Below are 288,358 nucleotides of genomic sequence, written 5' to 3' on the forward strand. Positions count from 1 at the left end.
TTTTACATAGTTACATAGTACATAGTTACATAGTAGGTGAGGTTGAAAAAAGACACAAGTCCATCAAGTCCAACCTATGTGTGTGATTATGTGTCAGTATTACATTATATATCCCTGTATGTTGCGGTCATTCAGGTGCTTATCTAATAGTTTCTTGAAGCTATCGATGCTCCCCGCTGAGACCACCGCCCATGGAATGGAATTCCACATCCTTGCCGCACTTATAGTAAAGAACCCTCTACGTAGTTTAAGGTTAAACCTCTTTTCTTCTAATTTTAATGAGTGGCCGTGAGTCTTGTTAAACTCTCTTCTGCGAAAAAGTTTTATTTCTATTGTAGGGTCACCAGTACGGTATTTGTATATCGAATATCCCCTTTCAAGCGTCTCTTCCCCAGAGAGAATAAGCTCAGTGCTCGCAACCTTTCTTCATAACTAAGATCCTCCAGACCCTTTATTAGCTTTGTTGCCCTTCTTTGTACTCACTCCATTTCCAGTACATCCTTCCTGAGGACTGGTGCCCAGAACTGGACAGCATACTCTAGGCGTGGCCGGACCAGAGTCTTGTAGAGCGGGAGAATTATCGTTTTATCTCTGGAGTTGATCCCCTTTTTATTGCATGCCAATATTCTGTTTGCTTTGTTAGCAGCAGCTTGGCATTGCATGCCATTGCTGAGCCTATCATCTACTAGGACCCCCAGGTCCTTTTCCATCCTAGATTCCCCCAGAGGTTCTCCCCCCAGTGTATAGATTGCATTCATATTTTTGCCACCCAAATGCATTATTTTACATTTTTCTACATTGAACCTCATTTGCCATGTAGTTGCCCACCCCATTAATTTGTTCAGATCTTTTTGCAAAACTTTTTTAAACAAAATCATAAAACAAATGGAGATTACTGTCCTCTTTGGCTGATCTATGTACATTGCAGCATTTTATCAAAGTCTGGTGCAGATTCCTACTTTTTACTTTTCCTTTTCTGAACAGATAACTTTGTTTCGACCTGTCCTCCTTTCTGTACAGCAGGCTCTGGTTAGCCATCTGGTCTATAAACGCAGGCAGTGCAGCTTGGAATCAAGCCTGCAGGTGTGCCATCATAGTGGTTTCCTATGTTGGCACACCAAGAAGAAGATGAGCAAGGAGCCAGGGCTGTGTTTTGGCCTAGGCCAACAAGGCCTAGGGCGGCACTTTGCGGGGGGCGGCAAAGAAAGCCGCCCCCCGCATGAGAGAAAGTCCCCCCACCCGATTCCCAGCTCCCGCGGCCGCCCCCCGCACACATGCAGCCCACAGCGGCTGCCTTGCTGTAGCGGCGCCGCTGTGTATGGGCGTGCTTGGCAGAGGGTGGAGGGAGTGTCATGTCCCTCCACCCTCTGCCAATCACGCCCATACATGGCGGCGCCGCTACAGCAAGGCGGCTGCCGTGGGCTGCATGTGTGCGGGGGGCGGCCGCGGGAGCCGGGAATCGGATACATGGGTGGGGACTTTTTCTCATGCGGGGGGGGGCGGCGTGTGACTCACGTCCCCATAAGCGGCCAGTGACTGACGGAGGTGGAGCCTTATGCTCCGCCTACCCTCCTCCGCACTGCTTTCCGTGAATCTTCTTCTCGGCACTGGGGCGGGGTCTGGAGGAGAAAGAGAGAGAGAGGGGAGCACGAGGGAAACCACCAGGACAGCAGGTAAAATTATTTAATAAATTATATTGCAGTTATGGGCACAGTGTTGGCGTTTGATGGCACAGTGGCTACAATTGATGGGCACAGTGGGTTTGTTTGAGGGCACAGTGGCTACAATTGATGGGCACAGTGGCAGCATTTGATGGGCACAGTGGCTGCAATTGAGGGCACAGTGGCTGCGTTTGAGGGCACAGTGGCTGCAATTGATGGGCACAGTGGCAGCAATTGATTGGTACAGTGGCTGCATTTGAGGGCACAGTGGCAGGATTTGATGGGCACAGTGACTGCGTTTGAGGGCACAGTGGCTACAATTGATGGGCACAGTGGTAGCATTTGATGGGCACAGTGGCTGCGTTTGAGGGCACAGTGGCTGCGTTTGATGGCACAGTGGCTGCGTTTGATGGCACAGTTACTGCGTTTGATGGGGCACAGTGGCTGCGTTTGATAGGGCACAGTGGCTGCGTTTGATGGGGCACAGTGGCTGCGTTTGATAGGGCACAGCGGCTGTGTTTGATAGGGCACAGTGACTGCAATTGATAGGACACAGTGGCTACAAATGATGGGCACAGTGGCTACAATTGATTGCTACAGTGGCTGCGTTTGAGGGCACAGTGGCTACAATTGATGGGCACAGTGGCAGCATTTGATGGGCACAGTGGCTGCGTTTGAGGGCACAGTGGCTGCATTTGAGGGCACAGTGGCTACAATTGACGGGCACAGTGGCAGCATTGGATGGGCACAGTGGCTGCATTTGAGGGCACAGTGACTACAATTGATGGGCGCAGTGGGTGCGTTTGAGGGCACAGTGGCTACAATTGATGGGCACAGTGTCTGCGTTTGAGGGCACAGTGGCTGCATTTCAGGGCAGTGGCTGCGTTTGATGGGGCACAGTGGCTGCAATTGATGGGCACAGTAGCTGCGTTTGAGGGCAGAGTGGCTACAATTGATGGGCACAGTGGCAGCATTTGATGGGCACAGTGGCAGCATTTGATGGGCATAGTGGCTGCGTTTGAGGGCACAGTGGCTGCGTTTGATGGGGCACAGTGGCTGCGTTTGATAGAGCACAGTTGCTGCGTTTGATGGCACAGTGGTTGCAATTGATGGGCACAGTGGCTGTGTTTGAGGGCACAGTGGCTGCAGTTGATGGGCACAGTGGCTGCGTTTGATGGCACAGTGGCTACAATTGATGGGCACAATGGCTACAATTGATGGGCACAGTGGCCGCATTTGATGGGCAAAGTGGCTGCGTTTGGTGGGCACAGTGGCTGTGTTTAATGGCACAGTCGCTACAATTGATGGGCACAGTGGCTGCATTTGATGAAACAGTGGCTGTGTTTGATGGGGCACAGTGAGGCTGCAATTGATGTCTTTTTTTCTGAATTTTTTAGTTTGTCTGCGCCCCCCCCAAAAAAAAAAATTTTGAGCACCAGCTGCCACTGGCATGTGCAAAGTGCTCCATGCATGCTAAAATCAATGCAAACCCATTAAACAGTCCACATTTAGTGACTGTGACTAAAGTGCATTAATATGCAGATCATGATATTGCAATAAAGTGCTCCATCAATGCTGAAATCAATGCAAACTCATTAAAGAGGGGTCCCGCCCCCACCCTGTGAAAACATTAAAACTCAGCAGCTACAAATACTATAGCTGCTGACTTTTAATATTAGGACCGCGATGTCGACACCTCAGCCGATTTTCGGATTGGCTCTCGGGTTTTGCCACCATCATTCATGTTAAGGGAAACCGGACGGTTCACTACTGCACGTGTGAGAAGCGCGTTGCACTTTCTGAATGGCCCAGTGGAGGAAGGAGGAGGGGGGGCGAACTTCAGAGGGGGCAGCGCAGTCTCCCGAGAGTGGGGAAGGGTACCTGTCAAAAACAGGTACCCGTTCCCCCCTCCCCCCTGAAAGGTGCCAAATGAGCCTAAAGAGGAAGGGTGTGGTTTACAGATGATAGGGTGGGTCTTAAACAGGAAAGGGTGTGACCTCCGCAGGAAAGGGTGGGTCGTATTTAAATTAGGGGGGTGCATGAGTTTAGTCAGGCCTAGGGCAGCACAAAACCTAAATACACCACTGCAAGGAGCGCTAGTGGAGGACCCGAGAATAGGAGGATTGGGGCTGCTCTGTACAATACTTTAACCCCTTAGAGTTTTTCTCTTGACACAAAACTCCTATTGCATTGGATTTTTGTGACAGCTAAGGAAACTTTAGTTTAAAATGGAAAGGAAATTTTTATTATCAACAAACTACTGAATGGCTTGTGAATATGGCAGTCTAATCAATGCTCAATGCTATGTCTGCTCTATACAAATTAGTAACAAGGGGGGCAGTGCCTTCTTCACTGTAAAACCTTGTAAAGCTGTACACACCAGGGCTGGACTGGGACAAAAATGTGGCCCTGGACTTCATCCAGACCGGCCCAGGGCACAACACATCAGGGCACGGTACATCAGGCCACATCAGGGTACAGAGCCCAGCACATCAGGGCACAAGGCACATCAGGGCACAACACATCAGGGCACAAGGCACATCAGGGCACAAGGCACATCAGGGCACAGCACATCAGGGTACAGCACATCAGGGTACAGCACATCGGGGTACAGGGCACAGCACATCAGGGTACAGAGCCCAGTACATCAGCGTACAGTGCACAACATATCAGGGTACAGTGCCCAGTACATCAGCGTACAGGGCACAACATATCAGGGTACAGTGCCCAGCACATCAGCGTACAGGGCACAACATATCAGGGTACAGTGCCCAGCACATCAGCGTACAGGGCACAACATATCAGGGTATAGTGCCCAGCACATCAGCGTATAGGGCACAACATATCAGGGTACAGTGCCCAGTACATCAGCGTACAGGGCACAACATATCAGGGTACAGTGCACAGCACATCAGGGTACAGAGCCCAGCACATCAGCTAATAGGGCACAACACATCAGGGCACAGTACATCAGGGTATAGCACATCAGGACACAGCACATCAGGGCACAGAATATCAGAGCACACGACATTGAGGCACAGCACACCGGGGCACAGGACATCAGGGCACAGGACATCAGGGCAAAGCACATCGGGGCACAAGGCACATCAGGGCATAGGACATCGGGACACAGCACATCAGGGCACATAGCACATCAGGGCGCATCAGGGCACATAGCACATCAGGGCACGTGGCACATCAGGGCACGGGGCACATAGCACATCAGGGCACATGGCACATCAGGGCACGGGGCACATCAGGGCACGGGGCACATCAGGGCACATGGCACATCATGGCACATCAGGGCACGGGGCACATCAGGCCACATGGCACATCAGGGCACATTATGGCACATCAGGGCACGGGGGAAATCAGGGCACATTATGGCACATCAGGGCACATGATGGGGCACATGGCACATTATGGTGCACATCGCACATCAGGGCATGGGGCACATCAGGCCACATGGTACATCAGGGCACATAGCACATCAGGGCACGGGGCACATGGCACATCAGGGCACATGATGGGGCACATTATGGGGCACATGGCACATCAGGCCACATGGCACATTAGGGCACGGGGCACATGGCACATCAGGGCACATTATGGCACATCAGGGCACATGATGGGGCACATCAGGGCACATTATGGGGCACATCAGGCTACATGGCACATTAGGGCACGTGGCACATCGGGGCACATCAGGGCATGGGGCACATCAGGGCTCGGGGCACATGATGGGGCACATAGCACATCAGGGCACATGATGGGGCACATAGCACATCAGGGCACATAGCACATCGGGGCACATGATGGGGCACATAGCACATCGGGGCACATGATGGGGAACATAGCACATCGGGGCACATGATGGGGAACATAGCACATCGGGGCACATGATGGGGCACATGATGGGGCACATAGCACATCGGGGCACATGATGGGGCACATGATGGGGCACATAGCACATCAGGGCACATGATGGGGAACATAGCACAATGGGGCACATGATGGGGAACATAGCACATCGGGGCACATGATGGGGAACAGCACATCGGGGCACATGATGAGGAACATAGCACATCGGGGCACATGATGGGGCACATGATGGGGCACATAGCACATCAGGGCACATGATGGGGAACATAGCACATCGGGACACATGATGGGGCACATGATGGGGCACATAGCACATCAGGGCACATGATGGGGAACATAGCACATTGGGGCACATGATGGGGCACATGATGGGGTGATGGGGCACATAGCACATCGGGGCACATGATGGGGCACATAGCGGGGCACATGATGGGGCACATAGCGGGGCACATAGCACATCATCAGGGCACATTGTGGGGTCTTACTAGCCAGCATGCAGAGTAGCGCAGGGTGCTTCTGTAGTAATAAGTTCTCTCTCGTGTCATCACGCTGTTCTCCGGCCGCCCCGCCCCCTCCTCTCTTCTTGTCTATACCAGATGATCCTACAAGCCAATTGGTATAGACGAGAAGAGAGGAGGGGGCGGGGCCGCCGGAGAACAGCGTGATGACACGAGAGAGAACTTATTACTACAGAAGCTCCCTGCGCTACTCTGCATGCTGGCTAATCTCGATCTACCCATCAGGCGCCAGCTGTTGGCGGTTGACGGGTAGATCGCCGCGCACCGCAGATGCACCTGAAAGTGAAAGTGGCCCAGACTGAGCCATCGGCCCACCGGGAATCTCCCGGTAGTCCCGATGGCCAGTTCATCCCTGGTACACACCTTACCTTCTTGTATTTTTTACTGTCAGTTTTCTGCAGAAATATGTGTTTATTGTCTTGAACGGTGAAATATCACTTCATCCTTGTAGTGAGGTTTCACCAAGAAGGAAAGAAACATCTTTCAGGTAAGTCTTTTTCTTTAAGATATATGGAAAGCTTGTGGGCAGGTAAAGGTTAATGCTGCTCCAGTTGGGAAGGGTATGGTTAATTGTGTTCCAGGGTTTTTCTTTTGGCAGGCTTTGCTGGGTCTGACCCACTGGTTCTGTGTGATAATAAAGGAACAGGGGTCCGCATCCAAAATCCCCGGAGGCCTGGAATTCGGAGCTGGAAGGATGTGCCACTTGTCATCGTTGCCAGAATTCCCAGATGTCAGAGCCCTTGCACACTGGGGCGGTTTGCAGGCGCTATTGCGCTAATAATAGCGCCTGCAAACCGAAAGTGCCGCTGCTGTGTATCCAGTGTGAAAGCCCCGAGGGCTTTCACACTGGAGCGGTGCGCTGGCAGGAAGGTAAAAAAAGTCCTGCCAGCAGCATCTTCGGAGCGGAGTGTTTACCGCTCCTTTACCGCTCCTGCCCATTGAAATCAATGGGACGGCGCGGCTATACCGCCGGCAAAGCACCTCTGCAGAGGCGCTTTGCGGTGGTATTTAACCCTTTCTCGGCCGCTAGCGGGGGGTAAAACCGCCCCGCTAGCGGCTGCATACCGACGGTAAAACGCCGCTAATAATAGCGGCGTTTTACCGCCGACGCCGCCCCCGCCCCAGTGTGCAAGGGCTCTTAGTGTAGACTGCTGGGATTTGCAATTCCCCTTGAAGAAACTGCCTATGGACTCTACCAAGTGTGGACTTTCCTCCCATGCAGATATGCTGGGGTAGCCTCAAGCCTGAAGTTAGGGACTAGAAAGTTAGGGAAAAGACTGCACTTTATGTTGAACTGCTATCTGTGAATGTCATCATGCTAAATTATTTCCGTAAAACTTTTGAAACGTTGCCTTTGCCTGGTCTGATGTTACTAAAGGGGTGTAATACAAGTAACCACCACGCATAGTTACAGCTCTGGTCACAAAACACATTGGGGTATGAAGATATCAGTACAAGAATGAATACAGTGTGAAGTACAAGCAAATGGTTACCAAGGGTAACAAAGGTTTCTCTAACAGCCTGTTGTAAGTGTGTACATGTGACACGTGAGCTAGTCTCTTGCATCAAGGGTGATATTGTTGCCACTCTTTCTGCAATGGGAGCAGATCTGCACTGCCGGGGCCCTTAATCTGCACACAGAATTAAGTGAAGTGCAACACAGAGTCAGCGCTGGGTGCAAGGAGGGACCTCATAACATTACTGGGAGCGAGGTAGCAGTGATACGCTGGAGAGGTGGAGATGGCAAGGGCTCTGTGTGTCCCTCCTAAATGCACAAGTAACCGTGGTGGTGTTTAGTACATCGAGAGAGTTTGTTCAAGTCAGTCATATGTTCCATGTGTAATGCAGTGACCCTAACCAAAGTGCCTAGCGTTGCCCAGAAGAACCCACCACAGGGTAGGCCTCTCAGGGTAGGCCTCTCAGGGAAACATGTTGGACGTGACAACTCTCATGAGATTAGCCAGACACTGGCCAACCTTCAGCCTTTAAAACCCACTTTAAAGTTTCTGTTGAGTAGAGCTATGATTGAAACTTACTTTTTTCTGCATCCCACCCTTGTTTTTGACTAGTTATTTCCCAAATATTTACTGCCATGGAGTCAGTCAGGAAATCAAATACTTAACCACTTGACCACTGGGCACTTAAACCCCCTTAATAACCAGACCAATTTTCAGCTTTCGGTGCTCTCAAATTTTGAATGACAATTACTCAGTCATGCAACACTGTACCTATATGAAATTTTTGTCCTTTTTTTCACACAAACAGAGCTTTCTTTTGATATTTAATTACCGCTGGGTTCTTTATTTTTTGCGCTATAAAAGAAAAAAGACCGAAAATTCTGTAAAAAATGCATTTTTACTTTGTTTCTGTTATAAAATTTTGCAAATTAGTAATTTTTCTTCATATATTTTGGCCAAAATTTATACCGCTACATATCTTTGATAAAAAATAACCCAAATCGGTGTATATTATTTGGTCTTTGCGAAAGTTATAGAGTCCAAAAGCTATGGTGCCAATATCTGAAAATTGATCACACCTGAAGTACTGACGGCCTATCTAATTTCTTGAGACCCTAACATACCAGAAAAGTACAAATACCCCCCAAATGACCCCTTTTTGGAAAGAAGACATTCCAAGGTATTTAGAAAGATGCATGATGAGTTTTTTGATGTTGTCATTTTTTCCCACAATTCTTTGCAATATCAAGATTTTTTTTTTTTTTTCACAATAATATCATATTAGCAGGTTATTTCTCACACACAGCATATGCAAATTACACCCCAAAACACATTCTGCTATTACTCCTGAGTAGGGATGAGCTTCGAGTTCGAGTCGAACTCATGTTCGACTCGAACATTGGCTGTTCGCAAGTTCGCCGAACAGCGAACGATTTGGGGTGTTCGCGGCAAATTCGAATGCCGCGGAACACCCTTTAAAAGTCTATGGGAGAAATCAAAAGTGCTAATCTTAAAGGCTAATATGCAAGTTATTGTCATAAAAAGTGTTTGGGGACCCAGGTCCTGCCCCAGGGGACATGGATCAATGCAAAAAAAAGTTTTAAAGACGGCCGTTTTTTCAGGAGCAGCGATTTTAATAATGCTTAAAGTCAAACAATAAAAGTGTAATATCCCTTTAAATTTCGTACCTGGGGGGTGTCTATAGTATGCCTGTAAAGGGGCGCATGTTTCCTGTGTTTAGAACAGTCTGACAGCAAAATGACATTTTGAAGGAAAAAACTCATTTAAAACTACCCGCGGCTATTGCATTGCCGACAATACACATAGAAGTTCATTGATAAAAACGGCATGGGAATTCCCCAAAGGGGAACCCCGAACCAAAATTTAAAAAAAAAAATGACGTGGGAGTCCCTCTAAATTCCATACCAGGCCCTTCAGGTCTGATATGGATATTAAGGGGAACCCCGGCCAAAATTTAAAAAAAAAAATGATGTGGGGTTCCCCCGTAAATTCCATACCAGACCCTTCAGGTCTGGTATGGATTTTAAGGGGAACCCCGTGCCAAAAAAAAAAAAAAAACGGCGTGGGGTCCCCCCAAAAATCCATACCAGACCCTTATCCGAGCACGCAACCTGGCAGGCCGCAGGAAAAGAGGGGGGGACGAGAGTGCGGCCCCCCCTCCTGAACCGTACCAGGCCACATGCCCTCAACATTGGGAGGGTGCTTTGGGGTAGCCCCCCAAAACACCTTGTCCCCATGTTGATGAGGACAAGGGCCTCATCCCCACAACCCTGGCCGGTGGTTGTGGGGGTCTGCGGGCGGGGGGGTTATCGGAATCTGGAAGCCCCCTTTAACAAGGGGACCCCCAGATCCCGGCCCCCCCCCTGTGTGAAATGGTAAGGCTACCATTTCACTAAAAAACTGTCAAAAATTTTAAAAATGACAAGAGACAGTTTTTGACAATTCCTTTATTTAAATACTTCTTCTTTCTTCTATCTTCCTTCATCTTCTGGTTCTTCTGGTTCTTCTGGCTCTTCTGGTTCTTCCTCCGGCGTTCTCGTCCAGCATCTCCTCCGCGGCGTCTTCTATCTTCTTCTCCTCGGGCCGCTCCGCACCCATGGCATGGGGGGAGGCTCCCGCTCTTCTCTTCTTCTTCATCTTCTTCTCTTCTTCTTTTCTTCTCTTCTTCATTTTCTTCTCCGGGCAGCTCCGCACCCATGCTGGCATGGAGGGAGGCTCCCGCTGTGTGACGGCGCTCCTCATCTGACAGTTCTTAAATAACGGGGGGTGGGGCCACCCGGTGACCCCGCCCCCCTCTGACGCACGGTGACTTGACGGGACTTCCCTGTGACGTCATGGGGAATGTCACAGGTAAGTCCCGTCATGTCCCGTGCATCAGAGACCCCGCCCCCCCGTTATTTAAAAACTGTCAGACGAGGAGCGCCGTCACACAGCGGGAGACTCCCTCCATGCCAGCATGGTGCGGAGCGGCCCGGAGAAGAAAATGAAGAAGAGAAGAAAAGAAGAAGAGAAGAAGAGAAGAAGATGAAGAAGAAGAGAAGAGCGGGAGCCTCCCCCCATGCCATGGGTGCGGAGCGGCCCGAGGAGAAGAAGATAGAAGACGCCGCGGAGGAGATGCTGGACGAGAACGCCAGAGGAAGAACCAGAAGAGCCAGAAGAACCAGAAGAACCAGAAGATGAAGGAAGATAGAAGAAAGAAGAAGTATTTAAATAAAGGAATTGTCAAAACTGTCTCTTGTCATTTTTAACATTTTTGACAGTTTTTTAGTGAAATGGTAGGGGTACTTTTGTACCCCCTTACCATTTCACACGGGGGGGGGCGGGATCTGGGGGTCCCCTTGTTAAAGGGGGCTTCCAGATTCCGATAAGCCCCCCGCCCGCAGACCCCCACAACCACCGGCCAGGGTTGTGGGGATGAGGCCCTTGTCCTCATCAACATGGGGACAAGGTGTTTTGGGGGGCTACCCCAAAGCACCCTCCCAATGTTGAGGCCATGTGGCCTGGTACGGTTCAGGAGGGGGGGGCGCACTCTCGTCCCCCCCTCTTTTCCTGCGGCCTGCCAGGTTGCGTGCTCGGATAAGGGTCTGGTATGGATTTTTGGGGGGACCCCACGCCGTTTTTTTTTTTTTTTGGCACGGGGTTCCCCTTAAAATCCATACCAGACCTGAAGGGTCTGGTATGGAATTTAGGGGGAACCCCACGTCATTTTTTTTTTTAAATTTTGGCCGGGGTTCCCCTTAATATCCATACCAGACCTGAAGGGCCTGGTATGGAATTTAAGGGGACTCCCACGTCATTTTTTTTTTTTAATTTTGGTTCGGCGTTCCCCTTTGGGGAATTCCCATGCCGTTTTTATCAATGAACTTCTATGTGTATTGTCGGCAATGCAATAGCCGCGGGTAGTTTTAAATGAGTTTTTTCCTTCAAAATGTCATTTTGCTGTCAGACTGTTCTAAACACAGGAAACATGCGCCCCTTTACAGGCATACTATAGACACCCCCCAGGTACGAAATTTAAAGGGATATTACACTTTTATTGTTTAACTTTAAGCATTATTAAAATCACTGCTCCTGAAAAAACGGCCGTTTTTAAAACTTTTTTTTGCATTGATCCATGTCCCCTGGGGCAGGACCCAGGTCCCCAAACACTTTTTATGACAATAACTTGCATATTAGCCTTTAAAATTAGCACTTTTGATTATTCATGTTCGTGTCCCATAGACTTTAACGGTGTTCGCGTGTTCGAACGAACTTTTTTCCTGTTCGCATGTTCTGGTGCGAACCGAACAGGGGGGTGTTCGGCTCATCCCTACTCCTGAGTATGGCGATACCACATGTGTGAGACTCTTACACAGCGTGGCCACATACAGAGGCCCAACATGCACGGAGCACCTTCAGGCGTTCTGGAGTGCCCAGGTCAATTCTGACATTTCTCTCCTACATGTAAATATCATCATTTATTTGCTAGAAAATTACATAGAACCCCAAAACATTATATATGTTTTTTTAGCAAAGACCCTATAGAATACAATGGTGGTCGTTGCAACTTTTTATCTCGCACGGTATTTGCGCAGCAATTTTTCGAACACTTTTTTTTGGAAAAAAAACAGTTTTGTGCTTTAAAAAAAAAAAAAAAAACAGTAAATTTAGCCCAATGTTTTTGCATAATGTAAAAGATGAAGTTATGCCGAGTAAATAGATACCTAACATGTCACCCTTCAAAATTGCACATGCTCGTGGAATGGCGCCAAACTTCGCTACTTAAAAATCCCCATAGGCGACGCTTTAAAATTTTTTACTGGTTACATGTTTTGAGTTACAGAGGAGGTCTAGGGCCAAAATTATTGCTCTCGCTCTACCGATTGCAGCGATTCCTCACATGTGTGGTTTGAACACCATTTTCATATGTGGGCGGGACTTACGTATGCGTTCTCTTCTGCGTGCGAGCACACGGGGACACGGGGGAAAAAAAATGTTTTTTGTTCATTTTACTTTATTTATTTTAGTTTGACGCTTTTGTCCAAAAAATACATTTTTTGATCACTTTTATTCCTATTACAAGGAATGTAAACATCCTTGTAATAGGAAAATGGCATGACAGGTCCTCTTTACAGTGAGATATGGGGTCAATAAGACCCCACATCTCACCTTTAGGCTGGGAAACCTGAAATTAAAAAAAAAAAACGATCCTGGCTTCGATCGTAGCGGTGAGTCGGTAGAAGCACCTGAGGGCGGCGGGAGGGGGGAACGTCCCCTCTCGCCTCCCGTAAGAATGATCAAGCAGTGGAACAGCCTTTATGATCATTCTTATGGTATAGGAAATCGCTGGTTGAAAAAGCTGATATCTGAATGATGCCTGTAGCTGCAGTTATCATCCAGATATCCCCGCACAAAGTCAAGGACGTCGTATGACAGCCAGCGGGTGGGAAGTGGTTAAAACGCATTTTTTTTTTTAACACAAAGTTGTCCATTTATACAATATTTCTAACACATAGCATGTACCAAAAATGACACCCCAAAATAGATTCTCCTACTCCTTCTGAGTACGGCGATACCACATGTGTGAGACTGCCACAGCCTGGCCACATACAGAGGCCGAGTACAGCCGAGTATGGCTGAGTATGGCAGAGTATGGCTGAGCATGGCTGGGTATGGCTGGGTATGGCAAAGTATGGCTGGGTATCACCGAGTATTGCAGAGTATGGCTGGGTATTGCAGAGTATGGCTGGGTTTTGCAGAGTATGGCTGGGAATGGCAGAGTATTGCTGGGTTTTGCAGAGTATGGCTGGGTTTTGCAGAGTATGGCTGGGTATGGCAGAGTATTGCAGGGCATTGTAGAGTATTGCAGGGCAATGCGGGGTATTGCAGGGCATTGCAGAGTATTGCGGGGTATTGCAGAGTATTGCAGGGTATTGCAGAGTACTGCAGAGTATTGCAGGGTATTGCAGAGTATTGCAGGGTATTGCAGGGTATTGCAGAGTATTGCGGAGTATTGCGGGGTATTGCAGAGTATTGTGGGGTATTGCAGAGTATTGTGAGGTATTGCAGAGTATTGCAGAGTATTGCGGGGTATTGCAGAGTATTGCAGGGTATTGCAGAGTATTGCAGAGTATTGCGGGGTATTGCAGGGTATTGCGGGGTATTGCAGAGTATTGCAGGGTATTGCAGAGTATTGCGGGGTATTGCAGAGTATTGCAGAGTATTGCGGGGTATTGCAGAGTATTGCGGTGTATTGCAGAGTATTGCAGGGTATTACAGAGTAGTGCAGAGCATTGTAGAGTATGGAGGGATGGCTTAGCATGGATGGATGGATTGTCACTGAGCAGCGCTGTGGGCACTACACATACAGCCCACAGCGCTGCTGCCATCCGATCTCTCCGATCGGTACAGAGGGGGGAGAGAGGAACCGGCATCATGACATGACGTCGGTTTGTTTACATGTGATCGCTCCGTCATTTGACGGAGCGATCACATGGTAAACGGCCACGATCAGCTCAGGTCACGGACGTTCCCGTGTGCGCTCCCCAGGGGGCGTGCGAGAGCGGGATTCTGGGATCATGTCATAGTACGTGCTCCCAGAGTTATCCAACCGCCCTGCAGCCCTCATTTGGCTATGGGCCAGTTGGCAACTGGTTAATGTAATTTTCCTTTCCTTTCCTTTCCTGATGGACTCCATGGCAGCATGAGTACTTTTTCAGTGCTATGAGTAGGCTAATTACAGGACATGTGGTCTGGATCAGCCTCAAACTTTATGGGAATGGGGTCCTATGAAGTATAAGCAAGGGTCGCGTCTACCAAAACATATGCTGACATGTAATCTATAAGGTAAGGAAAATTGCAGTAAGTATTTGAGAGGAGATTTTCCATTTTTGCCCTATAACATCTGGATCTGTGTACACTTAGAGAGTTATTCAGGTCAAAAAAAGGTTAAAGTGGAACTTTACCTAAAAAGGAAAGTTCTGCTTTATTTCTTCCCCCACTTTTGGAACATTTATGCTTTTTTTGGGGGGGGGAGCACGTACCTAGTTTTGATAGGTTCCACTTCCGCTAGAATCAACTGAACGATTCTGCCAGAAGTTCTATCTGTTACCTCCTGGTGAAGTGTCCCAAGAGGCTGGGAGTCCATTCACAGTGTAGCGCATGCAGAGTGGGGAGCTGGCTGTGAAGGACAGTCTTTAAAGAGGTTCTTCACTCTTCACAAAAATTAAAAGTCAACAGCTACAAATTCTATAGCTGCTGACTTTTAATAACAGGACACTTACCTGTCCAGGGATCCAACCCTTTCCTTACCCAGGCCCGATCTTCACTAGCCTTTGGGTTCCTGTCGCCAGCATCTTAACTGTGGGTAGCTAGCTGTGCTGCTTGTGGCTTCACAGCTGGCTGACCTGTGATGTGTCGCAGAAGACTGCAGGGAGGGAGGAGGATAGGAGAACTTCTGTCAAAACTAGGTACCCACTCCCCACCCCCCAAAAAAAATAAATAAATGCCAAATGTGGCAGAGGAGGTGGGGAGGAGGCCTTAAAGTGGAACTTCCTCTTTTGGGTGAAGTTCCATTTTAAGTAGTGTGGAAAGTTGAAGAGAAATACATCATTAAACTGCGGGGGACACTTGCCACAAAAAAGACTGTAAGAGCTAAACAAATGAATTATGTTGTAAATTTTAAAGGAGGATTTCACTTTCGTAAAAAAAAAAAAAAAAAAAAAAAAAAAGAACAAATGCAAATTTTTATTGCAGCTAAAAAAAATGTGCATTTGCTTTTTTTTTCTTTTTTTTTTTAGGAGCCTGTAAGGCATTGCACCAGTGATCAGCAGATTGCTGATGCCATGCAGGTCTCCTGCAGACTGTCAGTGTAAGATATCTGCCTGTACATCGTACAGACAGGCAGTTTCACATTGACAGGAACACTCAATGAATTACCAAAGAGCCCAACAGTGCTGTGGTAGTTCATTAAGAACTACAAGCTGACAGCCGCAAAGGATGTTGGCAGTTGTAGATCGTTCATTCACAGAACTCTGTGAATGAATGACGCGGCCATGTGGGTGGAGCCCTGCATGGCCGCTCTGTTTTCAAAAAGTGACAGCTAGTCAATCCTTATTGAAAAGTGTAATTTTGCTTTGGAATATAAAGTGACTTCTTTAAGAGAAACACATTATTTCCTCATTGCCACATATGCATAGGATCATGGAAAATAATTAACATTTTTCAAAATATATCGATTTGTGATCCAAAAGACTAAACATTTTTTATATAAAACACTAATAAATAACAGGCACTAGCAGTTTGGTGTTTTGTTTTTCGTGGTTGCTATGGCAATAATATAATATGCCATGGCAATAATTCTATCAGACTTTGTATTTGCAAGTCTCCAGGACAATCTGGATTTGAAAAGTGGCTTTTTGCCTGATTTCAAATGTTCCAAGAGACTATTCATATTTAGAATAGCAGCTTTAGTCTAAAGACAGATGCAATCAAAATATTTTACCATCACTCACATACTGGGAAAATCTGTTGTTTTCTCATTATAAAAATTTAATTATTTTACAGGTCTTGGAGAGGCAACTACAGAATGTTCTGTGGCTTTGGTTCAAATGATTTATTACTAAACAAGGCACTTGCTTGTTAGTTTGTTCCTATATAGGGCAAAACAAGCTTACAAGCATTCAGATTTGCCAGCTAAAAAGAGAGCTAATGTGAATGGCTGTAGTAAGTGTAGCCTTTGCAGACAAACAAATATACTATTACTGCACTTAAAGTACTGTATATGAAAACCCAATCACTGAAATCTCATATAAGCTTTAATATGGTATTATAATTTTAAAAAGAATTTTCATTTGTTTTAAATCTGCAACTTTCATTAAAATAAAACCTGGTGATCCTGTCATGAAGCTCTTTGTTAATGTGCTTGCTGTATAACACTCCACCCCTGTCTCCCAATTGTGCAAATGTGTTGTCGCCCTATCCCACAGCCTTCTGATGGAGACTATAAAGGGATAATTCAGCACACATTATGCAGGCATGGTTCACTGTGTTGGCTGCAAAGAGGCTAAACGAGATCAGAGGGAATGAGATGTAACATAGAATAAGAAAAGGTGAAAATAGTGATTTCTAAATGAAAAAAAACATGACATCCATTACAGTAATTCATAAACAGATTTTTAGAATTGTAACATAGCAGGACAACGTAGGGATCAACACAGGTCTCTGCACCAGCATATAGTCTATGTATGTTTCCTGTCACTTTGTGACACAAGTTAAAAAAAAAAAAAAAAAAAAAGATAAACAGTGCCATGGATTATAAAAAACCTAGATACACAATGTATTGCACTAATTTGAACAAAAATAATCAAATAATAAAAGCATAAATAAAAAAATGTCCTAAGGTCTCATTAAATAATGAAGAAAATCCGCACTGTGACCAATTCAAACAGAAATGTGTATCAGAAAAGTCCAAATGTGTGTTCCCGCTCCAAAAAGGGATCTCCACCACCAAAGTAGCCACACCTTAAGGCTTATGCCCCGTACATACGATCGGACTTCCCGACAACAAAACCGTGGATTTTTGTTCGAAGGGTGTTGGCTGCAACTTGTCTTGCATTCATACGGTCACACAAATATTGGCCAATAATTACGAACGTAGTGATGTACAACACTTACGCTGATAAAAAGGAAGTTCAATAGCCAGTGCGCCACCCTTTGGACTGCTTCTGCTAAACTCTTGTTTATCGCGTGTTAGTAGAAGTTTGGTCAGAGACGATTTGTGCTTTTCAGCCTCATGCTTTTCAGTTTGTTTCTGCTTTTCAGTTTGTGCTTGTCAGTTTGTATCTGTTCTTCAGTGCGTGCTTGTCAATTCTATTCTGCCTTTCAGTGCATTCTATTTATAGTTCACTTCTGATTTTCATTGCGTTCTTGTCCGGTCGTTTCTGATTTTCAGCTCGTTCTTCTCAGGTCCTTTCTGATTTTCAGTGCGTTCTGTCAGTTAGTTCTGAGCAGCCGTTTGTTTATTAGCCATGTTGCAGTTACGTACTCATCGTAGAGTTCATGCTGTTGTTGGGCTTGGTGTTGGAGTTATTGCTTTGACCCAAGTCCAGTCCATGAACAGGGGGAGGAGGAGTTCTTGGACCAAGAATTAGTTGCCTAACCGTGACCAAATCTGTCTTATGCCTTTGTTGCGGGAGCTCCAGAAGAATAATCCTGATGATTTCAGGAATTATCTCCAGATGACGGACCCCGCCTTTCACCGTCTCTTGGCTTTGCTGACCCCTTATATTACGAAGCAGGACACCTAGATGTGGCAAGCCATCACTCCCGAGCAAAGGCATCGTGCCATCTTGCGGTACTTGGCGATGGGGAGAAGTCTCCAGGACCTGAAGTTCACGACTGGGATCTCCCCCCAGGCTCTGGGAATCATTATTCCAGAGACCTGTTCTGCCATCATTCAGGTCTTGCAGAAGGACTATATTAAGGTGATTTTTAACCTTTAACATCACATTCTATGTATTTAATGTTTGCAAATGTATTGTATTTCTTCCATAATTCCATAATTACCATGATTTTAATATACTGTGAATGTCCTATTTGTCTTCATGCATTCTGTAAGCTTTTAATGCTCCTTTTTTGTCCTTCATACATATTTGCCTTCACTAACCTCCCCAGAATGCTATTCTGGGCCCATACACACCTAGCCTAGTCACTTAACAATGTGTTTTTTATCAGCTCCATTGTAGTGCTTACCCTAAACACCCCCTAAAATGTGTCCAAATGTTATTGTTGTCCTTAAAATCAGGCAGAATTTAAACAAAAGAAAATTCCCCTAGTGGACTTTAGAGGCACATATGAAAAAACGTAAAAAAAGTATGATATGTAGACAATAATTTATTCATTTCGAAAACATCATAAAAACATCAATAATATTATACCAAATAATAAAGGAATGCGATTCATGCGTTTGTACATGTATGGAATATTGATACCAATGTACTTGCACCCGACGCGTTTAGGAGTTGTTTTGCCTCCTTCTTCAGTGGTGGATGTAAGTTTTATCAAAGATTTCTAAATTGAAAATAGTGTATTCAACAGAGAAATAATGAATATATATACATATCAAACCATTAGAACATCAGTACAGGTTATATATTTTTGTTTCATTTACACTTACATTGGTATTATGTAGGCTAGCTTCGCATTCCAAAACAGTTTAAAAACAAAGGCGCTGACACTGTCTGCCCATCCAACGTGTTTTCCAATTGTGATATATAGGGGTTGATTCACATACCCAGAAGATACTTCATGCGTAGCAGATAAACATGGCTAAGTATAGCTATATATAGATAATTTGATTCCTCACAGTTGGAGGAAGGGCCCATATATGTGGGGCGTAAGGAGATTTTGGATCTGGAGTTCCGCTGAGGCCAAATGCGGATCCTGTAAAATGTGAAAGTATAGAGGTATGTGGTAACCAGTCATTGGTTAAAAATTCAAATAAGTCTACTTGGTTGTGAAAACAAGTCTTTTAGTGGTGAAGGTATAACATACCTGATAAGACTGCAGAAGATTCAAAAAGGAAATGAGAAGAGTGGCTGATGTAGACTGAATATATCTCAGATGGCTACAAGAGGGAAGGGAAATATGGGAGTATCATTAAATAAATGTGTGATTTATCCAATTAAGATTCTTAACAGTTTGGAGTGTGAATATATACATATATTTTAAGATTTTATATAATCCAAATGCAACCAGATTATCCTTAGTTACATATTGGTAATAAAGTTGATTAAGTATTATTTGAATGAAGGAGATTTTGGATCTGGAGTTCCGCTGAGGCCAAATGCGGATCCTGTAAAATGTGAAAGTATAGAGGTATGTGGTAACCAGTCATTGGTTAAAAATTCAAATAAGTCTACTTGGTTGTGAAAACAAGTCTTTTAGTGGTGAAGGTATAACATACCTGATAATACCTGATACTCAACTACAGTTGCGTTTCACTCTAAGGTACTGGCTATATGGAATTGAATCGAGGAGGGGTTTAGGGTGGAAGCTAGTGGCATGTAAAATTGCGTTGCTCGCAGTGGGTTTCCTATATAATTTGCTCGTAATAGTCCCTCCCTCACCTCTGCAGACCTCCACGTCCAAAAATGTGACACAATGCTTGTCAAAAGACATAGTAAAGTTAAGGTTGAATTCATTCCGATTCATCCTCAGCAGACACTGTTGAAGGAGATCGATCGATCCATCCCATATGATAAAGAGGTCATCGATGTATACGGACCACATACTCGGATGGTACGAGTGGTGAAATGTATTCACTTTGGTTAATATTTACAATTTGTTTGTTCACTGCATGTATAATCCCAACCTGTAAATTACTGCCAGTCAGCGATGTTTTCCGTAAATTGTGTTAGATTCATAACATCTTTATTTATGCACGGCCATTTATGCTTGTGTTTACTAAATTCATTCTGTGTTCTGGAGTTTGCCCGGCACACAAAGCCGCCTGAGCGATCCTGGCTCACGGCGGCGTTGTGTGAGGATACAGTGTTGTTTACACTGCCCTCCATCTTGAGATTGCGCATGCCCGCCGGGGAAGCCAGACGTGCCGGCGGGTGTAGTGGGCGCGGCTACATCTCACCGCGGATGCTTGCGCATGCACGGTGGGAACTTGGCGGCGCTCGCTCCACCCAGGGGGCCATTCCAAGTGCATCCGTCCCTCCTCCACCACCCTTAATCAGCTGTTGGTTATCATACCAACTGCTGATTGGTGGGGAGGGCCTTATATACTCGAACACTGCTCACAACGAGCGTCTGTTGCTGTGTGCAGGACGCTGTCTGTGTGAGCTGTTGTCTAGTAATATAAAGTAAGTAAGACTAATTTTAAATCTATGCCTCTATTTAAACCTCTATATTTATCACTTACAAACGTACTGCTGTAGCTAGAAGACATCATCCTTCAACTACAATTGGGAATTTTCTTTTTTTTTTTTTTTCCCCCTCCCTCCCCCTCTCCCCCCCCCCTCTCTCCCCCACCCCTTCCCCTCCCCTCTTTCCCCCCTCCCCCCTCTTTCCCCCCTCCCCCCTCTTTCCCCCCCTCTTTCCCCCCCTCCCTCTCCCCTCCTCCCCCCCTTCCCCCCTCCCCCCCCCCCTTCTTTCACTGATTCAAATAATACTTAATCAACTTTATTACCAATATGTAACTAAGGATAATCTGGTTGCATTTGGATTATATAAAATCTTAAAGTATATGTATATATTCACCCTCCAAACTGTTAAGAATCTTAATTGGATAAATCACACATTTATTTAATGATACTCCCATATTTCCCTTCCCTCTTGTAGCCATCTGAGATATATTCAGTCTACATCAGCCACTCTTCTCATTTCCTTTTTGAATCTTCTGCAGTCTTATCAGGTATGTTATACCTTCACCACTAAAAGACTTGTTTTCACAACCAAGTAGACTTATTTGAATTTTTAACCAATGACTGGTTACCACATACCTCTATACTTTCACATTTTACAGGATCCGCATTTGGCCTCAGCGGAACTCCAGATCCAAAATCTCCTTACGCCCCACATATATGGGCCCTTCCTCCAACTGTGAGGAATCAAATTATCTATATATATCTATACTTAGCCATGTTTATCTGCTACGCATGAAGTATCTTCTGGGTATGTGAATCAACCCCTATATATCACAATTGGAAAACACGTTGGATGGGCAGACAGTGTCAGCGCCTTTGTTTTTAAACTGTTTTGGAATGCGAAGCTAGCCTACATAATGCCAATGTAAGTGTAAATGAAACAAAAATATATAACCTGTACTGATGTTCTCATGGTTTGATATGTATATATATTCATTATTTCTCTGTTGAATACACTATTTTCAATTTAAAAATCTTTGATAAAACTTACATCCACCCCTGAAGAAGGAGGCAAAACAACTCCTAAACGCGTCGGGTACAAGTACATTGGTATCAATATTCCATACATGTATAAACGCATGAATCGCATTCCTTTATTATTTGGTATAATATTATTGATGTTTTTATGATGTTTTCGAAATGAATAAATTAATGTCTACATATCATACTTTTTTTATGTTTTTTCATATGTACCTCTAAAGTCCACTAGGGGAATTTTCTTTTGTTTTAATTCTTAATCATAGGATGTGGCACAATTTGCAGTTAATAAGTCGGTCAATAACCCTCATTTAAAATCAGGCAGAGTGCAAGAGGTTTTTTGGGGGGGCCAAAACTCATTTGGAACCCTCCCCCCCCAACCACTAAGTCAACCGATACCAATACGCTATCTGCTGACTTTGCCAAACCCATGCACACTATACCTACCTCTTTTGTGATCATATTTATAGATGAATTCACCAAAGCATGTAGTGCAAGTGCCTGCCTGAATACTTTCAAATAGTACTGTTTAAAGTTTTGTTCTCCTATTATCTTGATAGGTAATTGCAGAATGTAAAAATGTGCTTCAGTTTGTACAGTGTGTATTCATATTTTTGGATTATGACACTTCTTACCTGTCCAGTGGGCTGGCAATAGTGTAAATAAGGAGGGGCTGGCAAAAGTAACACACATTATTTATGCATTCAGCTCTAAATGAAGTGGAGAGGGTTACCTGTCCAAAACATCTCCCCCCACCCTCAATTTTTTACAATGGGCCATCTAATAAGTGGACCTTATACCTTTGTCTTTAAATACTCATTTCAATAAATGTTATACTTATGTTGACCAAGAATGTTTGTGTCTAATCTGCTTGCAATGTTATGTGCAAAAGTACAATTTTTTTTTCTTGTTTGACTCCACAGTTTCCTTCCAACCCACAGGAATGGCAGACTGTGGTCTCCCAATTCCACCAGCAGTGGGACTTTCCCAATTACTACTTCAATTATAAGGGGTTCAGTAGTATTGTGATGTTGGCGGTGGTGATGGCGAATTATGAGTTCTTATATCTGGACGTAGGGAAGAATGGCTGTATGTCTGATGGAGGAGTGATCGCCCAGACGGAATTTTACCTGCGTCTCCAAAATGGCACCTTGGGGTTGCCCCCTCCAGAGGATAACGTTGCAGGCCTCAAGTTCATTTTTGTGGTGGATGAGGCCTTCGCTGGGGGAGCATCTGATGAGGCCGTTCCCCATGAGGACCTTGACCCCAGAGCAGAGGGTTTTTAATTACCGGCTGGCCCGTGCCAGAAGAGTGGTCGAGAATGCCTTTGGCATAATGGCCAGCTGGTCCAGCTTTTCCTGGTAATGTATGTAATGCATTAATGTTAAAAATAATCATCCTTTTCAACTTCATGAATTCATTGCTTGGAGTCCCTAAAATGGCCTGATTTGAGCACATTTTACAGCACAGTGGGGGTTATTTACTAAAGGCAAACTTTACGTTAGTAAATAACCCCCACTGTGCTGTAAAATTTGCCCAAATCAGGCCATTTTAGGGACTCCGGGCAATTAATTAACCCCCATTGTCACTGTAACTACACCAACTTAAAAAATAAACTGGTATTGAGCATTGAAAGAAGAAGCCACACATTGTTGAGTATAAAACATTTTACTCCAAGCACATTCACATATGCGTTATAAGCGGTTTTGGAACAAACCAACATCTTGGTGTATAACATGTATGTTTGACATAAATGTGCCCTTTTTGGGGCTAAACAAGCATTTTTAAAAACATAACATACACATCCCCAACTCAGGAACTTACAAAGTTCAACTTTGCTAAAGTGAAGGCCATGAGAGACGTTAGTATGTCAGAAATATGTTAATTTTGCCTTCATCAGATGGGGTGATCTCACCCCTGTAAAATCCAAATTTTGAAGATGCACACAAATTGGGTCTCAAAATTTGGATTTCCCTCATGATCCCATGCCTAAAATGTGTGTATTTTCCCTACATTTTTCCCTATTTTGCTAAAGCCACAAAACACACAGTGGGGTTTTTTACGAAAGGCAAATCCACTTTGCACTGCAAGTGCACTTGAAATTGCACTGAAAGTGCACTTGGATGTGCAGTCGCTCTAAATCTAAGGGGTAGATCTGAAATGAGTGGAAGTTCTGCTGATTTTATCATCCAATCATGTGCAAGCTAAAATGGTGTTTTTTATTTTCCTTGCATGTCCCCCTCGGATCTACAGCGACTTTACTTCCAAGTGCACTTTCAGTGCACTTTCAAGTGCACTTGCAGTGCAAAGTGGATTTTTCTTTAGTAAATAACCCCCAGTGTGTCAACATGTGCTATCTGCCATCATGGGATATCAAAGTACTCGTTTTGTGGGTGCAACCCCTTCCTCCAAATTAAAGTAGGTAAGAGGAAGGAATTGCACCCCCGAAACACGTCCATTGATCCCCCATGATGGGAGCTAGCACATGTTGACACACTGAGCCTTATTTCAGAAAGGACAATCTACTTTGCCCTACAAGTGCACCTTCAAGTGCACTTGCATTGCACTTGTAGTACAAAGTGGTTTTGCTTTTTTAAACAAGCCACAGTGTGTCAACATGTGCTAGATCCCATCATGGGAGATCAATGAACGTGTTTCTGGGGTGCAACCCCTTCTTCTCACCTACTTTAGTTTGGAGGAAGGGGTTGCACCCACAAAACGTGTACATTGATATCCCATGATGGCAGATAGCACATGCTGACACACTGTATGCATCTTTAAAATTTGGTTTTGCAATTCATTTAAAACTTTTAAAACACGTACAACAATAACGACTAAATTACATTTTTTTTTTGGTTTAGATTTTGCCTAAAACATCAGTGATGTTGCTCAGTCTTTTTTGAACATCATGGATATTTTGCTTCATCTTTTCTAAATCACGATTGCACACCATGATCTCACTGATGAGTACTTGTGCACTTGCACTGCTGAAGTGAGTTTCTTCTTCCACAACATCCACAACACCTAAAAATAAAAAAACACACCATGTATTATAAATATGCAGGAATTCATCTATTACCTGAAGCTGTGGTCTCAGACACTGACCTGTTGTCGACACCATTTCGACCACTTCACCCACCATTTCCTGAACCTCTGCATCCACATCTTCAGGTTGTGTGCTGAGTTCCCTTTCTTCAGTAGGTGTGAGGTTACTGATGTCCTCAGATGTCCTGATTCTTTTCTCCCCTATGCGAATACAAAAAAGTTATACTTAGCAGACAGATATTTTAGGCTAGAAATAGTAATATGAAACATTGCTTGGAAGTGTCGTCCAATTGTCTGTTTTGGCAGAGTTCCAAGCTGAAGACATGATTTATTCCCTTTCAAAAGCTGGAATACTTACCTGTTTTGTGCAAGTTTCACACATGGAGAGACCCCTAGTATCCACTGGAGCAGCTGTGTGGGACACCATAAAAAGGTTGTTATGGTGTCCCACACTAGTGCTCTTGCGTCCAGATGTGTAAACAGCTGCTGGGTGTCCTCTCCTTACACTGAATCAAGTTGTCATTTCATTATAGTTTCAAACACATCTAGACAAGAATGTAATAAACTTCTTTTAGGCAAAATAGGCATGAACATATGTAGTTAACCTGCATCTGCCAAAAATGTTGTATTAGTGGTCGAACGAACGATGTTTAATACGAACGATTCCTGTGCCCACGAACCTCAAACTTGGCATTTTAAACTGTATAACAGTAAGAAAAACACATGGACCAGCACGAATAATAATAATAGGAACACACGACAAATACTTACTTTTTTGCAGCACTTTCCTGATCTTTCCATACTGATCTTGCTCCCTCAATTTCAGGTCTAACCAGCGTTTCCTCAATTGCTCCTTGGATCGTCGTACCCCAAAAGTCCTATGCAGACTTCTCACAACTTTAGTCATGATCTTGGCCTTTCTCATATTAGGGTTTCTGTACGGTCCATGCTTCCCTTCATAGTCTGTCCTCTTCAAGATGTCCATCATCTCCACCATCTCTTCAAAGGACATATTTGAGGCCTTATATCTCCTCCTGGATGTGGAACTGCCTTGCTCCAGGCTTTCCTCAGTCTCATGTGCTAGTGCTCCCGATCTCTCGGAGTCCTGGACCGTATTGTGCTCCCTATTAAACGGACTCCTCAGGTTAACAATTTTGACAGGCAAATAATTGATGTCTGCCCTGGGGTACAAAGGCTTCACCAATTCCAACTGTTTCTCCAGCATTGCCTTCCTCTTTATTTTGTTATGACCTTGTGCTTCCTATTAAATTTAAAATTTTTGTTTTGACAAATACTTGGTTATGTGTTTTACTTCAAAAAGGACAGTTTGTTTGTGAGTAAGCAGGCACATTTCAAAAATACAATGTCAAATTAAAGTGGATGTAAACCCAATGTCATCCTTTCTAAACTATTGCCATAGGGGTTATCTATAAGGATATACATGCCTCCTGCATGTATCTTTACCTGTAAATGTCTCCCCTCTGTCTGTTATGATAGCCGAAAAACTGCATATTCTGTGGGTGGGTCTGTTGTCTGGAGCTCAGTGGGGGGAGTCGTGATGTCAGTAGACTCCCCGCCCACCTCTACACTCCCCTTGTCAACATGCATTTTTCTCCTGTGTATTTCTTACACTGAACTTCTGCTATGATCTCTAACATCCAGTGAAAAGACAGGAAAGTAACAACATGACTTCAGCATGCCCAATTATGCTGAGGTGTGGAACATCCAATCCTGGCAGAGCAGCAGAAGAAAGGAGTGGGAGGGAATTAAAAAATAATGCATGTGTCTTAGGCTAGTGCACGAGATATGTAAATCAGCTGTCACTCACAGCAAGGGCGAGTATTTGACAAAGTTTTTCTCTGTTTGTCAAGATTTATCTCACTGAACAATAAAAGAGGATTGCTCAAAGATGGATTAACTCTTTGTGGCAAGACTGGGCTCAAATGATAGGAAATCTTATACTCTATATTATGACATAAAAAAAAACATTTTCGGGTTTACATCCACTTTAACACGGGACACCAACATAGTTGTATCTTTGAGGTTAAAAAATACAAGATAATAATGATGTTGTGGTAACTTGACACACAAAACGAAAAAACAAATTATTATGGAGATCACTAGAAAAAAAATTGATTATTCTGGAGATCATGAGAAAAAAAAATAATATGGAGATCACTAGAAAAAAATAAATGAAAAAAAATTGATTATTCTGAAGATCACGAGAAAAAAAAAAATCATATGGAGATCACTAGAAAAAAAAAAACAAAAAAAAAAAAGATTATTCTGGAGATCACGAGAAAAAAAAATAATAATATGGAGATCACTAGAAAAAAAAAGAAAAAAAGAAGATTATTCTGGAGATCACGAGGAAAAAAAAACAAAAAACAAAAATATTATTCTGGAGATCACTAGAAATAAAAAAAAAATACCTTTGTCAGAACTCTGTGAATATCAGCATTAAAGCGGGGTTCCACTCAAATTTTTAACTTAATCTTACCCCCTTCAGTTAATTGCATAGATGTTCAAATGCCGCACGAAAAAATTTTTTATCGCTGTAATTACCTTTATATTGTACTTTATTGTGGCACTTCTTGTCTCTCCTCCCATGGGAGTAGGCGTGTTTATTGCCTTTCCCCGGCGCCGCACTGTCGCCTGGGAGCTTAGTGTCAGGCTTCCCAAGATTCAGTGCGGAAACAATGATCATGCATGTGAACAAGCTGTGAATGAACAGCATTCACCGCATCCAGGAAATCAATGCTTGTGGGCTTCACATGCCCACAAACAAGATGGAAACAGCCTGCCACTAGTAGTACTCACCGAGGCCGAGATGCCAAGAGCGGTTCACCCTTGCGACTAAGCGCAGTCCGCCCCCTGGAGGTGATACAGGGAGGGAACGGCACGGAGAGGCACAGGCTACCCCAATGGTCTGTGGGCGACTTGCTTGAGGGGTCTTGGTAGAGAAGAGCCGCTGTGCAGGTACTGGCAGGTAGAGGTGCAAACTGGAGACAACAGGTAGAAAGTCCAGAACCAGGCTGAGGGTCAAACACAGTAACAGTGATATTGAGCTGCAGAGTTTGCAGAGTAGTTCTTTCAAGATAGGGTAGTCCAGGTGCAGGTAGGAAGTTAGGCTAGGAGACAGGAGACAGTCCAGGTAACAGGCCGAGGGTCAAACACAGGAGACTGGTGGGAATCCGATAAACAAGCCGAGGTCAGGTCCAGGAGAGAAGCAGAGGAATCCAATGGCAGATCCGGGTCACAACAGGTAATCAGGCAAAGGTACAGGAGACAGGTTCAGGTAACACAGGGAGCTGAGACAAACCAGCAACTTGTTGGATTCTCTGAGCGCCTTTTATAGGCTGCTCAGGGAATCATGTTGGGTGTGCGCTAGTGCGCATGTGCAAGCGCCGTAGCGCCGGACCGCGAATGCGCATGCGCCGGAAGGCCTTTCCGCCGCGCATGCATGAAAATACACGGCCGGAAGGAAACGAAGGCTTCTTCTGATACAGCCAGCATCACATTTTTTAAGTTATTCTTCAGTATGAAAACAGACAGAGGCGGAAATATAACACCCAAACTGTGAGTATTATTTTGGGGTTAGCAATGACCTAAAAAAAAAAAAGACCAAATCTTGTATGCACATTGGGGGTTATTGGGGGTAGATCTGAAATGAGGTAAAGCTCTGCTGATTCTATCATCCAATCATGTGCAAGCTAAAATGCTGTTTTTTATTTTCCTTGCATGTCCCCCTCGGATCTACAGCGACTTTACTTCCAAGTGCACTTTCAGTGCACTTAAATGTGCACTTGTAGGGCAAAGTGGATTTGCCTTTAGTAAATAACCCCCATAGTTTCATATACCTTTTTAGCCACAAGATGGTACTGTTTTGAGATTCAAAGAATAATACTTAACCTTGTTGATTTTTGTATTAACACTCTGTTTTACTCAGAACAAGGCTTGGTTTCTTCTTGCAGAACAGAGTATATAAGCCATGATGACCCAGCATGGTGCCCATACCCAAGAAGTCGTCATCTATGATGAAATGAATAGGCCAGAGCTATGTGCTAACACCTTTGCGCAGCCTGAAGTTAGTGTTTTACAGCTGCAACTGGATTTTTACTGTGCAATTAGCAGGTTTTTATCTCATACTTGAGGTTGGTAAGTGGATCGAAGACAAATTGGGGGCTTCTTCACTTGCAGCCAACTGGCGGTTCCATTGGAAGAATTCTGGAAGTTTTACCTATTGTTGACTATTTTCACTACACGTTATCCATGACTTCTCTATAATATTAGAGTCATGTTTTTCTGGCAAGCCTGTGGTTACTTTGGTGGCGGAGATCCCTCTTTGGAACACACATTTTGGTCTGAATTGGTCACAGTGTGGATTTTGTTCATTATTTGATGGGACCTTAGCTTATTTTTTTGATTTATATGGTTTTGATGATTTGATTATTTTTGTTGAAATTAGCACAACACAATGGGGGTTATTTACTAAAATCCACTTTGCACTGCAAGTGCACTTGAAAGTGCACTTGGAAGTAAAGTCACTGTCGATCCGAGGGGGACATGCAAGGAAAATAAAAAACAGCATTTTAGCTTGCACATGATTGGATGATAAAATCAGCAGAGCTTCCACTCATTTCAGATCTACCCCCAATAACCCCCAATGTGCATACAAGATTTGGTTACTATGGTAAGTGTCTTATAGTGTGTTTGTAGCTCATTCACATTTGTTTCACGTTTCTGACACCAGTGCAGTTTTTTCTTTCCTTGTTTATATTTATAGTATCTCACAAAAGTGAGTACACCCCTCACATTTTTGTAAATATTTTATTATATCTTTTCATGTGATAACACTGAAGAAATAACATTTTGCCTTCGGAGACTCGGCCACAGGGCAGTATTCCAACATAATAATGACCCCAAAAACACCTCCAAGACGACCACTGCCTTGCTAAAGAAGCTGAGGGTAAAGGTGATGGACTGGCCAAGCATGTCTCCAGACCTAAACCCTATTTAGTATCTGTGGAGCATCCTCAAACGGAAGGTGGAGGAGCGCAAGGTCTCTAACATCCACCAGCTCCGTGATGTCATCATGGAGGAGAAGAAGAGGACTCCAGTAGCAACCTGTGAACCTCTGGTGAACTCCATGCTCAAGAGTGTTAAAGAAGTGCAAGAAGTGGAATAATGGTGTCCACATAAAATATTGACACTTTGGGCCAAATTTGGACATTTTCACTTAGGAGTGTACTCTCTTTTATTGCCAGCGGTTTAGACATTAATGGCTGTGTGTTGAGTTATTTTGAGGGGACAGCAAATTTACACTGTTTTACAAGCTGTACACTCACTACTTTACATTGTAGCAAAGTGTAATTTATTCAGTGTTGTCACATGAAAAGATATAATAAAATATTTACAAAAATGTGAGGGGTTTACTCATTTTTGTGAGATACTGTAGCATTGGGTTATAAAAATGCAAGACGCCACCCATTCAGAACACACACCAGCCCACTCTCTAAAATGGATAATTTTAGTGCACAAGCCCTAAAAAAGCCAACATGTAAGACTTTGTTTTAATGCACCTGGAACGTATTTAGCTAATTTAAACTGTTCAATTGGGCATCATTTGATCTAATACTTAATGTTGGAAAACTGGGTGTAATTAGTAGACTGTACATTTAAATAAGGATGAGCCGAGCATCCCCCCCAGTTCGGTTTGCACCAGAACTTGCGAACAGGCAAAAAATTTGGACGAATATGTGAAAGTCTAGGGGACACAAACATGAAAAATCAAAAGTGCTCATTTTAAAGGCTTATATGCAAGTTATTGTCATAAAAAGTGTTTGGGGACCTGGGTCCTGCCCCAGGGGACATGTATCAATGCGAAAAAAAGTTTAAAAACTGCAGTTTTTTTGGGAGCAGTGATTTTAGTAATGCTTAAAGTGAAACAATAAAATTAAATATTCTTTTAAATATCGTGCCTGGGGGATGTCCATAGTATGCCTGTAAAGTGGCGCAGTTTTCCCATGTTTAGAACAGTACCACAGCAAAGTTACATTTCTAAAAGAAAAAAGTAATTTAAAACTGCTGTTGCTGCTTTTTTTTCTTTTTCGGCTTATCGGGCGGTGTGAGATGGATCTACATCGCGGGACATTTTTATTTTTTTATCTTTTAATAAAGTACTTGTCCCAAAGTGTCTCCTGTCTACTATTTTTGACACTTTTTTTATGAAATGGTAGGGGTACAATGTACCCATTACCAATTCACATAGGGGGGAGGCTGGGATCTGGGGGTCCCCTTGTTAAAGGGGGCTTCCAGATTCCAATACGCCCCCCGCCCGCAGACCCCCACAACCACTGGGCAAGGGTTGTGGGGATGAGGCCCTTGTCCCCATTAACACGGGGACAAAGTGCTTTGAAGGTGACTCCAAAGCATCCCCCCCATTTTGAGGGCACATGGCCTGGTACGGTTCAGGAGAGGGGGTGTTTTCTCGTCCCCACTCTTTTCCTTTGGCCTTCCAGGTTGCATGCTCGGATAAAGGTCTGGTATGGATTTTGGGGAGGACCCCTATGCCATTTTTTTAAAAAAAATTGGTGCAGGGTTCCCCTTAAAATCCATACCAGACCTGAAGGGTCTGGTATAGATTTTGGGGGGAACCCCTATGCCATTTGTTTTAAAATTTGGCACAGGGTTCCCCTTAATATACATACCAGAATGAAGGGTATGGATTTTGGGGGAACCCCCACACATTTTTTTTTTAATTTTTGGTTCAGGGTTCCCCTTAATATTCATACCAGACCCAAAGGGCCTGGTAATGGATGGGGGGGCCATGCCATTTTTTTCAATAAGTTCTATCTATATTGCCGAGACCTGACAATTCATTACAGCCGCGATCAATTTTAAATGACTTTTTTCTTTTAGAAATGTACTGTTTTATACACAGGAAAACTGTGCCACTTTACAGGCATACTATAGACACCCCCCCAGGCATGATATTTAAAGGAATTTTCATTTTTATTGTTTCACTTTAATGCCCCGTCCACACGGTCGGACTTTGTTTGGACATTCCGACAACAAAATCCTAGGATTTTTTCCAACGGATGTTGGGTCAAACTTGTCTTGCATACATACGGTCACACAAAGTTGTCAGAAAATCCAATCGTTCTAAACGCGGTGACGTAAAACACGTACGTCGGGACTATAAACGGGGCAGCGGCCAATAGCTTTCATCTCTTTATTTATTCTGAGCATGCGTGGCACTTTATCCGTCGGATTTGTGTACACACGATCGGAATTTCCGACAACGGATTTTGTTGTCGGAAAATGTTATATCCTGCTCTCAAACTTTGTGTGTCAGAAAATCCAATGGAAAATGTGTGATGGAGCCTACACACGGTCGGAATTTCCGACAAGGTCCTATCACACATTTTCCATCGGAAAATCCGACCGTGTGTACGGGGCATAAGAATTATTAAAATTACTGCTCCCAAAAAAATGGCAGTTTTTAAAACTTTTTTTGCATACATATCCCCTGGGGTAGGACCCGGGTCCCCAAACACTTTTTATGGCAATAAATTGCATATAAGCCGTTAGAATGAGCACTTTTGGTTTTTCATGTTAATGTCCCATAGACTCTAACAGTGTTCCGTGGCTTTCAAATTTGCCGCGAACACTGCATAATGTTCGCTATTCGGCGAACAGGCGAACACCCGTTGTTCGAGTCGAACTTACGTTCGACTCAAACATCGGGCTCATCCCTACATTTAAAGTAAAGTTGAACAGATTGGCAGCACATCTTTGAGGCCTTTGTTGGATAGATCACAATATCTGAGAGAGAGAGCAAGCAGATAGCTTGTGAAAATGAGTGTCTTCTTTCAGAGACTAAAGATGGAAAAGGGCTACAGTTTTGCACCACAGATATTAGGCCTGTATGGATAAAATGCAATTTCTGAGCAAGTGAGTGGGCATATTTCATCTGCAAATAAAACGTTGATGTCTTTTTTCAGAGACTGAAGATGGAAAAAGTTACAAATTTGCTTCACAGATGTTAGAACTTTATGCACAGGCTGTAATTTCCGAGCAGGCATACAGTATTGCATCTAGAAAAAAAAATTGTGTCTTGATTCAGGAACTGTAGAGGAAAAATGATGTACAGCCTTGTACAACCTTGCATCACAGCCTTTTTGGACAAGCCACAATTTTGCAGGGATTTTGCATCTGGACACATAAGTGTATATTTGTTTAACATGAAACATAAATATAATGATTTGCAGCACATCTTAGAAACATTTATTGGATTGGTCAAAATTTCTGAGGGAGAGAGCAAGCTCACTGCATGTAGAAAGAAAAAAAATGAATGTCTTGTTTTAGAGACAAAAGTTGAAAAACGGTTACAATTTTGCACCATTAAAGGTTATGGACAAACTGCAATTTCTGAAATACAGAGAGGGTATATGATAAAACATAGGTTATTTGTGTTTGAATTTGAAAATATAAGCATTGTACAGCATTGCAGCACACCTTTTAAGCCTTGTTGGAGAGGCTGCAATTTATAAGGGTGAAAGTAAGCAAATTGCATCTACAACTAAAAAGCTGGTTCCCTTGTTTTTGCAGACTAAATAGGGAAACATGTAACCGATTTACTACAATACTTGTCATCCTTTTTGGCCATGCTGCTCCAAAGGCCTACCCACTTCCCTCAGGTATAGGCCACATTGACAAGAAAGAAGAATCCAATGCAAAAGTTCTTTCAACTTTTCTTTAATAAAATGCCAACAAGAGTTGAGCATCCTCAACATATTTAGATGAAAGTAAGTGTCTTCAGCAGATTCATCTGGTGATGTTCCCTCTTTCTGCCTATTTGGGGTGTCCTACAAGTCCTGTCTTCCCTTAGCATAGCCCACTAGGGAATAGAGGTTCATAGCCTGGAAAAGCTGGAGGTCTCTGAGGATGACATTATCCCTGTCTATCTCCTTCTAGCCATGTACAATTCCCGGGGTTTGTTAGGATAAAAGCCTGCCCCATGTCTTCCTTCTTCTAAATGCTGCCTGGGAAAGCCAAACCCACCCCTTAAAAGCCTGCCCATGTCTTCCTTCTCCTAAATGCTGCCTGGGAAAGCCAAATCCAGAAGGCCTTTTTCCTCTGAAACCCAATCTCCGACTGTTTATTTCCACAGCTCTCTTTCTATCCTATCTGCAGGGAAATTGAGAACTTTAGTGGCCAAAACTTGAACTACACCAAGGGCTACTTAACACCTTCCTATGTAATCTCCTTCCATATAATTCAGCCACTGCCAATAGCTGCTGGCAGCAAACATCAAAAATGTTTTGAATGCCTCGCTTTGGCAGCCACCCCCTACCATGCTCCTTCTTCTTTCACTGACAGAAGGCTCCAAGCCATTATGTCCATGACAGCCATTGAAAAACAGATTAACGGGTCCCTCCTTCCTTCAGGTGTTTCATTTTTCATTTTCTTTGTGGGGGCAGGATTAACTCTGCAACGATACCCTTGTAACGTGGATTAAGGAGGGTTACCAACCAGTAATGGTCCCTCTCCTTAATGCCGCAAATCCTAGGGTCCTTTGCCAGGCTTTGGAGTATGAAGGAACCCATGTGCCAAAAGTTACTAGAGGCGGAGTACTGGGGGTCTCTGAGGATGACATTGTCCCTGTCTATCTCCTTCTAGCGTACAATTCCCAGGGTTTGTTAGGGATGAAACCCACCCCTTAAGAGCCTGCCCCATGTCTTCCCTCTCCTAAATGCTGCCACTGCAACCATATTGCTCCTCCTTGTGCTTCTCCTGTGCCTGATTAAGCCTTACAGGGACAGTGTCTGGATTTAGTAGGCCGGGAGATACCTGCAAGTCCTCTTCTTCCACAGCTATTCTACACCATTCTTGCTGTCAATTTAAATGGTGACAATACAATGTATGCATCCTTTATGCATAGTCACTTATGTGGGGAAAAGAACCCCAGTGCCTACAAGCCTGTCCTTGTGCCATAGTGGTACAGGCACTTATTTATGGCCCACTGATGCATGTGCAACTGCTGCATTATGGTCAATGTAGAGGTAAACAGTGTAGGCATATCATACTGTATATCAGGTGGGTAGTTGGCAGATGTAGCTGCTGCAGAATTTTATCCCATTCAGCCAAACACTGCGTAAAACTGCCTGAATTGGCTACAAACTTTTCTGACCCACATCAGAAGATCCTGCAAGCCAGGGTACCTATCCAGTAACCGCTACACCACTAAGCTGAGGACATGTGCTAGGAAAGGCACGTAAATTAACTTACTCTTAGGGGCAGAAAGCAGATTGGTGCAATTGTCACACATAACAAAATGACATAGAGTTGATCACATCTGGGCCTGGCCCTGCAGAACTGACAGAATTTCTGCCTCTCTGTGGTTCCTGTACCCTAGGCATACCAACTGCAACACTGTGTGGAACTGTTTTGCCGGAGCTTTGCATAGTCTTTTGAAGGCATGCAGGAAAATTGGTGGTTCAGAATATGACTTAACTGAAAAAGGCATTGAGGAGGAGGTGGAGGTGACTGCTCTGTCATTGTCATCAGCTGCGAAGAGGTGGGATTGGCACAAGCAGTTCTAACAGTGTTCCCCATCCTGCATCCATCTCAGGTGCCAGAAGAGTTACTCAGTGTGCTGTGAATCATCTTGCCCATACTTTCTGGATCATGTGTCTGTAGTCAGGTGGACCAAAGATATGGAAGCACATGATGGTGGAGGGTAGAGATGGCATGGGTGAATAAATGGGGACCATGAACCTACCACTGCAGTAAAGCACAGGGTGCAAAAGAGGCTGAATCTGCCAGTTAGCATGGCAGGAGCTGTAAAGCAATTTTGCCAGATGGTATAGAGTCGCTAGACATTGTGGTGGCTAGGGGTGTACTTCTTATAACAATCCAGCAGCTGAGGCAGAGAAACTTGCTCAGTGCTACAGCTGGAGAGGGCATGGTGCTATTGGCAGAGTAGGAGATGACGATACACCACTGGAAACAGAGGCAGAGAGGGCGCTGATCATAGATTGCTTGAAAAACAGGCTTAGAGGGAGCTGGTCAACAAGCTATATCAATGATTAATCCTTTATCTTGTGATCATTCTGTTTTTTCACAGCCACTATATTCATAGGGTTGGTTTACCGTATGCAGGCTCAGGCTGATTGACCAATGGTCAGTTGTATTTTTCTGATAAGGACTCATTAACGCTTGTGCTTTAGCTCTGTGATGCACATTTTCCATTTTACACCATATTTTGTACACTGTGCTGTATGTTACGCTATGCTATAACGTAGGTTACAGATGGGTGAGGGTGGTGAAAAGAGTGGAGACATAATGAGAGCTGATCTTAGGGATCAGAGCAGAAGCTGAATATGGTTAAAAAGAGATGAGTGTGTGCTATTTGGATACTAGCCATAGTTGGGTCTGATCAAGTCTCAGGAAGTCAAGAAAGTGATCTGGAGCTTTAACAGAAAAAGTAATCACCCAAATGATCTGACAAATCTGATCTGAGTAGTTGTAACTTGCAGTTTACCTAAAAGGTTCAAACTTACAAACAGTAATGCAAAATAAGTTCAGGATTGCAAAGCGCATGCACACACTGCAGAATAATACAATTTAGATTGCGAAAGCTGCACAAATACGAACTCTTCACATTACTAACTCTGTCATTAAGTTAGGGTAATATATAACTGCATCGTCTATAACAACAGAGAGTCAACTTAGAATCGCTACTTCAGTAAAACAGTTCAGAATGCAAACAGCTACTTGCAATTATCCTCATAGACAGCATCCCTCACAATGTAGTCCAGGGTAGGTTAGGTAACACAATGGTTAGGTAACTGCAGAGTCACTCACCTGGCTGCAGATCTTTTGTACAGCTACCTCTAATGCCCCGTACACACGGTCGGACTTTGTTCGGACATTCCGACAACAAAATCCTAGGATGTTGGCTCAAACTTGTCTTGCATACACACGGTCACACAAAGTTGTCGGAAAATGCGATCGTTCTAAACGCGGTGACGTAAAACACGTACGTCGGGACTATAAACGGGGCAGTGGCCAATAGCTTTCATCTCTTTATTTATTCTGAGCATGCATGCCACTTTGTCCGTCGGATTTGTGTACACACGATCGGAATTTCCAACAACGGATTTTGTTGTCGGAAAATTTTATATCCTGCTCTCAAACTTTGTGTGTCGGAAAATCCGATGGAAAATGTGTGATGGAGCCTACACACGGTCGGAATTTCCGACAACAAGGTCCTATCACACATTTTCTTTCGGAAAATCCGACCGTGTGTACGGGGCATAACTCTTCAGGTGTGGTGACTCTGAGCTGCTGAAAAGAAAAGGAGAGAGTAGAGAGAGGAGCAAAAATGCTTTGGGTGTCCATACTCAGCTGTACTAAAGATGATCAGATGGTGACATGGCCACTCTTTCCTCCTCCTCCATTGAGAAACGTTCTTTCACAGATTACACTGCCTGTAAACAGGATCTGTAAATAGGGGAGAGTCTGATCAGTCACATGATTCTCTCCTCCATTTAAAGAATTTATTGCAGTGTAATCAGTGAAAAACCATTTCTCAGTAAGTCCCCTTTTATGCAAGCGATCCGATCAGGTCTGCCTGTCAGTTTTTCAGGTGGACATGATTGGACCCTCCAGTCTCTTCTATGAAGCAGCGGATGTCAGCGGACACATGTTCGCTGACACTCGCCACCATCCGATCCAATCTTGCCCGGCAAAAACAGACGGATGGTGGTCCTATTCCCCATCCGTCTGGCAGATTGGAACGGATGGAAATTGACAGGCGGTCCATTTCCATTTGATTTCCCCATAGAGGACATGGACCTCTCATCCGCCATCTGTGCGGGGATCAGCGGAGCAATTGGATTCCACTTCACGAAGGCGCCCTGTAACAGGGGCCTAAAATTAGAAGGCAGCAGGGGCATTTCCTGTTTGATCATCAGCTGGATAATGCTGAGACCTGAAGCCGTTAACCCCCACAGTGCCAGAAGCATGTCAGCATAAAGAGGACAGGGAAGCCATACATTGAAGATTTTTACAGAATCCAGCAGCCTGCACATCATGGGACATGAGGATGTTAAAAAAAAATGTTTGCTTTATATCTAAACTTCACATTTAATCTCCAAACTGCATGGTTTTAATACAGCTTTACCCCTTTATCCAAATCTATCAACAACAAAAAAAGTTTTGGCTTTAGTTATTCTTTAAGCACAGTGTAATACCATCTCAGTCCAAATAATTATTCAAAAGGCTTGCATAAAAACAGCCTAAGTGCCAATACTCTAGGTTCCATGTCTCCAACAGCATATTGTTTGGCTTCATAAAACTAAAAATAACTCACTTTGTCATACAGGCACAAGATGGCAGCACTGAGTTGAAACTTGCTCAACATATTCCATTTCATTGCAGTGATTATTATTCAGAAAATTTTCTGGCTAAGCTGTGCCTTATTTAAAATAGCTCATAATGTTGAAACATTTTGCTCTGCAGATGTATTCTGTACCATTAAACATCCATCTGGGTATAGTGTGAACTGCCAAAACGGTACAGCTTCAAATAGAGACACATAAAAAAATAATAGAAATCGACTACATAGTAAGTACACCGAGACTGAATAAGTCAATCAATACTGATAGGTCACAGGCATATTATTATTATTATTTAAGGTACTTATATAGCGCTGTCAATTTATGCAGCACTTTACATATACATTGTACATTCACATTGGTCCTTACCCTCAAGGAGCTTACAATCGAAGGTCCCTAACTCACTCTAATAAACTAGGGCCAATTTAGACAGAAGACAATTAACCTACCATATGGATGATGATGATTATAGTCGAATGGACACACCTTCTTGCCAGCCCTATTTTTGTTTTATAGTGAGATTGAATAAAGGGTTAATTTCACTCCACAAGCTTCAAAACCAGGCGAATAAAGCACTATCACATGTACACTTCAAACACTTATGTACTGTGCCTGGATAAGTAAAGTAGTTATGTTGCACCTGTATGCTACTGAATAAACTGAATCCAAATGATAAGTAAAAATGTTTCATCATTTTGAAAGAAATTACTTATTGATTTGTTCTAAAAAGTAAAATGGTAGAATAAAAATGGATATAGTAAACCATAAAATCAACTCAAAGCATACGACAATCTAGCAAATCCAGTCTAATGCCGCGTACACACGACCGGACTTTCCGGCAGAAAAGGTCAGACGGAAACATTCCATCGGACATTCCGATCGTGTGTGGGCTTCATCATACTTTTTCTTTCTAAAATTCTGACGGACCTAGAAATAGAACATGTTTCAAATCTTTGTGACGGAATTAGTTCCTATTGGGAAAACCACTCATCTGTATGCTATTCTGACGGACCAAAAACGACGCAAGGGCAGCTATTGGCTACTGGCTATTGAACTTCTTTTTTCTAGTCCCGTCGTACGTCATCGCGTTCTAAACGATCAGACTTTGGTGTAATCATGTGTAGGCAACTCCGTTTCAGCGGAACTCTGTCGGAACTCTGTCGGAAAGACCGTTGGAGTCTATTCTGACGGAAAGTCTGGTCGTGTGTACGCGGCATAAGATAAATCACTCATGCAATGCCATATTATAATGATGAAATAGGAAGAAGTTCTGAACAGCCGCATTCCAAAAATTGCCTTTTATTCAAAAACAGGATCAAAAAATACATGCCAAAGCAGAACGGACAGAAGGACTGAGGCGTTTCACACTATCAAACAGTGCTTAACTTGTTGCCAACTGCCCACTGTCAAATGATGGCGGGGCGGTGCGGCTGTTGTTCTGAGACACCATCATATGACCGCGTCCCAGAACAGGTGCTCTTGCGTGCCCACTGGGGCGCGCAGCGAGGCGGCAGCGCCGTGTTACTAGGACACGGCGCGACCTTGATCTGTGTAAAGAGCCGCGTCCGCGGTTCTTTAATCATGTGATCGGCTGTGTCTAATCACAGCTGATCACATGTAAACACGGAGATGCTGGTAATCGGCTCTCCTCGCCTCACACTGACAGAGTGTGAGGCAAGGAGAGCCGATCAGCGGCATCTCCTCACAGGGGGACATCTAGGGATGTAATCAGGGCACTGATCATCAGTGCCCTGATTACAATAAAGAAATATAGTGTAACAATACAGTGCCCACCAATGCCAGCATACAGTGCCCACCAGTGGCAGCAATCAGTGCCCACCAATTCCCACAATTGCCACAAATCAGTGCCCATTAGCCATGCCAGTCAGTGCTGGCAATCAGTGCCGCCTATCAGTGCTGCCCATCAATGCCCATCACTGCTGTCCATCAATGCCCATCAGTGTCACCCATCAGGGCCACCCATTAATGCCCATCAGTGCCCATCTGTACCGCCTATCCATGCCGCCTATCCGTGCTGCCTATCTGTGCCCACCAGTGCCACCTATCAGTGCCCACCAGTGCCGCCTATTAGTGCCCATCAATGCCAACTAACAGTGCCCATCAGTGTCGCCTATCAGTGCTCATCAGTGCCACATATCAGTGACACCTATCAGTGCCCATAAGTGCGGCATATTAGTGCCTCCTCATCAGTGCGACCTCATCAATGCCCATAAGTGCCACCTCATCAGTGCTCATAAGTGCCACCTCATCAATGCCTACCAGTTCAGCCTATCAGTGCCCATCGGTGCCGCCTCATCAGCGCACATCAGCGAAGGCAAAAAATTACTTAATTGCAAAATTTACTGACAGAAAAAAGTTTAAAAAAACGTTTTTTTTCCAAAGTTTTGGGTCTTTTTTTTGTAAAAAATAAAAAACCCAGCAGTGATTAAATACCACCAAAAGAAAGCTCTATTTGTGTGAAGGAAATGATTAAAAAATTTGTTTGGGTACAGTGTAGCACGACCGCGCAATTGTCATTCAAAGTGCGACATCGCTGAAAGCTGAAAAATGGCTTGGGCAGGAAGGGGACAATTATCTAGTTACATGATCAACAACAAAAAGTATTTATTTGAATCCATTTTTTTATTATTAGCTATGACTGTTTGATAGTGTGAAACGCGTCAACTCTTCTGTCCGTTCTGCTGTGGCATGTATTTTTGATCCTGTTTTTTTAATAAAAGTACATTTTTGGAGTGTCCAGAACTTCTTCCTATTTCATTGCTATATGCATTGCCAGCACCTGTGGCTTCTAAACTGGAGGAGAGGTTTTACTTTTTGGCTGACCTACCTGGAGCGGTGATATTCCCTTCCCTAAAGCCATATTATAGCAATTACATTTTAGAAGATGCTACCCATTCCTGTACAGCAGTCCTGTACAATCCAGCACAACCTGACCACTGGGTATATCAACCAGAATCAGACTATGCCACCCAACTTTTCTGTCACGTTTGGTTTCGTAATCATTGTTGGTTCCTCCTTCCCTGTTCACAATTTTCCCCTGCTTCAGCCTAGTGATATGTGAGCATCAGCTGCAAATGAGATTATACCTACCTTTCCCAAGTGTTCACTTCATCTGTGAAACCACAGGCACTGTCAATGAAATAATAATTGTAAAGAGCATAGAAGCATTGCACTGTGACCATTTAGTAGGAATATAGATGGTCAAAAAGTCTAAAATATATATTTAAAGTAGGGTTGGCATCTGTCCAGGATTCACCCAGACAGTTCGGGTTTTGAATCACGTGTCTGGGTTTCAGTCTGCCTGAAACCTAGGCACATTATTCAGGAGGACTGGACTGTGGCTCCCCAAGTAACCAAGATATTCACACACAATCTGTTGCTGTCCAGGAGCTGGTTCGGCATCACTGGGGGGGCAGGGCGATGATGTCAGCAAGAGCAAGTTGGCCACACCCACTGTTCACTGGGGCATGCTATGCGTACCGCATTACAGTTCTCCTTGGGGCATCCAAAGGTGTCCCAGGCCGCTAAACTGTTCGGGTTTGGCTTGAAGAAAAGGTGGCAACCCTAATTTAAAGTAGATCCAAACGCCAAACACTAAAATCTTATATCTCATAAGCTTTAACATGGTAACTTGATTTCAAAATGTTTCAATCTTCTTTAAATCAGCAGATTTTATAAAAAATTATATCTGGTGATCCTGCCATGAAAATCCTTTTTTTAGTTATTTCCTGTTATGGGGTGATAACTCTCTTCCAATTATGCTCCTGCATTGTCACCTTGTCATGTGCATTTCTAGTGACCCTGCTGATACACAGTATGCAAGTTTGGCACACTATGTCACTATAATGACATTTTTATACATTCTTTATTTGTAAGATCAATTTTAACAAAAAATGCCACAGGGGAAAAAAGTATATTGAAAAACAAAGAGTACATCATGGTCAGACAAATACAAAATGCAATATGTATAACCATGACATTTTAAAGAACTTATATAAAAGGAGCGGTATAAAATTATTACCATACTTTTGTGAAATTCACTATGGAAAAGATCCAATTGGAAATGTCGTTCTATATGCCACATCAAATTGTAGTGTGTAAAAAAAAAAAATAAAAGACATAAAGTAGGTATGTCTTGATCAGAAAAACAAAAGCGGACCATATTTGGACCAACATCAAGATCAAGTAAGTGTGCAAGTGTCTGACAAAAATGTAAAAAGTAGAGGTCAGGTAAAAGTAGTAAAAATATAAAAAAAAATAAAAAAACTGCATGGAAGTAAAAAGGAGGGGAGAGAGGAAGGGAGTGGAAGGGGGGAAAGGGAATTGTGTCAGACAGGAGGGATTTCCTGAAGTGGTTCTAAAGGGCCGTACACACGATCTGACTTTTTGACAACAAACATGCAAATTAGCTGTTTTGGAGCAACATCCGACCATGTGTACGCTCCATCGGACCAACTTTTTCTGTTTTCATCAGACTTTTGTTGGCTGTGCGAATGGACAAACCTTCCGGCAACAAAAGTCCGATGGAGCAAAGTCCGATCGTCTGTACACAATAACCATCAGACTTTAGTCCAAAGTACAAACACGCATGCTCGGAAGCAAAGACCAGCACGAAGCGGTGGGTCTTGTAAAACTAGCGTTCGTAATGGAGATAGCACATTCTTGACGTGTCAAATTATGAAATTTCTAAATGCAGTGCACCATTCTCTTCTTCTTTTTAATGGCTTAATAATAAATCTGCTTTGCTGGTGATACTGACAGAGTACAGACAAACATATTTTACTTTGGATTTGTGTTCTAGTGATATAAATAAAAAAAGTTGTCTTTTTTTTTGGCCATTTTGTTTATTGTGCATTCACAACATAAATAAAATTACTAAATTATTAGACATATTCTCTGTCATCACAATAAAAAATTATAAATTAGAAACAAAAAGAGCAAATGATACACAGAAAATAAAAAATATAGCCTATTAAATCATACTCAAATCAAAAAATACAACATGCTAAATTAGTAGCCCCTAAACTCCCCAGACCACTGGCCTTGTTGTGGATCCTGGGACTGATTTTGCCACTGACCACCATGCTGCTGAGGTGGGTGGGCTTGCTGGGGGTGGGCTTGCTGGGGTGGGTAGGTTTGCTGAGGTGGGTAGGTTTGCTGGGGTGGGTAGGCTTGTTGTGGAGGTGTGTGGTCCAAATCACACACATGAGATTTACTGGTTAGCTCTTGTTTCCTGGCCTTGCTGAAGAACTGGATGATTAGACCCTCACATAGCTCCCTTTGATCTGCGTCAAGCTCACGGAGCTTATTAGCAGTAAAACAGCCAAACCCTTCAGCACTATCAGGTGCAGTGGTGATCACAGAAGTAGCCCTAGTTAAGAACTCTCCCAATGTTGAGGGCATCATGTCTTCAACTTGGTTCTCTTCCTAAACAGACAATTGTACACCACTTGAAAGCAATGTTTCATATTCCTATTTGTGGCCATAAATATCTGTGTGCTAAGTATACCTTTTGTTTCTTTCTCATAGAGGTTTAAAGACGCAGACAACAGGGTCGCCAGGACCCCCAACTTCACCGGGACCACCAAACTCACCGGGACACCCAAACTCGCCGGGAACCCCAACCTCGCCGGGGACCCCAACCTCACCGGGACACCCAACCTCGCCGGGAACCCCAACCTCACCGGGACACCCAACCTCGCCGGGACCCCCAACCTCACCGGGACCCCCAACCTCGCCGGGACACCCAACCCTGCCAGGACCCGCTACTTCAATTTGAAACAAGCCCAAGCATCACTGAGGATGTTGAGGAAAGAGAGGTGGAGGAAGTGGGAGAGTGTACCTCACCAGGTGAGTGTCTGACACCCCAGCTTCAGGTAATCTATGTATGCCTGCATATTTCTAAATACATGTTTTTTAACACATTTTTAGGTGATGTTCTGGTTGTGGAAGAAGAAGCAGACCGTTTCACGACGGACAGCGCCCAAAGGTTCATTGGGGAGGTCATGGGCTGGAATGCTGAAATAGATGCCATGAGGAATCGCCTGGACAGAATGCAGCAGCAAATGAAGAACATGATAGATGTTTTGGGTAGAATATAAACCCTTTTTACGTCACAAAACATTTATCATGTTCTTCATTTGCTGCTGCATGATGATGTCCACATGCAAATTTTTCTAAGTTGAACTTTGTAAGTTCCCTAGTTGTGTGGTATTTTTGTAAATATAGTTATTTAAAAAAAAAAAAAAAATTATACAATTTCTTTAAAAAAAACAAATAATAAAAAAAAAAAAATATATATATATATATATATATATATATATATATATATATATATATATATATATTTGGTTTAAAAAAAATAATAATAATTTTATATATATATATATATATATATATATATATATATATATTTGATTTAAAAAAATAAAAAATATATATATATATTTGCTTTTAAAAAATAAATAAATAAATAAAACGTGTGATATTGAACTTTGTGAAAAAAAAATTATAAAAAAAACGCACATGAATATGCACAGATAAAAAAAAATTTAAACAAAACAATGTGTGGTTTCTTATTTCAATGCTCAATACCAGTATATTTGTTGGTGTAGTTACATTGACAGTGTACTCTAAAATGTGTGTAGCCGAGACACAGCACAATATAATAGTTAGCTCAAAGCGAGATTGTCACCTCATGTTGCACATCAGGTTGGTTTGCACTAGTGGCAAAAATGACAAAGATCAAGGTTATTTGCAAAGCTAGTAAACACAGACAACAGTAGTTCAAAGGAAATATTATTTTATTACTAAGTCAAATAATTAATCAGCAAGTAAATTTTGCTGCCAAGGCACTGCCCCTCTACCGACAAAGTAGTCCATATATTGTTCACAGACAAGACGGGCATTCTGGGAGCTCAAACCAGCACGTGCACTTTCCAGAGCTGGCATCACAGCCTCTTCAGCTGGTCGGGAAAAAGGCTCATCACTTTGCCCTGAGGCAATGTAGCTGGAAGCAGTCCTCCTTAAAAAATTATGGAGGATGCAGCAGCATAAAACGACATGATTAATTTTATATTCTGCCAAGTTAATGGCAGTTAAAAAGAGCCTAAACCTACTGGAAAGAATGCCAAATGCATTTTCCACCACCTTCGGGCACGGGAGAGGCGATAATTGAATATTCTTTGTTCGGGGGTGAGGTTCCTCATTGGAAATGGTTTTAGAATATGTTCCCCCAAAGAAAAGGCCTCATCTGCCGCAAAGACAAAATTTAGTCCTGAGCATTTGGCAAATGTAAGGTCCCTTTTTGTAGACGATCATAAAATTCTGTGCGCATCATCATACCTCCATCAGAGAGGCGTCCATTCATCCCAATATCAACATAAAGAAACTCATAGTTGGCTGACACCACAGCAAGTAGAACTATGCTGCAAAACCCTTTATAATTAAAATAATATGAGCCCGAGTTTGGTGGTGGGACTATCCTCACATGTTTGCCACCAGTGGCACCTCCACAGTTGGGGAAATTCCATAAATTGTCAAATTGGGCCGCCACATCCTTCTATTGCTGGGTGTTTGAAGGAAACTGTGCAGTCAAACAAATAAAAAAAATTAAGACTTGAGCACATAAAATTGCAACCATATTTGACACAAACATTGTGGGGCAACATAATATTATAACATTTAAATGTGTGTTTACAAAAAAGGATAAGTTATAATTATATGCTCCCTCACCCCCTCTGGTGGCACATTCTAAAAATGTTAGGGGGGGGAGTTGAATGGGTAGCTGTTTTTGACAAGCAAACCTCTACACTTCCATGAGAGCTAAATGCATTAAAAATTAAGTTTAATTTTGCCTGACCATCCATCTTCTTTAGAAGATTGGCAGGCCAGTGGACAGGTAAGAAGTGGCATAATCCACAAATAAGAATGCACATTGTCAAAATCTATACACATTTTGAGATACATCGGACAAAATAATAACAATGTTCATTAATTATGATTATTCGTTATGATAAAGTTAAAAACCCAGGAAGTCAGCACAGCACAGGGATGGTGGGAGCCCCTCATAATGAAAACAGCACAGGGATGGTGGGACCCCCTCATAATGAAAACAGCACAGGGATGGTGGGAGCCCCTCATAATGAAAACTGCAGAGGGATGGTGGGAGCCCCTCATAATGAAAACAGCACAGGGATGGTGGGAGCCCCTCATAATGCTAAATACATCATAACGAATGTATAATTTGGACCTTTTGAAGGTAATCAGGCAGGCCCTTGCACTACATGCTTTCGAGAATTTAGACAGCAATCTTAACTCAAAACTAAGGTATACTGTGTATGCGTTTATCAAAATCAGCAGATATAGTAGTTCTATCGGTTGACTTTGGGGGGGGGATAAGTGTTTGCACCACCAAAAAGGGACTCTTAATTTAAAGGACAGGAATAAGATTGGGACACATTTTAGGGGGTGTTTGGGGTAAACATAAAAATGAAGCATAAAAAATACAGTGTTAAGTTACTAGGCTAGGTGTGTATGGGCCCAGGGTAGCATGCTGGAGAGGTTAGTGAAGGAAAATATGCATGTAGGCCACCAAAAAGGTTACAGCATGCATGAGGACAAAGAGGACATTCATTCACAGCATATTACAAAAATGGGAAGGATGGAATACAAAATTTAGAAAATACATTAGAAAACATGAAGGTGATATTAAAGCAAAACACTTCTGCAGGACTTGGATAATAGCACTACATGTCTCAAGAATAATCACTCCCAGAACCTGGGGAGAGATACCAGTGGTAAACTTGATATCCTGGAGACTCCTCCCTGTCTCCAAATAGCGTAAGGTGGCTATGAGCCTTTGCTCTGCTGGAATAGCAGCCCTCATGCAAGTGTCCTGCTTCATGATATAGGGGGACAGCAAGGACAATAGTTGCTGAAAGCAGGAGTCCGTCATCCGGAGATAATTCCGATAATCATTAGGATTATTCTCCGGCAGCTCACGCAGCAAGGGCATATGGCTAAATTGGTCACGATTAAGTAGCCAAGTTTTTGCCCAAATACTCCTCATCCTACTACTCCAATTATTCCTGGACCGGGCTGCAGTCACAGCAAGAACTCCAAGCCCATAAACAGCACGCTCTCTCCTAGGATTGCGCAACATGGCTGGTTGCCCTACAAACGGTCGGAAATGCAAAGTAACGCACGGAACTGGAAACCGCAAATCTGCACTGACCAAACGTCTACTAATTACAAATTAGCAGAAGGAGCCCGAAGGGTGACGGCGGAGAATTGAACGTCTTCTTTTGAAGTGTCGTCAGTACATTGTAACGTCACTACATTCGTGTTTGTTGCCTAAAGTCCGACCGTCTGTATGCAATACAAGTTCAGGGACAACGCCCTTTGTACAAAAATCCATGGGAAAGTTTGTACAAGGTCCGATCGTGTGTATGGGGCTTAAGACCAATAATTTTTACAAAGTCAAGATGATCTGACAAGATAATAATACAGACAATAGCTATCTATCTATGGGTTCCCAGAGATCAGTGAAGGTGTATCAACCATCGTTTGTTTGTTTTCAGTTAAGCAGGAGAAGTCCAACCAAGAAGACCAGGTTTTTGTGAATTAATTGTAAGTTCCATTATATTATTACTCACTTTAATTAAATAAATTCAGAATAAGGATGAGGCTGAGCTAAGGGAAACAGTTGTGGAAAACTGTCACATGGCAGCAGGCTGCTGTCCCAATCATCTGTGACCATGGCATTCCCCATCCCACCGCCACATGTAACAAAGGGACAGGGATGCTGGTAACATCATTGACCTAATATGGCCATATTTGGCCAATTACATTGCTGTTATGTTACAGTTTTCTGTGGGTTTGGGCTGAGCTGATTTCTGCCCAAACCTTAGTTCTTCCCCAGTCCAGAAAAATGATGTTCAGCTGATGCTGGAAGAAATGCATGTAGACAGGATGTGGCTGAAACAGGCTGGAGGAAGCTCCAGGTGAGTGGACTTGCCTAGGATAAGTTGATGTCATTAGTCCTCTGAAGACAGTTGGAAACATTTCCTTAGCCTCTTCTCCCCCGTTGATCATTTAGCATGCAATGTTGTAATTTCATAGCAGGCCAAAAGCTGGCTCTTTAACAATTCAGAATGCTGGAGGCATTACATGGGCTTTTTAGTCATGTGATCACTGTGATTGGCTCTCACAGTGATCACATAAGTGGAGCCCACTCCATGGACTCCCAATTGTAAACAGTGACTGGGAGCTGTCAGTGACAGCTCAGGCATTGTTCTGGGGGTGCCAAACGAGTGAGATCCAAGCACAAAAAAGCTATGTCTGCTCTACGCCTATATGCAACAGCTCATTATTAAAGCTCACCACCTTGCTGCCACATATTTGCGTACAGCTGGTCTTAAAGTGATTGTAAAGGCAGAAGGTTTTTTATCTTAATGCATTCTATGCATTAAGATAAAAAGTCTTCTGTGTGCAGCAGCCCCCCTCAGCTCCCCTAAAACTTACCTGAGGTCCATCTAGATCCAGCGATGTTGCAGGAGTGTATCAGCTACCCTCCTCATTGGCTGAGACAGCAGCACGGTGCCATTGGCTCCCGCTGCTGTCAATCAAAGTCAGTCAGCCAATGAGGAGAAAAAGGGGGTGGATCCGTGTCTGAATAGACACACAGAGCTGTGGCTCAATTCGGGTGCCCCCATAGCAAGCTGCTTGTTGTGGAGGCACTCAACAGGAGGGAGGGGCCAGGAGCAAGGAAGAGGGACCCAAGAAGAGGAGGATCTGGGCTGCTCTGTGCAAAACCAACTGCACAGAGCAGGTAAGTATAGCATGTTTATTATTTTTACCTAAAGAAAAATTAGACTTTACAATTACTTTAAGGGGTTAAATCATACTTAAAGTATAACTAAAGGCAAAAGTTTTTTCTAAGTTTTGGATAGAGCGAAGAGGGATTAGAACATCTGTCAGATTTTTATTGCTGTCTGTGCCCCTGTTAGGGAGATTCACCCTCTATATTTGTCCTGTTTACCATTATCATTGAAAGTGAAAGTAAAAGAAAATCACACATTTTGGAATGTCCCCAGAAAAGTAATAGAGGGAAAATCTTCCAGTAGGGACACTATTTCTGGTTACCTGGGGATCCCCAAGGAATTTACTTAATTTGCAGGGATTTCCTCTCACTTCCTGTTTGGCTATATGACAGGAAGTGAGGTGAAATCCTTGCAATGAAACACTGATGGCGAAAAAAAATCTCACAGGGGTTATAACCCTCACTTGTTTTATCCAAAATTAAGGAAAAAATGTTGCCCATAGTTCTACTTTAAAGCTGAACTCCAGGAGCTCAGCCACATTCTAACATCTGTTGGCTTACTATGAATTAAGTCCATCTGACAGTTCTACTGAGTACCGGGACTACAGATATCACTATACTCCCGGGCATTCTGCCAGGACGGATTAAGTAATCTCTTACAGAAGTAACTCTGCCCACCCCACCACACTGCTGCCAATTCACAGAAGGCATTGTATTTTGTGAATGATTTCACACAATACAAAGCCCTCTGTGATTCGGAAGAGGGATGGGAGGGGCTGGCACAGCAGCTGCATACCATTCTGCAGCTGCAAGAGCTGAGACCAGAAGGTCCAGCATTGGTGCGCTGTATAGTATAGTATTCTGTAAAAATAAAAATTTGAAATCAAAGAGATAAGTCCATGAGGTGGCATGCACCTGGTTGGACTGAACCCCTAGTAATCCAAAACCGAATTCCTGGAATTCTGCTTTAAATTTAAATAAATATATAATGGGGGTTATTTACGAAAGGCAAATCCACTTTGCACTACAAGTGAAAACTACAAGTGCAAAGTGCACTTGAAATTGCACTGAAAGTGCACTTGGAAGTGCAGTCGCTGTAGATCCGAGGGGGACATGCAAGGAAAATAAAAAAACAGCATTTTACCTTGCACATGATTGAATGATAAAATCAGCAGAGCTTCCCCTGATTTCAGATCTACCCCTCAGATTTACAGCGACTGCACTTCCAAGTGCACTTTCAGTGCAATTTCAAGTGCACTTTGCACTTGTAGTTTGCACTTGTAGTGCAAAGTGGATTTGCCTTTTGTAAATAACCCACAGAGTGTTGCTTATTTGAAATGATGTTTTGTGAACAAAAATTACAAGAAGAAAGTCTTTTTATAATCCCAATATCCTGATATTTCAATCATAATACATATTCATCGCCACATTGCGCTTTGTTTAAAAAAAAAAAAGCGCTGCAAAAGTTTAAATTTAGCATTATTATATACTGTATACTTCATATATTTTGTAGCACTAAAATGTTCAGTTATCTTTACTGCAGTTTGAGAACTGTTGGTGTTATGCCATGAGAACCAACTGCTTTTTCTTGTAGTCGAAATGTTTTATGTTGATGCAGATTAAGCCTCATAAGGAGGAAAATATTAACTTTCCCATTTTCAAAACATCAAATCTGCACAGAGCCAACGGCTCCCACAAGAACTACAAGTCTGGAGGAAAATACCTTGCATTCCTTGGACCAAGATGTTCTCTAATTATAGTTAGAATGGCTTCAAGCAGAGGCCATGTTTATGCTAATTAAGGTTGGTCATTTCAGTATGATTTGCACAGCTGCTTCCTCGATCAGCAAGATGTCTTAATTCATTGATATTTCATGATTGGTCTGTTTCTAATGTGATACCCTAGGGAGAGGAGCCACTAACAAGCAGCTATGAATGAACAGACGTGCACTTTGCAGTATAATATGACTATGCTTTACAGTGTTACTCATAAAAGACTCATAAAAGACGAAGACGAATACCACAGATTTAAATTAGACAAAGCTGTGTGAATGTGTGAAAGCTATTACATGACAGGTACCAAAATTATTTTGTTTGGAGATTTTACTTTTGCCAGCTCATGCCCGCATTATATTTATTAATGAATGTTAAATCTGTGTTATAAAGTAATCCTAATTAGACTAAATTATCGCACTAGACAGCGCTAATGTTGAGCAATTGAAACATGTGGCCAACAATACATAAAAAGGAAAATCCTATAACAGAAAAGTCCCTTAGAAGAAAGTCCCTTATATAGGGTAGTGATGTAAAATTCAGGGTGTAGTTCAGATAATTATCAGGTGATCATGAAAACAGTCCTCCACATGCACCTTCCACCGATCACTACGAAATCCACCCGGTGACAAACACTCTCCCCCTAGGGGGTTAAACTCACCAGAAATGGGGAGCAATAAAGCATTCAGAGTCAACACTCTTTAGCAGCAGTTTGTTGGCAACATCACTATATGTAGGGTCACAGATTTTCAGGGCTCATATTGAATCAAAGAAAACGAACATCAGAGCATTAATAATGCTAAATAAAGTCCTCTTACAGTCATCATCAAGCTATAAGGCTATTGCTAGTTTTAATGGTTAAACTAAAACAGAAAATGACCAAAGAAAAAACAAAAAAGGAGGCTTAGAAATCGCATAATAAAGGAGGATAAAAAATCGCAAAATAATGAAAAGGCAACATTAATTGATATCTTTTTTTTAAAAGTCAGTAGTCATATAGGAGGCACTACTGTAAGGAGAACACGAATGTACCGTAGTAAAGGAGGCTAAAAAATCGCATAATAATGTAAAAACAAAATTGATCCAAATCTTTTTGTAAAAATAAGGTAGTCATACAAGATGCACTACTGTAAGCAGAACGAGCATATAACAGAGCATATGCCAAAGGTATAAGACACTTAAACAACATCACAGGAGCAACATCAGACTGCCTGCAGAACCGCTGATAATAGATGGATAAGGTCAACCGTTAATCGCAGATATTAATAATCACTTATAAAGCAATTAATATCTAAGTCAACGTTTAGTCCCCTTGGCGATAAAGTATCAGCCAAGAAGATCCACTGGGTCTCTCTTCTTGACAGATCCCGAATTAAGTTGGAACCCCTCCATTTTGGCTTCAAATGATCTATACCCCAAAATTTGAGGCCCGAAGGATCTTGGTTATGTTTTAACTTGAAATGAAGCGATACATTGTGGTCTTTGAAACCAATTTTTATGTTTGCTATGTGTTCTGCGATTCTGACCCTCAACAGCCTTTTGGTGCTTCCTATATAAATAAGGCCACAAGGACATTGCATAGCGTACACAACATAAGCCGTATTGCACGTAATGAATTCATTTATAGTGAATTCTCTACCATTAGAAGTAGATGTGAAGCTTTCCAGAGCCCTCATTGGTCTGCCAACTTCCCTACATGCACGGCATCTCCTACAGCTATAGAACCCTTTTTTGTCCCAGAAGGTTAGAGGTCTGGAAGGGGGATCAAGTACTTTCCGCACTATCCTATCCGCAAAGCTGTGAGATCTTCTATAAATAAATTTGGGCCTACATGGTAGGGATGGGCACAATGTTTTATCCATGCGTAGCACATGCCAATGGGCATTGAAAATGTCTTCCACCTCCCTATATTGGGAGTGAAAACCTGAGATAAAGCTCCACTCATAGTTGTCACTATTCTGGACCCTTGGTCGATCAACTAAAAAGGAATCTCTGGGTCGCACAGCCAACTCCAGAATAGTGGAGTCCAAAGTCCCCTCCACATATCCCTTTTCCACAAACTTTTTTTTGACAACCTGGGCCTGCCTTAGGAAGTCAGCATCCTCTGAACAATTCCTTTTTACCCTAGTGAACTGACCCTTAGGTATGTTTTTCAACCACTTAGGGTGATGCCCGCTACTGATAGGCAAGTAGCTGTTAGAGTCTGTGGGTTTAAAATAAACTTTAGTACCCAGTCCGTCACCTTGTCTAAAGATGTTTACATCCAAAAAATGAATGTCATTTTGACTAAAATCGCTGGTCAGCCTGATGTTGTTATTATTGGAATTAAGTTCATTCAGGAATTCCTGCAAGCTATCACTGGACCCTTCCCAGATAAAAAACAGGTCGTCTATGTACCTCTTATATAACAAAAGCTGAGTGCGGGCAGTGGAGAATATCGTTTTATCTTCCCATTCCCCCATAAACAAATTTGCTATGCTTGGGGCAAATTTTGCCCCCATAGCAACACCTCTACGCTGGGAGAAAAAATGCCCATCAAACCAGAAAAAGTTATGGCTTAGACAGAAGTCTAATGCGTTTCTAATAAAAACTTTCTGATTATGTGGCAAGTCATCCCGCTGGCAAAGAGCCCAATTAAGGGCTAAGAGGGCATCATCGTGTTGTATGATTGAGTAGAGAGATGCTACGTCAGCTGTTACTAAGTATAGTTCTTGTTTCCCTGTTAAATTCACCTGTTGCAGGATCTGCAGGAGATTCTTAGTGTCTCTCAAATACGCCTTAGTGCGTATAACACTTTCCTGAAGGAAGCGGTCAAGGTACTGGCCCATCCGAGATGTGATGGAGCCAATACCATTGACTATTGGTCTCCCTGGAGGCTTATTCAGATCCTTGTGGATCTTAGGCAAGGTGTAAATCGTGGGGATTCTGCTATCACTTGGTACAAGATACCTTCTTTCTTTGTTAGACAGAACCCCCATTGAGAAGCCCATTTCAACTAGGTTCCTAAGATCCTTTTCATACTGTACAGTAGGGTCTTTAGATAATCTCACATATGTTTCATCATCATTTAACATCTCAGTGAGCTGATTCACATAAAAATCCTTATTCAAAATAACTACCCCCCCCCCTTATCGGCTGGCCTGATGACTATCTCCTTCCTTTTCTCAAGCAAGGAGATCCCATCTATAATATGCTGGGGATTTACTTTCTTTTTTGGTACAAGCTGCTCTAAATCGCGCAACACCAACCCCTTAAAGACCTCAATGTGTTGGTTAGCGCTATTGAGGGGGTTGAACAAGGACCTGTTCTTAAGCCCACTGTCCACAGGTCCTGACTCATTCACAGCAGACGGTCGGGGCGCTTTGTTTAGAAAATACTTTTTAATGTTAACTTTCCTCATGTACTTATGCACATCAATAAAAACATTGAACTTGTTAACGGGTCTTTTCAGGCCACATTTTAAACCTAAATGTAAGATGTTCATTTCTTTGTGGGATAAAATGGCATTACTTAGATTAAAAATGCATCCTATTCCTGCTCTCTCCTTCTTTTTTTGGGCCCTTCTCCCTGCCCTGCAGCCCCTTGTTCTTCTCTCCACTGATTGGGGTAATAGGGATACTCGTCTTCCCGCCGCGACGTAGGAAGTGACGTGTGCGCTCCACCTGAGTCATCTGCTTAACCAGGAAGTATCCATCTTCTCCTGTGTAGCGGCGCTGACATCTCTTGGTGAAGTTGAAACACTTACACTACCTGCCTGTTTGATTGATTGCTCACTTTCAATTTTATTTGATGTACGTATTTTATTGAAGGGGGGTTTTCTGTCTGTCTTTGTGGAAGGGATTCTGAGTCAATAAACAGGATTACGCTATGTGCACTTTTTTCTCCGTTTTCTTTGATTCAATATGAGCCCTGAAAATCTGTGACCCTACATATAGTGATGTTGCCAACAAACTGCTGCTAAAGAGTGTTGACTCTGAATGCTTTATTGCTCCCCATTTCTGGTGAGTTTAACCCCCTAGGGGCAGAGTGTTTGTCACCGGGTGGATTTCGTAGTGATCGGTGGAAGGTGCATGTGGAGGACTGTTTTCATGATCACCTGATAATTATCTGAACTACACCCTGAATTTTACATCACTACCCTATATAAGGGACTTTCTTCTAAGGGACTTTTCTGTTATAGGATTTTCCTTTTTATGTGTTGTTGGCCACATGTTTCAATTGCTCAACATTAGCGCTGTCTAGTGCGATAATTTAGTCTAATTAGGATTACTTTATAACACAGATTTAACATTGTTTTATTTGGTTTGAGACAGCTGCTTTTACTAGATTTTCTCTCTGCTTAAACAGACAAAGTGGAGTGTAATCTCATTTATTTGTTTGTGAATAATATATAGTCGCATATTGCTGTTTATTTACATTTATGCACTTTTGAATGTTCGTTAGTATTTTAAACATTTTTACATATCTACACTTTGGATCTGTTGAGTGACCTGGCGCTGAGCAGTGTTTCTGCAGGTCTGGTGAAACACTTATACATTTAAATTTCTTTGCGTTCTTTTTCTCTTAGCAGCCATGGACGCTCTGCAGTTCCTGAGTAGTAGAACGATTGATATTAACACCATTTTTGCAATCAATGAGCAGGCTACTGCACAATCCAATATTAATGGGGTACTTACTGCTTTGGGGAATGTGCTAGAAAAACAAGTCCGCACTTGGTGGGACATTTGCACATTTGAGCAGTACATTAAGGAAAAAATTATAGTCAGAAGCTTGAGATGGGAGGTAGCCCCCCAAGATGGACTAGATGACCCGGAGTCTATGCAGGAATGGTATGAGTTTTTTACCGGTATGGGTTTTAAATTACAGGACTTGGTTCTGGCTCGGAAACGTAAAAAAATGTCCATCTTAGAGGGTAAAATTAATGATTTTCGCTTGCAGCTTGATCCTGTAAAAGATACCCAACAAGTAATAGAGTTTAATACTCGTATTAAAAAGAAGCTTGAAAAGATTGACAGAGAGAAGAACAAGGGGCTGCAGGGCAGGGAGAAGGGCCCAAAAAAAGAAGGAGAGAGCAGGAATAGGAGGCATTTTTAATCTAAGTAATGCGATTTTTAAATGAACATCTTACATTTAGGTTTAAAATGTGGCCTGAAAAGACCCGTTAACAAGTTCGATGTTTTTATTGATGTGCATAAGTACATGAGGAAAGTTAAGATTAAAAAGTATTTTCTAAACAAAGCGCCCCGACCGTCTGCTGTGAATGAGTCAGGACCTGTGGACAGTGGGCTTAAGAACAGGTCCTTGTTCAACCCCCTCAATAGCACTAACCAACACATTGAGGTCTTTAAGGGGTTGGTGTTGCGCGATTTAGAGCAGCTTGTACCAAAAAAGACAGTAAATCCCCAGCATATTATAGATGGGATCTCCTTGCTTGAGAAAAGGAAGGAGATAGTCATCAGGCCAGCCGATAAGGGGGGGGGGGGGTAGTTATTTTGAATAAGGATTTTTATGTGAATCAGCTCACTGAGATGTTAAATGATGATGAAACATATGTGAGATTATCTAAAGACCCTACTGTACAGTATGAAAAGGATCTTAGGAACCTAGTTGAAATGGGCTTCTCAATGGGGGTTCTGTCTAACAAAGAAAGAAGGTATCTTGTACCAAGTGATAGCAGAATCCCCACGATTTACACCTTGCCTAAGATCCACAAGGATCTGAATAAGCCTCCAGGGAGACCAATAGTCAATGGTATTGGCTCCATCACATCTCGGATGGGCCAGTACCTTGACCGCTTCCTTCAGGAAAGTGTTATATGCACTAAGGCGTATTTGAGAGACACTAAGAGTCTCCTGCAGATCCTGCAACAGGTGAATTTAACAGGGAAACAAGAACTATACTTAGTAGCAGCTGACGTAGCATCTCTCTACTCAATCATACAACACGATGATGCCCTCTTAGCCCTTAATTGGGCTCTTTGCCAGCGGGATGACTTGCCACATAATCAGAAAGTTTTTATTAGAAACGCATTAGACTTCTATCTAAGCCATAACTTTTTCTGGTTTGATGGGCATTTTTTCTCCCAGCGTAGAGGTGTTGCTATGGGGGCAAAATTTGCCCCAAGCATAGCAAATTTGTTTATGGGGGAATGGGAAGATAAAACGATATTCTCCACTGCCCGCACTCAGCTTTTGTTATATAAGAGGTACATAGACGACCTGTTTTTTATCTGGGAAGGGTCCAGTGATAGCTTGCAGGAATTCCTGAATGAACTTAATTCCAATAATAACAACATCAGGCTGACCAGCGATTTTAGTCAAAATGACATTCATTTTTTGGATGTAAACATCTTTAGACAAGGTGACGGACTGGGTACTAAAGTTTATTTTAAACCCACAGACTCTAACAGCTACTTGCCTATCAGTAGCGGGCATCACCCTAAGTGGTTGAAAAACATACCTAAGGGTCAGTTCACTAGGGTAAAAAGGAATTGTTCCGAGGATGCTGACTTCCTAAGGCAGGCCCAGGTTGTCAAAAAAAAGTTTGTGGAAAAGGGATATGTGGAGGGGACTTTGGACTCCACTATTCAGGAGTTGGCTGTGCGACCCAGAGATTCCTTTTTAGTTGATCGACCAAGGGTCCAGAATAGTGACAACTATGAGTGGAGCTTTATCTCAGGTTTTCACTCCCAATATAGGGAGGTGGAAGACATTTTCAATGCCCATTGGCATGTGCTACGCATGGATAAAACATTGTGCCCATCCCTACCATGTAGGCCCAAATTTATTTATAGAAGATCTCACAGCTTTGCGGATAGGATAGTGCGGAAAGTACTTGATCCCCCTTCCAGACCTCTAACCTTCTGGGACAAAAAAGGGTTCTATAGCTGTAGGAGATGCCGTGCATGTAGGGAAGTTGGCAGACCAATGAGGGCTCTGGAAAGCTTCACATCTACTTCTAATGGTAGAGAATTCACTATAAATGAATTCATTACGTGCAATACGGCTTATGTTGTGTACGCTATGCAATGTCCTTGTGGCCTTATTTATATAGGACGCACCAAAAGGCTGTTGAGGGTCAGAATCGCAGAACACATAGCAAACATAAAAATTGGTTTCAAAGACCACAATGTATCGCTTCATTTCAAGTTAAAACATAACCAAGATCCTTCGGGCCTCAAATTTTGGGGTATAGATCATTTGAAGCCAAAATGGAGGGGTTCCAACTTAATTCGGGATCTGTCAAGAAGAGAGACCCAGTGGATCTTCTTGGCTGATACTTTATCGCCAAGGGGACTAAACGTTGACTTAGATATTAATTGCTTTAAAAGTGATTATTAATATCTGCGATTAACGGTTGACCTTAACCATCTATTATCAGCGGTTCTGCAGGCAGTCTGATGTTGCTCCTGTGATGTTGTTTAAGTGTCTTATACCTTTGGCATATGCTCTGTTATATGCTCGTTCTGCTTACAGTAGTGCATTTTGTATGACTACCTTATTTTTACAAAAAGATTTGGATCAATTTTGTTTTTACATTATTATGCGATTTTTTTAGCCTCCTTTACTACGGTACATTCGTGTTCTCCTTACAGTAGTGCCTCCTATATGACTACTGACTTTTAAAAAAAATATATTGATTAATGTTGCCTTTTCATTATTTTGCGATTTTTTATCCTCCTTTATTATGCGATTTCTAAGCCTCCTTTTTTGTTTTTTCTTTGGTCATTTTCTGTTTTAGTTTAACCATTAAAACTAGCAATAGCCTTATAGCTTGATGATGACTGTGAGAGGACTTTATTTAGCATTATTAATGCTCTGATGTTCTCTCTTTTTTCTATATATATAATAAGACATTCTTTTTATTGTGTACATGTGCGTAAAAGTGCAGTAACATCTTTAGAATACAACCCCTTCAGGGTTTTTATTTACACTTATATTGTGCACATTTATTTTTAACCATTATGTTCATTTTTAGATTTACCAAAGGTGACTGTAAAATGCATCACTGGTATTTTATTTATGGTGCGTTTTTGGAATAGCACTTGTTGCTGGTGAATGTCAACTCATAATGCTAGGATGCATATGCTGATGTTATTGACAAATGTATTTATTACAAGTCTTCTTATGCTCACTTTGTGATCAGCTTTATTGTATGTGCTTGTTCAATATGTTGGATATGTGCAGTGCCCATATGTCCCTCTACATTGTCTAGGATAAGCCGTCAGTGAGGCTGGGGCCGGCGACGTGCACCCGCCGGCACCTGAGTCTTGCTGTTATTGGCTGGGCGGGCTGTAGAGGGATATTTAAGCTGGCCATCTCGTCGTGTAGCCATGCCCTCTGTTGAAGTCAAGGATATGACGAAACGCGTCAGGGCGTGGCTAACGCGACGTAGGAAGTGACGTGTGCGCTCCACCTGAGTCATCTGCTTAACCAGGAAGTATCCATCTTCTCCTGTGTAGCGGCGCTGACATCTCTTGGTGAAGTTGACACACTTACACTACCTGCCTGTTTGATTGATTGCTCACTTTCAATTTTATTTGATGTACGTATTTTATTGAAGGGGGGTTTTCTGTCTGTCTTTGTGGAAGGGATTCTGAGTCAATAAACAGGATTACGCTATGTGCACTTTTTTCTCCGTTTTCTTTGATTCAATATGAGCCCTGAAAATCTGTGACCCTACATATAGTGATGTTGCCAACAAACTGCTGCTAAAGAGTGTTGACTCTGAATGCTTTATTGCTCCCCATTTCTGGTGAGTTTAACCCCCTAGGGGGAGAGTGTTTGTCACCGGGTGGATTTCGTAGTGATCGGTGGAAGGTGCATGTGGAGGACTGTTTTCATGATCACCTGATAATTATCTGAACTACACCCTGAATTTTACATCACTACCCTATATAAGGGACTTTCTTCTAAGGGACTTTTCTGTTATAGGATTTTCCTTTTTATGTGTTGTTGGCCACATGTTTCAATTGCCCAACATTAGCGCTGTCTAGTGCGATAATTTAGTCTAATTAGGATTACTTTATAACACAGATTTAACATTGTTTTATTTGGTTTGAGACAGCTGCTTTTACTAGATTTTCTCTCTGCTTAAACAGACAAAGTGGAGTGTAATCTCATTTATTTGTTTGTGAATAATATATAGTCGCATATTGCTGTTTATTTACATTTATGCACTTTTGAATGTTCGTTAGTATTTTAAACATTTTTACATATCTACACTTTGGATCTGTTGAGTGACCTGGCGCTGAGCAGTGTTTCTGCAGGTCTGGTGAAACACTTATACATTTATATTTATTAATGACCATTAATTTTAGTTGCAAAATGTACCAATCCAAACATATGCTCTTTTTATTTAAAGAAAACCCATTATGCTCTCAGAAACCTTTGTCATGTACATAATGTTATATACAGTATATATACACATAAACACATAAACCTAAACAGTTTGAAAATGTTAATTATAACTGAAAACCCTTATATTTTTGTTTTAACCACTTGAGCTCCGGAACGTTTTATCCCCTTCATGACCAGAGCACTTTTGCTATTAAACACTACGTTATTTTAACTGGCAATTGCGCATTCATACAACACTGTACCCAAATTAAATTTATATAGATTTTTTTTCACACAAATAGAGTTTTCTTTTGGTGGTATTTGATCACCACTGAGATTTTTATTTTTATGATATAAATTAAGAAAGACCGAAAATATTGAAACAAAACAGATATTTTCTACTTTTTCAAATAAAACATATTAAGATGAAATCACATTTCTTCCACATGTCTTTGGTAAAAAAAAAAAAAAGAAAAAAAAAAGAAGTGTGTATTAATTAGTTTGTGTGAAAGTTAGTGTCTACAAACTATGGTATATATTTGAAAATTGATCATTCCTGTACTGACGGCCTATCTCATTTTTGAGGCCCCAAAATTTCAGGACAGTACAAATACCCCTCTTTTTGTAAAGTAGACAGTTCATGGTATATAGTAAGAGGCATGGCAAGTTTTTTGAAGTTGTAATTTTTTGTCACATTTTTTTACCTAATAACGATTGTAAGGTTCGCAGCTGTACTTTGCGAAGTCCCAAGATCCCCCGAATCTCTGCCTTCAAAGCCTCCAACTTGTCCTCCGGCAGCCTGCATTCCATGGCATCTGAGTCTAAAACTATGCCTAGAAAACTCAACATTGTCCTAGGACCTTCCGTCTTATCCGGTGCCAAAGGAATGCCAAATTTGTCAGCAATATGCTCCAGCGTGGCCAACAAGACCGCACAAACTTCGGATGCAGGTGGGCCCATGCAGAGAAAATCATCCAGATAATCGATGATGGAATTCACTCCCGCGACGTCTCGTACCACCCACTCAATAAAAGAACTGAACTTTTCAAACAGTGCACAGGATATGGAACACCCCATGGGCAGGCAGCGATCCACATAAAATTCCTCCTGCCAAAAGCAACCCAACAAACGAAAACTGTCCGGGTGAACCGGGAGCAAACGAAAAGCCGACTCAATGCCAGCTTTCGCCATCAGCGCCCCCTGCCCATACTTCCTAACCCAAAATACCGCGGCGTCAAAAGACGTATATGAAACTGCGCATACTTCCGGGTCAATAGCATCATTCACCGAACCCCTTTTGGGAATGACAAATGGTGAATGAGCCTGAACTTATTGGGCTATTTTTTCGGCACCACCCCCAACGGCGACACCACCAGATCCTGTATTGGCACAAAAGGAAAAGGACCGCCCATGCGGCCCAACACAACCTCCTTCCGTAGTTTCTCCGAAACCACGTCCGCATGTTGTAAGGCTGACCGCAAATTGCATGACAAGGGGGGAGTATTGACCAGACGTGACGGAATTATAAACCCTTCAAAAAAACCTAGGCCCAACAACCGCGCTGCCTCCCTATCAGGGTACCTATCGAGGAAAGGTTGCATCTTTCCCACTATCACCGGCGTTGTCCCCCTTACTAACAGACTCCCCGGTACGGCTTTTACCCTGTTTAAAACAACGGGACCCAGGGTGTCCTTCCCCACAACCTGAACATTCGTGCTTGTATTTGCACGACCCCCCAAATCTGCAGACACCCTCGTTGAATTGCCAACACACCCCTTTTTTTCTTGCGGTCGATTGTCCGGGGTTGGAAGAGCCACCGCCCCCCCCCCCCCCCGAAAAAACTGACTCGCGGGCCTCACCGACGTCATAAGGCGCATCCACAAACTTATGTCCTTATGATCCCACCTCAAGGACGGGCGGATAGCCCTCCGCTGCCTAAACTGCTCATCGTACCGGAGCCACGCTGTTCCCCCGTAGACTCTGTATGCCTCTCCCACAGCGTCCAAATAACAGGACAGTGCCAAGCAGTGTTCTTTTCCCCCATCACGCTTGCCATAATCGCAAAGGCCTGCAGCCAATTCGCGAAAGTCCTAGGGATGAGACTATATCTCCTCTTTTCTTCATGCTCTTTTTTATTGTCCGCCGGCTTCACCCTATCCAGATTGAACTTTTCCAGCGGTAGGAGCGCAAAAATCTCTACATAATCTCCCTTCCAAATCTTTTCACTTACTTCAGGTTTAAGATGTGCTCCGAGGGGCCCCTCGAAACACACATAAACTTCGCATTTTGCAGCATCCGCCAACCTTACTAAGTCCTGTTTTTTAGTCCCCTCCCCCGAAGATCCCTCCGGCGTGGTAGATGTTAATTCCTTATCAGCCGCCACAGCGACCTCCGTCGCGGGTGCCGCCGCCTCCGTAGCAGGCCCTTGTGAAGTCCCCATGACCTTTGCCACCCCTTTTGTCACCCCCTCCCCGACCCCAGGAGCCACCCATGCTGCCGCCGGTGACTGTGTACCACCCGACCCCGGTTCAAACCTATGCACTAACTCTTTCAAACCCACTAAAAATGCCTGCAACCCAGCATCCGCCGTAGCGCGGTCTGCGACCAATGCGGCCGGAGCTAGAGGCACGGTCGCAGCCGACAGCCCCACTGAAACATGTCCCCCACCATTGCTCACCCAACTCCCCCCCACATTAACATCCCCTACACATGCATTGTTACATCTGGACTCACCGGGATGCCTGGAAGGGGTCCCTCCAGCCGCTCGTCCCGTCTCCACCACCGTCGGACCTCCGCGCTGCCCATCGCCGTCCGACTGTGACAGCTCTCCTTCAGACCGCTCCACGGCCATCTCTTCGTCACTTGCCGACAGCCCTCCAGCGGAAGCGTCACTGGATGCTGGAGATCCGCGATTTTCCAAGCTCCTCCTCCCAGCTCTCGATCCGCCCACTGACTTGTGCGTTGCTGTGCCCACTGTCTTTTGTTTCGCAGTGCCGCACAAGGCCACTGCCAGCAACTGTCTTCCTCACCTCTGACAAAGGGGGCCCACCTGCCACTGATCTGGGGTGCCTGGCTGCCGTCTCTGATCCTGTCCCCCGCCGAAGCCCTGCCCCCGCCGCAGCCAAGCCAGTGGCTGAGCACACTGTCTTCACACTTGTAGGCCCAGCATCCGCCCTGGAGCTGCTGGCGCTGTCTCCTCACACCCCTGGGTCTGTCTGCGACTGCCGCCCCTTCCCCCGCACTACATGCGCTGCCGAGCGCCCTGTTAACGGCCGACCCGCTCGGACATGCTGACTACTTGCTCTGGGAGGGAGGGGAAGAGGGGGGTCTGGGGAGAAGCGAGCCGGCGGCCGAGACCGCCGGCCTCACACCGCATCATGTCCCACTGAAGTGGCTGCAGGGGAAGCCTCACCCAGCGCTGCTGACAGTCTCTCCTCAAGCCATCCCTGTCCCTTGGATGCCGCCTCAGCCTTCAGCCTAGCAAATAACTGCTCCACTGCTGCCATGCTTCCAGCTAAGCTCGTTCCTCCTCGCAAACTGAGCTGGGGAGTTCCCCCTGCAAACTAACTCTGCTCCACCTCTTCCTTCCATCCAACCAATCCCAGCCTCTTTTACAACAACTCTCCTTATTATGCTATCCCTGTTAACACTGTCATGCCCGCCCTGCGCCCATTGCATTTTATTACTTTTGCTCCGGGCTTTCTGTATCCTTGTAAAAAAAAGTGCTGTACGTTCCAGAACTAGAAGGCAGCCTTTTATCAGTGAAAAGTCTTGCAAACAACGGTCTCAAGGTTAAGTTCCAAGGTGATGAATGCACAATTCACAATGATAAGCAATTCCTCGCAAAAGGAAAACTGGATTGCCAACCTACCTCACAAATACTAGGGAGAAGCAGTCATGACTGTAACCTACCTACAGAACAGACTACCCTCAAGAGCCATTAAAAGTACTCCATTCGAAATGTGGCATGGATCAAAGCCTAGCATAGGGCACCTCAGACTGTTTGGATGTAAAGCATATGCCTATATTCCAAGTGAGAAGCAATCCAAGCTGGAGAACAGAGCCATAGAGGGCATTTAATAGGCTACACTGAGCAAACTAAGGGTTACAGAATCCTACACCCAAAGACTGACAAAGTGACAATAAGCCACAGTGTTTGTTTTGATGAGAGCTCATCACCAAAAACACTGATCCCTGAAAGCTGTGAAGTGAATATACCCAGCAAACCAGAAGAAAAGGTCAACCAAAGCGAACCTGTGCAGGAGTCAGAACACAAGGCGGAACTCATAATGCCTAAATCAAGTTCCCCACCAGATCCTGCTGAACTGCCTGAAATCAGAAGATCCATTCGGACTAAAAAGGGGATTCCACCCCACAAGCTGTCATACACTGTCAAAACACACAGCATACTTGAACCAACATCCTGGTAAGACATAGAAAAACTGTCAAAATGTGAGGCCAATAAATGGAGAAAAGCAGTAGAAGAATTTAGATCACTTCAAGAAAATAAAACCTGGACACTCACAGAGCTCCCTCCTAACAGCAAAACCATAGGAAGTAAGGGGACTTTCAAAGTAAAGTCTGACACAGAAGAGAATATATTCTCAGAAATTTGGTGAAGATTACGATGAAACATTCGCTCCTGACGTACACACCCACCATCAGAGCGCTTCTGAGTGTTGCAGCCGGGAGGGGCATGCAAGTCAAACAACTAGATGTTAAAACTGCTTTCCTATATGGGGACATTAAAGAAGATCTCTACATGGAGCAACCACCAGGGTTTGAGCAAGGAGACAACCTTGTGTGTAAACTTAAGTAGAGCATCTATGGTCTTAAGCAATCTGCAAGGATGTGGAATGAGAAAGTGAATGAAGTACTTGAATGAAGTACTTACTAAAGAGGGATTCTCGAGAAATAAAGCAGACCCCTGCCTCTACTCCAAGAATCAAGAAGACAGATGGATATAAATCCTTATCTACTGTATGTCGATGACATTGTAGCCTGTTTTGAACAAGAAGGGGATTACAATCAGATAGTTCACAAGCTGAAAGAAAATTTTGAAATTAAAGAACTTGGGAACATTACTATCAGGGAATCCAAATAGAGAGAGAAGATGGAATTTATCTTCTCAAACCAATCTTAGACAATCTCGGAAATCTTGGAACAATTTCTATATGCAAGATGCAAAGGAAGTGAAAACTCCTATGGAACTGGGCTATCAAAAGAGCAATGAAGCAAAAAACTTGCTACCCAACAATGACATGTATCGCAAAGCAATTGGTAAGCTGCTATATGTTGCCACTGTCCGGATTAAGAGCATTATGGGCCTGGTGCTGAGGATTTTGGTGGGCCTTAAGAGCTGTGCGTTGACATGCGCCCTGAGGTGAAAGTGAAAGAGTGCAGCAGTGCAGGCCCAATGCCATGGAAGTCTCAGGCTTCCATAAGAGCCCTGCATTGGCGTGCGTGGCTTGCTCTGAGGGGAGGTTGAAGGGCACAACTGTGCAGACTTAACACAACACTACAGAAGCTGAAGACATGGCTCCCATTAGGACTGTCCGCAGTGCCCGTTATTAATTCCACCCAGCCCAGGTGGCACATGTGGATGCAGGACCGGTTAAGGCCAGGGGGATCTCTCCCTGTCGGCCCATTGCTTACCGTGTGCAGCCTGTTCTTTTTGGGCGGCTGGGCCCAGGGCTTTTCTTTTCAGGGAATAGGTGCAGGAACCCCCCCTTCCTGCGGAGGAGAACACCACATCATAGGGTGGGTGTGGCCAAATTGTACAGTGGGAGGGTCCGAAGGGGACATTGTTCAATAAAACCGGGAATGCATAACACAGGGTTCAGGAGAGCGTAATACACAGAGCGCTGGGTTCAGGAGAGCGTAATGCATAGTTACATAGTTACATAGTTATATAGTTACATAGTAGGTGAGGTTGAAAAAAGACACAAGTCCATCAAGTCCAACCTATGTGTGTGATTATGTGTCAGTATTTCATTACATATCCCTGTATGTTGCGGTCATTCAGGTGATTATCTAATAGTTTCTTGAAGCTATCAATGCTCCCCGCTGAGACCACCACCTGTGGAAGGGAATTCCACATCCTTGCTGCTCTTAAAGTAAAGAACCCTCTACGTAGTTTAAGGTTAAACCTCTTTTCCTCTAATTGTAATGAGTGGCCACGAGTCTTATTAAACTCTCTTCTGCGAAAAAGTTTTATCCCTATTGTGGGGTCACCAGAATAGTATTTGTAAATTGAAATCATATCCCCTCTCAAGCGTCTCTTCTCCAGAGAGAATAAGTTCAGAGCTCGCAACCTTTCCTAATAACTAAGATCCTCCAGACCCTTTATTAGCTTTGTTGCCCTTCTTTGTACTCGCTCCATTTCCAGTACATCCCTCCTGAGGACTGGTGCCCAGAACTGGACAGCATACTCCAGTTGCGGCCGGACCAGAGTCTTGTAGAGCGGGAGAATTATCATTTTATCTCTGGAGTTGATCCCCCTTTTAATGCATGCAATATTCTGTTTGCTTTATTAGCAGCAGCTTGGCATTGCATGCCATTGCTGAGCCTATCATCTACTAGGACCCCCAGGTCCTTTTCCATCCTAGATTCCCCCAGAGGTTCTCCCCCCAGTGTATAAATTGCATTCATATTTTTGCCACCCAAATGCATTATTTTACATTTTTCTACATTGAACCTCATTTGCCATGTAGTTGCCCACCCCATTAATTTGTTCAGGTCTTTGCGCAAGATTTCCACATCCTGCGGAGAAGTTATTGCCCTGCTTAGCTTAGTATCGTCTGCAAATACAGAGATTGAACTGTTTATCCCATCCTCCAGATCGTTTATGAACAAATTAAATAGGATTGGTCCCAGCACAGAACCCTGGGGAACCCCACTACCCACCCCTGACCATTCTGAGTACTCCCCATTTATCACCACCCTCTGAACACGCCCTTGTAGCCAGTTTTCAATCCATGTACTCACCCTATGGTCCATGCCAACGCACCTTATTTTGTACAGTAAACGTTTATGGGGAACTGTGTCAAATGCTTTTGCAAAATCCAGATACACCACGTCTACGGGCCTTCCTTTATCTAGATGGCAACTCACCTCCTCATAGAAGGTTAATAGATTGGTTTGGCAAGAATGATTCTTCATGAATCCATGCTGATTACTGCTAATGATATCATTCTTATTACTAAAATCTTGTATATAGTCCCTTATCATCCCCTCCAAGAGTTTACATACTATTGATGTTAGGCTAACTGGTCTGTAATTCCCAGGGATGTTTTTTGGGCCCTTTTTGCTACATTGGCTTTTCTCCAATCAGCTGGTACCATTCCAGTCAATAGACTGTCTGTAAAAATTAGGAACAACGGTCTTAAAGAGACTATGCCATAAAAAACACATAACAAAAATGCAGAGTGCTGAGTTCAGGAGAGCGCAATACACAGAGCTCTGGGTTCAGGAGAGCATAATATAATGAGCGCTGGGTTCAGGAGAGCGACATACACAGATCGCTGGGTTCAGGAGAGTGTAATACACAGAGCGCTGGGTTCAGGAGAGTAGGGCTGCAACTAATGATTATTGTCATAATCAATTAGTTGGCCGATTATTGTTTTGATTAATCGATTAATCGGTTAAAAATCTTTAAAAAAAGGTGTGGTGTATAATTTAGTTAATATGTAAAGTTTTTAAAAAAGGCAATTTATTCTTAAATATCTCTATGCAGTGGTAAATATAAATAACCAACTATATGGTTAGGGAGCAAAATATCTAATCCACTCTGAGAATAACAGACAGAAGAGATATTCTGTACATACTATTAGAGGAGAGATATACTGTATATACTATTAGAGGGGATATACTGTATATACTATTAGAGGAGAGATATACTGTATATACTATTAGAGGAGATATACTGTATATACTATTGGAGGAGATATACTGTATATACTATTAGAGGAGAGATATACTGTATATACTATTAGAGAAGATATACTGTATATACTATTAGAGGAGATATACTGTATATACTATTAAAGGGCGAATCTGGTAAATATCATCAGACTCAGAGATCTATTTTTTATTTAAAAAAACAAACAATGTCTTCCCCGACAAATGACAAAAAATGTCATTTTAAGAACGTTCGTTCGATTTTCTAATCATTAGTGGGGTCAAATCGAATTGTCAAAGGATCTGCGGGAAAAGGTAGTTGAACTGTATAAAACAGGAAAGGGATATAAAAAGATATCCAAGGAATTGAGAATGCCAATCAGCGTGTTTAGATTAGAGTGTTCAAACTCTAATCAATAAGTGGAAAATGAGGGGTTCTGTTGAAACCACAGGCAGGTAGACCAACTAAATGTATTTATTTATTTAATTTATTTATAGTAGAGATTATTTGCTCTTTTTGTACAATAAAGGGCTCATTTTAGTTTTTTTAACCCCATTATGTTACTGGCCGATTAATTGATTATGAAAATAGTAATCGATTAATTTCATAATCGATTAGTTGTCGATTAATCGATTAGTTGTTTCAGCCCTACAGGAGAGCGTAAAACACAGAGCGTTGGGTTCAGGAGAGCATAATACACAGAGCGATGAGTTCAGGAGAGCGTAATAGAGAACACTGGGTTCAGGACAGCGTAATACACAGATCATCAGTGCCCAGCCATCAGTGCAGCCTTACCTGTGCTCATTAATCCAGCCTGATCAGTTCCCATCAGCTCAGCCTCACCAGTGCCCATCAATGCAGCCTCGAGCCACCATTGCCCATCAAGGCAGCCTCAAGTCACCAATGCCCATCAATGCAGCCTCATCATTAGTGCCCATCAATGTAGCCTCACCAGTGCCCATCAATGCAGCCTCCCCAGTGCCCAGCCATCAGTGCCCATTAATGCAGCCTCATCAGTGCCCAGCCATCAGTACCCATCAATACAGCCTCACCAGTGCTCAGCCACCAGTGTCCATCAATGCAGCCTCATCAGTGCCCAGCCATCAATACAGCTGCATTAGTGCCCATCATTACAGCCTCATCAGTGCCCAGCCATCAGTGCCCATTAATACAGCCTCATCAGTGCCCAGCCATCAGTGCCTATTAATACAGCCTCATCAGTGCCCAGCCATCAGTGCCCATTAATACAGCCTCATCATCAATGCAGCCTCATCATCAGTGCCTGGCCCCATCACATCAGCCTTACCTGGCTCAGCTGCCTGTAGCGAGCCCAGACATCTGAAGAGGAGTGCCGCCGCAGCTGGTATACACAGAGCGTGGCCGAGTGACACATGAGGTCCCGCTTCCTGGACCAGGTAGGCTCCTATGATGGATGGCTCAGCCGGTGACAGCGCGCTGTCACTTGTAGCTCAGAAGCCAGGCTTCTGTGTTTACAAGTGACAGAAAATAACAGTGACAGTGAGTCTGGCCAGCCAGGGCCTATTTTAAGGAAGGGGCCTGGTGCTGCAGCTCCAATAGCCCCTATGTTAATCCAGCCCTAGCCACTGTGACAAGACCAGACATACAGGGCCTTGCAAAAGAATTCACCCCCCTTGACATTTTCAGTGTTTTTTTGCCTCACAACCTGGAAATCATTTTATTTACAGAACATGCCCACAACTTTGAAAATGTTTTATTTTTTTTATTATTATGAAGCAAACAACAAATAGGACAAAATAACAGAAAAAGTCAATGTGCATAACTATTCACCCCCTAAAGTCAATACTTTGTAGAGCCACCTTTTGCGGCTATCACAGCTCCAAGTGGCTTTGGATAAGTCTCTATGAGCTTGCCACATCTTACCACTGGGATTTTTGCCCATTCCTCCTTGCAAAACTGCTCCAGCTCTTTCAAGTTGGATGGTTTGCACTTGTGAACAGCAATCTTTAAGTCTGACCACAGATCTTCTATTGGATTAAGGTCTGGGCTTTGACTAGGCCATTCCAACATATTTACATGTGTAGCAGGTACCTCTTCAGACTGATGCAATCCATGAGGGGAGAGCTGCCTGCTAGCAGCTGCGTAGGCTTTTTCACCCCCCTTCCTCTTTTCTTACACACACAGAACTGCTTGCTCTTTAGCTTCCCTATTGGAGGAGACTGACAACCAATCACCAGGAAGCAGCAGCAGAGAAGTGTGGGATATGAAGTCATAACACAAGGCAAGCTGATTGACTGTTTAAGACACCAGACCACAAATCCCAGGATGCATCGTTTAGAGACAGGAGGATTGTGGGAGAGACTACAAAAGACAGGGAGGGACTAGGCCAAGGTCTCTTGTTTCCTGGATCCCATGAGAGGAGGAACCGCTCAGTTGATGTGTGTGAGAGGGGGATTGCAGCTTACCCAGTGACACACAGTCTGCAGCCCAGCCCAGAGGAACAGTACCTGCATGCTCCAGCAAGACGCTCTGCAGCCGCGGAGAACGTTCACAAGGGGGCTGTTTCAACAGCTAAAAGACAGGACGCCATTGTGACACACCTGCAGCCAGGAGAGTCGACCGATCGCTCTGTGGAGGACCGCAGACTGTGTAAAGTATTGGTGAGAGGGCTTTGCCCAGGAACTTATTGCATTTCATAAGATACCACACTTGAATGCTATGTACTGGCCCTGTTATCTGGAACACATAAAGGAACGCTATATCACAGAACCAGCTACTTACATTCCTTCTCATCACTCTGCTATGTTGAGAGACCTTTATCCAAAGAGCTCCTACATGCCGGTGAAGAGACTAAATGCAAAGCTTTGCTCAGGGTACATTACTGAGCTAACTCTTAAAGGGAACACGTCGTGGTTATTTAGAATCCCTTCCTTGTGTGTATTGGAAGTGTTATAGGCCGGCCTGGGGTTCCTCTTTAGCCATAGCATTTGTCAAGCATCAATAGTGTGTTTAGGGGAACCTACTTAACCTGTGTATATTGTTATTTACCCTTTTATTTGTTGCAAAGTGTTACTGACAGTTTTTTTTTTCTTACTGTTTCAACCAAGTCCTGGCTAGTTACACAGGCCTTGGCTGACTAATATTAATCTACTCCAAGTAAACTTGAAGTACAGTACTGTGCTGTGTATTATTATCAGGTTATTCTATTTACCACCTCGCTAGGTGTGCCAGAAGGGCCAGAGGGGCTGGGACAGTTCTTTGGGGTTCTTTGGGGTTGAGAGGCAGAGAACCGGATTGAACCAATAATCAAAAGCAGCTCCTGCGGGGGTTTGCTTTCCCCTTAAACCACTCAAGTGTTGCTTTAGCAGTGTGTTTGGAGTCATTGTCCTGCTGGAAGGTGAACCTCCGTCCTACCCTCAAATCACACACAGAGTGGTACAGGTTTTGCTCAAGAATATCCCTGTATTTAGCACCATCCATCTTTCCCTCAACACTGACCAGTTTCCTGCTTAAAAACATCCACACTGCATGATGCTGCCACCACCATGTTTCACTGTGGGGATGGTGTTCTTTGGGTGATGTAATATGTTGGGTTTGCGCCAGACATAGCATTTTCTTTGATGGCCAAAAAGTTAAATTTTAGTCTCATCAGACCAGAGCACCTTCCTCCATACATTTTGGGAGTCTCCCACATGACTTTTTGCAAACTAAAAACGTGCCATTTTGTTTTTTGCTGAAAGTAATGGCTTTCTTCTGGCCACTCTGCCATAAAGCCCAACTTTGTGGAGCGTACGGCTTATTGTCATCCTATGTACAGATACTCCGGTCTCTGGAGTACCTTAGGTCTCTGAGCTGGCTCTCTGATTATTGCCCTCCTTGCCCGGTCCGTGAGTTTTGGTGTGCGGCCATCTCTTAGCAGGTTTGCTGTTGTGCCATGTTCTTTCCATTTGGTTATGATAGATTTGATGGTGCTGCTAGGGATCATCAAAGGTTTGGATATTTTTTTATAACCTAACCCTGACTTGTACCTCTCAACAACATTGTCCCTTACTTGTTTGGAGAGTTCCTTGGTCTTCATGGCAGTGTTTGGTTAGTGGTGCCTCTTGCTTAGGTGTGGGGCCTTTCAAAAAGGTGTGTATATGTAATGACAGATCATGTGACACTTAGATTGCACACAGGTGGACATCATTTCACTAATTATGTGACTTCTGAAGGTAATTGGTTGCACCAGAGCTTTTTATGGGCTTCATAACAAAGCAGGTGAATACATGAGCACATGCCAATTATCAGTTTTTTATTTCTGAAAAATAGTTTTAGGTATATATTTTTCTAATTTGACTTTACCAACTTAGACTATTGTGCTCTGATCCATCACATATAATTCAGATTAAAAAAACATTGAACCAAAGGCTGTGATGTAACAAAATAGGTAAAAAGCCAAGGGAGGTGAATACTTTTGCAAGGCACTGTAGCAGCAGCGGTGGGCATACTATGCAGGAAAGTTTCAGCTCCCTGTCAGCGTGATTGGAACGCAGTAAAAAGAGTGATACAGTATCTCAAAGGAACAATTCAGATGAAGTTACGGTTACCAGCAACATCACATCCAAAACTGGTCGCATATGTGGATGCTGATTGGGCCGGGGACTGCGCAGACCGCAAATCCACAAGTGGATTCATCTTCCAGTATGGGGAAGGAACCATAAGTTGGTCCAGTCGAACGCAAGCAACTGTCGCAGAGTACATTGCAGCAGCACACACGTGTCAAGAGGCGATATGGATTCATCAATTTTTTGTGGACATTGGGATAGACATGTCAAAACCAATTCCCATTTTTGAAGACAACCAGGGTGGTATAAAGCTTACATAATCAGAAAGGGTCAATCCTAGGACCAAGCACATCTATGTCAAGTATCACCTACTGAGGGACAATCAAGAGCAAGGTGCAAGGTGTTATTGACATTCAATACTGCCGTCAGAAGAGATGACTGCTGACGCACTCACCAAGCCTTTATTGAAGGAACGTCATAGTTATTTCCAGAAGAAGCTGAATATAATTTGATAAAGCTCATGCTGTTGGGAAGGGGTGTTGGAAAAGAACAATGGCATGTAATGTAAAGTTGTATATACACTGACAATGCTGTATGCATTATACCTATCTATGCAGCAGGTGGCGATGTAGTATTATATTGTGTAGTTCATGTTTTCTATAATATAACAGGATGTATCATCTATCTCAGTGCATGTACTTATATATTCCTGCTTCCTGTTCATGTTTCTCCATGCTGTAAGACATGTAAAATATTTTTCCATGAAAGTAAAGCTGTATTACTGCATCCAAGAACCTTCCAGCACTTATTACAATACTCTGCACAATAAAACCATATAAAATGCTATGTGTAGACTAGCATCAGAATAATATATGCATTTGTGAATGAATAAATTAAATTAAGTTAAAAACATAGGAAAGTTAATTTATGTGCTTTGATTTCCCCTGGGGGATGCTATTGGGCGAAACTCATCAGGGCGGAGCTGAGGCAGTGACATCATCACGCACGGTCATGGTCCGGAGCGGCATGCAACATGTGTCCTGAATGATTATATTCTTATCAATGGATGGAATCCGTAAGTGTGCAATCTGGTTATTAATAAAACTTTGTAAGGTTCATACACTATGATAGCTTTTATTTTGCATGTACTATGTGCGGTTGCAATCACTATGTTAAAATATCAGGTGACAAGTGATTTTAAAGAGGAGTTCCACCCAGGGGCTCCATTAAAAAAAAAAAAAATTAAAAGTCAGCAGCTACAAATACTGCAGCTGCTGACTTTTAATTGGACACTTACCTGTCCCTGGGTCCAGCGATGCGGGGGATCGAAGCCCCGCTCGTCCCCCCCCTCCGCTCGTCGGCGCCGGCATTTCAACTGTGGGCGACGGGCTGTGGCTTCACAGCCTGGCACCCACTGCGCATGCGTGAGTGGCGGCGCGCGCCGTGATTGGCCGCTCAATCACCTGGGATCTGTAATGGGTCCCAGATGATTGACAGGAGGGAGGGAGCAGAGCCGAGCCCTTCCTGTGCCTGGGGGGAAGTGATGTCACCAGCCCAGGCAAAGGAAGAGGTAGACTACGAGGGACCACCTAGCAACAGGCATTTAGAGGTAAGTAAAAAAAAATAAAATATTCAAATGTGTTTCTGTTTTTTTGTTTTTACAATTTATCAGGTATTTTTGTTTTTTTGGGTGGAACCCCACTTTAACTTCAAAAATCTGCTCAAGATTTTCATAATTATGGAGCCAGTTAGAGCCGCATGGTGGTGTCAGAGGCTTATTACTAAATGTGTTTGGGCTTATAATGTGTGGCCACAACCTCTGGTAAGCAACCTGTGTTGCTCACGGGTTGGGTGGAGGTTCACCGAAGTGGCTAGAATTAGGCAGTGGGAGATCTGCACTGATCCTGAATATCCAGATAAACTTTTGTGAACATTCACTTTATTAAATTATTGCACAAGTCACTTTTTTTTGGGCGGTGGAACACTGAAGTGGTGGTCAAGAGGCAGCAGGAAATCTACTTATGTATTTGACACATAAATTTACTTTCAAGTGTTTTTAATTTAATTTATTCAATCACAAATGCATGTACAGTACAGTATTTTGCATTCACGTTCTCGATTTATTTATTCCATTATTGATGACCATCCTGAGAAATGCAGTGCTGCCATCACTGAATCTAAAGCCGTGTACATACAAGCGTAATGTCTGACAGAAAAAGTCAGACGGAAGCTTTTCATCGTCTATTCCGATCATGTGTGTGCCTCATCTGACTTTTTTTTTTTTCGAAAATTCTGACAGACCTAGAAATAGAACATGTTCCAAATATTTCCGACGGAACCAATTCCTGTCGGGAAAATCGCTCCTCTGTATGCTGTTCCGACGGACCAAAAACGACGCATGCTCTGAAGCAAGTACGAGACGGAAGCTATTGGCTACTAGCTATTGAATTTCCTTTTTCTAGTCCCGTCGTACGTGCTGTACGTCACCACATTCTGGATGGTCAGACTTTGGTCGGACTTTGGGTTGGCCGTGTGTAGGCAAGACCGCTTGAATGGAATTCCGTCGGAGTTCCGTCAGAGAAATCTTCGGAGTTTATTCCGATGGCAAAACCGGTCATGTGTACGTGGCATAAGAGGCTGCAGTGGTTTAGCAAAACTGAGATTTAACAAAGGGTGAAAAAATAAGGTAAAAACATTTATTATTAAAAAAAAAAAAAAGGATTATTTTGCTATGATGCATAGTGCCTTAGCAAAGCAAACTAAAATTGTATTTATCTAGTGGTTACATGTTACAGTATTTGTATGATTTCACCACAGAATCTGTGATAGTTCTGAAACTAGCAGTATCACCAAAGATATACAAGACCTGATGCAATTTGGTTCATATCTACTTCTGATTTGCATTGACTGTTTAGCTTTTCACTTCTGTCAGTTAATGTGTGCATAAACAAATTAGTAACAGTGTTGTCAGCCTGCCATGCACATTGCCTCAGTTGGCTGTGGGGTTGCTTATCAGGTCTGCAGGACGCAACCCAACTGCCAACTGAAGGAGCACACGAGGGCTGGAATGTTTCTTCTGTGAGGCAGTGGCTTAGATTGTCAGCCTGTTGTTACTTAAAATATTTTAGGAAAAAAACTTTTAATAGTTTCACATATAATGGTTTACAGGGAATAGTGAAGCATAATGCCAAACATAATGAAAAACAGGTTTTAGGTGTACATACATGTCATAGCCTAAATCCAGCTAAATCTTGGGAAAAAGTTCAACTTTTTGTCAGGTTTTTATTTTGTTAGCAACCCCATTGGGGTAATTTTCCCTCATTTATGACACCCAGACAACTTATAGGGGTTACAGAGACAGGAAGATACACATAGCAATCAAAAACGTTGTTAGACATCCTAGCTCTTCATCACTTTACTCTATTATTGTTGGGACTCTTCCAGATCCTGGGGTGGCTCTGTGATGTCAGCCAACAGCAGTCTTTAGCCCACTTTTAGCTGATTCTGGGTCACAGGAGAGCACAGTTAACTGCGCTCCTGTAAACCACAAGAGAAGTAAGGCCAAAAGAGCTTTGGCCATACTTATTTTGTAAGAAACATTACTGGAAGTGATGGGAAATCTCTTCAATAGGTAGAGGCTTTAACCCTTCCCTTTGCTATCCAAAATGCAGGTAAAAGCTTTGGATGGATACATTTTTATACTTAAGGGTATAGTTTACCTTTACAAAAAACTCTATCCCCGATTCAAACTCTCTCACATGTGGTTGTGAGCAGGTGCTTCTAAAGTGTTCTAAAGTGTTAGGTATTTTCTCTTTTGCTGTATATACTGTATGCTCTGAGGTTCTTCAGGTCAACTAGGTTTATGTGTATTGCTAAACGGTACAATGTAGCTTGTTGCAACTGTCCTTAGGTTAACCAGCTGAGTTAGTGGATCTGAGAGGGAAGGACTAACTGCTGGTCAGGTTTTCCCACTCTTTTTCAGAAGGTTACTGCTCCCTTCAGGTCATACCATATAAATATGGGTTCAAAAATGTCATGAAAAGAGAGGGGAGAGTTCCTGACCTACTGTCAAGATGTAGCTGTTATGCTGCCAGTTTGCCCCCTTGTGGGAACCTAATCAGGGTTTCAAGAGGTCTGGATCTACATGGACATATGTTGCACTACATACTTATTGCCTTTGTGGATTTACTACCTATTGGGACTTTAATACCTGCTTAACTCAGGAATGACTACCCCATGAGGCACTTAGAGAGCTTTGTACAGGAATGTATGCTGAAGATGTCTTGAAGAAATGTTTTTGTGCTACCTTAAACTATTTTAGTAAAGAACTTTGCTGTTCAGTTCAACTGCCGGGTCTCAAGTCCTTAAAATTGTGCATGCATGACATATCAAAATGACAGAGCTTACAATTAGGGAACTGAAAAGGTTAGAGAAGCTATAGCACAGACACCTAACAAGCAAAATGCTGTTTAGAGGAAACTAGATTGCCGTTGCGAATGACTACCATATTTGTGTCACTTGCTTAAAGTGTAACTCCACCTTTGTTAAGAAAAAAACATTCCCCTCTGGGTGATCTATGTACATTGCAAGGATTTTAACAAACCTTGTTGCAGATTCCTATCTTTTGTTATTGGGAGTGGTTTCATAATTATCAACCAGCTGCTGCACCTGCAAAGCTCTACTGAACAAAATTGAGGGGTCTGCATCACTTTAGACGTGATTTCCTAATGGGAGTATTTCACCAAAAATGACATTTTGGGTTGCAGGGGATTTGTGTCTTAGTGCAGACTTCTGGGAAAATCACTGAGACAATCACACAAGCAGGAAATTATGTTTCTGGGGGGCATTCTGTACACATTCTGTGTACAGAACACCTCCAGGTAGCCATATTGCATTGCATTTTACAGAAAATTACAGCACTGCAGATGGAAAAGGAAAGGTATTTTTTTTTAAACATTCAATTATAATATGACTTGTTTCTCAATTGTATATGCTATATATATTTTTTTTTCTTTGCAATTTTTTTTTCTCCATGAAAGTGGACTTACCTTTTAAGCAACCAACCAGGAAACAGGTCATATGGTGGGGGTCACAGCAGGGGCGGACTGATAACTCATGGGGCCCCCGGGCAATAGGAGATTATGGGGCCCCAGGCAATCAGAGATTATGGGGCCACACAGTATACACACACACAGTATACAATCACACAGTATACACATACATATACACACAGTATACACAGACAGATGTAAAAAAAAACACAGATTTATACATACTGTCCCTGGTTTTACTGAGGCTGGCAACCCTGATGGGGCCCCCTAGTGGCCCAGGGCCCTCGGGCAGTGCCCGAGTGTCTCAATGGTCAGTCTGCCCCTGGGTCACAGATATTCTGTTAGTGAAGGGGTGGTATGCTTGACCTCTTTGCTAGAGACCAGATGCCCGCATATTGGGACCAGTCTCACTGCACAGAGTACCTAGGGACCTAACCTGGAATCATGGAAAGATAGAAAGAGTACCCGGGAAGGAGGACAAGCATGAAATTATGGAGAAAGTGTGTCCTGTATCCAATAGTAACATATTGAATGTTGTCACTGGGAGTGAGGTGACGAGACTGCTGAGTTGGTGGAGACCAGTCCACCATGGAATCCTGCCTTAATGTCGATTTCACATGATCACAGCTCCTGCCTAAAGTTTGGGCATTAGCGAGTACAGTTCCACAGTATCCCCACTAGGACGCCTTGCCCACATGCTTTCCCTCCTCTGATGCAGTAGCTCTGAGCTCCTCAGTAGCTCATCAATTCTGTGATGGTGAAGGTGAAAAGTAACAGCTGGGTCTCTCTTAGCAACATCCTTAACATTATCCTGGGAGATTTCTACTCAGGCTTCATGAGGTACATAACCTACACCTATTGCAAGGACATTATTCAACTTAAAGCCTGGTACATACTATTCGCTTTTTTATTTTTAGTCGCTTTTTTTCTGTTCAACCCAGCGAGTAGACCGAAAAAAACTGTCAGCTCGGGTCGGAGTCACTGTAATAACGATCCCACATTAGTACAACATTCTCCCCCGCTTAGCTGTTGTGTTCTGACAGGGGGATAGCCAGTGACTGAGAGCGCTGATTGGAAGCTGGTCAGCTGCTGGTTTTCCAGCAATCTCATTTGAAAGAAGCCGCCCAAACGTCCGGCTTCTGTCGGCTGACAGGCTGAATGTTGGCTGGTTGTTATTGAACCGGCCAATGTCGGCCAGCATTCGGCCCATGTGTACGGGGCTTTAAAGGATTGTAAAGTCTCATGATTTTTCACCTTAATGCATTCTATGCATTAAGGTGAAAAACCTTTTTTGCTGCAGCTGCCCCCCTTTTTCTTACATGAGCCCATCCATTCCAGCAATGTGCATGAGCCCAGCGGCTCCAGCCGCTGTCTCTCTCGCCGCTGGCTCCCGCTACTGTCATTCAAATCCAGTGACACGGGAGCGTGGGGCTGTAGTGGCCAAGTCTGTGTCAATAGGCACAGCAGCGGGATTCAAGAGCGAGCCTGCATGGGTGCCCCCATGGAAAGCGTCTCTCCGCAGGGGCACTCGATGAAGGGGAAGAGCCAGGAGCGCCACAGGGGGACCCCGGATAAGAAGGATCGGGGTTGCTCTGTGCAAAACCCATGCATAGAGCAAATAAGTATAACATGTTTGTTTTTTCATTTTAAAAAATGTGAACCTTTACAACCCCTTTTAGTCTAAGCTATACAGCTTGTTTTTATCTACAGACACCCTTTACCTGCATAGGCAGTTTTTTGGTAAAGGTGAACTAACCCTTTAAGACCCATTACTATCTTCTTAGCCTAGTTCTGCAGGGCAAAAGCAGAAAAAAAACTTTGTTTCCAAAGAAAAATACAATTATCAAACAAAATATAAATAAATATTATAAATATAAATTATAAATAAATGTATATTATAAACAAATAATATAAATATATTGTTTATATTGATCTCATACCTATGTATGGATTCTTTTTTCTCCTAGGGGTTGCAGATATGACTTTGCACTCATTAGTGTATTTGTTACATTCACAGATAAATAACCCAGAGGAGAATGTCTGTCGATACAGAATGTTCAGTAAAAGTCACCATTCACCAGTAAGCTCACTGTTGAGTGCAGAGGGCTAATTGACATGACCCTTCTTCAGAATCTCATAGATGAATAATGAAAGAGTCAATCAATACATCAAATTACATAGATTTCATTAGAGTCTCTCAACTCCTACTTCTCCGATCATATGCAAGCACACATACCCAGTTAATTACCGGTAAGTAGATACTTAACATTCTCTCTGCAATTCACCATATTGTCAAGTATGAAAAGTTGGCAAATGTGTTGACAAAAAAATAGAAACATTTCAGAGCAAAGTATTTTATGTAACTCAAATTCATCTCAAAGGTTGCCCTGATATTTCAGATCAACAATGAATTCCATGCACCATGGTGTTTTCAATGTTTTCAAACAATAGTGATTCTATTACAAGATACAGTATATAGTGAATGAAATAACGGGAACACATTATCATTGTCATCTACATCCTAAAAACTAGCCTTGGTAAAATCTGCTCCATATAATGTTCCCCGCCCACCACATATTCATGTTCTAAGCTATAAGTAATTTCAGGCTAGTATATTGCTTTATCACTCCTGTGTGAGCAATCTCCTAACAGCCACAGTAAAAACAATGTCTGTACAGCTCTTAGAAGCTAAAAAGTTGTGACATGCAGATCTTTAAAGCGGTAGTAAAGTAAAGCTTTGTGAGTTTTACCTACAGGTAAAACTATAATATAGCTTACCTGTAAATGTATATCTCCTAAACCTGCACCGTTTAGGAGATATTCACCCTGTATGCAGCCAGGGACGTCATCAGCACATGAGCTCTACCTTGGCGGATCTTCAAACCTTTGCGCCGGAGCCTCGTGCGCAGGAATGACATCTTTGCGGCTCTGGCCACTCATACAGCCGGAGCCCAGGAACCTGGAAGAGAGATCGGGGCAAGATGGAAGCCCTGTCAGCGAGGACAGAGTGCTGCTGGAGGGCTTCATTCTAGGGTCAGTATTTCATACTAGCAATGCATACTAGCACATTATGCAATTGTTTTACAGGTGGTTTTTTTTTTGTTTTTTTTTTAAACTGTAGCAGTTTACTACCGCTTTAAATGGCCAACATCTATAATGTTATTCATTTGAAGAGACCCTGTTGTCAAACTAATTTCAACAAAATAAAATCTCATAAGATTACATGTGCATTTAACCTCTTCCCATTGGCTGTGCGCTAATATACGGCCTCTGGGTGGGCCTTAACAAGCAAGAGGTTGCATATATGTGGCGCTATGTACTATGCACTCCCTGCGCACACCCGGAACAGTAACTGGCGGGTACCGGAAAGCTCCCGATGCATACTTGCAATCAGGAGCTTGTCAATCATGTGAGCGCTGTGACTGCCAATCACAGCAGTCACATGATCAGAATTCCCGCCTCCGCCTCCCAGAATTTAGTACCTTTTGAAAGACTAGGAGGCAGAGGCAGGAAGGGGTTAACATATGTTATGCATGTTACTCATTTGCAAAAGCCTCCCTTGTGTAGACATGACTATTTCTGTGGCCGGCCAGCCGGCCATGCTGCAGTAATCTGGCCAAGGCTGGCTCCATATACTCGTGGCTCTGATCATCCTACACTAATCCTTTGCCATCCTTGCTGCTGAACAGCCTGGTGAGCCTGTACATCTGTCCTACCTAATCCCTGGCATCCCCTGCTTCAGATCCAGTGACTATTTCTGTGCCCGGCCAGCCGACCATGCTGCAGTAATCCGGCCAAGGCTGGCTCCATATACTCATGGCTCAGATCATTCTACTCTAATCCTTCACCATCCTTGTTGCTGACCAGCCTGGTGAGCCTGTACATCTGCCTCACCTAATCCCTGGCATCCCCTGCTTCAGATCTAGTCATTATATCTGTGCCTGGCTGGCCGGCTCTGCAGCAGTAATCCGGCTGAGGCTGGCTCCATATACTTGAGGCCCACCGCCATCTTGAGGCCTACAGTAGTTCTCACATCCTAGAGGCCTGAGCTTGTGCTGAGCTGCTTGCCCTGGATGAGTACCTCAGTGGTGTACACTAACACCCTGAGACTGCCTGAGTGCTGTGTGGCCCCTCTGCCAGATCATCATCACAAGCTGCTGGCTATCCATCCACCTGCTGCACGGCAGTGATCCTGGCCGCCATTGAACAGAGCAAAACCTCCATGCTGGTGAGAATCACCAGAAGAATGTAATCATTAGAAACGACCTATATATCATCAGAGGTAGACTGACTGAATCGGAATCCAGACTTTCTGCCACTGAAGACCTTATGGCTACTCACACTAACACAATAGCGGACTTGCAACGCACGGTACAACTGCTTGTCACCAAATCCGATGACGCAGAAAACAGGGTAAGACGGAACAATGTCCGAGTCTTGAGTCTCCCGGAGGGAGAGGAGGGCGATCACCCAGCCGAGTTCGCGGAAGAGTTCTACAGGAAAATGCTAGGTCTCACGGATGTCTTCCCGAACTATGTCGTTGAGAACGCCCACCGCGTACCCACAAGACGCATTATCCCTGGTGCAAATCCCCGACCCTTCTTGGTCCACTTCCTTAACTTCAGGGACCGCGACAGGATGCTTTCCGAAGCCTGCAAACACCCCTCACTTCCATACAGCAACTCCTCGGTCCAACTGTTCCTGGATTTCTCGGCTGAGCTGCAGCGTATGAGGAAGTCCTTTAATGAGATCCGTAGGTGCCTACGTGAAAAGGACATTAAATACAGCATGTTGTACCCCAGCCGTCTCCGGGTCCCACACAATGGCTCGGTCAGGTTCTTCGACTCCCTGGCCAATGCGCATAACTGGCTGGACACCCTGTGGTAGGCGCGGTAAGCTATTCCTCACTACAAGCTGCTTTAAGAAAGCTGCCTTAAAGATGCTATTTTCCTTCCGGATACACGCATTAAGAGGTTGTTTATTCAGTTCTACTTCCTGAGGCTGAGGTGCATGACTTACCCCTGATTATGGTCCCTCTCTCACTAGAGCCAAAAGCCTTGAGATAGCAGCAGGGCACCAGTATCTTGGAAGTAAGAGTTTATACAAATCCCATTTGCTCCTCCCCAGGCTGCTTTATAAAAAGCTATATAGGGAGGTGAGGGGAGGGGTGAAGGAGCTTGGACAGCACAGACAGTAATTAAGCTCTTCCAGAACTGAAGAAGGCTTTGATGTGCAATGAGGGAGGGGGCTGTGATAGGGATATGGCTCTGCTTGAGTAGTAAAATTTTCTATCAAGTTCAGAAGCATATTAAAAGTGAATAACAATATTTAATGGAAAGGAAGACACCAACCATAAGCATTTGAAGTGTGTGCATTATTTATTATTTAATGTATTTTATTATATATTTTTCGGTGCTTTTACCTGCAATTTTTAAGTTGGTGACAGTCTCTTTATGCCACCTGCCCTGCCCCCAGCATGTACGACAGTCCTGCAGAATTTTTGCATCTTTATATGTTAACTATTAACAGGTTTGGATAATGCGATAGGCTAAATGGAAAAGTTAATACTCTTCTTATAAAAGAAAAACAGGGGCTGCCATTGCTGGCCTCCTTCTGAAAATGCTAGCTGCCTGACTGTGTTTGTTTTCAGCACTTCAGAGTCACATACTGTACCTAGACATGTGCTAGCGTGTAGTAAATGGAAGTCAAAGAAAAGTTGAAAGTCAAAAAAAAACTTGTTCAAGTTCAGTTGTTCAGAAATGACTGAAACAAAATGTACGGATCACAGCCAGGCATTAAAGTGTTTCTAAAGGCTGAAGGTCTTTTACCTTCATGCATTCTATGCATGAAGGTAAAAAAATCTGTGTGCAGCAGTTCCCCTCAATACTTACCTGAGCTCCCCCTTGATCCAGTGATGTGCACAAGATCATAGGCTCTCAGGGGACTCTCCCTCCTTATTGGCTGGGACAGCAGTGGGAGCCGCTGCTGTCAATCACAGCCAGTGAGCCAATGAGGAGAGTGAGGGGACAGGGTCAAGCCGCAGCCCTGTTTCTGAATAGACACTCAGAGCAGTGGCTCAGGAGTCTGCCTGCTTGGGCACCCCCATTGCAAGCTGGGGGCACTCAAACGGAGGGAGGGAGGGAGGGAGCGCAGGAAGGACACCGAAGAAGAGGAGGACTGGTTCAACTTTGTGCAAAATCACTGCACAGAGCAGGTAAGTATGACATGTTTGTTATTTAAAAGAAAAAATCTTCCCTTTAATGTCACTTTAAGCATATTCTCCAGGAGAGATCAGAAGTGACAGCCTGCATTCCTTATAGCAGCTTCTTTTGAAGAGTCTGAATTTTCATACAACATTTGGGAATACTGTTTTCAGTTCTGACATTTTCTATAAGATTCAATGGTGAGGGTGAAAATTAGCTTGTTAATCAAAATAAATTGGTCTCCCTAAATGATAAAAATATGCCAGGTCATTTTTTATGTGTAATATTATGAATTTTTCTAAATGGGGAATTTGCACACTTGAAGAATCATTAAACGATGACTAACCCTACTCTGCAGTGATTACAGAAGAACAGAATTCTGTTCAGGAAAATGACATTTCCGTTCTAAAAGCTTTACTTCGACATTTTCACTTAGTCATCAAGAACAAATCAAAACACTTTTCAAATATATGTCATATCTGTTTTACATAAGAATATTTTAGAACCACTATAACTGCCTGCCATTTATAAAATCATTTAGACATCAAAGAAATTTTGGACAGCCGCACTCCAAAGATATTTGCCTTTATTCAATAAGGTGTTATCCAAAATATAGGTCACAGCAAAGTGGAACAAAGCTTACGAGTTTTGCACTACAAGGAGTGCTAAGTCATAGCTAAGCTATCGCCGCCATTACTAGTAAGGTAGGTATAGTAAAATTTAAAAAGTATAAGGGTACGGAAGAATTGAAAATTAATTATGAGAATAAAAAATGAATGTCAATTAAATAATGGAATACACACGCATACTAAATAAATTAATATTAAATCAGCCATGACACTACTCCGGGAGCTACCATCCCATTCAACCAGTGCTGGGCTAGACAAGGAGGGGAACTCTAATCCTCTGGAAGGGACGCTAATATATATGGGGAAGGGCTAGGCTATACTATCACGAATACTTACAATGGCCTGCCACCCTCAAGGAACAAGACCTAAAGAAAAATTAAAAATATTAATGTTAAAAGGAGGTGTGAACTGCATAAATATAGTATATCCACTATAAAAAGACAGGCTAGAGAATAGTGGCAATTTCAATTCCTTCATTAATACCTGATTTTTCAAGATTGTTTGTAGTACTGCAAAAAATGTTTAAAGATGTTTGTATTATGGGATATAAAGTAATTGTGGCTAAGACTTGAAGACTAAGACCATTAGGTCCGAAATGCTAAAAAATAATGGTGAGCTTCTATTGACAGAATAGTTAGCTGGAAAATTACTGGTACATAAATTCTATTTACTGTTGCCTCTCTTTTCCTTGACAATTTCTATCCACAGTATTGCTCCATAATAGTATACTAACATGTTGGCATATTTTCACAGTGGGCACTGACAGGTGCCACAGAAAGAGGTCACTGTAGAGCACCCTGATCTGTAGTTACACCCATGACCTGGCTCCATTGGTTGTAATGGAAGATTGTGGTTCCCCTGGTGTTCAGGGATGGCAGAGGTTCTAGGACACACTCTCTCCACTAAAGAAGACTTGCCATCCAGTGCTAGACTAGCTTCCTGGAGTAGAGAAGTCGAAATTTGAGGACAGATTGGGTTGCAGCTGTTTAGGTTAGGGAAAGGCAGGTGCTGGAAGAAACCCCTAAAATAACATTATTGTAAGATTTTAGAGTCAGGGGCCATACTAGTTGCTGAAGACACTGCTAACATTTATAACATTTAAAGGGGCTGCACACCTGAGTTCTTTGGGTCTAAATCAAGAGCCTATCTAGTGTGTCTGAGTTTAAAGCTGCAAGTAATATTTAGCTGCAAGTACCTTGTAAGGTATCTTCCTGGCTGCTACTGTTTCAGAAGTGCAATTAAATACATACTGTATATTTCAATAAACTGACATACTGGAAGTGTATAGTAATTTTACAAGCCTGCCGTATCCTGATTAATGTTTTTCTGTAAATTAAGCTGAATTTTGACTCTTTGTACATTGCAATAAAAAAGAAAAAATGATTAGAATCGGATTGCAGTTTGTTCTCTACACAAATTTTACAGGCCAATAGCTGTCTGGGTGGACGTGTGTTGTGCTGCCCTGGGCTGCTAGGCCAGAGCCTGAGGCCTATCCTGGGGACATCTGGCTGCTAGGCTGCCTGAGGGCCTATCCAGAAGCAAGAGAGCAACGTAGGGTTGGGACTGGGGCTTGCACCAGAAGTGACAGTTCTTCCGGCCGGTGGTCGTGGTCGGAGGTAGAGGGGAAGCTGTCGCCACTAAGGGACCATGCACCTTATTACCAGGCAGTGCTGGGACAAGGTCATCCAGCACCCAGGGCAAAGATGGCAAAGTGCGCCCCCCCCCCCCCCCCGGGTTCAGACTTGGCCCCTTTCACACAGGCAGTGAGACATTTCCCGATCTCTGCAGCTGCACATCAGGACAATGTCTCATTGCCTGTGATTAGGGCAGTGCTGGCTTCCTGGCGGGCTCTACACGTGGGCTGTGGGAACGCACCACAGCTCATTCTTAATCCTGACATGCAAGCGTGTTAACCTAGCCTTATAGCGGGTTCACACTAGTGCGCTGTGGTTTGACCACAATGCAATTGTATGTGTGAATCACCTGCAGTTTTAGGTGTGCTCCTGATGAATTCTATTGGACGGTGTGTTTTCTGATTGCTCATCAAAGATGCAGCATGCAAGACTGTGATTTGCTTTCATGAAAACAGTCTAATAGGATTTAATGGGAGCGCACCTAAAACTGCGGGTAAAATGCACATACAATCGCGCTGTGGCCAAACCACAGCACACCAGTGTGAACCCGCTATTAGCCCCCTTCACATTGACGGTGGCTTTAAAATTGTGCGACTTCACCTGAAATCGCACAATTTCAAAGCTGCATCTGAGTGCGACTTTGGGTTGTGAATTTGAAGACATGTGTGGCTTCATGCACAGATGTCTATTGAAGTCGCACTGCACTGCAGTCGAAGTGCATGTACTACTTTTTCAAATTGATGCGGCACCGCAAAGTCGGCGTGGAACTGATTTGAACACGGCTATTGCAGGCAATAGTATGTGACTTGTCAAATCGCATGACAAATTGCTCCAATTTGAAGGCGGGGCTAAGAGATAAGAAAAGAGAGAATGGGTGAGGAGGATGGGGTGGTAAAAGTATGTGATAATGAAGAGCAAAGTGAGTGCAGAGACTGTGCTAGGCTGCATGGTGGGGGCAGGACAATTATGAGAGCTAAAAGTAAACTGGGATGTAAAGGGTGTAAGATCTGTGTGTGGAATGCTGAGCTGAGACAGGAGACTGCATGATCTGTGTACTGAAGATTTATGGAGAGGACAGCAGATAAGAGAAGGAGAAAGGAAAATGAACAAGGCAGAGGAGGGAGGAGGATCATTGCTGACTTAGGTGTCCGTTTATGAAGCAGTGAAATCTATTCACTGCTTCATTCTCCGGTGTTCTGCCGAGAAAGTTCCGCTCGGCGTATAAGTTCCCCCCTCTACTGCGCCTGCGCAGTAGGTATCGGCGGAAATAGCCGAAGCACAACAGCTGAAAATCAGCTGTACACGGCGCCTGGAAGAGGGCCCCTCGCGGGCTCGCTTCGCTCGCCACGCTTCGGGCACGGCCTTGCTGCGCTCGGCACTTTTAGATTCCCCCTCTAGGTCCACTTGGATGGTGGGGAAGGAACCTGAACCCAGAGCGCAGGCGCCGTGTACAGCTGATTGAAGCATTTGAGCTTCGGCTATCTCCGGCGGCTGAGAGTAGTATGTACTGCGCAGACGCTGCGCCTACGCAGTACAGGGGGGGAACTTATCCGCCGAGGGAACATTCTCGGCAAGACACCGGCATTCACAGTGAAGATCTTTCTCCTCTGTGTGCCAGTTTATGAAGCTTTGTAGATCGCTTCACCTTCTGAGGAGTGAAGCGATCTACAAACGCTTCCAACAGTGGAGAACAGCCCCTGATATTGGAATCTCGTGATACTTTACAAGATTACAGCACCAGAAATTCACAGAAATACAGAGATGTCAGTTTATTAAGCAGTGATAAATTATCACCGCTCAATACACGGACAGACGGCATGGATTAATGTTAATAAAATATTAACATTATATACATATGTATACACACACACACACATTATATATACATGTATATACACACACATTATATATATATATATATATATATATATATACACATTATATATATATATATATATATATATATATATATATATATATATATATATGTATACACATAAATATGACAGGGGGACATGCTTACAGTGTTGGGGGGTCTGAACGAGGCATAAGGAAGTTAAAAATCTTCCTCCTTCTCCCTCAGATCCCCCCAGATTTCCTCTTCACTCCCTGATTCACCACCTCTGAGCTGGTGAACCTGGGAGTGTGAATTCTGACACAGATCGCCAGTGAAGCGGTGATATCACTGCTTCATAAACTGGCCGTTACTGTGTCATTCAATGAGGATTCTCCATGTGTAGAGATAATCAGCGGGAGAACAAGTTCAAACATGTTCTCCCCCGATTATCACTGTTTCATAAACTGTTTATGGACTGTGATCAGCGGCGATCCTTGGGATCACCGCTGATCACTGCTTCATAAACGGACACCTTACTGTGTGATCACAAGGAAATGTAGAGAGAGGTGTAGACTTGCTGGAGGAGAGAGTGATTATTAGCAGCAGTAATTAGCAGAGATAAGGCAGAGTTGGGTGAGCAGAGTCTGGTAATCAGTAGATATGCGGTGAATACACAGTCACTCCTCTCAGTGAGGCAGGTGCAGCTAGGAAGCTCCCAGTGCGCCCCTCTCCCCTCAGATTAAGACACCGTCCAAGGCAGTCGCCCCTCCCGCCCATCCCTTGTACCGGCCCTGTTACCAGGGACCACTGTGAGTAGCTGAAGCAAGTACCAGAGCAGTATTCTTACCAACTGGGGATGGTGAAGAATTGGGAAACCTCAGCAGATGTCAAGCCAAGGACCCAGCCAGCGGAAGTGACGCTTGCAGAGCAGCCTTGTGTGCCAAGCCAGGGACCGAGCAGGCCAGTGGGGTGACGCTTGAGGAGTATCTTGGATGCCAAGCTAGGGACCCAGCAGGGAAGTGGGGGTGACGAGAGAGAAGGTTGGAAGAGCTCAGGAGATCCAGTGGCAATGGATCAGCAAGTCTAGTAAGAGAGACTGGGAGCTCAGTTGAGTGAAGATCTAGAATAAGAGATTGTAGAGGAAGTAAAAGAGTTCATTATAAACTTTGTTAGGAACTGTTCAAGATTGTTGCCATAGGAGACAGCATGTCTACACATGCAGATTTGGTGTCCGGATGGGTGCCTTTCCCTGCATGGCTGTCTACCTACAGAAGTCTCAGAGTCTGCCAATTAACATTGCAACTTCTAAAGGGTGCCCTGGCCCTAAACCCTCTCTCCCACAGTTCTGTCAAGAGAAAATAAATCTCATTGCATTCAAGAAGTGTCTGGCGCCCATGAATCTACCTTGCATTACACCCACTATGCGTCGTAATCCACACTACATAGAAGGATGTGAGCTATCCCTAACTCTGGAGGTTCTCATTAGACCAAAGGGACCCGGGACTTGGCTACAATAGTAAACATGCACCAACAACCAGCATTTCACTATCATGCAGTTACTCAATTTAAAACTTGAGAAAAGAAAGCCTGCACTTCAAAGGAACATCTGTAGTGGGATCCCCAAATGGATTGTATTGGGTCCCCTGCTTTGCATCAGATACGACCCACCCTTACCTAGACCTCTGAACACAGATACATGTGTAGCAGCCTCTAATTTGTGCTACTAGAAGTGAGAGTAGGTAAAAGTATTTTTCTGGCCAGAGATAAACCTGAGACTGGGGCAGGGTTACTAGAGGCCAGGGCTGGATGACTCATCCTGTCAGCCCTTTGGTGCCTCCCCTTGGTACCTGAAATGTTGGAGAATGTTCTAGAACTAGTGGGTAAAGGTAAGGAGGAGCAGTGCTGAGCAAAGGCTGTCAGTGGCCCTTGAGGGACCCCTGCCGGGGATGGGTTTTACCTCGGGCTGGGAGCTCAGGAAAGCTGGCCTGGAAGGATCCTAACACAGGAGGCAGTGGAGGGATTCATCCCGGAGAGGCAGCAGGAAGGAGCAAACAGAGACAGTGAGTAGATCAGCACAGTGCAGGGACAAGACAAGGGGAAAAACTTCAGCTGTTATGCCCCGTACACACGGTCGGACTTTGTTCGGACATTCCGACAACAAAATCCTAGGATTTTTTCCGACGGATGTTGGCTCAAACTTGTCTTGCATACACACGGTCACACAAAGTTGTCAGAAAATCCGATCGTTCTAAACGCAGTGACGTAAAACACGTACGTCGGGACTATAAACGGGGCAGTGGCCAATAGCTTTCATCTCTTTATTTATTCTGAGCATGCGTGGCACTTTGTCCATCAGATTTGTGTACACACGATAGGAATTTCTGACAATGGATTTTGTTGTCGGAAAATTTTATATCCTGCTCTCAAACTTTGTGTGTCGGAAAATCCGATGGAAAATGTGTGATGGAGCCTGCACACAGTCGGAATTTCCGACAACAAGGTCCTATCACACATTTTCTGTCAGAAAATCCAACCGTGTGTACAAGGCATAACAGTGCTTTCTTGAAGACCGGGGTGTGCCAAGTCTTCATCTAACCTTGCCCTGGGAGATCTCTATGTGTGTGTGTGCCAGTCGGGCAGGACTGGGGCAGAGAGTCAGTCAGGAGGACTGGGAGGAAAAGCAGCCAGGCGTGGCTGATAGCAGCCAGGTGGGCTGATAAAATAAAATTATACCAGCGCAAAAAAAAAAATTAAAATCTAACAGCTGCTGAACACTCCAGGCAAATTTACAAACAAATCCCAGGCAATTAAAATACAAAGAATAGTGCAGCACTAATTATCACAACTGATTCATCTCATCATTCATTAGGAGAAAACATTTTTTTTTTTAAAGTTCATAAAAAGTTCAGGAAAAGATAAAATCAGGATTTCGAAAAAAGTTACAATGTGCATCAATAAAGACTGAAATTCCGTGCCAAAAGTGTATCCTCCACCATAAGACATTCTATGCCGCTCACCTCAACAGTAGGACCCCTGAGTCAACAAAGGGTCAAAAAGGCTTTCCTATAAGGGTAAAATCCTGGAGAGTAGCGATAAACCTCTTCAAAGTGCAAAGCACATGGATCACCAGATCAGTTTGTATGCAGGGGATCCTGTTTTATGCAAGTAAAACAGGAAATATCTAGTGCTCTCTGCTAGGATATATTCAATAAATAAAAAGAATCACACTTACATAAACGGCACTTCTATTAAGTGCCAGCCAACACGCGTTCTATCACATAAAACCACATGGAATCATGTGGTTTGACCAGAACACACAAAGGTGATATAAAAAATGAGGCTGGTTTAACAGTAACAGAAATAGTGACAGTATCCACAGCAGTGTATTCTACCTACTAAATCACAGATCCTGTCTACCACTGGCCAGTGGGATACTAAATACAGTCCTGCCAACGTTGGAGCTCTTACTCCCGAGTGAGAGTGTCTGTATCCTAGGGTAGATAAGAGCTCCAGTCCCCTCTGGCAGCAGCTTTCAACAACAGCTGTATTAAAAACAAGTCTAACGATATTAAGGGTTTGAAGGTTGGAAACACTGAGCACAAGCTGTCAGCTCATGCTGACGATGTACTATTCCATCTTATGGACCCCCTGATGCGAGAACTTCAGCATTTTTGTACGCTTTCCAATTTTAAGATCAACTTAGCAAAATCTGAAATTCTACCCATTCAGGTGCCCCCCCCCCCCCCCTTAGCGAGTAATCACTCCGCATTCCCCTTTACTTGGGTCAAGTCCTCTTTGCGATATTTGGGTATTCAACTAACAGATAGCTTTGACATTCTGTACGCTGCCAATTATCCCCCGTTCTTGGCCACGGTACGGCAAGACTTATCATGGTGGACTAAGACAGCCTTTACTTGGTTGGGGCTGGTAAACATTATAAAAATGAATATCCTCCCAAGGGTACTTTTCTACATGCAGATGATCCCTGTGACTCTGCTCAGAAGCTTCTTTGCCCAATTAACTAGCTTGCTATCCGAGTTTATCTGGATATCTTACATGAAGAAACAAAGCACTAGCATTAACTGCAATTATGCAATCTAGGGATTTCTGTTAGTAAGATAGAATGCAAAGCAACACAGTGTGATCAAATACAATCAAACACTATTTCAGTCACTGAATCCTATGTGAACAGGCAGCAGAAAGGTAGGGGACTGGCACTTTGTGGACTATGTCAGACCACTCCTTTCTGTCTCTTCAGCCCACAGGCGCTTAACATCAAAACAGCTGACAAAACATTCAACAAAACTGTTGCGCTTAAAATTGCTGGCTCCTTTAAGCAGAGTTCCAGATAAATGAGAGCAGACCCATTATGTTAAACAACATTAATTACTTGTGGAGATTGGGAAGGAATAAAAGGGGTTAATAGTAACTCCGTGAAATACGGCAGATCTTCAGCTAGCACTTAGGAATGGCGAGTGAAATAATTCTGGATGGTAGAGCAGAGTAAATTTAGCTGGTACGTGGTTAACCAATAAAGGATGCAGACTTTTCCTGTATAGCCTAAGCACATGCGGTCACAATATATGTTGGTTCAATGGTATTGTATCCAATAGGACTACAGTTGCCCTGGATGTAAGCAGAAGCACAGGTGTCTGTATACAGTGTCTATGGGATTAAATTAATTTGCATCCAATGGCACTACAAGTATCAGAAATGTGGGCAAAGTCAATGGTGTCTGTATACAGTCAAAGAAAAAAGGATAAAAACTGCGCTAAGGTGAATCGAAATAATGTGTCAAAACACAAATAAAACTAATGGTGAATATTCTAAATAATATAAGCACTGATTCTTCTGCACAACAAAACTGTGTAAATATATAAAAAATAATAATAGAATCGCGCTAAAGCATTAACTTAATAATGTATGGTCAATCGATATTACTGCCCATGACACATAAACATATGTATCAAGAGCAGATTAACACAAACTGATATAATACCAAAATTGGAAGCCAAAAGTGAAGACAAAGGATGTTAGTGAAATCAAAATATATATGGCATATAGTGTAATGTCCAAACACTAAAATGACCAAACACCCGTGAACAGATGAATAAAATACAAAAATATTGGAAAAAGTCCATCAAATTGTAAATTGTACGGAGTCTTTCGTGACGTGAGAAATCTTGTGTTCAATCCACCACCAATGATAAAGATTTGCCGCTTACCAGAACCTCATGATCCCCCACTACAGAGGATCAGGGGAAGCCTGTACAGAGATAGCCCTCTGGAGCTTAACAACTGGACCCAGATTCAAGATTCATGGGTGGTGATTAAACATCCAAAGATACCAAATGGAGCTACTGGAACTCAGATTCCATCGTATCTCCCCAGCTCATAGATGATGACTTCCCCTGTGGCATGGCGGGCTGAGCAGACTCCAGTCGCTGTGAACAGGGAACATCTGCCGGACAGAGCTGCTCACCTTCCGCACTCCCTGATCACCCTGAGAGCACTGTATACAGTGTCTATAGGACTAAATGGGCTGGTGCCTGCTGACCGACACTGTATCTGAAGTTGCTGGCAGCGATGCAGATGATGATGGTCTTTATCAGGATCTCACTCTGGGTCCTGGCTCAGGGAATGGCATCTGACCTCCATCACACCGTGACTCGGCCTACCCGGATCTGAAGTGCTGGCAGCATGGAAAAGCAGGAACAGCCTCCAGACCGCTGCAGATAGGGAAGCAATGCTGTCCGCAGATGTCCCTCTGGATGCCGCTTGATAACTCTCTCTTATGCAGGCCATGACTTGACCCCAAGTCCCACAAGCACATAGTTCCTACTGGCAGATCCAGATCCAGGTCCTCTCCCAGTAGTCTGTTCTTCTCTCACTGCAATCTGGTGGTTGTAGTTCATGCCAGTCAGTCCTGCTAGAATTGAAACCCCAGCAATCTGAATTACACATCCCACGATGCTTTTCTTTGCTCTAGGCTCTATCATCAGGAAAAGAAAACATGGAGTCCAAGCCAACAAGAGGGAGACAGCTCCACATCAACAGCACTGCACACTATCCCTGAATTGCAGGCAACAATAGCCGGCTCCTGGCTACTTGAATGCTTGAGTGTCAAATGCCTAAAATATAAGTGTTGCAGCCCTATCAGTTGCCTAATTTCACACAGTGGTGGAGATTTACTAAAACTGGTGCACTCAGAGTCTGGTGCAGTCATGCATGATAGCCAATCAGCTTCTAACTTCAGTTTGTTCAAGTAAGCTAATAAAACCCGTAAGCTGATTTTCTATTCTGAGTTGCACCAGATTTTGCACTCTGCAGTTTTAGGTAAATCAACCCCACTGTCTTCCAGGTATTAAATGTGTATAACTTTTAAAAGGAAAATAAGAAGATCTTAACAGTGGATGTTACACTGGTCGCATTTGTAGTTAAACCAAGCTAAACATTGTAGTTCTAGGAATTGGAAATGTTGATGTGTGTGTTTGAGGATCAGATGACAAGGTCAAGTGGTAATTGCAAAGCCAGAATGACTGTATTCAGTAATAATAAACACTGCTTATACTGGGAAAAAGAAAAACAATGGTGATGCTGGAAACAGATCAATATGATCATAATTATGCTGGAGATTGAATGACAAAATATGATGCCAGAAAGTAGATGAACAGCTGTGATGCTGCAGATTTGCCTAAGCAGAAGTGATTTGGGTCTGCCTGCTGTCCATAAAAAGTCCCTTGCGTGCCCCTTTATACTTTGATCATATATGGTTTGTAATGTGTGGATTTGCGCAAAAAATTATTTTTATTATAGCTTGTCCTCCAAATTTCTGTGCACACAAAGTAAACTTGGCTGACAACTGCTGGTCATTTGGTAAGCCTTCTACTGCCTGCTTAAAGCTGAACTCCAAGTAAACAGCCAAATACCCAATTGATCTACATATGCATGAACTGTTATATTTCCCACAGAATTTTACTTATGATCAGCTAATCCAGGGGTCTCCGAATTTCCTAAACAATGGGCCAGTTTACTGTCCTTCAGGCTTTAGGGGTTAGACTGTCAGCCCCTGGCATCAATGGGAGTAAACAATGCCTCTGGCTCGGTGGTCAGAAAGAGTGAAAAGATTATATAATCCCTGTGGTCAGTAAGAGGAGGAATGGTGCCCCATAATTGGTATGAGTGGGGGGAATAGTGCCCCACAGTTGTTGTCAATGGGAGAGATAGTGCCCTATCATTGGTGTTATTGGGAGAAATAGTGCCAAATCATTAGTGTCTGTGAGAGGAACGGTGTCCTATTGTTGGTGTCCATGGAAGAAATAGTGGGGTTAATTTACTAAGACTGGAGAGTACAAAATCTGGTGCAGCTCTGCATGGTAGCCAATCAGCTTCTAACTTTAACTTGTTCGAAAAGCTTTGACAATAAAACCTGGGAGCTGGTTTCTTTGTAGAGCTGCACCAGATTTTGCACTCAGTTTTAGTAAATCAACCCCAGTGTCTCATCTTTGAAGTCAGTGGGAGGAATTATGCCTCACTGTTGCTGTCAGTGGAAGGAATAGTGCCTCATCGCTGGTGTCAATATGAGGAATAATGTCCCAAGGCCCAGACAAAGGCAAAAAAAGGGATGCATCTAGCCCATGGGCAGCAGTTTGGAGACAATGGAGCTAATCTCAAAATCCAGACAACCCTGTCCAGTTGGTGACTTCACTTTTATCTACTTCAGTTAAGCAAAATAGTTTGGTCATCAACTCACCTGTAGACTGTTAATCTAGCAGCAAAAAAAGCATTACCACACTGATGAACTCAACAATCTGAGTCTACTCCCTCATACTTGCAGCAGGTTTCCTATTTTAAGTAGACAGCACTGTGCAATCCAAAATAGCCTGTGGGGCTCAGAGTGCTCTCCTTCTCTCTACCATTCTATCAGAATCCTGCTGTGCAGGCTATTCATGAAAGCATATATAAAGGCTGATTTATACTAAAAAAGCAGTATACATTTTCTTGGCCTTGCTGTAAATATGTGCAAAGTATTGTAGCACTCACCCCCGTAGGAGCTGCTGATGAAGGTTTAATCCTGTACTCTGCCTATCAACCCCAAGAACAGACTCAACCCTTCTGGCACACCTGTGTGATCATTTTAGTGTGAGACCCAGCGGTAAAGAGGAACACAGCAATGGTACACTATATAGTATATTTACAGTAGCCTTGGAACTCGTCACTTCGCCAGCTGTAGTAAGAGATGGAGTCTCACACAAGTTGTCAATTAACCACTTAAGAAGTTTACTGAGAAAGTACAATAAACACTGTGGTAACTTAGGAATAAAGAATGACAATAGATAACAGTCAATGTGTACATGAAACTTCAAAATTCAATGACCACCATAAGGATGTACATGTAGACAGGCGCACAGTAAGACAGGCGCTCAATATCCTCAAATAATTATACTGAACGCCCTCCCACTAAACTTCAAGCATGCACACCAAATCTGCAATAATTGTTATGAACACACAGTAGTACAACACAATAAATATATCCTATGCTCAAGGGCTCCCCTAGGTTGTGATGCAATGTCCCAATATGCAGAGTGAACTATAGTACTTTGTATAAGATGATAGAAGTCCAATGTCTTCTTGATCTTCAGCTAGGTCAGGTATTAGACTGCAGTATTTGTAAATCCAAACAGGGGAAACAAGTAGACAGCAGACTGTGGAATAAGTACTGTGCTGATGATTGTGTATTGGCAAGCAGAAGGACACTTATAATACTTTCTCCTTATCAGTGGATGTGATGCAGCATCAACTTATAGCACAGAGAAGGCTACCCTGAAGTTCCACTGTATGCAGCCTATGGATAAGTGAGATTCTTCTGTGGAACTACAAGTCTCACACCTGCAATCTATAGCTGATACACTTAGTCAATAATACATTATATTAATCTGGGCAAGTGTCCGCTCACCACAACAGGCCCAGATGTTTGCAAGGCTTCTTTCTTGGTATCTCAGTCCCTATCCAAGCTAGCGCCGTCACACTGCACCGCTCCTTCTGATGGCTGATGTAACTGTAATGCAGGAAACCTTTAGAAATCTTGGATCCTCTGGTCCATCCGCATGCTGGACCAGCTGACTGTGCTCTGGAACTCCTCAGAGGCCAAACGATCCCACTCAGTGCCTTCCAGGCCGCAGTCTGTCAATCACACACATGGACCTCCCTGCAGGCAGGCTTTGAATGGCGTCCCAAGAGGCCGGAAAATGGCCGCGCTGTCCCTTTTATTTGACTACCCAGCAGGCTATTCTGTGACCTGGAATTGTGGGTAGGTGAATTGAGCATTGTGGGTCAGTATTTCCAGGCTGAGTTTAAGCACCTGAGTCACTTCCTCATTGAACTACATCCGCCACAGTGCTTTGAAGGGTGGCTTTACAGAAGCCAAACAAAAGTTCTAACAGCATTAAAAGAAAAGGACACTAGAGGGAGATAAACTCTTATTTAAAGAATACCACATATCTAGCATGATAACTTGGGTGTGAAACCCCTGCGCTACAGTATTGTAGACATTTTTTTTATTGTCATTAATTAAATCCACCCTTATTATGGAAATGAGCTTCCCTAGCAAATCTGACAATCATGATCATTCTTAGATTGTAAGCTCTAATGAGCAGGACCTCCAATTCCTACTGTATAAAAGTATATTGTATTGGTACTGTCTACCCTCAAGTTGTAAAGTGCTGCATAAACTATTTGCGCTATATAAATCCTGTATAATAATAATAATAAGTACAACCCCTGGCAAAAATTATGGAATCACCAGTGAGTGATTCCATAATTTATTCCCTGTGCTTGTTCTATAAATCTAACTGTTACTGGCCACCACAATTATTTTTCTTGATTTCTTTTAGTGTTTCTTAAAGCCAGAAAGTTGCCATTTGAAATGCCTTTAGTTTTTGGCCATGTCTGTGATCTGCTTTTTTTCTACAACAATAAACAACTGAAGGAACATCCACAGGTACTGGTGATTCCATAATTTTTGCCAGGGGTTGTAGTTGTCAGCAAATTGGTCATGTCCTCTCTGCAGATATGAATTAAGAGAGTTGTGCAAATTCCAGCATCCCTGCATCCTAAGGATGTGTTTTAGGCCCCTTTCACACGGGCGGATAGAATTCAGCTTTTAGCTGCAGATAGATCAAGTTATCTAACACAGCTAAACTCACACAATGCTTTTCTATGGCCCCATTCACACACTGCATTTAGCAACAGTTTCGTTACATGGGGTTTTGTGCGGTTAGTTATTTCCTGACTACTGAGAATGAGCACTAGTAAGCTTGTCATACACTAGTAGAAAATTCTCATAATAAGAACGTTTGTTAAATTTCTAATCTAAAGTGGAGTCAAATCAATGCTCTTTTTTAATTGCAGTGATAAGAAATTTCAAAGAAGCAGGATGAAAAATTCTTCTGAAAAGAATGAGTGTATGTGGTTTTCGTTAGGGAAAGTCCATTCATTCCAAAATTGAATGATAAAAGCAAATGACATTTTGAAGAACTTTCAAGCAACATTTGTCAAATCATTGAATGTACTAAACATTTTGCTGCAACTATTCATACTTGCAAACGTTGTTAGAAAATATACTAGTGTATGGTCAGCTTTAGATCCCAATGAATGTATGCAATAGACATATTTTTAAGTGGCCTCGTATGAGGTGATATGTAAGCGCTATAGTACAAGGATATAGACACTTTTTATTGCAACAGCATATTTTGTCACACATTGGAGCCTCAGAGATCCAAAGGTCCAAAGGGGAAGAGATGAGCACAAACCCAGGCTATGATCAGCAGAAAATCTGGAGCTGATTTTAAAATATTTTATCTGCTTTTGAAATTACTTTTGCAGCGCTCTGCTCTAGTTAGTTTTTGGCTCTGCTATACTCAGTGGAGTAGTGATCATTTTTTTGGGTTTTTTTGTCTGCTCAGGTTTATTACTGTGTGGTTCATTACTCCTGCCTGTCTCTGGAAGAAAGAAGAGTAGGAGGGTCAGCTACTGGAGGTTTGAATATTTGTCTGTTCTTAGCCTTGGAGGAGCACCCAGAAGGTGGCTGAGGAAGAAGATAAATGTTTAGGAAGCTTGCTCAGGCTCAGAGTGTTATTCTAATAGGGCTGCTGTCCCTGGGAGGCAGCCAGTGTGTACTACTGTTAGGACTCAGCATGTGCTGGGCTGAGGGCCTGAAAGAAATTTGCCTGGAGGATATTACTGGAGGGTATCCCCTGGGGAGGCTGGTCTAGAGAAGGATCGCTTTTCTTCCTCACTGGAGCGGGTCATAAGGAGGTTGGGTGGCAGAGAGCTGTCCTTGGACATTGTGAGTAGGTCCTAATCAGGGATTCCAGGTGTGCTGGTACTTTAAGGAAGTGAATGCCAAAGGTTGTTATATGGACTGGGACTGCTCATATAGAGTCTCAGATTAACTGCCCTTTCCCCCCTACCCTCCAACAAAGGCCGCTGTTAGAGGATTTTACTTGAGATTCTGTCCTCCTGTCCTTGTTGCATGTTTTGTAGTTTTTAGGTATCAAGCACCCTCACCCCTCTCTCCTGTTTAAAGTGGTTGTACACCCTGTACAACCACTTTTACCTACAGGTAAGCCTATATTAAGGCTTACCTGTAGGTGCCTCCACGGTTTAGGAGACATTTACAAAAAAGATGAGCGCTGATGACTACGGCGCATGCGCCGATGTCTATGGTGCATGCGCACTTTAGAAAGGGCACATGGTGCCGTTCCTAATAGGGGTCATGCCAGGACAGGAGTGACGTCACGCGACTCCGGCCAGTCACCGAGTTCGCAGCCCCGGAAAGAAGAGGGGTGAAGATGGATGCTCGTTGCTAGTGGGGACAGCAGTGACATCGCAGGCTTCGATTTCAGGTAAGTGACACATAATGGGCTAATATGCGATGCTTAGTAGCTTAGTAGCCCATTATGCTTTACCTTTGCAGGGAAATAAAGAGGAAGTAAAACCCACCAGGGTTTACTTCCTCTTTAAAGCACTGCAATAAATTTACAAAAGAAAAATCCCATGAACTAAGCCTATGTTTGTCAGTGTGCTTGAAACTAGTGTCTGGGCCTGGCAGCCTCTGCACTGACAAGGGATACCTGGGTCAATGCACAGTAGCCCCTCCAGGAGAGAATGCTACATTTGTTTCTAGTCTGAACATTATGATTCTCAGTATTCAATCTATTATATTAAAGTAGATACAGAGAAAAATTTTAAGGTTTGCCACACATTGGAAAGTATAAATAAGATAAATCCGTGCTATGGATTAAAGTGGATGTAAACCCAATGTCATCCTTTCTAAACTACTGCCATAGGGGTTATCTATAAGGATATACATGCCTCCTGCATGTATCTTTACCTGTCAAATGTCTCCCCTCTGTCTGTTATGAAAGCTGAAAAACTGCAGATTCTGTGGGTGGGTCTGTTGTCTGGAGCTCGGTGGGTGGAGTCGTGATGTCAGTAGACTCCCCGCCCACCTCTATACTCCCCTTGTCAATATGTGTAGTTCTAACACTGAACTTCTGCTATGATCTCTAACATCCAGTGAAAAGACAGGAAAGTAACCACATGATTTCAGCATGCCAAATCATGGTCAGGTGTGGAACAGCCAATCCTTGCAGAGCTGCTGAAGAAAGGAGTGGGGGAGGGAATTTAAAAATACTGCATGTCTCTTAGGCTGAAGCACGAGATGCAAATCACCTGTCACTCACAGCAAGGGGGAGGATTTGACAAAGTTTTTCTCATTTTGTCAAGAATTGTCTCACTGAACAATAAAAGAGGATTGGTCAGAGATGGATTAACTCTGTGTGGCAAGACTGGGCTCAAATGATAGGAAATCTTATACTCTACAGTAGGGATGAGCTTCGTGTTCGAGTCGAACCCATGTTCGACTCGAACATCGGCTGTTCGTTCGTCGAATTGCGAACGATATGGGCCGTTGATTTGAGTTAGATAGATTAGGCAGAACAGTCAGTCAGTTAGCTGCACTTACAGTGTATTGTGTATATATATGCATCCCAGGTGTTGCATATATATATATATATATACACTGTATTCAGTTTAGCTAGATCCGTTCCTGTTATCTTCTATCTAGACTATTTACATTTAATGCAGTGCGTCCTGCTCACAGTGTTCAGCTAGATCCGTTCCTGCTATTTACATTTAGTGCAGTGCGTCCTGCTCACAGTGTTCAGCTAGATCCGTTCCTGTTATCTTCTAGACTATTTACATTTAGTGCAGTGCGTCCTGCTCACAGTGTTCAGCTAGATCCGTTCCTGCAATTTACATTTAGTGCAGTGCGTCCTGCTCACAGTGTTCAGCTAGATCCGTTCCTGCTATTTACATTTAGTGCAGTGCGTCCTGCTCACAGTGTTCAGCTAGATCCGTTCCTGCTATTTACATTTAGTGCAGTGCGTCCTGCTCACAGTGTTCAGCTAGATCCGTTCCTGTTATTTACATTTAGTGCAGTGCGTCCTGCTCACAGTGTTCAGCTAGATCCGTTCCTGCTATTTACATTTAGTGCAGTGCGTCCTGCTCACAGTGTTCAGCTAGATCCGTTCCTGTTATCTTCTAGACTATTTACATTTAGTGCAGTGCGTCCTGCTCACAGTGTTCAGCTAGATCCGTTCCTGTTATTTACATTTAGTGCAGTGCGTCCTGCTCACAGTGTTCAGCTAGATCCGTTCCTGCTATTTACATTTAGTGCAGTGCGTCCTGCTCACAGTGTTCAGCTAGATCCGTTCCTGCTATTTACATTTAGTGCAGTGCGTCCTGCTCACAGTGTTCAGCTAGATCCGTTCCTGTTATCTTCTAGACTATTTACATTTAGTGCAGTGCGTCCTGCTCACAGTGTTCAGCTAGATCCGTTCCTGTTATTTACATTTAGTGCAGTGCGTCCTGCTCACAGTGTTCAGCTAGATCCGTTCCTGCTATTTACATTTAGTGCAGTGCGTCCTGCTCACAGTGTTCAGCTAGATCCGTTCCTGCTATTTACATTTAGTGCAGTGCGTCCTGCTCACAGTGTTCAGCTAGATCCGTTCCTGTTATCTTCTAGACTATTTACATTTAGTGCAGTGCGTCCTGCTCACAGTGTTCAGCTAGATCCGTTCCTGTTATTTACATTTAGTGCAGTGCGTCCTGCTCACAGTGTTCAGCTAGATCCGTTCCTGCTATTTACATTTAGTGCAGTGCGTCCTGCTCACAGTGTTCAGCTAGATCCGTTCCTGCTATTTACATTTAGTGCAGTGCGTCCTGCTCACAGTGTTCAGCTAGATCCGTTCCTGCTATTTACATTTAGTGCAGTGCGTCCTGCTCACAGTGTTCAGCTAGATCCGTTCCTGCTATTTACATTTAGTGCAGTGCGTCCTGCTCACAGTGTTCAGCTAGATCCGTTCCTGTTATCTTCTAGACTATTTACATTTAGTGCAGTGCGTCCTGCTCACAGTGTTCAGCTAGATCCGTTCCTGTTATTTACATTTAGTGCAGTGCGTCCTGCTCACAGTGTTCAGCTAGAGCCGTTCCTGCTATTTACATTTAGTGCAGTGCGTCCTGCTCACAGTGTTCAGCTAGATCCGTTCCTGTTATCTTCTAGACTATTTACATTTAGTGCAGTGCGTCCTGCTCACAGTGTTCAGCTAGATCCGTTCCTGTTATCTTCCTACTGACAGGCAGGCTTGTCTGGTTACAGTATATAAAGCTACCTGAAGAAAATTACAGGTGTTCTATTTAATCCTATTAGTACCACGGTCAGGCAGTTAGACTATTTACATTTAGTACAGTGCGTCCTGCTCACAGTGTACAGCTAGATCAGTTTCTGTTATCTTCCTACTGACAGGCAGGCTTGTCTGGTTACAGTATATAAAGCTACCTGAAGAAAATTACAGGTGTTCTATTTGATCCTATTAGTACCACGGTCAGGCAGCTAGACTATTTACATTTAGTACAGTGCGTCCTGCTCACAGTGTACAGCTAGATCCGTTCCTGTTATCTTCCTACTGACAGGCAGGCTTGTCTGGTTACAGTATATAAAGCTACCTGAAGAAAATTACAGGTGTTCTATTTGATCCTATTAGTACCACGGTCAGGCAGCTAGACTATTTACATTTAGTACAGTGCGTCCTGCTCACAGTGTACAGCTAGATCCGTTCCTGTTATCTTCCTACTGACATGCAGGCTTGTCTGGTTACAGTATATAAAGCTACCTGAAGAAAATTACAGGTGTTCTATTTGATCCTATTAGTACCACGGTCAGGCAGCTAGACTATTTACATTTAGTACAGTGCGTCCTGCTCACAGTGTTCAGCTAGATCCGTTCCTGTTATCTTCCTACTGACAGGCAGGCTTGTCTGGTTACAGTATATAAAGCTACCTGAAGAAGATTACAGGTGTTCTATCCCAGCTTAGTGCAGCTACAGGCCATTAGTATGTCTGGAAGGCCAAGAAGGAGAGGCAGACAGTCACAAGCCAATAAGAGAGGGCAAGTAGGCTCTGTGTCTAGTGCTGGTCGTGGAGACGGTGCATCCTCATCAGCACGTGGCCATGGGACACGCTTGGCCTTTTTTTCGGCAGCTGGCTGTGTTGAGCCGCAACATGCGGAAGACTTGGTCGAGTGGATGACCAAGCCATCCTCATCCTCCTCATCCTCTCTCACCCATGCCCAGGGTGCTTTGTCTGGCAAAGCAGCGGCCTCTTCCCTCAGCTCAATGTCATCAGTGACTCCTTCCCTAGCTCCACCATGTCCTCATGAGGATTCCCTCGAACTGTTTGACCACAGTGTTGGGTACATGCTCCAGGAGGATGCCCAGCGTTTGGAAGGCTCTGATGACGATACTGAGCTCGATGAAGGCAGTAACATGAGCACGGACAGAGGGGGTGCCCAAGAAGGACAGCAATCTGGCAGTCATGCTCCCCCTGCTGCAGCATACTGCCAGGTTTGCTCCAGTGATGAGGAGGGAGGGGATGATGAGGTCACTGACTCAACGTGGGTGCCTGATAGGAGAGAGGAGGAGGAGGAGGAGGAGGAGGCGGCGGCACATCACGAACGAGGCAGGATGCCCTCCAGGGGCCAGCCTAAGGGCAGCACATTGACTGCATCACACCCCAAAGCTCCACATGTGCAGGGCGCTGCAGTCTCTGCGCGTTATTCAAAAAGTTCTTTGGTGTGGGCCTTTTTTGAGACGAGTGCATCAGATCGCACCGCTGCTATTTGCAACATATGTCTCAAGCGTATCTTGCGTGGCCAAAACATCTCCCGCTTGGGTACCACATGCTTGACCAGACATATGTTGACCTGCCATGCAGTTTGTTGGCAAGCGTATCCAAAAGACCCACACCAAAGAACAAAGAGGATCTCTCCTTGCTCCTCATCAGCTGAGATTTCCAACCCCACTAGACCTTCAGTCCTCTCTGAGACCTGCAGTGAGAGGAATGAAGGTGTAGAATTAGGTGTGTCACAGCCAAGTACTTGTGGGCAATCTGCTTTTGGTACACCGACGTCAGATTGTACCAGGCAAATTTCCCTGCCCCAGCTGCTGCACCGCCGAAAGAAGTTTGCTCCCAGCCATCCACATGCCCAGCGGTTGAATGCTAGCTTGGCAAAATTGCTAGCACTTCAACTGCTGCCTTTTCAGTTTGTAGACTCTGCCCCCTTCCGTGAGTTTGTGGAATGTGCGGTTCCTCAGTGGCAGGTACCCAAACGCCACTTTTTCTCACGGAAGGCGATTCCGGCTCTCTACCGGCATGTGGAAGGCAATGTCCATGCCTCGCTGGACAGGGCGGTCAGCGGTAAGGTGCATATTACCGCTGACTCATGGTCCAGCAGGCATGGACAGGGACGTTACCTAAGTTTCACGGCGCATTGGGTGACTCTGCTGGCAGCTGGGAAGGATGCAGGACAAGGTGCAGTAGTGTTGGAGGTTGTTCCGCCACCACGCCTCCAAAATGCTGATTGTGACACACCTCTCTCCTCCACCCCCTCCTCTTCTTCTTCCTCCATGGCCTCTTCCTCGGAACCAGCGGTGCTCCGTAGGCGTTCAAGGGGCTACGCAAGTACGCAGGCCAAAAGATGCCATGCGGTGCTTGAGCTGGTGTGCTTGGGGGACAGGAGCCACACTGGGGCAGAGGTTCTGTCAGCTCTGCAGGGGCAGGTTCAGAGGTGGTTGACGCCACGCCAACTTAAGGCAGGAATGGTGGTTTGCGACAATGGCACCAACCTCCTCTCTGCCCTCCGACAGGGACAAATGACCCATGTGCCCTGTTTGGCTCACGTCCTTAACTTGGTGGTGCAGCGGTTCTTGGGCAGGTACCCGGGCTTACAGGATGTCCTGAGGCAGGCCAGGAAAGTCTGTGTGCATTTCCGCCGGTCATATAATGCCAGTGCTCGGCTGACGGACCTCCAAAAGGAGTTTAACCTGCCCAAGAACCGCCTAATCTGTGACATGCCCACCAGGTGGAACTCAACGTTGGCCATGCTGCAGCGGCTGCACACGCAGCAGAGGGCCATCAATGAGTACCTGTGCGACTATGGCACCAGGACAGGGTCAGGGGAGCTTGTTTTTTTTTCCCCACGCCAGTGGGCCATGATCAGGGATGCATGCACTGTCCTGTCACCATTCGAGGAGGCCACGAGGATGGTGAGCAGTGACAGTGCATGCATCAGTGACACTGTCCCCCTTGTCCACCTGTTGGAGCACACGCTGCGTGGAATAATGGACAGGGCACTTGAGGCAGAACAGAGGCAGGAAGAGGAGGACTTCCTTAGCTCTCAAGGCCCCCTTTATCCAGACAGTGTTCCTGCGTGCCCGCCGATCACACAGGAAGAGGAGGAGGAGGAAGAGGAGGAGGAGGAAGATTGTGTCAGTATGGAGGTGGAGCCTGGCACTCAGCATCAGCAGCAGTCTTTAAGGGATCAGTCCCAAGAAACCCATGGACTTGTACGTGGCTGGGAGGAGGTGGCTGCGGACCATGTCGTTCTTAGTGACCCAGAGGACTCCGGACCGAATGCCTCAGCAAACCTACGCTGCATGGCCTCCCTGATCCTGCAAAGCCTGCGTAAGGATCCTCGTATTCGTGGTATCAAGGAGAAGGACCAATACTGGCTGGCAACCCTCCTTGATCCACGTTACAAGGGTAAGGTTGCGGACCTTATCTTGCCATCGCAGAGGGAGCAGAGGATGAAACATCTTCGGGAGGCCTTGCAGAAAGGTCTGTGCAACACGTTCCCAGAGACTGGGAGGTTACAAACTCCTGTTTCTGGACAACGTGTTGCTGAGGCTTCGGTCAGTCAAAGAAGGAGCGGTGGAGAAGGTGGCCGTCTGACCGATGCGTTCAGACAATTTTTTGGTCCGCAGCCCCAAGGTATGATCGGTTCCAGCAACCATCGCCAGCGTCTGTTTTACATGGTGCAGGAATACCTAGGGGCAAGATCAGACTTGGACACCTTTCCCACCGAAAATCCTCTGGGTTACTGGGTCTTGAGGATGGATCACTGGCCAGAGCTTGCACAGTATGCAATTGAGCTACTGGCCTGTCCTGCATCCAGCGTTCTTTCGGAACGCACATTCAGTGCTGCTGGAGGCGTGGTAACCGATCACAGGGTGCGTCTGTCCACCGACTCGGTCGATCGGCTGACCTTCATAAAAATGAATGAGTCTTGGATCACCACCAGCTACCAAGCACCTGATGCTGATGTAACCGAATAATTTTTTTTGAAATCTCAGATCCCTTCAAAGACTGCCTATGCTGATGCTGAGTGACTATCCCTGAGTAATTATCCTCTTCCTCCTCAATCATCACGCTGATAGCTTGTAAGAACATTTTTGGTTCTGGGCGCCACCACCAGTGCCTAAGGCACAATTTTTCAGCCCCTGTTTAACAGGGGCGTGTAATTACAATTTTTGATGTAATACTTTGCAGCAGGGCTCGTTCCTGCATTCCAACTAGAGTGTCTGTGAGGGGTTGCAGTGTTGTGGCACCAGCACCAGTGCCTAAGGCCCAATTTTTCTGCCCCTGTCTAACAGGGGCGTGTAATTACAATTTTTAATGCAATACTTTGCAGCAGGGCTCGTTCCTGCGTTCCAACTAGAGTGTCTGTGAGGGGTTGCAGTGTTGTGGCACCAGAACCAGTGCCTAAGGCCCAATTTTTCTGCCCCTGTCTAACAGGGGCGTGTAATTACAATTTTTGAAGCAATACTTTGCAGTAGGGCTCGTTCCTGCGTTCCAACTAGAGTGTCTGTGAGGGGTTGCAGTGTTGTGGCACCAGCACCAGTGCCTAAGGCCTAATTTTTCAGCTCCTGTTCAACAGGGGCATGTAATTACAATTCTTGATCTAATATTTCACAGCAGGGCCCTGTGAGGGCTTACAGTGTTGTGGCCACAGCAACACCTAAGGCCCAAATTTCTGCTGAGTATATAGGGCAGGACCCTACTTTCAAACATCTAACTTACAAACGACTCCTACTTGCAAACGGAAGGAGACAACAGGAAGTGAGATGAAATCTACCCCTAGGAAGGGAAATTCTCTCCTGTAAGAGTTAATATGGGAAAACAATTTCTCCTTTCCACTGATGCTTTCCAATTCTTGTTCCACAAAAAAACCCAAATTTTCAAAAAACATTTTTCATTGGGACAAAAAAGTGAGGTGAAATCTTCTGAAGAGGAGGAAAGACAGCAAAACAAATGTCACAGGGGTGATAACCCTTCCCTATGTTTTCCAAAAAGCTTAGAAAAGATTTTTTGGCTGGAGCTAAACACGTTAAAAATGTTCAAAATTACAAACAGATTCTACTTAACAACAAACCTACAGTCCCTGTCTTGTTTGCACCGCCTGTATACTGCTGTTCAGAGTATATAGGGCCTGGTGGCCCCACACCTTTCCTTATTTTAATTTGGGTGCGGGGTTCCCCTTAATATCCATACAAGACCCAAAGGGCCTGGTAATGGACTGGGGGGTACCCATGCCGTTTGTCTCACTGATTTTCATCCATATTGCCATGACCCGACATGACATTAAACCCGCAAGCAGTTTTAAATGAGATTTTTTCCTTTAAAAATGACATTTGGTGCAGGGACTGTTCTAAACATGGGAAACACGCGTCACTTTACAGGCATACTATAGACACCCCCCAGGTACGATATTTAAAGGAATATTTCACTTTTTTTTTTTTTTACTTTAAGCATCATTAAAATCACTGCTCCCGAAAAAACGGCCGTTTTTAAAAGTTTTTTTTGCATTGATACATGTCCCCTGGGGTAGGACCCGGGTCCCCAAACCCTTTTTAGGACAATACCATGCAAATTAGCCTTTAAAATGAGCACTTTTGATTTCAAACGTTCGAGTCCCATAGACGTCAATGGGGTTCTAACGTTCGTGCGAACTTTCGGTCCGTTCGCGGGTTCTGGTGCGAACCGAACCGGGGGGTGTTCGGCTCATCCCTACTCTACAGTATGATATAAAAAAAATATTTTTTTCGGGTTTACATCCACTTTAAGGTATATTCTAAGTGGGGAGCTGCTGCCCCTACAGGTATAAATCCACCTAGGTGGAAAAATACTATAGTATGGAAAATAGGGGTGTAGGTGTGGCGCTGCTCTGCTATTTATGCGATTTATTGTGGTTATCAGAATTCCTGGTTATATGAATGAAAATTACATAAAAGGCATGACTTGTTTACAGGAAGTATAACTTAAACCCAATTCCACTATTGGGACACAAAAGAGATCTTTTGGGTGGGGTGGCCAGAGGCCAGTGAATTCTTGATTTTTACTTTTGCTTATTATTCAATTTGTTTACATCTACTGGTGTAAATATTATGATACTTAAAAAATTTAAATTATACCTTTAAGAGCCCATTCACACAAGGACGACTTGTCAGGCGACCTAGTCGCCTGACAAGTCGCCTCCCGTTCTGTGCTATGGAACCGTTCTAAGGGGAGCGACGCAAGTCGCTCCCACTTAGAAAAAGGTTCCTGTACGACTTCGGGGGCGACTTGGGGCGACTTGCATAGACTTCTATACAGAAGTCGTTTTGCAAGTCGCCCGGGCAGTCGTTTGCAGGTCGCCTCGCTGAGGCGACCTGCAAGTCGTGTTGCCCCTGTGTGAATGGGGTCTAAATCTTATTGTGGGTAGAATTAATAGGATGTGTAAAAATATATTTCTGTATATTTTTTTACACATCCTATTAATTTTACCCACAATAAGATTTAAATGTATAATTTAAATTTTTTTTAGTATCATAATATTTACACCAGTAGATGTAAACAAATTGAATAATAAGCACAAAGTAAAAATCAAGAATTCACTGGCCTCTGGCCACCCCACCCAAAAGATCTCTTTTGTGTCCCAATAGTGGAATTGGGTTTAAGTTATACTTCCTGTAAACAAGTCATGCCTTTTATGTAATTTTCATTTATATAACCAGGAATTCTGATAACCACAATAAGTTGCATAAATAGCAGAGCAGCGCCAAATCTACACCCCTATTTTCCATACATTGGAAAGTATCAGGGTTTTACGGGTCTGCGAGTACAAGACTGTCTAGTAAAAAGAAGTACGCATTCATATGTATTTACTATCTTCTGAGTAAAATGGACACCAATTTGTGTCTTTTAAACAAAGTTCAAATACAGAACTGTGGACATGTTTCTCAGATATTATTCTTGTGCATAGACAAGTATTGATTCTTAGTTTTCAGCAAAAGCTTTTAAATGGACTCTAAAACCAGGCTTATTAGAGAGACTGTTCTGTTAATAAAAAACAAATATATAAAATTCATGGTCATTTTTAACCTCTTGGCGCACACGCCTCCCGCCCCTTTAAGAAGTTTATGGTGCCAGGAGGCGGGGCACGGCTTAAGATCACATGACCACCATGATTGGCTGTCATAGCGGTCATGTGGTCCGAAAAACTTTACGTTAGGTGACCGTAACTATGCAGGGAGCGTGCAGCGCAAATATTCGGCCCCTCTGCGCTAAGGGCCAGGCACCGAGTGGCCGAATATTTGCGTACTGCCTGTGCCAAGGGGATAAATTTTAGTTTCAAATGAATTACATTGTAGAGGGGTGTTTGTTATAGAGATAGCCAGCTTATTTAAAGCTCAACTGCAGGAAATTTGATATCTTTCCCTTGCAGTAAGGCTGCACCCATGCTACAAATGTTATTTGTTTGTTTAGGTCTAGGGACCATAGAAAAGAATATTTACTTGCCTAATTCTCTGCTCCTCTGCACTGCTAGACTGGTCCCTGCAGCATCTTCTCTCTCATGTTACAGCGGTCTAAGGTACTGTCATCATCAAGACCAATAATTGCATTAGATGTGACGATGCTGAGGGATATGGTCCACCAACTGCCAAAAAGTGGAGGACCAGGTAAGTAAAATGCTTTTACTTTCCTCCCAACTCACCTCTGCGGTGAGTTGGGAGGAAGTAGAGAGGAAACATTGCTGGAAGTGGCAGCAGAGGAGGATTCCTCTGCCGATTCCCCTTCTTGGACGTAGAGTAAGGTGATAAGGTGATATGGAGGAGTGACCTGGAAATCCTGGGAGAGAGGATACCATATCTCAGCAACCACGGGATACCTACCAAGAGGACGGCATTGGGATCTTAAAGTGTCTGTCACCCCTGCAGGGGTATTGGGAGCCGGTGAGTGGGGAGCCAAAAGGGGGAGCACAGAAGTCACGGATATTCTCCTCTGTGGGCACTATAGTCACTAAAGCTCTTGGAACTTTGTCATGATATTTACATTTTGGGAATATATCACTTTTGAATAGACTTTTTGCATTTTGTATTTTCACTTCATTTGGATTTTTATTTACTATTTTTTATTATTTTTTCTTTTATTTTTCCGATTGGATTGCATTTGTCATTTACTTCTGGAACACGTTGGACTCATCACAAGAGTTGTACAGTTTATATATAGTAGTAGCACCTAGTGGTCATCACTTGCAACTGACCAATATCTCACACTTGTTATTATATGTGAATGAATTATATGTGTATGGGGTGTTTTCATCACATTTTTTTGGACTCACAATTTTTTATGGTATTAATCCATTTATGAGTTATTGCACTTTTTCACCCTTTGCGTATGGTATATACTTATGGTATTAATCCATTTATGAGTTATTGCACTTTTTCACCCTTTGCGTATGGTATATACTAATCAATATACTATTCATTATAATATCCTTATCAGTATTTACTGTAACCACTTATATACCCCCCACAAGGTAGCGCCATACCCCCATTTACATTCTGTTATATAATGAAAATAGTAAATAATAATCGTGAAAGTTCGTATAGTCCACTCTAGGTGAGTCACTATTTGATTTGTGAAACCTTAACTTCAGTACTCCACAGAAAACAAACGTGTGCTTCATCACTGTGCAAATTATGCTCTCACCTTAAAACTTGGATCCATATAATGATACAGTTCAAAAGCACCATGCGCCCTCCCTGGGGAAATCAGATGGATGTGCAATCACATTCATAGTTGATGTAAACAACCACTAACTCCAATGAAATGTGTGTTGCCTTTAACCTCCCTGGCGGTATGATTATTTCAGATTTTAGGTGCTGAAAGCGGTACCATTATTTTTGCATGGAAATGTGGTGTTTTATATTGTAGGCCTGTAATTCTTAGGAATAACTCACTGAAATCTGTCCAAACAAGAGTCTAGTAGACATCCTGGGTATGATAAAGTTTGAAACACAAAATCATAAATTATAATATAATAAATAACTATAAATAATAACAAATAATAATATAATAGTAATAATACTTTTTATTCAATAAATTTTAGTAAATAATATAAATCAAAAACACTGACATTTTTTTTGTCCAAACAAGAGTGCAATATTAGTAGTCATATTGCTTTTAGTAAACGTCTCGGGTATGGTAAATTTTAAAACAGGGTACAGCGCAAAGTCCGACGTCACAGTCAGGACAGTAGAACCGGGTTTCTTTTCTGGCTTTCCTTCCTGTGTCGTCACGTTTAGAGCAGCAAACCACACACATCCTTGTGGGTGCTGCCTTCTTTTCTGTTGGTGGAATGTGGTCCACAAAGTGTCGACCTGTCAGACGTTCCGGGTTCACAACGCCAGCAGCACGACGTCCAGATCGATTTACAGTGGTCGGTGTTTGGTGCTTCAGAAATATGAGTTCTGCAACTTTCCAAACGAAGTCTGCATGAATCACAGGCCTGTCACTCTTTTTTTTTAGAAGAATGAAAGCGTTCCACAGGCACTGTTCAAGAAGATGCCTGAAGATTTTTTTATAATATTTTTTTTGTTGCTTTCTCATAGCAGGGTAAAAAGTCATGGCCTGGTCAGCTCTGTCAACACCTCCCATTGTGTTGTTGTAGTCCATTACGACTTGAGGTTTCATAACATCTTTTCCAACTTTTGTACGTACCATGACAGTAGAGGTGTTGTGAATGGTACTCATTAGGCACACATCTTTTTTATCTCGCCATCTTAGTGCCATCATTTTGCCTTTTTGCCAGGCAACTATTTCTCCTGCAGTGAGCTTTTTTTTGGCAAAGGTTGGCGGCATGTCACGCCGGTTAGCTCTAACAGTCCCGTAAGCATCTGTCTTGTGTTGTATAAGGAACTCATAGAGTTCTGGAGAAGTATAAAAATTATCTGTGGTTACACAGTACCCCTGATTCAACAATGGCTCAATCAAAGTGAGAACAGAAGCGGTTGCCATTCCATATTGACTGAATCTGTCGTTGAATTTCGTCCCTTTCCCGGTGTAAAGGACCGAATTCCATATATAACCAGTGCTGGCTTCACAGAGCATAAATGATTTTATGCCGAATCGCGCTCTCTTAGACGCGATGTACTGTATCCAGCTAAGTCTTCCTTTGTAGGCCATAAGACTTTCGTCGATACTGACGTCTCTGTCTGGTATATAGGTCTGCTGGAAATTTTTCTGAATAATTTGATATAAGTCCCAAATTTTTTTCAGTTTTGGAGCTGGATGAGAAGTCTCATCAAATTCGTCATTGTTTTGAAAATGCAGATATTTCATTATGAGTGAAAATTTGTATTCCGACATTATGGTGCCAAAAAAAGGAGTGGCTAATATTTTGTTGGTTGTCCAGTACCACTTTTGCAGGGGTTTGCCCACCACTCCCTGGAGAATAATTAGGCCCAGAAACTTCCAGATGTCCTCCTTGGTCACTGGTTCCCATTTTCTGCTCCTTGAAAACCTCTGCGGTATAGCAGCTTGTTGTTCCTGGTACCGATTGGTCTCTGTAACAATTATTTCTATGACCTCATCAGTCAAAAAGAGTTGGAGGTATCCCAAGGGGCTGTCATCTTCAACCTCCACTTTTATACCAGGCGCTCCGGTAAACGGGAATCTTGGGGGCGCTGCGTGCTCTGTACCGCAATCAATCGAGCACCAAGTCCGCACATCGCTGGGCAAAGTCGCAGGATCATCGCTGAAATCGCTTTCCGTGCCTGATGACGAACTTCCCCATGATTCGCTATCACTCACATCTGCAAGCGATTCTGTCTCGCTGTCGCTGTTTTCCAGCAGGTCATATGTCGCTTTTGATGTTGAAGCGCGCTTTTTGGATGCCATGGTCGCTTTGCAGTTTCCAGACACAAAGTACAGTAAAACTGCAGGCAGGGGCACTGGACAAAGCACTGGGGGGCAATCTGAGGTTAATTTTTTAATATTTATTATATTTTGTAATGTAATCCAATAGGATTACAATGTGTCAGTGTGTTTGTGCTTTATACATTTTGAATTTGCCGCCGGTTCCACCCCCTGCGTCGCTACGCTCGCAGGGAACGGAAGCCAGGGCACACAGTGGATCGGGCGGAAGATCCGGCCGCCGAACACAGCGGGAGAACATCGCGGGATCCCGGAGACAAGGTGAGTCGCGTCTTCCAGGATCCAGCGATGCGATCCCGAGTCTGGCTCGGGGTTACCGCTTTTGGTACTAAAATCTCACCCCGAGCCAGACTCGGGAATACCGCCAGGGGGGTTAAGAGGCTGATTCCCACACTCAGCAACATGAGTATACTCAGAACAAAGAAGGTGCCACCATGGTGTAGCATTTACAAATTGTAAAGCCAATTTTTTTTAAAAACCATATGCACTCGCCTAAACATAATCAGGAAAATGCAGTGTTAAGCAGTAAGAATCTTGGAATCTCAAATCTCGCTGTCGGAGCTATACTTCCGGTTTCCCTGCAGATGTCACCTGGTTCCACCCAATGTGTTGTGTCATCGGTCACATGACTTCATCAGGGTACAGAGGATTGTAAATATATATACTGAAGCAGCATTGCACAATATTTTTTAGCTGTTGTGGGAACAGGTCCAATGATGAGGGAACACTGTTCAAGGTGTGAGTGCTGCGTCTAGTGTTACTTCCAAAGCAGAGGTGCCCACCCAGCTCTCCTCCAAGATCAACACGGAAAAATTGATGAATAGCTGCACATCCCGGAACAATGCCAAAATCTTTATTGTAGTAATAAACAAATAAATGCATATACAGCACAGGGAGCACCAGGTGATAAAAATGTTGATGCGTTTCACGCAGATAACAGCGCTTAACCAGTTGCCGCCCGCCATTAAATGACAGCAGGGCGGCGCGGCTCTTGTTCTGCGGCTTTTGTTTGGCTCTTGCAGCCGCACCGTGTTGCAAGGACATGGAGTGACCCCAATCTCTGTAGAGAGCCACGTCCGCCGCTCTTTAACCATGTGATCAGCTGTGTCCAAACACAGCCGGTCACATGTAAACACGGAGATGCCGGTAATCGGCTCTCCTCGCTTCACACTGACAGAGTATGTGGCGAGGAGAGCCGACCAGCGGCATCTCCACGCAGGGGGACGACCAGCGGCATCTCCACGCAGGGGGACATCTAGGCATGTAATCAGGGCACCAGTGCCAGCAGTCAGTGCCCACCAATGCCAGCAATAAGTGCCCACCACTGCTCACAAGTGCCACCAATCAGTACCCATTAGCGATGCCAGTCAGTGCTGGCTATCAGTGCCACCTATGGGTGCTATCCATCAATGCCCATCACTGCTGTCCATCAATGCCCATCAGTGTCGCCCATCAGTGCCACCCATCAATGCCCATCAGTGATCAGTGCCCATCAGTACCACCTATTTGCGCCGCCTATCAGTGCCCACCAGTGCCACCTATCAGTGCCACCTATCAGAGCCCATAAGTGCAGCATATTAGTGCCTCTTCATCAGTGCCACCTAATCAGTGCCCATAAGTGCCGCCTCATCAGTGCCCATAAGTGCCGCCTCATCAGTGCCCACCAGTTCAGCCTATCAGTGCCCATCAGTGCCGCTCCATCAGCGCACATCAGTGAAGGAGAAAAATTACTTAGTTACAAAATGTACTGACAGAAACTAAGTAAAAAAAAATGTTTTATTAAAATTTTGTCTTTTTTTTTTACTAAAAAATAAAAAAACCCAGCAGTGATTAAATACCACCAAAAGAAAGCTCTATTTGTGTGAATAAAATGATTAAAATGTCATCTGGCTACAGTGTAGCATGACCGCGCAATTGTCATTCAAAGTGCGACAGCGCTAAAAGCTGAAAAATGGCCTGGGCAGGAAGGGGGTGTAAGTGTCCTGTAGGCAAGCGGTTAAAGGGGTTGTAAAGGTAAACATTTTTTCACCTTAATGCATTCTATGCATTAAGGTGAAAAAACTTTTGACAGTACCGCCGCCCCCAGGCCCCCCGTTTTACTTACCTGACGCCTCGAATCTTCGCTGCTCGTCCTCGTCATCTTCATTGCAGCTCAGCCTGGTCGCTGATTGGCTGCAGTGGATGGATTGAAAGCAGCGCAGCCATTGGCTCGCGCTGCTGTCAATCACATCCGATGACGCGGCGCGCCGGGGGGCGGGGCCGAGTGATACAGCGAGCGGCTATAGCCGCCGGCTGTATCACGGGAGCGCGCCCGCAAGCACTAACCACCATGCGAGGGAGCTCGCATTAAGGTGGTAAATGCTTGCGGGGAGGAGCTGAAACAGCCGCCGAGGGACCCCAGAAGGCCAGGTTCGGGGCCACTCTGTGCAGAACGAGCTGCACAGTGAAGGTAAGTATAACATGTTTGTTATTTAAAAAAAAAAAAAAAAAAATTACCTTTACAACCCCTTTAAAGGGGTTGTAAAGACAGAAGGTTGTTTATCTTAATGCATTCTATGCATTAGGTTAACAAGCCTTCTGTGTACAGCAGCCCCTCTAGCATTACCTGATGTCCTTCTCTGTCCAGCGATGTCCATGAGTGTCTCAACTGATTGGCTGAGACACAGAGCGTTGCCTTTGGCTGTCGTCATCTAGCCAATCAGGGGAGAGAGGGGCGGGGCTCTGTGTCGGGGCTCTGTGTCTCAATGGACACAGGGAGCTGTGACTGAGCTTGGGTGCCCCCATACCAAGCTGCTTGCTGTGGGTGCACTAAACAGGAGGGAGGGGCCAGGATCACAGAAGTGGGACCCAAGAAGAGGAAGATCCAGGCTGCTCTGTGCAAATTCACTGCAACAGAGCAGTGTCAGAAGAATGTTTCTTCCTGCCATTCTGGCCATATTCTTGCGCGCATGCGCGGCGGAACGGCGTTCCGGCGCATTCGCGTTATCGCTACGGTGCTCGCACATGCGCATTAGCGCACACCCAACGTGATCCTTTGGGCGGCCTATAAAAGGTGCTCAGAGGATCGAACAAATTGCTGGTTTGTCTCAGCTTCCTGTGTGATCTGATCCTGTTACCTGTACCCATGCCTGACTACCAGGATTGTTATTGGATTCTTCTGCTCTTCTCCTAACCTTGACCTCGGCTTGTTTAAACGGATTTCCACCAGTCTCCTGTGTTTGACCCTCGGCCTGTTACTTGGACTGTCTCCCCTCTCCTTGTCTGACCCCCTGCCTGTACCTGGACTATCCGTGTCTCCTAGACACTCTTTTTCAAAGCCTGCAGTTTAAAGTTGTTGTTCCTGTGATTGACCCCCAGCCCGGTTCTGGACTATCTTCCTTTTGTGTTCCAGCCTGTACTCCTGCCTACCAGCATCTGCACAGCGGCCCTTGTCTGCAAGGACCTTCACGCAAGATACCTACGGTCCATCGGGGTAGCCTGTGCCTCTTTGTACCATTCACTCCCTGTATCACCTCCAGGGGGAGGACTGCGCTTAGTCGCAAGGGCGAACCGCTCTCGGCATCGGTGAGTACTATAACTGACAGTACAAACCAGCCATGTCAGAGGCCGACAGAGCGCGTTCCCCATTGGAAATCCTGTGTCAGCAAGTCTCGGTACTCACCGAAGCAGTCCAAAAGTTGCAGGATGGCTATGCACAAATTGACGGTCGCCTTCAGCAACTCTCCGGACCACCTCCTTCTGCGGCTGCTGTCTCTGCACCTCCCAGTGGGGTCACCTCTCCTCAGATATCAGCCAACCCTACAGTGATTATGGCCTCCCCGGAGCCTAGGGTTCCCATACCAGAGCGATTTTCTGGCAACCGTAAAAAGTTCAGAGCTTTTAAAAATGCTTGTTCCTTGTATTTAGCTCTGCAACCCAGGACTTTTTCTACCGAAGTGGTAAAGGTCGGCTTCATCATCTCTCTCCTGGCCGATGAACCCCAAGCTTGGGCTCATAGTTTAATGGAACAGAGGAACCCCATGCTGAACGCAGTAGATAACTTTTTCGAGGGTATGGCACAGTTATATGATGACCCTCAGCACACAGCCACAGCCGAGGCTACATTGCATAACTTGTGCTAAGGGCGGAGGCCGGTAGAGGACTACATTGTGGAGTTTCGGAAGAGCTCGGCTGATACCGGCTGGAATGAACCTGCCCTCAAATACCAGTTCCGTCAGGGACTGTCTGAAACTCTAAAGGACGAGCTGGCCAGGATTGAGACCCTGACTCTCTGGAAGACCTAATCCAAGTAACAATCAAACTGGATCGTCGCATGCGTGAGCGGCGTTCAGAACGCTTCCAGGCCCCTCGTCCTAGTTGGATGCTTCCAAAACCATCTCCCATCCATCCATCCTACTCAGCTCCTCCAGTCTCTACCACTCCTGAGGCTGAACCAATGCAACTAGGGCTGGTCCGTGCTCCTCTCACCCCGGAAGAAAGACTACGTAGGCGTCAGGCCAATCTGTGCCTCTACTGTGGGGGTTCAGGGCATTTCCTCCGTTCCTGCCCCATGAGACCTAGTAAGTCCTACCCTCAACCTGCCATTAACTACCAAGTCTCCGTTTTTTCATGTTACTCTCTTTGTCTCCTTACAGCTACCGGGAAAGGAAGCTCGCCTACCCGCTATAGTTGATTCCGGAGCATGTAGCTGCTTCATGGATGCATCACTAGTTGCCAGTTTACACGTTCCTCTAACAACTAAAAGCCAAAGCCTTCAGGTACACCTAGCTGATGGGTCTCTTCCCCGTTCTGGACTGATTACTCAGGAAACCAGACCCATCCTTACCACCACGGACTACGGCCATCAGGAGTACCTACGCTTCGACATAATCTCTTCTCCTATGTTCCCCATCATCCTGGGGCTCCCTTGGCTGCAGGCTCATGAACCTCAAATTGATTGGAACAAAAAAAGAAGTCCTTTTTTCATCCCAATACTGCTCCCAACACTGCCTCCTCCCAGCTCCAGCCTCCTGTTCAACCATTACATCAATACCTGATAATCTTCAACATGTGCCCTCAGTGTACCTGGAGTTTAAAGATGTTTTTGACAAACAACAGGCCCACCGTCTACCAGCTCATTGGCCTTATGACTGCCCCATAGACCTTTTGCCTGGCTCTGAAATCCCCTTTGGCCGTATTTTTTCCTTGCCTGAAACAGAACTGAAGACCCTCAAGTCATATATTGATGAAAATCTTGAGAAAGGGTTTATCCATTCCTCCTCATCACCGGCTGGAGCCGGTATTTTCTTTGTAGAGAAAAAGGATGGATCCCTCAGACCCTGTATTGATTACAGGGAATTAAACAAAATCACCATTAAAAACCGGTACCCACTTCCTCTCATTCCGGAACTATTCCAACGTTTCCGATCCGCCCGAATCTTTTCCAAGATAGACCTTCGCGGGGCTTACAATCTTATCCGGATTCGAGCAGGCGATGAATGGAAAACCGCTTTCAGATCCAGGTTTGGGCATTACGAGTACCTGGTAATGCCGTTCGGGCTCTGTAATGCCCCGGCCACTTTCCAGCACCTAGTGAACGACATTTTTCGTGAATACCTCGACAACTTCCTAGTTGTTTACCTAGATGACATTCTCATTTTTTCAGCCACCATGGAACTTCACCGGGTACACGTCAAACTGGTCCTGTCAATTCTCAGGAAACACAAATTATACCTTAAAGCCGAAAAATGCGAGTTCGAAAAAACAACTGTACAATTCTTGGGGTTCATTATTTCCACTGACGGTGTTGCAATGGATCCACAGAAGGTCAAGGCAATTCAGGAGTGGCCGGCTCCTGTTGATAGAAAAGGGGTACAACGATTCTTAGAATTTTCAAATTTCTACCGAAGGTTCATCGTCGGTTTTTCAGCTATCGTGACTCCCATTACCCAACTTACACGCCAGCATAATCGTTTTCAATGGTCCTCAGAAGCCCAGGAAGCTTTCTTAAAATTAAAGGCACTATTTTCATCTGCACCAGTCTTACGACATCCGGACCCAGCTCTACCTTTCATACTAGAGGTTGATGCGTCAGAAACTGCTACTGGGGCCATCCTTTCTCAAAGACAGGGCCCCAAAGCACTCCTGCACCCTGTAGCTTTCGCATCCCGGAAATTAAGTTTACCTGAAAAGAATTACGACGTGGGCGATAGTTACTGGCCATCAAGTTTGCCTTGGAGTAGTGGAGATATTTATTCGAAGGGGCATCTCGTCCTATCATGATATTCACTGACCACAAAAATCTGGAATATCTCAGAACAGCAAAACGCCTAAAACCCAGACAAGCTCGATGGGCCCTCTTCTTTTCTAGATTTAATTTTCATATTTCTTATAGACCTGATTCTAAAAATGGAAAAGCGGACGCACTCTCCCGGATGTTCCATGAAACCTCTCACGTAACTGAACCCAGTACTATCGTGTCCCCGCAAAACTTCCTTCTGGTCACCCAAGTGGACCTGATATCCGCAATTAAATCAGCATCCAGTCAATGCTCCGAACCTGACATATCTTCTTTGGAGAAACACCATGACCTATTCTGGTCCCACGGAAAAATCTTTGTCCCGCTAGAATCAAGGCTTCTAACATTACAGACTTTCCATATTCACAAACTGGCAGGTCATTTTGGGTCACAAAAGACCATGGAACTTATCTCACGTTCTTTTTGGTGGCCAGGCTGGAGACAAGACTGCAAGAACTACGTTTCTTCCTGCATCCCATGCCAGCGCAGTAAGGGTCCAAATACAAAGTCTTGGGGCCTACTTAAGCCTTTGTCTATTCCTGAACGACCAAGGGCAGAAATCTCCATGGATTTTATTGTGGACTTGCCTCCCTCAGGGGGATTCACTACTATCCTTGTCATCATTGACCGCCTTTCAAAGATGGCGCATTTCCTGCCCATGGTGGGTACCCCCTCTGCCTCTGCTACAGCTAGTGTATTTTTCAAGGAAATCATCAGGCTTCATGGTACCCCTGTGAGCATCACCTCAGATAGAGGTGTCCAATTCACTTCCAAGTTTTGGAGAGAATTATGTAAATCCTTAGAAATAAAGATCTGTCTTTCTTCCACTTATCACCCTGAAAGCAACGGCCAGACGGAGAGAACGAATCAGACCCTGGAACAATACCTCCAATGTTTCTGTTCTGACTCTCAAGACGAGTGGTCCACTCTTCTGCCGTATGCTGAATTCGCATATAATAACTCCATCCACTCCGCCACCAATTAAACACCTTTTTGGTCGAATTTCGGATTTCACCCTTCTTTCCTCCCAGTTTCCATTTCGGAGTTATCTGTCCCTGCTGTACAGGATAGGGTAGCTGCCATCCAGATGAATTTTCAAAAAATCCAAGAGACTATGCAAAAAGCCCAGGAGGATTATAAGAAACACTATAATAAAGGAAGGAAGGAGAATCCAGCCTTTAAAATAGGCGAAGAAGTGTGGCTATCAGCCATCAACCTCAGACTGCCAATCCCCACACGGAAGTTAGGGCCAAAATTTATAGGTCGCTTCAAAATTAAGAGGGTAATCAACCCTGTGGCCTTTGAACTAGCTCTACCTGACTCTTACAAAGTGCATCCAGTCCTCCATGCCTCTCTCTTAAAACCTGTTGTTCCCAGCTCTTTTTCTGACCAAGAGGAACCACCACCTCCACCAGTCATGATTGACGGAGAAAATTAATTTGAGGTGGAAAAAATTCTAAGTTGCAGGAAGAAAGGTAGGCAGCTTCAATACCTAATCAAATGGAAGGGGTACCCCCTGAAGATAATTCCGGAAATCTACATGCCCCACGTTTGATTCAGGCATTTCATCAAGAACACCCGGAGTTGATGTCTACCTTGGGTGTCCAGAGGCCACCCCTCAGGGGGGGCACTGTCAGAAGAATGTTTCTTCCTGCCATTCTGGCCGTACCTGGACTATCCGTGTCTCCTAGACACTCTTCTTCAAAACCTGCAGTTTAAAGTTGTTGTTCCTGTGATTGACCCCCAGCCTGGATCTGGACTATCTTCCTTTTGTGTTCCAGCCTGTACTCCTGCCTACCAGCATCTGCACAGCGGCCCCTGTTTGCAAGGACCTTCACGCAAGATACCTACGGTCCATCGGGGTAGTCTGTGCCTCTTTGTGCCATTCACTCCCTGTATCACCTCCAGGGGGCGGACTGCGCTTAGTCGCAAGGGCGAACCGCTCTCGGCATCTCGGCCTCGGTAAGTACTATAACTGACAAGCAGGTAAGTATAACATGTTTGTTATTTTTCTGGGAAAAAAAAAACAAGTCTTTACAATCACTTTAATCATAACATAAAGAAAGCTAAGAGAAATTGCCCTCTAAATAGTGGTAAGGAATCACAGGTGTTAATCATAATTAGAAGATTAACACTCGCACCATCATGACAAAATAAGGTAAAGTTAAACTCCAGGCTGAACGGAGTGGATAGAGTCAGCCTATGATAACTGTCAAGTGTCCTCCGGCGTTTGCTGTTGATCTGATCAGCTCTGTTCTTACTTTTAGCAATAAAGCTAACAGCTTGGTGTTTTGATTGATTTATAGGTTTTTGGAAGTACAGGAGTGATTATTTATAGAGCTAACACAGTGATCAGATAATCAGGAACCACGCTGATTTTTTATATTGTCAGTGGGGACTTGAGCTGTCAGTGATGGCTGGGTTTCAGAGCAACCCGCTGTACTGTTGCAGGCAGATGACTTCTTGTTGGATCACATTTGTCTGGTAGTTCATCAAAGAAATTAAAGCTCAAGTCCAGCTTGGACAAAAAGATAATAAAATAAGTCTTAGGCATTTGTTAAAAACTAAGAAGCATCTCCAGCTGCAATGTTCACCTCCTCTCAAGTGCTGTCTGACACAAACACACCCATTTAGTTAATACAATTCAGGAAAAAATCTGAATCCTTTAGCTCTGTACTTGTTATCAGTAAAATGAATCAGGAAGCTTTGAAAACACAGCACTAACTTGAAAAACTAGCATTTACAGATAGAGAGGTCAGCAATAGTAGTCATTGACATCTGGCTCAAGAGAGGTGTACTTCAGAATTTACTAGCAACATAAAACAAAACTAAAATTCAGCTAAAGTAAAATGTATTATTTATTATAAGGGCAATAAATGCAGCCAGTAAATTATCTTTGGATAAACATAGCAATGTATAAAAGTGAATCTAAGCCCTTACAAGATTACTAACACAACACAAACAAAGGACATAAATGAGTCTGAACTATGGATGTATTTAAAAGGCTTGCATTTCTGCTATCTGAGCATCTGATTTTCTGAGACAAAATATTGGGTCTCATCCATCTTTCCAACTGAATTCTATCTTCATAAATCACAAAAAACTGCTACAGCAGCTCTTTTAATAATTTACTTTTACAAGGCTCTTGCTCCATTTGCTTTAAATCTTTTTAATGGCATTACCATTTTGGCAACACTGAGATAGCAGAAAAAGCTCAGCCATTGTATAGATGTACAGAAAATAATGAGCTTTGAGCTACAGAAATGGCAGCACTACAAATGACACCACGATACTACATTGATAATGCATTGAGCCAGGTCTTCTGATCATATTTGAAAGTTATTAGTGAATGAATATAATATATGTGTATAGCAGACGTTTCATGGTGATGTTATTCAATCAACACATTTCAAGCTATTTCTAAACATACATTTTGCTGGGTAATCATCACTCTTTTGACATATCCAAGCCTGTTTGGTCTGATCTTGATTCAAAGCAGGATGTCTAAAACATGCTTATTGTGCAACAAAATAACACAAAATATTTCACTGCAACAATGGTTTGCAAGATAATATACTGAAGATGCATTGGGCTACATCATCATAAACTCTAATGTTAATTATTCTAAAGGGCAATAGAATAAGGCGACTGGAGGACCTCAGTTATGAGGAACGACTACAAACATTAACTGCTTCAGATCCGGGCCGTTGTAAAATGACGTCAACAGCGCGGATCTAAATTGCCGGGACGACGTCTATTGACGTCGTCCCGTGCATGAGCGGCCTGCGCGCCCCCTGCAGGGCGCGCGCGGCGCGCTCGGTGATCAGCGAGTCTATGAGACTCGCCTGATCACAGATCAGAGTAAGGGGTTGGTCCCGACCCCTTACCACATGATCAGCTGTCAGCCAATGACAGCTGATCATGTGATGTAAACAGAGCCGGTAATCGGCTATTTTTCCTCCTCGCGCTGACAGCGCGAGGAGGAAAAAAAAACCCGATCACCGGCGGCCGTGATCGGGACATCAGTCCCGATCACGGCGATCTTCTGACACAAGGCAATAGGCAGCAGTGCTGCCTACCAGTGCCCACCAGCGTCACCCATCAGTGCCCACAGTGCCAACAATCAGCGCCACCCATCAGTGCCCACAGTGCTACCCATCAGTGCCCACAGTGCTACCCATCAGTGCCCACAGTGCCACCCATCAGTGCCCACAGTGCCACCCATCAGTGCCCACAGTGCCACCCATCAGTACCACCCATCAGCACCCACATCAGTGCCACCCATCAACACCCACATCAGTGCAACCTATCAGTGCCCATCAGTGTCACCTACCAGTGCCCATAAGTGCCCATCAGTGCCACCCATCAGTGCCCCCCCATCAGTGGTACCTATCCGTGCCACCCATCCGTGCCACCCATTCGTGCCACCCATCCGTGCCACCCATCCGTGCCACCCATCTGTGCCACCCATCTGTGCCACCCATCCGTGCCACCCATCCGTGGCCATCAGTGCCGCCTTATCTGTCCCCATCAGTGCCGCCTTATCTGTCCCCATCAGTGCCGCCTTAACTGTGCTTATCAGTGCCGCCTTAACTGTGCCCATCAGTGCCGCCTTATCTGTGCCTATCCGTGCCCATCAGTGCAGCCTATCAGTGCCCACCAGTGCCACCTCATCAGCGCATATCAATGAAGGAGAAAAATTACCTGTTTGCAAAATTTTATAACAAACTATTAAACATGATTTTTTTTTTTTTTCAAAAATTTCCATCTTTTTTTGTTTGTTTCGCAAAAAATAAAAATCCCAGATGTGATCAAATACCACCAAAAGAAAGCTCTATTTGTGGGAAAAAAATGATAAAAATTTCATTTGGGTACAGTGTTGTATGACCGCGCAATTGTCATTCAAAGTGTGACAGCGCTGAAAGCTCAAAATTGGTCTGGGCAGGAGGGGGGTTGAAGTGCCCAGTAAGCAAGTTGTTAAGCGTACTCTCCTTGGAGAAAATACACTTGAGTGGAGATATGATAGCAATATACAAATACTTCAATGGTAATTCTAGCATAGGGAATAAATGATTCAGTCTCAGTGTGAGAAGACATGGGGCCACTCAATGAAATTGAAGGAGAAGCAGTTTAACCTTTAAGCTGAGTAGGGTTTTTTTCACTGTCAAGGCGGTAAGGATGTAGAACTCACTTCCACAATTGGTGGTGTCAGCTGGAAGTATTGATCATTTAAAAAACCTCTTGGATGAGTATCCTAGCAAACACAGTATACAGGGATACAGGAAATTATTTTTGACATGAACACACAGATACCCAAACAGGTTGAACTGGATGGCCTGGTGTCTTTATTCAACCTTACCAACTATGTAACTATGTAACTAAGTAAATGAAAATTAGACTCTTTAGGAATATTAATCACTCCGGAAGATTTACTCCCCTTCATGACCAGGCCATTTTTTGCAATACTGCACTGCGTTACTTTAACTGACAATTGCACGGTCATGCAATGCTGTACCAAAATAAAATTTATTTCCCACAAATAGAGCTTTCTTTTGGTGGCATTTGAAAAAGACCAATGATTTTGGAAAAAAAAAATGTTACTTTCTGCTATAAAACATATCCAATAAAATTTTTTTAAAAAAATCGAATTTCTTCATAAATTTAGGGCAATATGTGTTCCCCTACATATTTTTGAAAAAAAAAATCCCAGTAAGCCTATATTTGAGTCTATAAGTGATAGACTATATACTGGAATTTTTATACTAGTAATGGTGGCGATCAGCAACTTATAGTAGGACTGCGATATTGCGCTGGACATTCTGACACTGCACTGTCACTGTACTAACGACACTGGCTGGGAAGGGGTTAAACAGGTTGATCAGAAGGTTAAATGTGTGCCTAGCCAGTGTCTGTGTATATGTATGCTGCTTTTACTAAGGGAAGTGATAGATTTTATTTCCTACTTTGCAGGGAATCAAAATCCATCACTTCCCCACTGACAGGACAGAACTCTACCTTATTTACATAGGCAGAGCTTTGTTCTGTCTCTCTCCTCATCGATCAATGGGTGCCGGTACTAGGTACGTGATCTGACACAGAAGACCTGCTCTGATGCCATACATTTAAGTGATGCAGTCAGCAAGCGGTTAAAGTAGAGCTATGTAGTGCAGCAATTTTAGAAGTAAAATTACATTACAGCATATCCAGTGTTTACTGATATAAATATCCTATATAGAGATATATATGGAAGTATTATAATGGACATCACAAATCGGTGGGTTGACAATCACACCTGACCCTAGAAAAGACTATGATGAAGTCGGTTATGCAGGTTTTCTTTATAGAGCCTGTAGGTTGGAAGACCCTTCATATGTTTGTTCAGTTGTATCCACTATATCGTTGAATTGTAAAGAACTATAAGTGCCCAACTTTGATCATTTAATCTTTTCATTAAATGAAACTTTGAGTGGTAGAGGCATGGTTTGCTTCAATAAACCATATTAACATGGATTTCATTCTTTTTGAACTGCTCCTTTGATCTCAAATATGTTTAATATGGTCAATATCTGGGCTTCTACGTGGATTTGCTTTTTTTGCAACTATTTCAGCACACATGTACAAATGTGGATATATTTTAAAGACAATTGCATACATTCAGTAAATACACGCCTACACAGATTCTCCTTCTGGTGGCTGTAAATCCTAAACTGTTATAGAGAGATTTTACTTAAAGCTGAACTACAGTTTTTTTTTTAGTTTTTTTTTTAATATGCTGCATTGAAAAAAAAAACAGCTTTCACTATACTCAAATAATCCTGGTGCTGTCCCCTGGAGACTTACTGCTCCAAGGTCTAGCACTGCCCATCTTCTGGGCTGAATTATGGCCAGCGTCATCCAACTCATTCCCTGTTGACCCAATGGGGCTGATTTACTAAAACTGGAGAGTGCAATATCTGGTGCAGCTCTGCACAGAAACCAATCAGCTTCCAGGTTTTTTTCTGTCAAAGCTTAATTGAACAAGCTGACGTTAGAAGCTGATTGGCTACCATGCACAGCTGCACCAGATTTTGCACTCTCCAGTTTTAGTAAATCAACCCCAATCTGTCACTGTAGATGTGTTGATATGAAGCGTGAGCTAACAGCACCTATGGAATGAAAAGTGGGAAGTGGGGCAAAACTGTCCCCCACAACCACCTATGGGACCGAGTCAGGCATAAAAGAAAGTATTTTATAGGTTAAAATTTAAAGATGTTTGATTGGTCATAATTCAAGTATTGATTTAAATAAAAACAGTACTCAGCTCGTGCTGGAGGGTATATAAACAAGTGAATTGCATCAAGATTTTGACAGACGACGCTGAAAGACAGAAGAAGATCATTTGTTTCTGGATGAGATGAAATCCATGCTGCGTCAACTGATGGAGCGAGCCGGTTCCGAGGGCAGCAAAGAATGGATGCGACAATGCTTATTATTGCCTACTGGACCACAAACTTCTGTCCCTTCCATGGAATCTGTGTCAGTGGACGATCAGACTGTGAGTTTGTTCTGCCCCCCGGGGCTTCTTCCTCCTCCGGTTCTAGCTTCCGTGCCTCATCGAGTTTCGCACCCGCCTCCTTTATCTGTCAGTCAAGAGGCTTCAGGTAGGAGTCGGAGATTATCGCCGAGGATAGATTCGGGCGCATGCGCAGTAGTAAAATCTGATCTCAGGCGTTCTACAAAGAGACCTCGCAGGTAGGGATGAGCCGAACACCCCCCTGTTCGGTTCGCACCAGAACATGCGAACAGGAAAAAAGTTTGTTCGAACATGCGAACACCGTTAAAGTCTATGGGACACGAACATGAATAATCAAAAGTGCTAATTTTAAAGGCTTATATGAAAGTTATTGTCATAAAAAGTGTTTGGGGACCTGGGTCCTGCCCCAGGGGACATGGATCAATGCAAAAAAAAGTTTTAAAAACGGCCGTTTTTTCAGGAGCAGTGATTTTAATTATGCTTAAAGTCAAACAATAAAAGTGTAATATCCCTTTAAATTTCGTACCTGGGGGGTGTCTATAGTATGCCTGTAAAGGGGCGCATGTTTCCTGTGTTTAGAACAGTCTGACAGCAAAATGACATTTTGAAGGAAAAAACTCATTTAAAACTACTCGCGGCTATTGCATTGCCGACAATACACATAGAAGTTCATTGATAAAAACGGCATGGGAATTCCCCAAAGGGGAACCCCGAACCAAAATTAAAAAAAAAAAAAAATGACGTGGGGTTCCCCCTAAATTCCATACCAGACCCTTCAGGTCTGGTATGGATTTTAAGGGGAACCCCGCGCCAAAAAAAAAAAAAAAAAACGGCGTGGGGTCCCCCCAAAAATCCATACCAGACCCTTATCCGAGCACGCAACCTGGCAGGCCGCAGGAAAAGAGGGGGGGACGAGAGTGCGGCCCCTCCTCCCTCCTGAACTGTACCAGGCCACATGCCCTCAACATTGGGAGGGTGCTTTGGGGTAGCCCCCCAAAACACCTTGTCCCCATGTTGATGAGGACAAGGGCCTCATCCCCACAACCCTGGCCGGTGGTTGTGGGGGTCTGCGGGCGGGGGGCTTATCGGAATCTGGAAGCCCCCTTTAACAAGGTGACCCCCAGATCCCGGCCCCCCCTGTGTGAAATGGTAAGGGGGTACATAAGTACCCCTACCATTTCACGAAGAAAGTGTCAAAAATGTTACAAATGACAAGAGACAGTTTTTGACAATTCCTTTATTTAAATGCTTCTTCTTTCTTCTATCTTCCTTCATCTTCTGGTTCTTCTGGTTCTTCTGGCTCTTCTGGTTCTTCCTCCGGCGTTCTCGTCCAGCATCTCCTCCGCGGCGTCTTCTGTCTTCTTCTCCTCGGGCCGCTCCGCACCCATGGCATGGGGGGGAGGCCCCCGCTCTTCTCTTCTTCTTTTCTTCTCTTCTTCTCTTCTTCATTTTCTTCTCCGGGCCGCTCCGCAATCCATGCTGGCATGGAGGGAGGCTCCCGCTGTGTGACGGCGCTCCTCGTCTGACAGTTCTTAAATAACGGGGGGGGCGGGGCCACCCGGTGACCCCGCCCCCCTCTGACGCACGGTGACTTGACGGGACTTCCCTGTGGCATTCCCCGTGACGTCACAGGGAAGTCCCGTCAAGTCACCGTGCGTCAGAGGGGGGCGGGGTCACCGGGTGGCCCCGCCCCCCCGTTATTTAAGAACTGTCAGACGAGGAGCGCCGTCACACAGCGGGAGCCTCCCTCCATGCCAGCATGGATTGCGGAGCGGCCCGGAGAAGAAAATGAAGAAGAGAAGAAGAGAAGAAAAGAAGAAGAGAAGAGCGGGGGCCTCCCCCCCATGCCATGGGTGCGGAGCGGCCCGAGAAGAAGACGCCGCGGAGGAGATGCTGGACGAGAACGCCGGAGGAAGAACCAGAAGAGCCAGAAGAACCAGAAGAACCAGAAGATGAAGGAAGATAGAAGAAAGAAGAAGCATTTAAATAAAGAAATTGTCAAAAACTGTATCTTGTCATTTTTAACATTTTTGACACTTTCTTCGTGAAATGGTAGGGGTACTTATGTACCCCCCTTACCATTTCACACAGGGGGGGGCCGGGATCTGGGGGTCACCTTGTTAAAGGGGGCTTCCAGATTCCGATAAGCCCCCCGCCCGCAGACCCCCACAACCACCGGCCAGGGTTGTGGGGATGAGGCCCTTGTCCTCATCAACATGGGGACAAGGTGTTTTGGGGGGCTACCCCAAAGCACCCTCCCAATGTTGAGGGCATGTGGCCTGGTACGGTTCAGGAGGGAGGGGGGGCCGCACTCTCGTCCCCCCCTCTTTTCCTGCGGCCTGCCAGGTTGCGTGCTCGGATAAGGGTCTGGTATGGATTTTTGGGGGGACCCCACGCCGTTTTTTTTTTTTTTTTTTTTGGCGCGGGGTTCCCCTTAAAATCCATACCAGACCTGAAGGGTCTGGTATGGAATTTAGGGGGAACCCCACGTCATTTTTTTTTTTTAATTTTGGCCGGGGTTCCCCTTAATATCCATACCAGACCTGAAGGGCCTGGTATGGAATTTAGGGGGACTCCCACGTCATTTTTTTTTTTTAATTTTGGTTCGGGGTTCCCCTTTGGGGAATTCCCATGCCGTTTTTATCAATGAACTTCTATGTGTATTGTCGGCAATGCAATAGCCGCGAGTAGTTTTAAATGAGTTTTTTCCTTCAAAATGTCATTTTGCTGTCAGACTGTTCTAAACACAGGAAACATGCGCCCCTTTACAGGCACACTATAGACACCCCCCAGGTACGAAATTTAAAGGGATATTACACTTTTATTGATTGACTTTAAGCATTATTAAAATCACTGCTCCTGAAAAAACGGCCGTTTTTAAAACTTTTTTTTGCATTGATCCATGTCCCCTGGGGCAGGACCCAGGTCCCCAAACACTTTTTATGACAATAACTTACATATTAGCCTTTAAAATTAGCACTTTTGATTTCTCCCATAGACTTTTAAAGGGTGTTCCGCGGCATTCGAATTTGCCGCGAACACCCCAAATTGTTCGCTGTTCGGTGAACTTGCGAACAGCCAATGTTCGAGTCGAACATGAGTTCGACTCGAACTCGAAGCTCATCCCTACTCGCAGGTTCGAATCCCGGTCTCCGCCTAGAGAATTGAAGAAACAAAATGACAAGGTGACACTTCCTAGGAGTTCTGCTCCTGTGAGACGAATTTTAACAAATAAAAAGCCTAATATACAGTGAGTGTTGCTCCAAGGGGGATGTTGATATTACACCTGTGGAGCCTCCTGTATTGTCCAAACATTTAATTGACAAAACTGTAAATATGGCTGATGTTGTTCCTGCTGTTGCCATGGATACTCAAGCTCTGCAGTGGCGTTAACTGACGATGCGATGCAGGCGGTCCCTTCTACCAGTGCTGGTGCATCAGGTGAGTCTGATGACATTGCTATGTTATGTAATTTAGCAAAAAAGTTTTCTGCTATTGTTGATAAATTAAAATCTCCTGTTATTGATGTTAATAATGTTGCGTCAGCGTGGAGAGTTGATTCTACCGAATCTACGCTGACTCAATCTATTGAATCTAGTACTTTGAGTAATGATTGTATACGTCCTGCTATGTCATCTGTACATGTTCCTTCCACGCAAATTCCAGAAGGTTGTTTGAAAGAAGCGTTGTCATGCAAGCTTTCACCTTTGGGTTTTCATCTTAGTATCGCTTGTAAATAAAAAATCTGGAGTAGCGAATTTATCGACATTTTTTCTTTGTTACCTTTGTCTCCTTAACATCGTTTTAATAAAAGGGATGAAAAATTTGATGTTGGGAGGAATGCCTCAGTTCATAGATCGTTTAACAATTGGTTTGCTAGTGTTTTAGGTGAAAAATATCCTGAACGTTGTAGTGGGCTTTTCCAACATGTTGAGATTATTTTGGAGGCCTATAAAAATTTTAATGGACAAGCTTGGTATTACTATGATGAATCCTTTCGTCAGAAGTTGGCTGTGTATCGTTCTCTTAAATGGGGGATGAAAGATGTTGGTCTCTGGTTAAACCTGCTGTTACCGCAAAAACATCCGTTTTCTAAACCAATTGTTACGAACACTGTTGGAATTCGTAAATGCTTATGCTTTAATTTTAATGATGGTCAATGTAAGTGGCCAGCCACTTGTAAATACAAACACGAATGTGCGTATTGTTCAGGTGCACATCCAGCTGCTAGAGGTTTTAAAAAAGTGGTTATTAGTGATAGTCCTCCTTCGAAAGAGTCCTTTCTCAAAAGCAGTGACTCCCGTGATATTAGAAAACATGCTGCCGTAGCTTATTCGTTACCCAAACTGAATGTCAGCGGAGTTTCTACTTGAAGGTTTTTCGGAAGGTTTTCTGTTGCCTACATTTTCGGGTTCTGGTTGCTCAGTTTATGATAATTTATCTTCTGTTGCTGTTTACGAAGAGGTGGTTTCCGATAAACTTTCTAAAGAAATTTCTGCGGGACGTATGGAGGGCCCCTTTTCTGAGCCTTGGGTATTATTCCAAAAAAGGAGGTGAATTCTTTTCATCACGTATCATGCCCTGTTGGTTTTTCATTAAATTATGAGATTGATCCTGATTTCTGTTCGGTATCCTATTCTTCATTTGATGATGCCTTGGACATTATTAGGAGAGTGGGCGGTTCGCCTCTTTTGGTTAAAGCTGATGTGAAATCCGCCTTTAGGTTATTGCCGATTCATCCATCGGCCTTTAACTCCTTGGGTATTTATTTTAAAGGGGAGTACTATTTTGACAAGTGCCTGCCCATGGGCTGTTCCCTGTCCTGCAGATATTTTGAATTGTTCTCTACCTTTTTAGAATGGGTTGTCAGTTCGCAATCTGGTTCAGTTCACTTATTACATTATTTAGATGATTTTTTGTTTGTTGGTAAAGATGATACGGATGACTGTTTATATTTATTTACTGAGTTTAAGATTATTTGCAAAAAGTTTGGTGTTCCATTGGCACCGGAAAAATTGGTGCCTCCTACTCATTGTTTAGAATTTTTGGGTGTTACGATAGACACTGTAAAAATGGAATTTCGTCTCCCTATGGCTAAGGTGAGGAAGCTTTGTTTTTTGTTGGATTTTGTTCTTTCCAAAAAGAAAATTCATTTGAAAACGATTCAATCTTTATTGGCCTTTTGGCATTTACGTCTAGAATTATACCGATGGGTAGGGTTTTTTCTAAAAGATTGTTTTGGGTTATTGCTGGAGTTACTTCTCGGTGGCATTTTATCCAATTAACTGTCTCTATTAAGGAGGATTTATTTATTTGGAAACGTTTTTTGGATTTATTTAATGGTCGTTCTCTATGTCAGGACCCCTTTTGTTTAGCAGAAGCTTTAAAGTTGTTTACCGATGCTTTAGGGGCAATTGGTTATGGCGCTTATTGGCAAGGTCACTGGTCGGCGGATACTTGGCCTGAAGCTTGGCATGTTAAAGGTTTTATGAAGAGCATAGTTTTATTAGAGTTGTTCCCTGTTGTGGTGGCTTTGGAATTGTGGGGTGAGGCTTTTCAGAATAGTCGCATTTTGCTTCATTCAGACAACAAAGGCGCTGTCTACGCCATTAATTGTTTGTCTTCAAAGTCTTTACCTGTGATCGCTTTGTTACATCAATTAGTTTTTCAATGTTTAAAGCTGAATATATGGTTAAAAGTTAAGTATGTTCCTGGTAATTTCAATACTGTGGCTGATGCTTTATCACGTTTGCAGTTGGATCAGTTTCGTGCCTTGGTGCAGGAAGCAGACAAGGTTGGTGCCCTATGCCCGGATTTCTTATGGAACTTGATCTGAGGTTCATAAGTTTGGCTATTTGTAATTCTATAGCTAAAAGCACGTGGGCGAGTTATGAAGCCGCATGGTCTCTTTGGTATTATTTTTTAGAACATTCTGATGTGCAGGATTTTCGGAAAGTTTGGTTTTGGCCTTTTTGAATTTTTTATTGTCTTGCAATTATTCTCATTCCCATGTTCAAAAAACATTATGTGGCGTTTCTTTTTTTTTTAAATTAAGGGGTTTTCCTTCTTGTCAGAGTTTTTTTTCGGTTCAACAGGCGTTGAAAGGCTATCGCAAGGGTAAATTCGTATCTGATCATAGACTGCCTATTTCCTCTGTTCTTTTAGGCCGTCTGTATTTGGCTACTGAATCCATTTGTTATTCTCCTTACGAATCGCTGTTATTCAAAGCGGCGTTTAGCCTTTGCTTTTTCGGGGCTTTCAGAGTGTCGGAATTAGTGCCTCGTTCCAAAGAGGACACGGCAGGGCTGTTATTTGAGGATTTATTGATGGGTACTGATTATTTACGTATTTTACTTAGACGTAGCAAAACGGATCAATTGGGTTTAGGTGGTTGGATTACGGTGAATAAAATTTCTAATTCACGTATATGTGCTGTTTCACTGCTTCGGCAATTTTTGGCGGTTCGCAATTGTTCTGCTGGGCATTTATTTGTACACCAATCCTCTTTTCCTTTAACTACTTTTCAGTTTAACTCTGTTCTGAAGAAGTGTTTACAATTTCTTCAGCTCGGACATCTCAGTATTTCATCGCATTCGTTTAGAATCGGTACTACTACGGAGGTGGCCGAGTTGGGTTTATCTAGTGCTGAAATTAAGAATCTGGGTGGGTGGAAGTCTGATTGTTATTTGTGTTATGTACGCCCTAATGTTTAATTTTAAATTTTGCAGGTGTCAAATTCAATGTTTGGGTTATTGGACATTTGTATATCTTTTGGTCTCACCATCATGCATTCCAGAGAATTTACGGCTCTAATTTGGGTCTTCCTTTATCGGACTTTCAAATTTGGTGGTATGGTAAAAAGGGGATGAGATGGTCTAATTTGAGGGAAACTTTGTCATTCTTATATTTTTCTTGGCCTTCTCCTGACATCATTGTTTAGCATTTGGCTGGCAATGATGTCGGGTGTTTCAAAACATTCGACCTTATTTCTCAGATTAAGGTTGATTTTTTGTGTGTTCATTCTGTTTTTCCGAAAGCAATCTTAGTTTTTTCAGAGATTGTTCCACGATTAACTTGGCTGAGTTCACAAGAGATCAAATTTTTCGAAAAAATGAGGAAAAGGATTAATAGGACAATAGCTAAATTTATGATTTCCTTGAATGGCATGTCTTTTAGACATGTTGATCTGGAAGGTGGCCTTTCGGGATTTTATCGGTCAGATGGTACTCATTTGTCCGATATTGCTTTGGATATTTTAATTTGGACTTACAGACTTGTATCGGATTAGCCGCGCTGAAGGTGGGGAGGTGCCAGGCTCCCGTGTGATCCTGGCATATGGATGATATTATATGTTGTTTTTTAACCTGAGCTTGGATAGCTAGGTTATTGTTATATCATTATTATTATTACTTTTATTGCTATGAATAGTAAAGTTGAATAAAATTGAGTCTATTATATATGACATATATTCAAAGATATATATGTTGTTATTTAAGCCTATAATAAAACTGCGGACTTATTTGATCCAAGTCTGGTGTTATAGTGATTTATTTTAATAAATTCAATCTTACAAAGTCCTGACTTCGGTACCATAAGTTGTGATCACAAATCATTACATGCTCAGTCAGGGATGAGGGGTTGCATGCTGCTACCAAGGAGGAAAAGGAGGCCCATGATATCACTGAACCGATATGAAGAGGGGGCGAGGCATTTTTTTATGTGCCCTGCCTGTGTGCAAATATCTGTACACTCCAAAAAACCTTTTTACCAATTTAAATCAATTTCTGTCCACAACAACTGATTACCAATCAATTACCAACACTTAAACTACTTTTTTTCTATTAAGGGGTTTTTTCCCTTTATGAGATGAAAACTTTTAGCTTTGTGTGATTAGAGTGTATCAATCAGTTGTTGTTGACAGTTCGAGAGCTACCTTGTTTTCCTCATGTCCTCATTCATTCTTTAAAAAAAATGCTGTATCCCCATATACCCAATTTTCCAAAAAACAAAAAACATCAGAACTACAGTCCTCAGGCATGGTTTGGTCAAAATTAGCCAACCGCAAGAATTTGACCAGGTAGTATAGGCTAAAATGTGGAAACATAAACAAGGCATGTGTGTGGCTGCACTGCATTATCTCAGACGGAGACTGACGGACCACATTTTTTACTGACAACCTGAAAAATGACAGAACTCCTATTAAAAAACGAAGCTAATGGATATTTAAATAGTATAAACACAATACAAAAACACTGACAATACACATAACAAGTAATTTGCCTGGTTTACACTTACAAAAGTCAACACAGCATGACAAATTATCAGCGCCTGATATTTGCGGACAGTTGTAAAAGTCACAGATTTTTACAAACTGTTAATAAATTTACTGACAGTTGGCAACCCTGGTTAGGGGATTGAGGAGAGAAAAGGCATAGACACAAGGCAGGTGTTTTGTTCCACTAAATATAAAAGTGTAATGTCCGAAAGACACTTTAGAAAAAAATTACCAACAGCAAGGTGGTATTTTAAAGTAATCCAAACTGTGCAGACATAAAAAATGCAAGTGTGTTTTCCACAATAAAAATTACAGTGCAGTTTGCTTGGACGATAGTACATTTTTATCCCTCATGTGTCGGAGTTGTGATGAGGAGCCTTATGGGACGGTATTTTGAACCTTGATGGATCCCTTCGTATTGCCATCTCATCTTTTCTTCCTCTACCCTTTCCTCCATATCATTATCCCGTCTCCCTTTTTTTTTTTCCCCCCTCTCCCTTGACGACCTGAGCCCCCGGGTGGTGTACCGGGACCGCAAGACTGTTTTATTCTTCCTCTTCTAGTATCTATTCTTCCTGCTATACTGGGGTATCTTCCCAGCTCTGGAGATTTCTTGTTTCTCAAATAAAGACCAGGTGACAACTGCACACTGGAAATGTATCTTTGTTTCACTATTTGTACTTTATAATGTATGTGGAAGCTCAGATTGCATTAAGTTATGTAGACCAACAGATGCCTTCTAACCTGCACAATTATCATGCTTCTTGCTCTGTTTTTCCGGAATAATTTGATTTGTACACTGTTTTTCTGTAAAGTGTATGAGGTGATTAGTAAATAAAAAGCTGTAAAAAAAAACTCATACTCACTGATCACCAGCCGGCTGCATCGATACGCTCTCCTCTCCTCACTGACAACTTCTGTGTGAGGAGAGGAGAGACAATTGCCTAGCAACCGGCTCTGTATTTACATCACATGACGGCTGTGATTGGACACGGCCGTCATGTGATCAGGAGGGCCAATCAAAGAGCCCTCCTGCCGATCGGAGATGCGCCATGTCTGGGTGACACGAGCGCATCGGGATCGCGCCGCTGTGCGGGCACACGCACACGCGTTCCTGCTTCTTCTAAAGGGATGTTCCTGAACGTCCACTCAGAAGGAGAGAGCGCCCACCCAGGTTTTTATGTACAGTGGCCGGGTGGGAAGTAGATAAACAAAAAACAGAGTGTTCTCTTTCAAAAAAATTTTGAGCTTCAGCTCTTTTTAAACTTAATAAAGGTCAACTGATTTTTTGACATAAGGAAGCAGGGGAACAAGAAGAAGGAAGAGTAAATGTTAACAACAGCAACAGTGAGAATAACAGGGAAATGTGTATTTTCTTAGTTAAACGTATATAAAATAGATGTATTGATTTTATCAGTAACATCTGCAGCGGGTATTGAGTAGTCCTCTGTGATCCATGTGTGATCCAGCTATTCAATTACTCATCCCCCTGCTGCGCTGAAGGCCCTCTCTGAAATGAAGCCAGAGCAGGCCTGTACTTCGAGTGAATATTGAGTTCTCTCCAGCCAGTGGTACATCCTTGACACCCAGTAGTCCATTGTATGAACGCTTGTAAGAATTTTAGTTACATCCTTGCTGTCTCTGCTTTGCTTGATCAGGGCAAGGATGGCCTTATCAGGAAAAAAGATAATAATGAAAGACGAAAAAATGAAGAGTATAAAATAAATTAAAAAGTAAAAAAGTAAATCTTTAAATAACATTTCAAGGGGTTAGTTCACCTTTACAAAAAAAATGACTATGCACATGAGGGGTGTCTGTAGATAAAACAATAAAACTAATTGTGCAGCTATGACCAAAGTTTATCAATGCCCTTGTTATAGACGTAGGTCATTTATGTACTTCATGAAGCCTGACCAGAAAACTCCTAGGATGTTGTTAAGGATGTTGCTAAGAGCTCTCAAACACTGAACTCAGAGCTATGGCATCAGGGGGGAGAAAGCATATGGGAGAAGGTTTGAATCAGAGAAAGAGCTTGCTCCTGTAATGGTGAAGGTGAACAGTAATAGCTAGGCATCTCTTAACAATGTCCTTAGTAAAGTGCTAGCAGTTTTTCAGTCAGGCTTCATGAGGTACGCAAATGACCTACACCTATAGCAAGAGAATTATACAACTGTGGTCAAAGCTGCATTGTTTGGTTTTTTTTCTACAGATGTTTCTTATCTGCACAGGCAGTTTTTGGTTAAAGGTTAACTATACCCTTAAAAAGAAAATAATGCATGGAAAAATAGTGATGCTCGGTGGAAAAATATAAGGAATGAATGCCATTAACTAGATAGCAAACAGTCTTGCGCATTATGCCCCGTACACACGGTCGGACTTTGTTCGGACATTCCGACAACAAAATCCTAGGATTTTTTCCGACGGATGTTGGCTCAAACTTGTCTTGCATACACACGGTCACACAAAGTTGTCGGAAAATCCGATCGTTCTGAACGTGGTGACGTAAAACACGTATGTCGGGACTATAAACGGGGAAGTGGTCAATAGCTTTCATCTCTTTATTTATTCTGAGCATGCGTGGCACTTTGTCCGTCGGATTTGTGTACACATGATCGGAATTTCCGACAATGGATTTTGTTGTCGGAAAATTTTATCTCCTGCTCTCCAACTTTGTGTGTCGGAAAATCCGATGGAAAATATCCGATGGAGCCCACACACGGTCGGAATTTCCGACAACACGCTCCGATCGGACATTTTCCATTGGAAAATCCGACCGTGTGTACGGGGCAATAGTGTGATGACCGGGTGATCTATGACTCAAGGGATAGTGTCTCTGGCCTTGCTGCCCTCCAAGATAGGGGATATCTTAGTAGTCACAAAAAAAGATAAAAAGAAGAGGGCGCACCAGCCTTGTGCATTATACCAAGATAATTTATTGATAAAAACAATATAAAAAACTACTCACAAACATGTGGAAAATGATTGCTTGTAAAAGCCACCTGTTTGTGGCAATCAGTCCTAGAACAGACAGTCTCTAGTCTCTAGCAAGGGGGAAAACACCTGGCTGACATGTTTCAAAGGAGTACCTTCTTCCTCAGAGCCTAGAGGCAGGGGGGTGTTTTTACTATCTAAAATGGTAACATTTGAAGTGCCAAGCTGGCATACAGGTGTTGGGCATATGGGGGGGACAGGGTACATTTTTTTCTGCTCTAACAAAAACCTCAGAAGGGAAGATTGTTACTGGAGATGGTGCAGTGTGTGTTGGCAAGTGTTACTTTGAGTATCAAGCCTTCACTTTGGGAAAGAGGGGGCAGGCTATAGCCCATTTTCTCCTCCTGTTCACTCCAACCCTTCTCCTTTTATTCTCCCTCTGGCTCCTGTTGCATAATTGCATTCCACATGCTGGTGGAATGAAGGGATGGTCTTCTGGGCATAATAATGGCAGCTCAGGGAATGGTCTTCTGGGCAAAATAATTGCAACCGTGGCTTAGCACAATCCATAAACATAGAGAAAGGGGTCATTACACAAGCTGTAATAAGGATGCTGGGCATGGGGTTGATTTAAGATCAACATTTCTTCTGTTCCAGCAGCAGATATGTTGAAAAAGGCTAACCTTTCATTATGGACCCCCTTAGGGATAGCAGTGGTCTGTAATTCTGCTGGCTCCGCAAAGCAAGCCTGCAAGGCCTGGTGGGACTAGCAGAAGAGGAGGAGAAAGGCCACATTAGTGGTATGTGCAAACAACTTTTCTGTGCCTGGGAGGAGTATGAAATGAAATGCTTTGCCAGTGACTTCACTATCATCTACGCAATGAACCATTGGTGGGGTGAAAATCAAGCCAGCTCCCCAGAGCTTCTCTTTGTGCCATAAATATACCGGAGGAGGAAGTGGGCAAAGATGAAGGGAAGGAAAAGTAAAGGGAGGAGGAAAGGGGGATGTTTGAAAAAAGTCCTTCAGCATGTAAGATGATGCTGAAATTCTCTCCATATAACCCCAGATCACCAGAGTCTCTCACTTTCTGCAGTGCCGTAGTCACATAGGACAAGGAGATGAAGTGCTTGAAAGCTGAAGGGAAGGAAGAGGTGGGGGAGGATAAGTAGGGAAGGACTTATCTCTGCTTTTAGGCTTTTTTTTTGTTTTGTTTCGAAGGCCCCTATTTGGAGACTTCAATTGCTGTTGCTTCCGGTTCCCTTTGCATTGTGGAAGGGCAGGCAGCCTAAGGACATAGAATTTTCCTCCTGCAACTATGCCTCAAGTGCTCTGACTATATAGAAATAAAATATATTTTTTTTAAAATGCAGCTATCTGTTAACTGCCCTGGAGAAGAAAGATTATGTTGACAATGATATTGGCAGAGGAATTGCAGACATGGGTGTGCAGCCCAATTACACACACACACACAATACATTAATGCCAAAAATATTAATAATACAAAAAAAATACATATATATTAATGTATATGTATTAATCTATATGACAAAATGAAAAAAAAAAAAACATAAGTAAGAACAAACAAACAAAAAACAAGAAATTGTGATTGGGAATCTTTCACTCTGCTGGGAATTTTCCACTGGATTATAAAGGGGGGGGGGGAGGGGTGCAGTACAAAGATTAGAGAAAGTGGAGTTCAGACCAATGGACTTGGAGGAGGTTACCTTGCAGCCCTTTTTTTGCGGTCTTTGGTTGCCATCTGGAGTTGCACTGTTCAAATACTGTACAGTATGTGTGGATATTATCTCTCAAATGGTACATTCTCATTTCTATTTTAAAATAAAGCTGGTCCCGTATCTATATTGCCAACGAATCAAACTGCTTTTTATACTATCCAGCCACTGAAAAATGTTGGTGGTTATTGGCTCTCAGATAATACACTCTAATGCCCCGTACACACGATCGGACATTCCGACAAAAAAATCCATGGATTTTTTCAGATGGATGTTAGCTCAAACTTGTCTTGCATACACACAGTCACACAAATCTTGTCGGAAATTTTGAACGTCAAGAACGCGGTGACGTACAACACATACAACGAGCCAAGAAAAATGAAGTTCAATAGCCAGTGCGGCTCTTCTGCTTGATTCCGAGCATGCGTGGAACTTTGTACGTCGGAATTGTGTACACACAATTGAAATTTACGACAACGGATTTTGTTGTCAGAAAATTTGAGATCCAGATCTCAAATTTTGTGTGATGGAAATTCTGATGGAAAATGTCCAATGGAGTCTACACATGGTTGGAATTTCCGACAACAAGCTCCCATCGAATATTTTCGGTCAGAAAATCCGACCGTGTGTACGGGGCATGGTACCCCCCATGAGGGCTGCGAATAAACTCTGTACCCCACTGATTACCTCGACTCTGCAAATCCTCCATTACCTCTGATACCCTGGGTTCAGTCATATTACCAACTGTATTAATAAATAGAGACTCACACAGTATTAAAGAAACAGTTCAAGTATGTTTACTGTATTAGTGAGAACACAAATAATAAGTGTATCTCAACACTGTCAGATAATGAGAAAACACCGTTACAAACAAGTATGTTGTCTCTACTTATAAAAAAGGCAATATAATGATACGAAGTTCCTTTAACTGTAAATGAACACAGATATTAACCCAATCACAGAAACCTATGGGAACAGGTGAACAGGAGGGTAGAGAGCTGGCACTATATCTTCTGTGTCAGGCTTCTCTCTTCTGCCTCCTCAACCCACAGGCCATTAAATCTTGTACAATATAAAGAAAACAAATATGCAATATGCAGACTATTATATTCAAATTGGCTGGCTCCCTTTAGATGAAGTCCAATGTAATTAAAGTGGATGAGGGAAAAGGATAGCAAAAGGTTAAAAGGGTATTCCTTGAAATCCAGATATCTTCAGCTAGCCTCATTGTGTTGTAACTAAAGTAATCCTTGATAATAGGGTATAGCAAATCTGGAAGAACTTTAAGTTATCCTTGTTGTTTTGTAACTTCCTCTGATATGATCCTAATGGTGTTATTCAGTATAGCTACAAGAATCAATGATGTGAACTAGGCATAGATGATGTCTGCTTTCAGTGTTCGTTATAAAATAAGAACTGACTTCTGGTGGAACCACCAGCTGAACTGTGTAAATGATGTCTGAAAGCAGTGTCTTTCACATCAAGATGGGCTATGCCTGCTCACCACTCTGGAACTCAGATATAGTTGGCAAATATGTAGTTGATGAGAAGACTTTATCAGGAACTCTCTCTGTATCCTGGCTCAGGGAAATGGCACCCACGGCGCCACACTGCAGCCCACTGGAATCTGAAGTGCAGGCGTCTCTGGATGACCTGAAACACCCTCCGGTCCGCTGCAGGGAAAAATCGATGCTGTCTGCAGAGGTCCCTCTGGGTATAACTGACCGGCTCCCCGCTCACTGTCACATAGACTTCCTAATGGCAGAGTCAAACAGCGTCCCAAGAGACTGATCTAGGCCCCGCCAGCCCTTTTTATATCCTTTCCCAGCAGTCTGTTAACTCCACTCAGCATTCTGTTAACTGTAGTTCAGATCAGTCCTGCTGGCATTGAAACTTCAGCATTCTGAACTACACATCCCATGATGCTTCTGGATAATAGCCAGTTCCTGGCTACACCTATAAGCTTTCAAAATCAGAGAATAGTATCAAATACTCCCCGCCATAGACTTCAGTGGAGTTCGAGGAAACCTTTGAGTCACTAATCCCCATTTATTTAAAGCTAGGTTTTCACACCTCTTTAATGCAAAATAAACATATATTGGTAATATAGTGAGAAAAAAATAATAACAATAGTATATTACCAAATTATACAGTACTATAGAAATATTGGCTGCATATAGGACTACATTATTTTACACTGGAAGTCTTTATATGTACCACTCATCCAGTTTGCTTTGGATAATGGTATATTGCATATTTGTGGGTGTTCTGGAAAAGTTTTGTAATGTACATACATACCTGCCATCTTTTCTGAAATGATAAAAATTTACACCTATACGCATACGTTTGCAAATGCGTGCAGACTAAACTCCTGTTTTTAACGCATACTGTTAGACAGGTTAATTGGTTGTCTGCGAGCTAGTGGTAAGTAGACTGGGATTTTTTCCTGGGCATTCCCCAGGCTTTTTTGGTATCTGTTTGTAGCCTTTCAATGCCGCTTACTGCGCTAGCCAGCTATAAATGAGGGTGGTGGCAAGTTTTTTGTGATCACGTTGGTGTGTGTATTGGTCCAGCAACGCACCAGCACATTTGGAGCCATTGTGATACTTGCTGGGTGTTTGGTGTGCTCCTGTACCTTTAAGAAGGGGTGGGCTCCCCTTCAGTCCACCTGCCCTCATTTATCCATCAGAATGTATGTGCCTCCACTGTGGGGACACTCATATTTTAGTGTTAGGACCACAGATATCAGGGTGCCGTGACGAGGCTCTGTGGCTTACGCACACGTTTGCAAATGCGTGCGGACTAAACCCCTGTTTTTAATGCATACTGTTAGACAGGTTAATTGGTTGTCTGCGAGCTGGTGGTAAGTAGGCTTGGATTTTTTCCTGGGCATTCCCCAGGCTTTTTTGGTACCTACATAAATATAGGTAAATGTTACACAAACCACAAAGATCTAATATGCAGAACAAATTTGGCTATGCTACGCAAGTGATTTTTCTACCTCTATGTTTCCTTTATATATGGCTTTTCAAAAAAACAAATGCAGTAATATAGGAGCTAGATAAAAAGTTTATTGCTGCATAGCACTTTTGGTAGTAATATAGAATATGGGATCATCAGATCAAAAAGAGGAACAGCTGAGCCTGCATGAGGGACAGACGTATTTGGCCTAAAAAAAAAAAAAAGACAGATCCTCCAAATGAGAGACAGTTGGGAGCTATCTATGTACATATTGTATGTAATGTACATATGTGATTTTGTGACTATACTTATTGAACAATACACACTATAAGACTGAAGTGATGTTTGTTTAATGTGCTAACTTGTTCAAGTACAACATACTGTATAACATGAATAATAATGATTTTACATTGAGCTTTAATGATTCTAGCAATAGGCTAATTCACATGATCAGCTTTTTTATAAAGAGCGAGAGTCAGGGTATTTGTGAGATATGACTACTATTCTGCTTATTAAAATTCAATGATTGTTTATTTAGTGATTTTAATAAAATCTGGACAGGTCAACTTTCATTTACATATAGCAGCTCCCAGAAAAGTGCAGGCAGGAGCAATAACATTAAGTAGCATGAAATGTCTTAGCTATGTTATGTACACTGCAAGACAGAATGAGAAGTATGATCTGATTGCATTTAAAGACAAATTCCAGACAACAACTGAAATCATGTGGTGAACTATTAATGCATGTCAGCACACTAATACAGTACATGTCATCTCTGTGTTACCTGAGGTTAGGTGAATACCTGGATCACATCAATCGCTGGCTGAAAAAAATCAACACCAAACAAAAATTCAATACCAAGCAAAAAAAGAAAAATCAATAGCATCTGAGGGCTTGCTTTTAATCCCTTTAAATATCAAGACATTTATAAGCAATTTTATATGTAAAAAATATAAAGATTTTATATATCTATACAGTGCCTTGCAAAAGTATTCACCCCTTTGGCTTTTTACATATTTTGTTACATTACAGCCTTTAGTTCAATGTTTTTTTTAATCTGAATTATATGTGATGGATCAGAACACAATAGTCTAAGTTGCTGAAGTAAAATTAGAAAAATATATACATAAAACAATTTTTCAGAAATACAAAACTGATCATTGGCATGTGTGTATGTATTCACCCCCTTTGTTATGAAGCTCATAAAAAGCTCCGGTGCAAACAATTACCTTCAGAAATCACATAATTAGCGACATGATGTCCACATGTGTGCAATCTAAGTGTCACATGATCTGTCATTACATATACACATCTTTTTGAAAGGCCCCAGAGGCTGCAACACCTAAGCAAGAGGCACCACTAACCAAACACTGCCATGAAGACCAAGGAACTCTCCAAACAAGTAAAGGACAACGTAGTTGAGAAGTACAAGTCAGGGTTAGGTTATAAAAAAAAATATACAAATCTTTGATGATCCCTAGGAGCACCATCAAATCTATCATAACCAAATGGAAAGAACATGGCACAACAGCAAACCTGCCAAGAGGCGGCCGCACACCAAAACTCACGGAACGGGCAAGGGGGGCATTAATCAGAGAGGCAGCACAGAAACCTAAGGTACCATATATACTCGAGTATAAGTCGAGATTTTCAGCCCTTTTTTTGGGGCTGAAAGTGCCCCCCTCGACTTATACTCGAGTCACCGCCATCTGCCTACATGATCAGCGTGTCATGCAGGCAGACGGCGGCCAGCGTGTGCTATTACTATTCGGCGGCCATTCACTGTTCAAAAGCCGTGCCTCCTCCTCGTCTGTGATAGGCAGAAAACTCCATCTCCCAGCAGTCAGTGTACAGCCTATCACGGACATTCTCTCATCCTCGTCCGTGGTATGAGGATGAGAGAATGTCCGTGATAGGCTGACCGCTGACTGCTGGGAAATGGAGTTTTCTGCCTATCACGGCAAGGGGAGGAGGTGCGGCTTCTGAACAGTGAATGGCCGCTGAATAGTAATAGCACACACTGATCGGTGCAGAGCGGCACACGGAGGCATACACAGGACACAGGTAGGATGCACACATACACAGGACACAGACACATGCACACATACACAGGACACATGTACAGGACACATGCACATATACCCATGACACATGCACATATACACAGGACACATGACAAATGCACATATGCACAGGACACATGCACAGGACAGAGGGAGGTTTACAGCTGCAGATGGGCATTGCTCACCCTCTTTTTCCACTTACAGTAGCTGCTGAATTTCTCACCCTCATCTTATACTCGGGTCAATAAGTTTTTCCCATTTTTTTGTGGTAAATTAGGGCCTCGACTTATACTCGGATCGACCTATACTCGAGTATATACGGTAACCCTGGAGGACATGCAGAGTTCCACAGCAGAGACTGGAGTATCTGTACATAGGATGACAATAAGCCGTACGCTCCACAGAGTTGGGCTGTATGGCAGAGTGGCCAGAAGAAAGCCATTACTTTCAGCAAAAAATAAAATGGCACCTTTTGAGTTTGCGAAAAGGCATGTGGGAGACTCCCAAAATGTATGGAGGAAGGTGCTCTGTTCTGATGAGACTTATATTGAACTTTTTGGTCACCAATGAAAACGCTATGTCTGGCGCAAACCCAACACATCACATCACCCAAAGAACACATGGTGGTGGCAGCATCATTCTGTGGGGATGTTTTTCAGCAGTCGGGACTGGGAAACTGGTCAGAGTTGAGGTAAAGATAGATGGTGCTAAATACAGGGATTACCTGTATTGGCAAAACCTGTACCACACTGTGTGTGATTTGAGGCTAGGACGGAGGTTCACCTTCCAGCAGGACAATGACCCCAAACACACTGCTAAAGCAACACTTGAGTGGTTTAAGGGGAAACATGTAAATGTGTTGGAATGGCCTAGTCAAAGCCCAGACCTCAATCCAATAGAAAATCTGTGGGCAGACTTAAAGATTGCTGTTCACAAGTGCAAACCATCCAACTTAAATGAGCTGGAGCAGTTTTGCAAGGAGGAATGGGCAAAAAAATCCCAGGAGTAAGATGTGGCGAGCTTATAGAGACTTATCCAAAGCAACTTGGAGCTGTGATAGCCGCAAAAGGTGGCTCTACAAAGTATTGAGTTTAGGGGGGTGAATAGTTATGCACATTGACTTTTTCTGTTATTTTGTCCTATTTGTTCAATAGCCAGTAGCCAAAAGCTTCCGTCTTGTACTTGCTTCAGAGCATGCGTCGTTTTTGGTGCGTCGGAACAGCATACAGACGAGCGTTTTTTCTGATTAGTAATTTGTTCCATCGGAAAAAATATAGAACATGTTCTCTATCTAAGCCCGCGTGTGAACACAGCATTATACTGGTCAAGGCACGGAAAAAGCATTTTTTTTTTTCATTTTGATACATCTTTTAGCCTGCATAAAAAATGAAATACCTTGCAAGATAATAATAGTGACACTAAACGATATATCCCTAAAAATAATCCATACATATCCATTCCTAATGATTTTGTTATCTAGTTTTCATTCATTTGTTTCTTACTGCACTTATCAGCCTCCTTTAATATCTGCTGTGAGCTCCCAAACTTAAATTTTCCCCCTCAATTCCTTTTGTTTTGGAATGAGCAGTCATGGGAACTGCTCCATGTACGCTACAAATCCTATAGTTCATATTCCCTGGTTCTGAGTCCATTTCAGGAGTTACCAAAAGAGGGTGGATACATTCCTGCATACAGTGGGACCATGAAGAATGAGCAAAGTCACATCACAGCAGCAAAAAAAATAATAATTTGCTGGAGACTGAGAGAAATAGAAGACAAGAAAATATACTTGACTAGATTTTTTTTGAAAAAAGTAAAAATAGACTCGTTATAAGATCTAAACGTAGGCTGCCATTAATGAGCTCTCCTTTTGAAAATGCTAATGGAAATGATTGTCATACCGATATTCTTGCCATAATACTTTCAGTCACTGAGCGGGAGTTAACATGCAGATAAGCGCTTCTGTCTTTGCCCTTTCTTGTATCTGTTCTAGGCCAATGGCTCTGAAAGAACTGAAGCCAAAGGATCAGCATGACAGCCAGGCAACTAGCACCTTCAGAAGGAAGTCGGCAGAAGCAGCCTTTAGATTTTTCTTTAAGGAAAACGGAAAGCTTTTACAAAACAAAAGATGAAACAAAGATTTTGATTTTGAGGGTTTGCATGTATATATTATTGTACTGGTTGAAATAGAAAGTAAAGTGCTGGGCTGGTTGGAATGAAAGATAGTGGTGTGACCTGTCCACTTTTGGATCCTTTGAGTATAACATCATAAAGATACAACTATCTCAGAGCTATGAAATGTAGATGGGGTCTGTACTGGGTCCCGGAACAACTGAGCAGTACACAAATTCCTTTCCAAAGCAGTAAGGTATTTTGCTCACTACGCCTTCCAAACTCCCTCATCTCCTTTGTTTTTTGTTTTTCTTCCTCTCTTATTCCACCCAAGCGGAAGTAAACTCTGGAGGCATTGCTCTACAAGTGTGAATATCTTCTAAACGCTACACGCTTAGGAGATATTCTTTGTACCTACAAGTAAGCTTTATTATAAGCTTATCTGTAGGTAAAAGTGATCAAGCAGTGTTCACTACCACTTTAAATAATATCTTTTGGGTATTAAGTTTTTCTCTCCTGTTTTTCTGTACTTTTTGTACTAACAAAACATGAAATGAACAGGATGCTAATTAAATTCCTAAACATAGTGTACTTTATGCTACATCCAGTAGTGTATTTAGGTTTTGTGCTGCCCTAGGCTAAACTCGTGCACCCCCGAATTTAAATATGACCCACCTTTTCCTATCAAGGCTACACCCTTTGCTGTTTAAGACCCGCCCTGAAATTTTTGAGTGGGGACACTAGTTCTGAGGGCTGGGGGGGGGGGGGGGGGGGGGGGGGCAATGGATTCCCTTAATTTGCATAGATTTCATCTCACTTCCTGTTTGGCTATGGGGCAGGAAGTGAAGGGAAATCTCTGCAATGGGACAGGGATGGTAAAAAATAAATTGACAGGGGCTATAACCCTCCCTTATTCTATCTAAATTTTTTTGTAAAAAGTGTTGCCTATAGTTCTACTTTAAGCACAAATTTCTGATAATTTTATGGAGAGGACTAAGAAGATATAACCATGCCAATGGTGCAGCAGAAAACATATAGCACAGTGAGGAAGGTTTGTGGTCCAAGATGATAGGACAGTCAAAATTAGAAGCAGCGCCCCCCCCCCCCCCCCACACACACACACACACACAGTTGCGGAATGTCGGCCACCTGCATACCTGAACCAGTGCAGCCGCAAAGTGCACTTGAAAGTGCACTGAAATTGCACTCGGAAGTGCAGTCGCTGTAAATCTGAGGGGTAGATCTAAAATGAGGGGAAGCTCTGCTGATTTTATTATCCAATCATGTGCAAGCTAAAATGCTGTTTTTTGTTTTCCTTGCATGTCCCCCTTGGATCTACAGCAACTGCACTTCCAAGTGCACTTTTAGTGCAATTTCAAGTGCACTTTGCACTTGTAGTTTGCACTTGTAGTGCAAAGTGGATTTACCGTTAGTAAATAACCCCATTATCTTTTACTTTTTGCTATAATAAATATCCCACATTTTTTATTAAAAAAAAACCATTTTTTTCCCTCAGTTTAGGCCGATATGTATTCGACATATTTTTGGTAAAAAAAAAAAAAATCGCAATAAGCGTATATTGATTGGTTTGCGCAAAAGATATAGCGTCTACAAAATAGGGGATAGATTTATGGCCTTTTTATTATATATTTTTTTATTTTACTAGTAATGGCAGCTATCTGCGATTTTCATTGGGACTGCGATATTGCGACACATCAGACACTTTTGACACATTTTTGCGACCATTGACAATTATACAGCGATCAGTGCTATAAAAATGCACTGATTACTGTATAAATGTCATTGGCAGGGAAGGGGTTAACACTAGGGGTGATCAAGGGGTTAACTGTGTTCCCTAGGTGTGTTCTAACTGTAGGGGGGATGGGACTGTCTAGGAGGAGAGAGATCAGTGTTCATACATAGTATGAACACACGATCTGTCTCTACTCCCCTTAGAGAACCGGGATCTGTGTGCTTACACACACAGATCCCGATTCTCACGCTGTCACGAGTGATCGCGGGAGCCCGGCGGTCATCGCGCCCGCCGGCACTCACATCAGGTCTGTGCACACGCTACCCCTAGTGGCCAAAAGGTGACGCGACGTAAGGTAACGTTGTTTCGCCTAGCCGTGCCATTCTGCCGCAGTAAAACTGCGGCGGCTGGTCGGCAAGCGGTTAATAAAACAATGTAAAGCCATAAAATTCAGGTGTTATTACTAAACATTACATTGTAAGGCACTTTTCCATGTTTATGTACAACCATTTCTTCATAATTTGTTTTATGTACCTTCTTTTCAAATTGAATAATAAAAAAATTAACTAAATTTCTAAATGTGCTTCTGAATTTTGTGCCTATGTGTATGTAGCACCCTTTAGTGTGCTAGTGTTTATAGTAGTTAGTGTAGGAAAGTTTGGCCTGGCTGAGAGCCAGGCCTGGGTTGAATCTGGGTCAGGGTTGAGTGACTTAGGGAGGCTGGATGACTCAGCAAGCAGCATCTCTCCTGCTTTCTGGAGCCTTGTAAAAGCTTCCATAAGTAGAGGGTGGAGTCTAGGAAGAGCTGCTTGGAGTTTTGATGAAGGCCCCAGCCAATCCCCAACGAAATGGGCTGGCAGGGAGCAGGCACCTCAAATACTCATGGGTCATGCCAGCAGAGGCAGTTGGGTGGAAGATGGAGAAGGAGTCCTGAGGAGGCTGTCGGTGGCCCTTGAGGGCGCCCCCTAGTCAAGTGGTTGAGAGATCCTCTACAACACATGGAGGAATTCTTCCTGGAAGCACGGAGCTAGGAGAGGACAGCTGGAACAGGTCAGTAAGTTCAGGAGGTCTCCTGAGAAGTCAGCCGGGTGGGCAGGTGAGTGATCATTCTGGAAGGACTGTGGAGGGAGAGAATGTCAGTCTAGGAGGACTGTGGAGAAGTAGCAAGGAGGGCTAGTGAAAGGGGCAGCTGCAGCCAGGTGGGCTGACAGTGCCTGAAGAGGTGGTGCTGGGATCAGAAGCCACAGAAGTGACCAAGCTGGACACTGCATTTTTGCTACACACTTAAAGAGGCCTCAGGTTCCTGCCTATAATAGGCTTTTGCTCCAAATTTAACTGAGTGCTTTGTCAGATTCACAAGCAGTGGGCCAGCTGGAGATTCTGCAAGCAATTATGCTGAAGGAAGTAAGCAGTGTATATAGACTGTATTTAAGAGTAAGTAAGAATAAGTTGTCCCTGAAGTTGTTTAAAGTCAAGTGGGCATCCCATAATACCCTAACTCCCCATCCAAGTTCTAATTCCTCAAAAAAATAACAAAAAAGATCTGGACTTTCTGACTCTGGGAGACTGTGAAAATTCAGTGTGCCTGGCTGTGCATGGTGGGGGTTCCCATTTCACCTTTCACATTTCCTTAGGGGGTGTGCTACATGTCTTGTGGAGGGAAAAGCTGAAAATATATTTATTCTTTATTTAACTGTCAAAAAAACTGAGCAAAGTATAGTACAGTAGTCCTAACAGTAGTAATCATATCTAAATATTTTTTTTGGCAGCTTTGTTGTGTAGACTTTTGTAGAGATTTGCACAATTCACTAAATTCAAATAGTACAGTACATAGACAGTACATTGCAGTTCCAATAGACAGTACATTGCATGTCATCTATCGGTGGTACAATGATGGAGTCAGTTGTCATAACATAGCTTGTGATGACAACTGCATTCAATATGAGAAGACTAGGAAGTGCCTTTAAAGTTATATACCGTAATTGTTTGGTAGTTAATTTCTCACGTGAAATATCATTATAAGACATCATTTCTCAAACATATTCAGCCAAGTCTCTCCATCACAAATGTTGTCATCTGAAACCATGCTGTTCACATTTGGATGTGGCAACCTAAATTCATTAAGGAATTTATGTTTCTGCTAATGCAGTTAATTGAATCTCTGAACAGTCTTTCCCCTGTGTGTCCAAGGGTCTTTCACCAAATCCTATTGTAGCATACACACAACTGCAACAGTTGAAATCACTATGTACATTCTAGTGTCCAGTGGAATTCATTATATTGAGTATATTCATACACAGACAATATTCTCACTTGGCTGCCAGACAGTGGTGGCAGACCAAGTATTTAAACTTTAAACCAGAAGTGCCCTCCTATATGGGATCCATACAACTAGTCTTTCATGGAGCAGAGACTACTGTGCACCATGCAGAGTTTGTACATGTATCACTTGTGAAATATAGCTTACACATTGGGAAAGAATGTTCTCAAATAATATGTGAACGTAAAATAAGGAAATAAGGAAAAAAAAAACACCTCAACTTTTGGGAAATGCATTAATAGAATCTCAGCCAAAAATCTATAAAAATAATTCGATATACTTGTTTAGCTGTGCTGGGCAGTTTCTGTGTTCTTCATTTCAGTCAATATTTCTGCTGCCTGAATAGCAACCTAAAAGTTCCATATTTCTTTTTTTGGACACTGTCTTTACATCTAATTACCTGGAGAAATCAGGAGGTGTTTTTCACCTATGTATGTTGGAAAAAGAGACCTTAGTTAAAGAAATAGACAGGTGGACAGGTGGGTGTTTATACACTGATTTCACTAGCGACAAGCAAACCCTTATGCCTGGTACACACAATGAGATTATCGGACTAATGACCTTCCGTTTTTTTTTTGCATGCTAATATCAGATCGAAACTGATGAGTTTACTAAAGTCACGAAAATTCCCATACGACAGAAAAAAAATTCTGAAGTGATGTCATGTGTCGTAATGCCTTTGTATTGCATATATTGTATTTTCGAACGATAGCGTAAATGATTAAACGAAAATCGTACGATCTGGCATCGTACGAAAAAAATTTCATGCATGTCCCATAGAATAATATCGGATGAACTGTCATGATCGGCTCTCGAAAGCTCTGTACTAACGATCCGATTATCGTCCAATCTATCCAAAAGCGGTATTTTCCGTATGATTCTCTGATCGTGTGTACGGGGCTTAAAGGCTGGGTTTACACCTATGCGAATTGGATGCGGCTTACACTGCGGCATCCAATTCGCATGACATTTTAAAATACGTTCATTTGAATGAGGCTGGTTCACGTATGTGCGTTGCATTCGCACTCCGCATTGCCCAATAAACGTGTGCATTTTCTGGGCATTGGGGTGCGAATTGCAAGCACATTATCTTCTATGGGAACGCATCTGTTTCACAGATGCATTCCGTTGTGAACAGGATAAACTCCTGATGTAAACCTGACCTGATACTGATGCAATCCTGACCTGATCCTGATCAAAAACTGACATGAAACGCTGAACAACTACTTTGTCAATTAGCTGTGAAAACGTAGCTTCAATTCGCACCGCACATGTGTGAACCCAGCCTAATACTTTGAGAGCACTGAGGCACAACAGAATATGTAGATGCATTTTCTAATTTAAAACTGGTTGCTCAATGATCCAGGCTTCCGTGCAGAACATCTTAATTAGTCTAACCTATAATAAATAAATGCCATTCTAAGAAAATGCTGTTTGTGCTATTTCCAGGGCAAATGTAAAAATCAATGGTCAATTTATTTTGTTAAAATATTTGCTTTTTTCTAGAGGATGCTAGAGTTTCACTTTATATTTAATCTATGTGAATCTATTTAAAATAAATGCATGGTATTTGTTGAGGGTGCTTATTATGCAGGAAATCATGCTGAGCCCTCTGTCCAATATATATTATAATGTAATTGCACACTTCATTTCCTGCTCTCTGTCTTACCAGAACGCAGGTCCCTGTGGGATTTAAAATCACTCTGATGAACAACTAGCATGCAGTGTTTGACAGCTTCTTGTCACTCTAGCCCTTGATATATTGGAGGTCTTATCGTTGACAACAATATTACAATAATGGTTCTTATATTTGACAGTTACATCACCTTACCACACATTAGAGACTTTCTGAAGCCCTAATGATCTGCAAAGAAATATTGTTCTGACACTTTTGTTTCTTTTACATACTTTGCCAACACAACAGAAAAAAACTATGGAAAAAAGGAAACATCTAGGGTTTGCAGAACAATTAATAAGCCTAAAGCATATTGTAAATACCTAGGTGCCGTGGAATGTGGTGCATTGCAATTTCTAATTTGGAATGACTACAGACAGGGTTGGAAAAAGAGCTTTGTTAGTTTCATACCTATTGGGTAATTTACTATAGGCAAGAGAGGTGAATCTGTTTTTACTTCAAAAATGAAATCATCTGCAGATGAATCAGGGGAGGATCCAGGGGGGGGGGCAACGGGGCAATTGACCCCCCTGAAAATAGTGATTGGCCGGCGGGTGAGAGGGCCGGGGAGCAGGCCGGTGAGCGGCCGGGCGGGTGATCGGGTAGGCTGGTGAGCTGGCAGGCGAGCCAGCAGAGAGATGACATCATCTCTCACCGCCCACCCTGCATCACCGCAGTTCAGCTTCTGACAAAACACCGTCCTCACTGTGCAGCAGAGAGATTACATCATCTCTCACTGCCTGTCCTCACTCTGGGACACAGCCACTGGCAGGTGACAATCTGCATCTTGTGGCAAGTGACAATCCGCATCTTGTGGCAGGTGACGTGGCAAGTGACAATCTGCATCTGGTGGCAGGTGACGTGGTAAGTGACAATCCGCATCTGGTGGCAGGTGACGTGGCAAGTGACAATCTGCATCTGAAGGCAGGTGATGTTGCAAGTGACAAGCTGCATCTGAAGGCAGGTGATGTGGCAAGTGACAAGCTGCATCCGAAGGCAGGTGATGTTGCAAGTGACAAGCTGCATCTGGTGGCAGGTGACGGTGGCAAGTGATAAGCTGCATCTGATGGCAGGCGATGGTGGCAAGTGACAAGCTGCATCTAGTGGCAGGTGATGTGGCAAGTGACAAGCTGCATCTGGTGGCAGGTGATGTGGAAAGTGACAAGCTGCATCTGGTGGTAGGCAACGGTGGCAAGTGACAAGCTGCATCTGATGGCAGGCGACGCTGGCAAGTGACAAGCTGCATCTGGTGACAGGTGATGTGGCAAGTGACAAGCTGCATCTGGTGGCAGGGGACATGGCAAGTGACAAGCTGCATCTGGTGGCAGGTGATGGTGATAAGCTGCATCCGGTGGCAGGTAAAGGTGGCAAGTGACCAGCTGCATCTGGTGGCAGGTGATGGTGACAAGCTGCATCCGGTGGCAGGTAAAGGTGGCAAGTGACAAGCTGCATCTGGTGGCACACTGCATCTGGTAGCACGCAAAGGTGGCAAGTGACAAGCTGCAGCTACTCCCTGGAAAAAGTCCTATTGCGATGAAACCCGGGTTGGGTAAAGACATAGTTACCTGTTTTAATGTTTTGATTGAGCCCGTTGTTTTGCCTGATGAAGTTTTTTCTTTCAGTGTAATGGCATGTCAGTGCATTAATTGAAAAAAAACAAATTTTAATGATTTACACTATGTGGCGTTTATCTCTTTTCTGATACATTCCACTGGATACTACGATCTGAGACCAGAGGAGTATTATTTTCCATGTGACAGTTGGATGATCCCTCCTGCTCTTTGTATGCTAAGGAACAACCGTGGATGGAACATATGAGATTTATGAGCCCCTTTTGGCCACTCGTAATAGGTGGTCAACACTCTCTGGTAAAAGCACATCCTAACTTACGGTGGTGTTCTATTCACGTGGTGGAGGAGCTGAGTGAATTAGAACTTCTGCACATATTCACACTGTGAAGGCATTTCATTGGTGCCGTTTTGAAGAAACATGGACTGATTTGCATTTTTTATTTTCAAGCGCAACACAAATGGTTTTTTATTGTTTTTTTACTATTTTATTAAGTGACAAGTTGCCCCGACAAATTGTCCATGAAAAAGCGCATCCCCCTCAGGCCTTGGCATAATTTTCTTCCACGCAGCCGTTTCCTGGTGCAAAAAAGGTTGGGGACCGCTGCTGTAGTGCATCAGGAGACCCGCTGAGAGATCACAAAGATCTCCCGTGAAGTTGATAAAAGTGTTAAGACCACCGCCACTGTCGCGGCTGGCCTTAACACTTTTATCACTGTGGATGGCAGGTCTCACTATTCTTCTCTACCTCCTCCTCGCTGAGAGGAAGTGGCATCATTTGAATAGGTCACTTCCTTCCAGCCGCATAGGAGGGAAGAATAGTGACACTGTCTGACAGGATTCCATTTCCAGGGATTTCTTCTGTAAGCAACACCTCATTTTCTGGCAGTGTCCCATCCGAGACTAGACTCTGGATCCGTCCTTGCTTCCACTGGGCATGACACAAACTTCTCACAGATGGTAAGATGATGATGAGTTAATACTTTTTAACTGACAGAGAACAGCAAAGCTCCTCGTGTGCAGTTAAAGTGTACGTAAACCCAAATTTAAAAAAAGAAAGTTGTTTGCTAGCTTACCTTACATTAGCCCGTGTGAGGGTATTCTTATTTAATTGCAGCTTTTTCTGTTTGAACCTAGTAAGCTTTCCATTATTGGCCCACCAGGGCGCTTCCTGTCCTTAGGGTGAAAATTCTGCTGTTAATGTGAGTCTTTGCAGCATTGTAGTCATCCTAGGACACAAAGGGGTTGATTTACAAAAGGCCGTGCACTCTGTAAGTGCAGTTGCTCCAGAGCTTAGTAAATGAGCAAAAGCTCTGGTGACTTCCATCATCCAATCACTTGCAAGCAAAAATGCTGTTTTCCTGACAGACTCCATGGCAGCATACGTGTGGGTTAACCCCATCTCCACTCCTCCCCTATAGGACCCCTCTCCCATAAATCTTTGCTCCAAGCCAGTGGCCGTGTTCCTTTTTTGTCCTCCTCCTGAGGACAAGTTTGGTTATATCTCTGCCTGAAGTTTTTTCTCTCTGCGATCAAGATAGGCCAGCGGCGAGCACTGGGAAGACAGGTCGCGATACTCTGATAAGCCCTGGCTATTAGCAGGGTATGGAGCGAGCTAAACGGAAGATACTCCGATAAGCCTTGGCTGTCAGCAGGGTATGAAGTGGGCAAATAAAGGAGGCGCTGGAAGAGTTAAAGCCTGGCCATTGGCAGGCAAGCTTCGCAATGGCCAGATAGCCCAGCTATTAGCGGGTGGCGTTATCTACCCTAAACCCAGTGTGATCAACCTACCTGGCCCGGTCTGATTGTGGAAGCAGGATTGAAGTTGCCATGTGCGGTGATGTATACTTTTATATTACATATTCCATGACAGCAGTTTGTGTGTTTCTGTTTGTCTGTTTCTTCTCTGGCTCTAGTGTCTTCCAGTCTATGGCAGTTGGAGCGCATTCGCGTTCCAAGCCTCTGCTTTCTCTTCCGGCGGGCATTCCTGGGTTGCTCCTGCCCATGGGCCCAGTGCATAGGCACTGCGGGCGGTGGTGGCATCATTTCAGTGGAGAAATTCAATCGGCGGTCAGTACTGTTGATGTAGGGGTTTTTCTGTAGGCAGCTTGCAGCAGTTTCCCAAAGTGCTGTGTGCAATCATCACCGGCTCTGCATTAACACCTTGGTATGCTGCCTGTGTGTTTCTGCTATGATTTGATCACCTGTGCAGGTTTTTCTGTCTTTGCAGTTCACACTGTGGAAGTATCACTGTCCCCGTGTGGCCAGCCCTGATGTAGCATGTATGAGAGGGTGGGTTTAACCCTTTCCTTTCCTTGCTGACCTGGGTACTCTTTTTGAGTTCTTTTATCATTTCCTTTCTATCCTATTTTGCTTTTTTGAGTCTTTCTAGGTCAGGTTGACAATACTTGGCACAAAATAATAAAGACATCATTAGGTCACAACATTTTTCTTCAGATGTATTTGTCATAGGTCACCGTCAAGGTCCAGCCTTCATAGCAGAAGCTCTGAATCCTCCTCTACGCACCCACCACTATATTAGCTGCTCCAAGGAGGGAGCCTGCTGGGGATGCGGGACTCTGATCCCAATGGGCAGGTATCTGTGTGAGCCATGCTAAGCCCAGGCGGTGGTGTTTTCCAGCAAATGGAATCCCTAGTGAGGTACATGGTCAAGTATCCCTTAAAGAGTGGGATACAAGCCACACACAAAGCCCAACAGCCATTGTGGTGTGTTCTCCCACTAGCATGACCAGAAAGAACTGGAACTGTCCCAACCAAGGTAGAGTCTCCTGCAAAACAAGAGGTAGTTCTGTAAACAGCTTTGGGCTCCGTTTCCACTAGTGTGACTTGTCATGTGACTTTGGACACATAGGGTCGCATGGCGGGGCACATCCCATTATGTTCAATGGCACCCGTTCCAATCTATGCAACTTAGAGTTTCAGAGGCTTTGAGGGGTTCCTGCGCTACTTTGATGCGACTTTTTATGCAACTTTGATCCAGAGACTGTAAAGTTTGATCGGGGTTGCACTCCGAATCGTACAACTTGGACAAAAAGCCATGGAGAGAGTGTTCTAAATTCTCATTCTTAACAGAACTAGGGGACATCATTTTGGATAAGTGGAGCAAGGTCGCGAGATATCCTTCCCTTCTGAGCAAGATGGCCAAGCTCTATCCATTCAAAGATAAGGATGTGAGGCATCTAAAGGCTGCCTCTCTAAATAGCTGAGGCCTTGATGAGGCAAACAAGCATGTTGCTCTTCTTTGGAAGATGCAGTGAATAGCCCGAAAGTCAGCCTGGGCTCTTGTGGCCATATCAAAAAGGATGGAAATGTGGATAGAGAATGTGGATACAGTATTCAGGAGTGTTTTCAGAATGATGCTGTAGTTCAGTTTCGGAGCTGGTGTTTTATTCCATGATAAGGTTCCAAATGACATCAGCCACATAGTGACATGGGTTATGCTCTCGTCAGTTACGGCAAAGTGAGTGCTATAGCTGGGGCCTGGACTTGCTGTTCCCACTCTTAATAGGCGTAGTGTCGCATTCCCTTTTAGGGAGCTTAATCTTTTGGCAAGCTGGATAGCACATTAACCCAGGCAACAGTTGGCAAGTTGAGGTCCTACCTCAGGACCAACACTGGCTAGGCCAGAAGAGGACGGTCTAGAGAACAAAGGTAAGAGAGGGCGAAGGTTGCACATTTTTACTGACCAGGTCGGGATTATAGGAAGAGCTGGTGAGGGGAGCTAATATTCCCTCAGAATTATGCTAAAGCTTGAACTCAGAATCCAAGAAGCAACTGAGTTGGGCTTCAGACTATTGGGACGTCAAAGTGATCCTTTCGGGACATGCATGGTCCATCAGAAGTCCTTCATCTTCTCTGATTCATTCCCATGGATTTTGCCTCATGCTGAGGTAAAGAAAGCATATACTCATGCTTTACGTAAGTCGCTGGTTTCACAAAGTGCTGCTGTGCCAGTCTCTGCATGCAAGAGATTTCAGGGCAGGTGCTCGCCCCTGTTATGGTCATGAAGAGGAACAGCTTGCAGAGGCCAGTTTTGGACCTTGCACACCTAAGACAATTTTCAGCAAAGAAGAAGTTCAAGGTGGAAATATTGTCCTTGATTCATAGGGGGTCCAGCCAGGTGACTGGCTTGTTTCCAATAGACTTAAGATACTTACCTTCATGTTCCCATTGTAGAAGACTTCCGCAAGTTTTGGGGTTCACTGTAGGTCAAGACCATCTCCAGCTCCAGCCATTCGGGCTTTCAACATCAACCTGTGTGTTTTCAGGGTCTTATTGGTTGTGATAGTCTTTATCAAAACAAGGAGCATACGCCTGCCTAGTTACATGTATGTACTTGTCTTACTGTCCCAAGACAGAGGGTTGCTGCTGGAGCCCAGAGCTCAGGTCTTTTCTATGCCCCTCAAATTCGGCTGGCTGCTGAATCTGGCAAGGAGACACCTGGAGCCCACTCAGTCTCTTGTGGGCCTCAGGGCTCAGTTCAATATAATCTTGGATCATTGCCTTGGCTCTGGATCCTGATATTTTGGATCTGAATACTTCTTGCCCGGTCTTCTTCCCACCTGCGCACCTTTTAGTGTCTAAAATGATTGGCACTATGGTGTCTACAGATCCGAGGTTGAAGTTGAAGCTGGAGAAGGCGCCCTTTCTGGAAGGGGTTTCTCCAGCAGTGTGAGCCGGGAAGCAGATTTCAGGCCTTTCACCATATAACAAAGGGAGCGTCAGCGCTCTTAGGTTAGTCAACGCTACAGCAGTCTCTTACATTAAAAGACAGCTGTTATCTATTACAGGAAGCTGAGCCAATTATGACTTGGGCTCAGAAGAATCGAGCCTACACCTCAGTGGCGTATGTTTCCAGAGTCCAAAATGTTCTAACGGATTTTCTTTCCAGAGTGCACAATGAATAGTCCCTACATGTGTAGGTTTTCAGGTGTAGATGCCTTAATGGATCATTGGAAATGCGGTAGGTACTATGCATTTCTTCCAGTCCTGATTAACCTTGGGTTTTCTATGAACACTCCGCACAGAGGTTGTGGTGTTAGTAGCAGTGATGCCTTTTCGGCCAATTGGGTCATGGTTCCCCTTGCTAGCACAGTTCAGCTTCTGGCATCACCTGACACTTTAACAGGGGCTGGTGTGGCTGCGCACCCCGAAATGAATTTTACCAAAAAAGTTGTAGGAGGTCCCCATGGGGTTTTTAAGCAGCAATCATCAAAAAAAGGATTTTTGTAAAAAAGATATGTTTTTATTAGCAAAATACTCCGAACATGATTTAAAGAATACAGGAATTTTAAAAATATGAGCTACGGTTTCACATATAACGAGACATAATGGGTACATATGCAAATCAAGCAAATATATTATCACATGATTAGTCACAGGGAGTGTATGTATAATACTACTCCAAACAGTATCACTTGTGGTTATAATAGTGCTTGCCAATCATAGAGAAGACCCCAATGCATTTCGACGTTTACAAGGTCATAGTCTTCCTCGGGGGGTCCTTAAAACTCTGTAAGGGCATCAAAGAAAAAATGATCATATATTCTTTAAATGTCGTTTGGTATATATACTCAATAGTGATCACTAGATATTTACCCTTGGTACCATATGGACTCGTTTTAAACGGAGATATCTTAAAAGCATTGAAAAAAACCAGAAGAGTCCCCCACTTGTGATGCTGGACTCCATTACATCGTCATCCCTGCCTGCATCTCAAAGGAAAACAAGACCGACCCGTGGGGCTTACAAATGGTCACAGAGGGGTGGCTCTCCTTCACAGATGGAGGAGGAAGCAGGAAAGAACAGGATACCTATAAATTTATCATAGTAAAAAAGTTTCTTAGTGTCTTATACTGCAATCAAAAGAATATGTCAAATATGTAAATTAATTTAGGTATAAAAGAAATAGATTTAGCAATAAATGAAAGAAATGTCTGAGAGTCTATATTGATATGGCGCATATGACTGAGAATTTAGATATAAATATACCTAGTGTGTGTGACCAAAAATGGAATAAATATTAAATGAATATTAAATAAATATTCAATAAATTGATATTAAACCATGCTGTGATTATATTATACCTAGAATACACCATAGTACTAGTGTATTAAGAATTGGTGATAAAGAAGTGCAATATGACAAAAGGAAAAGGAGGGGGATATGAGACATAAGATATGTGATTTTATTACACAAAGGGAAAAAGCGAAAACAAAAACGCAAAAAGATAAATCCTCTTCTCAAAGGGGATTACTCGTGCTAGGTGCAAACAACTCAACATGTTAGTGGGTGAAAATATATGAAGTTAACACCATTAAATAAGGAGGAAGAGAAAAGTGGTAAGGTTATGTGACATGGCTATGTGCAAAATCAAAAATAAGTGAATGATGGTGGCCAGTATATAAATGGTCACCCGTATAAGTGCAGGGAATAAAATAAGGGAATAGAGGTGAAGACCTACTGTGAGTCAAAAAAATAGGCTGAATGAAAAAAAAAAAAAACCCTTAGCTATTACCAAATAGGTGTGGGAAATGATTTTTGCATTACACTAAAAAAACTGAAGAAAAAAGGCTCACCTAGTGATTGTTAGTGGAAGATAAAAGGTATCTGTAGCATACCACGAATGTGTGCACAATATCTGATGGCCAGGTTTGGCAGACATGCGCATGACAAACCTTTGGTGGACAAAAAACAATATCAGATGCATAAAAGGATTTCAAAAGCAAACTAACAGTGGTGCAGCGTGGCCCTCTGTTTGCATGTGTTCTTACCTCATGGATTTGTTGCTATCATGCTCTGTCAGGGATCAACTGAACTATCTAAGCCTGGGATATCTCTAGATATACTACCTAAACTGGTGTGTGATTGCTGTCAGCTGTTTAAAATGAACCCACAATCCATCCTTCCAAGGGGAGGGGCCATGGGGAAGCAAACATGCGTCCCCTCTGTGATCATCCCGGCGTTCCAGCGAACTGATTGCTCCAGAAGCCTCCGACACCTCCGCCGTAAGAGACAAGACTGGGGCGCATGCACGCGCGGTGATCATGTCACGGAGAATCACCCCGCGCATGCGCTCTGCCCAGACCCCAGTCCGGTGGTGTGCACAGAACGCCGCCGGCAGGGAAAAGAAGCTCCACCTAGTGGTAGAAGAACAAAACCACTGGTGTTGCTTAAGAAGGGAGATGTAAATAAACCATCTCCCTACCCTGCCAGGAAGCAGCCGAGTTGGTGGTTGCAAAACCCAGAGACAAAGAGGGAGGACGGAGCGGTGATCCAGCATCTGGGGGGAAAAAAGAAGAGAGAGAAAGAAGTCAAAAACATGTACATAGTCTTCCAACAGATTATACTTCAATGTTCTGAAGTTATACCAATTTACAATGTATTTTTTAAGATTTGTATATACAATGAGCAAGGAGGAGAAAAGGGTATAAATTGCAGAAACTGTAACAGAGAAAATGACTCCAAAGCACATTTTCTTATAGAAACCGTTCCCAAGAGCTTCACCTCTAAAGGGGAGGACCACCAGAGGGAATAAGTGGGTGAATACTTATGAGGGTCCAGGGACATGTTACAATAGTGTAATGCCATATTTTATACATTTATTTATTTTATTATATTTTTTATTTTTTTATTATTATGTATCCTATCTATTTCACACCAAATTCTTTTTCTTTTTCAGGTAAGACGGCCGATTTTGTGTGATGAAGAGTCTAAGTATCCCTAACTGTTAGTAATAACAGCAAGGGGATGATATTTAAAAGGCATGACTAATATTTACAAAAAAGAAGGGGTGTGTTTATATGACCTCTTAATCATTTCACTGACTCCCTCAGCTGTATCCCTCTAGTTCGTCTCCCCTGAACTGAAGCCCTTGAGAAAGAGGGTGTATGAGATAGACTCATTTAGGCCAGGATATGAGGTTGCCCCCAGTCTATATATCCACTTTTGCTCAATTTAAAGAAGCCGTTTATTCCAATCACCGCCTCTTCCCGGGATATGGATCCGGTCTAGGGCAGTGAATGTAACTTTGGGCATTCTATAATTATGTTTGGTGATGACATGCCTTCCCAGGGGGAGGTAGATGTTACCTATTTCCATACTGTAAATGTGTTTCGATGCTCGGCACCAGAATTTCTGCCTGGTCTTTCCCACATAAAATGCTCCACATTCACAGGACATTAAATATACCACTGCAGGGGTCTGGCAATTTACAAAATGTTTTAGTTTGAAGACCTGCCCATTGGAGAGTGTAAAAACTTTTTCTTTCCTTATCCATGGGCAGTGGGCACAGTGTCCACAGGGAAAGGTACCATATGTCGAGCAATGTTTCTTAATCGATTTTCGATATTCGCTTTTTACCAGCTTGTCTTTTAGGGACATAGCGCGTTTGAAGGTAATAGAGGGAACGGGGGACACAAAGTGCCTCACCTTATCGTCATTGGTAAGGATAGACCAATGTTTGGTAATAATATTGCGAATATGCTGATGTTGTCGTGAATATCGTATGATTATACGTGAGGGGTTTGCTTCTTATCTCCTCCTTGTTTGTGGTCTGAATAGCAGTGTTTCTTGAGCTTGAGACAGGGTTCGGTTGTATGCTTTTTTTTTCAGCTTCTGGAACCCAGTTCACCTTCTCCTCAGGCCAGGCCTTCTGTCACTGAGTACAATTCTACATCCATGTCTAGCACAGTTGCGTTGGATGGTCTGGTTCTTGAGATTGGAGGTCCTCGGCTGCTCTTCCAGAGTCATCTCCGCTCTCTTGAATACTAGAAGAATGAACGCAGACAAAGTTCATGGGAGTATCTGGTCAAAGTTGTTCAATACATGTCTGCTGCTGACAGATCATGTGGTGATCTAGAAATTTTAGATATTCTAGGGTTCCTTCAGTTGGATTTAGTTTTGGCTCTATCGGTCCTCAGAGTTCAAGTGTCAGCTTTATCAGTCTTCACACGTGTTTTCGGGTCTAGGCATCTTTCCTGTCCAACAATTCTTCAAGGAAGCAGCTAGGCTCAGAACTCAGGGTAAGCAGAGGTTTTCCAATGAAGTCTCCCTCTCTCCCTCTCCCCCTTGGGAATTGGAGTGGAGTGTTCTAGGGCTGTCTCCGTTAGAGGCTTCTCTGTCAAGTTTGCCTTTTCCCGATTATCACATTGGCATAAAAAAGCCTTAGAGATTGGTTCACTGGTCATGGAGAACTTTTTTATGTTCTTTCCAGTTGAGCGGTGCGGTTACCTATGCTTGACTCAATTCCCAAGGGTGCATCAGTCTTCATGGGAGCCAAGAAATTGTTCTTCAACCTTAGAGTTCTAACTTGCGTGGGAGAAAGGGTGCTGTGGCTTAGTTGGTTAAAGCTCATTTCTAGTAAACAGAAAATACTGATTTGACTTCCAGCAGTGCCTTCTTTCAATTTTAGGAATCCCTCAGATATTGTAAATTCATATCTACAAGCTACAGCTTCCTTCAGGCTTCAGAATGCCTGTTCATTCTTTTGCCAGAAAGGGCAGAGAAACATACCTCATCTAGGGCGATTGTGGCACAGATTGTCATGGATATTGTGTTTCTTTAAATGCAACTCTATGGTGCATCTCTGTTGTACTCACTTCCTGTGTGGTGTTTCCTGTTCCTGCTGGTTATTATTCAATGAACATGGCCTCTGTACAGTAATGGCTTGTGCTAAACATGGCCTCTGTACAGTAATGGCTTGTGCTGTCTTTACTTACATCACATCAAACACAGATTGCCTAGGTCATCCAACAGGCTCACAGAGCCAAGGGCTTGGCTCCTTTGGAGGTAGTGTCTGCTCACTCGACCAGGAGTGGGTCTACACCTTGGGCAGCTTTAGGTCATGTAGCTCCCGAAGTACTTTGCAGGGCAGCTTCCTGGTCATCTATGAACACGTTTGTGTCCCATTACTGTGTTGAACCAGCTGTCCTATCTTAGTTGATTTTGGCTTACAAGTACTCTCGGTTTACGGTGTTAAACTTTCTTTGCTTAACATTTTTCCCACCCGGGTGTGTACGGTGAGTTATTTCCCACACGTATGCTGCCATGGAGTCTGTCAGGAAAACGGAAAATTACCTATCAAATACTTTGATAGGTAATTTTCCTTTCCTGATAGACTCCATGGCAGCAAGAGTTCTCTCCCAAATGTTTGGAATAGGCTAGTTACGGAACATGGCCACTGGCTTGGAGCAAAGATTTATGGGAGAGGGGTCCTATAGGGGAGGAGTGGAGGCAGGGTTAACCCACATGTATGCTGCTATGGAGTCAGGAAAGGAAAATTACGGTAAGTATTCATTAGGAAATTTTCAGTTTTTTTTTTTTTTTTCCTTGCATGTGTTTGGGTATCCTTTGCAAAGTGAAGCTTTACCTCATTTACTAAGCTCTGGAGCAACTGCACTTGCAAAGTGCACAGTCTATTTGCCTTTAGTAAATCAACCCCAAACTCTCACTGCTGTTGACAAGCTTTCATGCAAATGCACTACACTTCACCTACAGAAATAGAATTGTGTGGTGATTTTACAAGCACCAACATTTTTTAAACTTGGCAATGATTTATGATTACTTTTATCCCACAAGTTCACTTTTGCTCTACTGGCATTTGTATTGCACAATAATTTAGGTCTGTGCAGGGCTGGATTTACCATTGGGATTTTTAGGTCTATGTTTATAGTCAGCAGAGGCAGAGGTGGCCTTTGTCAAATTGTTTTGACCCCTAAGAGAAGGTATACAAACTTTTGATTCCTCACAGTGTACAGAATGGACTCTGATTGTAAGGAAACACAATCAGGATGTAGGTAGGAAGGACAATATGCTACTTACATACGGTAGACAGCTTTGAGACTCCTTTACTGAAAACAACAGTGTAATAGCACACCACCTCATGTTTGGATGGACACTCTACAAAACTAAATAACACATTTATTTGTGGATATAATTAGGTCCTGAGAGGCAGCACTTCTGGAGCAGCCAAAACAAACTGAGTAGCTAGAAAGTCATTAAATGTCATGTGAACACGCACATGACTTTATTTTAGGAATGCACCACATGAGCCTACAAGGATGTCTACATAGAATGAGACAAGCTTTCCTTATACATGTCAACACTGTGCTTCTCTGCCCATTGTACTTCCATGTTCTGCATCCCAACCCTTAACTCTACATCAGGAGCCTCTCGCCACAAACCTCTGAACAGAAAAGGTAATCATCTGAATGATTAGACAGAGAGTAACTGTAACCTGCAGTTTACTAATGTGCAAAATTATAGGAATGATGCAAAACAGGTTCAGAATCACAAAAAACATCATACAAAATAATGAAAACTGTAAAATATTTGAAAGTTGCACAAACATGGACCCTTTGCACAAATGTCTCTCTAAAATGAGGGTAATGAGTACTGCTGACAGACTCATCCACCTCACAAGCAGTTCAGTGCTAACTGTTGGCGCTTCCAACTCGCTGGGTTGATAATGACCCAGCCCTCAGCTCACTGGATTAAAAAAGAATGCAAGTTCAGAGTTTTAGCTAGAATTGAGTTTGGAGGATGCCCTAGCTCATCTCTATCTCTTAGTCGCTAACCCAGAACAAGTAAAACAGATCAAGAGTTCTAACATTACTCTGACTTAAGCGGCTGTAAGCTAATTTTGGGCCAATGAACAAATTATTACTGTCAGAAGCACCCAGGCAACGTGGACTTTTAGAAGAAGGTCATCAAAATAAGTTCCCACATTTTTGTGATGACATGTTCTCTATAAAGGATCTTCAATATTTGGCAAGAAAGTGGTGGAACACTTCCCATGCCCTCTTGTGCAAACTAGGGAATGTGAGGTGTCTATGCTTGGCATTCCTTCCAATAAGCTGTTCTTGAACCTTAAAGAGATACTGGGGTTGATCTACTAAGGTTGAGTAGGCTATTCACTTTGCAAGAGATTTTGCCCCAGAGCTTAGGGACTAAGGCAAAGCGCTGCTGTCTTCTGTCATCCAATAATGCGCAAGTAAAAATGCTGTCTTTTTTTTTTTTTTCCATTCACGTGATACTTCTATGCATTTCCAAGACAGAACTCCAATTTTCTTCTTGAAAATTGCTTAAAGTCTGCATGAAATTCTGTCCTTATAATTTGTAAGTAATTCAGATATATTTACCAAAATTTTATATTTTATTCCAAATCTTCTTTGAACAGAGTTGCAGCAAGCTTTAATAGCTGATGATTTAAAATTACAATCTCTCTCTCTAGAAGCTTCAAGTTAGGCCACTGCAGATAGAAAATTCTCCCAGATCTATATTGTGTTACAGCTGTATAGCAATGCCTGCGGTGAATCAACATAATAAATATATTCCATTTTGTTCTAAATATTTTCTAGATGTCAAACAAAGTCCATTCAAGACATGTGTTTTGCATATGGAAATGAGAGCGCAATATTGTAAAGCTGTGACAGCCTGCAGAAGACAGGGAAGTTAAGAAGGAACTTGTCTCTGCGCTTATTGCACACAGATGATTTCTGGGCATTCATCAGCATACACACAAAATACCGGGGAAGAGATCAAACAATTGGAGCTCAATTTACTGCCCCATCTGTTAAAGGGATTTGGGATTTGCATCTTACTGTAATTTACGCATTTCCATGCCTTTTTTAAAGACCCTGTGTATGTTCATTGGAATATAATTTGTAAGCGTGTGAAGTGCTACACTAGAGCTAACAAAAGAGGAAAAAAACCTAGCTTTTTCAGAGGCATATCTAACAAAATCTTATTTTTATCAGAAAGGCACACCACATGCACTGACTCGTGTTGGCCAACATGGTCCCAACGCAAAGAAACCTTGTGCTCTATTGTGTGCTGTGTTGGAGTGCACAGAAAAAAAATTAGACAGGCAGAGTATTTTATCACATTTATTTATGTAATTATTACAGGTCAATTTACGCAGGGCTTTACATGTACAATATCTCACAAAAGTGAGTACACCCCTCACATTTATGTAAATATTTTATTATATCTTTTAATGTGACAACACTGAACAAATTACACTTTGCTACATTGTAAAGTAGTGAGTGTACAGCTTGTATAACAGTATCAATTTGCTGTCCCCTTAAAATACCTCAACACACAGCCATTAATGTCTAAACCGCTGGCAACAAAAGTGAGTATACCCCTAAGTGAAAATGTCCAAAAAGGGCCCAAAGTGTCAATATTTTGTGTGGTCACCATAATTTTCCAGCACTGCCTTAACCCTCTTGGGCATGGAGTTCACTAGAGCTTCATAGGTTTCCACTGGAGTCCTCTTCCACTCTTCCATGACGACATCACGGAGCTGGTGGATGTTAGAGACCTTGAGCTCCTCCACCTTCCATTTGAGGATGCCCCACAGATGCTCAATAGGGTTTAGGTCTGGAGACATGCTTGCCCAGTCTATTTAACCTTTACCCTCCGCTTCTTTAGCAAGGAAGTGGTCATCTTGGAGGTGTGTTTGGGGTCATTAACATGTTGGAATAATGTCTCTGAAGGGAGGGGATCATGCTCTGTTTCAGTATGTCACAGTACATGTTGGCATTCATGGTTCCCTCAATGAACTGTAGCTCCTCAGTGCCGGAAGCACTCATGCAGCCCCAGACCATGACACTCCCACCACCATGTTTGACTAGTGTAGAAAAATTGTGAGGGGTGTACTTACTTTTGTAAGATACTGTATATTTTACATTCACATCAGTCCCTGTCCTCAAGGAGCTTACAGTCTAAGGTCCCTAACTACATCCATACATACACATACTAGGGCCAAATTAGACAGGAGCCAATTAACCTACCAACATGTCTTTGGAATGTGGGAGAAAACCAGAGTACCTGGAGGAAACCCACGTAGGCACAGGGAGAACATGCAAACTCCAGGCAGACAGTGCTGTGGCTCACATTGTGACATGCTGCAGAATGTGCTGTATAAAACCAAAAAAATGTGTTTATTATAAATATAGCATATCTTGGAGATGCATGTTGTCGTTTGAACCTAGCCCTAATTAGGCAAATAGTAGTGTGCAAGGTGCAGTGGCACCATATTAGCATTCCAAGCAGACTCCAATTAACTAAAAATTTGACTGCATTACTGCACTTTGCAGTAAGGATAAGCTCAGGTGTGTTTTATCTTAGTCCAAACCCACCTGAGCGATCCTGCCAGGAAGCAATCGCTGTACTGGGCCAGTCATAGGCAGCAGATGCATTCCCTGCCCCGCAGCCACAAGTATATTTGCCCATTGTATACATGCCACAATGGGCATGTATACAAGGGGCAGGGAAAGCATTGACTGCTTATGATTTGCTCAGTACAAGTGACAGCTTCCTGGCAGGATTGCTCTGGTGGGTTTGAACTAGGATCCAAACACTCCTGAGCTCATCCCTATTTGCAAATTCATCATTTCTTAATGCGCAACTTCTGTCAAAGTGTACATGTAACCAAAACTTTTCAGTCCCGATAGAGTAGGGGAAGGTAGAGAACCCCTATCAGTTTAATATGTCTCTACTTTAACCAAAACGAAAAAAAGTTTTGCCTACACATACACTTTAAAAAGGTCAGTCCAACCAAAGGTGTCCAGTTGAAACATCCATCAGAATCAAAAATCTCTTGGCTAATTACTGTCTTTTTCCACAGGCATTACAATTAGTTATCTTTTGTCCCTTATGTATTTTTATGTCACAGTACAAAAATTGAAGTAGGAGGACTGGGACTCCACTTGCTAAAAGAATAATAGTGGAGGGGGACACAAATAGAAAAACATCAAGCAGACATCATCAAGATGTGAAAAGTCAGAAGATATATCAACCAAGCAGCATTTCTACATTTATTGGTATTGGGTAAACTCGCCCTTTAGGCCGGGTTCACACTAGTGCAAATTGGATGCAGGATCACCGCATCCAATTTGCAATAGCAGAAGTTTTTGACCTGTTCTCTATGGAGCCGGTTCACATATCTCCGATGCGGCTCCAGTGAATATTTGCACAGGAGCCATGTGCGTCTTTTGGTCTGTTTCAGGTCCGAATTCAGCCCAAAATTCGGGCTGAAACCATACCTGAAATGGTGAACAGGACACGCAGGACTCCTGCTGGGAGCCGCATCGGCCTCCAGTGTGAACTGAGCCTTAAAAAAGCTTGTCTGAGCAGATTTCAGTAATGAAGAGCTAAGTGACTGCTGCCTATTGTACCAGGGTCAATTGTATGTTTTCTTTATTCACCGTGTTGCAAAGCAGGGCAGATGTTGTTCACATATTTAGAATTATATAAATGAGGTATGTGTGGCTGAATGGATGGCATGCATCAGCTGCCCAATGTGGTATGCCTAAGGACTAAATAACTTGCTTGTAAAGTGTAATTTATATGATAAAGAGGCTGACATGTTGCTGTTGATAAGGTTCATATCCAGGACAGCTGGTCTGTGAGGATAAGGGTAGTGAAAAGGAAACAGCAGTGCAAGGTCTTATATTATGACGAACATAATTGACTTGTTTGCATACCTTAATCTGACTTTCACACTGGATTGAGCTGTTACAGCATTATTCTTTTACTTCATTTTATTTTGTGCAGGAGTAAAAAATGCTCTGGGATATCCAACAAACATAATTATGGATTAGTGGCCGAGGGAGCATATAATATTCAGCTAGGAAGGCTCATTGTAAACAGCTAGGAACACAACGCACACGCAAACAAGCATTTATCCTTTTATTTCACTAACCTAATAATAATAATAAAATAAAACCCTACAGTCATTACTTTCAATATCAATTTAGAGAGAGGGCTTATTTATTTGACTTAATAAGACTTAGTCTTTCAGTTATCAAATAGTTATACAAGCTCAAAGATACAAACATCACAGATATAAAATAAAATAGAACGAATGGATAATAGAGATCTGTGAAGTAATTCCTAAAAAAATCCAGTGCTTTACACTGACATAAATAGATAGAAAGATAGATAGAAAGACTCCCAACACCCACACAATACTAACATACCACCACTTAAGCCCCTGGTGCCCAACCTGCAGCCCTAGGGCCACATGCGGCCATTTGATATATGATGTGCGGCCCTCGGACCTTAGCAGTCTGTAGTGGGAACATTGATTAAAATAATAGCATTGATTTCTACTAGCCTCATGTAAGATGTTCACAGTTTTGTATTGTCTCCTAAAACATATCTCCAGAGAAAAATGTAGTATGTTTAAAAATGAAATGCAACACTCTAAAAGTCCATTCTAATAAAAGTCTATATATCTTATGGGACGCCCAGAGTGTGTAACAGAAATATAACTGTTGGTGAACAGATATTCCTCCACAGACACCACAGCACACCGGGCCTCTGACCCTCAGATGTGGACCACTAAGTTATAGGTGGTCTGACAGAGCTCCAACTCTCATCAGACTCGTGCCTGTTCATCAAAAATTGCACCAAGCTAATATCCTGTTGTTCCCTCTGAGAGCATCTTTTTTTATTATGGTGCCTTGGCCAAGATCAAACACCTAGTCTTATCTTACTGTCTTCCTCTTGCTTTTCACTCATCCCGGGGACTGGTCATAGGGCTATTCACCTATTGCTGATACTGCTAGCAGGGACTGAGCCACACCAAGTGTACCCAATACATAATGCACTCTATACTGTACTTATTCCAAAGCTAGACCGCACATATACCAACCCTATACTGCATTATACTGAACCTTTACTGCATCTGACCTGTGCCAAGACTACACCATACCAATACTGTACCTAAACTGCATGTAGGTTAACTCGGACTGTCATAAAGTGCACCAGCACTGAAGGGCTGAACAATAAAAGAAAATCTCAAAGGACTGCTCCTCCCGTAATAATAATTCTGCAAGTCCCCTTTGTTCCCCTGCCCCTCTCCTCTAACATCCTCCTCTTCTTTTGGACAGTGCATACCTAGTCGGTCTAGGACAAGCATTGCCTCTATAAATGCGCTCTGGCAGTATAGTTCCAGCACTTGGTAGAGTAAATTTTACTACTGCTCACTGCTGCACTTGAGGTGGTCTTGCTACAGTTTATACTGATCTGGACACCAATTGACATTTTATGCCAAGTCCTTACTGTTAATCACTTTGTATGCTAAATTTTGTTATTACCATTGTTAATCCATTTTATGTTTGCCTAACCATATCGGGTGACAACATATTATGTTTGACTTTACTATCTAGTTTCAGAGCCTGCTTCCTTTGCTATAGTGCTGCTACTTGTGGGAGACAGGGGCAAAATGTTGTTACTGGGGATGAACCAAATGTACCTCGAGGTAGGTTCGGTTTGAGGCAAGTATGCAGAACATGAATAACATTTAGGTAATCCTGTTTGGTGGGGAACAGTGATTTAATTACAGCTCAACATTAAAAATGCAAAATTCCTTTAAATAACTTGCCTCAGTGGAAAAAAGGGTGACCTTAACCTGGCTGTGAAGTGGTGCATCTGTACAATATATATAACCTACTACAGTAAGATTGACAATTACAAAGAATAAAATGCTGTTTAAAGCAGTTGTAAAGGCTGAAGGTTTTTTAACTTCATGCAATCTGTGCATGAAGGTAAAAAACCTTATGTGTGCTGCCCCCCCACAGCCCCCCTAATACTCACCTGAGCCCCTTCTTGATCCAGCGATGTGCATAGGTACCTCGGCTGTCCTGGGTCTCTCTTTGCTCATTGGCTGAGACAGCAGCAGAAGCCATTAACTCCCATTGCTGTCAATCACAGTCAGTGAGCCAATGAGGAGCATGCAGAGGGCAGGGCCAAGCCATGGCTCTATGTGTCTTATGGAACCAGTTGCTGTTGGAGGCACTGGTAAAGGGGGAGGAGCCAGATGAGCCGGCGGGGAACCGAGAAGAAGAGGATCATGCCTGCTCTGTGCAATGGTTTTGCAGGTAAGTATAACATGTTTGTTTTTTGTTTTTAAAAACTTTATTATCACTTTAAATTGCTGGCAAGTGAGAACCTCAGCTACTATACTTCTGTTTGTAAACAAATGGCCAGGATTTTCTTTATCTATACCAGACAATTATCCTAGATGAGGTTCTATTATAGATGTCAAGAGGGGGACCTCTGGCCAGTAGAAGAAGATGTAGGCTACAAGCGTGCAGCCTGTATCACTGTCATTTTCGGTCCCGACCCCCACCTCTTCCACCCGTGTGGTCTACGCTGGTCCGCGTGGACTTCCTGGATCTGCAAGGTGCCCCAGCCTTTTCACATCTCCTTCCAGCCATTTGGACCACCGGCGGAGCCTGCAGGATGGTGGAGATCATGGGACTGATGATATAATGATGAGTGTGACTATCTCTTACTTCTTGTCAGTGTTTTTAACCTTGTGCAATAAATGCTGACATTCTAATTCCACTCAGGTGGCACCTCCCCCATTTTTTTTGTCTAAAGCTAATATGAGGTTTTAGTGGATGGGTTTACATCTACTTTATTATTGTTATTATTGTTATTTTACACGATTTATACAGTGCCAACAGTTTGCACATCGCTTTACAAGGTAGAGGGGGGACAGTACAATTACAATACAGTTCAATACAGAAGGGAAAGGAGGGCCCTGCTCGTGGACCTTGCATTCTAAAGAGGGGGGGGGGTGGTACAAAAGGTAATAGCTGCGGGGGATGATTTGATGGGGGTGGCTCGGGTACAGTTCTTAGGTGGGCGTAGGATAGGCTTCTCTGAATAAATTAGTTTTCAGAGATCTTCTAAAGGTGGACATGGTAGGGGCTGATCGGACATACCTGGGCAGGGAGAGGCGCTAGTGAAGTCCTGTAGGTGAGCATGGGAGGAGGTAACAAGGGAGCTAGAGAACAGGAGGTCCTGGGAGGAGCAGGTGGGACGATTTGGGTGATATCTGCAGATGAGATTGGTGATGTAGCTGGGGGCGATGTTGCGGGTGGCTTTGTATGTTGTGGTTAGCATTTCGAATTTTATACGGTGGGGTAGTGGAAGCCATTGAAGGGATTGGCAGAGAGGGGGAGCACTCACGGATCGGTTAGTGAGGTGTATAAGTCTATCAGCAGAGTTCATAATAAACTGAAGGGGGGATGGCTTGTGTAAAGGTAGGCCATTAAGGAGAGAGTTGCAGTAGCCGAGGTGGGAAATAACCAAGGAGTGAATAAGTTGCTTTGTGGTGTCGTTAGTCAGGAAGGGGCAAATTCTGGAGATGTTATGGAGGTTAAGGCGGCAAGATTTAGCCATTGATTGGATGTGGGGGCTAAAGGAGAGGTCAGAGTCAAGTATTATACACCAAGCACCCTGGCATGTGTGGAGGCAGGCAGTTGCTGCTGAAAGTCCATCCAAAAGCTTTTATTTTTTTTTCATCCAAAAGCTTTTATTATGCATTGTTTGAAATACAAAAAAAAGTAGCAAAACGATAATAAACAAAAATATGCAAGAAATGTGTACACCTCAGATTACATCACTCACGTTTACCGCAACCCCCTATCTTCATAGGTAAAATAAAAATTAGGCATACACCAGTTATGCCTAGTACACATGATCAAAAAATTGGCTAAAAATACCATAAATCTGATCGTTAGTAGCTTCCGAGAGCCAAACATGACATTTCATGGGAAATAATCGGAAGGGTACACGAAAATTTTTCTTGCATGATACCAGATTGGAGGATTTTTGTTTAATCAGTACAGTACTCATCCAAAAAAGAACGGAAGACCAAGACCACGCTTGGAGACTAAAGAATACAATACAATACTTTAAATCACTTCCAAGGTTGTATTCTGTCGTGCTAGAATTTTTGTAACTATAGTAAACTATTGGTTTTCGATATGAGTGTAGCATGCAAAAAAAAAAAAACGTCCGGCTTTAGGCATACTGCGCAAACTGTTTTCACTATATAAATCCTGTATAACAATAATAATAATATTACCATTGATTAAAACTGTCCTGCTTTTAAATTGCCATATCATTTGCAGTATCTTCTTTTTTTCAAGTTAGAAACTTTGTATGCCATTACTAATAGGTAAATAAAAATAGTCAGTATGACTTAATAGAACACAATGCAAATGTATATAACTATTTATAAAGCAATCACAAAATGGTAGGTTATTCAGTAACTGCCTTAACAAACTAAGGTCTCCATTCACACCTAGGCGATTTAAATCATGGGCGGAATTGACTTGATTTTGCCCGCAATTCCACAATTATTTACACATTATTTCTCAATGGCATCCCAATTGTAGAGTGATTTTTCTGCGAAAACCAGGCCAGGCCCTTTGGGTCTGGTATGGATTTTAAGGGGTACCCCACGCCAAAATAAAGAAAAACGGCATTGGGTTCCCCCCAAAATCTATACCAGACCTGTATCCAAGCATGCAGCCTGGCAGTACAGGAAACGGGGGGGCACCCCCTCCTGAACCATACTAGGCCCCATGCCCCCCACCCCAAAGCACCTTGTCCCCATGTTGATGGGGACAAGGGCCTCTTCCTGACAACTCTGAGCCGTGGTTGTGGAGGTTGGCCGGCAGTGGGTTTATCAGAATCTGGAAGCCCCCTTTAACAAGGGCGCCACCAGATCCCAGCCCCCCCATGTGAATGGGTAGGGGATACACCGTACCCCTACCCATTCACCAAAAAAAATGTAAAAAAGAAATCAAAACAAACACAGCATTTTTGACAATTCTTTTATTAAAAATTAAAAAACAATGTCCCCCAATGTAGATCCATCATGTGACATCCATCCAGTGCATGCTGGGTCGTGACATCACAAGGGGGAGCCAGGTGATGTTGCCAGGTGGCCCCGCCCTTTTACTGTATAAGAACTGTCAACCGTCGGAGCCTGCAGTTGGCAGTTAGCCTTCGTTGTGAGCGGACCTTTTTTTTTCTTATTTCGGGTCCGGCGATGGCGGTGGGTGTTGTGATTGACGATAGATCTACATCGGGGGACATTGTTTTTTATTTTGAATAAAGGAATTGTCAAAAACTTTGTCTGTGTTTTTATTTCTTTTTGACACTTTGGTGAATGGGTAGAGGTACAAGGTACCTTATACTCATTCACATGGGAGGGGCGAGATCTGGGAACCCCTTGTTAAAGGGGGCTTCCAGATTCCAATAAGCCCCCTGCCCGCAGACCCCCTCTCCTGGACAATTTGTATGAATAAGACAGCTTGAAGTGGTTCTAAATCCTAAACCTTTTTTTTACCTTTATGCATTCCTTGAATTAGGTCAAAAAATGTTTAGGCATTGATTTTGGTCTCTCAAAATCAATGCCTTCTTTCCCATGGGGGCACTGGACAGAGAGGAGAAACCAGCAGCGCTGGCGGGGAAACCCGAGAAGAGGAGGATTGGAATGGAATTGGTAACTATAGAAATGTTTGTTAATTTAAAAAAAAAATCCTTTACAACCATAAGCTTTATTTTTTTAATAGTAAACTTTCCTATATTTTTTTTTAGATCTGACAACCTCTTGGCTGTTAGCCTTGAAAAATGTGATTAATGTGATTTATTTTTATGATTCCCCCCCCCAGACTTTAATGGGGATCAAAACTTTGCAAATTTCAGACCTTACTATAGGTTTTACAAATGCCCTGTTATCCCCACCCAGGTACATTTGCCCATTCCTGTTAAAAAAGTAGGAAAGCGAGGGTGGTAAGGTTGATGTCATACATTTAATGTCAGCTGCCTTTATCCCAGGATCTACTTATCATTTGGTCATGTGGTTTTCGCTAAAGGCAATTTCTCCTTTTGATTTGCTTAGATTTGTGATAGATGTACTTTAGTGCATGGAAATAAAAATCCGTAAACAAGTCACAGTGGGTCTAAGCTTTCTCCTGCCGTAGTTTTATACAATTTTATACGAATGCCGCGTACACACTCGGATTTTCCAACAGGAAATGTTCGATGGGAACTTGTTGTCGGAAATTCCGACCGTGTGCAGGCTCCATCGGACATTTTCCGTTGTATTTTCCGACAAACAAAATTTGAGATCTGAATCTTAAATTTTCCGACAACAAAATCCGCTGTCGGAAATTCCGATCGTGTGTACACAATTCCGACTCAAAAAATTCCAAGCATGCTTGGAATCAAGCAGAAGAGCCGCACTGGCTATTGAACTTCATTTTTCTTGGCTCGTTGTACGTGTTGTATGTCACCAGATTTGTGACCGTGTGTATGCAAGACAAGTTTGAGCCAACATCCGTCAAAAAAAAACATGGATTTTGTTGTCGGAATGTGCGATTATGTGCACGTGGCATTATTGTATACAGAGTGCAAATAGTTGGATGTACTTCCATTGTAATAAAAGTAACTAGATATTGAATGCAAGCACTATGTATTAAACAGAAAAGCTTTGTTGCATGAAGACATTATGGGCCTTTCGAGAAACCAGAATTAAAAAAAAAGTCATGTAATGGAAAAACTAGATTTCCTTTCTTCAGTACATATCCCATGAATGTTTCATGCACTTGTTTTGATAAGTTGTTTCTGGAACATGGCCTGCTCTCGTCTGTAACCAACACTCTTCCCAAAGGAGTTAAATCATTTAAAAGCATTTGTGTGTGTACCGTGATTTTCCTATGTGAAGAAATAAAGTTAAGCTGTCAAGTGAAAGTTTAGATCTCATGATATTATGGAGGATACAGTACAAAGAGAGGCTTACAGGCTTGTTCACAAAAGACAAGAAAGATGCTTGGATTTCAGTTCCAGTACTTCCTTGCTTTCTGAACCACTTACCTGAAAGAAGTATGCAGCCAGTCATCTAAATATTTGTTTTGGGTCAGCCATTAGGAGGTATTAAAGAAGAACTCCAGAAGTTAGAAAGGCTTGTTAAATCCCACGGAGGACCCTATGCACATAGCACTTGTTCCCAATAAAATTGGTGCTGGAGTTTGGAAATTAAATGTTGTTTTTATTACTGTCAGTGGTAATTGTAGCTCCACCCTAGGCAGAAACCCAGATTATGGGAGTTCCTATGGGGAAGATACAAGCACCACTGAAGCCACCTCCCCCTCGTCATTCTGAAGTCTTCCTTGCCATGCATCCCTGTACCTCATCTGCTCCCTTTGTACAAATAAAATTTGATCTTGGAATCTCCTACAGCCCCTCTACATTCTGCAGTTATGCTTTCTCTGATACTGTTTAAACACTTAGCCCGCAATCTCCCACAGCTTCCAGCTTGTTTAGAGAAGATTATTTCAGTAAAAGATTGTGGCTTGTCTTGACAGCAGTGCTGGTCATTCACAATAATACATATAGCACCCTGATGTTTAGGCAGGGTTGCTCCTAAATCACCTGCCAGGTGTAATTACCTTGGCTCATTGTTAGGAATCAATTGATTCCACCCTAAGACTAGAATTGCTGCACTTCTCTCTTAAGACAAGGGCAAAGCAAGGACAGATTAGGAGGATATGAGGTATCTCAGCCGAAGGGCAGGGGTTTTCCTAAATCTCCTCGCCTGCTGGGAGAACCTATATATTTGTGTGGAGTCAGGTGATCACTCTTCTGTGCCACCTGGATGGCTGTCTGGGGTGGAAGTGTGTTGTACTGCCCAGGCTGCTAGGCCGGAGTTTGGGCCTATCCCGGGCAAATCTGGCTGCTAGGCTGTCTGAGGGCCTATCCAGAAGCAAGAGAGCAGCATAGGGTTGGGATTGCGGCTTGTAGTCCAACCAGAAGTAACAGTTCTGTCAGCCGGAGAACCTGTCATGGTTGGAAGTAGAGGGGAAGCTGTCGCCACTAAGGGACCAAGTTTTTATGAGCATGAACACCCTAGATATTAGTAATAGCACCACATCCCAAAAATAGACCAGACGACAATAAAAAATGGGATTTTAATGGTGCAAGTAATTGGGGCACAATATCAAATATAGTATAAAAAATTATTTTATTTTGATAGACAAAATAAGAATTTACATATTTTTTTAAAACCAAAATACAAGAAAAGTGGAGATACAATATGGGCTAGTACATTCATTTGTATGCAACAGTACAGCAGTGGTGGATTCCCAACATGTTTCGCCCATAAGGCGGGCTTCCTCAGGGGGTGCTGGTTGTGTGCAGCGTACAGAGCCTTCTAACAGAAAACTGATAGTTTAAGTGTATTATAAAAGTTACTGTTGAGATAACAACAATGACAAACAAAAAACCAAAAACAAAACAAAAGTGATAATTTATATATGCAGCTGCGTCTTTAATGTCAAGATATCACTGCTTACCTATATCTCCTAAGCAACAAAGGGCAGACCAATAACTGCCGGGATGACTGACCGCTACAGACAACTATGCGCTAAAGTAACCGTAGATGGCAGATAAAGACCAACTAAAAAAAAGCAACAACAAGACAATAATTACCAATATACCATGGGAGAGATGGAAATCTCCACAAATAAGAAAGAGCAGAAAGTTTGATTAAGCATTCTCTTACAGCAGTGGTGTCAGTAGCTGACTAGTGTCAGGGGCCATTTAGCTTCACATCGTCAGAAAAGTACATCTAGTAAATATAATAAACTGGTTTGAATAGACTACTATGAATTAACAGCAGAAAGAGAAAATATCTTCAATAAGCAGTGAGACATAGTCACTAATGAGGAGATAGAGCAAGTATCTAGAGTTACCTGGATTAACAGAATGAATGTCCAAATGTCCTCTGGTTCCCGCAGCGTCTGCATGCTGCTGACGGCAGCTTTATATACCATCCATCCGGTGCACAGCACCAGATGCGGACGTGAAGGCTGCGTCGCACATGCGCAGATCACGCCGCCAGGGCACATTCAGCCATTGTCCGCCGGATCCCAATGTCAAATGGGTGTAGCACTCCCTCTGGTGGTGAAAAACGGAGAGGACATCCTCCAGGGAAACATAGGGAGAAAAACCCATGCCAGCGGAGACACACGCATATGGAATGCAGCAAAGTGGGTGTCCATTAAAAAACTACGGACACCCTGGGTGTCCATACGGTCACCTGAATGCGCAGGGTGACCCAAGCAGGCAATAAATCATAAAGGCAGTATGGTCAGTAGGATATAAATACTTATTGGCATGATAGGTGATCAAAGTGGCATGGATGCAGCTGCACATTACACACATTTTTTTTATATATTGTATCAAAAAAGAAGAAAAAAATTAATTGATAATATTTAAAAACATACAATACATATATTTTTTGAGAGATAAATTTCTGGTGGTATAGGGAAAGTTCTTTGACAAAAGAAAATAATTATAGTAGAAAACATATAAGTATAGCAGAAATCACCCAGCTTTAATTAATTGTGAAGTTTATACAGTACATTATTTATAAGAGAATAATAAACTAATTGATTAATTAATTAATTAAATAAACTGTCTATGGTCTAGGGCAAAAGAAAAGAAGGATCTTGGGGAGAGGAGGGAAGGAGGGAGGGGGGATTCTGAACAAATACAGCAACAAGGGAATAGAATGGGGTAAGCTTGGCAATATAATCAAATAGGTATTAAATATTACAAAAAAGTTTTGTAACTCAACATTTCATTCAGCCCTGGATAAGTTGTAGCTTTCAAAGGATGGCTCCAACGTGCCTCCAACTGTAATAATTTTTGATCATTACTGCCTCCTCTAACATCAGGAGGAATATGTTCGAGAGCTATGAATTTGATGGTATTTAAGCTAAAGTCATGAAAGAGTCCCACATGTCGACTCATTGGCGTTTCCATTCCACGTTTCTTTATAAGGGAAACATGATCATTTATTCTTTTATGGAAGGGGCGTTTAGTTTTACCTATATAGAAGCACGTGCATGTGCATTGCATGAGATACACGATACCTGGAGTCTGGCAGTTCACTCTATGGTTGATCCTATGGATATGACCATTTGGTAATATCAGTTCATTGTGATTTGGCATAAAGAGACATTTATCACATTTATTACATGAAAATTTGCCAGGAAATTGACAAATAGGTAGAGGAGTTTTGTAGTGACTTTGGGTCAAACGATCTTTTAGGGATTTAGCTCATCTATTTGTAATTTGTGGATATTTTTCTATATATTTGTTCGCAATTGGGTCAGCAAGTAAGAGTGGCCAATATTTTTCAAAGATATGTCTTACTTGTTTATGTTGTTTAGTATAAGATGTAATCATTCTGACTGTCTGTGAGGTAGCTTTAGTTTTTTTCTGATGGATTAAAGTCTCTCTGACATGGGCTTTGGCTCTATTAAAAGCCTTCTTGAGGATGCTATGAGTGTATCCTCTTTCTCGCAAACGGCCATATAATAGGTTGGCTTCATTCTGAAAGTCAACATCCCTACTGCACTTACGTTGCAGTCTTAGGTATTGACTATATGGAATTCTATTAGTTAATGGACTAGGGTGAGAGCTAGATGCATGTAGTAATACATTGTCTGCTGATGGCTTATTGTATAGACTAGTACCCAGGGAGCCATCAGGTTTCACATATATTAAGGGACCAACCACCTTATTACCAGGGACCACAGTGAGTAGCTGAAGCAAGTACCGGAGCAGTATTCTCACCAACCAGGGGACGGTGAAGAATCAGAAAACTTCAGCAAGTGTCAAGCTAGGGACCCAGCCAGTGGAGGTGATGTCTGCAGAGCTGCCTTGTGTGTCAAGCCAGGGACTGAGCAGACCAGTGGGGTGAAGCTTGAAAAGTATCTGAAGTGCCAAGCTAGGGACCCAGCAGAGAAGCGGGGGTGATGCTGGAAGAAGATACTTAGGTGAAGATTGGAAGAGCTCAAGGGATTTGGTGGCAGTGAGAGAGACTGGGAGCTCAGTGGGCTGAGAACCTACAAGAAGTGACTGTGGAGAAAGTAAAGGAGTTGGTTACAACTTGTGTTAGGAACTGTTCTAAGACTGTTGCCATAGGAGACAGCATTCCTACGCATGCAGATGTGGTGTCTTGCTGGATGCCTTTCCTTACATGGCTGTCTACCTGTAGATGTCTCAGAGTCTGCTAATTAACATTGCAACTACCTAAGGGTGTCCTGGCCCTAACCCTCTCTCCCAAAGTTTTGTTCAAGAGAAATAAAATCTCTTTGCATTCAAGAAGTGTCTGGCGCCCATGAGTCTATCTTGCATTACATCCACTATGCATTGCAACCCATTCTAGATAGAAGGATGTCAGCAGCTATTGGCTCTGGAGGTTCTCATTAGACTAAATGAGACCTGGAATCTTGCTACATACAAAAAAAATCAGCACACAACAACAGCTACTAAACTAGATTTATCTGAGATAGACTATTGTAGTAGCTGCTGATGTGTACTTTAGTGATTTACATAAATTCTTCATTCCATGCTAGTTTAGTGGTTAATAGGAGGGTTGCTTCCCCACAGTTAACCCTACACTGGGTTACAGTGCCTTGAAAAATATTCATATTACATTCATTCATTCATTACAACCAAAAATGAAAATGTATTTTATTGGGATTTTATGTGATAGACCAACACAAAGTGGCACATAATTGTGAAGTGGAAGGAAAATGATAAATGGTTTTCATTTTTTTTACAAATAAATATCTGAAAAGTGTGGCGTGCATTTGTATTCAGCCCCCTTTACTCTGATACCCCTAACTAAAATCTAATGGATCCACTTGCCTTCAGAAGTCACCCAATTAGTAAATAGAGTCCACCTGTGTGTAATTTAATCTTAGTATAAATACAGCTATTCTGTGAAGCCCTCAGAGGTTTGTTAGAGAACCTTAGTAAACAAACAGCATCATGAAGGCCAAGGAACACACCAGAAAGGTCAGGGATAAAGTTATGGAGAAGTTTCAAGCAGGGTTAGGTTATAAAAAATACCACAATCTTTGAACATCTCATGGAGCACTGTTCAATCCATTATCCGAAAATGGAAAGAGTATGGCACAACTGCAAACCTACCAATACATGGTTGTCCACCTAAACTGACAGGCCGGGCAAGCAGAGCATTAATCAGAGAAGGAGCCAAGAGGCCCATGGTAACTCTGGAGGAGCTGCAGAGATCGACAGCTCAGGTGGGAGAATCTGTGTACAGGACAACTATTAGTCGTGCACTCCACAAATCTGGCCTTTATGGAAGAGTGGCAAGAAGAAAGCCATTGTTGAAGGAAAGTCATTAGAAGTCCTGTTTGCAGTTTGTGAAAAGCTATGGGGCACACAGCAAACATGTGGAAGAAAATGGTCTGGTCTGATGAGACCAAAATTTAACTTTTTGTCCTAAAAGCAAAACGCTATGTGTGGCGGAAAACTAACACTGGACATCAACCTGAACACACCATCTTCACTGTTAAACATGGTGGTGGCAACACCATGTTGTGGGGAGGCTTTTCTTCAGCAGGGACAGGGAAGCTGGTCAGAGTTGATGGGATCATGGATTAAGCCAAATATAGTGCAATCTTAGAAGAAAACCTGTTAGAATCTGCAAAAGTCTTGAGACTGGGATGGAGGTTCACCTTCCAGCAGGACAACGACTCTAAACGTACAGCCAGAGATACAATGGAATGGTTTAGATCAAAGCATATTTGTGTGTTAGAATGGCCCAGTCAAAGTCTAGACCTAAATCCAATTGAGAATCTGTGGCAAGACTTCAAATGTACACCACACTTTTCAGATATTTATTTGTAAAAAATATTGAAAACCATTTATAATTTTCCTTCCACTTCACAATTATGTGCCACTTTGTGTTGGTCTAGCACATAAAATCCCAATAAAATACATTTATGTTTTTTGGTTGTAACATGACAAAATGTGGTAAATGTCAAGGGGTATGAATACTTTTTCAAGGCACTGTATATAAAGAAGATTCAACATGGGATGGCAAAGCAAAAGGATAACAGAGGGTTATTTTGTTAATACATTTATTTAAAGTACAGTATTCTCACAATAAAGCATTGCTCTTTTAATAAAGAGAGACATCTAAGTGTCCTTTCACATGGGCTTGTCCGCTTTACGAACTCTGTTTGCTCAGCATGGGATTGATCCACTGATCCCCGTTGAGCAGACGGATGACAGGTCCGTCTCTGCTCACTGTGCTGAGACGGACTTGTCAGAGCCCCGCTCTCCTCTATGGTGAGACTGGATGAAAACGGACCGCCTGCCCTTTTTCATCTGATCCGATTGACCAGACGGATGGAAAATAGGGTTACTATCCGTCTGGATTTCATGGACAGGATCGGATCAGATAGACATGTCACCACTGACATCCACCGCTCCATAGAGGTGAATGGAGGCTTTAATCCTGTCCGCCTGAAAAACTGACAGGCGGACCTGATCGGAAAGCTGGTGTGAAAGGGGCCTAGGAGTGTTTTATAGCAGGTCTACATACATATAAGTTTACGGTGATACTTATCAAATAATTTCACGCTTGGCCCTGATAATTCCTTGTTATTACTGATGTACCTGGGTCAGCTCACTGTTCACTAGACAGAGCACATAAAACATATTCACTTTCCAACAGCCTCCTCCCTCCTACCTCCAGTCCTCCCACATGTACTGCTGTTCTCTGTAACATTGTACTGTGGGTGCAGGGCTTGACCCATGATGCCATGTACTCACAGGAACTTTGTTGAATGACACTGCCCATCATTCTATCCAGAAGGGGGTTGGTGCTGGTTTGCAAAGAGTTTGTAGATGACAGTGTCAGAGAGGAGGTAAATATTGCAGTAAAAGCAGTTTTCTTATTTTTATCATTTCTGCCCTGCTGATTAAAAAATGGAAAAAAACAAGGCTTTGATAAGAAACTTTGTGCTACCTGTCTGAATAGGCAGAGTGAACTGTCTGTACCACCTTTTTGTTGTTAAAACAGTAACCACACATGTATTTCAACTCTGTATTTAGTAATTTTCCTGTAGTTTTGCTTTCAGTAACAGATATTTTCGGAATATTCAGTAAATGTAATATTTAAATACCAGATTATTATAATATAATCTACAGTATTTATATATATATATATATATATATATATATATATATATATATATTAGTCACATTTTGTTGCTTTGCAGCCTGAAATGAAGACAGGCACAGTTTTTGTTTTATCCAGCTGTATTTACTAGTGCAACATCCAAGTGAAAGATATAACACCAATATGTCAGAAAAAAAATCAAAAACAGAATCACTGAGTTGGAAAAAGGATCACCCCCCTTATGTCATTATTTCATTGTCTGACCATAACAACTTTTTTTCCTTGTCAAAAGAAGTTTATTGAGTATACAATGTTATAAAGATACATAAAGATACATAAAGTAAGTTTACAAGGATCTATAAAGTAAGCTCATTGTTTTACAGTAGGGTTTATATAGGTAAATATCATGAAATTTCAAATATTAAACATTGGGTTCACGTAAACCTAAATTAAAGATATATATCATTTCCTTAGTTACTTTTGTAGGTATTTAAATGATTTATACCTACTATACATATTGTTTACAAGTAGAGTGTATATAGGTCAAATAAATTCTGATAATGAGCTTTAATCGTAAGGTGGAGAAAAGAAAAGAGAAAGAAGAAAAAGGGTTGAAAGGTAGAGGTATGGTCCACAAGGTTGTCCCGCTCGTCAGTTTATTATTCTTTTTAGTTCTCTTTGAAGCCTTAGAATGGGTGTCTCTGTAAGTCATTTAATCTGTTACCATGGCAACAGGACAGAGTCATTGAAATTTGACAGGAACTGTTGTTTTATCCAAGGATGCCAAAGTTTTTCAAATTTTGGAATTTGATTTTGATCGATGGCTACCATCTTAGCATGGGACATTGTATTATTCATTCTGTGAATTGTTTCTGCTAGTACCAATGTAGGAGATTTCCATGCCTTGGCCACTGTTTGTTTTGCAGCCGTTATTAGTTGGATCATAAGTTTGAATTGAGAGAGTGTTAACCATTCCGGTTTTAGATTAAGTAAAGTTAAATATGGATCTGGTTGTATTATTTTTTTAAATATTTTAGATGCAATCACGAAGACTTCCTTCCAGAAGGTTTGGATTACTGGGCACGTCCACCATATGTGTAAATATGTGCCTATTTCTGGGCATCCTCGAAAACAAAGAGTTGAGGTATTAGGTGAATATTTTGCCACTCTAGCGGGTACAAGGTACCAGCGAGTTAGGACTTTATAATTTGTCTCCAGTGCTAAGATGTTGGGTGAAGATGACTTAGATGTGAGCCATATATTAGACCAGTCCGTGTCTTCTAAAGTTCGTCCCAGGTCCCCCTCCCACCTCTGAACGTAAGAGGGTCTATTAAGATTTGCTACTCCATATAATTGATTATAAAGTGATGAAATTGTACCTTTAGCAAATGGATCTTTTGTACAGATTGATTCAAAAATGGATAATTGGGATAATGGTGTATCCCCCTTTAGGAACGGTGTATAGAAATTTTTGATTTGGAGATATCTAAATATCTCAGAGTTTGGTAGATCATATTTTTCTCTAAGCGATGGGAATGAAAGGAATGATTTAGATGCTATGAAGTCATTTAGTGTCTGAATGCCTGATGTTGTCCAAGCTTTAAAAGAATTTGGGTAGATCCATGCCGGATAAAAGGCCGGATTTCTGATAAAAGAAAGGAGAGGATTGTGTGGAGATTGTAACTGATATTTGGTTTTTAGTTTATCCCAGAGAGATAAGAAGTGTTTAGTTATGGGATTATGAATTTTAAAGCGGTCTTTAGGATCAAGCCATAATAAATTTGATATTAATAGAGGGTCATTTTCTGAAGCCTCTATAAATACCCATAATGAGATTTCCTGTTTTGCATGGTATTTGGACAGACTGGCCAAATGTGCTGCTCTGTAGTAGTTAGTAAAATTAGGGTATCCCAGGCCTCCTTTATTTTTGGGAAGATGTAGTGTGTGTATAGGTATATGTGGTTTAGAAGAGCCCCATATAAACGAAGTTGCTCTTTTTTGTACTATTCTCAAAAAATAGGAAGGAATTGGAATAGGGAGGACTCTGAATAGATAAAGCAATTTGGGTAGAATAGTCATTTTGATTGCATTAATCTTCCCTATCCAGGATAAAGGAAGTTGCGACCATTGTTTTATTAGATTTGTGATCTGTCTTAATACAGGAGGATAATTGGTTGAGAATAAGTCAGAATGAGATGCTGTTAAATGAATTTCAAGATATGGGATTGATTTTTCTGCCCATGTGAATGGGAGTGTAGCCCTAGCCGGGATCAATTCCATGTTTGTGAGTGAAATATTAAGCACTAGGCATTTCTTAGGATTAATCATAAGGCCGGATAGGGCTGCAAATCCATCAAGAGCTGGTATTAAGTTAAGACCAGAGACCTGTGGTGATGATAGAAAAAGTAATATATTGTCTGCAAATATACATCATTTGTGTGTAATACCTCCTACTTCAATGCCAGTTATAGTTTGGTTTGTTCTGATGTATTGGGCCATGGGTTCGAGTATAAGGGCAAATAATAAGGGAGATAATGGGCAACCCTGTCGGGTACCTCTTTCGATATTAAAGGCTTCAGATTTGTATCCAGCATATTTTATATAGGCTTTGGGTTTATTATATAATGCTTTGATCCATGTTAAAAAGTGGGGTCCAAAACCCCATTTTTGTAATGAATATTGCATATATTGCCAGGATACTGTGTCAAATGCCCTCTTAACATCGAGAGATAGAAAACATAAAGGGATTTTCCGTTTTTTAGCAATATGTGCCAATAACACTGCCCTGCGTATATTATCGCCTGCCTGTCTATTTGGCATGAAGCCTACTTGATCTCTATGTATTAATTTTCCTATAATGCTATTGAGGCGTTTTGCTATTATTTTTGTTAATAATTTAATATCAAGGTTTAACAGAGAGATAGGCCGATAATTCACACAGGAAGTATCATCAGAAAGGGGTTTTGGGATCATACAAACAATTGCCATTAGTGTTTCTTGCCGAAAAGAATGTCCATCTAGAAGTTTGTTAAAAGTTTCAGTGAGAATGGGAGAGAGTATTTCTGAGAATGTTTTATAGTATAAAGCCGAGTAGCCATCTGGGCCTGGTCTTTTGTTAAGTTTTAGGTCTTTTATGGCATAAAGCAACTTCATCTATAGTTATAGGCTCATCCAAACTGCTTTTTTGATTCTGAGATAACTCAGGTAAGGTTATTTTTGAGAAGAAGGATTCAGCTTCTGTAGGATTAAATTCATTGTTTGTCTTGTATAAAGTTGCGAGATGTGAGTGAAATTTATGGACTATTTTAACTGGATTACAAGTGTAAACATTTTTTGATAATTTCAAACGTATTGGTTTGAAAGATTTGTTAGTTGAATTTAATGCCCGAGCCAAATATGTACCTGGTTTGTTTGTATTCATGTAGAAATTGTGTTTGGAGCGTTTGAGGGATTTATCAACTGACTCAGTGAGAAATAGATCGTATTCCAATCTAGATTTTTCCAGATGAGATTTTGTACTCTGAGATGGATTATCTTGAAATGATATGTAGGCTGCATTAAAATTGAGTTCTAGTTTTTTTGCTAGATTTTTGCGTTCCCGTTTAAATAGTGCCATTTGTCTTTGTATTGTACCACGCAAGACAGGCTTATGAGCTTCCCACAATGTTATTGGGGAGATGTCTGTTGTGTTATTAATTGATATGTATTCCTTTAAAGCTTGTTCAATGGCCATCTGATGTAGTGGGTGTTTGAGCATTATGTCCGGTAGGGATGAGCTTCGAGTTCGAGTCGAACTCATGTTCGACTCGAACATTGGCTGTTCGCAAGTTCGCCGAACAGCGAACAATTTGGGGTGTTCGCGGCAAATTCGAATGCCGCGGAACACCCTTTAAAAGTCTATGGGAGAAATCAAAAGTGCTAATTTTAAAGGCTAATATGCAAGTTATTGTCATAAAAAGTGTTTGGGGACCCAGGTCCTGCCCCAGGGGACATGGATCAATGCAAAAAAAAGTTTTAAAAACGGCCGTTTTTTCAGGAGCAGTGATTTTAATAATGCTTAAAGTCAAACAATAAAAGTGTAATATCCCTTTAAATTTCGTACCTGGGGGGTGTCTATAGTATGCCTGTAAAGGGGCGCATGTTTCCTGTGTTTAGAACAGTCTGACAGCAAAATGACATTTTGAAGGAAAAAACTCATTTAAAACTACCCGCGGCTATTGCATTGCCGACAATACACATAGAAGTTCATTGATAAAAACGGCATGGGAATTCCCCAAAGGGGAACCCCGAACCAAAATTTAAAAAAAAAATGACGTGGGAGTCCCCCTAAATTCCATACCAGGCCCTTCAGGTCTGATATGGATATTAAGGGGAACCCCGGCCAAAATTTTTTTAAAAAAATGACGTGGGGTTCCCCCTAAATTTCATACCAGACCCTTCAGGTCTGGTATGGATTTTAAGGGGAACCCCGCGCCAAAAAAAAAAAAAAAAAAACGGCGTGGGGTCCCCCCAAAAATCCATACCAGACCCTTATCCGAGCACGCAACCTGGCAGGCCGCAGGAAAAGAGGGGGGGACGAGAGTGCGGCCCCCCCCCCTCCTGAACCGTACCAGGCCACATGCCCTCAACATTGGGAGGGTGCTTTGGGGTAGCCCCCCAAAACACCTTGTCCCCATGTTGATGAGGACAAGGGCCTCATCCCCACAACCCTGGTGGGTGGTTGTGGGGGTCTGCGGGCGGGGGGCTTATCGGAATCTGGAAGCCCCCTTTAACAAGGGGACCCCCAGATTCCGGCCCCCCCCTGTGTGAAATGGTAAGGGGGTACAAAAGTACCCCTAACATTTCACTAAAAAACTGTCAAAAATGTTAAAAATGACAAGAGACAGTTTTTGACAATTCCTTTATTTAAATACTTCTTCTTTCTTCTATCTTCCTTCATCTTCTGGTTCTTCTGGTTCTTCTGGCTCTTCTGGTTCTTCCTCCGGCGTTCTCGTCCAGCATCTCCTCCGCGGCGTCTTCTATCTTCTTCTCCTCGGGCCGCTCCGCACCCATGGCTTGGGGGGAGGCTCCCGCTCTTCTCTTCTTCTTCATCTTCTTCTCTTCTTCTCTTCTTTTCTTCTCTTCTTCATTTTCTTCTCCGGGCCGCTCCGCAATCCATGCTGGCATGGTGGGAGGCTCCCGCTGTGTGACGGCGCTCCTCGTCTGACAGTTCTTAAATAACGGGGGGCTGGGCCACCCGGTGACCCCGCCCCCCTCTGACGCACGGTGACTTGACGGGACTTCCCTGTGAGGTCACGGGGAATGCCACGGGGAAGTCCCGTCATGTCCCGTGCGTCAGAGGGGGCGGGGTCACCGGGTGGCCCCGCCCCCCGTTATTTAAGAACTGTCAGACGAGGAGCGCCGTCACACAGCGGGAGCCTCCCTCCATGCCAGCATGGGTTGCGGAGCGGCCCGGAGAAGAAAATGAAGAAGAGAAGAAGAGAAGAAGAGAAGAAAAGAAGAAGAGAAGAAGATGAAGAAGATGAAGAGAAGAGCGGGAGCCTCCCCCCCATGCCATGGGTGCGGAGCGGCCCGAGGAGAAGAAGATAGAAGACGCCGCCGAGGAGATGCTGGACGAGAACGCCGGAGGAAGAACCAGAAGAGCCAGAAGAACCAGAAGATGAAGGAAGATAGAAGAAAGAAGAAGTATTTAAATAAAGGAATTGTCAAAAACTGTCTCTTGTCATTTTTAACATTTTTGACAGTTTTTTAGTGAAATGGTAGGGGTACTTTTGTACCCCCTTACCATTTCACACAGGGGGGGGCGGGATCTGGGGGTCCCCTTGTTAAAGGGGGCTTCCAGATTCTGATAAGCCCCCCGCCTGCAGACCCCCACAACCACCGGCCAGGGTTGTGGGGATGAGGCCCTTGTTCTCATCAACATGGGGACAAGGTGTTTTGGGGGGCTACCCCAAAGCACCCTCCCAATGTTGAGGGCATGTGGCCTGGTACGGTTCAGAAGGGGGGGGGGCCGCACTCTCGTCCCCCCCTCTTTTCCTGCGGCCTGCCAGGTTGCGTGCTCGGATAAGGGTCTGGTATGGATTTTTGGGGGGACCCCACGCCGTTTTTTTTTTTTTTTTTGGCGCGGGGTTCCCCTTAAAATCCATACCAGACCTGAAGGGTCTGGTATGGAATTTAGGGGGAACCCCACGTCATTTTTTTTTTAAATTTTGGCCGGGGTTCCCCTTAATATCCATACCAGACCTGAAGGGCCTGGTATGGAATTTAGGGGGACTCCCACGTCATTTTTTTTTTTTAATTTTGGTTCGGGGTTCCCCTTTGGGGAATTCCCATGCCGTTTTTATCAATGAACTTCTATGTGTATTGTCGGCAATGCAATAGCCGCGGGTAGTTTTAAATGAGTTTTTTCCTTCAAAATGTCATTTTGCTGTCAGACTGTTCTAAACACAGGAAACATGCGCCCCTTTACAGGCATACTATAGACACCCCCCAGGTATGAAATTTAAAGGGATATTACACTTTTATTGTTTGACTTTAAGCATTATTAAAATCACTGCTCCTGAAAAAACGGCCGTTTTTAAAACTTTTTTTTGCATTGATCCATGTCCCCTGGGGCAGGACCCAGGTCCCCAAACACTTTTTATGACAATAACTTGCATATTAGCCTTTAAAATTAGCACTTTTGATTATTCATGTTCGTGTCCCATAGACTTTAACGGTGTTCGCGTGTTCGAACGAACTTTTTTCCTGTTCGCATGTTCTGGTGCGAACCGAACAGGGGGGTGTTCGGCTCATCCCTAATGTCCGGTAAGTACCACGTTGGGTCATGCGCTTTTGGTATGGCTGAGGCTATAATAGTGTATACTGCATTATGGTCAGACCACGGAATCGGAATTATATCTGATGCAATAATTTCTGGTATCATTCCTATTGTTAGAAAAATATGATCTATTCTGGTGAAGGTTTGATGAGGGTGCGAGAAATAAGTGAATTTCTTTTTCATTGGGTTACTTTCTCTCCATGAATCTACCAGATTGTATTTGGAAAGAAGTTGAGAAAAAGGTAATCTAGAGGTTATTTTGGATGGTGTAAAAGGTGATTTATCTAGAAATGGGAGGAGGACCTGGTTCGAATCCCCACACATTATCACTGTTCCTATTTTGTGTGTATTAATCACTTGTAATATATGTGAGAGGAATGGTGTAGGTTGTTTGTTAGGAGCGTAGTAGGAAATCACCGTGATTGCTGTATCCATTATATAACCCATGAGTATCAGGTATCTACCTTCTGGGTCTTTAATTTCTGATGATAAGGTGAATGGTGTGGATCGGTGAAATGCAATTAGAGTTCCCCTTTGCTTGGTACAGGCAGAAGCCATGTAAATTTGTTGATAAAAAGGAGAAATATATTTTGGAGTAGAATCTTTGGTGAAGTGTGTTTCTTGGAGGCATACTATGTGAGCCTTCTTGTTATGGAAAGTGCGGAAGGCTTTGGTCCTTTTTTGAGGGACATTTATTCCCTGAACATTCAGGGAAAGTATATTCAGTGGTGCCATGGCAATAGATCAAATAGTTTTGACTTACTTTTTGTTATGCAGAGCTGACTGCGCAGATCAACCTGTGTGGACTGAAGAGATGAATAGATAGAAAAGAAACCAGTGAATTCTGGAGTAAAGAGTAAACAAAAAACATATGAGATTAGATGATACATTGTATAAATTATTTTTTGCAAGTAATCACAATTTACCCGTGAAAGAGAATAAATATCTCTCTCAGGGGAATAAGTGCCTTCGTCACACTCCCACATAATATGGTTGGGAGAATGAGGAGGGCTAATGGGGGTACACGGATCTTCCGCTTACAGGAGAGAAGTGCTATGTCAAAAGACATTAAAATGATGTTTCATTAATTGGAGTGCAGAATATAGTTTTTGTTGAAATTATTTATTCCAGGGTGGTTGTATATGGTTAGTCTTGCCCTAGGCTAAATAATTCAGTTAGAAAGGTACTGTTAATAACTTTGGTATTGATGAAGATAGTTTGAATTATTTTGGGATTTTAACCCTTTTAAAGTAAACAATTACATATTTTATTCATATGTAACTGTTTAGATATGTTAACTCATAAAATTGAGGTTGTATTGCTTCAGATTAGAATAAACAAAAACATAATTCTAGGAACTAGTTAGGTAATAATATATTTGTTTTAAGAAAAGAAAGAAAAAGCTTCCATTACTTCTGGATTATTGAACATATTTGTCCTAAAAAGTAATAAATCTATTGTTATTACCTGATAATATATAACTGAACAAGAATTTCCTTATTTCACTTATATATTCTAAGGCTATATGAATCAGAAGTAATAAGAAATATAACTGGAATGTAACATGATCCCACACAGTGTGTGACTATCAGAATGCAGTTACATTCAGTTATATATACAGTTTTTTTATAGAGAACCATCTCTTAGTATAATAAATGAAGAGATATCAGGAATTAGGATGTCAGTCCATTGAATCTTCTTGGTCCATGGATGATGTGGCATAACGGCCTCTTTTGTGAGAATGATGATTCCCATTTTGTTCTGAAATTTTCTGGGTGCTGCCTGAAGGTGAAGATGATGCCATTCTTCTGCGTGTGGGAGAGTTGCTGCTTGTGGGTTCTGTCAGATTTAATTTTAAAAGGGTTTGTTGTAGTTCATCTGCTGATCTGCTTCTGTAAATTGTACCTTGGTGGTTAAATCTGACTGAAAAGGGGAAGCCCCATTGATACATAATGTTGTGGCGTTGCAGTTCCATTAGTTGGGGTTTCATGGATCGTCTTTTAGTAATAGTAAGTTGGGATAGGTCAGCAAAAATTTGATAATTGTGTCCTTGAAAATTAAGTTCCTTTTTTTCTCTTGCAGCAATTAGTATTTGTTCTTTCGTTCTGTAATAATGAAATTTTGTGATTATATCACGTGGGGGTCCATTTTTCTTTTTGGCTGTGAGGGCTCTGTGTACTCTGTCCAGTTCTAAACGTTCAATAGGGATATCTGGCTTTAGTTCTTGTAATAGAGCAGTAATAGTAGATTGCAGGTCTGTCACAGTTTCAGGTATTCCCCTTATGCGCACGTTTGAATGTCTGGCTCTATTTTCGTAATCTTCGAGCTTAGTTTGAAGTATTAAATTCTCTTTTTTTAATTGTTCCAATTCTGTTATATTTTCTTGGGTTGTAATTTCAATTTCATCCATTTTTATTTCTAAGGCTGCGGTGCGGTTTCCCAGCTCTCTTATTTCTTTGGTTAGGCTTTTTGTTATTTGGTCTGAGGTTTGTTTTAAAGCCTTATGAAGCATCTTTTCAAATTGTAATAATATTACTGGGGATACTGAGGAGGCTTGTGGAGAAGTTTGTGAGAGGATTTGTTCTGTATCTGACTCAAATGGAGAGTCTTGCTGTGACATTTTCTGTCTGTGAGAGCGCCCTGATGCTGTATCTTGTGAGGTGACTGGAGCTGCTTCAGCTGCAGTGAGTGCCTGTGAGCTCTTTGTGAGGTGATTTTTATTTCTGCCACGGTTTCCTCCCAGTATCATATTTCCTGCCCAAACTTTCACAGTTTGTTCCCTGGGGCAAAAAGGTTCAAATGGATACCTTTTGAGCCTGCAGGCTCCGCTTTGTCCTTCTCTTCTCTCCTCAGCGGTGTGGAGCTCTAACAATGCATGTCTGCTCTGCTAGGCTCCGCCTCCTGCTCCCATAACAACTTTTTTTCATGTGGCCTCAGAATCTTCAAGGTGCGTTTAAGGTGGTCAGATAAGACTAAAATTGTATTATTTGTCCTCAACACCAATATGTCTGGCGGAAATCTAATACAGTTCACCATTCAAATAACACCATTGCTACAGGTAAACATGGAGGTGGTAATATCCTGTTTTGGGTATGTTTCTCTGTAGTAGGGACTGGGGCACTTGTCAGGATAGAAGAAAAATGAATGGGGCAAAATACCATCAAATCCTTGAGCAAAATCTGCTGCCCTCTGCCAGAAAAATGTCAATGGGAAGAAGGTTTTCTTTCCAACATGACAATGACCCAAAACACACAGCAAAAATTACCACACAGTGGTTGAAGGAGAAAAAGGTGAATGTCCTGGCATGGCCTAGTCAGAGACCAGACTTAAACCCCGTTGAAAATATGTGGAATGACTTGAAGACTAAAGTCCACAAATGTTTACCATCAAATTTAACAGAACTTGAGCAGTTCTGCGAAGAAGAGTGGGCAAATATTGCAAAGTCTAGATGTGCAAAGTTAGTAGAGACATATCCCGACAAACTAAAGGCTAATTAATGCAAAATGTGGTCAAACAAAATACTGAAATAAGGGGGTGATCTTTTTTCCAATTCAGTGATTCATTTTTTTCATCTTTTTTTCATTTTTTCTGATATGTTGGTGTTCTATCTTTCACTTGGATGTTATAAGTTGCACTAGTAAATACAGCTGGATAAACAAAAACTGTGTCTGTCTTCATATCAGGCTGCAAATTAACCAAATGTGAATATTTTAAAGGGGGTGACTCTTTTCTATACCCACTGTACGCATGCAGTACGCATGCAGTATGTGTATTCCACACACTAGAAAGTAGTCTTACCCTACATTCATATGTAATCAGATGAAGGAAATTGCATACATAAATGAAAAAATGTTTATGCAAGTTACCATATGTATTTAAAAATAAAAGTAACATAATAATGGGGTGCTGCATTTGTTCCAGAAAACAAAGTTAAACTACAAAAACACTTTCATTACCCACTTCCTGTAGCAGAATGACGGGCCGGTGCGGTGGTTATGTTATCCTGACTGGGCGTCATATGGCATCCAGCAGGATAACATGCCGGCGCGCATCCGCAGGGGGCGTGCAGCGCGGCGATTGGAGTTGCTGTGTGTCAGTTTGACAAACAGCACCTCCGATCGTGGTATGGAACCTCTGACGGAGGCTCCTTACCATGTGATCAGCTGTGACCAATCACAGCTGATCATCGTGTGAACCAGGATGTGCCAGTAAACGGCATTCCTCGGTTTGCGCTAACAGGGAGAGCAGATCGGCAACTCTCCCTGCCATAGGGGGGTCTGTGCTGATAATCAGCACACTGATTATCAGCACAGCCCCATCAGATGTGCCACCACAGCTGCCAATAAGTGCCCATCAGCTGCTAGTCAGTGCCCCATCAGAAACGGATGTCAGTGCCCATGTCAGTGCCAATCAGCGTCCATATCAGTGCCCACCACAGTGCCAAGCAGTGCCCATCATAGTCCCAAGCAGTGCCCAGCAGTAACACCTGTCAGTACCTCATCATTACTTCTTCATTAGTGCTGCCCATCAGTGCCACCTGTCAGTGCCAATCAGTACCGCCTATCAGTGCCAATCAGTGCCGCCTGCCAGTGCCCATCACAGCAGCCTGTCAGTACCCATCAGTGCTGACTGTCAGTGCCCATCAGTGCCACCTATCAGTGTCCATAAGTGCTGCATATAAGTGCTGCCTATTGGTGCCCATCAGTGCTGCATATCAGTGCCGCCTATCAGTGCAAATCAATTCTACATATCAATGCCTCTTCATCAGTGCTCATAAGTGCCACCTTATCAGTGCTGCCTCATCAGTGCCCATCAGTGAAGGAGAAAACACAATTTTATAACCAAAACTTATAACCGAAAAGAAAAACTTTTTTTTTTATTTTTTTTTTATTTTTTTAGTTTGTTCAGCAAAAAAAAAAACCCAGTGGTGATCAAATACCACCAAAAGAAAGCACTATTTGTGGGAAGAAAATTCTAAAAATTTAGTTTGGGTGCAGGGTTGTATGACCGCACAATTGTCATTCAAAGTGCGATATTGAAGTGATTAAGGGTAACTCCACTTTCGTGGGGAAAAAAATAGCAAATAAAGAAAAAATAATATAGCATGTACCATTGCGATACAATTCATATTGTGAATGAATGTTATTAAAAATTACCTTTCCTATTCAATCTGCAGCCGCTGTAATTTTCTAAAAGCGCAAAGCAATATGGCGACATGGAGTTGTACTATACACAGAATGTGTACTGACCACTCCCCAGAAACATGATTTCCTGCTTGTGTGATTGGCTCACCAATTTTCCCAGAAGTCTGCCTAAGATACAAGTCAGATTTCAGGCATCCCCTGCAACAAAAATGTCATTTTCGGTGAGATATTTTTGATAGGTACACGACTAAAGGGGTGCAGGCCCAGCAGCTTCCTCATTAGTGCTCTGCAGCTGCCACAGCTGACTGATAACTGATAACTGACCACTCCCATTAGACCCACTTAGCACAGAGGCACAGATAAACACACATGGATTTCTTCATAATAACAAAAGGTAGAAATCTGCAACAAAGATTTCATAATCCTTGCAATGTACATAGATCACCCAGGGGGGAATGTTTTTTTCTCAACAAAATTGGAGTTATGCTTTAACATTCAGTAGGTTTATAAATATTGTCAATTATGATTGAGCTAAAATTATACTTTCAAATTCAATTTTCAATTCAGGGGCTTTAAATAAAACATGTACAAATACAGTTTATTGAAATTGTATAACCAGAGACCTTCAAACTAAGAAATATAAATAACTAGAAAACAACATGAGCATGCAGCCATTTATTTTTCAACATGCAGTCAAGGTTACATATTGTTTTACATATTTCTCTTTAACCACTTGACATCCGCGCTATAGCAGAATGACGGCTACAGCGCAGACCTGAATTCCCGGGAGGCCATCATATGAAAGCCTCCCCTGTGCACGCGCCCTGCGCGCGCCCTACAGGGCATGCGTGGAGCGCGATGTGATCACCGAGTCACTGAGACTCGGGTGATCACCGATCCAAGTAAAGGGACTGCCCCCCATCAGTGCCTATCACTGCCATCTATCGGTGTCCATCAGTGCCGCCTCATCAGCGTACATCAATGAAGGAGAAAAATTACCTTTTTTAAAATTTTATAACAAAATATAAAAAAATATATATATATATTTTTTTTTTAAATTCGGTCTTTTTACATTTTTTTAACAAAAAATAAAAACCGCAAAGGTGATCAAATACCACCAAAAGAAAGCTCTATTTGTGGGAAAAAAAATGATAAAAATGTCATTTGTTTACAGTGTTGTATGACCGCGCAATTGTAAAATGTTCCCCTATACCTGGGTTGCCCAGGTAAAGTACCCAATTAGGTGTGGTGGAAAGTTCTGGAATGCAGGGGTTTTATTATATATAGGTCTGGTCAACCAGCAAGTGAGCTCCCCCCCCCCCCCAAACACTTGTTTGAGGTATGTGAGGGATCCTGGGGGGGGGGATTTGGTATTGTAGAATATGTGAATTTGCTTGATTTTTTTTTTTTTATAACTAAGAACTTACCATTGTTTAATGTTCTTTTCCTTTAAAGCATGGTTATTTTAAATTTGTCTAAAACCAAAATAAAGTGCCGTGGCCAAAATGTTTACGCCAACTCTAGTTAATATTGAAATGGTTGCCTCTGGGGATTATACATTTGGTTAATAAGTTATGTGCAGCCTGCGTCCCCATGGTAAGTAAAGATGAGTGAATCAGGTTGGAATGATCCACAGCAAAAATAGATGTTTAATGAAGATCACAATTCTCCCAGCTAAACTTATCATTATTATTATTATTATTATACAGGATATATAGCGCCAACAGTTTACGCAGCATTTAAACTTATCTGGTATTTTGTAAATTGCCAAGACTGCTATCACTCCAGCAGGACACAAATAGCAAAAAAATAACCTTGTAGGCATTTTAACCCTTTTCTAAAACTAAAAAAAAAACAAATTTTGGCTATACATATTCTTTAATAAATGTCCTATTGCAGACAGTGCTGTATTTGACAGCAGTAGTTATCAATATATCATATTGATCACATGCCTCTGTTTACAGACAAGTCGGCTCCGGCACGGAAGCAGTCAGCAGGCAGCACTAATTAGGCTCCATTCACACTTGTATGACTTCAAAGTTCCGCCGATTTTGGAGTGCAACTTTTGTGCAACTTTGATGCAACTTTGACGCAACTTTGGATGGGTGCAACGTGGATACGGCTTTGGCTTTGACCAGTGATAATGGACAACTGTTGCACACAAGTTACACTGTATAACATGCAGGTATGACTTTCATGCAACTTCTGAGGGTTAACATTGAAGTCTATGGCCCTCAAGTTGCATAAAAGTAGAACCAAAGTAGTGCATGAACTACTTTGAAGTTGCTGCGACATTAAGTTGCGCATATATGAATAGTTATTATGGGAAAACACAGGGAAGTCTTGTCATTCAACTCTGATGTCCAAAGTTGCATGACAAGTTGCACACATGTGAATGGAGCCTAAAAGAAATAAACCACCCGTAAAATCATAAACAAACTACTTACATTTTTTTATTTTATTTTTAAATTTTTGTCAATTTCTCAGCTTATAATAAGGACATTTTGCGGGGGTATTTATTAAAACAATGTACCAAATAAAAGCCTTTTATGACCTTAAAAACAAAGTAAAAATATTTAGGTATTCAAATTAGTCATAGAGTTATAGTCAAAGTAACAGATATATGCTGCTGAATTTGGCCTGGGTATTTCTGCGTTAATGTCTTCTGGTCGCAAAAGAGCTAAAGAAATTCTTATCAGGACAGGGGATGCCGACATTATTTTACAGTAAATAAAAGTAATATCCCCACCAGATATCATATACACTGATAAATATCTCAGAGCATAGGAAGCTCTATAGTTACAGTGACCAGAAAGGGGCTCATAGAAATCTTAAATAATTCACTGCATGCTGGACAGATAGTAAACATTATCTTCTGGATAATGTGAATTTTAGATTTCTATGAATAAAATGTTAGAACTTTCAGAAGAATTTTAGCAATGGCGATCCCCATATTTCTCTCATGACCAGTTTATTTTAAGATCTTATGGGATAATATGTTTTAATTTTGTAATTAAATGTCAGGCTGATATTGGCAGTACAACAATTAATATAACCTCTAACCTCAAGGTTTTGTTGGTTAACTGTCAAAAAAAGAATTATAGACACAAAATTTAGAGATACTGTAAATGCATCTCAACATACCATCATGGCTTTACGGCTTTAGAATTTCAGAGTTATTGGTCTCTAAATTAAGATAATCTCCTATCACAGTGAAGCAAATGATCCCAAAAGTCTGCTGGTTAACCAAACTCATGGCTCACCAGGTCAAAAAGAAAATGGCAATGGAGAAACTAACAGCTATTCTAAGTGAGTCAAGGGGTCATTTTCAATTTAAACGTTTTCAAATTTACATGAGTATGAAATTATGTTTTTTCACTATTATATACAATATATATTATATTTTTTTTAAGAGAGAAGACAACCCTCAGATTTGATAAAAAAATATACTGTAACAAATCATGTTGCCTTTAAGAGGGGAAAAGAGTTAACAATACTGGAAACAGATTTTATAAAAAGGAAGTGCCTGGGGCTGCCCCAAGCATGCCCCTGGTGGAGAAAATTGGACTATCTCGGTACCCAAGGATTGAGCAAGAATATGATTAAAAATAAAATGTATTAATGGATAAACATGATAAAAGCAATGTAGTGAAAGACATATTCACAATTAAGCTTAATTACAATCAATAATTTCAACGTGTATGCAAAAGGATATTCCTTCCATTTGAACCTCATTTGCATGCATGCTGCGAACCGGTTGTCGACCAGCATCATTTAAAGATCTGTCCGGATTTCTGATGGTCTTCTGCTGTATACGGTGTTTATCACCATAAGCCTGTTTGACTTAAGAGGTATAAGCCCCTTTAAGTCTACTACTTCTCGTAAGCCTTCATACAATGGGTGGTGCTTCTGTTCACAGGTCTCCATTACAAAGATTCTCTTTGCACCATGTTCCTAATTGATGCCATCTGTCCCATTGATGTTTTTGAGATGTCCATGTACTGACAACACTAACTGATGCCAAGACTTTTTTGAATATTGTATATTATATATCAGTTTTCACTTGGTGGACATTATATGTATATATTTACTTTGTAGTATATTTGGTCACAATTTATACTGTTATGTTATATATATATATATATATATATATATATATATATATGCGCGATGCATTTTTTATTTTTGATCAACTTGGGTACAACCAACCTGCTGGATTCTCTTGCGATTATCGCTAGCAGCTACTATAGCACTAGCGATAATCACTGTCTTCTCCAGGCGGGGGTGGCTTCCCCGATCCAGAACCACAGGGAGCAGGGAATTGCTCAGCAGGAGGGATTCCCCTGTCAGCACTGTCTGTGTTAATGAGGAAATCTAAGTTGCAAGAAAGAAATTTGCGTATTGTGTATAGCCTGCCTAAATGGGGACAGTGGTCACAGTGGTCACCTATAGATGTTTACTTGGGCTTACTAGTTCTCAAGTTTGAGAATGATTGTATCTCTCTCTCTCTCTCTCTCTCTCTCTCTCTCTCTTTATATATATATATATATATATATATATATATATATATATATATATATATATATATATATATGAAAAATCTAAATCAAATAAATATTTGGTGTGACTACCCTTTGGCTTTAAGCCAGCATTGATTCTTACACTTGCATACTTTCAACACTTGCAAAAAAATCAGGGATTTTGTAGGATTAGATTCAAGTGTATGGTTAACCAATTATACTAAGCAGGTGCTAATGATCATCAATTTCATATGTAGGTTGAAACACAGTCATTAACTGAAACAGAAACAGCTGTGCAAGAGGCTTAAAGGAACAGCCAAACTCTGCTCATCGAGTCTGTCAAGGATTACATGAAGAGACAGAAGGATATAAGGCAGCCTACATCCACAGAAGATCTGTGGTTAGGTCTCCAAGATGTTTAAAACAATCTACCTGCCAAGTTCCTTCAAAACTGTGCAAGTGTACCTGGAAGAATTAATGCTGTTTTGAAGGCAAAGGGTGTTTTACAGCAAATATTGCTTTGACTTGGATTTCTCTTCTCTCCATTTAGTTCCCATTTTGTTTGTTGATAAAATAAACTGTTAAAACTTCTATTTCTGAAAGCATTCTTAATTTACAGAATTTTTTTCACACCTGCCCTATATAACTAAAATCAAAAGTGAAGCACTACCTCACCAATGAAAAACCCAAACTAAAAATGCCTCAATATATATAATACAGTGATAGCAGTGACCCCTGCTGGAATCTAAATAATCTAGACAAATGACGTGCTAAAAAACATATGTGTTCAAACTAATAGTGTCCACAAAAATGCATAATCAAGAAAAAAATGTGATATCATAATTCATCCAGTCCATTTAGAATGTGCATTCATCTGTAAAATCGGGCAATCCTTAACGTGTCCAATCGTGCATAATCAATACTAATAGTGAACTTACATGTGCAACGAGTGTGCCCTCCACCAATCACATTATGTGCTCACCTCCCGGGATGAGCATGGGGTCTAGTTGCACCTTTCCCTTAAGGGTATAAATCTGCTGGTCTTTAAGCTCCAACGGATGGACTCTTGTTCTCTTATGCGCTATCCTTCATAGCAATGGTATCATAAGGATAAAGAGGAAACTGACATAGTGTAGAACTGTAAACTGTATTTAGATTTATAAGATAAGAATTCTACTCACATTTATGAATGCACTAGCCCTGGTGCATGCAGATGATTCGTTCTGTACAATGGGGATTGGGCCCCTAGGATCAATTAAACATCTGCTAGTTCTCTGCCCTGCTTCCCTTGTGGGTGACCGTATACTTCCTAGTAGTACGCAATGACATCACAAACTCCGCCTCGACACGCTTCATCACTACCCATGACTTTAGCATTATATATATACACACACACACACACACACACACACACACGCACACGCTTCATCGCTTCATATTTTATGGTTTGGGGTAATTTAAAAGAATTCTATAATAAAAGTTTATTTTGTATTTTTTCTATTAGTGTTGGACTTATGGGGTATTGGATGTACAGATAAGGTAGTTGTTTTTTTATTTTGTGGACCTATAACACTGTTATCCTGTCAAGCATCATGATAGCAGTGCTTTAAGTATTGGCCAGGACTGAAAGTACTTGAGATCAACGTGGAGGCAAAATTTGACTTTCTGTGAAATTACCTAAAAATGTTCTGTTCAGTAAATGTTGTTTGTATGTATGTATGTTTTTTCCCACATCATTGCTATTCTAATTAACAATACAATGTCTTTCATAGAAGATCCATGCAGTTTGATAAATGGATGGTAGGTTATAATTGATCGATACCCAACAAATTGATACCAGACAGAAATAATGTACAGTACCGTGGAATTGTGAAAGCTGTTCCAAAAAAATAAAATAAGTAGAGGTCGGAGGATTAATCCCAAATACTGCCATGGTCTCTCTGCAGCTTTTCTTCACCGTGTCTCTCTGTACAGAGGCTGCTTGATGAACAGGGCTTTATACCATAATGAGAACTGCCTCCCAATGACCATTGATCTGATGACTGGTTGTGGCATATTTATGTGACATATTTAACCACTTCAGTCCCGGAAGGATTTGCCCCCTTCCTGACCAGGCCATTTTTTGCGATACGGCACTGCGTCGCTTTAACCGACAATTGCGTGGTCGTGCGACGTGGTACCCAAACAAAATTTGTGACCTTTTTCCCCACAAATAGAGCTTTCTTTTGGTGGTATTTGATCACCTCTGCGGTTTTTATTTTTTGCGCTATAAACAAAAAAAAAGTGACAATTTTGAAAAAAAACACAATATTTTGTATAATATTTCTTCATCAGCTTTAGGCCGATATGTATTCTTCTACATATTTTTGGTAAAAAAATCACAATATCTTGATTGGTTTGCTCAAAAGTTATAGCGTCTCCAAAATAGGGAATATATTTATGGCATTTTTATTTTTTATTTTTTTTTACTAGTAATGGCAGCGATCTGCGATTTTTATTGGGACTAGAAGATTGCAGCGGACAGATTGGACACTTTTGACACTATTTTGGGACCATTGACATTTATACAGCGATCAGCGATCCCCCCTGTAGGAGGGATGGGACTGACTAGGGGAGGAGACCGATCGGTGTTTATACTTAGTATGAACACACAATCTGTCTCCTTTCCCCTGAGAGAACCGGGATTTGTGTGTTTACACACACTCATCCCTGTTCTTGGTCTGTAAGGAGCAATCGCCAGTGACCTTCGGACATCGCGCCCGCCAGGCACGAGCGTCGGCTCCGGGGACATGCTGCGGGCTCGCACCTGCCACAGTATAACTGCGGTAGCTGGTCGGCAAGCAGTTAAAGTGTTTCTAAAGGTAGAAGGTTCAATCACAGCCAATGAGGAGAAAGCGGAGCCAAGCCATGCTCCATGTGTGAGTTTAAAATATGCATTCACAGGAACTTGACTTATGAGCGAGCCTGCTCAAGTGCACCCATGGCAAGTGGTTTGCTTTTTGGGGCACTCGGCAGTGGGGAGGAGCCAGGATCACCAGCGGGGGGACCCAAAAAAAAGACGATGGGATCTGCTCTGTGCAAAAAAAAAAAAAAAAATTGAACCTTTGGAACCACTTCAAGAAGCAGCAGGAGAGGTAAAGGAAGCACAGACAGCACATTCCATACATGCATTGGTGTGTTGTAGTGTCATTTATTTTGAAAGGCACCTCAACAATGCACCTGTGCTTCAACGTACTGCAGCGTAACACAGTACATACGTTGTGGTGTGGAGCATTGTAGCGTATACATGACCTTAACACCTCTAGAAATTCTTATAAGATAGCAAATCTTCACTTTTTGAGTAGAGATCCACTATAATTGTAATAACTTTATATGTTCTGAGAAGTAAAAAGTAAAGATACTTGCTCTCACAGAACTTTCTATCTCTCACAATACAAATAACATTTACATATTACAAAAGGAATACATGTGAGTTAATTGGAGATTAATGTGATATGTTCCCATATGTTCCATTTTTAATGGAAGGCAGATTTTCAGCTCAGCCCATGGGAAATGTGGACATGAATATTCTATCATGCTTGTGTACATTCCTTTCAGTGAACAAGATAACAAGTAGACAAAACCTAATTTGTTCAAGGATAACACAACATTTTGGCTCTGAACTGTATCCTTCATGCTGATTGCAAAGGTGAAAGGAAAATAAATCAAATGCCAGGCCTTATCACACATGCTTCAACTCCCTACACTGACACTGCAATGCACTTTGCATATTTGTAATGTTAGGTGGACAAGAACGTTGTCAATGTGCTCCAAAGTGTTAGGCATCATAGGGGCCTGTTTTTAATAGATCAAAAGACTTTGTCATATTTTTTTATTGGAGTTATTAATTTTGAGAATTTTAAACCCTTCACCTGCAGCCAAAACATGTTATTTAGTGTAGGACTGAGCAGGGAAGTTTTCCAGTCAAAACATTGTATTTAGTTTAGGTTCGAGCAGAGAAGTCAAGTTTTTTTTTATTAGAGTGAGGAAGTGCTGAACCTTTGCCTGACATTTGTTATTCCTCTCTGAGCCTTCCTATCCCGGTAACAACCGATTCGCCAATTTCTTGTAGGGGTGTCACAGGAACAGGCAGTGAAGGGAAATCATTCCAATGGTGTCTCAGAAACCTGACTGAACTTTTAACTCTTCTCCATGTTGTCCAAAAGTATAAATAAAACATGTATGGTGACTGTGGTAGGAACCTCATACTGTGTCTTGCTTGTAGTATAAAAGAGCAAGTCTTAAAACACTGATAAAGACATAACGTTAAAAGAAAAGAATACATCTGCTGTGATTTAAAACAGACATACCTCTCACCTCTGCTCCAGCGATAAGCTCCTTCACCAGTGCCAACATCTTTTACCTGGCATCTTCTAAGCATTTTAGGCCATCTTGATAGGCTGCCCTGATATGACATAACTCTGGACTGTTGCACAAAAATGTAATAATCCTGGTACCTAGCAGATGCCAGGATTGCATACTGGGCTGCACGTGCACAATGCATCACTTACACACACAAAAAAAAAGAATTAGAACAGGAAAGCAAGAATAATTTATTCCACTTTAAGTTCCCTTTTAAACACCATAAAACCCACAATAAGTAATAAAATATGTTTACTCATAAACATTTTACAGTTTTAGTTACTGGTTTCTGTTTCAAATTTATTGTCTTTTGCCCTGCTTAAATAAGTGAAAATAAAAAGAAAAGTGACTGGTCTTTATATATCTATATATTTATCCTTGATTATTGAATGTTAATTTGGTAATAACTTGTGCAGTCCAGCCAGAACGTTGTGTTTTACTTTGGATAGAGCTGCATGAGGCTTAGAGTTCCTGTTCGATTTTTATTGCTATCCATTAAACAGATTTATCTTACTGAATAGTCTTTTTGCTCAGCTACCCAGCATGGTTGTGTCCTAAGCTGTGTCTCAGGAACAAGCCATATCATTTGCATATGAATGAGGATATTTTTATTGAGACAGATCAATACGGTGGCAGAGTTGGTATAATGATAGCCTCAGTGGCCAGTAAACCCAATTGGTGATAACCACAGAGAAGTTGCTGGATATTTTGGGATATAAAACCAGGAGTCATTTTTATGTGATGCCCTGGATCTATTGTGTGAAAGAGATCAGCATTTATTGTGGTGCAGGGTTATCACTTTTTTTATTTGTTTTCACCAAATCAAACCTCTTTTTTCTGGTTGATGCATGGAGTTTTGGGTCCCCATCCTAAAAGTGTTTGAAAACACATACCAAAGTTCCACCATTTATTTAAATCCTAATAAACGTTAGGTCATTTGCCCTTCCTTTGGCCTTGGTGCGTGGGTATTCGCACCCCCCCCACCCCCAAATACATATTCATGCCATACATATATACATATTCATACATATTTATGCCATATAAAGGAAAATCTGTATCTACAAAACAGACAATAGTTTAAGTAACTTGTAAAAATATATAAAAATATAAAAACATAAAAAAAAAAATAACAAAAACCAAACAGATACAACAAATCAACTATTTTTAAAGCGGGGGTCTGCCGAAATTTTTTTTGAAAAGTCAGCAGCTACAAATACTGCAGCTGCTGACTTTTAAAATAAGGACACTTATATGTCCAGGGCGCCCGCAATGTCGGCACCCAAGGCCGAACTGTCAATCGGTCCTCGGGTGCTGCCGCCGCCATCTTCGGTAAGAGAATCAGGAAATGAAGCCTTGTGGCTTCACTTCCTGGTTCCGTACTGCGCATGCATGAGTCACGCTGCGCAATCCGAATGGTCCCTGCTGTCTTCTGGGACCTGTGTGTCTCCCAGCAGACAGCGGGGGGGGGGGGGGAAGTGGCGTAGACCCTTATACAGGTATCTGCACCCCCCTCCCCCCTGAAAGGTGCCAAATGTGACACCGGGGGGGGGGGGTTCTGAAAAGCGGAAGTTCCATTTTTGTGTGGAACTCCGCTTTAATGAAACAATTCACATTTCACTCGACGTTCATTCCAAATGGACTATATGTTTGCAGCTCATAAATCAGCTCAAGACCTCAAGTGTGAATCTGTCTATGACAATAATTTTTAGGAAGGTTTGGTCCTTGTTGTGGTAAGAGGCATAATGTTGTGAAAAGCTGTAACCCTTAAAGCTTTTTTCTAATATTGGTAATATGTTCACTAATTCTCACATGGCACATGGTCCTCCCATGTGGTCCTTCCTACATACTCTAAACCAGACGGTCATTGGAGAAGAAACACTACCAACCATGTTGAGAAAGAAATTAATATGAGGTTATAGGTCATGAAGGATCTATTATGTGTGCTGTTAAGGCATATGCCTTTACACATTCCATACCTCCAACACCAAAGAAAGCTCTTTAACCTAAAAAAAATAGAAATTTGGGGGTGTTGATCAACTAGGTTAGAAGCAATATGATCCCTTAAGGTCCTAGTTCTGCTGAAAATATTATGATTAAAAATAAATGTATAACAACCCTGCTATCTCTATGTCATAAGTCAAAAGATTGTGCCCACTCTATTAATAAACTAATAAACAATTGTGTCCTCAATTAAATTGTCATAAACAAATGAATATACCTCCATCTATATATTACAAAGCATTTTACTAAAAAAATCATGTGATTTCAAAGTCTATAACTCATCACAAAGTGTCCAGTGCTCCACCATACATTAAATGCAGTGCATCAAATAAAGTAACTCTTGCTCCAACAAAGTACATATATCTTCATCTGTTCAACAATACCAAATCTTTATTCATACGCGTTTCATCACATTGACATCTTCAGGGACGAAAACCCTCTCTGAATATGTAAATTAAATGAAATGCGTAGGGCAGGGACTATTAAACATGATGTCATTCCATACAATTCCCAACCTGCTCGCAGCCTGTCAATCATTGCTGAAGCCAGCACGGCTTAAAGCTTTATAAGGGGACTTTCACACTGAAGCGGCGGCCACATGAATTTAGGACACAGTTGTTTAAGAATTTATTGATAGAGCGGGCACAATCTTTTGATTTATGACATACAGATAGCAGAGATATCATATATTTATTTTTAATATGCTTAAGTATATATGTTATATTTTAATGATAGCAGCTGCACAGTTATAGGTCTCATTGTTATTTCTGTGGCACAGATTGGTTAATTATAATAATAATATTAGGATGTTCAGGAAGAAGAACAGGGCCCAAGACCCCATCATGATCTTTCAATGTTCCTGAAACAATTTATTATTCAACTTATGTTGGTTTAAAAAAGTAGAGGTGAAAGACCAATCAAAATTTTTATAAGTGACACTTTTGACAGAATTTGAAATTACTGAGTAGTAAAGCAGTAAGTATGTGGATTTGAAAGATTCGGGATTGCCTGAAGTTAGCAGAACACCAGGATCCCAAGTGGCATGGTAGATCTGGTCAGGCCCCAGTAGTAAAGGGCACAAAAGATTATTGTCTGGCTAATACATTTAATGACATTTATCTTGTAGTGCCTGCTCTCGGGAAAACACAGGTTTTCTTTTAGGATCACTACATGACAACAAAGTACAAAGTGCTAGAAGATTGCTTGAAAATCCTGCTCAGGAAAGGTGATAGCATATGATCTTTACAAATGGCATGTCAAATGCTTTAATGGATTACACAGAACAGAAAATATGTATCTATGGTATATGTGCTTAGATGTATGTGGGATGTTTCCATGCCAGCTGAGTTATTTTAAGAGATGAGGTTTACACTGCCGTCTGATTATGTTGGAGGTCAAATTTGAATGCTCCTAAAAAGAGCTGCTTATTCAGCAAAAAAAATATATATATAAATACACAACATATATAGAAACCATTAAAAATAGAAATTCCAAAGATAAAATGTAGACTGGATTACTACAAGCTCAGAGAGCTGTTTCTCTCCAGCTGTTATTAAACTATAACTCTCTCATGTTTGTGCCAAAATTTTGAAGAAGTTATACTCAGCGAGTCACCGCTGAGTTCAGAGTTTTTATACACAGTCTCCCAAGTGATTCTTCTGAAGATAATATAGGAATTACTGCAAGGGGGCAAAACCGAAAATTCCTGCTTACAGATAGGGCATTGTTTAGAGTGGGTGGGAATCCATAGCACAAGGGCATAATTTCTTGTCCTGAATTAATACAGTGAGTGGATAGAGCTGATCAGTTGCAGCAAATACAGCACAGGGCCCCAGGAGTAAATGTGTAGGAGACATACTGTATCTCCTGTTCTGTAATGAGTCAACAGAATACTAGAGATATTGGAGCACAAGTGGTCTTGTAGGCAGCAGGATAGCCAGGCAGCAGTATGCTACTGTTTACATGGTGATCCAGTGGACAGCAACCCCTGTTTTAGCCTAGGTTCACATTTTTTGTGACCCACGTTCTAGGGTAGGGCAGCTCATTGACCACTTCAATACAATTGCGTTGTCATCCATCACTGTACCCAAACAAAATTTTTATCATTCTGTTCCCACAAATAGAGCTTTCTTTTGGTGGTATTTGATCACCTCTGCGGTTTTTATTTTTTGCTAAACAAATAAAAAAAGACTGAAAATTTTGAAAAAAATAAAAGTTTTGCTTTTGTTTCTGTTAAAAAATTTTGTAAATAAGTAAGTTTTCCCTTTCACTGATGGGCACTGATAAGGCGGCACTGACAAGGTGGCACCAATGAGCGGGCACTGATGATGGGCACTGATATGCAGCACTGATGGGCATTGATAGGCGGCACTGATGGTCACTCATGGGTGGCACTGGGTAGCACTGGTGGGCTCTGATGGGCACTGATAGGCGACACAGGGCACTGAAAGGCTGCAAAGATGGGTTCTTATGGGTGGCACTGATAGGCGGCACTGATGAGCACTGATAGGCGGCACTGATGGGCACTGATGGGCACTGATAGGCGGCACTGATGGGCACTGATGGGCGGCACTAATGGGCACTGATAGGCATCCCTGGTGGCACTGGCAGTGGTAGGCATTGTGAGTGGGCACTAATTGGAAGCTGCCTGGGCATTGATTGGCAGCTGCCTGGGCACAGATTAATATTTCCCTGGGGGTCTAGGGGGCATACCTGGTGATCCAGTGTGGATGGCTTCCCTAGTGGTCCTGGGCGGCTTCCCTGGTGGTCCTGGGCGGCTTCCCTGGTGGTCCTGGGTGGGATCCGAGGGGGGCTGTGCTGATAAAAAATCAGCACAGACCCCCCCTGTCAGGAGAGCAGCCGATCGGCTCTCCTCTACTCGAGTGAGGAAAAACCGATCACCGGCTCTTCCTATTTACATGGTGATCAGCCGTGATTGGACACGGCTGATCACGTGGTAAAAAGTCTCTGACAGAGACTGTTTACCTAGATCGGAGTTGCGGTGTGTCAGACTGACACACCACAACAACGATCGCCGCGATGCGCGCCCCCGGGGGCGCGAAGCAGCTTAACATCCTGAGGACGTCATATGACGCCCCTTCAGGATATTGAAACCACTTTGCAGCCGTCATTTTGCTATATGGCGGGTGGCAAGTGGTTAATTGCCTATTACTTTGTTATTACTCCAAAGAAATAACTAGAATTTTTTTTTTATTATTATTACTATTTTTAGGTATGCTGTGGGAATTTCTCAAATTTTCTCAAATTTGGCTGCAAAAATAGGAGGATACAATTAATAGCCCAATTAAAAGCTAACATAACAAAACAGGTCTTGCAGTACTTTTTTCTGCTCCAAGAAACTCTCACTCTGATAGCCAGCGTTATTAAACCCACTTCTTTTGGGCCTAAGTTGTCCTGGACCTGCCCCAGCAGGACAGTGAAAAGAAAACAGGCACAGTAATGAGCTCACTCTGTTTTGTGCTCCTATCAGCATACTTCTTTTTAACACATGAGCTGATTGGTTCCTTGTGCTGAAAGGTAAAATGCAGGTAATTACACAATTTTCATTTAAAAATACAATAATATTGTATTTAATGATTAGAGAACTGCATACATTTGTATCATGTATATCTGCCTAGAGTTCAGCTGTAAGATTTCACAATTTATAGTGGTATTGCATTATTATTTTTTTGTTTTCTTAAAGCAATAACACCACTGCAAGTGCATTACATAATTATAATTTTTTTCCATTTTTTTATTTACACAAAATAGCAAGATTTGCATTGTTAGCCTTTAATGTGAAATATAGTTTTTCATTATGCATGAAGCATTCTTTCCAAACAGCTACTGCCTTTCAACCAAAGCCGTCACTTGCATTTCGTTCCTTTAATGTCTGTCACCATAATCATCTATGTTTGCATTTTAGTCGTCTTCACAAAAACCTTACATATTTGAAGTTTTAGTAGTAAGGGCTTTATTCTTCTTTCAAGTATAGGTTACAGAAAAACATGTTTTGTAGCCACATTGATGAGTCACAACCATGCTTTAAATGAAAACAATGTCTTTTAATGTTTGTAACTAAATATAATGACAGTTTCAGCTGCTGCTCTATAAACTTAGATGACTGTTCGCTACTATAAAAAAAAAAAAAAAAATGGGTATACTGACACTGAAATGTGTCATTTATCAATGTAAAATGTTTCAACCAGTTTAACCATTTAAAATGAAAAAACTAAGCTGGCTGGCTGTTGGTTTCAAAAGGGCAAATCCGTCAATAAGTAGCTAATATAGCGCACATATAAAGTATAGAACATCAGATTTATTATAATATAATAATATAATAATAATGTATAATATAATATAATATTATATAATATTTGTTCATTAAGAACAGAGTTGCATCTCTTTACCCTTAAATGATATGTAAACCCATTCTCTAAAATATTATATTTGCTGTATACGTAAACACCAATCAATAAAGTTTCATAAAAGTTTTAACATGATAATGTCATTTCAAAAGTTATTTGCTAATTTTTTTTTTATAAATCTGTAGCTTTCAATAAAATAGTACTTGTGGTAGTCCTGCCATAAAGATCATTGTTCAGGTAGTTATAAGGTAGTTATAAGGTTATAAGGTTGTTATAAGGTAGCAACTCTCTGCCCCTATCTTCCAATTCTGAACCTGCTTTGTTACCCTGTGACATCATCTTCAGATGGAAACCGAGGAAAGTATGCAGGTAGATAGGAAGTGGCTGCACAAAGGGAGATGCTACAAAGGATGAAAAAAAAAAAAAAGATGAAAACTAGTAAATTATTAAAAAATTCTTTATTATACTTTATATTTATATCATTTTATTGAATTTCATTTAGTTTGGGGTTTATGATGAGTCAAAATGCATTTTTTATTTTTTTTTATATGTAAGATGTAACCAGTAGCATATAATCTATGTGTGCACACGGGTCCTGAGGAAGGTGGGACCCACTGTGTCCTCACACATTGCACATATGGAGGAGCTACCGCTGCTCCACTTGTCCTCTAAAATGCTCACTCTTATGTGTCGTCCCCCCTCCTGCAGCTGCCAGCTTGTCCTTCTATCCCTTCCCACCTGCTTCAGGTGCTACAGGGGAGCCACAGGAGTATTCACCACTGAAAATAAATCCCCCAGCTCCTCCAACCTCCCCTGTACTGCTCACCCCCATAATCCCCCAGCTCCCCACACGACTGCAGTGGTAGGAGATCGATGTCAGGATGGAGACTGCGGGGAAGGGCTGGTAAATGTGTCATGTTTACCAGCCTCTTCCAAGATGAACACAGACAGTGATGGATTTATTCATCACTGAAGCACAGTAAACTGTGTTTACTATGCTTCCATTTGTGAATGAATAGAAGTCCTCTGTACAGAGGCTTCTATTCATTCATCTGCAGTGCAGCTGGTGTTGCAGAAAAAGAGACTGAGGACTCTATGTCCTCAGCATCTTTCTCTGTTTTAAAAAAAGAGACAGCAGGGGTCTGTTTATACCCCTGATGTTTCACCAAAGCCACCCCCCCTGCAGTAAGTAAAACATATTAAAAATAACTTTGTAAAAAATGTTTTTAAAAAACATATTAAGGTCTTGTTCACACAGGGCATACTACAGTGTACAACTGTGCGAGGCCATGTTTATCTGCACATGCATCCCTGTGCAGGTTGTCCCATTTTTGTCAATTGGGAAGCAGCGGCTACACAGTCACAGCCACTGCTTTCGATTTGTCATCCACACGGAAGCAGGCATATATCCCTGAACTCACACTGTGTTTAGGACTGAGCACCTATACCCACGCAGATGTCAGATCGGGAGCATCAACTGTATCCATGCAGCTGCTGCATCCCAATCGACATGAATGGGACTGCCTGCAAAGAACATCGGTGCATCCACTTGCGCATAAACACGACCCTAACATGGACTGGCATTTTAGTATACCCCATGTAAATGGGACCTTAGTAGGAATTTAACAGGAATTTTGCAAGTTATATTGTGTTTATATGTGCTAATAACGATGTTAGTGTATTTTTTATGAAAAAATTATTTCATAAACATTTGCACAACTATTGAGGGCTTAAAAAAAAATCAACTTATTCCGGGATTGTACTGGGGGACAGACTGACCTGGGGGGTAAAAAACTAGAGGTCGACCGATATGGGTTTTTCTCTGGCCGATGCCAAAGCCGATATTTAGAAATCGCGGTGGCCGATGACCGATATATGATGCCGATTTTTTTGGGCCGATATATTAGGCCGATTTTTTTTTTTTTTTTTTTTCCCTTCATCTCATAAAATCTAACAGTTAGACCCCTTTCACACTGGGGCGTTTTTCAGGCGCTTTTGGGCTAAAAATAGCGCCTGTAAAACGGCTCCCCTGCAGTCAGTATGAAAGCTCGAGTGCTTTCACACTGAGGCGATGCGCTGGCAGAATGTTAAAAAAAAGTCCTGCAAGCAGCATCTTTGGAGCGGTGTGTATACCGCTCCTCCACCACTCCTGCCCATTGAAATGAATGCGCACCGCTGCCGAAGTGCCTGCAAAGCGTTTCGGCAGCAGCGCTTCAGGGGCGCATTTAACCCCTTCTTCGGCCGCTAGCTGGGCTATAAGCGCCCTGCTAGCAGCCGAATAGCGCCGCTAAAATTATGGTAAAGCGCCGCTAAAACTAACAGCGTTTTACCGTCAACGCATGCCCGCTCCAGTGTGAAAGCAGCCTTAAGTAATAAGTGATACAGAAAATTTTTTATATTTAAACATTTATTAAACAAAACAAACCTCCAATCAGTTCACTTGTATGTAGAATTTAGATTAAAAAAAATAACTATATCTTAAATATTAAATACACAAAAACAGGTAATCAAAACTTTTGGACGAAAAAAAAATGGGCTAACTTTACTGCTTTTTTTTTTTTTTTTAATTTCATTAGTGTATTTTTTTTTAAAATTGCGTTTGAAAGACCGCTGCGCAAATACCGTGTGACATAAAATATTGCAACAACCGCTATTTTATTCCCTAGGGTCTCTGCTAAAAAAAAATATATAATGTTTGGGGGTTCTAAGTGATTTTCTAGCAGAAAATACAGGATTTTTACTTATAAGCAACAAGTGTCAGAAAAGATTTAGTCTTTAAATGGTTAAACTGAGAACTTCTACACACGGAGTTCAGTCTATTGATAAAAGAACCTGAAAGAGATACAATGTATCTTCTTATCAGACTTGGCAGGCTGCCCAGAGGAGGAGAGAAGAAAACTTCAGACAACTTGCAATTGACTTCTATTACAGAAGTCATTTGCAAGTCCCGCTGAATCGGCTTTTTTTATCAGCACAATCGTCCGATGCCGATTAAGTAAAAAAAGCCAAATATCGGCCGATATATCGGTCGACCTCTATAAAAAACTGGGGGACAGGCTGACCTGGAGGGGGGGGCTATACTGGGGGGACAGACTAACCTTCTGGAGATTATACTGGGGGACAAATTGACCTGGGGGGGAGTATTATAGTGGGTGACAGACTGACCTTGGTGGGGGGAGGGAGAAGCATTATACTAGGGACAGCTTGACCTGGGCGGAGGATTATACTGGTGGACAGACTGACCTGGGGGCTTATACTGGGGGGCAGATTGACTTGGGGGGGAAGGAGTGTTTTTTTGGGGACAGGGGGGATTACACTGGGGAACAAATTGACCTAGGGGGAGTATTATAGTGGATGACAGACTGACCTTGTATTGGGGGATGGGGGGGATTATACTGGGGTACAAATTGACCGGGGAAAGTATTATAGTGGGTGATAGACTGACCTTGTATTGGGGGATGGGGGTATAATACTGGGGTACAAATTGACCGGGGGGGTATTATAGTGGGTGACAGACTGACCTTGTATTGGGGGATGGGGGGACTATACTGGGGTACAAATTGACCGGTGGGGAGTATTATAATGGGTGACAGACTGACCTTGGTGAGGGGGGAGAAGGATTATACTAGTGACAGATTGACCTGGGGGGAGGATTATACTGATGGACAGACTGAACTGAGAGGATTATACTGGGGGACAGATTGCCCGGGGGGGGGATTGTATTGGGAGACAGACTGACATGGAGGAATTATATTGGGGGACTGGCTGACCGGGGGGGATTATGCTAAGGGACAGATTGGCCTGGAAGGGGGGAAGAATTATTCTGGGAGAAAGACTGACCTGGGGGGGAATTATACAGGGAGACAGGCTGACCTGGGGGTAAGGATTATACTGAGGGACAGACTGACCTCAGGTGGATTGTACTGGACAGGCTGACAATGTTTGACCCCCAAAACACAATGGCTGTCTTTTAGCACAATAATAATAAATTAAATTGGGCTCTTTTATCTTTTAGTCTGTTACTCTTTCCATGGATGCACATTTCTTTCTGGTATCTCCAGAGGCAGCAAACCAATTTTCCTCAGCCAGACTGTGAATTGCCTTTCCTGGCAATTCACAGTCTGGCTTCTCCCAAAATGACTTTCTGTGCAGCTTGCATCCTGCCCATTTACAAAAGTAGACCTAATAAGATGTGGACCTGCCAAAATGTCAGAAAACCTCAGATGTTGATGTTCTTGGTCCAGTCTGTGGTTCGACCCCTCCTTCCGGTGTTCAGAGTGCTTCTCCGTGCAAACCTGAAATCCATACCAGTTATCTTTGTCAGAGAAAACCTCAGCAATAGAAAACTGCAGAGTGGAACACACAGAGGGGACAAGACTTTATCTCCATTATATGGCAGGGGCAGGACAAAATGGTAGTTAGGATGGAATATATTCCTTGGCGTAGCACTAACTACACCAAGTCCAGCTGCATTACATTGCATTTGAAGAAGACAAAAATGTACTGTACTAAAAAAAAAAATCTTATACAAAGATTTTTATAAACATTTAAATATAAGGAAATTATCCCTTATGTTATAGTTTATTCACATTATTAAGCATTTTGTTGGGCTAGCAATTAATCACGCAGCAAAGCTGCAAGGTATGGCTGTAACAAGATGCTTAACTTCCTCACTGGAATGGACAAAATCTTTTGAGAAAAAAAACAACAAAGTAATGCCAAGAAACTGAGTAATGTCTGCAGAAAATGTTTCCTATTCGAAGGGAAAGAAAGCCTTGGAGACTTCACAGCTAAATGACGATTGTCTAAATGTCAAGATGAGCTTTGCTAAGGATGGCAGAACACATAAAGCTTAGCGGGCTTGATATATTCTGGCCAGGAGATTAAATTAAAGGCTAGAGTTAATGGAGTGATTTATTGCATACATGTATAATTAACAGCAGAGGGTGCCTACTGAAACTACTGTTTGTTTAAATGTTGTGTTTGCCATGGTTACTGGAAATGAGCACTTTAAAAGTGATGAAAAACATCACAACCTTTGGTGAGCAGGACACGTATCTTATCCTTAGCGTTGGTACCAAGGAATTCCTATGTACGCACCACATGCTAAGACAACGGGAGTCTTTGTATTCTCATATGCACGGTTACAGCATATAAAATATAATGTTCCTGTTTTCCCATGCTTACAAGCAATTAAATTTGTTAACTTACTAAAACATAAGGGTAGGCAGCCTTAAAAGATCAGTGACCTTATAACACTTGTTTAAAGAGCTTATTAACCACTTGCCGACCAGCCGTCATCATTATACTGCTACATGAAATTGCTGTAGGTGTACGTCCGCTCCTCTAGGAGCTACAGCAGGCGCGCGCCGCGCGGCAGGGGAGCCGATGCGCGTGGCCAGCGGCCATGATGTACGCTGGCCACCCGCGATCACTCCACAGAGAGCCAGGACGGGGATCTGTCGATGTAAACCAACAGATTCCCGTTCTGACAAGGCAGTAGAGAGAGATCTGCTGTTCCTACTGATCAGGAACAGCGATCTCTCTCTACTCCCAGTCAGTATACTCCCCCTACAGTTAGAAACAGCTCCCAGGGAACACATTTAACCCCTTGATCCCCACTAGTGTTAACCCCTTCCCTGCCAGTGTCATTTATACAGTAATCAGTGCATTTTCATAGCACTGATCGCTGTATAAATGTGAATAGTCCTAAAAAAGTGTGAAAAGTGTTCGATCTGTCCGCCGCAATGTCGCAGTCTAGTAAAAAAAAAAATTATAATAAAAATGCCATATATCTATCCCCTGTTTTGTAGACGCTATAACTTTTGCGCAAACCAATAAATATACGCTTATTGCAATTTTTTTAACAAAAATATGTAGAAGAATACATATTGGCCTAAACTGATAAAGAAATTTATTTTTTTTGGATATTTATTATAGCAAAAAGTTAGAAATATTGTTTTTTTGTTTTTTTTTTAAATTGTCGGTCTTTTTTTGTTTATAGCACAAAAGATAAAAACCGCAGAGGTGATCAAATACCACCAAAAGTAAGCTCTATTTGTGGGGACAAAATTACGGAAATTTTGTTTGGGTACATGGCCACACAATTGTCAGTTAAAGCAACGCAGTGCCGTATCTCAAAAAATGGCCTGGTCATTAAGGGGGAAAATCTTCCGGTGCTTACGTGGTTAAAGCAACAAATTCATGTGAAAATGCTCTGATTTTACTACACACAGCTATTTTCCTGTGCATAATAAAAATTAAAGTGACACAAAATTCTGGTTTATGTAAAATATTTTCATGTATGTACAGTATTCCTAACTCAAAAAGTACCTTCCATTACTCTAAGCCGGGGGGGGTTGGCAAGCCTTCGCTAGCGGGCAGCTGACGGGTTGATCGGGAACACAGCCCTGCACTCAGTCCTTCTCCCAGCCTCCTCCACTCTCCTCTTCACTGCAAAGCGCAGAGCGAGAAGAGTCACAGTACTGAATAAAGGGAGGAAGCCGGAGTTGCTGGAATTAACATTTCACATTTACCAGCAAGTGATTGGTTGGGTATATTTATGCACTAGTAATATATGACATTATGAAAATGCTTATCTATCAATGTAACATGAAATATATTGATGCATGTATTTTTGCAAACACATTGGGATTCCTCAACTGATGTATTTAAGGAACAGTGTTTGTCATTTATAATACACATTGCTCTATGGAGATGTTTTTATGATACAATATAACTCTTTTTTCTCTATGAGTTTTAATAGTTAATAATTAATAAAGATTTGTAATACTTTTTCACTTATTTTGTTGTTGCACTTTTTGGTACCGTAAAATTCCAGATCCCCTTTTGTTGGTTCTCCTCTTTTGATTAAAGACATTGTTGGGATGTGGTACCACCTTATGCTAATTGGGATATAGGACCACTGATAATTTGAAATAAAAATATAATTTGTGATATAAAAAATACTCTGCATGGTTTTGGTTAGTTGTAGACCCAAATAATTGGATAACAGCAACCAGGAGATTCAAATTGAAATACTTGTCTTCCAACTTTTTGAAATTCAACACTTACAGAGGGTTAAGCAGGCTCTCCCCATGACTGGTATTTGGCCTAGTATTTCGGTACTTATGCACTGATTGCTGAATTCTGGGAGGACAGAGGGCAAATGCTACATACCTGGAAGCCCTGAGTTTTTCTCAGTGCCCTGCTGGTGAGGGAATGCGGGACAGATGAGCAGGGGCAGTATTTGGTGCCTGCTATGTCACGAACCTTCTCCTAGTATTGGCACAGTATTACTTTGCTTTAAAGCGAATATGTGAGCATATACTGTAAATATTGGAACTGCTATTGCTGACACCTCCTTTTGAATGCTATCTTCCTTCCTGTAATACTCTTCGACCAACTTAATTGGCTGCATGCTTGTTCCAGGTCGGGGATTCAGAAAATACAAAAGCTAGAGAGAGCCAGGCAAAAGTATTTTTGGAATGAGTTTAGGAATAACAGCCTTCGTATTTCCATCAATATAGTTTCCTTCAAAGGGTTTCTCTGTGTTGCACAAGGCAAATTCACAGCCTTGTATGGATTTTTCATCAATTTATTGATGGGTTCATGTATGGAAAGGCCCATAAAAATCGATGGCGCTGCCTCACATTTACCCACGTGGCTCATGGAAATCTCATAAACAGAGCACTCTGGCTGAGCCAGCTCCCTGAGTACAAGCTTTTGATCTAAAGTCTACATTTCTACTTACTGCGAGTATTTGGGAGGGTGAGAGGAACCTTTCCACACTTATTATACATGAAATTCAGTCCCACTTCAAATAAAAACACGCTTACTGCTCTAAATTCAGAATTTCTTACGCTTTTATCAGGGTCATAAAGAAGCACAGGAGGATTGTAACAAATCACAAGAAGTGCAACAGAAGCATTGACCCATGAAACAATTTCTGAGCAACTTGACAGGTTAAGTTCTGCAGTCTGCATTGTAAACATGGATCAGCAATAGGAATCATAAAAGCAGCCAACACTAATTTGAAGAACAGCATATACAGATGATGCAAGAGAGCATATTTCCTACAAAAACTTCCTATTCTGGCATGATTAAATTATATTTTTATGGATAATATTATATTGAAGTGCCAGCTGTCAATCGGTTGCTGTAGATGGCTATTGGCCCTTAAAAGGATTTTTGGGTGAATAGATATGTATAATATGTCCCCCTTGCACAGTAATTCAAAGTGCTCAAGCACACTGTCGTTTGTTAAAGTAGGTGTAAACCCAACTATTAAAATTGTATACAGTATATGCTTTAACATGGTATTAAGATTTAAAAAGCCTTTTTTTTTTTGATTGCTAGCTTTCATGAAAATAACAGCTAGTGATACTGATATAAAGAGCCTTGTTTTGATCATTTTGTGTTATGGGGTGACAGCGCTCTGCTCTTTTGTCCCACAAACTCCTGCCTGTAAATCACCCTGATACATGCTCTACCAAAGGAAACTACTGTATAAGCTGCTGTAAGGCATTGTAAAATCACTGCTATCACGGTAGTACCAATGGATACTACAGTGATTGTCAGCTTCCCCAGGGATCCCTCACTCAGGTATGAAATATGCACATCTACATTGGTCCAAACTGGATTAACATAAGTATGCAATAAAGATCATATCTAGAGTTTAGCTTTAACAGACCAGCCAATGCATACAAGTCGTAAACTAATCTTTCTCTATGGAGGATGCCAGAGCACTCTCTATGCTTTCCTTATCTGAGATGAAGCACATTGTCAATATGGCGGATGTGACCTCATCCTTTTATAGTGAAGGGGCTAGCTTATCCAAAAAAAAACTTATTGACTATTCTAAGCCAGCTGCCCTAAGATCAAAGGCCAGGCAAAGCATTGTGGTTACAAAAAATTGAGTCTGGTAAATTTCCTGGGATTGCACACCTTGAAGACCTAAGGTATTCACCTCTAACCCTGATTGTGGCAAACCTTAACCTTTTCCCTAATGAACAGCAAGAATTTAAGTGATGTGTTATATATAGTAGTGTAATAATGCCCCCTCCTCCTATGGAATATAATAACTAAATTTAAGGAATTTTTAGGAAAAGTGCATTTCTAAGTTAGATAGATGCCATGCACGCAGTTACCTTTAACATGAATAACTGAAAGAATGGAAAGGTTCACTTTAATCAACAAGACAAATGAATGCAACACTGCTTACGAGGGGTCTTCAAAATGTTTCCTCACTTTTATATACAGGAGGTGCCTCTCAAAAAATTAAGAATATCAGCAAAAAGTTCATTTATTTCAGTAATTCAATTTAAAAAGTAAAACTTTTAAAAAATATTTTATATAGATGCGTTACACACAGAGTGATATATTTCAAGCATTTCTTTCTTTTAATTTTGATGATAGTGGCTTGCAGCTAGTGAAAATCCAACATTCAGCATCTCAGAAAATTAGAATATTACATAAGACCAATTAAAAAAAAAGATTTATACAGAAATGTTGGCTTACTGAAAAGTCCAATAAGATAAAGCAAAAAGATAAAAATCACTGTGACCTCACCTCAGCTGCAGATATAAGAGAGGATACAAAGATGGAAAAGAGATACCTCAATATCTATCTCTGACACCGTCGCCCCGGTCTCATTAAATTCACACCCATCAAAAAAGTAAGTGGGGTGAATAGAGAAGGGGCGTAATCCTCTAGATTCACACAAGCATACATTTAAAGAGGACTGCAGGTCCCCAAGAAATTTGTCAAAGGGGATCAACCGGTCAATTATAATCAGTTTTAATGAAAATACTAAATAGTAATGTAGCGGGCACCTACTTTCATGTAGGTGACCTTTTTCTGAGCTTACAGTTTCAGGTAAAATTTAGGCAGGCTTGTACTATTATATCAGGCCTGGTTGTTTATTTTGGGAACTGGGAGTGTTAGTATAGTGTAGGGTGTGGCCACCTGTGCTTGGACCCAGAGATGCCTCCTCTTACTTTCAATGAAATGAGTTTTGAAAGAGAGGTTGGACTTGGGATCTGAGTGACAGGCAGCTTGTAGGTGAGTTCTGGCCAATCATTAATTTGTTTGGAAGGAGGCGGGACTCTCATAAAAGCTGGGGTCACATGACAGGCGGGGTCTTTTTGCAGCAAGGGAGAGCCTTCAGGGAGAGGTTCCCCTGCGGGGGTCGATTGTTTGTGAGTGGAACATGGACTATCGATCAAGTGAGTGAAAGCCCAGGGGAAGGGTACTACCAGAGGCTGAGGGATGTTGGTACGCAAGTCAGCGAAACAGGTGGTGATGGCCTGTGATTTTGGGTTCAACAATGCCCCGGGATTCCAATCAGTCAGGTGGGAGAAATTATTCAGAGTAATCTCTTCTTTAGCTCAACTTGGAAGTACCATGCAGATGGGAAGTAGTGGTAAAAAAAGGTAGCGGTAAAGCTCCAAGTACAAATAGAGATACAGACTGTTCTAAGAAATTCTGCAGGTGAAGTAGTTATTCAGAGTGACTCTTTACCATACATTCTCTAGTAAATCTACTTCCGTCTTCCCCACAAAGAAATCATTGAGAGTGATGTCTTATAGTACACATTGTGCTACGTCTTTGCACAAAGCAGACAAAGAAAGAAATTATGAAGCAGTATAAGAGCATCTTAGGAAAACCCTTCTCCTATCCCAGTTCACGTTGTAGCAATAAAAGTAAGAGAAAACTACAACATGGACTGTTTTCTATTCTATGGGCTTCGATAAGCTAGGTGGTAAATTTAATTTACGGATATAAAACACAAATTGCCACCCCTGTGGGGGTAGGGCGCTACAGTAACATAAAAATAGAATACACCTCCGACATTACTTAAATTTAAAATGACAACCTTGTCATGCCGAACATAAAGCAGCTGCAGACACACTCCATGCAGGCATCTCAGATACTCTCAACCCAGGAAAGGTGTCAATTATACTGCATCAAAGAGAAGGGAGCTGTAGATAAAAGACTTGTTGCAGGATTGACTGTGGTAGTTGGTTACCGTAGTTGGGTAGTCTGTGGCCCCATAGGCGATAAGTAGTCGATCATGAAAGGTAAAACCTAGGTATGAGTTGGTGGCAATACCCGCTACATCTAGGGCCTTTATATGATTTTGCTGTAGTTTTTCTGTTCCATGTGGTATATGAAAGAATGCACTCCTGGTAACCCCATTCCTAGCCATAAACTTAGCAAATTGCAAGTAATTTCAATCACTTTGATATAGATATAATAGTATGAAATAATTTTTATCAAATAGAAATTGATCAAAAATAGCAACCCATCAAGCAATCTGATCGAAAGTTATTGGGAATTTTACCACATTCAATCTTTTCAATTGCCCATTATTTGATTAAAAAGAAAATTATTAATCTGAGACATTTTCAGCATCTACAAAACATGAAGCTGCAATTGAAATCAAACAAATAAGATCTCTAAGAGTGTGTGTCCAACTTTTAGCTTGCAAGGCTCTGTTACTGCATGCATCAGATTTCTGATATTTGCAATTTATGTGCATTTTTCAATTATGTATTGAAAACATGTTTGTCATTTACAGGGCAGTCAAACAGAGTAAGGTTGCCGTGCTCTGTTTTAGTTGTTTCTGCAATATTGTGGTCTCATACCAACTCTTTCAAGCTATCACCTTTAGATATACCAGAACCCAGGTATGTGCTACAGGTCTCTGTCAGGTCTTCGGTGCATGTGCATTTTGACATCTGTTACCTTGGAGAAAGCATTTAATAGTTATAACTATATATTGATCTTCAGCTCACCAATAGCTATACTGTGAATGTCCCTAGCCTGTTTGGCAATAAGGCCACAGGCACATTTATCTCAGAAGGTGAATCTTGTCTCAGGATGTACAGAATCAAACGTGGAACACAGTCTTTAGTCTTCTGCATATCTTTCTTAACTTTCTGGGTCTCTCTTTCACAGGGCTATGCTGGCTAAACACTTAAAACGTGTTAGTCTTAGAATGTGGCTCCTTGACAGCAGAGTTTCAGATAATATTTCAGTCTTAGTATTCAAGCCAGGACAGTATGGAAAGGTTCCTTTGTTACTTACCACTCAGTCAATTACTCAACATCTTTACTATGAGGGGAAACTACAGTTTGCTTTCTCTGGGCCAAGTAAAACATCCGTGGAAGATAGCATCTTCAAGGGTTCCTACCGGTAGGGCTGATCCTTGCAGTACCCCAAATCCCTAGGCCCAAAATAATTTTTAAATATACAGTACATTCCTATATTCTCTTTCTGTTTAAGAAACTTGGTCCCGGCAGTTCCCTCCAAAAAAAATGACTACACTCTTACACAAGAGGCAGGTATCATGTAGGGATGGGAAAAGAGGGTCTGAAATAAAAAAGAGTGCAATATAAACTTTAACTGTAAACCCACATAGAATGTAAAAATTGGATTTTTCCTACATACTTACCTGTAAAATCCATTTCTTGGAGTACATTACAGGACACAGAGCAGGTTATAATTATTACTTTCTGGGTTATGTGCCACCTATAGGTGAATTTACACTGGCGGATCAAACAGGAAGTCCTCCCCACTACAACCCCTCCTATACAGGAAGTACCTCAGTTTTGTAGCAAGCAATAACTTCCCAGAAAAAGGGACCTCTGTGTCCTGTGATATACTTAAAAATATAGATTTTACAGGTATGTAGGAAAAATCCAGTTTTCTTTATCATACATCACAGGACACAAAGGAGGTTATAATCATTACTATCTGGAATGTCCCAAAGCAATACACTTGAGAGGAGGGAGACACAATCACAGAAATCATCACCACAGAAGGACCTATTCTGCCGCCCGTAACATACTGCGACCAAGGCAGTATCCTCCAAGGCTTTGACATTGAAGTGTCCAAGGAGCATCCTCCACAAGGTTCACTATGTCTGTGTACCAAGCCCTCCTGGTCTAGGCCAGCTAACACTATTACCAGTGTTACCACCTCCCGGATTCTTTGCAAAAGAAGCAGCAGTAGTTAAATCAGGGGGAGGACATAGACTAGGGAGAACTTGTCTCTGACCAAACCTGCCCGATTTGTCATAGAACCTGGAATCCAGTAGATGCACCTGCTGAGTTCCCCAACATTGGCACATTGCAGAGAACGTTTCGTGATGCAGGGACAACTGTCCCGGTATTAGTCGCTGATGACTGGGAAAAAAACCCCTGCCAGTCTTCTATATCTGGAATATGTACTGGCGACAGAGGGCACATGCTATTCTGCCCCAAACAGAATGTGGTTCATCTTCCTGAGCCTCTAGGCTCCTGGTGCCACCTTGGTGGTTGATATATGAACACTGACCACAAACTGTAGCCACCTCCAAACCAGCCCCCCAACTGGAGAGACTGGCATCAGTGGTTATCTTCCATATCACTGGAAGGAAAAATTTACCCTTCTCCAGATTTCGAACAATCAACCACCAATTCGAGCTCTGCAATACCCCAGGGACAGAGCCCTCTGGCAATCCAATGCTTGGACATTCATGTTTCAAACAGAGAGAATGTTCCTCTACAAAAGGCCTGGAGTAGAACTGCATGTAGGGACATAAACATATCAACATAAATATAATTTTCTCCTGCAGAGACGTTTTGAAGGATACCTTTTGCTTCCTATATTTCGCTTTAAATCTAGAATCGACTGCTCCCTGAGCAAGATTATGGAGGTATCCTGAGACTGACACAACTGCATCTTCAGCAAGTCCACCCTCGGGGGGCTGTTACCAGCCCAAAGGGCAATGTCACAAAATGAAAATGGTGACTTTCTACTGCAAATCGCAGAAACCTTTGATGACCCTGGAAAAAACTGGCACATAAAGATATGCGTCATTCATGATTTTGGACACCCCAAATTTATCTCTCCGAAACGCATCCCTTTCTTATGACCTCATCTGCTCTGCACTGCGGTCCAGGTTGGTTTGCTGTCCCTCAGCATTGACATCACTTCCAGGTCTTCTTCTCTCCTTGGATTACGTCAGTTCCATCGGCGCTCCAGCGTCTCACTCTGCTGCTGACTGTGACTGATCCGTAGTATGTCACACACGAACAAGCCTGAGGACTTCCTCCCGCCGTGACCCTTTCCAATGCTGCAGAACGCATCCTTCTACATACTCCCACGATGTGCCTTTTTTATCTCCTTATCTTGTAAGTGTTTTTAACCCCATTGAGATATTAAAACATGTTTACTTAGAGGTGCCTTTTCTCTGTGTTTTTATAGATATTGCTTCATTCTGTAAAGCTGCAGCCATTAGTGCTGAAGATTCCTCCACATCACTACCACCACCATTACTATTGGACTTTTGTATAGAGACATTGGTTTATGTTATATTGAAGCTCTGAGCACCCTAATCATCCCCCTTTTTACTATATTAATTACACAGGTTGTGTGGCTGATTAAGGTGGTAATTAAACTCACTTAGTACCTTGTGTGCATTAAATTAGCCTCAGAATGTGTTCGGATTTAAAGGGATGAGGTGGCAACCATACCCCCAGATTAGGCAGCAATTATACAATGCAGTATAAAATTGCGTTGTCTGATCTCCCAGCTAGTACTCTCACCTTATTATCTAGCCATAAGCTGCTGTGTGTCTCTAGAAGCCTCGCTGATTCTTCAGCCCACGTGAGACTTCAGATATAAAAAATGGCCCCCCTTCTACTTTCTGCCTACACTGCACAAGAGTAGGCTATACCGAGAGATCTGGCACCTTCTAGTGGCTGGATGAGAAAACTGCAGCCCAAAACTCCGGACACACAAAGCACAACCTGGCCAGACCAAACAGCACATAGCCCCCAATGGCTACGGGGAAAATGATCAGATAGCAGATAGTTACATAGTAGGCGAGGTTGAAAAAAGACACATCAAGTCCAAAATATGTGTGATTATGTATCAGTATTACATTGTATATCCCTGTATGTTGCGGTCATTCAGATGCTTATCTAATAGTTTCTTGAAGCTATCGATGCACCCCGCTGAGACCACCACCTGTGGAAGGAAATTCCACATCCTTGCCGCTCTTACAGTAAAGAACCCTCTACGTAGCTTAAAGTTAAACCTCTTTTCTTCTAATTTTAATGAGTGGCCACAAGTCTTGTTAAACTCTCTTCTGCGAAAAAGTTTTATTTCTATTGTAGGGTCACCAGTACGGTATTTGTATATTGAAATCATATCCCCTCTCAAGCGAGTCTTCTCCAGAGAGAATAAGTTCAGTGCTCGCAACCTTTCCTCATAACTAAGAGCCTCCAGACCCTTGATTAGCTTTGTTGCCCTTCTTTGTACTCGCTCCATTTCCAGTACATCCTTCCTGAGGACTGGTGCCCATAACTGGACAGCATACTCTAGGTGCGGCCAGACCAGAGTCTTGTAGAGTGGGAGAATTATCGTTTTATCTCTGGAGTTGAACCCCTTTTTAATGCATGCCAATATTCTGTTTGCTTTGTTAGCAGCAGCTTGGCATTGCATGCCATTGCTGAGCCTATCATCTACTAGGACCCCCAGGTCCTTTTCCATCCTAGATTCCCCCAGAGGTTCTCCCCCCAGTGTATATATTGCATTCATATTTTTGCCACTGAAATGCATTATTTTACATTTTTCTACATTGAACCTCATCTGCCATGTAGTTGCCCACCCCATTAATTTGTTCAGATCTTTTTGCAAGGTTTCTACATCCATAACCTGAAGTTATGGCCCTGCTTAGCTTAGTATCGTCTGCAAATACAGAGATTGAACTGTTTATCCCATCCTCCAGGTCGTTTATGAACAAATTAAATAGGATTGGTCCTAGCACAGAACCCTGGGGAACCTCACTACCCACCCCTGACCATTTCGAGTACTCTCCATTTATCACCACCCTCTGAACTCGCCCTTGTAGCCAGTTTTCAATCCATGTACTCACCCTATGGTCCATGCCAATGAACCTTATTTTGTACAGTAAACGTTTATGGGGAACTGTGCCTTCCTTTATCTAGATGGCAACTCACCTCCTCATAGAAGGTTAGTAGATTGGTTTGGCAAGAACGATTCTTCGTGAATCCATGCTGATTACTGCTAATGATACCGTTCTCATTACTAAAATCTTGTATATAGTCCCTTATCCCTTATCATCCCCTCCAAGAGTTTACAAACTATTGATGTTAGGCTAAATGGTCTGTAATTCTCAGGGATGTATTTTGGGCCCTTTTTAAATATTGCTGCTACATTGGCTTTTTTCCAATCAGCTGGTACCATTCCAGTCAGTAGACTGTCTGTAAAAATTAGGAACAACAGTCTGGCAATCACTTGACTGAGTTCCCTAAGTACCCTCAGATGCAAGCCATCTGGTCCCGGTAATTTATTAATATTAAGTTTCTCAAGTCTAATTTTAATTCTGTCCTCTGTTAACCATGGAGGTGCTTCCTGTGTTGTGTCATAAGGATTAACATTGCAGTCTTGGTTACTGAAACCCCACGATTCAGTTGTGAAGACTGAGGAGAAGAATAAATTCAATACCTTTGCCATCTCCCCATCCTTTGTAACCAGATGTCCTTCCTCATTCTTTATAGGGCCAATATGGTCTGTCCTCTTTTTTTTACTGTTTTTCTTCTTTTTTTTTTAAACTGCAAATGCATATTTACCATTCCCGCCACAGGACTCTGAATCATAACAGGAACCCAACCTTTACCCATCTTGGCGAGCTCTGTCTTAAAAGACTTTTGAGGAGTCGGTACCTCTTAATTTCGGGTCTACTCCCTTGGACCTGTATAGCACCCTGCTGGAAAGCACCTTGGTCAGAACAAACACTGCACAGGGTTCCATTATGCAGGGTCCAGCACGGTAAGGCTGCATTACAGGCAAAAATCGAACATTCTTCTCTCCTATCCACCAAGGCTCAGGTACCATCCATTTTGGCTGACAGCTTTTCAAATGGATCCGATTGAAGTCCATGATTCTCAGTAGAACCTTTCTGGACCACCAAGTATGCTCCAAGAGCATGTAGCACATCAATGACCAACACCTTACAGACAACTGAGGTACTTTCTGTATAGGAGGGGTTATATAGGAGAGAAATTTCTGTATGATTGAAATGCCAGTGTCTATTCACCTATAGGTGGCACATAACCCAGATAGTAATGATTATAACCTGCTCTGTGTCCTGTGATGTGAGATAAAGAAATTGTATAGTATACAATAATGTCCCCAGATGTTCAAATGGCAATTACTCTTTACTGCTACACACCCTATTACTATCTGTCTAGGTACATTAGGCATATCACATAGTACAAACAATTAGCAGCAGTCTTTCTTCAAGTGCATTTCTAAAAGAACACAACATCACAATAATCCCCTTAGAGAATGTCTTTCCTAATAGCATCAATAAGGCAAAGAAAATCCTCATTCCACATAGCAAAAATCGATTACTAAAGTCGTTAGTTTTAGATTGTAGGTCGTCACTCTCATTTAATAAAACAGAACACAGCCTAACTTACAAACTCTTTTCAATAAATAGCATTGGGGCCTACTACCCCAGTCCATAAGGGGCTGCAATATCGTCTCGTAGTCCCTGGCAGAAACTGGCAGGTTCCAACTTCAAGTCGCTCTTTAATAAAGCTTCTCTCCACTGATAACAGGTGTACCCATACTTCTTGACCTTAGGTTCAAGTTGCTGATTAACAGCAGGCTGCAGTGACTCCACTTCTTTTATTAGTGAAACCGGTTTTCCAGTTTACATGCATCAAGTTTAGCAGATAAATACTTGACAGCAGACTGAGCAGACTGGTAAAGATCTTCCCACAGGATCAGCAAGACGGGCACAGGAAGCCCATCATGTTGCACAAGGCCATCAGCCATAAGGCTCATAAGTATGCCAATGTTGATTGGCTGTTTCTAGCAAGGTAATGCAGGCACAGGACCCTGGATCATTTCAGGGGCACTCATCCAAGTATCCCAGGGCTCAGCAGCTATCGCCAGGTTAGGCATGAAAACTGCAGTTCTTGAGGCATAGCAAAGGTCCCTGTCTCTGTCCAGTGGTGTACCAATGAGGGGGGAGGGTGGTACACCCCAGGTGCCACACATTGGAGGGAGTATCAGGCAATACTTAGAATCGGCTGCCGGATTGCCTACGCTGCTCACTAACACAGGAAAGTGGAGCAGGGAGCAGGAGGCAGAACGGGACTGAAACAGCAGCTCTGAATAGACAGCGAGAGCGTCCGGAGTTAACTTTCCAAGTTAACCAGCAGGTGATTGGTTGCTAGGACCACCTAGCAACCAATCACCTGCTGGATAACTTGGAAAGTTGATTCTGGCAGCTCCTGCTGTCTATTCAGCACTGCTGTTTCCGTCCAGTTCTGCCTACTGCTCCCTGCTCTGCTCTCCTGTGTCTCCCACTCTGAATGTCTGAATAAGATAGTAAGGGGCAGAGCTGCAGGGGGTAGGGGCTGTGTAATATAAAGGGGTCCAGTGGTGTGTGGAGGGGGCTATGTAATGCAAAGGGGTCTAAAGGTGTTGGGGGGCTGTGTATTGTAAAGAGGTCCAGAGGTGTGTGGGGGTCTGTGTAATCTAATGCCACTGGCAGTAGCACATAGTAAGTGTGCCACTGTCAGTTACATGTATTTCTATCTGCCACCCGATGACAATCCTCAGGTGGGTTTTTGCAGAGGAGGAAAAGGGGCCTGGCACCGGGGGAAGCAGAGGGAGGAGGATTCTTCTGGGGTTCTGGGCTGCAGTTCGTGGAGGCGCTACACGTGACGTTACTTGACGCCGATGTCAGCATGTCAACGTGCTGTGCGCCGCCTGCCCGCCTGGGGGGTGCCAGATATAGGATCTGCTCTGAGTGCCAAATGCTCTAGGTACATCCCTGCTCTAAACCAATAGTTTCTTGGTGATACAATTGGTCACATACTCTCAGAGTAGTTTCTCCCCTCCAGACTCCCTGGTCTTCAGACTTACAGTATGTCCTCAATATGTCATTCAACACAGTAGACTGAGGACATCTTGTGGCAGAAGAGGTCCTGAGAGGGGTAGCTCTGTGTTGAAGATAAGCTTCTTTTTTTCTTTTTTTTTTAAACATTCCCTGGGGGACCATATAAAAATATAGTTTGGTGTTGGGCTTTAGGAATATATAGATACCTAAATGTCCAAGTCACAGGTTAATTGTTTAAAAGCATGTAGACCCTCTTAAATTTTTTCACTCTTTGTTATATTGCAGCCATTTGCTAAAATCATTTAGGTTCATTTTTTTCCTCATTAATGTACACACAGCACCCCATATTGACAGAAAAACACAGAATTGTTGACATTTTTGCAGATTTATTAAAAAAGAAAAACATGGTCCTAAGTATTCAGACCCTTTGCTGTGACACTCATATATTTAACTCAGGTGTTGTTTATTTCTTCTGATCATCCTTGAGATGGTTCTACACCTTCATTTGAGTCCAGCTGTGTTTGATTATGCTGATTGGACTTGATTAGGAAAGCCACACACCTGTCTATATAAGACCTTACAGCTCACAGTGCATGTCAGAGCAAATGAGAATCATGAGGTCAAAGGAACTGCCTGAAGAGCTCAGAGACAGAATTGTGGCAAGGCACAGATCTGTCCAAGGTTACAGAAAAATTTCTGCTGCACTTAAGGTTCCTAAGAGCACAGTGGCCTCCATAATCCTTAAATGGAAGACGTTTGGGACGACCAGAACCCTTCCTAGAGCTGGCCGTCCGGCCAAACTGAGCTATCGGGGGAGAAGAGCCTTGGTGAGGGAGGTAAAGAAGAACCCAAAGATCACTGTGGCTGAGCTTCAGAGATGCAGTCGGGAGATGGGAGAAAGTTGTAGAAAGTCAACCATCACTGCATCCCTCCACCAGTCGGGGCTTTATAGCAGAGTGGCCAGACGGAAGCCTCTCCTCAGTGCAAGACACATGAAAGCCCGCATGGAGTTTGCTAAAAAAAACCTGAAGGACTCCAAGATGGTGAGAAATAAGATTCTCTGGTCTGAAGAGACCAAGATAGAACTTTTTGGCCTTAATTCCAAGCGGTATGTGTGGAGAAAACCAGCCACTGCTCATCACCTGTCCAATACAGTACCAACAGTGAAGCATGATGGTGGCAGCATCATGCTGTGGGGGTATTTTTCAGCTGCAGGGACAGGACGACTGGTTGCAATCGAGGGAAAGATGAATACGGCCAAGTACAGGGATATCCTGGATGAAAACCTTCTCCAGAGTGCTCAGGACCTCAGACTGGGCCGAAGGTTTACCTTCCAACAAGACAATAACCCTAAGCACACAGCTAAAATAACGAAGGAGTGGCTTCACAACAACTTCATGACTGCTCTTGAATGGCCCAGCCAGAGCCCTGACTTAAACCCAATTGAGCATCTCTGGAGAGACCTAAAAATGGCTGTCCACCAACATTTACCATCCAACCTGACAGAACTGGAGAGGATCTGCAAGGAGGAATGGCAGAGGATCCCCAAATCCAGGTATGAAAAACTTGTTGCATCTTTCCCAAAAAGACTCATGGCTGTGTTAGGTCAAAAGGGTTCTTCTACTAAATACTGATCAAAGGGTCTGAATACTTAGGACCATGTGATATTTCAGTTTTTCTTTTTTAATGAATCTGCAAAAATGTCAACAATTCTGTGTTTTTCTGTCAATATGGGGTGCTGTGTGTACATTTATGAGGGAAATAAATGAACCTTAATGATTTTAGCAAATGGCTGCAATATAACAAAGAGTGAAAATGTAAGGGGGTCTGAATACTTTCCGTCCCCACTGTATGTTCCAGTAAAGGGGAATATGTATGTCCCTCTTCAAAATTGAACATTTAATAATGTTCAGTGCAGCCTAGTGACAATATGTTGATTGAAGCGGAGTGAAGGCCAGACATTAGCACTGTGGCATGTGTGTGTGAATCTACACTGTAACGTCATTCATAGTTTAGTGAATGTGCTGTGAGAGAGAAAGTCATCCATTTCTCTTTCCTTGGATTTATACTCCAGCAAGGCCAAGGAGACATAAGCTACAATTACCTCAGCTGCTGGCTGAATTTTTGCAGAATGACTTCCAAGTTTTGGGAATACAGCAAAAACATTTCTCAGTTATGGAACTTCTTAAAATTGATGTTAATAGTATCATGCTTTTTGAGCTGAACAGCAATATTTAGTTATATTAAAATTGAACTTTATTTTTTTTTATTTTAGTAGAAAAGGAATAGGACTTTTGTCAAGTTCAGGTATTGCTGTCTGTGTCCCTATTGGAATGATTTACTTTCTATGTTTGTCCTGGTGATAATATTAAAATTGTCACCAGGTGATCTGACACTAAAGACTGTACATTGATGTGGTATTATCCATTTGTCACCTTACAAGCAGCCACTACAAGATGCCTGCTATTAGATTTATTAGCCAGGTAACCCTCTTTCATGTGTTATTTTGCTGGTGGGACTTTTGGCTAAGAACTGCCACCATCCTGAGCACCTTAATGCGAGCAGCTGTGGACAATGATGGCACTCTAATTCATTGAATGAGGGGTGCCAGGGAAATCAGATCCCATAGCAAAGTGAAACTAGTCCCAAAGTGGTTTATTCATGTAAAATCAAGCATCCTGACAGGCAAAGAATCCGTAGGAGGTACTTACAGAAACCTTGCCTGTTGCAGCAATGTAACTATGCACTAAAAGGTGCTGCATGTAAAACAATGATAGAGGGCTTACCAAGCAGTGACATTTTTTTCCAATCTTATGAGGGTTTTCTACATACTGCTGAATCATTCTGATGCCATAAGGATTTGGAAAGGGGTAGGTGTGCTGCGAGCGCTCTAAAAGACTTTTTATCCATCACTACCACCAGACGTGTCGAGTTTGCAGTAGAATTGCCACCATGATATCTCTGCTGAGTAGGGTTTCTTTAGGTACTCCCACTAGAGATTCCCTGCCTGCCTTTTCCTTGTCAAAAGAAGTTTATTGAGTATACAATATTATAAAGATACATAAAGTAAGTTTACAAGGATCTATAAAGTAAGCTCATTGTTTTACAGTAGGGATTATATAGGTAAATATCATGAAATTTCAAATATTAAACATTGGGTTCACGTAAACCTAAATTAAAGATATATATCATTTCCTTAGTTACTTTTGTAGGTATTTAAATGATTTATACCTACTATATATATTGTTTACAGGTAGAGTGTATATAGGTCAAATAAATTCTGATAATGAGCTTTAATCGTAAGGTGGAGAAAAGGAAAGAGAAAGAAGAAAAAGGGTAGAAAGGCAGAGGTATGGTCCACAAGGTTGTCCCGCTCGTCAGTTTATTATTCTTTTTAGTTCTCTTTGAAGCCTTAGAATGGGTGTCTCTGTAAGTCATTTAATCTGTTACCATGGCAACAGGACAGAGTCATTGAAATTTGACAGGAACTGTTGTTTTATCCAAGGATGCCAAAGTTTTTCAAATTTTGGAATTTGATTTTGATCGATGGCTACCATCTTAGCATGGGACATTGTATTATTCATTCTGTGAATTGTTTCTGCTAGTACCAACGTAGGAGATTTCCATGCTTTGGCCACTGTTTGTTTTGCAGCCGTTATTAGTTGGATCATAAGTTTGAATTGAGAGAGTGTTAACCATTCCGGTTTTAGATTAAGTAAAGTTATATATGGATCTGGTTGTATTATTTTTTTAAATATTTTAGATGCAATCACGAAGACTTCCTTCCAGAAGGTTTGGATTACTGGGCACGTCCACCATATGTGTAAATGTGTGCCTATTTCTGGGCATCCTCGAAAACAAAGAGCTGAGGTATTAGGTGAATATTTTGTCACTCTAGCGGGTACAAGGTACCAGCGAGTTAGGACTTTATAATTTGTCTCCAGTGCTAACATGTTGGGTGAGGATGACTTAGATGTGAGCCATATGTTAGACCAGTCCGTGTCTTCTAAAGTTCGTCCCAGGTCCTCCTCCCACCTCTGAACGTAAGAGGGTCTATTAAGATTTACTACTCCATATAATTGATTATAAAGTGATGAAATTGTACCTTTAGCAAATGGATCTTTTGTACAGATTGATTCAAAAATGGATAATTGGGATAATGGTGTATCCCCCTTTAGGAATGGTGTATAGAAATTTTTGATTTGGAGATATCTAAATATCTCAGAGTTTGGTAGATCATATTTTTCTCTAAGCGATGGGAATGAAAGGAATGATTTAGATGCTATGAAGTCATTTAGTGTCTGAATGCCTGATGTTGTCCAAGCTTTAAAAGAATTTGGGTAGATCCATGCCGGATAAAAGGCCGGATTTCTGATAAAAGAAAGGAGAGGATTGTGTGGAGATTGTAACTGATATTTGGTTTTTAGTTTATCCCAGAGAGATAAGAAGTGTTTAGTTATGGGATTATGAATTTTAAAGCGGTCTTTAGGATCAAGCCATAACAAGTTTGATATTAATAGAGGGTCATTTTCTGAAGCCTCTATAAATACCCATAATGAGATTTCCTGTTTTGCATGGTATTTGGACAGACTGGCCAAATGTGCTGCTCTGTTGTAGTTAGTAAAATTAGGGTATCCCAGGCCTCCTTTATTTTCGGGAAGATGTAGTGTGTGTATAGGTATACGTGGTTTAGAAGAGCCCCATATAAATGAAGTTGCTCTTTTTGTACTATTCTCAAAAAATAGGAAGGAATTGGAATAGGGAGGACTCTGAATAGATAAAGCAATTTGGGTAGAATAGTCATTTTGATTGCATTAATCTTCCCTATCCAGGATAAAGGAAGTTGCGACCATTGTTTTATTAGATTTGTGATCTGTCTTAATACAGGAGGATAATTGGTTGAGAATAAGTCAGAATGAGATGCTGTTAAATGAATTCCAAGATATGGGATTGATTTTTCTGCCCATGTGAATGGGAGTGCAGCCCTAGCCGGGATCAATTCCATGTTTGTGAGCGAAATATTAAGCACTAGGCATTTCTTAGGATTAATCATAAGGCCGGATAGGGCTGCAAATCCATCAAGAGCTGGTATTAAGTTAGGACCAGAGACCTGTGGTGATGATAGAAAAAGTAATATATCGTCTGCAAATATACATAATTTGTGTGTAATACCTCCTACTTCAATGCCAGTTATAGTTTGGTTTGTTCTGATGTATTGGGCCATGGGTTCGAGTATAAGGGCAAATAATAAGGGAGATAATGGGCAACCCTGTCGGGTACCTCTTTCGATATTAAAGGCATCAGATTTGTATCCAGCGTATTTTATATAGGCTTTGGGTTTATTATATAATGCTTTGATCCATGTTAAAAAATGGGGTCCAAAACCCCATTTTTGTAATGAATATTGCATATATTGCCAGGATACTGTGTCAAATGCCCTCTTAATATCGAGAGATAGAAAACATAAAGGGATTTTCTGTTTTTTAGCAATATGTGCCAATAACACTGCCCTGCGTATATTATCGCCTGCCTGTCTATTTGGCATGAAGCCTACTTGATCTCTATGTATTAATTTTCCTATAATGCTATTGAGGCATTTTGCTATTATTTTTGCTAATAATTTAATATCAAGGTTTAACAGAGAGATAGGCCGATAATTCACACAGGAAGTATCATCAGAAAGGGGTTTTGGGATCATACAAACAATTGCCATTAGTGTTTCTTGCCGAAAAGAATGTCCTTCTAGAAGTTTGTTAAAAGTTTCAGTGGGAATGGGAGAGAGTATTTCTGAGAATGTTTTATAGTATAAAGCCGAGTAGCCGTCTGGGCCTGGTCTTTTGTTAAGTTTTAGGTCTTTTATGGCGTTAGCAACTTCATCTATAGTTATAGGCTCATCCAAACTGCTTTTTTGATTCTGAGACAACTCAGGTAAGGTTATTTTTGAGAAGAAGGATTCAGCCTCTGTAGGATTAAATTCATTGTTTGTCTTGTATAAAGTTGCGAGATGTGAGTGAAATTTATGGACTATTTTAACTGGATTACAAGTATAAACATTTTTTGATAATTTCAAACGTATTGGTTTGAAAGATTTGTTAGTTGAATTTTATGCCCGAGCCAAATATGTACCTGGTTTGTTTGTATTCATGTAGAAATTGTGTTTGGAGCGTTTGAGGGATTTATCAACTGACTCAGTGAGAAATAGATCGTATTCCAATCTAGATTTTTCCAGATGAGATTTTGTACTCTGAGATGGATTATCTTGGAATGATATGTAGGCTGCATTAAAATTGAGTTCTAGTTTTTTTGCTAGATTTTTGCGTTCCCGTTTAAATAGTGCCATTTGTCTTTGTATTGTACCACGCAAGACAGGCTTATGAGCTTCCCACAGTGTTATTGGGGAAATGTCTGTTGTATTATTAATTGATATGTATTCCTTTAAAGCTTGTTCAATGGCCATCTGATGTAGTGGGTGTTTGAGCATTATGTCCGGTAAGTACCACGTTGGGTCATGCGCTTTTGGTATGGCTGAGGCTATAGTAGTGTATACTGCATTATGGTCAGACCACGGAATCGGAATTATATCCGATGCAATAATTTCTGGTATCATTCCTATTGTTAGAAAAATATGATCTATTCTGGTGAAGGTTTGATGAGGGTGCGAGAAATAAGTGAATTTATTTTTCATTGGGTTACTTTCTCTCCACGAATCTACCAGATTGTATTTGGAAAGAAGTTGAGAAAAAGGTAATCTAGAGGTTATTTTGGATGGTGTAAAAGGTGATTTATCTAGAAATGGGAGGAGGACCTGGTTCGAATCCCCGCACATTATCACTGTTCCTATTTTGTGTGTATTAATCACTTGTAATATATGTGAGAGGAATGGTGTAGGTTGTTTGTTAGGAGCGTAGTAGGAAATCACCGTGATTGCTGTATCCATTATATAACCCATGAGTATCAGGTATCTACCTTCTGGGTCTTTAATTTCTGATGATAAGGTGAATGGTGTGGATCGGTGAAATGCAATTAGAATTCCCCTTTGTTTGGTACAGGCAGAAGCCGTGTAAATTTGTTGATAAAAAGGAGAAATATATTTTGGAGTAGAATCTTTGGTGAAGTGTGTTTCTTGGAGGCATACTATGTGAGCCTTCTTGTTATGGAAAGTACGGAAGGCTTTGGTCCTTTTTTGAGGGACATTTATTCCCTGAACATTCAGGGAAAGTATATTCAGTGGTGTCATGGCAACAGATCAAATAGTTTTGACTTACTTTTTGTTATGCAGAGCTGACTGCGCAGATCAACCTGTGTGGACTGAAGAGATGAAAAGATAGAAAAGAAACCAGTGAATTCTGGAGTAAAGAGTAAACAAAAAACATATGAGATTAGATGATACATTGTATAAATTATTTTTTGCAAGTAATCACAATTTACCCGTGAAAGAGAATAAATATCTCTCTCAGGGGAATAAGTGCCTTCGTCACACTCCCACATAATATGGTTGGGAGAATGAGGAGGGCTAATGGGGGTACACGGATCTTCCGCTTACAGGAGAGAAGTGCTATGTCAAAAGACATCAAAATGATGATTCATTAATTGGAGTGCAGAATATAGTTTTTGTTGAAATTATTTATTCCAGGGTGGTTGTATATGGTTAGTCTTGCCCTAGGCTAAATAATTCAGTTAGAAAGGTACTGTTAATAACTTTGGTATTGATGAAGATAGTTTGAATTATTTTGGGATTTTAACCCTTTTAGAGTAAACAATTACATATTTTATTCATATGTAACTGTTTAGATATGTTAACTCATAAAGTTGAGGTTGTATTGCTTCAGATTAGAATAAACAAAAACATAGTTCTAGGAACTAGTTAGGTACTAATATATTTGTTTTAAGAAAAGAAAGAAAAAGCTTCCATTACTTCTGGATTATTGAACATATTTGTCCTAAAAAGTAATAAATCTATTGTTATTACCTGAAAATATATAACTGAACAAGAATTTCCTTATTTCACTTATATATTCTAAGGCTATATGAATCAGAAATAATAAGAAATATAACTGGAATGTAACTTGATCCCATACAGTGTGTGACTATCAGAATGCAGTTACATTCAGTTATAAATACAGGTTTTTTATAGAGAACCATCTCTTAGTATAATAAATGAAGAGATATCAGGAATTAGGATGTCAGTCCATTGAATCTTCTTGGTCCATGGATGATGTGGCATAACGGCCTCTTTTGTGAGAATGATGATTCCCATTTTGTTCTGAAATTTTCTGGGTGCTGCCTGAAGGTGAAGATGATGCCATTCTTCTGCGTGTGGGGGTGTTGCTGCTTGTGGGTTATGTCAGATTTAATTTTAAAAAGGTTTGTTGTAGTTCATCTGCTGATCTGCTTCTGTAAATTGTACCTTGGTAGTTAAATCTGACATTGATACATAATGTTGTGGCGTTGCAGTTCCATTAGTTGGGGTTTCATGGATCGTCTTTTAGTAATAGTAAGTTGGGATAGGTCAGCAAAAATTTCATAATTGTGTCCTTGAAAATTAAGTTCCTTTTTTTCTCTTGCAGCAATTAGTATTTGTTCTTTCGTTCTGTAATAATGAAATTTTGTGATTATATCACGTGGGGGTCCGTCTTTCTTTTTGGCTGTGAGGGCTCTGTGTACTCTGTCCAGTTCTAAACGTTCAATAGGGATATCTGGCTTTAGTTCTTGTAATAGAGCAGTAATAGTAGATTGCAGGTCTGTCACAGTTTCAGGTATTCCCCTTATGCGCAAGTTTGACCGTCTGGCTCTATTTTCGTAATCTTCGAGCTTAGTTTGAAGTATTAAATTCTCTTCTTTTAATTGTTCCAATTCTGTTATATTTTCTTGGGTTGTAATTTCAATTTCATCAATTTTTATTTCTAAGGCTGCGGTGCGGTTTCCCAGCTCTCTTATTTCTTTGGTTAGGCTTTTTGTTATTTGGTCTGAGGTTTGTTTTAAAGCCTTATGAAGCATCTTTTCAAATTGTAATAATATTACTGGGGATGCTGAGGAGGCTTGTGGAGAAGTTTGTGAGAGGATTTGTTCTGTATCTGACTCAAATGGAGAGTCTTGCTGTGACATTTTCTGTCTGTGAGAGCGCCCTGATGCTGTATCTTGTGAGGTGACTGGAGCTGCTTCAGCTGCAGTGAGTGCCTGTGAGCTCTTTGTGAGGTGATTTTTATTTCTGCCACGGCTTCCTCCCAGTACCATATTTCCTGCCCAAACTTTCACAGTTTGTTCCCAGGGGCAAAAAGGTTCAAATGGATACCTTTTGAGCCTGCAGGCTCCGCTTTGTCCTTCTCTTCTCTCCTCAGCGGTGTGGAGCTCTAACAATGCATGTCTGCTCCGCTAGGCTCCGCCTCCTGTCCCCTCCCCTGCCTGCCTTTTCAAGTGTAGCAGGTGGTGACAGGATCTCTTTAAGATCACATTACATGTGTGTAGTCACCCTGCCATAAGCAGGAATGTTTATCTAATTGTAGTGGTGCTAAACTGCAGTCAGTCTACTTGGATTGATAATTTGGTTTATTTAGATTTCTCCTGGGTCCTAATTACTGTATGTGTTTTTCTGTTGCCATTAGGTGGCACTGCTGCCTCTGGTAATAGCATGATTGCTACACTAACCAGAGTCATGAATATGCTTTTCCCCCTGGCCAACCAGTGTCATTTTCATTTGTCCTGGTGCATGCTGAGAGAGGGTATGCATATGCATGTTGTAACCTTGGGGCGTCAGTCTGTTCTCCCCTGGGACTCCTACCTGGGGTATGGGGTGTGTTTTGTTGCTGAAACCCTAGAGCCTGAGAGGGTGACCATGTGGCTGGATAGAAGCTTGGATTTGGGGCCTAGCCTGTGGTGCCTGGGGTTTGAGGAGCCATGGAGGACCTCCACATGTCTTGAAGACCTGGGAGAAGCTTGGATATGGAGCTTGGACCTCACTGGTGTCTTCTACCCATTTTGTTGACAGCTGATCTATCAAGTACTTTACAGTCAGGAGCTACAATCACACAATGTCGAGTCAGCTTGAAGGTTCTTTATTTGTTAAGACTGTGAGCAATCTTGTTCCTTTCTTGTGAAGTCTGCTAGCCTGCTAGTTTATGGGTGCCCTTTGCCATATCCCTTTCTCCTTGGAGTTTTGAGTGAAAGTCAATAAACTCCTTTTTTGTTTGTACCTTAAAGTGATTGGCACCCATCTGTTCACATCCCACTATTGCCTAAGTAATCCACACCCCGAGGGGAAATGTCAACCCACTCTGTCTCTGGGGGTTACCACCATGCTTCCAGGGATCACACTGTTATTCAACTGATAACTTTAAGTTAAAAATAACAATACAAGCATACGATAATAATCACGTTAGTAAGACATTATTTAATTTAAAAAAAGGACCTCACAGTTTTTCTTAAAAATATATATATTTCTATTTTCCTAGACATTCCTGGAGCATTTACTGTATTTGTTCATTTGGCATGAGTTAATTTACATTAGTCTTTCGCCGTTGAATATAAACATATTTACAAAAATAAAACTGCCATCTTTGTTCATTTTATCCTGAGACGCTGGAGATGTAATGCTTAATCTGTATGTATATATATATATTATATAAACAAATCCAACAGCGAATAGAATAAGATATTTATACTGTCAAGGAAGCTTAAGCATGTGTGATTTCAATACTCTATAGAATCAACTATTGCTGACACTGAAAATAATGAAATAATTTGTCATTGTATATTCAGTTTTAACAAGTCAGATAAGCAGTTCATACTTGGTAAAGGTTACTGGTTCATAAAACCTTTAAATTTGGTTAACGGGTTAAATTGCAGGATATTGTTATAAAAGTTATATTACTAATAATACTAGTGAAAATATTTATCAAATGTTTGAGAAAGACTTTAAAATAAAATAAAACCCTAACTGAATGACATTTGATTTTGCTAAAACCATCATCATAATCAATTATCATAAGCAAGTGAAATGTTTTTTTTGTTTTGTTTTTCAAAAATACTATTTTGACTTTTTGTCCTAATTTTTCAATTAGTATTGCTGATCTCTTGTAGTATTTTTCAGCCACTTCCTACACTCTGTCCTCATATTAAAAAAATGATCATTTTAAATTTAACAAGTTTTATAGGCAGTGATTTAATTTTTAGTGATGAGCTTAACAACCACACATCTTACTCACTGGGACCTAAAATTTTACTTTTTCACCTGCAGAGAGAAAATAGGAAAAATAGCAAAAATATTCTAGCTATACTGGCTGCACATACATTTCTCTCTCAATAACATTTTTTGCTGCAACCTTCTATGAGTCTCAGCCTAATATATGTAGTGCTTCTATAATAAAGTGGAAAAAAGTGTCAAGTGTTATGGGGCGTACACACGGTCTGACTTTTCAGCTACAAAAGTCCGACAGACGCTGACGGACCAAATCCGGCGAGCAATCCGATCGCGTGTGGGCTTCCCCGGACTTTCAGCTGACTTTTCCAGTCGCAAATCTGACGGACTTTAGATTTGGAACTTGCTTCAAATCTTTACGTTGTAACTCCGCCGGACCCAGAAATCCGCTCGTCTGTATGCTAGTCCGACGGACAAAAACCCACGCTAGGGCAGCTATTGGCTACTGGCTATCAACTTCCTTATTTTAGTCCAGTGTATGTCATCACGTACGAATCCGTCGGACTTTTGTGTGATCGTATGTAGGCAAGTCCGTTCGTTAGAAAGTCCACCGCAAGTCCGCCAAAAGTCCGTCAAAAGTCTGTCGAAAGTTTGTCAGACGGGCTGTCGGACTTTTGTAGGCGAAAAGTCCGACCGTGTGTACGCCCCATTAGTAAAGTGCCGCAAACCCAACAACCTTTGTCCTAAAGGGGTTGTAAAGGCAGAAGGTATTTTAACTTAATGCATTCTATACATTAAGATAAAAAATCTTCTGTGTGTAGCAGCCCTCCTAATACTTACCTGAGCCCCATCTCTATCTAGCGTTGTTTACGGGTGCCTCAGCCCTCCGGGACTCAACCTCCTGATTGGCTGAGACACAGCAGCGGCACCATTTTCTGTCAGCCAAAGTCAGTTAGCCAATCAGGAGAGAGAGGGGTGGGGCCGAACCACGGCTCCATGTCTGAATAGACATACGGAGCTGCAGCTTGGCTCGGGTGCCCCCATAGCAAGCTGCTTGCTGTGGGGGCACTCGACAGGAGGGAGGGACCAGGAGCACTAAGGGGGACCCAAAAAATGGAGGATCTGGGCTGCTCTGTGCAAATCCACTGCACAAAGGAGGTATGTATAACATGTTTGTTATTTTTAAAGAAAAAAAAAAGCAAGACTTTAGTATCACTTTAGAAAGAAAAGTTTTATCAAGACTAGTGGTGTGCTAACATACTGCAAAAGGGCAATTCACAAATATATAACGGAGGTCGTTGCTTATATGCCCTCTATATTTAATAGCAGTGATGTGAATACAGCAATGCCACTATGTTATGCCCACGCCTTCATCATGATGTCACTATGCCATCCCGACACACACTGATGTAATGGTGTCATGTAATCACACGCTGTACACCATCCATATGACGTGCTCACGTCACCACAACTTTCTCTATCATCAGTAATACACAATTCTTGTCTATTTATTTTTGCCATTAACTCTAGCAACGCCATTAATTGAATCCACCAATATCTGTCTATTTTTTATATATATGTTCTGTATATACTAATTGCTAGTACTTTATCCACATACAGTACATATGTGGTTGGGTATACCTTATCTCATTAGTATATGTCAATTATGTAGGTGTTCTAGCTGTCATTAAATTTGGGATGTTCTCATATTATTTAAAAACTATTTAAATATATTTACTATACAGCAGAAGCATTCAGGACTCATTTTGTTAAGGAAAGTTCATTCAGCTTGTTGAACAAAAAAAAAAACTCACAGGGTATACCACGCTTTAAATGTACTAGAAAATTTAGATGGACTTGACTAACCATTTAAAGCTGAACACCAGATAATACCTTTTATTTTTTAATTACAAACTTTTTTTATTGTTTTAGAGAGATGAAAAAAAGAAAAAAGAGAATAAAACATATAGGGGTTTATTTACGAAAGGCAAATCCACTTTGCACTACAAGTGCAAACTACAAGTGCAAAGTGCACTTGAAATTGCACTTAAAGTGCACTTGGAAGTAAAGTCGCTGTAGATCCGAGGGGGACATGCTAGTAAAATAAAAAACAGCATTTTAGCTTGCACATGATTGGATAATAAAATCAGCAGAGCTTCCCCTCATTTCAGATCTACCCCTCAGATTTACAGTGACTGCACTTCCAAGTGCACTTTCAGTGCAATTTCAAGTGCACTTTGCACTTGTAAAAAAATCTCTGGTGGAGAATGTGGCGCTGTTCAAAAATGTATATAATTAAAATACTAATATCCTAAAAAGTGGTGGCAGTATATGAGAAATACTGTGAACAAATATATAAATAGTGAACAAACAACATATCATGTGTATATGTCACAGGTGTAAAACAACACATAATATAAAAAAACACATAATTTTAAAAAATCAAGTGCAAATAAAGTGTAAATAATCCTAGCAGAAATACGTGCCCTCAAAAAGGAAAACAAAAGTAATATGTAAATATGTGCGTGATATTGGTGCTAGTTTACAAAATCACAAAGGAAAAAGCGTAAAAAATACCCAAAATATACACAAATATAATCAATATTGTAATAAATAATTGATGTGGTAATATACCAGAATTTTCAAAAATCAAATCCAAATGATATAAGTGTCCGAGCAGAATTAAAGTTCTATATATGTAAAAATAAGAAGAGGAAAAATCTGTGAAAAGTGACTTTGCTTCCAAAAGGATCCCGTGTAAATGATTGTGGTCGTTGTATAATCTCCTTCTCTGGAACCCCCAATTGTGTCCCCACTCACCGGAAAGCCCAACCCCTGCAGGGGTAATGGGCAAGTGAAAGTAAATCCACTGACAGAAAATCGATCGGTGTCCCCCTCTGTGTTTCCGCGATCTCCTTCCTGGTTGGGTTATCACTAGTCCTTTAAGAAAGTCCACCAGAGCGTGTCCATATATATGGAGAAGAGAGGAGCCTCATAGTGTAAATCCAAAAAGACTTTTATTTATTCAGTCAGCTTACATAAAAATAAAGTATTAAAATCGGTGAAGTCTGACTAAGAGATGGCACTGTTCCGCCGGTTAGTGTAAAGCCGATGGCTGGAATAGTAGCGAGGCAGCGGCTTGCGTTCCACCGCCGAGCTGCCAAAAACCGGAAGTGTATGAACAGAAGCTAACAGTGACGTATGCGTACCAACGTGACCACGCCTTACGCGTTTCGTCATCAAGACGTCATCTGAGGCGCCTCAGATGACGTCTTGATGAAGAAACGCGTAAGGCGTGGTCACGTTGGTACGCATACGTCGCTGTTAGCTTCTGTTCATTCACTTCCGGTTTTTGGCAGCTCTGCGCTTTTTCCTTTGTGATTTTGTAAACTAGCACCAATATCACGCACATATTTACATATTACTTTTGTTTTCCTTTTTGAGTGCACGTATTTCTGCTAGGATTATTTACACCTTATTTGCACTTGATTTTTGAAAATTATGTGTTTTTTTATATTATATGTTGTTTTACACCTGTGACATATACACATGATATGTTGTTTGTTCACTATTTATATATTTGTTCACAGTATTTCTCATATACTGCCACCACTTTTTAGGATATTAGTATTTTAATTATATACATTTTTGAACAGCGCCACATTCCCCACCAGAGATTTTTTTAATTTTTGGATTCCACCTCAGTGTTTTTCCATTTATTTTGGGGGGGCTGCAGTTCTCTTTTAAAACATTGTCCCAAGCGCGGAATATTTGAGTTTGTACTTTGCACTTGTAGTTTGCACTTGTAGTGCAAAGTGGATTTGCCTTTCGTAAATAACCCCCATAGTCATGTAACAGTGTACATCATAAAATTGACATCCAAAGCATAACATGAAAGAATTGAAACAAGGAACAATTCCAAAGCATACAGAAAAAGACATGAAAAACTTATACATGAAGGTATTATTTGTTTATGGGCTAACCACCTCGCGCCTTTAGCTTTGTGCCAACAAAATGTGCCTATGGGTTTTTCAAGGCTCCCATCTACAATCGAACAAGTGCATCCTATCCTGTAGAGTATACAATATCCTCTCCATAATCATCACCATTTCAATTCTATCTCGGATGGAGGCTAGGGGGACAACAGGGCAATTCCAGTGAAGAGCAATGACCCAGAGAGTAGATATACATATAGTGTGCATGAGACATTCCTCCCTGCGGAGGATTCCTGGGATGGTTGCTCCAAGTAAACACATTGGGATCGTGAGCTTCAGAGAGGTTCCGGATATTGCAGTGGCAACGGCAGTCACCCTCCTCCATATCGGGACAAGGAGCTCAAAATCCCAAAATATATGTTTGAATGTGCCCAGCAGCTGGCAGCCTCTGAAGCACAATCCCGATGTTCCCGGGAACATTATTTGGAGTCTGGAAGGAGTGTAGTACCATCTGGTCAGTACCTTATGGCTGTTTCTCTTACCACTAGTGATTTAGTGGCCTTTCCGAAGATTTGCTAGCATGGTCTCCCAGTCCTCTGGAGCAAATTGTTCACCACAGTCAGTTTCCCATTTGGACCTATATGGAGGGTCACCTGAAAAATCCGAAGCCAATGCGGTTCTATAGAGTAGAAATGAGACCTTTACCTCTCGGCAGATCTGTACGTACGAGGTGGAGGGGGACGGAAGGGGTAAGATTCTAATGGGTGATATAAAAGTGTCTTATTTGCATAAAACGGAGATATTCCCAAAGTGGAATTTGTTTTTGTGTGAGGAGGAGCTCAAACATGGCAAAAGTATCTCCAAGTTGGAGGTCCGCTAAGGTAGTCAAGGAGTTGGATTTCCACAAAGCAAAATTCTCAGGGTGATTAAATGCTGAGATAAACAATGGTTCCCCAAGGAAAGAGGAGCCTGGAGGGGCTGGTGAAATTAATCCAAGTTTATTTTTAAAACGGTGCTAGAGTGTGAGAGAATGGGAGACGATCAAATTGAGGGGAGTAAGGGTGAGCGCAGTTTGGACGAGAGGCAATAGGATAAAATGGAGTCGGATTCAAACTTAACCCAGGGTACTTTTGATTCCGGGATATTCCACTGCGCTATCTGGGAAAATTGGGCAGCCAAGAAATAGAACCAAAGGTTGGGTAGACCCAGACCTCCAGTGAATTGGGATTTATTCAGAATGTGTTTTGAAAATCTGGGGCGTTTATTCTGCCAAATAAATCTGTTGACATCCCATTGTAGCTTGTCAATTAGGCTTTGGGATATTGATAGGGAGGGAACGGAAAATAAATAAAAAGCTTCGGTAATAGGGTAATTTTAACAGCCATGACTCTGCCCAAGAATGATATGGGGTAAGAACTCCAAGTTTTAAGCAGGTTTCATAGTCGGGACACACATGTTGGATAGTTAGCAGCGAAGATGGACGAGAATTGTGGTGTGATGAAGATGCCAAGATATGGGATTTTGTCGTTCGACCATTGGAATGGGAAAGATCCTCGGAGTGTTTCACACTGGGCAGGGGGTAGATTAATAGGGAGAGCTGTGGATTTAGTCATATTTACCGTAAGTCCACAGATAGAGGCAAATTTCTTCAGTACAGTGAATAAGTTAGGAAGAGAGATTTGGGGTTGGGTTAGAAATATCATAACGTCATCTGCATACATACAGAGTTTAAAATGGGAAGATTCAAGGGGATAACCAGATATATCTGGGTGCTGTCTAATGGCGATTGCAAGGGGTTCTAATGCAAGGGCGAATAATAAGGGAGATAAGGGGCATCCCTGGCGGGTGCCCCTGCCCGGTGTGAAAAAAATCAGAGTTGCACCCTGGTAACTTAATTCTAGTTTTGGGCTGATGATAAAGGGCCTGCACCCCACTGAGAAATCCGTCCCTGAAACCTATCTGTTGTAGGACTGAAATCAAATAAGGCCAGAATACACTATCAAATGCCTTATTGATGTCAAGGCTCAGAAGAAGGACCTGCTTTTTGTGTAGGTTAGCATCTTGCAGAACATTCAGGGCTAGGCAAATGTTATCTGTGATAAAAGTATTTGGGATGAAGCCTGATTGATCAGCAGAGGTTAAAGTTTCAATGATTTTGGCTAATCTATCTGCTAGAGCGCGACTGAAGATTTTAAAGTCATTGCTAATGACCGAAATCAGCCTGTTATTCTGTGGGAGAGAATGGTCCTTAAGGGGTTTTGGTAACAGGGACATGTTGGCTAAGGTCAGTTCATTTGGGAAATGTTCTCCCTTGAGCGACGGAGGCATAGTATTTATAATAACCAGCCATGAACCCGTCGGGGCCGGGGCGACCGATCGTTTCAGAGATTTAATTACCTTCAGTAACTCTTCCTCCGTAAAAGGCGTATTCAGGGCCTCTATTTGAGAGAGCATTAAAGAGGGTAGTGGTAATGAAGATAGCCAATCATGGGACGTTTGTGCTGGGAAGGAAGGGGGGTGGGAGAGCAAGTTGGAATAGAAATGTTCAAAAACAGTCAGGACTTCTTTAGGGTGGGAGACCATATGACCGAAGGCGTTACGGAGTTTGTATGGATGAGGAGGATGCAAGGCTTGATTCAATTTACGAGTAAACATGGAGGAAGCTGAATTACTGTGTAAGAGGAATTTAGCTATGGACCAACGAAGGGCCTTCTCTGTTTTTGCGGACAAGAGGGTATCTAACTCGAGCCATTTCTGCGCTACCGATTGTGCGTTGGCTAATGTCGGGTTCCCCGTTTGCAATTTGCACAATTTGTCCAGTTCTGTTGTCAGTGTGTAGATTTGTTGCCATCGTTCTCTGTTCTTTCTAGAGGCTATGCTAATGAGTCGGCCCCGCAGAACCACCTTGTGAGCTACCCACAGAGTGCTAGGGGAAATATCAGGTGTGGCATTTGACGTAAAGTATTCTTGGATGGAGTGCAAATTTCCTGTCTTGTGATGGGGTCTGCAAGTAGGGAATCATTTAAACGCCAGGAGTAAGGGGTGTCTGACAGGCCAATGAGGGTGGTAGTCAGGGTTACGATGTTATGGTCTGACCATGGACAGACCAGAATGTCCGAGTTTGTGGAGTTAGCTAGAATAATGGGAGTGCAGAAAATGTAGTCCAGTCTGGCAAAACAATTATGGGGGTGAGAATAAAAGGTGTAGCTTCTAGTTTATGTATTATGTGAGCGCCATGCATCTGCTAGTTGAAAGGATTGTAGTGTTTTGGACATGGATTTGGGAAAAGCTGCCGAGGTGTGAGAAGTGGTGTTTCTGTCTAATTGGGGATGGGCTATAAGGTTAAATCTCCTCCAACATACATATGTGTTGAAGAGTATCTTTCTAGAATTTTAAAGAAAGTGGTAAAGAAGGAGGCCTGCACTATATTAGATGCATATATGTTTTCAATCGTTAAATCCCGTCCTGCCATCAACCCATTAATGGAAAGGAATCTGCTATCGGGGTCTTTGTAGACATGTTGTACCTCTAAAGGGAATGTGTTATGCAACAATATAGCAACACCTCTACATTTAGTTTGGTACTGAGTAAAGAAAGTCTGTTTGTATGACCTATGAAAGAAGGTAAGGTGAATATTCAATGCAAAGTGGGTCTCTTGTAGCATAACAATTTGGGCTCCCAATTTTTCATAGGTGGTAAAGGCTTTTTTCCGCCTGTGGGGAAAATTAAAGCGCTGCACATTGTGCGTGGTGCATGTAATTACCATTTATGAAATGCGATCCAGTTGGGCTCACTTGAGTAGTATAGCGATACCATCCGTGCCTCGCCAGAACTCTCCGACACAAGGGAAACGCCGTATAGGAGACACCCTTCAAAATGTACATTGTTATACCCATCACAAAGTTTGCTTTGACTGATATGTTTCGGAAATTGGAAAAAATCAAACTTAAATAGAAAATGTAATACCAAAATAACAGCAAAGAAAAAAAACAGCATAACTATATTGAGCTGGACAAACATCGGGTCGGGTTGCAAACAGCATAAACCTGAAACTGAGACAGTAGTTTTGTAAGGGCCGAAAACGTCTCTCCAGAAGTCATATCCGGACTTCGAAGAGAAATCGAGATATGAGTCGAGTGGGGTGGCATGGTAACGACATCCATCAGAATAGCCAACAACTATATAAAAGAATGCAAAGCATGTGCATAGTAGAATCATACTTATCAGGGGACTGAAAGTAGTAAATCACCATCAATGTCAACGTCTAGGGCCCAGATGCAGGTCCCTTGAAGATACCTGGAAGCGGGCTCTATACTTCTCTCCGCCTCAGTGCTCATAGAGCGTTATGTCCACCTAAAAATGACAAAAAAAAAAAAGAATGATCGTTCTGGTGTCCGTTTGTACATTTTCAATCCAATGAGTGGAAATTCAAGAGTCCCGGGGTCATCTCGAAGAGATCCAGATGTCATCAGGCATGGGTAAGTTGATAAGTAGATGAATAAACTGGATGGTAGTCTCTAGTGGACAGGATAACAAATACTGTGCAGAGGGACTTCCAAGAACGGGCATTAGGTGGCGATCTATCTACAGAAAACAACAGGCGAAGTCAGACTCGGATAGAAGGTGAGAACAGAGTCAGCTCCCACATAAAGTTAGGTGTAAATCAGGCCTTCAATTAAGGTTAAGACCAATGTCCTGCCTGACAGTTTTTCTATTACGTCTAGGAGAAGGTGTGCGCCAGATTGGTATTGATCTGGGGGTGGCAGGTGGGCGGGGCAGAGCTTCAGCATCCAACAAGCCCAATTTCACTAAAATCTCTTGCCCTTCCAACAAGGTGGTGGCTGTATATGTAGTTCCATTATGAGGAATGGAAAGTTCAAAGGGGAATCCCCATCGGTAGCGTATGTGTGCAGCAGCTAACACCGTGGTCACCTCCTTCATCTTGCGGCGCCTATCCATGGTCGCTGGAGAGATGTCCGGATATATTTGCACCGGGGTGCCATCCAGGGTGATAGAATGAGAGTTGCGGGCAGCCCTGAGGATCTCCTCTTTAATAAGGAAGTCTTTCAGGCAGAGTACAATGTCTCTAGGGGGTTTATCAGGAGGTGGCTTCAAGCGCAGAGCACAATGAATACGGTCACTAACACTCAGTAAATGCATCCACATCATGGTCTGGTAGCAATGATTGGAACAGCTTGCATATGGCAGGGATCAGATCAGTGTTAGATTCAGGGATCCCCCTAACGCTGAGATTGTTCCTACGATTACGATTGTCGAGGGTCCTTGACTTGTGATTGCAGCTGCGTGACTGTCGTAGCCAGGGTTTCATATTCTCTGGAGAGATCATTGTGAGCGATGCTGAACTTGTCATATTTAGTTTCCAAACGATCAGTGCGTGCCCCAAAGCATCAATCTCCTGAGTCAGGATGTTAGTGCTTTTATGAAGCTCAGTTTGGAATTTAGTGGCTATCTTACTATAGATAGATTCCAGGCTTCTATGTAAACCCTCTTTTGTGAGGGGGGGTAGAGTATTCACTGTACTGAGGTGGAGCGGAGTCAGCCGGAGTGCACCTTTAGGAGGGAGAGGCAGGGCTGCCGGCGCCATCTTGAGACATGCCGCATCTCTCCTGTGAGTGCAGCAGGTAGTTGGTTAAAGACCTCTGCGCAATCCCCTTCATTTTTTTCTTCTTTGGCGGCATGCACAGCTTGATCCTGGGGGTGTTAGGAGTGATTTGACGAATTTTTCACAGTGTTCGGGCCCCAGGAAGCGGGCTAAACTAAGTGAGTAGTTCAGAGCTACTCAAACATGCAGCCGATCCCGCGGAAGCCGAGCATGCGCCCCCCAGATAATACCTTTTAAGTAGTTAAAGCAAGCAGTTTTTTTCTTCTGGGATAAAGGTTTTACATAAATGAGCAAAAGCTGACCTTTGCAACCACCCCTGTTAGTGCTGGACAGATTGGTTTGTTAGTGCTGGACAGCTTGTTCTGTTAAACAAAGGCTTACTGGCTGGATCATTGGGTTTAAATAAAGGAAAAAATAAAGTGGGTATTTGGAATGGTTTTCTTTTTGAGGTTTCAAGAAATTTGTAAAAAATGGGAAAATTGGGAAGGCAGCTAATAGCAAAACCAATAAGTACCAGCCTCTTTACAATCTGTCTGCACCAACATTGTTCACATCTACATGCTGCCTATAATCAAAATTAATACAGATCCAAGCAGGGAAATTTCCCTTTTCACTATGGAAGCTGAGCTGCTTTCCAGCTTTGAAGGCAGGCTTTAATTGGAGATTACACAGCGATTATGTTATGTTAGTACAATTAGTGCTTAGCAGAGTTCTTCTTTAAACAAGGAGCAAAATGTTTAAAGAAAATTAAAATAATTTCCTACTTTCAAGATAAAAAAGTAAACTGAATTACTAAAGCTTGACAATGTACATTATGCATGCAGAAATAGATTCAAAAAACTATTTCTATCGTTGTTGCAGATAATACTGTCGAAACAATTTCATTTATCCTCTCCAGTTCTCATTTACACTTAGATTGCTTTGCTGCATGCTTCATTACACACACAGCCATAGCAGTCTTTTGTGACTCCAGAAAGAACAATATTGTTAGGCCATCATAAATTCCCTCTTTCCTATCACAACAATAGTTGCCACTCATTTATGTGCATTTATTTAATTGTAAGTTTACTAAAATTGAGTAAAATATCATTACTAGGAAATGTTTATACTTCACAACTTCCAGGATTACAACATAATGACACATACATTGTAAAAGCCTGCCAAAAACTTTTAGTTTTGGGGTTAAATAATAACATTTTGTTCCCCTGCTGAGCCCTAAAATGTAACTGTCCTTTGCACATTCATGGCAAAGTAACAGGTTCACTTTATAGCACAGCATTGTACAGCTAATAGTTTCCTTCACCATGCTCCCTCACCGCCTTGTTCACCTTCTGGAGCTCCATCATATACCCAGCACTTCCATATACTGCGGAAGCACCTGGTTGATTTGGGGGTTTGGACAACATTACTGTAGAAAGAGAATATGAGAGCGCCCGTTTTCATTAACGAAAGCACCTTTAAAATGTTGGTGTATGGCTGTGCATCCTTGTTATCATAAAGCAATACCGTAATTATCGGCAGATAACACGCACAGGCGTAAAACACGCACCTTAACTTTAAGAGGGAAGTTTCAGCAAAAAAACTTTACACAGCCCCCCGGCATAATACACAGACCTCCTGCATATTACACAGCCCCCTGCACAACACACAGCCCCCTGCACAACACACAAACCCCTGCACAACACACAGCACCCTGCACAACACACAGCCCCTGCACCTTACACAGACCCCTGCACAACACACAGCCCCCCTGCATAGTACACAGACCCCTGCACACCACACAGCCCCCCTGCATAGTACACAGCCCCCTGCATAGTATACAGCCCACTGCACAACATACAGCCCCCTGCACGACATACAGCCCCCTGCACGACATACAGCCCCCTGCACAGTACACAGACCCCTGCACAATACACAGCCCCCTTTCATTATAAAGACCCCCCCTGCACTCCCAGGAGACCCCCAGTCTCCTGGGACAGCGCTGCCAGCATACTCTAAGGTTGAGAACACTTCACACTGTCAGCCCCTTCTCATACACCGCTCCTCCTGTGTCATTCTCATTGTAAATCAAAGCTTCTAAATACCTCCATTAGAACCAGACCCGGTCATGTGACTACTCTTTCATTGACGGTCACATAACTGCTCTCCTCCTCCAATCAAAAACTACACACGAGGAGGAGGCGGAGCAGGAGGAGGAGAGCAGCCACAAAGAGCAGCGTTAATTGAGGGATTCAGAAAAACAGTAAAAAAACAAGTGGATAAAGCCTTTTGCCAAATCCTCCCCAAAAAATCAGTGGAGTTTCATTTAAAATATTTACACTCTCCATACATACGTATGTGTTAATCTATAATTGAGGATGGGCTTTATGTTTGGGTGGAACATGAGCCAGTTAGCACAGGGACATCCCTATGGCTTTCCCGTAGCGTCAGAGGGGGGCAAACCATGAGGCCCCACCCCCCCTCTGACGCTAAGGGGGAAGCCATAGGGATGTCCCCGTGCGTCCGAGGGGGGCAGGGTCACCCAGCGATGACACAGTGTGGCCCCGCCCACAGTTTTAAAAGAGCTGTCACCTGCGAGGATGCGTCATATGGCGTGTCTGGCAGATCTTCTTTATTTTTTTTTTCGGTCCATCGGCGAAGGTGAATGGACTATGTGGGACAGTTTTATTTTTTTATTTTTTAATAAAGGACTTCTCCCACGGTGTGTGTTGTTTTTTTTTTTCATTTTCACACATTTTTTGTGAAATGGTACGGGTACAATGTACCCATTACCATATCAAACAGGGGGGGCGGGATCTGGGGGTCCCCTTGTTAAAGGGCGCTTCCAGATTCCGATAAGCCCCCCGCCTGCAGACCCCCCACAACCACCAAGCAAGGGTTGTGGGGATGAGGCCCTTCTACCCATCAACATGGGGACAAGGTGCTTTGGGGGGCTACCCCAAAGCACCCTCCCAATGTTGAGGGCATGTGGCCTGGTACGGTTCAGGAGGGGGGGGCGCTCTCTCGTCCCCCCCTCTTTTACTGCGGCCTGCTAGGTTGCGTGCTCGGATAAGGGTCTGGTATGGATTTTGGGGTTGACACCACGCCATTTTTTTTTTAAATTTTGGCGCGGGGTTCCCCTTAATATCCATACCAGACCTGAAGGGCCTGGTATGGAATTTGGGGGGACCCCCATGCATTTTTTTTTAATTTTTGGTTCGGGGTTCCCCTGTGGGGGAATCCCATGCCGTTTTTATCAATGAACTTTTATGTGTATTGCCGGACCGACAATTCATTATAGCCACGAGTAGTTTTAAATGACTTTTTTTCCTTTAGAAATGTCATTTTGCTGTCAGACTGTTGTAAACACGGAAAACATGCGCCACTTTACAGGCATACTATAGACACGGGAACCGGCAATTCATTACAGCCGCAAGCAATTTTAAATGCCATTTTTTCCTTTAGAAATGTAATTTTGCTGCGGTACAGTAATAAGCACGGGAAAGATGCGCTACTTTACAGGCATACTATAGACACCCCCCAGGCATGATATTTAAAGGAATATTACACTTTTAATGTTTCACTTTAAGCATTTTTAAAATCACTGCTCCCGAAAAAACTGCCATTTTTAAAAGTTTTTTTTGCATTGATACATGTCTCCTGGGGCAGGACCCAGGTCCCCAAACATTTTTTAAGACAATACCATGTATATAAGACTTTAAAATTAGCACTTTTGATTTTTCATGTTAATGTCCCATAGACTTTAACGGTATTCGCGTGTTCAAACTAATTTTTTGCCTGTTCACATGTTCTAGTGCGAACCGAACAGGGTGGGGGCGTGTTCGGCCCATCTACTATCTATAATAATGCCGGGTGTAAAGAATACTGATTCGAATGTGCAGATGTTTTCAAATCCAAGAAATTCACTTTAAAAAGAGACTGGTAACTATAAGATGCATCAAAATATTTTGTTCTGCTGAGCATCCAAAGAAAGGGAAGATAGCTTCTAACTATTCATTCTAGTCAAGAATAAGGTCACTAGACTATCTCTACCACTGCACTGCCTCCAGTTTCCTAATCATACCAATTCATTTTCTTAGTATACTGATAATGCTCAGTCACACTACTGTATCTGTTCTCCCATTAATGAGAACAGGGCTGTAATAAACAGGTTTTTTTCATGATTATCTATATAGACTGGCAAAAATTGAGAAATAATCAAACAACTATAGATATCTCTCCCTCAGCGCTCACGATGAAGATACAATATCAACCAAGCTGCTACTATAATAAAAAACAATATAACAAAATTGTGTCCAAAATAAATATTTAAACACTAACAGCGCTTATATATTCTGAAAGTCTTTCAAACTTGATACACAGTCCACTTTTGACAAAATAGGCAGCCAAAATGTGAAAAAGATGAAGTAAAATCTGCTCCAAAAGAGAAATGTTCAGGGTAAATTATAATGAATTACTCCAGACGATTAACCATCATCGCGATGCTTGAATGACAATCCCCCAAAAGAAATTTACTGTATTTATTGGCGTATAACACTCACTTTTTCACCATGAAAATCGGGTGCAAATAGCGTGTGCGTGTTATACGCCAATACTTCAATTTCAGCTGTCTCGGAGGCAAGGGGGGGGGGGGTGGGCAGGACGAGTGCCGTCAGATTACATACAGTGAGAATCTCCTGTTTACTTGGCGGCCTCGGTAATAGGAAGTCAATAGATGGCAATGGCGACAAGGCTGCTGCATTGATGGCAATGGTGAGGCTGCATTGATGTGGACTAATAAGGCTGCATTGATGGCACTTGTGAGGCTGCAGGTGGGCATTGATCAGGCTGCATTGATGGCAATGGTGAGGCTGCAGATGGGCACTGACCCTTATTTTGCTTCAAAGTTCCATATTTAAAATGTAAGTTTTTTTCCTGAAATTTCCCTCTTAAAATGAATGTGCGTGTTATACACCTGTGCATGTTATATGCCGATAAATACGGTACTTACCAGATATTACTGGATTATTGCGTATCTCTGGGTATGTTGTTATCAGCAAGCCTCTGTGAATCTTCATCCAATATTAGTGGGAAGGTGTGTGGATGTCAGGTGGCTAAAATCAGCAATCACTGCATCTTTCCAACTGTATATTGCTTGTGACAAGCAAGAAAATAAGGGTGCATATAGCGTAATCCAATTTTCCAAAAGGTATGTTTATTTAATAAACCCTCATAGATGTACACTTACAATAAACACATAAATTAAAAGCATAAGTAAAATTATACTTGTGAATTTGCTCCCTCCTAATCTACCTCTTCACTGCTACAGCAGGGATCCCGAGTAAGGTAAACTGGAGAGCCGACAGCTTGATTCAATGGCATGGGTTGCTGTGTGATCAGGCCCTGACTAGTTTCCTCATTGTTTTCGTCAGAGGGCGTGGTTTACACAATAATTACTAAAGATTTCCCCATTAACAAATGGTTTATTAGTGTTATTGAGCATGAGTGTCAGACTGCATTTGAATGTCACAAACTGAATTTGAATTTCAGTGTTTTTTTTTGGCAGTTTGGATCACCACAAGGTTTCTAGGAGAAAGGTAGAGAGGACTTCTTCAAAGGTTGTTTCTGTCTTATATCTGCTTCTGCTGTTGCCTGAGCACCCTAGCCTAATTGCCAGTGTCACCAGGTCCCTCTTCTCTATCTTCTATCCCTGGTAGAATTTTTCAAAGGACATGCCTTGTAATGTTTTTGGTCTCATCTCATCAGGCAGGGCTGTAAGGAGCTTTCTAAACCATTCTGCACATGTATTCATTTGTGGCTCTGCAATCCAAAAAGTATTTTTGGAGCTTGGTTTGGATTTCTGTTGACTTCAAAGTGACTTCAGGTTCCAAAATTCGAAAAAAAAAGTAAGGTTTACAAAATTGTTAAAAGTTCAGCCAAGCCACAACTGATCAAATTTTTTTAGGCGTTTGCTCATCTCTACTAAGGAATTATCTCCTATGTGGGTAGTTCATATCTATGTACTGCACCCTAAGGTACTTTTATTATATAGGACATTCTGCATTTGTGTGTGGTAAAAATAGAAAAACACCTGTATCATGCAGTGGCTGTTGCTCAATGTCTATGATTTTTTTTAGCTGCCTTTAGTTGGATTAGTCCAATCCAAATCAGTGTTTCGGTTTTAAATATGTTTTGAGTTTTGTTAATGCTAGGTCTCTCAACTGAAATTTCCAGACTCTCCCACTGTCTCATCTCTCCAGCTTGACTTTTATTGTTTCTCTTTATGAAGAACTCAGAAGAAGAGGTGAGACTCCTTGCTGGGTGTATGGTGGTCATCCAGTGAGCAAATCCAAGAATTATTGTGGAAAGATATTGCAACTGTTATGCCCCGTACACACGGTCGGATTTTCTGACGGAAAATGTGTGTAGGCTCCATCACACATTTTCCATCGGATTTTCCGACACACAAAGTTTGAGAGCAGGCTATAAAATTTTCCGACAACTGATTTTTTTTTTTTTTTTTTTCCGATCGTGTGTACACAAATCCGATGCACAAAGTGCCACGCATGCTCAGAATAAATAATGAGATGAAAGCTATTGGCCACTGCCCCATTTATAGTCCCGACGTACGTGTTTTACGTCACCGCGTTCAGAACGATCGGATTTTCCGACAACTTTGTGTGACCGTGTGTATGCAAGACAAGTTTGAGCCAACATCCGTCGGAAAAAATCCTAGGATTTTGTTGTCGGAATGTCCGATCAATGTCCGACCGTGTGTACAGGGCATAAGGAAGACATTGAATGATTCAATGCGCATTCATTCAATCTTAAATTTCACTTTGGGTGGGTTTTATTTGCATTAGAATAAGCAACTTGTATTGCATAGTGGGTACTGTCTCTGTGGCTTGTACAGTGTTTTTTTTTATTATTGATCAAATTTTTACTACAAATGTATTCGTCTTTACATGCCCCATGAGAACATAGCAGTAGGGTTCAACTACTAAAGAAACTAGAAAGAAAATAAGCAATACTGAATATACAAACATTGATTGAAATTAGGATTGGGTATATTTGCCCAGATTTGGTTTGGGAACTGTTTCGCTAATTTTGCTTAAAGTTCACAAACACTCTTGTGAATCTTATTATTTAATTCTGGACATTTGAAGGGTCAATAATCATACTATTGTCAAACAAAAGGCAAGAGAAGTCATGGGGCTACTCTGAAAAATTCCTTTAACCACTTCAGCTCCGGAAGGTTTTACCCCCTTCATGACCAGGCCATTTTTTGCGATATGGCACTGCGTTACTTTAACTAACAATTGCGTAGTCATGCAACGCTGTACCCAAATAAAATTGATGTGCTTTTTTCCCACAAATAGAGCTTTCTTTTGGTGGTATTTGATCACTTCATGCTATAAACAAAAAAAGACCGACAATTTTGAAAAAGAACAAAAAAAAACAATATTTTTTACTTTCTGCTATAAAACATATCCAGTAAAAAATGTAAAACATCTATTTAGGCCAATATGTATTCTGCTACATGTTTTTGGTAAAAAAAAAAATCTCAATAAGCGTATATTGATTGGTTTGCGCAAAAGTTATAGCATCTACAAACTATGGGTTAGATTTAGAGACTATTTTTTTATATTTTTTACTAGACATGGCAGTGATTTTTGGTGGGACTGTGACATTGTGGCGGACAAATCTGACACTAAGGGACACTTTTTGATGACCAGTGACACCAATACAGTAATCCGTGCTAAAGAAATGCACTGTCACTGTACTAATGACACTGGCAGGGAAGGGGTTAATACCAGGGGCAATAAAAGGGTTAAATGTGTCCCTAGGGAGTGCTTTCTAACTGTGTGGGAGATGCTTTGACTAAAGGAAAACAGAGATCCATGTTTCTACTTAGCAGAAACACAACATCTCCATTTTCCCCTCTGGCAGAACAGTGGTCTGCCTTGTTTACATAGGTAGACTGCCGTTCTGCCTCTCTCTGAACGATCGCCGGGATCGCTGGACCCGCTGAGGGGCTCCTGCTGTGTCCAAACACAGCAGGAGCGGGTCTCTGGTGGAGCGCGCGCGTGCCCCCAGACCTGGAAGAAGGAATCATGTACAGGTACGTGATTTTGCACTTAAGGGCTGCCCTGCCGCAGTATATGTACATGGGGCGGTCCTTAAGCAGTTAAATTACAGGCTTGGACATGCCTTAAATCTGTACGTGGTGTTACGGATTAGCACAATTTTCACAGAAAGCTGCAGCGAAATTCTGGCAGCACATATTTGGCTGTAGAATTAATTTTATACTTTTACATCTAGCTCGCTTACATGCAGCAACACCCCAATTTGATTCATTTTACCTTGAAAAAAGTATTTTTACAGGTAGTTATAGAAACAAACAACAATGTTCTTTCTCAATCCGTAAAAGGCCCACTTTCACAGGGTGATAAAAAATTGGCCAGCAGTTTGCAAAGAATGTCCCCGTTTTTACTGATGCAAAATTTTCCTGCTGTTGGCCCATTTTTATTAAAATCTCCTTAGGAATTAGGATGCATACGGATGAAGCAACAATGTAAATTTGTCCAGCAGCAGCAAATTTTAATGCAGGGGAATTGACCAAAATGTACTAGAAACATAGTACAGTCAGAGAAATAGAGATGAGCCAATGGTTCGGTTCAAACGTTGGCTGTGCAGGTATCTGACCCCCCCCTCTATTTGGCAGGATCCAAACATCATATATACAGTATTTTTATGGCTTCTATGTATGACAGCCTCCCACTGTCAATGGTTGCTAAGAAAGTAGTGGGTCTTTGCACCCACTGCATCCCTAGGAACCACTGACATCACCGGGAATCTCCACCACTTAAGCAAAAGGGCAGGGACAGCTGTAACTTCACTGCCAAAACACATCACTGGCCATATTTGATTACAGGCAGGCCCCTACTTACAAACATCCAATTTACAAACTACTCCTACTTACAAACGGAGGGAGACAACAGGAAGTGAGAGGAAATCTACCCCTAGGAAGGGAAATTCTCTCCTATAAGAGTTAATATGGGAAAAAGGTGTCTCCACTGAAGCTTTATCACCAATCCTTGTTTCCCTAATAACCCAAAATTTTCTAAATTCAATTGTCTTTGTGACAGAAAGTGAGGTGAAATCTTCTGAACAGGGGCACAGACAGCAAAACAAATGTTACAGGGGTGATAACCCTTCCCTATGCTATGCAAAAAGCTTAAAAATAGATTTTTTGGCTGAAGCTACACTTAAAAAATGTACCTGTTCCAAATTACAAACAGATTCAACTTAAGAACAAGCCTACAGTCCCTATCTTGTTTGTAACCCGGGGACGCCTGTAATTATGTCACCACTATCAGTGCCCCTTTCCTTATATATCTGAAGACAGCTAGGGGAGCTGAGTACCCTCTTAAACTCCATACCAGACTCAAAAGGGTCTGGTATGCATTTTTTGGGGACTTTAATCACATTTTTTTTTGCAATTCTTGCCGCAAATTATGCTAAAGCAAATGTGGCAAAAATTCTACAGTTTAAATTGCCAGCAAATGAAACTTCATTGCGTTTGTGCGTCCACGCCTGTTGGCATTCCAATCTATCTCACAGCTGTGTTGGCGCTCTGCTATCACTGGATCATCTATGCTTTCGGCCTAGGCACAGGTGTCCCTATTAGAGATTGTCGACTTCTTTAGTGTGCAATGACCCAGTAGTGTTCCAACATCCATCTGTTACTTTAACCCCTGTGAGCACATTTCTTGCAATTTTAAATAACAATTCTGGATTGCACTTACTAAACTATGCAGGTTTTGCACTATGTCTTTTCTCTCTTATCTTAGATGGAGCTCCCCCTCCAGCACACCCGGCAGCATTCCATGCTTAGTTAGATCAGTCTTTTCCTTATAAGTGCTGGGCTACACCGGTGTGTTCTCAAGTTGTGTTCATTTATAATCCAATTGACTACCTGTTACATTCATTAGGGGTATTTACTAAAACTGTAGAGTGCAAAATCTAGTGCAGCTGTGCATGGTAACCAATCCGCTTCTTGGTTTTATTGTCAGAGCGTAATTAAACAAGCTGAAGTTAGAAGCTGATTGGCTGCCATGCATAGCTGCACCAGATTCTGAGTGCTCCAGTTTTAGTAAATTTCTCCCATTGTGTTATATTTTAAAGTCTATCTTATGACATGGTTGGGCAGCTTTCTGAGATGGCTGGTATGATCAACGCTATTGATCTCGTAGAAATTATCACAGGATCATACTTTTGTTAGCTTACTTTTTAAGGGAAATGTAATTTGCCAGTGCTTTAAAAACAATTACTATTCCGGCCGAATGTCTTGGTCTATGTTCTCCATGGTTTGTTTTTTTACACCCCCTTGCCTATTAACCCAGAAGACAGGCATTTTTAATTTGACAGATTTCAATCCCATTGATTTCAGTAGAGTTCAGGTTCAGAATCTGAATGTCATTGAAGCACTGCTTGAACCATACCCAGTGCAGTTCAGCTCATCTCTAATGTGAAAAAACAGGCCCAAATGTACTAGAGACAAACAGAAAAAGCAGGGCTTTTACTGGGCTGGTAAATGTAAGTGATATACTGTAATTTGAGGTGGTTTAGATGTACACAGTTCTTCGATTTAGTTTTTTTTTTTCTTTTATGCAGTTGTGTGCATAAAACTGAAGGCAACTCCAAGAATAGATAGTAACAAGTGAATTCTTAACTTAAAAAGTACCATGCATAAAATAAACAATAAATCGAAATGAGAGCCCCACAATACCACCACCCAGAAACAAATATTTGTAGAAAGCAGTTTAGAGAAGAAACATTGTTGGAGGAAGAAGAAGCAGCAGAGGAACATTTGTTTCCTTTCTGGTTATACCGTATGAGTGCATAAGGAAGACTGGACCCATCCTTTGTTTGAGGCTGCCAGCCCTGACCGGTACTACATTGAGCTAGTCAAGGGACAGAGGGATCATCTCCCATTCTGGCCAGGAGTAAGAGGCATGGAAGTTCCATCTCATTGGTGTTAATACACCACAAGCCTTGGCGACTCATTGGGAGTATGCCTTTCTGAGTCCATATGTTCCGGTAAGCCTTCTCAAAGCTGGTGGTGGTTGTCTTCTTTACACACGCGATCTCTATGTTATCCTTGATGATACCATAAGGACTTACCCTCCTTTTTTGGATTCACTTCTGCACTTATTTTGCACCTATGTGGACTTAGTTTGATTTTAGTTTCTTTTCAATTGTTTTCCCCTTGGATATATTTATTATTTTTTGTCGCATCTATTTTAATGTTCAGTCATTATTAGTATGAGTTTTATATTTATGTACAACTTCACGGTATTCATATATTTATATGGTACTCTGTTTCCTATTGATGCACATATTTGATTGTCCTGTAGACATACAGAGACCTTTCACTTTTAGCGCTGCACATATATTTAAAACTTTGCAGAAAGCAGTTTAGCCAAACAAAAATCCATATCAACATAAAAAAAATCATAATAAAAACCCAGTATATGCCTAAATAAAATGGAGAACCCAAAATACTACCCCCAGAAAAAGCCTGCTTTTTATTTTATTTTTAATTGCTATGGACAGGACATCAGGTAAAAGTGACCACTGACCTCAAATCAACCACAAAATAAATTAAAGACAAAAAGCCAGTAATATTAATAAAAATAATAATAATAATAATAATAATAATAAAGCAACAAAGGGGTTGGCACCTTTGCCTAACCTTTCCCTCCAGCAGCATAAATGCATAATAACTGTTACCCTAATCAGTGTTATATATCAACTGGTTGTAAACCGTTATATATACCCATTTAAGTAACTAGCCTCAGGTGATACACAAAAATGAAACAAATCCTCCTATATAAGTTGTACTTGTTTTTTTCTGCAGCCATTTCTACTGTGAATTATTCTAAAACACACAGATGCAAGTATTTGTCTCGGCAGCACAAAGCAGGGGGTGGAGATCTGACGTCACACACCCACTCTACAGAGCTTGAGCACAGAGTTCCCTGATATCAGATAGCTGAGTGGTGGGATGGGACACACTACCCTCTAACAGGCTCATGGATAACATACAGAGCTGAGGCTATGAGTCACCTGCTGGTTGCTGGAGAGGGAATGGACGTCTTCCTGGGAAGCTATTGTATTGGCTTAGAGTTCTATCAGATACTCATGCAGATAGCAGAGGGATCACAGAGGAGCCATACTCTGTGCTTTAGATTCAAGCTACTACACACTATGATGCAATGTACTTTGTTCATTTTTTATGTCTGAGGTTTACAACCACTTTAAGTGGATTTGTAACTCTGTGAAGTTTGCTCATTGTATGTACATAGAACAGAAATGCAGTGGACAAAAGTGCATAGTTTGAACATAAGTTACAATCAATATAAATGTTTTCTTAAATTGCACGCTTTGTTAATGTGGTTGTTGCTAAGTTGTTGTTATTGTTGTTGCTATTGATGATCGCTTACTATCTGTTGTTAGTGCTTGAGTAATTTTTTTATTGCTGACCAGGTGTTGGGAGGGTTCAATCACCAATAAATACTACAAAGCCTTCTTTCAAAGGAGATGTATATTAAGCCAATCAAGGTAATTATCCAAACACCATAAGAGATTGAATCAATCCATATTCATATGCCATATTTAAATTATGCCATATTTAAATGACGGTATCATATGGCCTTCAAAATTCCAGCAACCCTGAATTCCAGCTCCCGTGCTGCGCATCCACCTGGGAATTTAGCTTCGGTACTGCTCTCTGTGCTTCATCCTATCCTTTTTTGAGTCCATACATATGTGCTTTTTATATAAAGCTCCTGAAGAAGTGCATGGGCAGGAAACATGTTGGGCCAAGTGGTCTTGGGACAAGGAATTTCCCAATTCCACACCTTTACAAACTTGTTCTATGGTTATTAATTTGAAGTGAATCTGACCCATGAGGAGCTTTATTACTTTTTAATTTGTGTTACTTATTGTCTTCAGACATGTTTTATATATGGAAAAGTTTTAAATGTACTGAATACAATTATGAGATTGTAAGACTATGTTATAGTGTTGGTGCCTAAAAAGCCCATATTCTTCCAGTCCAATCCTATATTCTTCCTGCTGTCACTCTTCTCCAGTATGTTTCTATCTTCCTTCCAAAGATTACAAAATTATAACTAGAAAAGGTACAATTTCTGGGGAAATTGTGAAAGTGTTCTTGCCTCTACAACTGGAGTGGGCGGAGTAACTGGGTGGGGTGGAGTGGCTTGAGTAACTGTGAAAAGTGTTAAAAAGCTTAATATTTTAAAAAGTATAAATAGTAGTAAAAAAGTTCCATCATTCGCTGAAAGAGCTGAACATTTTTTTCAAAAGTAATTTTTTTTTTCAAAAATGAATTTTTTTTAATCAAAAATGATTTTTTTTTCTTCAAAAATGATTTTTTTTTTCAAAAGTAAATTTTTTTTTCAAAGGTAATTTTTTTTTTCAAAAATGAATTTTTTTATTTCAAAAATAATTTTTTTTTCGAAATTATTATTTTTTTTAAAGTAATTTTTTTTTCAAAAATAATTTTTTTTTTTCAAAAATATTTTTTTTTTCAAATATATTTTTTTTTCAAAAATAATTTTTTTTTTTAAAAGAAATTTTTTTTTCAAAAATATTTTTTTTTTCAAAAATAATTTTTTTTTCTCAAAAATATTTTTTTTTTTCTCAAAAATATTTTTTTTTTCAAAAATATATTTTTTTTTTTTCAAAAATGATTTTTTTTTTCAAAAATTATTTTTTTACTTTTTTCAAAAATATTTTTTTTTTTTCAAAAATATTTTTTTTTTTACATGGGGCGGTCATAATGTTTTGGCTGATCATGGGGTGGTCATAATGTTTTGGCTGATCATGGGGTTGTCAGCTTTTGTCACTTCCCACTCTAGTTTTGAACATTTCGCCATTCATTCCTATGGGACCAATTTCGCCGCAAAAACGTCATTTCGTGGACCATTCGGCAAAACGTTCCACAAAGTAATAACACACCAATCGGGAACAATCCGCTCGTTTCGGTATATTATTTGTCTCTGTAGTGTGAAAACTGTGGGAGGAGTCTACAAGCATTATCAAGTCTAGCAGATGAAGTCACATGCATTTGGAGTGTCTCAGCATCTTGTGTTTACAACCACTGTTTCCTAGCAACGCTCATGCCCTGTTTATGCTTCCCAAATACTGCTTCATCAAAACTGCCCCATCAGAATTACCCCATCAAAACTTAATTAAGTGTTCTTGCATAGCAAGACCACTTACTGTTATCTCACATATATATTATTCTTATTATTATAGCCAAATTTACCACCCTAACTCCTCCCACAGTTTTTACACTACATAGACAAGTAATATACCGAAACGTGCGGATTGTTCCCGAATGGTGTGCTATTACTTTGTGGAACGTTTCGCCGAATGGTTCACGAAATATCGTCGTTTTTGCGGCGAAATTGGTCCCATAGGAATGAATGGGGAAACTAGAGTGGGAGATGACAAAAGCTGGAAAATCAGAACATGATTTCTAAACTGCCGCCACTCCCTCATTTTCAAGCCCACCTACACAAATCTTATATCAAAACGTTCAGCTATCCCTGCTGCCACTAAACATGTCCACGGCTAAGCCATAGTCCTGATAGTTTTCACAATATGACCATTTGTTTGCAACTCACGCCGTCCATTGACATTCATTGAAACTACACTCTAGCCCCTTCAAATTTGAAGGGCAATTTCTAAACTGCGACCGTGCCTCCATTTTTAATATTTCAGAGACATACTATACATCAAAATCTAGGTCTGGGTCTTGTGATTCTCACAATATAAAGATCTTCGCTGTAGGATGTATAGTTTTTAAAATACGGCCATTTGTTTAGAGGTCATTTCAGGAAATTTTAGCCATTAATCAGAGTGTACTGTTAGTGTTTGTTTTGTTGCCATGGTTACCAAAGCTTCTGTTATACACAGGGGGGAAGGTGGCTGGAGCATCTCAGCTGATTACAGAGCCCGGGGGAGGGGACAGACACACCATGTACTGATTTATAATAGAGGAATATGATGGGGCAGTTTTGATGGGGTAATTCTGATGGGGCAGTTTTGATGAAGTAGTATTTGGGAAGCATAAACAGGGCATGAGCGTTGCTAGGAAACAGTGGTTGTAAACACAAGATGCTGAGACACTCCAAATGCATGTGACTTCATCTGCTAGACTTGATAATGCTTGTAGACTCCTCCCACAGTTTTCACACTACAGAGACAAATAATATACCGAAACGAGCGGATTGTTCCCGATTGGTGTGTTATTACTTTGTGGAATGTTTTGCCGAATGGTCCACGAAATGACGTTTTTGCGGCGAAATTGGTCCCATAGGAATGAATGGCGAAATGTTCAAAACTAGAGTGGGAAGTGACAAAAGCTGACAACCCCATGATCAGCCAAAACATTATGACCACCCCATGATCAGCCAAAACATTATGACCGCCCCATGTAAAAAAAAAAAATATTTTTGAAAAAAAAAAAAAAATTTTTGAAAAAAGTAAAAAAATAATTTTTGAAAAAAAAAAATCATTTTTGAAAAAAAAAAAAAATATTTTTGAAAAAAAAAATATTTTTGAGAAAAAAAAATTATTTTTGAAAAAAAAAAAATATTTTTGAAAAAAAAAATTCTTTTAAAAAAAAAATTATTTTTGAAAAAAAAATATATTTGAAAAAAAAAATATTTTTGAAAAAAAAAATTATTTTTGAAAAAAAAAAATTATTTTTGAAAAAAAAATTACTTTAAAAAAAATAATAATTTCGAAAAAAAAATTATTTTTGAAATAAAAAAATTCATTTTTGAAAAAAAAAATTACCTTTGAAAAAAAAAATTACTTTTGAAAAAAAAAATCATTTTTGAAGAAAAAAAAATCATTTTTGATTAAAAAAAATTCATTTTTGAAAAAAAAAATTACTTTTGAAAAAAATGTTCAGCTCTTTCAGCGAATGATGGAACTTTTTTACTACTATTTATACTTTTTAAAATATTAAGCTTTTTAACACTTTTCACAGTTACTCAAGCCACTCCACCCCACCCAGTTACTCCGCCCACTCCAGTTGTAGAGGCAAGAACACTTTCACAATTTCCCCAGAAATTGTACCTTTTCTAGTTCTTATTATTATAGCCAAATTTACCACCCTAACTCCTCCCACAGTTTTTACACTACATAGACAAGTAATATACCAAAACGTGCGGATTGTTCCCGAATGGTGTGCTATTATTTTGTGGAACGTTTCGCCGAATGGTTCACGAAATATCGTCATTTTTGCAGCGAAATTGGTCCCATAGGAATGAATGGGGAAACTAGAGTGGGAGATGACAAAAGCTGGAAAATCAGAACATGATTTCTAAACTGCCGCCACTCCCTCATTTTCAGGCCCACCCACACAAATCTTATATCAAAACGTTCAGCTATCCCTGCTGCCACTAAACATGTCCACGGCTAAGCCATAGTCCTGATAGTTTTCACAATATGACCATTTGTTTGCAACTCACGCCGTCCATTGACATTCATTGAAACTACACTCTAGCCCCTTCAAATTTGAAGGGCAATTTCTAAACTGCGACCGTGCCTTCAATTTTAATATTTCAGGGACATACTATGTATCAAAATCTAGGTCTGGGTCTTGTGATTCTCACAATATAAAGATCTTCGCTGTAGGATGTATAGTTTTTAAAATACGGCCATTTGTTTAGAGGTCATTTCAGGAAATTTTAGCCATTAATCAGCGTGTACTGTGTTTGTTTTGTTGCCATGGTTACCAAAGCTTCTGTTATACACGGGGGGAGGTGGCTGGAGCATCTCAGCTCTGATTACAGAGCCCGGGGGAGGGGACAGACACACCATGTACTGATTTATAATAGAGGAATATGATGGGGCAGTTTTGATGGGGTAATTCTGATGGGGCAGTTTTGATGAAGTAGTATTTGGGAAGCATAAACAGGGCATGAGCGTTGCTAGGAAACAGTGGTTGTAAACACAAGATGCTGAGACACCCCAAATGCATGTGACTTCATCTGCTAGACTTGATAATGCTTGTAGACTCCTCCCACAGTTTTTACACTACAGAGACAAGTAATATACCGAAACGAGTGGATTGTTCCCGATTGGTGTGTTATTACTTTGTGGAATGTTTCGCCGAATGGTCCACGAAATGACGTTTTTGCGGCAAAATTGGTCCCATAGGAATGAATGGCGAAATGTTCAAAACTAGAGTGGGAGGTGACAAAAGCTGACAACCCCATGATCAGCCAAAACATTATGACCACCCCATGATCAGCCAAAACATTATGACCGCCCCATGTAAAAAAAAAATATTTTTGAAAAAAAAATAATAATTTTTGAAAAAAAAAAAATAATTTTTGAAAAAAAAAAATAAAAATTTTTGAAAAAAAAAATAATTTTTGAAAAAAAAAAAAATTTTTTGAAAAAAAAAATAATTTTTGAAAAAAATAAAAATAAAATCATTTTTGAAAAAAAAAATATTTTTGAAAAAAAAATTATTTTTGAAGAAAAAAAATTATTTTTGAAAAAAAAAATCTTTTTTGAAAAAAAAATTTATAATTTTTGAAAAAAAAAATCATAATTTTTGAAAAAAAAAATCATAATTTTTGAAAAAAATGTTCAGCTCTTTCAGCTAATGATGAGACTTCAGCTTTTTTACTACTATTTATACTTTTTAAAATATTAAGCTTTTTAACACTTTTCACAGTTACTCCAGCCACTCCAACCACACAACAGTTACTCAAGCCACTCCACCCAGTTACTCCGCCCACTCCAGTTGTAGAGGCAAGAACACTTTTCACAATTTCCCCAGAAATTGTACCTTTTCTAGTTTTCTTCTGTAATGCCGTGTACACACGCTCGGACCTTTCAGCAACAAAAGTCAGACGGCCTGTCCGACGGACTTTCGACGGAGTTACGACGGACTTTCTAACGACCGGACTTGCCTACACACGATCACACCGAAGTCCGACGGATTCGTATGTGATGAGGTACGACCAGACTAAAATAAGGAAATTGATAGCCAGTAGCCAATAGCTGCCCTAGCGTCGGTTTTTGTCCGTCGGACTAGCATACAGACGAGTGGATTTCTGGGTCCAGCGGAGTTACAACGTAAAGATTTGAAGCATGTTTCAAATCTAAAGTCCGTCAGATTTTCAACTGGAAAAGTCCGCTGCAGGTCTGATGAAGCCCACACAGGATCGAATTGTCCGCCGGACTCGGTCCGTCGGACCAGTCCGGTCGAAAAGTCCGACCGTGTGTACGCTGCATAAAACTTGTATTTCTTTTTTGTCTTCTCTGGGACATCTCCCCTTAACTTTATATTTTGCCTTCTGGACAGGAAATTAGGATAATTTATCTAACGGGACCCTGTAAAGACAATAATAGTATTTGAGTAGAATGGAAAAAGGTTACAGACTGTTAGGTATGTGCTACCCACTAGGGAGATTTCTTGAATGGGAACAAAAACCTTGCAGAGTTTTTAACTATTTTGTCGCGTACACACAGTCGGAATTTCTGACAACAAATGTTCGATGTGAGCTTGTCGGAAATTCCGACCGTGTGTAGGCTCCATCGGACATTTGCTGTCGGAATTTCTGACAACAAAAATTTGAGAGCTGGATCTCAAATTTTCCGACAACAAAATTCATTGACGGAAATTCCGATCATGTGTACACAATTTCGATGCATAAAATTCCACACATGCTCGGAATCAAGCACAAGAGCCGCACTGGCTATTGAACTTCATTTTTCTCGGCTCATCGTACGTGTTGTACGTCACCGCATTCTTGACGGTCGGAATTTTCATCAACATTTGTGTGACCGTGTGTATGCAAGACAAGATTGAGCCAACATCCTTCGGAAATAAATCCAAGATTTTGTTGTCGGAATGTCCGATCATGTGAACGCGGCATTTGGCTCCCTTCAAAACATATGCACCTGCTCTTTCATTATAAATAAATGCACCTGATCTTTCATTGCACTCAAACACACAGATGTGAATTTCATACTTTGCTGCCATAAAATAGTACAACCATATTTTCTGCATTGAGGCTCATTAAGGGCCATTCAAAGTCAATGGGCTATCTTAACACACAAGGTATTGGTGTTAAAGGACTTAAAAAAAAAAAAATTGTCTGGAGCTCAATAGATAACATTTGTAACAAAGGGAAACTACCTAGCCTGCTCTTGCTGTCATTCCATTTCTGCATAGTGGTTAATATTTAGTATAAAAATGAATTTTCTAAAATACCACAGTTATCAAATAATTCTTTTAAATAAAGCTGACTGCAAACTCTGGTATGAGATTTTAGTTTTAGCAGCAGTAAAACGAAGTCTTCCTTTGCCTCCAGTACACCTACAGGCACAAAGGAAAACATCAAATGTAATAATCTAACTTCTAAATGAAATCAAAAAGAACCTTCTTTTTTTATTTCACCTTTTTATAAAGTATGCTGGTATTCTGAGATAGCAAGTGCTATTTAAATTGTTCAAACTGTAGAACAGGAAACCTTGTAAGGCTGCCAAGCACTCTCAGAGATATCAAACAAAAGGCAATATCTTTGTTAGAGAAACGTAACTAATCAATACACCACCAAGGTTTTTTCTTCATGACGGGAAACGTCTCAACAAATTACTTAAAGAAATCTTATATAACCCTAAAATAGCAAAACATGTACTGTTTTGTATCCAAAATTGGGAGAAGCAAAAATGGTCAGTAATACCACATCAGAGGGCAATGGACTGTATTTAAAGCTGAACGCTATGGTTTGTATCACATAATTACCTTGGTCCAGCTCATAGGCCTGTGCAGGGCTGGACTGGGACAAAAATTTGGCCCTGGACTTCATCCAGACTGGCCCACTTTATATTTGAATGCCCCCCATCAGAGTCCCCCTTGCATTAGAGTGTCCCCCATCAGTGCCCCCCTTTAGAGTCCCCCTTGCATCAGTGCCCTCCATCAGAGCCCCCCTTGCATCAGAGTATCCCCCATCAGAGTCCCCCTTGCATCAGAGTGTCCCCCATCAGAGTCGCCCTTGCATCAAAGAGTCCCACTTGCATTAGAGAGTCCCCCTTGCATCAGAGTGGCCCCAATCAGTGCCCCCCCTTCAGAGTCCACCTTGCATCAGTGCCCCCATCAGAGTCCCCCTTGCATCAGAGAGCCCCCCTTGCATCAGAGTGTCCCCCATCAGAGCCCCCCTTGCATCAGAGTGTCCCCCTTGCATCAGAGTGTCCCTCTTGCATCAGTGTCGTCTTTCAGAGTCCCCCTTGCATCAGAGAGTCCCACTTGCATCAGAGTGTCCCCCATCAGAGTCCCCCTTGCATCAGAGAGTCCCCCTTACATCAGAGTGTCCCCCATCAGAGTCCCCCTTGCATCAGAGTGTCCCCATCTCCTCCCTCTCCAACGTGTACTCACAGCTCTCCAGAATGAAGACAGCTTCTCTTCCTCTCTCCAGTCATGTGATAAGTGACAAGTGATAAGGGGAGAGAGGAAGGAAAGTCTGCTGGCTGTCTATCTCCCATGCAGGCTGGAGGGAGCAGAAATCCTAATCCTCTTTCCAGCAATTGTTGGCAGCTGCTCCTTGGTGACAGGAATGAAATCGCTATCATTCCTATCAGTGATGAGCGGCTCCAGGAATGCGCCTGACCGGCCCCCTGAGCCATCGGCCCACCGGGAAACTCCAGGTAGTCCCGATGGTCAGTACATGCCTGGCATGCGCAGCCTATTGCATTAAGGTGTGCACTCCAAAGCTCAAACACACATACGTGTATATATATATATATATATATATATATATATATATAATTGTGAAGGGTATTGGGACGCCTGCCTTTACACGAACCAGTATAAGTATGCCTATTCCATATCTGTGGGACTGCTATGGAAGTGGAGAATCAGTGTAGTAGTCACTGCTACTATAGTGATGTCTGTGGTCTTATTGGTCCCACTAGCTGGACCAGTGTAACTATGCAATACAAACCATACCTGTAAATATAGAAAAATGGGACTTTAAATGAGACACTAGGTCTCCATCCCTATGCGTGAATACATAAAACAGGAGAGTTGGGACTTTAAATTAGGTGAGCAAAGAAGACCAGGGGGACAGTCAAACATAGCATAAAACACTTTATTGATACATAGTAGTGCAATGGCACAATTGTAGTTCCAGTGTAGATAGTTATAACAAGTCGTGTAGCAGTCACATCCTAACTGATACATGGTAAACATGGTAAACAGCCCCAAAATGGATGCAGGGAGAATAATACTATTCTGGAAGAAATATTCACTAAAGTAGTCATAGGGTGATAAAAAACTTATAAGTATATGGTTGTCTGGTGCATGTAGTAAGCCCGACGCGTTTCGTGTATTGAACACTCTTCAGGGGCGATATAGCACCAGGGTCTACAAAGGAAAAGAACAATGGGATAAAAACTGTATACATTTTATACTATTTACTTTTATTACTTTAGGACCCTACCCCCACCAATTCCCAGTGTGTATCATTACTTTCTGGGGACCTCTGTGCTGTGTTGGAATCTCCTTCCGCCCCTCTCTTTGAGCTCCTCCCTCAGCTCCCGGGCACGGGCTATTTGGCTGCCGGCAGTCGAGGACCCCCTTGGTTTCACTATCGCGTGGCATGTGAGTACCCATTGGAGACTAGAGGTTTTGCCTTTTTGTTTTTTTTTTGTTTTTTTTTTTTCTTATACAGTTTTTATCCCATTGTTCTTTTCCTTTGTAGACCCTGGTGCTATATTGCCCCTGAAGAGTGTTCAATACACGAAACGCGTCGGGCTTACTACATGCACCAGACAACCATATACTTATAAGTTTTTTATCACCCTATGACTACTTTAGTGAATATTTCTTCCAGAATAGTATTATTCTCCCTGCATCCATTTTGGGGCTGTTTACCATGTTTACCATGTATCAGTTAGGATGTGACTGCTACACGACTTGTTATAACTATCTACACTGGAACTACAATTGTGTCATTGCACTACTATGTATCAATAAAGTGTTTTATGCTATGTTTGACTGTCCCCCTGATCTTCTTTGCTCACCTCATTTAAAGTCCCAACTCTCCTGTTTTATGTATACAAACCATACCTGGAGTTCAGCTTCATTATGACATATAATAGCACCCAAAATAAAGTAATAGTAGATGACCATTTTCTGACTTGGCAGAGTCCACAGGCAGCTTAAAGTGGTTCTAAAGCCTTAAGGTTTTGTTTAAGGTAAAAAAAAATACATTCTGAGCTGCAGGATCCCCCCAGCCCCCCTTATACTTACCTATGCCCAATCCAGCGATGTGCACGATAGTAGTGGCTCTCGCCGCTGTCTCCCTCTCCACTGGACAGATTTCTGTCAATCAAATGCTGCGGTGAGGGAGCGGGGGGCGAGCCGTCTGGTCTATGTCAATGGACAAGACTCGGGAACTAGCCCACACAAGTGCCCGCATAGACATCAGCTTTATATGGGGGCACTTGATGAAAAGGTGGAGCCTAGAGCGCCAGCGGAGGACCCAAAAAACAAGAGGATCGGAGCTGTTCTGTGCAAAACTATTGCACAGAGCAGGTAAGTATAGCACATTTATTATTTTAATTTAAATAAAATTTAAATAAAATAATCATGTTACTTTAAGGCTGAACTCAAGGAATTATCCGTATTGCAGTATTAAATGCTTTTGTATAAATTGGTCCAGCTTGGCACAATGTAAGTATCTCTTAGCTGTTGGGCTGCTGTGGAAGCTGAAAAGCACTGTAGTAGGCACTTTCACAGTGATAGCCCCTGGGCACATTAACCACAGGGGGTTACTTGCTTGGCACTGCCACCAGTCATAGAACACCCCTGGAGTTTTTTTGGAAGAGGTGGAGAGTGTGATATCACCTACCCTCCATTTCCACCTTGTCGAATCAGAGAATACCTAGTATACATTGAAAAAATATATGTTCTATGAATGGCAGCAGTAGCAAGCGAGTGACCCCCTTATCAGTATTTAGCAGGGAAGCCACTCGCACAAAACCTAAGTAGGACCTGGAAGATCACAGCTTTCCCTGTAGTAGGGCTGACTACTACAGGGAGTTTCAGCTACTTCAGTGTCCCATCAGTTAGTTATTAAATATGTATACTTACAATGTATGAAATACATTTCAATCCTGGAGTTCAGCTTTAATTTCAATAAGACACAGAAGTTAAATTCACAGTAAATTTACTTTGAAGTTTAAGAAGACAATGCATTTCAAACGCCCTGTACAGAATTTAAAAAAAATTCTGGAATTTGATAGGGCGGAGAGGGTTTAGAACACCTGTCAGGTTTTTATTGCTGTTTATGTCCCCTTGATTCACCCTCTCTATTTCTCCTTGTGATCGCTATCAGCGAGAGTGAAAGTGAAAGAAAATTCCAAATTCTGAATTTTCACAAGAACAGGAATAGAGGGGAAATATTTGTTCTGGTGACCTAGGGTGACTACCAGAAACGTCCTCAATTTGGAGGAATTTCCTCTCACTCCCTATTGTAGCTAGATTCAGGAAGTGAAGGGAAATCTCCCCAATAGGACAAAATGGCAAAAAACCCTCCATTGTTCTATTCTAGTCTTTGCTTTAGTTTAACTTCAAGGGAAACATTTACTTCAAGAAATATTGGGGCTGTCATTGCTGTCTTCATATGCTGCAAATGCTAGCTGCCTGGCTGTCATGTTACCTCAATACCCTGAGTCACCGACCCAGAACAAGTATCCAATTAACCACTTATGCCTCGAACCATTTTGCTGGCCAAAGACCAGAGCACTTTTTGCGATTCGGTACTGCGTCGCTTTAACTGACAATTTGCCGGTCGTGCGACGTGGCTCCCAAATAAAATTGACGTGCTTTTTTTCCCCACAAATAGAGCTTTCTTTTGGTGGTATTTGATCACCTCTGCGGTTTTTATTTTTTGCACTGTAAACAAAAAAATAGCGACAATTTTGAAAAAAACGCATTATTTTTTACTTTTTGCTATAATAAATATCCCCAAAAAAACATTTTTTTTCCTCAGTTTAGGACAATTTGTATTCTTCTACATATTTTTGGTAAAAAAAAAAAAAATCGCAATAATAATTTTTTTATACTAATAATGGCAGCGATCAGCAATTTTTATCGTGACTATGACCTTATGGCGGACACATCGGACAACTTTGACACATTTTTGGGACCGTTGGCATTAATACAGCGATCAATGCTAAAAAATTGCATTGACTACTGTAAAAATGTCACTGGCAGTGAAGGGGTTAACCACTAGGTGGCAATGTAGGGGTGAAGTGTGTCTTAGGGAGTGATTCTAACTGTGAGGGGGAGGGGCTGTGTGTGACACATCACTGGTCACCACTTTACAGGGAGCTGTGATCAGTGACAGTGTCATTAGGCTGAACTGGGAGATGCTTGTTTACATTAGCATCTCCCTGCTCTTCCTCACCATGAGACGATCGCGGGTATCCCCGCGGACATGGGGTCCGCGGGACCCGCAATCACGGTCACGGAGCTCCCAGCGTGCGCGCGCCCGCAATCCACCTCTTTAAGGGCAACGTACATGTACATTAATCTACCTGTACATGCCCTTCTGCCGCAGTATATCTGCATGAGGCAGTCAGGAAGCATTAAAACAACTCTCATTTTGCTTTCACTTCCCACACTTCCCAAGCATACTTGTTTCAGGCTAGTGACCTAAAGATTGTAGCCAATAAGCTGGAAGGGTAGTGATGGAAGTAATGGTAACCTTCATGTTTTTTTGTTTTTTTTTACAGTACAGGCTTCTTTTTAAATCCAGGCAAACAAATAGACCAGCGAATAAAGATGTAGAACAGGGAACATTGACGTCTTTCTTATATGTATATGCCCATGTTAATAGCTATGTGTTTATCTCCATATACCACCCGCTGAATGCTAATTTTTGCTAGTATGACAAATAAAACATATGGTATAACTGATAGCTGTGACTTCCCCAATCTGCACAGATCATTCATATACAGCGGTGGTCCATCCATTAGGGGTGCACATGCGCCGCCCCCCTATTCATGTGTCTGGCCCCCTGATCTACATAAAGGGCGCTGGACACATGGATTCCTATGGCGGGGGTGTGTTTTTTTGAAGCATGTGATTAGAGCCAGAGGCTCTAATAGGCTTCAAAAAAGGGTGGGTGTTACAATAGCAAATGAATATTCGCTATCGCCACACTGATTCTCCCGGCCAATCGGGAAGCGGGTCTTGGGACCCGTCACCTGATTGGCTGAAAGAACAGGCGATCCTATTGGACGTCTAGGAAGAGGAGGGAGGAGCCGCACGGCAGAAGCCGTCGTGATGCAGAGAGGACACAGGAGCCGCTGCTTGCTGCCCATAGGAGCCCACAACCCGCCCGCTGCCCTGAGGAGCCCGCAACCCATCCACTGCCCGCCACTAGGGATGAGCTTCGTGTTCGAGTCGAACCCATGTTCGACTCGAACATCGGCTGTTCGCCCGTTCGCCGAATTGCGAACGATATGGGCCGTTCGCGCTAAATTCGTGTGGCGCGTCACGGCCCATAATTCACTGCGGCATCGCAGTGCATTGCTGGCTGATGATTGGCCAAGCATGCACTATGACCCGCATGCTTGGCCAATCACAGCGCCGTCAGTAGAGAGAGCTGTAATTGGCCAAAGCCAGGGTGGCTTTGGCCAATTATGGCTCAGGGGATTTAGTACACACCCCACGCTATATAAGGCCGCCTGCACGGCGGCCCTGTGTAGTGTGTGTTCCGGTGTGCTGAGAGATAGAGAGAGAGAGAGACAGTGTCATTTGATTTGAGTTAGATAGATTAGGCAGAACAGTCAGTCAGTTAGCTGCACTTACAGTGTATTGTGTATATATATGCATCCCAGGTGTTGCATATATATATATATATACACTGTATTCAGTTTAGCTAGATCCGTTCCTGTTATCTTCTATCTAGACTATTTACATTTAATGCAGTGCGTCCTGCTCACAGTGTTCAGCTAGATCCGTTCCTGCTATTTACATTTAGTGCAGTGCGTCCTGCTCACAGTGTTCAGCTAGATCCGTTCCTGTTATCTTCTAGACTATTTACATTTAGTGCAGTGCGTCCTGCTCACAGTGTTCAGCTAGATCCGTTCCTGCAATTTACATTTAGTGCAGTGCGTCCTGCTCACAGTGTTCAGCTAGATCCGTTCCTGCTATTTACATTTAGTGCAGTGCGTCCTGCTCACAGTGTTCAGCTAGATCCGTTCCTGCTATTTACATTTAGTGCAGTGCGTCCTGCTCACAGTGTTCAGCTAGATCCGTTCCTGTTATTTACATTTAGTGCAGTGCGTCCTGCTCACAGTGGTCAGCTAGATCCGTTCCTGCTATTTACATTTAGTGCAGTGCGTCCTGCTCACAGTGTTCAGCTAGATCCGTTCCTGCTATTTACATTTAGTGCAGTGCGTCCTGCTCACAGTGTTCAGCTAGATCCGTTCCTGCTATTTACATTTAGTGCAGTGCGTCCTGCTCACAGTGTTCAGCTAGATCCGTTCCTGTTATCTTCTAGACTATTTACATTTAGTGCAGTGCGTCCTGCTCACAGTGTTCAGCTAGATCCGTTCCTGTTATTTACATTTAGTGCAGTGCGTCCTGCTCACAGTGTTCAGCTAGATCCGTTCCTGCTATTTACATTTAGTGCAGTGCGTCCTGCTCACAGTGTTCAGCTAGATCCGTTCCTGCTATTTACATTTAGTGCAGTGCGTCCTGCTCACAGTGTTCAGCTAGATCCGTTCCTGCTATTTACATTTAGTGCAGTGCGTCCTGCTCACAGTGTTCATCTAGATCTGTTCCTGTTATCTTCTAGACTATTTACATTTAGTGCAGTGCGTCCTGCTCACAGTGTTCAGCTAGATCCGTTCCTGTTATTTACATTTAGTGCAGTGCGTCCTGCTCACAGTGTTCAGCTAGATCTGTTCCTGCTATTTACATTTAGTGCAGTGCGTCCTGCTCACAGTGTTCAGCTAGAGCCGTTCCTGCTATTTACATTTAGTGCAGTGCGTCCTGCTCACAGTGTTCAGCTAGATCCGTTCCTGTTATCTTCTAGACTATTTACATTTAGTGCAGTGCGTCCTGCTCACAGTGTTCAGCTAGATCCGTTCCTGTTATCTTCTAGACTATTTACATTTAGTGCAGTGCGTCCTGCTCACAGTGTTCAGCTAGATCCGTTCCTGTTATCTTCTAGACTATTTACATTTAGTGCAGTGCGTCCTGCTCACAGTGTTCAGCTAGATCCGTTCCTGTTATCTTCTAGACTATTTACATTTAGTGCAGTGCGTCCTGCTCACAGTGTTCAGCTAGATCCGTTCCTGTTATCTTCCTACTGACAGGCAGGCTTGTCTGGTTACAGTATATAAAGCTACCTGAAGAAAATTACAGGTGTTCTATTTGATCCTATTAGTACCACGGTCAGGCAGCTAGACTATTTACATTTAGTACAGTGCGTCCTGCTCACAGTGTTCAGCTAGATCCGTTCCTGTTATCTTCCTACTGACAGGCAGGCTTGTCTGGTTACAGTATATAAAGCTACCTGAAGAAAATTACAGGTGTTCTATTTGATCCTATTAGTACCACGGTCAGGCAGCTAGACTATTTACATTTAGTACAGTGCGTCCTGCTCACAGTGTACAGCTAGATCCGTTCCTGTTATCTTCCTACTGACAGGCAGGCTTGTCTGGTTACAGTATATAAAGCTACCTGAAGAAAATTACAGGTGTTCTATCCCAGCTTAGTGCAGCTACAGGCCATTAGTATGTCTGGAAGGCCAAGAAGGAGAGGCAGACAGTCACAAGCCAATAAGAGAGGGCAAGCAGGCTCTGTGTCTAGTGCTGGTCGTGGAGACGGTGCATCCTCATCAGCACGTGGCCATGGGACACGCTTGGCCTTTTTTTCGGCAGCTGGCCGTGTTGAGCCGCAACATGCGGAAGACTTGGTCGAGTGGATGACCAAGCTGTCCTCATCCTCCTCATCCTCTCTCACCCATGCCCAGGGTGCTTTGTCTGGCAAAGCAGCGGCCTCTTCCCTCAGCTCAATGTCATCAGTGACTCCTTCCCTAGCTCCACCATGTCCTCATGAGGATTCCCTCGAACTGTTTGACCACAGTGTTGGGTACATGCTCCAGGAGGATGCCCAGCGTTTGGAAGGCTCTGATGACGATACTGAGCTCGATGAAGGCAGTAACATGAGCACGGACAGAGGGGGTGCCCAAGAAGGACAGCAATCTGGCAGTCATGCTCCCCCTGCTGCAGCATACTGCCAGGTTTGCTCCAGTGATGAGGAGGGAGGGGATGATGAGGTCACTGACTCAACGTGGGTGCCTGATAGGAGAGAGGAGGAGGAGGAGGAGGAGGAGGAGGAGGCGGCGGCACATCACCAACGAGGCAGGATGCCCTCCAGGGGCCAGCCTAAGGGCAGCACATTGACTGCATCACACCCCAAAGCTCCACATGTGCAGGGCGCTGCAGTCTCTGCGCGTTATTCAAAAAGTTCTTTGGTGTGGGCCTTTTTTGAGACGAGTGCATCAGATCGCACCGCTGCTATTTGCAACATATGTCTCAAGCGTATCTCGCGTGGCCAAAACATCTCCCGCTTGGGTACCACATGCTTGACCAGACATATGTTGACCTGCCATGCAGTTCGTTGGCAAGCGTATCTAAAAGACCCACACCAAAGAACAAAGAGGATCTCTCCTTGCTCCTCATCAGCTGAGATTTCCAACCCCACTAGACCTTCAGTCCTCTCTGAGACCTGCAGTGAGAGGAATGAAGGTGTAGAATTAGGTGTGTCACAGCCAAGTACTTGTGGGCAATCTGCTTTTGGTACACCGACGTCAGATTGTACCAGGCAAATTTCCCTGCCCCAGCTGCTGCACCGCCGAAAGAAGTTTGCTCCCAGCCATCCACATGCCCAGCGGTTGAATGCTAGCTTGGCAAAATTGCTAGCACTTCAACTGCTGCCTTTTCAGTTGGTAGACTCTGCCCCCTTCCGTGAGTTTGTGGAATGTGCGGTTCCTCAGTGGCAGGTACCCAAACGCCACTTTTTCTCACGGAAGGCGATTCCGGCTCTCTACCGGCATGTGGAAGGCAATGTCCATGCCTCGCTGGACAGGGCGGTCAGCGGTAAGGTGCATATTACCGCTGACTCATGGTCCAGCAGGCATGGACAGGGACGTTACCTAAGTTTCACGGCGCATTGGGTGACTCTGCTGGCAGCTGGGAAGGATGCAGGACAAGGTGCAGTAGTGTTGGAGGTTGTTCCGCCACCACGCCTCCAAAATGCTGATTGTGACACACCTCTCTCCTCCACCCCCTCCTCTTCTTCTTCCTCCATGGCCTCTTCCTCGGAACCAGCGGTGCTCCGTAGGCGTTCAAGGGGCTACGCAAGTACGCAGGCCAAAAGATGCCATGCGGTGCTTGAGCTGGTGTGCTTGGGGGACAGGAGCCACACTGGGGCAGAGGTTCTGTCAGCTCTGCAGGGGCAGGTTCAGAGGTGGTTGACGCCACGCCAACTTAAGGCAGGAATGGTGGTTTGCGACAATGGCACCAACCTCCTCTCTGCCCTCCGACAGGGACAAATGACCCATGTGCCCTGTTTGGCTCACGTCCTTAACTTGGTGGTGCAGCGGTTCTTGGGCAGGTACCCGGGCTTACAGGATGTCCTGAGGCAGGCCAGGAAAGTCTGTGTGCATTTCCGCCGGTCATATAATGCCAGTGCTCGGCTGACGGACCTCCAAAAGGAGTTTAACCTGCCCAAGAACCGCCTAATCTGTGACATGCCCACCAGGTGGAACTCAACGTTGGCCATGCTGCAGCGGCTGCACACGCAGCAGAGGGCCATCAATGAGTACCTGTGCGACTATGGCACCAGGACAGGGTCAGGGGAGCTTGGTTTTTTTTCCCCACGCCAGTGGGCCATGATCAGGGATGCATGCACTGTCCTGTCACCATTCGAGGAGGCCACGAGGATGGTGAGCAGTGACAGTGCATGCATCAGTGACACTGTCCCCCTTGTCCACCTGTTGGAGCACACGCTGCGTGTAATAATGGACAGGGCACTTGAGGCAGAACAGAGGCAGGAAGAGGAGGACTTCCTTAGCTCTCAAGGCCCCCTTTATCCAGACAGTGTTCCTGCGTGCCCGCCGATCACACAGGAAGAGGACGAGGAGGAAGAGGAGGAGGAGGAGGAGGAAGATTGTGTCAGTATGGAGGTGGAGCCTGGCACTCAGCATCAGCAGCAGTCTTTAAGGGATCAGTCCCAAGAAACACATGGACTTGTACGTGGCTGGGAGGAGGTGGCTGCGGACCATGTCGTTCTTAGTGACCCAGAGGACTCCGGACCGAATGCCTCAGCAAACCTACGCTGCATGGCCTCCCTGATCCTGCAAAGCCTGCGTAAGGATCCTCGTATTCGTGGTATCAAGGAGAAGGACCAATACTGGCTGGCAACCCTCCTTGATCCATGTTACAAGGGTAAGGTTGCGGACCTTATCTTGCCATCGCAGAGGGAGCAGAGGATGAAACATCTTCGGGAGGCCTTGCAGAAAGGTCTGTGCAACGCGTTCCCAGAGACTGGGAGGTTACAAACTCCTGTTTCTGGACAACGTGTTGCTGAGGCTTCGGTCAGTCAAAGAAGGAGCGGTGGAGAAGGTGGCCGTCTGACCGATGCGTTCAGACAATTTTTTGGTCCGCAGCCCCAAGGTATGATCGGTTCCAGCAACCATCGCCAGCGTCTGTTTTACATGGTGCAGGAATACCTAGGGGCAAGATCAGACTTGGACACCTTTCCCACCGAAAATCCTCTGGGTTACTGGGTCTTGAGGATGGATCACTGGCCAGAGCTTGCACAGTATGCAATTGAGCTACTGGCCTGTCCTGCATCCAGCGTTCTTTCGGAACGCACATTCAGTGCTGCTGGAGGCGTGGTAACCGATCACAGGGTGCGTCTGTCCACCGACTCGGTCGATCGGCTGACCTTCATAAAAATGAATGAGTCTTGGATTACCACCAGCTACCAAGCACCTGATGCTGATGTAACCGAATAATTTTTTTTGAAATCTCAGATCCCTTCAAAGACTGCCTATGCTGATGCTGAGTGACTATCCCTGAGTAATTATCCTCTTCCTCCTCAATCATCACGCTGATAGCTTGTAAGAACATTTTTGGTTCTGGGCGCCACCACCAGTGCCTAAGGCACAATTTTTCAGCCCCTGTTTAACAGGGGCGTGTAATTACAATTTTTGATGTAATACTTTGCAGCAGGGCTCGTTCCTGCATTCCAACTAGAGTGTCTGTGAGGGGTTGCAGTGTTGTGGCACCAGCACCAGTGCCTAAGGCCCAATTTTTCTGCCCCTGTCTAACAGGGGCGTGTAATTACAATTTTTGAAGCAATACTTTGCAGCAGGGCTCGTTCCTGCGTTCCAACTAGAGTGTCTGTGAGGGGTTGCAGTGTTGTGGCACCAGCACCAGTGCCTAAGGCCCAATTTTTCTGCCCCTGTCTAACAGGGGCGTGTAATTACAATTTTTGAAGCAATACTTTGCAGCAGGGCTCGTTCCTGCGTTCCAACTAGAGTGTCTGTGAGGGGTTGCAGTGTTGTGGCACCAGCACCAGTGCCTAAGGCCTAATTTTTCAGCTCCTGTTCAACAGGGGCATGTAATTACAATTCTTGATCTAATATTTCACAGCAGGGCCCTGTGAGGGCTTACAGTGTTGTGGCCACAGCAACACCTAAGGCCCAAATTTCTGCTGAGTATATAGGGCAGGACCCTACTTTCAAACATCTAACTTACAAACGACTCCTAATTGCAAACGGAAGGAGACAACAGGAAGTGAGATGAAATCTACCCCTAGGAAGGGAAATTCTCTCCTGTAAGAGTTAATATGGGAGAACAATTTCTCCTTTCCACTGATGCTTTCCAATCCTTGTTCCACAAAAAAACCCAAATTTTCATAAAAACATTTTTCATTGGGACAAAAAAGTGAGGTGAAATCTTCTGAAGAGGAGGAAAGACAGCAAAACAAATGTCACAGGGGTGATAACCCTTCCCTATGTTTTCCAAAAAGCTTAGAAAAGATTTTTTGGCTGGAGCTAAACACGTTAAAAATGTTCAAAATTACAAACAGATTCTACTTAACAACAAACCTACAGTCCCTGTCTTGTTTGCACCGCCTGTATACTGCTGTTCAGAGTATATAGGGCCTGGTGGCCCCACACCTTTCCTTATTTTAATTTGGGTGCGGGGTTCCCCTTAATATCCATACAAGACCCAAAGGGCCTGGTAATGGACTGGGGGGTACCCATGCCGTTTGTCTCACTGATTTTCATCCATATTGCCATGACCCGACATGACATTAAACCTGCAAGCAGTTTTAAATGAGATTTTTTCCTTTAAAAATGACATTTGGTGCAGGGACTGTTCTAAACATGGGAAACACGCGTCACTTTACAGGCATACTATAGACACCCCCCAAGTACGATATTTAAAGGAATATTTCACTTTTTTTTTTTTTACTTTAAGCATCATTAAAATCACTGCTCCCGAAAAAACGGCCGTTTTTAAAGTTTTTTTTGCATTGATACATGTCCCCTGGGGTAGGACCCGGGTCCCCAAACCCTTTTTAGGACAATACCATGCAAATTAGCCTATAAAATGAGCACTTTTGATTTCGAACGTTCGAGTCCCATAGACGTCAATGGGGTTCTAACGTTCGTGCGAACTTTCGGTCCGTTCGCGGGTTCTGGTGCGAACCGAACCGGGGGGTGTTCGGCTCATCCCTACCCGCCACCCATAGGAGCCCATAACCAGCCCCTTTCCCGTCACCCATAGGAGCCCACACACCCGCCCATAGGAGCCCACAACCCGGCTGCTACCCGTAGGAGCCGTCCGCAACCGATGGTGTAAGTGCTGGGGGGGTGCTGCCGACCAACCAACCAGGGGGTTGGTCAGCTCAGTAATGATGTCACTGTTACTTTTACAAGGTAATATTTGGGTATGCAAAAGCATTTTGTGCAGTATCTTTACTGTATATCCTTTGTGACCATTGGGGAATGTATTAAAATTACATATTTATGCCTGACGTTCAGCTTTAATCAAGGTCATGCATTTTATATGTTGATAAATCAACATGAATGCAGGTTATTTTAAAGTCTTGATGTAGAGCAATGGTAACTGTTTTTATATCCTAGTACAACATAACATTAAACCATCGTTTTATAGATTCCGTTTCTAAACTTTAGTATGTTCAATTAAGCTTTGATAAAAAAACAAAAACAAAAAAAAAAAAACACAGAAGCTGATTGGTTTCTATGAAGAGCTGCACCAGATTTTGCACTCTTCACTTTTAGTAAATGAACCCTTTTGTTTTTTGGCCAGAGTTCAGCTTTAAACTACTAATGATAGCTTAGCTGAGAAATTACAAAGTCCCAAAAAGCATGGGATTATAGAGTTAACAGCAAATGATGCTTCAAGCTGAAGCTTGCTGACCTATTCAATATAATAGCTGTAGAAGTGTTCCTGATCAATACCAGGCATGTTTCATCCGTTGACAGAGCAGCGGCCTCTTACAGAATGGTCTTCCTAATTGCCAAGTTGTTTTTTTTTTTTTACAATATTTCACATTCAGAGTGCCTCAGCATTAACCTGAGAAGCCCACGGTGTAATGGAGAGATTTCCCTGGAACAAAAAAGGTAATTTCCTCTAAATGGTGACACCAAATTGCAGATATGGCATAGATGTGTTTTAGGGCTGCCTGCCTAGACAACATATTAGAGACCTAACAAAGGGTCAATGGACTTCCTATGGAAGTTTGAGGCACAAAGGAATGCTAGCTACACGAGTTGGGGTGGCAACGCACATTTTTCTAACCCTCTTCTCCCGCCAGAAGAACATAGCTGAATATTCAACGAAAGAGTACTGCATAAAGCAAAACAAAGCTGACACCCCATGTGGAAGATAAGTAATCTTGATGGACCATTAACTGAGATGCTAGAGTTGGTATTCTCTAATTGTTAAATCCCAGATCTCATTGTTATCCCTGGTAAAAGCCATTACGCAGCACAGAAATCTACCATCCATGTAAATACTTAGGATAGTGTGGAAGAACTAGTGCCCCAAAGATCTAATGAGAGAGGTCTCAAAATTTGTTTTTGCCTTTTACTGTCATTTAACACCAAAGACAACTACAAAGAGATACAGACCATTGGGCTGTGTTGTGTAGAGGGAAAGGAAATGGCTTGCCATAGTTGTGAGTGCAGTGCATTAGATGCCAACATGGTCTATAGACCCTCAATGATAGTATGTTAGTTAGAATGCTTTCCCACCACTGACACTCCTGCCCTAATTGCTTCTCAGGTTAGAATTAGCAGGTTTACTTGATTCTCTTAGCTCTCTACTGGCCAAGAAGGACTGGGTATGTGGACCTTATGTGTCTGCTGGATTTTCCAGACCTTCTCTTGCAAGGTTTAATCTTGCACCTTGTTTGTAAGTTGCTGTTTTTACCAGCATAACCGTTGAAGTTCTCAGAGCCAGACTTGGCTCAGCCGATTGCCCTTGCAATGTCGAAAGTGTGCAAGTGGATCCTAATAGAGAACTTTTTCTTCAGGGCCCATTCACACTTGTGTATTGTGTTAACATGAATTGCCACAATGCATGGCAACACATCTTTTTTGTGTGTGGTGCATTGTACAGTAAAGCCCCACACACCGTAGTGCACCACAACACTTTTCCATCTAGTTGCTGTCTATAACATAATTATAAAAAAACATAGCTTTTAAAAGGAAAATGCAAGACAATTATCAAATAGACTGAAATCCTATCCAAGGAACATTGCCCATGTGCCATTGTCAGAGAAAGCACTCAGTAACTGTAGTTTGTATCATTTTTTGACTGTCCTGTGAAAACAGAGCAGTGCATACAGGGTCTTTGGCCAGAAAGCCAGCTATTGTTCTGTGAAACTTTAATCCTTCCAAAAGGCTACAGTAGTGATCACGAAACATATAACTATTACTATAATGAGGAGCAAAGTTTGCTTAAATACTTGGCCCAGATTATGGACCCCTGCCATCAAAGTGTTTCTGCCACTGTGGACAAGAGTAATGAGCCGAACACCCATAGCCCCAGCCTGGCGAGCCTCCCTACTACTAAATTTCCTATCAGGATTATCATATTTTTCCATAGGTCCAAAGACTCTATGGTCTTCCAACGCTCACCTAATACGGTGTCCAAATGCATGGTGTCAGAAGCCCCTAACCTACCACAACAAACTAAACCTGGTAATTCTGAAAACTCTCTACGCTACCTGGAGTCATCGGAATCAGACATTGAGACTTTTTGCGATTGCTTCAAACTCTTCCAATCAGGGGAACAACCCTATTATGCTATATTTGGAATCTCATGACATCACGCTTGCAATATCTTAGTGAAACATAAATGGGACTGGGGAAGAGTTCTACTCTATATAAAGCTCTATTACAAGGCTGCACTTTTGCATAAGTATTGCTGATTGGTTTTCTCTTCTCCAACACAAAGTATGGATTCCACTTATTTATTATTATTATATCAGGTACTTATACAGCTCAGACAATTAATGCAGAGCTTTACATATTTTACATTTACATCAGTACCTGCCCTCAAGGAGCTTAGAGTCTAACATCCCTACCTTACATGCATACATACACATACAAGAGGCTAATTTAAATAGCAGTATGCTTTTGCAGTTTGTTAGGAAATCGGATAGAACATGCAAACTTCATGAAGGTAGTGGTCTGATTGGAATTTGAACTGAGGACCCTAATACAGAAAGATAGAAGTGCTATCCACTAAGCCACAGTGGGGGTCATTTACTATAGTGCCGCGGCACTAATTATCGCAAATTAGCGCTAAAACGGTATTCACTATAGCACTGGTAAAAAAATACTCCCAAAATTGAATTTACTATAGCAACAGGGGTTTCTCGTGATGCATCAGAGGGGGCGGGGTCACCTGTACATGTCACTGGGTAACCCCAGCATTTCCCCTTGCGTCAGAGGGGGGCGGGGTCACCCGTCCACGTCACGGGTGGCCCCGCCCTCTGCTATTTAAGACCTGTCATCCGAGTCACGCGTCATTCTGCTGGGCGCCTCCTATGGAGGACACTGTATTGTGCTTTTTTATTAAAGCACTTGTGCCAAGTTGTGTGTGTGTTTTTTTGTCACTTTTTTGGGTGAAATGGTAGGAGTACAATGTACCCCATTACCATTTCACACGGGGGGGGCGGGATCTGGGGAGTCCCCTTTGTTAAATCGGGCTTCCAGATTCTGATAAGCCCCCCGCCCGCAGACCCCCACAACCACCAGGCAAGGGTTGTGGGGATGAGGTCCTTCTCCCCATCAACATGGGGACAAGGTGCTTTGGGGGGGCTACCCCAAAGCACCCTCTCAATGTTGAGGGCATGGGGCCTGGTACAGTTCAGGAGGGGGGGGTCTCTCTCTCGTCCTCCCCTCTTTTCCTGCGTCCTGCCAGGTTGTGTGCTCGGATAAGGGTCTGGTGTGGATTTTTGGGGGAACCCCGCGCCATTTTTTTTTTAAATTTTGGTGCGGAGTTCCCCTTAAAATCCATACCAGACTCAGGTCTGGTATGGATTTTTTTGGGGAACCCCATGCCATTTTTTTTTTCAATTTTGGCGCGGAGTTCCCCTTAATATCCATACCAGACCTGAAGGGCCTGGTAATGGAATTTTGGAGGAGCCCCACACATTGTTTTTTTTTTTTTTTCAATGAATTTCAATGACCTTTATGTGTATTGTCGGGACCAACAATTCATTAATAGCCTGGCACTAGTGCTAGCACTTTTAAATGACTTTTTTTTCCTTTAGAAATGTCATTTTGCTCTCGGACTGTTATAAACACGGGAAACATGCGCTACTTTACAGGCATACTATAGACACCCCCCAGGTAGGAAATTTAAAGGAATATTTCACTTTTATTGTTTCACTTTAAGCATGATTAAAATCACTGATCCCGAAAAAACGGCCGTTTTTAAAACTTTTTTTTGCATTGATACATGTCCCCTGGGGCAGGACCCAGGTCCCCAAATAC

This window comes from Aquarana catesbeiana, linkage group LG01 (assembly GCF_042186555.1).
Source record: "Aquarana catesbeiana isolate 2022-GZ linkage group LG01, ASM4218655v1, whole genome shotgun sequence".
Taxonomy (NCBI): domain Eukaryota; kingdom Metazoa; phylum Chordata; class Amphibia; order Anura; family Ranidae; genus Aquarana; species Aquarana catesbeiana.